At 40.0% G+C, this 247,031-nt stretch overlaps 1 protein-coding gene and 1 long non-coding RNA gene across 14 annotated transcripts; one reads left to right on the top strand and one right to left on the bottom strand.

The window, feature by feature from the left end:
* The first annotated feature begins 4,912 nt into the window (after positions 1-4,912).
* Positions 4,913-10,552, top strand: LOC136885274 (uncharacterized). Its single transcript, XR_011018983.1, has 3 exons — positions 4,913-5,142; positions 6,690-6,813; positions 9,945-10,552. It is a non-coding gene; the product is annotated as an uncharacterized lncRNA (long non-coding RNA).
* On the bottom strand, positions 6,855-150,215 carry LOC136885272 (inter-alpha-trypsin inhibitor heavy chain H4). 13 transcript variants are annotated; one of them, XM_067157763.2, is made up of 18 exons: positions 150,074-150,215; positions 105,384-105,556; positions 97,988-98,098; positions 91,633-91,771; positions 81,048-81,162; positions 78,310-78,515; positions 74,100-74,300; positions 70,765-70,921; positions 67,637-68,016; positions 65,112-65,222; positions 55,318-55,596; positions 53,048-53,132; positions 48,190-48,243; positions 45,796-45,885; positions 22,677-22,898; positions 13,402-13,526; positions 11,390-11,532; positions 6,855-8,591 (listed from the first exon to the last, which is right to left on the bottom strand). In XM_067157763.2, exons 1-18 carry the CDS (start codon positions 150,206-150,208, stop codon positions 8,492-8,494), a joined length of 2,826 nt encoding a protein of 941 aa, XP_067013864.2. In that variant the 5' UTR covers positions 150,209-150,215; the 3' UTR covers positions 6,855-8,491. The 13 variants fall into 13 exon arrangements, with proteins under 13 accessions (XP_067013864.2, XP_067013863.2, XP_067013871.2 ...); XM_067157762.2 differs by lacking the exon at positions 45,796-45,885 and adding an exon at positions 30,606-30,863; XM_067157770.2 differs by lacking the exon at positions 22,677-22,898.
* Between the last annotated feature and the right edge of the window lie 96,816 nt (positions 150,216-247,031).

Genomic DNA, 247,031 nt, shown 5'->3' with positions numbered 1-247,031 from the left:
ATATCCATGTACTTCTATCTAATTTCCTCATCCTGGATATTTTCTACCCTTATTCGTTTGCAGACAGATTTCACTTTCTCTACCCTAGGCCTAGAGATACTTAGTTCACTACAGATCAGATAGTGGTCTGTATCATCGTAAAATCCGCGAAAAACTCGTACATTCCTAACAGATTTCCTGAATTCAAAGTCTTCTGGTATAGCCTACAACAATTTTGTTACTTTCATTGATCTGTCTCGGCCTTATACTTGGCTTTGACAATATGAAAGTGACTGAGGTATGAGCGATGTTAGTAATGCCATTCATTATGCAGCCAGTCCCTGCTGTGAATGGTGTGAAACTGTTGCTCATAGCGTCATTTGGTGCATTTCAGTGGGCTTGGCAGACTGATATGCAATAGAAACTTCTGGCTCGGTGAGGAAAGCAACGTGAAACTACCTCACTCCTCATTTCCTTAGTACGCTCTTAAGTGATGCCTAGGCCATCTGTAACAGCTGATGGCCGAGCTGTTGAGGATCCAACCAGCCTTCGGTCTGATGACTAAACATACATGCAATTAGAGTTAATAGAGGATGATTGCCCAGTTGTACTTCCTCATAAAACAATTATCACTGCCGTACCACCAACTCTAAAATATGTATATCCCTATGGGTGAGGACGGTAGAATAAGGCCCACGCTATCCCCTGCCTCACAATTAAATTGAAATAACAAATAACATGGTTCAACCTATTCAATACAAGTAAATAAGAAATGTAGTGTTACATTCTTATTTGATTATGAGCGGAAGCGGTACCGATTTCGACCACCAATGTGGGTCAGATCAGCCGAATAAAAATACAAAAACAATGCATAGGAAAACGAGAAATTAAAGGATGAGTCTTTTACAAAAACAGTTGAAGAAGCAATATAAGATAATAGGGATTAGCACTGCACGATTTTAAATCATAAAATGTAGAAGAAGTTGAAGGTCAGTCACTTATATGAAGTAAGGCGCAATCCTCTGAAGTGTAGCACAACACTCGCTGAGAGGGGCTTTGCTTGGCGCAGGCGCAGTAATACTCGCCTAGCTGTTAGAAGAGGTCCAAAGAGTAACCACTGCATGGAGTGGTAACAGCCTCTCGCTCGGCGTTGACGGTGGCAATCTGGTGCAATAGAGTTCTCGCCACATATCCAGATGAAGAAACAAAAATATTAAATATTAATATTGAAGAATATTCGATTTTTATATTTTCAAACTGTTACCAGTGGTAACAGTGGATACTAGCACGCTTTGCCGCTGGTGGGAGCAGACCACGAGCTGCGGCAAATATTATATCTGGAAGCCAGAAAGGAACTCAATTTTGACTGGATGAAAGAGCTTGAAAGAGCTTCACCAACTTAAAGATTCAACAGGAGGAGTTCCATGCAGTGAGGATGGCCAAGCAGGCATCAATTTTTGGTAATGAGACAAAGTCTCTCATAGTGCATTGGCACTGCCGGTGGCTCCAAGTAGCCTACGCAGTGGCCTCCACGGGGTCGGTAGATACAGAGTGGTTTTCGGCCGTTGGGTTTCGTCCCTTAAGTGGCCATGGCTGGTCCGTGGTCCAACAGCTCTGTACTCTGATCGGCCAACCGAGCAGAGGAGAAGTGGCCACGGCTCTACCGTGGCTCTACGCCTCTGCATTCGGGAGATGGAACAAGGCTGGACCTCACGGCTGGCCCCACCCATCATCTGTCCTGAGAATGGTTTTCAGTGGTTTTTCATTCTCCTGCACTAAGGCGAATGCTGGGACAGTTCGTAATATAGGCCACGGCCGCCTACACCACTCACCTTCTACGCACGTCTCCTTCACTGTAACAAATTTCCCGGTCTGAGAGATGACGTAACCATCTAAGAGGCCCGCCTCCCCCTTCAGGGGAGGGATGAAATTGTTCAGTAGTAGTAGTAGTAGTAGTAGTAGTAGTAGTAGTAGTAGTAGTAGGCTTCCACGGTATGCACTAGCCATGCGTCTTGGTGGGTGTGCTATGTACCAACTGATGAGCCCAACTTAGCACACGGGGCCAAAAGGCTGGCAACCAGGAATGAGTTAGCAGGAAAATTTATAATGTCCAATAACGGACCATTTTTATTGGTATTCCATGAAGAGGTGCATAAATTGATTCTCCGGCAGGTAAATGAACTCCATCAAATAAAATAAAAAGCAAATAAATAATGTATGATGTGCTAAACTTAACCTCAAATGACAAATATTTAATGACACATGATGTTGTATAAATGTGCAGAATTGTTATGAAAAAGAATTTAGCACATTAATAAAACCATTTTAGGTATTACTCCGGTCCAGCTGACAACATATTTCTAAGTGGAAATTAATGAAATCTTACTTGGAGTGCATCTGAGAGGAGAGATCTGTTCATTGCGTTGTCCAGGAACCTACCATCCCAGCCCAAGAAGTACTTTTACTTTTATAACCTAATGAAGAGTATTACATGCCATTTTCATTTCTGAAGTAGCTACTTGCATTCCTATTGGCCAATGCAAAGTGGCACGTGATCTTGTTCCTGTCAATAATGTTAATCATAATCCGTTACTAACCCCAGCGCAAGAAAATGTATCCAGACCAATGGTCTTGTCCAGGTCCTATCCTAACATGTGCACGGCAAGAACCAGACCAGACCAATCGTGTTTCCACACGAAACTGGAGGCCTAGCGCCACTTCGCAGCTTCTAACCCAGGTGCTTACACCCTCAGACCCCCGTTGATTGTCTCTATATTACTGGTCTTGTCCAGGTCCTATCCTAACGTCCGCACAGCAAGAACCACTCCAGACCAATGGTCTTGTCCAGGTCCTATCCTAACGTCCGCATGGCAAGAACCACTCCAGACCAATCTGTTTCCACATGAAACTAGAGGCCTAGGGCCGCTTCGCGGTTTCTAACCTGGGGGATTATGCTCCCAGACAACCTTTGCTTGTCCCTGTATCACTGGTCTTGTCCAGTTCCTATCCTAACGTCCGCACGGCAAGAAGAACTCCTCACCAATCGTGTAACAATAATCACCACCACCAGGTATCGAAGCACAACTCACTCATTAGTTCCTAAGTACAGATGTTGGCAGCACTGAGCACCACTTGACAACATCCTTCCCGAGGCGGCCACGAGCGTGTAAACAAACAACAGTCATTCCGCGGGTGTGGAAGTCTTGTGAGTCGGGCTGGAGTAATGATCAGTTTTATGAAGCAAATAATATTACATAATGATGGTAATGTATTCATAAAAGAGTGACATTGTTTATTTTAGATTGCCACAGAACTGTTTCAATTATTACTATGATCACTGCCTTGTGATGTACAGGCCGTACTGTAGCTCATAAGGCTCTATAAGTCTTTAGAGAGCCCTAGTAGCTCAGATGACATCACACAAAGAGACTAACAGTTTCCTCCGTCCGACCCGCGCAATGCAAGCACACGAAAAGTCTGTGCGTTGTAATTAAGAAATATTCTCAAATGTTGTATTAATAGAACAGGTGAGGTCAGTTAACACCTGTCTGTAAATTAGGTCTAGGCCAGTAGCGGCAATTGGGAGTTTGAAGTGGGAGGCACAAAAATGTACAGACAACAATAAGTTCCCGAGTCTGAGGGCTATAGCGGCGGTGGCGCCGTGGGAGTGGGAGGACATCAAAAAATGAAAAAAACTCCTACAAAATAGTACATTTTTTTATGCTCTCTCTTAGCAAATTTTGATAGAGACGTAAAGGTTGAGTCTACCAACTTTAGTGCGGTAATAATAGTACTATACAATAAAACTTTCACCAAAGAAGCAATAATTATGCATGAGGCACAAAACAGTAGGCCGCAACGAAAGGTTAACTTCATGGACACCGCATTGAATTGCAAATCTCTACCAGCTGCAATCTAAGAACGTGCCAGCTATTTAAACATATCTTCGTGTACCATCCTTGACTCAACCATTGACAATTTCCAACAGAGGAACTTTTCAGCATTTTCCAAGATATTTTAACAGGAAGCACTAAGAAACATTTTAACATGAGGCAACGCATCTAAGGATTTTAGAGCCTTATTTTAATTTCATCATATATTTTACGTGTTGTGCACATAATTCATCCCAGATGCTTTTAATACTTGTTACGTCATTTGTGTATGTTAATACATTTGTTTTAGTCATTAGATGTGTTTGTACAGTTTTGTATTATGGTTGATGATGGCCAGCCAAGGCTGACACTAGTTCATAGATTAAAAATGTAATTTAAATATTGCATAATATAGTACTGAAAAGGTGGACCATTACGACATAAGTTATTACTTGCTGTAACTGGAGTGTACGCAGCCCTTTGATATGACGCAGGAAAACTGACAAGCAGTGGAATGCAGTGAATCTCATTCTGTATCGTTCATGTTACGGGAAAACTTTAGCGGCTAGGTTACAGACAGGAACGCGACACGGTTATGTTATGAGGCTCAGTTGCAAGTCTGCAGATGGCTTTATATTTTGCTTCTCATTGAGCTTCGAAGGCAGCAGAGATAACCACAATGTCATGTACCTTTCTCTGCACTCACTGTTGATAACTTGGGCTGATTACTTTAATTTTGAATGTTTGCTGGTAACAAAGGTGTGTGTAAATTGTATTACTGCACCAGTAGAGTCACAACTTCTGTGTGCGACTAGTTATGGGTGTTGAATTTTCTGCTGTTATAGCTGCAAAATTACTGAGTGTAATTCATTTTTTTTTAATTTATATTTGTTCTCTGACATCTTCACATGGGTATTAGATCTCACAATCTGTACATTTCCTATGCGGTCTTGTCAAAAGTACATTTGCAAGGAGCATGTGACAATTTAATGTCAACTAAATGAGTTAATAACGATGGTAATATAACGCATGTTAATATTTTTTTTTTGACCATGGGACCAATCCTGGGTGAATGGTTATCTTGCTGCAGGGTCTGTATGTCTACATGTTTGGACTGCTGTGGTTGCATTAAGCTATGTAGCACTGAAAACATTGGGATTCCAAATGCTTTAATACATCAGTGACAACTGATGTTTTAAGTGACAAAGCGACAAGAAGGAGAAACCAGTAGTGAAGTCGATGTAATATTTTGGATAGCTGTCCAGAAAGTGTTTGAAAGCATACTAATAAGGTAATTACAATAATATATACATAATGTTATTTGTGTCCCACATACAAAAGATCACCTCACGAGAAATGTCACTCCTTGGTTTGCTGTATAGATTTTCTGACATCACCGATATCCATGCCCTCAGAGCATACTGTATATCTTGTATTCTAACAATTATTGAATTTGTGTCTCCCATTTCGTCTACCTCTTCACCCATTAATCTTAGGCACATTGATTGTGTGCAGTCATTCTTCTGCCACAGTATCTGATTGTTGAATCTTGATCAGCAATTAGCTACTGGAGAAGTTAAACCTTTGCCCGCTATCTACTCGCAGGAAAATAGCCGACCATAAATTCCTATATAATGCTGCTAACGGTTCATTTCATTCTCCTGAACCTGTATCGTTCTTTTCCCAACATGTCCTAACTAGCAAAACCAGGATAAATCTACCCCTTCATATTCTGCATTCCCACCCCTCTCTTGTTCAAAGAACTTTATTTATTCGCATTCCATTCCAATCATCCGTAACTACCTTCTGACAGGAACTTTGATGTTTTTTCTTTGTTATGTTTACTTTAATAAAATCTTCCTTAACTTAACCTTCATCTTCCTTCTTTTTTCCTCTTCTCATTGCTGTCCCCTGTGTTGTACATAATGTAATATTTATTTATTTTTTAATGTACTGTACTGTTACATATACGCTATTCCAGTCTGTATCTTACTGTGTCTAGCTGTAAGTTCTTCTCCTTGTTTTATTTCCAATCTTTAATTTTGATTTTCCTCATTCTTCCCATTTGACATTACTTTTATTTTTTTTATTTATATTATTCCTGTTTCCCTTTATTTAACATGTTAGTTTTTAATTTTTATCCACTACTTTTGTTATTAGCTCTTTTTAATTCTTCATTGCTCTTTCATTTGTACACAATGTACATTGTGTTACATATACCATAGTCAATATCTATTTTACTATGGAACCGTGTAATTCAGCATCTTGCTGTTTTGGATTCCAATATAAATAAATAAATAAATAAATAAATAAATAAATAAATAAATAAATAAATAAATAAATAAATAAATAAATAAATAAATAAATAAATAAATAAATTCATATGACCATTGCTAGCCTTGTAAGGTAGACTGATAAGTGTTTGCGGCATCTCGTACCCATGGGAAACTGCTTTTGTGGTGGAGAAAAGTTTTGTTACAGAGCGAGTTGGCCGTGAGGTTAGGGGCAAGCAGCTGTGAGCTTGCATTCAGAAGATCGTGGGTTCGAACCCGACTGTCCAAAGCCTGAAGAAGGTTTTCTGTGATTTCCCACTTTTATACCAGGGAAATGCAGGGACTGTACCTTCATTATAGCCACAGCCACTTTCTTCTCACTCCTAGCCCTTTCCTATCCCATCGTCGCCTATCTGTGTTGGTGCGACATAAAACAAATTGTAAAAAAAGTAAAGTGTTTGTTTTTTGAAGTATGAGTTGCAATATTCCTATGGAGAGCACAAATACCCAGTCCCCAAGCCAAGGGGATTAACTGTTTAAAAATAAAATCCCTGGACTTTTCCAGGAATAGAGTTCAGGACCCCAACAACCAAAGGCCAAGATGCTGACGTTTCAGACATGGAGCCAACCTAAGAGAGTGGTGAAGTCTACATACCTTTCACTACACTAAGATAGAAAATTTAGACAAGGTAGGAATTTTGTAAATGAGGTAGATTTGAATGAAAATATATCACTTATTTTCTTTTGTACATTTTTATTCAAAATTTTTTATACACTTCAATGTCTGTACATTTATTAGGAAATTTGTTCTTGTATTCAAAATAGACTCTGGATGACAGTTATGACAAATTCACTTACAAATTATTTACTGTACAAATATTTTCATATAAAATATCCTTGCAGTTTTTTAACTGGGAAGAACGGGGCATTTTTAAAAATTTGCGATCAGGTGACAAACACTGTAGTATCTGACACTTCATCAGAGTATCTCAGAAATGTTTCCTGTTACGTATCACTAGTTGAAATAGGACAGAAAATAAGCCTCATGGTAAGTCAGCAGTCCTCAGCCATAATTAATATTAATAGTAGAAGTCTCTGTCTTGGTTTCTGAGTCTGGCGACATTGTTTCTAATACCTAATATTATGACATTTGGTGTCAAAGTACATGAAGGATGTTTTAGAAGAAATTATCAGTACTAAGAGATGATATTAATTCGTATGTGCTCTAACCTTCAAATTATTTCTGTTAATTATCTGTCCCGGGAAGAAACCCTTACAGAAAATTAGCAGGCCGAAGGCTATGAGGAAGGCAGCACCTCCCACAAGGCTTTGGAACTAGGGCTGATAACCCAAGTATCCGAGATACAATTATTAAAAGAAAGTACAGAGGGGAAACTGGTCTAAAGAGCTGGTCTCAGACAGAACTCGCTGATAAACCTCGACACTGCAAGGTAGAAGAGGACCGAATAAGTAAGTAAGTAAGTAAGTAAGTAAGTCAATAGTAATTATCTGCGCTAGCATAGAGAATTCTGAAGATAAACATGAATGAAAGCTCAAATTTTCTGAAATGTATATTGCATTTCAGTGTAGAAGAGTTGTTTTCTGTTGCTCGTGTAAAATGTGGAATAAGTCACACGTGTGCTATTGCAGTTGCATCAGCGATATTAGACTAGGGCCATGAATGTGGATTTTGCTTCCCCAGTCCAATTTTGGCAAGAGCACATTTTCAGTTGTGCTCATACACTTTCACACTGAATATTGCAGTGATGCAGAATGGTCAGAGAGCTGACCAGGATTGGACGTGCCAGGGCCACAAGTCCTGGCCACGGCTGATCTAGGTTTATGAGGCATGATACTGGTGTAAATATTGTTCTGTCTCTCTGTTAAAGTGAACACTAACATTTTAAAATGTGTAAGAATTTGTATCACCGTTCAACCCATTAAACAAAAATCGGAAACAACAAAGTCAATGACTCACAATTTGAAACTTGTACTGTCATAGCAATACACAGGTTTATCACAACCATTTTTCAGTAAAACTGTCATTATAATTATCAACGTTTTTTGAAACACTGTTATTTGCTCATAAATTGAGCAATATCTATTGCATAAAACACATTTTCTTCGCATAGCACATCCGTATCACTAATAAATAATACATCACAGACATGATTGTTCACTCATAGTAAGTGTCCAAACAACGAAATTGTCAAATGATCTAGGTGAATAATAATAATAATAACAATAACATAGTCTCAGGTATAGTCAAAAATAAATTTCCTATTAACTAAATATTGTAAATAGAAAGTCTGAAGTGTATATATATATATATATATATTAATTAGAAGCTGAAAATAATAGGAACTATTATGCTGCGGGTGATGTTGTTGAAGATGGCATAACAGATATCGATGACTGTGTCACAGATTGCTGTTGTAGTTCATCTGGACAGCACACACCGGCGTACCTGTGGGAAGAGAATTATTTTTGTTAGTAAATAGTTAGTCAATGAGTTAATAAAAAGTGTTCAGGTATACATGACATGTTTTATGGGTTGGTGAGAATAAGAAACTACCATGGCATTTTTAGGGGTTGTAGTATTTAACCTGGAAGAAAATTACACCCGGTATAATCATACATTTTTGTAGAAAGTTTTTGGAAACAGATATCTCTACCAGTGACAACATAGGGGAAATCATCATCGTTGCCTTAAGGGGTTCATTAATCCTAGAAATCTGAAGCTTATTTTTTTTAACATATATTTCATGAAATTCTTTTAAGGAAAGAAAATTAAAATTTGATTAAAACGTTATCCATTTAAAACGGAGTAGGCTTGCTTAAGTGTATGTTTTAATTGTGCATTTGACAGAGTTATGTTTAACTCTAGAAATTTTGTAGATGAACGCCATGACCGAGCTCGATAGCTGTAGTTGCTTAAGTGTGGCCAGTATCCAGTATTCGGGAGATAGTAGGTTCAAACCCCACTATCGGCAGCCCTGAAAAAGGTTTTTCGTGGTTTCCCATTTTCACACCAGGCAAATGCTGGGGCTGTACCTTAATTAAGGCCATGGCTGCTTCCTTCCCACTCTTAGCCCTTTCCTGTCCCATCGTCGCAATAAAACCTATCTATGTCGGTGCGACGTAAAGCAACTAGCAAAAAAAAAAAGAGAACACCATGAATTTGCGATACTTTTGTTATTAGGCTGAAGATGTCTCCAAAATAGAGACAAAACATGTCCCTTTCCTAAAAAAAAAAAGGAATAAAAAATTGTTTAAGTATTATAAAGGAGGAGTTTACTCAAACTCTTAAAACTTGTTCAGATTCACACATGGTAAGGCGACTGGTATCCGACGTCTCCTGCATCATTGGCAATGAGTTGTAGACAATCTAGGGGACTTCTCTGAGGGTTAAGGTTACTGAACTCTCTGAGAATGAACATTATGTAGCACAAGTATTTCCTGGCTGACAGTTTCGTTGTTTATATCCTACACCTGGTAAACCTAGTTGGCATTTTTCATGCATTCCCCTGCATCTGTATATTTCAATTTGTCTGGTAGATCCCGCATCCGTGCCATTAAAAATAGTTGCAACGACTTGATGCTCCAACCCTTGCACATTGTGTGGCCTAGTGTATCATCATTCTTTTTCTACACTAGCACATCAAGACAAAGTAATTTACCTTCATTTTCTATTATGAACATGACCTTCCTGTTCATGGAATTTAGGTGCTCCCCTTTGAACATTTGTGTTTGTCCTATCATATGTTCATATTATGAGCCTGTCTTTCTATGTAGGACTTGATTTTTCTCTCTTCTATAGTTCACAGCACTGGAAGGACTAACAGAGATGGTGGCTGATTAACCCAATGAACTCGGATGATGAGGCATGCCCGCTTGCGAGCACATGGCCTACAACTCGGATGACGAGTTGGACCCGCGCATTGCCAATGCTCAGATATCTTTCTCAGTTCGCAAGAGATGGCTCTTGCGTTAAGGTTTTCGTATACTACAAGGTTGATGCGAGGGCATGTCGAAGTTTCCCCTTGTTTGATCTTCCCACCACGTGTATAGGGTGACTCAGAAATATTTCAGATTCCTTTCAAGCCAGTAGTCAATATGGCAACTAACAGCGTGCGCGTTTCGGAACATGAAGAATTAGTGAAGTTAATTAACAGTGTTTAAGATAGTGATTCCAACGTTAGTGTAAGTGAAATTCTTCAGGAATTAGAAGGCGATAATTTGTGCGAGGAAGTGTTGAGTGTAAATAGTGTTAATGAGTCAGGAAATTTATATATCACTAATGACTCATAGAGTGATGATGAGCAAAACCTTCCCAGGCCTCCACAACTAAAACGTGCTTTGAAGTCTATCTCGCAAGAACACCATTTTAGGGTAGTATATGTATTCATTCACCTTATTACAAACTTTTAGGTTTTTAACAATATATTATTTTCATTGTGCTGCACAAACAGCTTCTCCACTGGGATTTAAATCTGAGTCAGTGTAACACGCAGGGGTATTTTAATGAGAGTCCATTGGGTTAAATACTGTAATCACTAATCTATATATATAAAACTCTATCTATGTTTCACAAAACTTAAGCTCTTAAACCAGCGGGAGTTAAAAGGTGCAGTTTGTACCAAAATCTTCCAAATCATCTCAGTAGTGCAGGAAAAATCTTGCATTTCTTGAAAAGTCAACAAATTATTTTTTTTTTTATGCAATTCATTCAATTACAAAGTCGCACCAAGATTTTGCTCGACCTTGATTGATAGAGTGTTGCAAGGTGACAGTGACTTGCTCTGTATTATGATAGTCTGGGATGGGAATTCGCCGCCATGTTTTATGAAGTACAGTACATATCTTGCTAGATGATTCATGTAACTAGGCAACACATTGCCTGTTTATTTGGAAATAGCAATCCAACATGCTGTGTTCGAGATGTACTTTCATATAATTCATCATGCAAATAAATTGCCACTTATGTAAGCAAATAGAAAAAATTGGATCAAATTAATAAACATAGGAATCTATAAAATAGAACATATTTACAGTAATTATTTCTTTCTTTTGTAAGTGAAATTACAAGTAAGTATAATAAGAAAAATACAAATAACGAAACAACCAAAAATAATTAAGAAAAATGTTAATAAAAAATTGCATAAAGTAGAATTACTTAAAAATCCCCTTTTATTTATTGAGACATAGCAGCGTGTGCCAGGTATTAAGTAGTATAAATTTTTACATTGGTAAAGCAGTACTTACTCTCCGATGTGGCAGAAGTATTTAGCGTATTCATGAACATCGCTGACAATGCTGGTCAGTACACAATGCGAGAGATGACGACAGTGGCTGGTGCCAGTCAGACTAGCATCTGGAAAACTGCACTCTTCACCCTGGATGTTGTTCTGCAAATAAATTAGACAATTACTTAGCAAAATCAGACTTGCGAAGAAGAAACAAACTTGCATCTTAAAATGCTGGAAAGTAAGTAAAAAAAAAATGCACGTTTCAAATCTAGCCATACCGAGAGAGAGGTAGAGCATTGAAAGGAACACATATTAGGATAAATAGGAGAAGTTAGTGGTGGAAGAGGGTGCGACATTTTGATTTACCTACTCCAATAAATATACCTTTGATAATGAAAAGTACCGAGCTCGATAGCTGCATTACATAAAATCAGCTTCATGGTCCGTATCGCACTTCAATAGATTCACAATTAAGTATTTATTTATTTTCCACCTAGTCGATACAATGATTGCTTAAGGCAATTTTTAATGGTCAAAAGTGGTACATGTTTCGTATATTATCAACATCTTCAGCCACATAACACTGTTTAGATGAAAAATATATAAAATTGACAAAGTAATGCTTTAGAGGAAGCATCCTTAAAATTTTAAGGACACTTCCTCTAAAGCATTACTTTGTCAATTTTATATATTTTTCATCTAAACAGTGTTATGTGGCTGAAGATGTTGATAATATACAAAACATGTACCATTTTTGACCATTAAAAATTGCCTTAAGCAATCATTGTATCGACTAGGTGGAAAATAAAGAAATACTTCATTGTGAATCTCGATAGCTGCAGTCGCTTAAGTGCGGCCAGTATCCAGCATTCGGGAGATAGTAGGTTCGTACTCCACTGTTGGCAGCCCTGAAGATGATTTTCCATGGTTTCCCATTTTCACACCAGGCAAATGCTGGGGCTGTTCCTTAATTAAGGCCATGGCCGCTTACTTCCCACTCCTAGCCCTTTCCTGTCCCATCGTCGCCATAAGACCTATCTGTGTCGGTGCGACATAAAGCAACTAGCAAAAAAAAAAAAAAAAAAAAAAAAAAAAAAAAAAAAAAAAAAAAAAAAAAAAAAAAAGATGATGATAATGAAAAGTTGGCCTTGTCAGTATTTAAGAGTTGTATAATGAATTTTTTATCACCTTTTTTATCACCTTCTACACTGTAGTGCTACAGCGGTTTTTTCTCTCACTACCATTTTTCTCTTGGACCCCTTTACTTAATATTACACATCAAACACCAAACACCTCTTAACAGAAATCTAATATGTCATAATTAAAATTAAATATATCCTAAATGTCATATAAGAACACCAAAACTATACTATTCTATTTACAATTTTGTTAAAATGACATCCTTGTCTATTATCTAAGAATACAATCAATTTATGAAAATTAGCGTCTCATAAAATTCTTACTAAATCTTCCAATTCAGAGATCATGTCATTTAAATTTTGCTGGTATTTCCATCTGTCCTGAGATCCCTAGAATTGAAGCTCTTCACTCCAAACTAAACTAAACATAATTGTCCTTGACCTCAGCATCGGGTAACATGTCTGTCATCGATTCGATTGGCAGCTAACGGAAGTCAAGAGCAAGTGAAGGCACTAAATTTTAAATAGAACGACTGGCAGAGTTTCAGATTTGGGTGTCAAAATAATCGTTGTCCATTTTGCAAATAGAAAAGAAAGATAGTGATCTCGATATCAGTGTTTGTCAGACAGGCATGTTATAGATTTAGCTACATAGCCTTGCAAAGCCTATTTGAATTTGCCTGCAAAGCAGTCTGATTGCCTAATTTCAGAAGGTGATAAAATAACAACAGAGTGAGATATCAAATTCTTTTTTTCAGTATGGCCGATCCTCCAACGGACATATATCTGAATGCTGAGCATGCTAAAATGACTATGCCAATAGTTAATAGAATAGCAAACTTTTGCCAGTCCCTGTTCATCAGAAATTGAACCCTTCTGTTGTACTCACCTCAGACAAGCCGAGCTTGAAGATTTCTGTTCCATTTGCTAGTGGTATGGACACATTGTCTGTGCCATTGGAAGCCTCAGCCAACCATTCCAGATCATTGAGGCTAACTAAATGGAGAGTCTCGCCTAAAGTATCACAACAGAACAGGATGTTTATATGGTGATATAAACTTATAATACCTTAACAGATAAACAAACTTATTCTGGAAATAATAATTCTGTAAATAATTAGTATATTAATTTTAATTTTCATTCATTAAGCAAATATATATTCCATAAATCATAACTCAGAATTATAATTGTGCTCAATTGCACAGAAAGGCACCAAAAGTTTCCAATGCAAAATTTACAGCAGAATTGAACAAAATAAATGTCCAGGGTGTAAAAAATAGCATGTCTAAGTTTTGACTTCTTGCACTACCTACAGGTTTTCTTAACAGACAAAGTTATGAAGCAGTTAGATTCTTCACCACTTGATGTCACGACAATTCTGCACAATTGGTTAGAAAGTAAGTGAAAGCTGTAATTATTTTCTCAAAATACAGTTTTATTAATGGCAACAGTCAGTAATTGATATCTTTTGAAGTATTGCACCTAGAAGCATTAGCTTTATATAAAAAAGAAAATGCTCAGTATCTTATGCCAATTTTAGAACCACAAAAATTAAAAATCCTACTTTTGGTCCTGTTCTGCACAACTGGTCACAATTGATTTGTGAGTACTGCCTTTATTATTTTATTTACATGCATCATTGTTGAAAAACTGATTGTATTATAAACTTCAGAAATAATATACTAATGATGAAAATAGCAATAATAATCCCAATGAAGATTTGTTGCTAATACGGTAGTACCAGTGTTTTGTCATTACTTTTTCCAACAACAATTTGGTTGTGCGGTTGAAATCACGTTGCTGTTAATCGGTTGGCTTCCATTCGAGAGATGGTGGATTTGAACCCATTTTTCACTTCAGGCAAATGCAGGGGCTGTACTTTAATTTAAAGCCATGGTCGCTTTCTTCCCAGTATCGGTTATTCCCATAAGACCAATGTATAGTGACCATCTTGCGCATTAGCCTGTTTACCAACTTCCTCGCCCAGTATCGATTATTCCTATAAGACCAATGTATAGCGCCCATCTTATGCATTAGCCCCTTTACCAACTTCCTCACCCAGTACCGGTTTTTCCCATAAGACCAATGTATAGTGACCATCTTGCGCATTAGCCCCTTTACCAACTTCCTCGCCCAGTACCGGTTATTCCCATAAGTCCTGTCTGTGTCGGTGCAACGTGAAACAAATAGCAAATATATTTTACGCTAGAGTGATTCATCATCCTCCTTTCCCCTCATCCATCTGCTGGGTCGGAGCATTTATGATACTTCTTCACCTTCCAATCTCCTTCCATCATTCCTCTTACACCATTTTGTCCCAATCCAGGTCTCTTCTTTTTGCACTCCTCTTTATCGAATCAATCTACCTTGTTCCTCTTGCTCTCCTTCCCTGAAACTACATCTCCATCATGTTTTGGTATTCTTTCCTCCTTCATCCTCTTCACATATCCAAACTATCTTAGTTTACTCCTATCAATTCTCTCATTGAGGTTTTCCATTCCAACCTTTTTTCTCGCATCTTTGTTCCTCAGACCATCTTTCCTTGTCTTTCCTATCATACTTCCGTTATATATATAGGGTGACCAGTTCATTTAATAGCCACCAGGCAGCACAGTGAGTAGGATGTGGTCAGCAAGTTCCATCCAATACTCGGTCACTGACAGACATTGTAAGTAATATTTCCTCATTTGTGATATTGGTTATAAATTTTCATCCGTCATAATTTGTTACAGTTGTTAACATACTTGAAGAGTATTATGATTGCCCTTGACCAAAATGCATACGCTGAAATCCAGCTGATTAACCCAATCCGATGATATGTCTTCTCCATACTTCCGCCAGTTGCAATAACGGCCAAGGTATATTTTATTTTCAAAATCTTCTTCCACTTGGAGGCTGCGTAAGACAAAGAATATACGAAAACAAATTCATTCAAAAATAAAACAATTAAAGTAAATTATGTTTCAGTGTGGCGAATATAAGTGGTGTCTGAGTATTGAAAGAGAACCCCTGAGCGCTTTTAGCCTCCAGTCAATGAACTCCTTCGAACTGTTGTTGATGGTCTTCATCAGCTATCTTGTCTTCTTAGGGACTATCCCTCTCGCACCCCTCCCTTCTGCATCGTCCAGCTCATATTTATTGTTATAATATGGCACTGTAGGCAGGTAGATATGCTTCTTTTCTCTGTCTACTTCATCTAGTTGGTCGGAGTGTGTTTCAAATATTACTATGGGGTCTAATATATATTCTTTCTTCCCTTTAATGGCGACCATGTCCATCCTGCCATTTACGCTGATGCCATGGACTTCCTCATGCACTAGAAATCCTGTCTCACGGAGCGTCTTTGCTATGGGCAACCTGATGTTGTGATGTCAGGTGTTTCAAAGAGCTTCACTGAAGGCACAGGAACCCAAGACATGAGGTAATGTTTCAGTGCAATGTTATGGCCTGGTCATAGATTGATATGGGTCTCTTCTCTTGGGTTACACCAATCTGCAGGAACTTTGCTTTTCCTGTCAATCTTGCTGCCTTAAAATCTAAGTTGGGGGGTTATTTTTAACAAGCAGTACAAGGAATGCTAAGTCTTGGGCTCTTTGCTACTCTTAGCATTACAAAATAAATTAAAACGATAAGTCCAACTACTGTTCAAGCTAGTCTTGAAACCTGCCATTGATAACAGAAGAATTGTTTTATCACTCTTCCATTGAGAGATTTGCCACTTGTAGGAAGTGATCTAGGCTTCTCTCTGTTTTCATTTCCATCCGATCTGCTTTGTTCGATTCTTATTCTGGGCACTATTGGGTTTGCCAGGTCCTTACACCCATGCCCTTTCTTAGAATATTTGATTCTTCCAACTTCCCATTATATCCATTCTTCTTCTTGTTTTTCTGCTTTCACCAAAGATAGTTTTTTTTTTTTTTTTTTTTAATACATAGACCATCCAGAAATTAAGTTTCCCCATTTCTTTTTTTGTAAACGTATTTAGCCAGGAAATATGAGCATGCGCGACAGATGTACAATGTAGCAATCATATACCAGCCGGTGTCAGTAGCACAGCAGCAGTGGTTCAAAATGGCAGTTGTGTTCTTTCTCCCACTGCCTGCGAGGTTTGGTCTGTGGAAATTGCGTTGGGCCATTCAGAACAAGAGGCGTGGAATGCTCAGTACAGATTTTGTGCTGATCCTTGGCAATGCTCTCCCACATACAGCTCAGCACTCAGCAACTGTTCTGCTGGAGTTCGGCTGGGAGGTGTGAGATTATCCACCATACCACCACTCCCAGCGATTTTCATCTTTTCTTGCACCTCAAGAAATTCCTGTCCTCCCGTCAGCATTTTCACACGGACGAAGAGCTGAAAACAAATGTCACACGCTGGTTCCATTTCCAAGTGGCAGACTTCTAAGACACTGTCATACAAAAGTTGATTCCATGATATGACAAGGGTCTCAATTCTGGTGATGATTATATCAAAAAATAGCTCCATCATATTGTATCGGATGCCGATAAAGTTTTACATGTAACTATGTTTGTTTGTCATTAATAAGGAAATTAAATTTCTGGAGGGCCCTCATCCATACCACCTCAGCCTCACTGATCGTGCTATTCTGCTAATGGAAGGATCTTTATAGACGGAATCATCATCATCATCATCATCATCTTATCTTCTACATCTTCCAGTCACTGATCAGGTCTGTTTAGAACATAAGCCTCTCCATCGTCTTCTGTCTTCTCACCACCTCCATTTAGCCATCTTGATCTCTGCCTTCCACGCCCATCTCAAGTATCTTCCTTCACTTCACGTATCCGCACTATCTAAGCCTTGATTCCTTTATCCTATCCTGTAATGGCTCTATTTACACTGGTTGTGTGACTTTCTCATTTCAAATCTTATCCATTTTTATTACTCCTATTCCACTCAAAAATTTAATCTCACTCACCAGCCCTGCTTTTTTCTCTTACTCTCATTACTCAATTTACTGAAGTATATGACACTGCTGTAATATAGTACGTCTCGTATACCACTCTTTTGCTGTTTTAGGGGACACCTTTACTCCACACCAATCTTCTAACATATTTGAGGGATATTTCTGCTTGTCTTTCCCATTCACTTATTGCCTTATCCTTTCTCGTATTTTTCTGCATGAAACCACCTATATACTTAAAGTTCCTTTGTTGTTCCCCACTGATGAAATCATAATCTCTGCACTAATTTCACTTTCCTGTTACTATTTACTCCAACTGGTAGATATTTTCGTCAACCTGGTAGAACCATATAATTTTACAAGTATTTTTGAGGACAAATATATACTTGGCAAATGCTTTCGCTTCGGTGCGTCTTGCGACGATTCAAGAATTTCACCTCTAACGTCGCAATATGAATGCCCCCGCCTATCCCTATTAATCATTACCTCGGGTTCCGAAAACGAACAAAACAGAACCGTGGTCCTATTCCGTTATTCCATGCACACAGTATTCCGGCGCAGCTGGCCTGCTTTAAGCACTCTAATTTGTTCAAAGTAAACGTGCCGGCCCAGCTCGACACTCGATGAAGAGCACCGCGGTAGGATTTCATCGGGGACCGCCTACGGCGCGCAGCAACCGCACGCGGATAACCACGGTGGCCGCGCGCTTTCGCCTCACCGGCAGGACGACCCACAAACCATGCCAGTTAGACACCGACGAGCGATGAACCGACAGCGTGGGACACAAATCCAACTATGAGCTTTTTAACTGCAACAACTTTAATATACGCTATTGGAGCTGGAATTACTGCGGCTGCTGGCACCAGACTTGCCTTCCAATGGATACTTGTTAAAGGATTTAAAGTGTACTCATTCCGATCACGGGGCCTCGGATGAGTCCCATATCGTTATTTTTCGTCACTACCTCCCCGTGCCAGGAGTGGGTAATTTGCGTGCTTTCCAATACAAAAACTGATCTTCAAAGTCCTTATTGCTCATCTGTGAAACTTGACTGCCGTAAGTTCCAGTCTCTTCAAGATTCCCTACAATCAGGAAGAAAAACGTATGAAAACTATATCAGCAGTCAATGTGTTAACAGAACTGGTACGCAGTACCCTGCAGATATGCAACAAATCTCCATTTAAAAATTTACAGGGTGGTCATAATCAACATGAACTGGGTGTATGAGCATTAGAGAGTAGGTCATACTGATAAATATAGTGAAAAACAAATTCACTATCTCACACTGCTGTCATTTTATCAACTACTGAAGTTAGCCAATCAGGTTGCTTTGCTGGTGAATTCCAATCGCTTTGCTATATTTGTACATGTCTTGAGACCAGCTTGAGAGCACCAATAGAAGAAGAAAACTTTGCCATGGGAGTGATATGAACACGGATCTCCAAGCTGAGAAGATTGTGTCTTACCAAGTATGCTATGGTGTGTTTATATTTGATGCTGATTTCTCCGCATGTATTTCAAGCCAGTCTAAGCCAGGTGCAGATTTAGCAATACTGCCGCACAAGGCCCATTTGAATTTGCCCGTGAAGCAATGTGATTGGCTAACTTCAGCACTTGATAAAATTACAACGGGTGAGATATCGAATTATTTTTTCCAAGACATCATAATAAACTTTTGGGCTTTTGCCATGTCAGAAAACAATGTGAGATTCTTTTCATTTCACTCTCTTTTCCCTGTCCTTTCACCATTGTTATTTAGTTTCGGTGTTTTCCAAATTCCTACTATCACTAGATGGTTTCACTATGTGCTATAGGTCATACTTTCATAACCTGTATACACCTGTTACTGCACTGTTCTTACTTATTCTCACTCCCGTGCCTTCAACCTCCTTGTCGTACATCATCCTTCTTTCCACCCCCAGCCCTTCCCCCGCGAACCTGCCTGACTCTCACTAATTTTTTTTTTTTCCTGCTACATACTTCTTTCCATCTTCAACTCTATTCTATTCTTCTACAACTACTACTACTACTAAATGTTTTCGTTCCTCTCCTGAAGGGGGAGGTGAGCCTCTTAGACGGTGACGCCGTCTCTCAGGCCGGGGGATTTGTTACGGTGAAGGAGATGTGCGGAGAAGGTGAGGGTGGGCGGCCGTGGCCTATACTGCAAACTGTCCCTGCATTCGCCTTAGTGCAGGAGAATGGAAAACCATTCTCAGGACAGCCGACGGGTGGGGCCAGGCGTGAAGTCCAGCACTGTGTCCCAGGCCCTTCTACCGAATGCAGAGGCGTAGAGCCACGGTAGAGCCGTGGCCACCTTTCCTCTGCTCGGTTGGCCGGTCAGAGTACAGAGCTGTTGGACCACGGACAAGCCGTGGCCTCTTAAGGGATGAAACCCAAGGGCCGAAACCCACTCTGTATCTACGGATGTCTATTCTTCTATCCTGTGAGTCTTTTATTGCACTTTATTTTTATTCTATTTATTATTTCTTCTACCGCATACGTCCCTGGTTCATCTGATGACCTTGCAGTTTACTTTGCACACGGATACGATAGAACAAGATGCATCTTAATTGGAGCTCAGGAGGCTTGCACACTGTGAGCCATCAAGTGACGAATGAGAGTAGCCCTTACTATGGACCAATGGTAGAGCATTCCTAAATTCAAAACTTCATTATTAGAGACATTTTGTTCATAAATACATCAGATTTTTTCTGAAGACGCAAAGCAAAGTTCTCTGCAAAACGTAAAGATTTCGCCTTGTTTTTTGACATGGTGAAAGCCTAAAAGATTATCATGTCTACATTACGGGCCATGAAAACATCGGTCTACCCAGTTCACATTGTTTCTAACCACCCTATATTTATATTGGTATGCATGGATCATGCAGTTAATTTCTATTGCTGCTTAGAATTAAGTTTAGTAAAATAAAACTAAAATTCTAAATATGCTCTCGTCACACTGACAACACAAGAATGTAAAACCAGGAATGTCCACTCTTTATAGATCTAATATTATTCTAAGAAATCCAGGTCAAATTAATCATCACTCATTAGAGATCATTCTTTCGAAGGGCTCTGATAGTTCTTTTTATCTGTCTATGTAATATTGTAGAGTGGTAGAATGTACATGTGACATGACTAACGTAATTTAGTCTGCCTTCTACTAGATCTGTCTGTAACGAATGTTACAGTTAAATATTCAGGTCTCTTTTGAAATTCCAGTTCACTCTGTATAAATTCAACTGCAACTAAAAAATGCATTTGAACAATTCAAAGTATTTACAAAGATCTCTGTTTTAAAAAGACCATAAAGAAGTTTTCACTTTGTGAAAATGGGAGAATCTCTATTATCAAGAACAGTCGAAACTGTTTATTGCGACATTGCTTTAAGTGATGTATTGCGTATAACTGTGTAACTTAACAATCCCATCCAAATCCTATATAAACACTGTATTTAAAGAATCAGTTAGTACGACATCGCTTATCATGACATTTAAACCTAGGAATTTCATTTTTGTCCGTATTGTATTGAAAAGGTGGACCGTTTTAAGTTTTCCTATCATCCTATCATGACATATTGTATAAAATCACATAATTTGTTATCATATTTTTGAAGAAATGAACCAACTATAATGTCCAGTAATTTCTTTTTGTTCGTAACATGTTTTGGGATTGTTCACAACAACAACTTAAAGCTTATTTTCAAACTCTTGTGTTGAGTGAATTGTAGATTTCAAATCAGTCTATCCGTTAAATGGACGAGGCAAGCATCATTGTGAAGATGTTGCGAATGAAAGGGAAAATATTCAATATTGAAGAAAAGTCACACATAATTTAATAAGGCAATTACAAAATGGGGGGAAATAACGTCAGATTGGAAAGGAGCTGGGTGTATCACACTCAACGATTTCTACAATCTGGAAGGACAGAGAGACCGTGTGCGATGTTATTGATCAGTTTCCTCACTTATTATTTTATATTTTGCTGACATATTATTGCAGTACGCACTGTGTAAACATTAGAAGATAAATTCCTCTCAGTCCAACTTCACAAATACTGTATCACAAATACATACATATTTCACTTATACTTTTTTGAAGTTTTAACTTTATTCTGTTGATTAACCATGAAAGTATGCAGCCTAAAACTAACAGATATGACATTTTTAGCAACAACAGAAAGCGGTTTGTGCGACTATCACCTATAATGACCATTAATTGGTGGTCCATTCGGAGTCGTTACAACCAGTTTTGACTGTATTATTAAACAAAATATTTTAAAAAATAACCAGATAATGATTTAGTTCTTCTTCTCGATTGAACTGTGTTGTTGTTTTCTCAACATTCTATACAGTTTGCTGACGTTTCAAATACATTGCAGTTTTCTTTGTCACGATGGCTGAAATACTCCTACTCTATCTGAGGTAATCAGTCTCCCAGGTAGTGATGGGAAAATCAAATACTTTTAATAATCGAATAACGTCCATCCAATTATTTTAGATAATCATATAAAATAATCCATTGAGTTTCAAATATCATTCAGTTGTATCACATAGAATATTTAAGTGTGTTGGATGGATAATCGATTGAAATAAGCGATTAGATGAATTCTTATTAAAAAAATAGAATTACGCCTTTTTCCAAACGTATCTCCAAATGTTGAAACTAAATGAGTGAATTAACTGTCTTAATAACATCACTTTTCATTCGAATATTTTGAAAGCATTCACTGTTCAATTGCCTCATTCATTCAAATACAGTACAGTTCCGAATGAATAATCGAAAAATTACTAATGGAAAAATTCACTATTCGATTGCCTCATTGTTTTAAATGGAGTTTCGGATGGATAATCGAAAAATATCAAATGGAAAAAACACTCACTATTTGATTGCTTTATTCACTCTAATGGAGCTTCGAATGAATAATCAAAAATATAATTGGATGGAAAAATAATAACTATTCAATTGCATCATTCATTCTAATAAATAATCAAATGGGAAATATAATCAAATAAAATTAAATAATCAAATAAGTGATTATTTTGTATTTGATTGTCCCATTACTACAGTCTGTTCAAAACATTCAACAACGTGGTTCAACTGGGAAGGAGAACTAAATAATTCTACATACCTTAGAAGCTTCAGGTCTAAGATCAGATAATGATCATGAAAGTCCTACATAATTTGTTCTATTCCTCCTTTGAGGTAGATGTGGGGCAAGTAATGGAAAATAAATAGACTTACTTATGGATGAACTCTCGGCTACTTGGGTGGTGGAGCTTGCTGGTTTGTTGGTAGTGTGGTAGTGTGGATGAACGGTTGTTGAGGGGAAGAATCCTGGTGGCCCACCCGCAAACCCTCCTGCACCAGGAGGACGAGGATATGCTGAGTTTGACGGCGAAGGGACTTGCCCACCTATAAGGAGGGGAATTCCACTGGACTGAAGAGCTCCACCCATTGGAGAAACTATAGCAAAAGACGACACTCAGTAATCGTCAACCAAAGGGCTACACTGCAGTTCAGAACTTTAGGAATTCCAGACAAAAGGAATGAACACAGTGAAGACAGAAATTATTCAAAGAAGGGAATAGTCAGAATTAGTAAAAGAAGGAAGATGTAACAGCCTTAACCTCTGTGGTCCAATGGAAATGATCAATCTTTCTATGTCATTTGTCATTTTCTGTTCTGTATTTACAGTGAAAGGCAAGCTATCTAGTGAGGAATAAACATAATTCTTTATTCTTAGTGAAATTTCTGCATTATTAGCATAATCACAGTTTCCTCCAAGGACAAATATTTTAATTAGTTTATCTCGTTGAAATGGATTATTGAGTCAATGATTCCAGGGTGTGAAGATAACAAGTAATATCTCTTTCCCAACTGAATGAAACAAAAGCAGGAAGAAATGATAAACCAGCACCAGCACAAAAGAAAAGTGGAACAAAGGAGTAAAGAGACATAGCAGCGAGAGAGAAATAAAGTACTTGTGAAGGACCTGGAACTTCTTTATCATGTTGCTTGAGCGTCTTGGTGTCTTTCAACAATTAACTGACTGTGACTGAAAATTTTACACCCCCTCCCCCCCCAAACCCCATAGCGCAATATCCCCAAAGGGCCAATACCTACCAAGCAACCGCTGCTCAACTTGCATGGTTGGCACGACGAATCCTCTCGGCTCTTATTCTTGGCTTTCTAGACTGGAGCCGCCATCTCACCATCAGATGCTCAATTGGAATTACATAGGCTGATTGGATCTTGAACCAGCCCTTGGATCTAGGTAACATGCCCTGACCTGGTTGGGAATCAAACCAGGCATGCTACCCCTACACCATGGAGTTGGCTGCTCAGGAATTAACCAAGGCTGCTTAGAAGCTAGCTGGGAACCACCCCTGTCTCAAGCTACTTCTCATCGCTCAGATATGGTATCTGTACCTCTACTCAAAGCTTTACAGAACACAAGCAAAGCTAACAATTCAAAGAGATTATTAAACTAGATTTTAAACTGGCACCAATTTTCTGGACTTTGAAAGATATATTGTACTGATTGTTTGGAAAAATGAAATGACAAGCGTCTCTTACACAGTGAAGCACATCATTTGTTTGTAAGTTTATCAAAGTTTGAAAATCTCGATAAACTACTTCAGTTGAGAGAAATAAATCAAAGATTTCTCCTAATCAATACTATTTATTTCCCTTTGTCAAACTAAAAACTGTAGTACATGTATTTCTTAGTGACTACACATTATCAGCTACATCTTATTTAGGTGTACTATTTACAAGAAGTAAGGACATATTCATCTCTTCTTAATCCTAAAAAGACATTTGAAAACCTTAAAAATAATTAACTTAATTCAAAGTAAAAGAATGTGTTATTGAGGGGTTGGTGGGGGGGCAGGATGAGTGGACCTATCAAATTATGGTTTGACAATTGTTTTTAACAGTTAAAATGGCTTAAAGCTGAAAATTCTTTTGATGTCATATTCAGTGTAGTTTGAAAATTTCAGTAGCCCTCATGATAGCGTGAGTCTCAAATATTCTGGGAATGTGATGAGTTGTTATCTTCTTATGTCACTGGATCATGTTTGAAAAACATTTTTAGACCATAATTTAATAGTTTCTCCCTCCCTCCTCCCAGCCCCTCTCTTGGTAACACATTCCTTCAGTTTGAAGTAAGGTAATTTTTTAAAGGTTTTGAAATGTCTTTTTAGGATTAAGAAGAGATGAATATGTCCTTACTTCTTGTAAACAAGATGTAGCTGATGATGTCTAATCACTAGACAGTTTATAGTTTGCCAAAGGGAAATAAATAGTATTGATTAGGTGGAATCATTGATTTATTTCTCTCAGTTGTATGTCACATCGATACGGATCATGAGGATGATAGTCTGAAACAAGAAGTTACAAGATTGTGAGCAACTGCAAAATGACCTCGATAACGTTGTGAGATGGACAGCAAGCAATGGCATGATCATAAACGGGCTTAAAAGTCAGGTTGTGAGTTTCACAAATAGGAAAAGTCCTCTCAGTTTTAATCACTGTATTGATGGGGTGAAAGTTCCTTTTGGGGATCATTGTAAGTATCTATGTGTTAATATAAGGAAAGATCTTCATTGGGATAATCACATAAATATGATTGTAAAAATGGGTACAGATCTCTGCACATGGTTATGAGGGTATTTAGGGGTTGTAGTAAGGATGTAAAGGAGAGGGCATATAAGTCTCTAGTAAGACCCCAACTAGAGTATGGTTCCAGTATTCCAGGATTACTTGATTCAAGAACTGGACAAAATCCAAAGAAAAGCAGCTTGATTTGTTCTGGGTGATTTCCGACAAAAGAGTAACGTTACAAAAGTATTGCAAAGTTTGGGCTGGGAAGACTTGGGAGAAAGGAGATGAGCTGCTCATCCAAGTGGTATGTTCTGAGCTGTCAGTGGAGAGATGGCATGAAATGATATCAGTAGACGAATAAGTTTGAGTGGTGTCTTTAAAAGTCAGAAAGATCACAATATGAAGATAAAGTTGTAATTCAAGAGGACAAATTGGTGCCAATATTCATTTATAGGAAGGGGAGTTAGGGATTGGAATAGCTTACCAAGGGAGATGTTCAATAAGTATCCAATTTCTTTGCAATCATTTAAGAAAAGGCTAGGAAAACAACGGATATGGAATATGCCATTTGGGCAACTGCCCTAAATGCAGATCAGGATTGATTGATTGATTGATTGATTGATTGATTGATTGATGAACTCCTTCAGTAGCAAACATTAAAACCAACGCAGGAAAAGTCTCGGCAGAATCAACATAACTGGCATTTTAACAACTAATAATTTTACAAATTTGAATTGTGTTCATCTCTTAAATTCCTGGTTCTTCCATTGTTCTGTTGTCAGCGTGTTGGGACTGGGATCAGGCTTACTTTCTGTTGAGGCTTCTTCAAGATCATCAGTCTCTTCTAGCAGATCATCTAGTGCCGGTACGGGGTCGAAGTAGAGAGGAGCTCCTGGGTAGTAAGTGGCAAGGGGTCTGTTAGGACGACTGGCCGAGGGGTGAATGCCGTGATGTGCAGACGGGCGACTACCGTGATATGCAGACAGCGGAGATGCTAATGAAAGAGCAGAAGGAGCTCCTCCAGCAGCACCTGTAAGGAAGTGTGTGACTGCACAGCTCAACTCGAGTTCTCACACTTACTTTGCTGTGATCAACTGCAAACCAACCACCACATGCAGCACCATCAATGCAAGGTCAGTTACTCCAGGAAATATTAATAGCAAGAAGCGAGTTGCCAACTGCTCCAACTCAAAACATAGTCTAGCTACCACTACATAGAGAAAGCAACGGCAAGAGGCATCGATGCTACCACGCAGGATAAAAATTAACTACTATATTAGCTTCTACACTTCCTCATAAAACAATAATCACCATCACCACTGAAGTTCAGTAGATATCCTTGTATGCAGCAAGAATGGGACCAGACTAAAACTGGCTGTCAGACTTTGCCTGTTAACCAGGGGCAGTGCATGGTATTATTACAGTGTTGCACAACTCCCAATAACTTTCACACTTCATTTGTTGTCCTTTTTTCTTCTTCTAATTTTTTAGTTTAATAAACATATATTCTAAAGCACTTTAAAATCAACCATCTTTGGTCATTTGAAGTATTAATGTTTCGTGATGGACCAGTGAACGCTGCTGGCTTCAAATCAAACTCAGGGTGTTTGCTTTCCTACAACAACTCCCAAGTGAACAGCAATGTAATTTCAGCAGAAACGAGCCTAAGTCTGTACTTAGCCTCAGGAAGCACACTCGTCAGTATCGGTGCTTGGGTGTTGCATGAGATTAGCAAGCTTCCTATCGAGAAACAACTCCAAATGTCCCCGTTAGGTTGCACCTCTGTGGAAATGACTTCATTCCTGTTTTCTCCTCTCTCAGAATGGTAATTCCATGCCACTAGGGTGTGGCATACCAGACCACACACAATATTAACAACATTTTGCATCAATGAAAAATAGGAGGCCAAATTTTCAATTCGAGTGAAGTAAGGATAACTGTAGATATATTGTTTAATTAGCCTCTTATTCCCTGTTTCTTAATTGCCAGATATATTTTAGTTTTAATAGGAATGTAGTTCATTACTTAACAATAATAGACTTTCTTGTTAGTTCTGCAAGCTTCTCATGTAAAAATGTTACATTGAAAATTTTGGTCCAACACCCAGCTTCAGATACAACCAGTCATCACTGCTGTTGACCAAAATTTGCAATGAGCCGCTCAAAAATGCCTTTTTAATTACTACTACTACTACTACTACTACTACTACTACTACTACTACTACTACTACTACTACTACTATATACCCCATATCATATGAAAAGTCTCAATTAATTCACTCCAATATGCCGCTTAATGGTAAGTACAGAAAACTTCCTCAAATCTACCTTGAGTGTCAATAACGGACTTCAACGTTCATGTAAGAGAATAGAAAAAAATGCGACTGAATGGGTGGCTGAATTTCTTGAAAATAGAACTCAGAGAATTAGAATAAGTGACTCATTATCTGATCTTGTAATAATTAAGGTTATCTGTATGGAGTAATAAATAAGTTACAGGATTGTGAGCAACTGCAAAAAGATCTAAACAATGTTGTGAGACCGACAGCAGACAACAGTATGCTGGTTAACAGGGTGAAAAGTCAGGTTGTAAGTTTCACCAATAGCGGAAGTCCTCTGAGTTTATATTACTGTGTTGATGGGATGGCAGTACGTCATGGGGAACACTGTAAGTACCTCAGTGTTAATATAAGGAAAAATGTTCATTGGAGTAATCACATATCAATCAATCAATACTGATTTGCATTTGGGTCAGTCGCCCAGGTGGCAGATTCCCTATCTGTTGTTTTCCTAGCCTTTTCCTAAATGATTTCAAAGAAATTGGAAATTTATTGAACATCTCCCTTGGTAAGTTATTCCAATCCCTAACTTCCCTTCCTATAAATGAATATTTGCTCCAGTTTGTCCTCTTGAATTCCAACTTTATCTTCATATTGTGATCTTTCCTACTTTTATAATCGCCACTCAAACTTATTCATCTACTAATGTCATTCCACGCCATCTCTCCGCTGACAGCTTGGAACATACCACTTAGTCGAGCAGCTCTCCTTCTTTCTCTCAATTCTTCCCAGCCCAAACTTTGCAACATTTTTGTAACACTACTCTTTTGTCGGAAATCACCCAGAACAAATCGAGCTGCTTTTCTTTGGATTTTTTCCAGTTCTTGAATCAGGTAATCCTGCTGAGGGTCCTATACACTGGAACCATACTCTAGTTGGGGTCTTACCAGAGAATATGCCCTCTCCTTTACATCCTTACTACAACCCCTAAACACCCTCATAACCATTTGCAGAGATCTGTACCCTTTATTTACAATCTCATTTATGTGATTACCCCAATGAAGATCTTTCCTTATATTAACACCTAGATACTTACAATGATCCCCAAAAGGAACATTCACCCCATCAATGCAATAATTAAAACTGAGAGGACTTTTCCTATTTGTGAAACTCACAACCTGACTTTTAACCCCATTTATCAACATACCATTGCCTGCTGTCCATCTCACAACATTTTCGAGGTCACGTTGCAGTTGCTCACAATCTTGTAACTTATTTATTTCTCTATAGATAATAACATCATCCACAAAAAGCCTTACCTCTGATTCCACCCCTTTTACTCATATCATTTATATATATAAGAAAACATAAAGGTCCGATAATACTGCCTTGAGGATTTCCCCTCTTAATTATTACAGGGTCAGATAAAGCTCACCTACTCTAATTCTCTGAGATCTATTTTCTAGAAATATAGCAACCCATTCAGTCACTCTTTTGTCTAGTCCAATTGCACTCATTTTTGCCAGTAATTTCCCATGATCCACCCTATCAAATGCTTTAGACAGGTAAATCGCGATACAGTCCATTTGACCTCCTGAATCCAAGATATCTGCTCTATCTTGCTGGAATCCTACAAGTTGAGCTTCAGTGGAATAACCTTTCCTAAAACTGAACTGCCTTGTATCAAACCAGTTATTCATTTCACAAACATGGCTAATATAATCAGAAAGAATGCCTTCCTAAAGCTTACATACAATGCATGTCAAACTTACGGGCCTGTAATTTTCAGCTTTATGTCTATCACCCTTTCCTTTATACACAGGGCCTACTATAGCAACTCTCCATTCATCTGGTATAGCTCCTCTGACCAAACAATAATCAAATAAGTACTTCAGATATGGTACTATATTCCAACCCATTGTCTTTAGTATATTAGTATGTTTAGGGGTTGTAGTAAGGATGTAAAGGAGAGGGCATATAAGTCTCTGGTAAGACCCCAACTAGAGTATGGTTCCAGAGTATGGGATCCTCACCAGGATTACCTGATTCAAGAACTGGAAAAAATCTTATCAATTCCAGCCGCTTTTCTAGTGATTGTAAATAAAGCCGCTTAAGCTCTGACTCAGCAAATACAGCAACTTTGTCAGTTTGAATCATGCGCCCTGAAGAAACAAAGTAACCTCATTTTCTTGAAATGAAAAATGTTCTCTGCCAAGCAAATTTCACCTTTGTTCTTTACATAATAGAAAGAGCATCCCTGATTTTTTTGTCATAATTTCGATGCATCCTGTATAGCCTGTTATAATCTGCAAGACATAATCTTTCTAATGGTAAAAGAATTTCTGAAGTTAGTTGATTGATTTCTTAGAGATGATTCTCCATATATAAACAAACTTACAAGCCTTCTCTTTTTAAAGTAATAAATATTGTCTTTGCGGATTACATAGTAATATGAGAATAAGATGAAATGGAAGTACAAGAACAAGTAACTGTATGGAATCAGTAGATAGAAGAATATAGAATGAAAATAAGTTTGGAGAAGACATTAGTGATGATGAGAGGTAATAGAGAAGAAAGGTGGAATACTGAAGTAAACGGAAGACCATTAGAAGTTGTGAAAAGCTTCCAATATTTGGGCAGTATACTTGCAGAAGATGCAAAAATAAACAAAGATATTGGAAAGAGAATCCAACGAGCCAGTGGGTTTTACCAATGTATGAGAGGTATATTGTGGAACTGGAATGTCCCAGAGAATAACAAGAAAATTCTGCACTCATTGTATTACACACCAACTTTGACTGGCACATGGACAACAACAAAACATGATCAGAGCAAAATCCAAGCAGCTGAGGTGAAATTACTTAGAGGAAAAGTTGGGAAGACACAAAGGGATAAAATCAGAAATGTAGAAATCAGGGAGAGAGAGAGAACTGGATTCCCCAAACTGTAAGACAAGATTGAGAAAGCTGAAAAGGTATGGGCATATGATGAGAATGGAGAGGATGGAGATCCAAAGTGAATATTTATGGAGAAAATAATCGGAGGAAAACAACTTGGAAGGCCCCGAAAGAGGTGAATGAGTGTAGAGAAATGAGTAAAAGTAGAAGAAATATTGGAGGAAGAGAGTGGCGGAGAGAGAGAAAATTGTGAAGGTCCTTGATTCACAACTCGACCCAGAAGAATGGAAACGGGAAATGAAGACTAAGAAGAAATATTGTCTTTATTTTTCTCCCTGGTTTTCTCCTTTTTGTGCTCTCAGTTTGACACATACACACACTCCTACTTACTCTCAGTTATTGCATCGTATGTTGTTGACTGTACTGCTAATTCTTCCTCCGGCTCTGGTTGTACGAAGCTGGGGAACGAGCCCGACTGTGAGAATTTATTCATCAGCATTAAAGGATATCCAGGTCTGGGCCTGAAACTAGGTGGTGCTTGAGCAAGTGGATCCGACAAGGAATAGAACGAAACTCCATTAGCAAAGATAGCCGAAGCAGGTCTGGCAAATGCAACACCCCCTGGCCCACGTGATCCACTTGTAGCACCTGCAGGATATACATACATCTCAATAAAACTAGCTAAGTACTCTCACAGTGTCACCAGTATACCAGTTTCACCACTGAATGAGTGAATACACTACAACTGTAGTTTATCAATCTCACATTTGCTGTTCGTGTTGAGACCAATATCATACAATAACCTTGAAAAGTAATGATTCTGATCCCACCTTATTCAGCACCAATCAGATTCTTAAAATCTTCTAATATTAACATTTATAAATTGCATATTCATTGGTACATGTTTCTTCCTAATATTAGAGGCCTTCTTCAGCCCTTAAACTCGATAAAATACCAGGGGGGCAAAATAAAATGTTCCAGAAAATATTTATAAGATCGACGGGGAATTGGCCCTTCTTAATGAACAGGAGAACTGCCCATCACACAAAATGCTGGAAGCCGTGATATTGATGCACCAATTACTTGCTGTCACATATCTGCGCATGCACATCTCCCACATGCTCAACACGCAAAGGTCCGTCTCGACGCTTTAACGCATGCACAACAGTAACTTTGTAAGGATACAGATATGCAGGTCCTTTTCTGATTATGATTTGACATGATGATATGTGTTAATCTTGCGGGGGCAGTAAAATAACACCCACGGTATTCCCTGCCTGTTGTAAGAGGTGACTAAAAGGGGTCCCTTGCCAGGCTGAGTGACTCAGACAGCTGAGGCACTGGCCTTCTGACCCCAACTTGGCAGGTTCGATCCTGGCTCAGTCCGGTGGTATTTGAAGGTGCTCAAATACATCAGCCTCGTGTTGGTAGTTATACTGACACATAAAAAATTTCTGAGGGACTAAATTCCGGCACCTCGGCGTCCACGAAAACCGTAAAAGTAGTTAGTGGAACGTAAAGCAAATAACATTATTATTAAAAGGGGCCCCAGGGGCTCTTAAGTTGGGATCATGGGTTGGCGACCACGGGGCCTTCAGCTGAGTCCTGGCACTGCTTCTACTTGTGCCAGGCTTCTCACTCTTGTCTATCCTATCTGATCTCCCTTGGTCAACTCTTGTTCTTTTCCGACCCTGGCGGTGTTAGAGCATTGCAAGTAATCAGCTTCATTTTCCGTATCAAAATCTAATCACTGAGATTTACAATGTTAAAAATTCTTCCACCGTTTTGATACTTTTTTATTTGCCTTTTAGCAAATTTTTATTTGTCAACAGTACATGTTTTGTTCCTACTTAGGAACATCCTCAGCTGTTATTAAAGCTTAGTTGAATTGCTAAGATTTTAAACACGTTAATTTACAGGTACATTGATTCTCTTAAAACCTACTAAAATACCAATTAAATTAAATGATATTAAAACAATGTAGGGGTTAGTGTGTTAATGATATGAGAACAGATGATTACATAATTGGTCAGCTTAAAAACTATGTCTATTCATTTGAATAGTAGTTAAACATTTTTTCATTTTGTTACATTAAAAATGTCTGTTTGTTTGCGGTTAAAAAGTTTTAAAAATGTTTGTCTTCGTGACATTGTTTAAATTGTTGAATGTTATTTTCTTTCGTTCCTTCCAGGTAAGTTTTTATATATTATGAGTTTGCTTAAAGTGCCTTTGATTTAGTCTAATGTGGAACTTTGAAGCTGATTGCTGATCAATTTTTGGGAAGGGAGCTTCGTCTTAATTTCTTGCTATTGTTAGACTCCAATTCTACTGTGACCCTGGAGGGACATTTGATGCTGCTTTACGTCTAGTATAGAACACACACACCATTACTATACTATGCCACGTAGGTGCCAAGCTCTGATAAATGTTTGTGGAGGACATACAACATACTGAAGCTCTCCAACTGTGATAAAAATCCACCTGGAGGACTGTTATCACTTTGTTTTCCCCCCTATTTGGACATTTCCATGGGGTGTTCTGAAAATGAACGTGAATCCATCGATGTTCTTTCGTATACTTGAGCGGTAAAGAATAAAGGTTTAGTTGGTAATGTACCTGGGTGTGAGGTATTGTTTTGTGGAGCATGGCATGCATTCAAAATCATGTTCCCCTAATTTTTTGAACTGTGTATAATGATACATGATTGAGAGAACTATTTTAAAAACATTGGACATTGTGAATGAAAACCCACAGCCTGTTTCAAGTCATACGACCGGGTCAGGAATGGAATGAATCTAGCGGCGAGGATAGGAATTGTGTCGGCTGTCGAAACCTGTCGCACTCCTCTGGGGCAATGATTAATGATTGAAAGATGAAATGAAATGATATTGGAGAGTGTTGCTGGAATGAAATACGACAGGGAAAACCGGAGTACCCGGAGAAAAACCTGTCCCGCCTCCACTTTGTCCAGCACAAATCTCACATGAAGCGACTAGGATTTGAACCATGGAACCCAGCGGTGAGAGGCCGATATGCTGCCACCTGAGCCACGGAGGCTCTATTGGACATTGTAATTTAAAATAATTCCATACTACTTGTTCATTACAAAAAAAAGTTCACTTAGAATAATATCTACATAAAATCGTCTTCTTAGACTAAAATGTCCCAAATAAAACATTGACTAGATGAAAGAAGAACTTAACAATAGCCATTAAACCATTGTCCTTCATTGGAATAGACATAATCTCACTGGGCTCTTACATGAAAGACTCAGCAGAAAATACTTTGAAAATCTTTAATCCAATGTTAAAATGTAGAGAAAAATACTGCCATTACAAAACAACATAAAACATTAGGTGAATAAAATTTGTAGTGCTCATAAAAAAAAAATTCCATGTTTACATTGTTCAGTGCTGGCAATATTTCTCTCTACATTTAAAGACTGGATTTTCAAAGCTTTTTCTGGTCAGCCTGTCACATAAAGACGGAACGGCGTGAGATAATGTCCATTCCAATGCTTTAATGGACACTGTTAAGTTCTTCATTCAATAGCGATGTTTTATTTGTGACAGTTTGGTCTAAGAAAACTATTTTATGTAGATATTTTTCTAAGTGAACATTTTTTTTTAGTGTATTGAACAAATAGTGTGGATTTTTTAAATGCATGATGCCTTATGTTTTCTTAATTTTCCTTAAACATGTATCAATATGTTTTATCAAGTTTAAAGGTTTAATAAGTCTTATAATATATGGACGAAACATGTACCAAAAAACGTACAAGTTGTAAATGTTAACAATGTTAAAGATTTTAAGAATCTGATTGGTACTGTATTGATTCAGGTGGAACCAGAGTCATTACCTTTCTAAGTTATTGTTTGGAAGATACATTACAGTACATTGCCATTAGTTACCGGACACCCATGGATACTGGCTTAACACATTCACTGTGTATGCGCAGAGATTGGCATACTTGCCATCCAGAGCACGTTTGTTGCATGGAATGTCCTTATCTCTGTACATCCACTGTGGCGATTTTTCTTCAGACAAAACTGGTCTCTTTTTAGGCCTTATGATGTTAATGGAATTGCACTGAGAGCCATCTGGGCAAAATATGCATTTAAAAAAATATATATATATCACAGGCAAAAATTATTGTTTCAAATTCTGACATTATACTGAACTTTTAGCAATAATAATATAATTAATTATTACAATAACTTGTTTCCTCTTCAGGTATAATACTGTTACTATACTTTCAGGCAGTTTATAAATTTACTTACACAAAATTAGTTTTTGTGGACTAAAGAACCTGACAGTTATAAAATAAACTTTCCAGAAACCTCACAGATGAAATGACCTAATCAGCGAGTACCCGATAATCAGGTTCACTAAGGTCTCATTGTATGTCCATTTGGACCGCTGTAGCCATTAAACATTTCTACCGAGCCCTCACGGTTGTGCATAGGCTCACAGTATCCTCGAGTGATGTACAGGATCAATTTACTTTCCTTTCAGGAGGTATCCGTCCATTAATGACAAGAGTATTTTAAATTTTATTCGGAATGTCACTTTATTTCAAGTGATATAATTCCAAACTCCTTGACTTCTTTTCTCTATATGTAATTCTTATGATATACTGTGCAATACAAATTTAGTAACTAGTAACTCTTATAATCTAAAAGTAGTAGTTAAAAAAAATAAACAGTAAATACAAATGACATGCTGGCGCACTCTTACCTTCAAAGGTAAGTACTCCATATTGACATATTGAAAACTTGTGATATGACATAGTATTCATATAAATCCTCTTTAAAGACTTATGTCTGTTAGATGTTGAGAAATGGCTTTTCCAAAACCTACAAACATGGAATACTCGATTTTTAATAATAGTGAGACTTCTGGCTTAGTTCTGTGCACCATGTACGAAATTCATCGTAAAACTATGACTTAGGCCTACTAATTGTGTTATTTTTATCGATAGCAAGGGACAAATTTTATATGGGGTAATCACATTAATGAGGTTGAAAATATAGGTTTAGGTACAGATCTCTTCATATGGTTATGAGCTTATTTAGGGGTTGTAGCAGGGTGTATAAGTTACTGATAGAATTCCTATTGGAGTATGTATGGGGACGACACCAGGATTACTTGATTTGAGAAATGGAGAAGATCCAAAGGAGAGCAGCATGATTTGTTCTGGCGTGGTTTCTGGCAAATGAACAGTTTTATGAGAATGTTGCACACTTCGGGCTGGGAAGACCAGGAGAGAAAATTGCCAACAGCCTGGTTTGTAAAGGAGCTTGCTAGCAACATTAGAACTCAACAGACTAAAGCAGTATGGCTCCTGTAGCCTCAGGGCCTCTTAACTTGAGAGCATGGGTTGGTAACCTCAGGGCCCGTAGGAGAGTCCTGGCATTGCTTCCACTTAATTGTGCAAGGCTCCTTACTTTCATCTATCTTATCCAAACTCCCTTTGTCAACTCTTGTTCTTTTCCAACCCGACGATATTTGAACATTCAAGGCCTAGGGAGTCTTTCATTTTCATGCCCTTGTCTTTCTTTGGCTGACACCTTAAATTTTCAAAGTTTTAGACCCCTTCCATTTTTTCCCTCTGATTAGTGTTAATTGTACTTCCTCTTAAAACAATCATCACTGCCACCACCAGTATGGCTCCTGGCAGGTCTCAGAACTCCAAGAACATACTTCGATCAGACAGTTCCAGGCAAAAGACTGCGGGCAAGACCTAGATACATCTAGGAAAAACAGTACCGTATTTTTGCGATTATAAGTCGACCCAAGAGAAATCAGAAATAGAAATTTCAAAAACGATATTTTTATCAATGAACCACACAAGAGGAATGAGTATCTCGGTGAATGGATGAACCCAACTTATCAGAAAGAGCAAGAGTGAACAAACTGGAACTGGCCTGTCAACTGACAAAGAACATTTATAACAAAAAATATCTGTCACGCAATCTGAAACTGAAGCACTACACATCAGTCATATGAGCAGAAGCTCTGCATGCCATGGAGTGTCTTTCATTGAACCGAAGAGGTCTGATGGAGAAACTGAAAGTCAGAGAGAGGAGAATTCTCAGGAAGATCTTAAGTCTGGTAAAGGAAGATGAAGAATTCTGTAAACGGCACAATTCCGAACCCTACGAACATATAGAGAGGCTCTCTGATTGTGCTAGGAAAAGAGAGTAGCTATCTAAGGCTATATAGGAAGACTGCCTCCCAAAAGACTGACCAATCGCCTGTTTATCTTCTGGGAGAACAAGAAGATGCATACCACTTAGCTTACAGAAACTGAGAAGGACATTAAAGAACTGGGAATATCAGATCTTCAAGATAGATGGTGTGTACAACGTACCCTGAAAGAACTCCATGGATTTCAGGAAAAATCAGCCCTGGACAGATGAAAGAAAGGAGTTACATTGACAGAAAATGCGACAATACTGGACAAAGACCAAAGCCCAGCAGTTGAACAAGCACAGTACAAAGTAGGCCCATTCGAACCAAGAAGAAGAAGAATAAAATGCATAAAGAAAAATTTTTCTATTATTTAATTTAATTGTTTAATCAGGCAAATGATTCAGATTCACCATCATTTATTTCTTTGTCACTGTCTTTGTACAGAGCGTCATCCTTTGTGCCGTGAAGCGCATACGAGATCAAACAATTCTTAAATGTATGACTGATGATTTTTCATGTTAGTAGAAAATGAGTTTCTGTAGTGATAGCATTCACCAGAAGATTACTTGGCATTTCCTTCAGTAGGAAACCGTCAACTAATTATCTGCAACTGCTATGAAATAGCCTATGCCATTTTGCTGGTGTTTTAGATGCATCAGATAGAACACTCACAAGAATCCAATTACCTGGAGGCACTAGAGCTGAAATATGCCACAATTGGAAAGGATACCTTTTATATCAATGTTCAAGTGATTAATGATCCTAACCTCAAAATGATGGATTTAGGTAGTTGATGACCAGGTTCTGTAAAAGACAGTATAATATTTAATAACTCCTATATCAGAGCAAAGTTTGAAGTGGGGACTACTACGATAGGTGATGCGGGCTGATGACCTCGATGTTAGGCCCCTTTAAACAACAAGCATCATCATCAGCATCAGATAGGTGATGCCTTTTAAGAAGGTATCTTTGAACCCCACATTTTTATCCCGAAACAAGATCTCAAAACTGTTAAAATATAGCATACATCAGGATACAGAACGGCGTGGAAAGTATCCTCGAGGTTTGTAAAACATGGTTTCCCTCTGTTTGCTTGGGAATGCGATTTAGATGTTGAGACAACCCCGTTTATGTTGACCCATGTTGCAAAAAGCAGTATTTATAGGAGAAGCGTTTTTAAGTCAATGAATACTGCTCGTTTCAGCTCAAGTCCGATCTCCTGATAGAGAATATCCAATGAAGCCAGTGACTATTGCTGCAAAATATAATATCTGTATGTCTGTGTCTAAATTGTTGCTGGGATCAAGTTATTTGCATAATGTTAAAACAACAATCAAATTGATTACTTATAGAAATCCTTACTTTCTTTATATATTTTCTCAGGCTCAATAGATGTATTTTGTCTCACATACTGTCAGATTTCTACCTTTCATTATCCTTCCACTATTGTATATCGTAAGGATGTTTCCTGGAAGAAACTATTTCCTTTGTTACTCCAAATTATTAAAATTTACTGCACAATACGTACATGTTGAAAACGATGTGATATGAGAGAAGTTCTAGTACATAGCATCTCATTGGTTGGCTGCGTACAAGTCTACTGTTCTATAAAACCAACACGCAGTGTGCCACGGGCCATTATTGCACTGAGATCCCTCTTCCAAGTGCCTCTTAGACAGATGTCAAAAGACTGAAAATTCATGATACAGGTGCCAGATGGCAAGACCTATTGGATAAGTGAAGAAACTAAAAATCAACAGGTATCTGGCAAGGGCCTATCAGTTTAAAAGTATGTAGTCATACTTTAACTTGGGACCATACTGGGTGCGATCGGTTTAGCCATTTCTTCAGATGGAACTGTTACTAAAATCACTACTCGATATTAATATATGCATGACGTTTTTCTTTATGAAAAATGATAATACCAAGGACAAATGTTTGTCGAACACACATCATACATTTTCCCTAACATTCTATTACATTTTGACATGAATGACCCGCTGTGCTATGGATTTTCCTGTTCAAAAAAATCTATCAACCTAGATACTGAAATCTAGCTACTGGTCTGCACCCTTGTTAAACAGTCCTGTGTTGTCAGTACGAGAGAGCGACCAGACAACTTACTGTCAGGGAACGGCGAAGCTTCCATATCAGAATCCTCTGACTCCTCATACAAATCTGCTGTATCTATTTTGTTAATGCTTGAGATACTCTGTGGCCCCGATTGGGCAGAAATTCCTCCACTGTATCGGTCTAGAATAGCATCCATCACATAGGTTAGTGAAGCAGAAACATTATTAACATAAACACTTACAAGACGAAATCATGAGCAGTGGTAAAAATAAGCACATAAAACCCCATAAAAATATCTGCAACATGCAAGGCATGCAACAACAGACAATTTTTTTTCACAAACCAGGTGAAAAAATTAAAAATTTTAAAATTTTAAAAATTCAAATCAACAAAGGAATGTACAAACATAGGAAAGATATCACAACTGCAAGAATAATTAATACACACATACATTTAAACAATTAGTTATATTTTAAGGATGAAATTTATAATCAAATTAGCTGCTCTGGAATAATTCCATGTCAATTATGTTCAGCACTGATGGACTTAGGAATAAAAATTTAACTTCCTTAACTCTTTCACTGCAGTATTCTTTGGTACACAATATTCTTTGGCTGCATAATTAAATTTGAAATTTTTTTTGATAAATAGTAATTTTTTATATTCATAATAAATTTTCTGTTATCTACAGCATTTATCAGAACTGTTATTTGTGGACGTTTGTAAAAAAAGTAATAATCGTGATTATCTCCGTTATTATTCCTTGCAGGGTAAAAATGCATGAAACCTAAAAGATCAAAAATTATATCGTGCACGACTATAATTATCTATCATTTTTCAATACAGTTAATTTTAATAAAGAAAACTGGCATCCCTGTTTTGGTTCCCTAACACACAATATGGCTATCAGTGAACTTCAATACCAGATTTCAAGAAATTTCCTAAGCTGTCTTGTCGTAACAAACAGACCAAAATTGAATTGAACCTATTTTCAATTTGTATTCCTCATCCAAGATAATAACGAAGTATGAGACAAGAATTTGAAATGTACACACAATAATATATAAATTATAATATAATACAGATGGCTCATTTATTTGTAATTCTGGTAAGTTCTTTGGATTATGAGGATCTTCATAAGTTGACAATTAACATTAAATTGCATAAAGTAAAGAAGGTTGCTGAAATATCACAAATAATCCAAGTACCCACATTAAAGGTTAAAAAGAAGAAAAATACAATAAAAAGGATAAACAATGGCATGCTAGTGTAGACAGATGGACAACAAGTAAGAACGAATGGAACAGAACTTAAATTCCACATCATAACACACTGCCATCTACAGAGATTGGTTTCCTCCTTATTAATCCCAGTTGTTCTTGAATTTCTTCTCACTTTCTTTCCCTGCATCTAAGGGGAATGAGCAATCACACTCACTGATGGATCACTCTTGAGAGATATTCAGCTTTGCATTACAAGGATAGGATAAAGAGAAAGCTAGGTAAGTCTAAGAAAACAGCTACACTAAAAGGTGATTATGGTGATGCTATTGTGGTTTTGAGGGGAAATGCTGGCCACCTCCATGGTGTAGTGCTATTAGCCACCTCCTCGGAGGCCTGGATTCGATTCCGGGTACTGCCAGAAATTGTTCGCCTAACAGAACTTCCCTATTCATAAGGCACGTGAGAGGGAGGGTTGCAAGATTGCCAGCAGGTGTATGAAAAGGTATACACAGCAACTCATCTCCATTGGGGATGTGCCTAAGATGAGCTGCACCACACCCGGACGAGAACACAAATTTATGTTTTGTTTTGATATAAATATGTCTTAAAGCCAGGGTTCATCCGAAAATGTGTGATGAAATATTATTCTAAGAATAAATTGACAAGAGGGACCTGTTTTTCAATACTGGTATAATATATCAAGTAAATGATATTACATAAGTCTTGGGACTAGTTTCAGCCACTTAGTGGCCATCTTCAGCCAAATAAAAATTAAACAAATTATGTGATAACTAAAACATATGTATACCAGACAAAGACAGTGTTGTAGGAATAATTATAACATTAAAATATGTATATATAATAACAAAAATTAAGGTTATGATCTTCTTGTCACAATATTTCATAATATGACATCAGACATTAGAGATTTACTTTTTTGTCTGAGGTCGTAAGTCAACTTAAAGACATCATATTGTGACAAGAAGATCATAACCTTAATTTTTGTTATTTATATATTTTAATGTTATAATTATTCCTACAACATTGTCTTTGTCTGGTATACATATGTTTTAGTTATCACATAATTTTTTAAATTTTTATTTGGCTGAAGATGACCACTAAGTGGCTGAAACTAGTCCCAGGACTCACGTAATATCATTTACTTGATATATCGCATTGGAAAGGTGCCTCTTGCCAATTTAGTCTTATAACTGCACTTCAGTACGGAACAAAAATTAAATTCATAGCTTATAATAACGAAATAGTGTCGTGTAACAAAATGTGTGACAGAAGTGTAACCTAACAACCGTGCAGGCTAGGTTCTTTTTTTTTGCCAGTTGCTTTACGTCGCACCAACACAGATAGGTCTTATGGTGACGATGGGACAGGGAAGGCCTAGGAATGGGAAGGAAGCAGCCGTGGCCTTAATTAAGGTACAGTCCCAACATTTGCCTGGTGTGAAAATGGGGAAACCATGGAAAACCATCTTCAGGGCTGCCAACAGTGGGGTTCGAACCCACTATCTCCCAGATGCAAGCTCACAGCCGTGTGTCATCTGAAATTAGCAACTGTTGGTGGATGGCCATGACCGAGAGCCATGTTTACGAACGCTTGATTTTTCCATGGGGAAAATTGACACCATTCTTTTATGATTGTTGTTTAAAGGGGCCTATCATCTAGGTCATTCACCCTTTTGTATTTTTTTCTTAGGGGAAGTACTATAACATAATCATCCTCTCATAACGCTATTCAGAAGAACAAAAGTAAGATGTCAGATTCTTCAAAGAATGAAAGTGTTGACAAAAGAAAGGAAAAATCTACGAAGAAATTTAAAAATGCCACCAAAAAGAAGAAGAAGAAGAAGAAACTCAATAGGCTTCTGACATCCCATCAGAATAGGACTAGAACAAAGGTCAACCACCTGAAAGAGAAATAAAATTAAAAATAGAAAGACATGTTTCGTCCGTGAAAGAATATCATCAGATTCTATCAAATCACACTTGAAAATATTTAGAAATTTATAATTAACATTTATATTTAAATTCTGTTTAAATCCTTAAAGTCTTGAAATTTGGCACTTATATTAAGGATGTCCTCACTTCTCTCCACTCTAACATCATATGCCTTCAAAGAGGACTTCATTTTGATCCAATTATAAAGTATTCAAACAGAATTTAAATATAAATGTTTATTATTGATTTCTAAATATTTTCAAGTGTGATTTGATAAAATCTGATGATATTCTTTCAAGAACAAAACTTTTCATTTTTTAATTAAGTTGTTTCTTTTTTATGTAGTTTCTAAGTTTATTTATTCATAAATTAGTTTCAACAGCTTGAAGGAGCTACAATTATGATATAACTGAGTCATAAGTGAAAAAAAAAAAAATAGGCTTTAAAAAAATACTAGGCAGATCAAATTCCAACTGTTGAACTAGTGTGGTCCCAAGTAGGCCCATTCGATAGAAGAAGAAGAAAAGAAGAAACCAATCTGTGGAGACCGTAGTGTGTGAAGATATGGAGTTTTCATTCATTCCCATATTTTCTCATGTGCATCCATGGCCACCTCCAAATTTCTTTTCAAAGAAAATAATGCATAAAGTAATAATAACTCTGTTGGTTAGAATATTTGTGACCATCCACTAAGAAAGGGGTCTTGGTAGGTAATTTTTTATTATCTACTAAAATTATTTCAAAAGTTGTCATATTCCTGGCTTGATAGCAGATTGCTGAACGTGACTGCACATAAAGCCTTTAAAAGTACTCCAGAAATGCAATTCATTTAGTGAAGACAATTCCATAAAATTGATGCCACTGTTGAAGAAAATAATTAATAATTACTTTGTTTAGAAAGTTTTAAAAACAGTACAAGAATAAAAGTATGTCGATATCTCAACTATACAGAAATAAAAGACTATTTTATTAAATTGAGTTTAGACTAAATTATCTTTTGGCTCTCAATCAAAAATACATTGCCTGTGAAGAATTTGGAAAGAAAAAGTGTTATCTTTTTTCAAGCCACAAAGATCCCATTCTTGGAGAATGGTCACATTTAGTTAGAATGTGAAAGGAAGACCTAAGTGAGGAGGAAAAAGACACAGTTTCTTAAGTCAAGATGACAGTGATAAAAATGAAAATATAATTCATAAGTCTCAGAAGGAAGGTAAAATGTAGCACAAGTTAAGTAAACAATGGAAAATAGACTGGGCAGGCTGGAACACAGTTCATGGAAAAGTTCACACATGAGTAAAAGAACATGTTGTTAGAGATGAAATCCGACAACCAAAAGTAATATTATTATTAAATGTGACTATGTGCCTAATCATCATCATCATCATATGCAGTTTCCAGCTAATGGCCAGGTCTGCTTGGAACATAAGCCTCTCCATCTCCTCTTGTTTTCCCTCTTCACTCTTGCCCAGTCCTCTCCTCTTCTTTATACACACTCTTCCACTCCTTTAATCCATCTGTATCTTGGTCTTCCTCTTGGTCGTTTTCCTGTTATTTCCATTTCGTGCATCCTCCTGGGTATTCTTTCCTCTGTCATTCTCTTTACGTGTCCATACCATCTAAGTCTTGATGCCTCTATCCTGTTCTGTAGTGGCTCTTCTTTTACTATATTTCTAACCTTCCTGTTTCTCATCTTATCCATTCTTGTCACTCCTGTCCTGCTTCTCAGAAATTTCATTTCACTTGCCTGTATCCTAGTCACGGTTCTCTATCTCATTACCCAAGTTTCTGCTGTATACGTCAGGATAGATACACAGTATGTCCTGTACATTACTCTTTTGCTTCTCTGAGGGACATTCTTGCTTCAAATCAGGCCGCTGACACTTTACAGGAACGCTCCTGCTTGTCTTCCATGCTCGATTATTTCCTCATCATTTCTTCCATTTTCCTCTATGGTTCTTCCGGATACTTGAACTCTCTACCTTCCTAAGCTGATCCCCTCCAAGCATTATCCCTCTCATAGTTGTGATCATTATTTCGCTCCTTTTGGCATTAAATTTCTTTCCATATTGTTCCACCTCATCTTCCCATGTATCTAATTGTTTCTGGATATCCTCTTCCTTTTCTCCCCATACTAACACGTCATCTGCAAACATCATCATTTTCATTTTTCCTTCCCCAATTTTCTTTGCCACTTTTGTCATTAGCTCATCCATTACTATAATGAAGAGCAAAGGTGACAGAGCAGTTCCATGTCTTAAACCACATTTTTTCCTCAAACCAGTCTGCTCTCTCTCTCTCTCTCTCTCTCTCTCTCTTCCTACTTTCACACAACTGACACTCCCATGGTACATCTCCCTTGCTCTTTCTATTGTCTGCTCCTCGACATCTTTTTTCTGTAAGGCTTCTCATACCTTGCTTCTGCACACATGATCATATGCTTTATTCATATTATTAGCTTTCCATTATTATAAATGCATGATATTTTAACAATTTATTTCTGGAAAACTTTTTCTCTACAGGCTGACGTCCTAAAGAAGGTCGCAGTGTTGGCCCTCCCTGAAAGGATTGATCTCCATCTTCATGAATCATTGCTACTGAGAAACAACCACGGCAATAACAAAAACAAACCATGATGAATGCTCAAACATTTAACTAACTAAAAATGTGTTTAGTATATTTTGTCCGACTGGCAACCCAGAAATCTGAGAAGTGTAGGTTGAATTTTTTTTTTCATTTCCTAAATGATTTTACAATGAAAGAAATAATATCTAGAATATGTGACGAGGGAATTGTAATAGGAAAATCCTAAACATAAAAATTAGAACCAGGGAAGATCAAATAAACTTAAATCAGTTGGAATTTGCAGATGGCTTAGTGATACTAGCTAATAGCATTTAAGAAGCCAGAAATCAAGTAACAAGTCTACGAGCTATGGCACAAAAAATAGGATTCCAGATATCATTAGAAAAGACTGAAATAATAGGAGCAGATCCATATTAACAGTAAATAACAGGAAAGTAAAAATAGTGAAACAATTTGAATACCTGGGAGAAATTGTAACATACAACTTGGATGAGAAATCTGCATGGCAAGAAAGAACTAATAAAATTATAAAAGCTAAAATTGAACATAGTCAACATACAATAAAAAATGTCTATCGATCAAAACAAATTTAAAACATTACAAGATGGTGGTTCAACCAGAGATGACATACGGAAGTGAAATTCGCACAAAGAAACAGAATTGACAAAATCCTAAAAGGAGAGAGAAGAATAGCTAGAATATGCATAAATAAAAAATATCAAAAATATGGATAATGGCGTGTAGTGCCAAATGAAGTGGTGCACAAAGTACTGGAGCCCATCACAGACACTATATGAAAAAAGAGGATCTCGCAGAAACCAGATTACCAAGAAAAATTATAGAGAAATTCTGGAAAATGAAGCAGCAAATACTGTAGGATGGTTTAAGGAAATTAGAGAGGATATGGAAGAACTAGAAACAACTCTGGATGATTTGTAAAACAAAACAGAAAATTTAAAGAAACATAAAAACATAAAAATAAGATTTAAACAATAAATAGACAAACAACATACAACAAAAAGGGTATATACAGTTGAGGAATGACAGAAAAGATCAGAACGAATGAAAAGCTACTGGGCAGTTCGGAAAGAAACTTTATCAAAGAAGATGACTGGAAAATGATTGACTGAAGTGGACCAATCAGGCCGTAAAAGCAGCAAAGAAGAAATAATGGAAAAAGATATTACTGAAAAGTCGATAGTTAAACAGAAGCAGATTATGTTGAATACTGCTTTATATTTTCACCATCGGAATGTTGGTCAAGAACGACCAGAAATATGACAGAGAAAGTAATCTCACATACCAGATGATACTTCAATATCTGCAGGTCATCTGTCTCCGTTGTCCAATCGGCCACTTTTTTCCTATATTTAAGATATCTTCAGCATGTATTCAAAATGACCTAAACTGAAAGTCGATTTCAAATTTTTGTAATTAATTAACTCGTCAAAAGATGGGGACTACAAAAATGGACATTTCTATTGTTTTCCTGACAATTTCCTGGATTTCTTATAAGGTCAGTGGATCTGAGCAGGAAGATTTTGCAAGACTTACTTTCTAGGATTTCAGTGGCTAGTTCATAATCAGAAGTTTCTTCAATGTCCATGGGAGCAGTGTAGCCTTCAGATATTAAAATTCTGTTTCCTGTAATAGGCATCATTACAAGTATTTGTATATAATGGTACTAAAATGAAGTGAAAACCTACCAGGCAAATTCGCAACATCTGAATCTTACTTTCTTGTGTTAATGGAAACAAAGAAATTTCAGAATCACTTTTTTCTTAGGAATGGTGAAGATCAGAACTTTGCCTCTCTCTTTACTTTACTTCTGTAGTGTTGTCGTCTACTTTGTTAAAATTATTTGTCTCGAAAGTAAATAGTTCGCTGTCGTGTTTCAGTTGAAATGGGTGTGTGAGCATTTCCCTCGTCGAATAACATAACAGTTCTTAAAGGGTTCGCCCTGTCAATATTTATTGTTTTCACTAAAACATAGTTAATCTTATATTATTCGTACATGTTTCCAGAAAATTATACCAATCTCTTTATCAGTGATATTAATTCAAATTAATTCCCAGTTGCAATGCATTTGTTAACAATAATAATTCAGGTTCAAGTCCTGATGACATTCACCATTCCTACTATGAAAAGTCTACAGACAATCTACTACAGCCATTTCCTTGATGAACAACTTTTCACTATTCCATGCAGCTTGTAAATATTTTAAATCCAATACCATATCACAAATATTCAATATTTTCATTAAACCAAACAATTTTGGTGGTTAAAAAAGAACTATGGTATGTAATTTTGATACCATGACACTGATAGGTTCATCATTGACTTTTTTGGGTCAAATATTTTTAATTTATATTTTTCATTATAGGATATACTGTACTTTTTTGCTTAAATCCACTGAGTTATAATCACCATAAAATACCAAATCCACTATATTAAAAGAGTGCTGATGGTTGTATTATTATTATTAAAATCAAACAGTCATATCAGCACACAAGTGATCAGTTCATAACTGGTTTGGAGATCCATCAGAGATTAAAAAATTATATAGAACTTACTTAACCACATGGGTGTGTCATCAAGGTAAAATGGAACCCAGATGAATTAAACCTCAGAAGATACAGTACCTGCCTAACAGCTTGTCCAGGCAACCCTTCTATTATTTAATTCATCTGGGCTTCATTGTATCTTGATGACACTCCCATGGATTAGTGCGTTTTAAATAATTTTTTAATTACTGATGATGGAGTTTAGTGTCTGAAAAAAGTTACAAACTGAACACTTATGTGCTGATGCGACTGTTTGATTTTAATAATAATAATGAATCCAGTGAAGAATTTGATTTTAATAATAATAATGAATCCAGTGACAAAAGAAATAACTTTACTGTATTCAAAAATTCGTTTCTAAGTGTCCTGTTCTGTCGTGTGTTTGTTGCTTATTAAGTGTTCCGTATCTTTCATTTTCACACTCTGTTCTCTTTGCACCTCAAAAATTATTGAAGATAGCTGCCTTGCAGTTTTCTTAGAGTACTATCGGTATTAAAGGATAAGCAGAAAATACTCTCTAGCATTAGGCCCAGCAAGCTAGCACTTGCTTCCAAACTACAAAAAGAGCCCTGGAATTTGTAATGTAATATACTTCCATCCATAGGCTTAAGTATAAATAAAACCATCATGGCACAACAATTATAAACGTGAAACATCTCTTGTGTATTATAATCAGAAATGAAAAACAAATTTTAATTTTTACACTATTTCAGTTATTCATTTACACAACTTTTTGCAATTTTCAAAATTTTATTGAATAATAATGAATGATGCAAGAAGTAAGAGATGGATGATTTACAATGTTGTCATTTGCTTTTACAAGAGGCTCATGTTTATAATGCTCCCATAGCCAACTCTTTCATTCTGAAAATGTACTTTTTGTCTCATCTGATTCCTTGTTGAGTCTAGTTCCTCTCTCATGCATTTTATATAGGCTTTTATCAGCTTATTAATCTTGAATTCAGACATTTTTGTGAAGTATGCCCAATTTGTCTATTTGTAGTCGCAAAACTTTCAATACTGTCTTTATTTGTTTTTTGTATGATTAAATAGGACAGTATATTCTATGGAGAAAAAATCCAAAAATAAGTGAATTAATTCTTGAAGCATTTCCACAAATGAGAGAAAGCACCACTTGATCTGTGTTGAAAGTTTAGAAATCACATTGTCCTATGTCCTGAATTTACTCTTACTATGTTATTTTCTGATTATGGTAGTTAATTTTAGCAATTAAAAGAAGCTTAAGCAGTTCATAACTCTATCAAAAGAAACCAAGGAATCTTAGTTCATCTCTAATTTCTGTATTTTAAAGCTTCAACACCTGCCTGCAGTCCAATTTTCTCTATGCTAGGTCATGTTTTATATGTATATAATGCATGCTTACCTGGGAACCCACCCAAACTTGCGAAAGTGGGAAAGTTAGAGGAAGGATCATTTGCTGAAATAAGAGACAGATTTGTTAAGAAGTTGGATAGAGAAGGAAGAAGTATTGTGCATTCCCTTTCAAATTGTTTTAGAAAAATAATATTTATATAGATAGATAGGTAGAAAGAAAGAAGAAGAAGAAGAATGTTGCTGGTTTTACATCCAACTAACTACTTTTCGGGTTCTTGGAGATGCCAAGGTGCTGTAATTTTGTCCTGTAGGTTGACGTATTTGAGCACAGGACTGCAGTAACTTGGCGCCATTTCCTCCATGTGGCACTGACTCTTATCTTGACATCAGGAATAGTACTGCAGTCCGAGGTGGTGCATGACCCTAGATATTTGAATCGGGTCACTTTGTTAAGTTGAACCCCATGCGATGATGTGACTACTGCTGATCTCATCATTCGCTTTATGTATGAGAGTGGATTAATCAAGAGTACATAAATTTCAAGTGTTCTATTACTTAGGGAACTTATGTTCCCTTTTGATTTGTTAATGACCTTTTTGACTTAATATTTTTTGTTTTATTTTGCAATTCATTTCCAAATTCCTTTGTTGAATAAATAATTTTGTTTTCCATTTATTTTGTTCAGAGAGGATGATTGCCTAGTAGTATTTCCTCTTTAAAAAAAAATCACCTCCACCTTCATGCACAGCGATTGTGCCATTAATTTGGTTACCGTATTCCAGGTACTCCATTTTCTTTAGTTTTAATTCCATTCTAAATTCTTTGAGATGCATCTTCCAGTCTTGTACTTGCTGTTCGAGGCCCTTACATGTCTCATTAGCTAGCATGACATCGTCACCTTATAATGACGTCCACGGATGTCTCGTCCGGATGTCAGTTGTGATGACGTTCATGCAGAGTATGAAGAGCAAAGGGGACAGGGCTGATCCTTGAAGGAAACCAACATTGATTTGGAAGGTACCAGACATTCCTGCTGCACACAGTACTGAAGTTCTGGACTCTCTGTACAAAAGTTTCACGTAGTTAACATAGGCTTCAAGTACATTTGCCAGCCAAATGAAATCATGTGATATTCTGTCGAACACCTTTTTCAAATCAAGAATGGCCAAGTGAACTGTCTTCCCTTTCTTTTCAAGTCTTTCCATCAACAGATAAACTGCATGGATGGCGTCTGTTTTTCCGCTGTTCTTAACAAAGCAACACTGATGAATTTTTGTAACCTTGCATCGAGAACACATTAAAATATTTTGATCGTATGGCTGAGGGAGCTTAGTACAGTATGTAATAATAATAACAACATAATTCTAGCCTACAACTGCCTAGTTGGGCTGAGTAGTACCAAGTAGCTCAATTTGCTGGTATTTGAAGGCACTTAGACATGCCAACCTGATGTCCATAGATTTACCAGCTTGCAAAAGAACTCCTGCAGGGCAAAATTGTGGCATCTTAGCATCTCCAAGAACCATAAAAATAGCTAGTGAGACTTAGGACCTACAACATGTAATATGTTGAATGCTTAAGCTGTTCGCACGCATCATAAAAGTATATGAAGAGAAATATAGATATATAAAAATAAAGAATAGGACAGGAAGACTGAAGTTAGTACAACTAAAATATAAAACCATAACCATTCATGTTTTAGAAATGAACAAATAAAATGAACACTAAAAGTATTGAGAGACAAATATATTTTGATACTACATCTATTATATATATCACTTTCAATTAGTTTTTACTATATAGGTTCATTACATAACTTTGAGCAAGAGTATTTCAACTGCATATTTTGTGGTCAGTTGAAACTTAGAATTTAAAGCAGAGAACTTCCTCTTCAATACGGTATTTCCTTCACTAAGAATGTTGAAGGCTGGACATAGGAAAAGTAATTCACACAGTTTTACAATATCACGGTATTTAGAAATGAGAATTCTTTTCGCTCAAATCTCGAGGCTGGCAGCCGAAAGTCTCAAGAATCTCCCAGTCCATTTGAAGTCAAAGTGAATAGTGTTGAATTCTCAGTGAATGAATCACAACATTTTTCTCTCGAAATGCGCTACTTGAGCAGTTTTAAAGGATCACATTTTTTATTAATCTGTCGTAATGCATGCACAATATCTTTTTTTAAATTCTTTGCCATCAGAGTACAACCTCTTCAAAAAAGATGAGATATTATACCTCAATTAAATACTATTTTGTATTTAACTGTAAAATCACAGCCTGTGAAGTAGAAGAGCTACAAACCAATGCTTGATGCCTTGAATTATTTTATGACTCTTCAAATTGTGAGTTGAAACTGACACACCAGGCACAAATATGAGGGTAATCCCAAAAATAAAGTCTTCTATTTTCTTACAAATACAAAAACTGTCCGTGTGGCTGTTGGCCACACTGTCTTGATGAGTCCTTCCTGCACACCCAAAAAAGCATGCGCATGTCTCGCTGGGACACTCAGTCTTGGCTAGGCAGCCGTTGAGGTTGGAGTTCTTATTTGATGCTATTGCCAAGTGTGAAGTTCGTGCAGCTATTCGGTTCTTGAACTCAAAATGCACTGAAGCGATTGAAATTCATCGCCAATGACAGAAGTGTATGGCGAGTCGTGCATGGATGCCAAAAATATTCGCAAGTGGTGTAGAGAGTATACAGATGGTCATACTGAAATTCACAACGAACAAAGGAGCAAGAGACAGTCAATTGGTATAGATGTTGATTCTCATAGTGGCCTCCACGGTATGCACTAGCCATGCGTCTTTGTGGGTGTGCTAAGTACCAACTGATGAGCCCAACTCAGCACACGGAGGCAAAACACTGGCAACCAGGAAGGAGTTAGCTGGAAAATTTATAATGTCCAATAACGGACCATTTATATTGGTATCAGACAGTCAATTTCTGACGAGACAGTCGCGAAGGTTGAGCAAACCATGCATGAAGATCGGCAGATCACTCTGGATGATCTGTGCATTTTGGTTCCTGAGGTTTCGCAAAGCACAACATTTTGGACTCAATTGTCATGGGTAATGAAACCTGGGTGTTCCACTTCACACCTCAGACCAAACAACAATCATGCGAGCCACAGAAATTTGAACAAACACAAACACAAGGTGAAAGATGAGGTTCAGTGTTTCCTCAATGGCATGGCAGTGAGCTGGTATAACATGGGCATACAAAAACTGTCACAGCATCTACAAAAATGCTGCGCGAACTTCACACTTGGCAGTAGCATCAAATAAGAACTCCAACCTCAACGGCTGCCTAGCCAAGACTGAGTGTCCCAGCGAGACATGCGCATGCTTATTTGGCATGGTGATTATGTAGAAAAATAGCTAAGTGTTCAGCCTTTAAAATGATGTAAATATTATAGAAGTAAACAGTTCTTTGTATTTACAAAAAATAGATCTTATTTTTGGGAATATCCATGTATTACATTGTACTTTTAAGATCTCTTTCAAAGAAGAGGCCAGCTGATTGAAAGTATTTTGAAGTTTTCTTTGGCTAATATTCTTAAACTGCAGAGTTCTATGAAAGTGAATTTAAGAACAATGACAGAGGAAGTTCTTTGCTCTTAGTTCTGTATTCAAAATTACAAATACAGTATTAGGAAGGTTAGGAACAAGATCATATCTCTTATTATTAGTGTCAGATAAAAGACTTCAAAGAATATTAATCTAATAGACAAAGGGAAGAAGATAATATTCTTTAAAGGTACACAGTGGACAGATTATTGACATGTTGGGCTTATGAAGACCATCAGCTCAAATTATCAACATTTCCTCAGCAGATGTTGTTATACAGTCACAGTGGTGAGTGATGGAATGACTTATCTAGGCAAGGACATAATATATAGTCCAGTATGGTAAGACAAAAATACAGTTTTAAACAAGGAGGTAGTCAATCTTGTATGATGACACAATACCTCGACTGAATTATTTGTGCACTGTTTACAAGGGTCATTTCATAACTCATGACAACTATTATATCTTCTAAAGGAACAGCAAAGTAAACCCACATTATACGTTTGAAGGTTGTACTAGATATAAGATCTAATGGCAAAAAGCTATCAAAAGGTAAGTAAATAGAAATCATTGTTTTATTATGGACAAAATGAACACAAATCTTGCGCATCTACAGAGGGGTTCAAAAAATGTACTCACTGTTCGATAGTCCATACCTGCTAACAAATATGACTTGCAGGTACAATTTTTGGCGCTGAGAGAGAGTTATGTTATATGTTTGAGACGACCACCAGTAGCTTCTAAAGAACGCTGATGGCACTGAACTCCAGACCGAATTACAGCTCTCCATGTATCTGGTGTAATGGCAGCACGGCCAGAATGTGGCATTCTGTGGAATGCTTTGATCCCGTACTAAAGGCTCCATACACACATACAGTTTTTCATTGGTTCATCAGAATGATGCTCCAGGAGTGAGGAAAAATCAGTTTTAAAAATAAATATGCCTGTAGGGGCCTTCCGCTCTGTATGATAGTCATGTGAATTTCTGTCACAGAGAGCCGCAATCTTCATGCAAGGCAACTGTTCCACTTTACTTACAATCATTTTGGAGGATGGCCAGTAATATACTAAAGTTTTCTTGTGCTTTTTAACTAGCTACCAACGTGCAAAGAAGCCAATCTCTCAATGGCATTGTGATACAGATTTCCAAACATATATACTGGGCTTACCACATTCCCACATCCTCGAAAGATATAACGCAGTTGTCATGACTTATAAAACTACCACCGTATATCTTTAAAATTGTTCTTATGATCCCTTCCCAGCTTCATTATATTCTCCCTACAGAACAAACTGATTGAGGTGAGATTGAATGAAAGACATTTGGCTCAGACTTACCAGGCTTTGTTGTCTCTAAGCCGGCAGATGACGTCTCGTTGGGCTTCACAACCACCAAAGAAGTGAGTCTGGTCACAAAGGAGTACTGAAACAATAGAAGTGTTCGATTTCTAAGTTAGAAAGAATTGCACGTCTCACAAGTCTAAGCAATGAGTTATAGACATAAAAAGGAACACACAGTGGCTGGTCAGTAGCAGAAGAAGGGAACAACAGGAGAAAATAAGAACAAACATACACATTACATTGTGCAGTGACCAAAATGCCAGCACCAATAGCCTGAAGTTGTTTTTTTTTGCTATTTGTTTTATGTCGCATCGACACAGATAGGTCTTACGGCGACGATGGGACAGGATAGGCCTAGGAATGGGAAGGAAGCGGGCGTGGCCTTAATTAAGGTACAGCCCCAGCATTTGCCTGGTGTGAAAATGGGAAACCATGGAAAACCATCTTCAGGGCTGCCGAAGTGGGGTTCGAACCAGCCTGAAGTTTATGTAATTAATGTAAACCTTAAGTGTTTTATGAAATGTTAATAAGAAAATGCATCATAAATAACAATAGTCTGCCTAAAACTTTCTTGAAGCAGTTATTTCAATGCCAGCAACGTCTTCATAATCAAACGAAACTATATCAGCTTAAAGCAGTAGCATCCAGAACATTTCACACTGTGCCTATTCGCACAGCTGTACACCTGTGAATGCACAGTGCAGAGTCGGGGTAGGAGTGGTGCCCGTTCGGTCACAGTAGACAACGGTGCAAATGCTTTATGGGATGGACGTATCCTGCAATGCTTCTTGGGTGTTTCATTATCAGTCCGCTATCAGACCACTCCCTTGCCATCTATTAAAGGTCAATGACTATATAATTAAAACATGGCAACTGATAAAAAGCGACAGTGCGGTGATTTGTCACAACAATTAAAGAAAGAATGGGAGTTACAGTAGTTTATGTTTACTTTCCCCAAAATGAATTCCCTCGCCTTCATCATCTATCTATGTACGTGAAAGATTTTTTCAATATTAAAACTTAACAAACCAAGGTTACGAGCAGGCATTTCAGATGAGAATTTGAGAAGTTTCCGTTTGTCTGTAACATGTCCATTTCTGCCTAATTGTAACAAGATTGTTACCTCACAAAACCATGAATTATTGTAAATGAGAACAGCAATTAACATTGTGTATCAGCAAACCTGTACGGTGATAGTTTTTAATTGGTGTGTAAAAAGTTGTACGTTTGCCATTGTAGAAACATTAGATATTTTGTCATTTTTTAAGCTATTATTGTATGATATTTGGAACAGTGGAAATGTTTTCTTGTTCCCTTATGCATAAGAAGGGAGAAATTTAAATGAATAAATATAAATTTTGTGTGTGAAACAATCCAGAGTTAATGTGAGCATAATTTCGAAAGAAAACTTTTTGCCATTCTTTCCTAGCCCCTCAGTTCATATGGCAAGCAATTTGATGAATTGATTTCATGAAGTTCAGTGTTCTCACAACATTTACTGCAAAATACTTTCATTACCTAACATTTTACCTATGAACGTTTCTTGAACGAGAATACTCCCCCATCGCGAGGAATGGAGGGGAAGGAAGGACATACGGTAAACGAGGGGATGCACAGCTGTTATTCTGAGACACACACTGTCTGCACAGTGGGACCGACCTTGGATACTGTTGGCTTAAAGTAATTGCACTTCATATCTGCTCTCATTCATTTCTCATCCTTTTGGTAACTTCTTCAAACTTCAGCCGTGTTCCTTCAAAGGAAAGTCGCGTTGCTAATCAAACAATATTACTATTTAAAATCATATAGCAACAAATTTGAACAGATTATTCTTCAAAGCAGTGAACCATCAGATGTTTAATCGACACCCTGCCTCAGACTATATCACAAAAAGCAGAAACAGGTGTATGGATACATAGAAGCCTTTCTGAAAGTTATGAACTGAGACGAATCATTAGAAAGGGATACAAAATATTGTGTATGGTGACTCAAAAATAGACTAAGTACATGGACATGTATGTTCCTTGCACATAAATATTTTATCTGACTTAATTATTATCAATATATAATTCATCTGCTATGTAGATACAAGCCCTGTAGATACTCATAACAAATATTATATCTATAGGTTCAAATGTTTCTGAGAAAAATGTACCTATGGGAAACTTATACAATGCCACATGCTCATTCTCTGTTTGAGTGCCTGTACATTATAACATTAAGCAACAACAAATGGAGTAGCAACATAGCAAATGAAATCAAGTTACCTGTAAAGCAAGTTCGAGCGCTTTCTTCTTTGCTTCTTCAAACTTCTTCTTAGCCTCCAGCTCGGCCTCTGTCTTGTTCTTGCCATCGTCGGAGGACAGGAAATGTTTGTCCTCACTGTTTGCCTCCTCTTCCTCCAGCAGCTGCTGGATAGTGAGGTATGCCCACAGTTTCTCCAAGGAGGAGACGGACCGATTTGTCACGAAGTACTTGATGTCGGGAATTACCCTGATGTGGTCCACAGGGAACGAAGAGTCGCCACTGACAGCCTGACCACTTACCTACAAAATAAGAGATAAGGGAACAATTACTGAAAAGCCATTGAATAGCAAGGAAAATATTTAGGAAAGGAAAGCGTGCCTGTCGTGATATCAAAGATAGCCTGCTTGAGTCGCAGTATTATAACTATCTATATGCTGTATATATTAACACATTCACTCCCGTAGATGCCTTAAGGCATTTAAGAGCAGCCTATGTGTGGGACCGTATCTGAGTTAAGGCAGTTAAGGTTGTGCGATGTAAATGTTGTGGAAGATAGGAAAAAAAAAACTAGAAAGGGTCCACCTTTTCAATACAAAAATGTTATAGTTTATTTATAACATGTATTTGCACTTGGGACTAGTTTCGACGCTGTGTTGGCGTCATCATCAGCCAAAAAATGGGAAAATAGGCCAGTGTGTAGGCATTCATATTACACAAGGTGTTACATTAAACAATACAAATCTTGCAAGGAGATAAAAACATGGATGAATATAGAAACAAATGAATCGTTGAGAAAGCAAAAGTTATACATGTTAAAAAAATAACCTTAACCCCACATCTTGCAGTGCAAAAATATTCTTCTTGAATGATTCCTGAGTATAAAACACACGCGCACACATTTCTGAAGAGCCAGCAGGCAGGACAAAGTAAAGTGAAACCTTGAGAGTTCTTCTGAGAAGAGTTCATCATTTTTCTATGTTCCGAATAAATAATGAAGTCTCCCTTGAGTTCCTGATAAACATACACAACAGGAAATTCTCCTTCACTCTCAACAATAGCTATAAAGACCAACGGTAAATTTCATTTTTCAAAGACGTGAAAGCATGATCTTGAACGTGATGTAACTCCTTTCATTTAACCCATTTTTTACACAAGGTGTTACATTAAATAATATATCTCACGAGGAGATAAAAACGGGGACGAATGTAGAAACACATGCATCGTTGAGAGAGCAAAAGTTGTACATATTAAAAATAAGCTTAACCACACAACTTGCAGTGCGAAAATATTTGAATTTGAAAGATTCTTGAATAAAAGACGCACGCGCACACACTTCTAAAGAGCCAGCAGGCAGGAAAAAGTAAGGTGAAACCTTAAGAGTTCTTCTGAGAAGAGTTCATCATACTTTCAATGTTCCGACTAACTAATGAAGTCTCGTTTGAGTTCCTGATAAACATACACAACAGGAAATTAAACAATACACATCTTACAAGGAGATAAAAACAGGGAAAGTTATACATATTAAAAATAGTCTTAACCACACATCCTGCAGTGTGAAAATATTCGTCTTGAGTGATTCCTGAATATAAAACACACGCGCATACAATTCCGAAGAGCCAGCAGGCAGGAAAAAGTAAAGTGAAACCTTAAGAGTTCTTCTGAGAAGAGTTCATCATTTTTTCTATGTTCCGACTAGCTAATGAAGTCTCCCTTGAGTTCCTGATAAACATATACAACAGGAAATTCTCCTTCACTTTCAACAATAGCTATAAAGACCAACGGTAAATTTCATTTTAAATATTGTGCAGAGACGTGAAAGGATGATTATGAACATGATATAACTCCTTCATTTAACCCAATTTTTACACAAGGTGTTACATTAAACAATACACATCTTACGAGGAGATGAAAAACAGGGCCGAATGTAGAAACAAATGCATTGTTATGCATATTAAAAATGAGCTTAACCACACAACTTGCAGTGCGAAAATATATGCCTTGAATGATACTTGAATACAAAAACGCACGCGCACACATTTCTAAAGAGCCAGCAGGCAGGAAAGAGTAAGGTGAAACCTTAAGAGTTCTTCTGAGAAGAGTTGTATTTTAAATACTGTGTAGAGATGTGAAAGCATCATCTTGAACATGATATAATTTCTTCATTTAACCACCTATGAAAGTCTCTCTCTGTATCACATAGCTTCATTAACACACCATTCTGTAGATGCACAAAATAATCTTGTAATCTTCACAGGTCCGGTATTCAGCTTGACAAGAATATAAAATTGGTATTCAGGAATACGTTTTTGAGAGTTTGGAGGTTGACTGTGCCAGTATTTGTGGTGTATTGTTGCAGCGTTACGTGTAGGGGGGGGGGGGGGGGGAGCAGGTTTCTGTGATGTTTATTGCGGGACATGAGGCGGAAAAGCTATGTCGCGAGATGAAGAAGAAACAGAGCGTGATGTATAGTTTAGGTCTGGGGAGCGGCCATTGTTGGATTAGGAGGGGGGAGGGGAGGAGTGGTAGGGGAGGAGGAGTGGAAGGAGGGGAAGTATGGAGGGTGATGTGGTGAAGGTGTGTGGCGTGACAAAGTATTATGCATAATCTGAAAGACCGATCTGTTTTTCGGGATATTCATGTTTTTGAAAAATTCAATGAGAAAGTCGAATAGGATCTTTGGTTTCTCTGAGATATCATTTAAGTTTAGGTTGGGATTGAAATATTGGTCTAAATGAATATAGAGGTTTTCAGTGACGTCTAGGAGAGAACCTTTGTTTAGAATATCTAGTACCTCAAGATCTTGATTTATTTCAGTAAAGTTGTGCTTAAATTCTTTTATATGTAGGCCGACCGCGGAAAAACGGTTGTGTTTTATGGCATTGACATGTTCTGCATATCTGATTTTAAAGCTGCGTCCTGTTTGCCCTAGGTAAGAACTTTTGCAGTCTTGGCAAGAAAACCTATATACACCTGATTTAGAAAAAGGACTACTTTTATTTATTGATGAAGAGTTGTGTAGAATCTCTGTGCTTCTATTGTTAGTACGAAAGGCTATTTTAACGTTGTGTTTTTTAAGGACGTTAGTGACGTTGTAAATTTCTTTATTGAAGGTAAATGTGGAAAACGTGGCAGTGCTAGTATTGTCTTTTATTAGGGTGGTTTTTGGGCGGTGTCTGAATTTATTGATTATTCTTTCAATAAAGGATTCATTATATCCATTGAATTTTGCTATAGAGCGGATGGTGTTCAATTCTTTATTTAAGTTTTTTCTTGACATCGGAATTTTGAATGCTCGGTCTACTAAGCTATTATATGTAGCCGCTTTGTGTGTTTGGGGGTGTAGTGAGTCATTTCTTATAGTAGTGGCCGTTTGAGTGGGTTTTCTATAGATACTATATGTGAACGAAGAGGGGTGCCTATTGATTGTTAGGTCTAGGAAGTTGATGGAGTTGTTTGTCTCTGATTCTGAGGTAAATTTAATGTCATGATCAATGTTATTAAGGTTTTTGAGGGTGGATGGTGCGTCTATGGAGCGTTCATCTAGGATTATAAAAGTGTCATCTACGTACCTCGCCCAGAGTTGGATATTAGCAAATTTGATGTTATTGTCGATGGCGGTGTGCTCTAGGAAATCAAGGTAGATCTCTGCTAAAATTCCTGAGGCTGGTGAACCCATAGCCAAACCATCTTGTTTGTAAATGATCTTATCGAATGTGAAGTAGTTATTGTTAATTAGTAGTCTTAGTATGGTCATAAAGTCTTGAACTTCTAGTTTACTTAGTTGATTGTTAGCAAGTAAGTTCTTTTCGATGATCGGGAATAATGAGTTGGTTTTTATACTGGGATACATGTTGACTATATCAAAGGAGTGCATTGAATGATATGGTTGAAGCTTGAAACTGTTTAGTTTGTTCACTAATTCTATAGTGTTCCTGATAGATTTATTTGATGAGAATTTATAATGTTTATTAAGAAATTGTTGGATAAACTGAGATAATTTATATAAGGGGCTTGGTCTGTAGTTTATTATGGGTCGAATAGGGACACCGGTTTTGTGGATTTTGGGTAGTGCTTTAGCATTTTCCCATTTTTTGGCTGATGATGACGCCAACACAGCGTCGAAACTAGTCCCAAGTGCAAATACATGTTATAAATAAACTATAACATTTTTGTATTGAAAAGGTGGACCCTTTCTAGTTTTTTTTTTCCTATCTTCCATTCTCAGTTCAATACGGACCAAAAATGAAACTCTTATGTTTAAATGTAAATGTTGTGTCGAATTTAGCGCTAAATTCGTACGAAGTCGTAGTTCGTGTTGAAAACCATAGATGGCATATAAATGAACAGTGCCTCACCCTGACTACCTAAACAGAAGGTACATTCCAACTAAACATGGACCTAAGCCAGTCGTGGTATTATATTGAGGGTGTGGAGGTGAAGTGAGTTATTGTGTCGCGATAACATGACGAGTTACAAACACAGTATACAAAGCGAGGAAATTGAAGACATACTACTGAACGATGATTCTGGTGATGAATTTATCCCCGATTTCAGTGATAGAGTAAGAAATTCCGATGATGATATACCAGACTGTGGGCAAAGTGAAATTCAACACATTCAAATAACCGATACGCATCAGTCTTATTGTCCGCCTGCAATCATGTTCACTGACCAGGTAGGATTAAATGTTGGTATCGAAAATAGCAACAAAACTACATATTTCATCAATTTATTTGTAAATGACGATTTCCTTGAATATGCAAGCCATCAGACAAACCTTTATGCGGAACAATTTATTAGTGCAGCACCAAGTCCATTCACTCATGGAAACTGGTCGACGTAAATGAGATGAAAAGTTTTTAGGACTAATGTTTGTAAGCGGAATAATTCAAAAACCATAATCTGAAAATATAATGGACAGAGGACACTATTTTTGGCTCGCCAATTTTTTCAAAAATCATGGCATGAGCCCAGTTGGAAAACATATTGTCATCCTTGCACTTAAACAACAGCGGTCGTTATGAGTGGAATCTTGATAGGCTATAAAACAATAGGCCGATTCTCAAAAGGCTCAGCGACCAGTTTTCGTACAGTAATATTTCATGTAAAATAGTGCACTATAAAGATGAGGGGAAATAAAAGGCTGGGCTGGAGATTTAAATCACCCATTGAGTAGCTGGTAGTTAATGTGTTAAGAATTCACTAAAAACAGCTTTGGCAAATCCGTCCGTCCGTTCTACGTCATTTTTGTTTTATTCTCTCCAGAATTACCTGCCAGTGAGTACTGAGATATTGATAGGTCTCTAAGTATATCCAACTTTGAGTAATCATAAAATCAAATCATTAAATAATCAGTCCAACAGTTGCAAGCGAAGGCAACACAGTCTGTACTTAGCACGTTGCTAAACGACTAACACTTTTATATTCTGATATATGAATTTCATCCTTAGTAATGTCATTGCATGCAGCCATGTTTGATTACTACCTGTCAAGCCACTTCCTCTGATCACAAAAGAATACTATTCCCTGCTAGATATTCTTTGATTCTCTAACCTTCCCCAGCTTCCAGATATATTCAAAAGATGGCAGAGTGTTCATAATAAGTTACATGCTGCTAAGAGAAAAACATATCTACATACAAACAGACCTCATCACGACATACGCCTTAGAAATTACTTATCAAAGGATAACCTAGCTACGCTAGAAAGATTGAAGACCATGTATCTTAAAAAGTTCACTGCCTGGCGAAAAATGTGCTCCTTTGAGACTAACCTATGAGCTCACAAGACAACCGTTCTATGTCGCAGAACTGCGATTAATAATTCCATTGCCTTCTACAACACAAAGCCAATCTTTACATCAAGAACTGCAGGATAAAAAAGTTAATATATGGATAGATTTTTACCAAGTAGATGGCATGATGTTGCCAGAATGGATATGAATTCTGACTACAAACTGCAGCATACCATAACCCGCTTCTCATTGAATGTTCATAAAACCATTGAAAAGGGCAGGCAAAATAATAGGACTATGATAGACATATCAAGACAAGTTATCTGACCTCCTTATAATGACTTCTGCTGAGCAGCATGGGTCCTCTTAGTTATTTATTTAATTTCCAAAAAATATTCTAGAATTTGTTGACGGCAGATGGAGAAGGACCATACATAGAAGTGCTCCCATCTCTGCTGATTAAATATAAGTTACTATTTGTTGTTGTTTGTATCATCAGTCCATAGACTGGTTTGATGCAGCCCTCCATGCCACCCTATGCTGTGCTAACCTTTTCATTTCTAAGTAACTACTACATCCTATATCTACTCTAATCTGCGTGTCATGATCATACGCATATTTACCCCTACTGTTCTCCCTCAGAAACCAACTGAACAAGTCCTGGGTGTCTTAAGATATGTCTCTTCTTCAGTCAAATCAATCTCCTCTCACCAATTCAATTTAGTAGCTCTTCATTCGTGATTTGATCTATCCATCTCACCTTCAGCATTCTTTTGTAACACCACATTTCAAAAGCTTCCATAGTCTTTCTTTCTGAGCTAGTTATCATCCATGTTTCACTTCCATACAATGTCACGCTCCAGACGAAAGCATATCTTTCTAATTCTTATATCAGTGTTCTAAGTGAGCAAATTTCTTTTCTTAAACCGGTAGTGGTTGTGCGGCGTCTGAGAGATACTGTTCTAATTTATTTATGTCATTGCAAGGAAACTACCGAGGCCACAGACTGGAAATGCCATCTACTTTTCAAGTAACTATTCACAAACAACATAGTAAAGCATCAGTGTACAAGTGTTAGTCTAACTCACGTGGTGGTGAAGCATTTTTTACACGAGCGTCAATGGCGTCTCATAAACGCCGCGTGAACTTCATCGCTACAAAGAAAGATCCTGTTTTGAAGTAATACCTTCAATATTATTGCAGCAGTTATCCTTCAGAATGTCTCAGATTGCATGGTTTCTTGCTAAAGCGTAATTTCTCATATTGACGACAGAAGAACTGTGCACAGATTGCTTGAGGATGACAACGATGATGAAGAAGATGAATTGTATAGTGATGAGGAGGAAGATGTTGTAGAAATCAGAAGTGAAGATCCAGACAATATCGATGAAGCAGGAGGAAAGGACAGTGATTGTTTCCTAAGGAGAAATACAGTTCTTAAGTGATATAAAGCTAATCCTCCCAGAAATGTTCAAACCTGGCGACAAAATATCGTTATGCATTTGCTTGGTGCGAAGTGTGTTGCAAAGTTTGCTGATATTAAGAATGCTGAGAGCTATCCTTTGATGACACAATACTATCTACTATAATGTAATGCACAAACAGGAAAAACTGAAGAGGTTCAAACAAACTATAGCAGAGATAGGAATGCTCATTCTACCGACATATGTGAAATAAAGGCCCTAATTGGCATGCGATATTTATGTGCTATAAGGAAAGATACCGAAGACATATCAGCTGGCGATATGATGGGTGTACAACTCTCCTGCTTGGTTGTGTCAGAGAAACGATTTTGGTTCCTACTCTGTTGCTCAACGTCCATCGTAAGTAGCTTTTATGTCAATAAACTGGATTCAGTAATTTATGTTCATCCTTCCAAAATGTCCTGAAATTAACGTAAATCCTTATTCGAAACTTGGGATAGCACAATTGGCTCAGAAACGTTCGATGACGTAGAATTATGTGCGACCACTGCAGGGTTAAGAAAGTACTTCCTTTCTTGTGCTAGTCTGTATTTTATGTCCTCCTTATTCCTGCCATCGTTAATTATTTTACAACCCAAGTAACAATAATCATCTACTTCCTTTAAGACTTCATTTCCTAATCTAATATTTCCTTCATCATCTGACTTTGTATTTCTCTTATTTCTTTCACATCTTACGACTGCCAGAAAACCGGATTTTACGACAGCTAGTGATGAGAAATCATAGAAAGAAGACAGGAGGACAATGGATCCACGAAATTCACAAAGATTGCAGAGCAGTTGGACTCGAGATAGGAGATGCAGAGAACAAAATTAATATTAACACCCTTCTTAAGACTTTCAAATTTTCAGCAGAAATGACACATAGAATTTCAGACAAATTGAGAAAATTACGATCGGAACAAATCTGAATGTACTGTGCAGATCACAAGAACCAAACAGTACAACCTTCAAAGAGAAAGTGCACTTAGAATGACTCAAGTAGTTCAATGTGGCCAATAAAGTTAATAATGTTTGTTTGTCCAACCCTTCTCTCATTTCCTGCTTCTCTATGGGGTCAGGTATGAGGTGAGATGAATTTGTCGTGGCGGGTTTTTATGACCAGATGCCCTTCCCGACATCAACCTCATCAGAGGAGCTAATGAGATGAAATGAATGACGTGGTATATGCCAGTAAGAAGGGAGAGGGTGAAATTCTGCTCTTGCTGAATAGCACCAAGGGGGCTGCTCAAGGTTTAACGTTCCCATCCAACGGACAAATCACTATCAACAGCGGCACATGCCCTCAATCCATATGAGCACTGCAGAGAGGTTTGGAATTTAATCCAGGCTTTTGGCACGCAATGTAGTGAATAGAAATTCTATATCACCATCTCCTCTACCCTGCCAGCCAACATCCTGATGATGAAAACTTTTTTCGACCAATGCGACTTGAACCAGCTAACTACGGTGTCAGATTGTTTAGACTTCAACGCCTTAACAATCATGGTCACCAGGCAGGCTCAACGAAGTTATTAATAAAAATAATATAATAATAAGAAGAATGTACAGTTTTACATCTTAGCATTACTGTATACTATGTACACATAACTTCTGTGAATGTTCCCATTAACGCATAGCTTATAAATCAACAAATCAACTGAATTATCTCTCCCTCTCTTACACTTCATTATGAAGTGTCCTCATTGACGCTATCTAATTAAAATCAAGAACGTTCCACCTTTCAATGCATTTATTACGTTGCCAAAGAATGACACTTGTTTATACAGACACGTTTTGTCTCTTATTATGAGTAATATGTAAAGATGACAAAAGGCACACTAATTTTTTTTTTTTTTTTTTTTTTTTTTGCTATTTGCTTTACGTCGCACCGACACGGATAGGTCTTATGGCGACGATGGGATGGGAAAGGCCTAGGAAGTGGAAGGAAGCGGCCGTGGCCTTAATTAAGGTACAGCCCCGGCATTTGCCTGGTGTGAAAATGGGAAACCACGGAAAACCATCTTCAGGGCTGCCGACAGTGGGGTTCGAACCCACGATCTCCCGATTACTGGATACTGGCCACACTTAAGTGACTGCAGCTATCGAGCTCGGTAGGCACACTAATTAAAATGCATACTGTGAATTAATAAAAAGTCTTTAAAAAGGCCATTGTTGTCTTCTTCTTCTTCTTCTCCTTCATGAGAGAAAAACACTGTATATTATATCATTTTCACTGACGGGTGATTAAAAGTATTTAAAAGCAACATAAGCCATGTACTGTGTGTATTTTCTATCTTGTAAATATAAAACAGGGGAAACTCCTCTCAATTATACACTGTAGCTGAATATGAATTCCCAGATCTTATATCTCCAATATATTAGACGTGAGTTTCTCCACCTTTCAAGGCGAGCTAACACACATTCACATTCACTTTTATGTATTACTAAGCTGAAGATGTCTCATATTAAGAGACGAAACATGTCCTTATAAACAAGTGTCATTCTCTGACAACATAATAAATGCACTGAAAGGTGGTAGGTTTTAGGTGTGGCAAAATTTTAAAACTTGGACATTAAATATATAGTTTACATTGTATATCATAAAGACCAGCTTACCTCGCCTGTAATGTCTGATCCCTCTTTGTCTGAGAGACGACCAGCAACAACACACTCAGAACCCAAGAAGAAGATGGGGAACATCTTACGAGTCACTGTTGTGCTGTCCACCTGTAAACAATAAGAAACATTTATAGAGAATGAACTGAACAAACTCACTAGTTCCTGAAAAGCATGCTTCAAAATACACTTGATAAACTTGGTAACTTAATGCTTTATACAGGATATACAGAAACTCCTCTCCAATTATCACAGGCCATGATAAAGGTGAACAGGACAATTAAAATTAAGGTGAAAACCAACCCTCTAACTTCTACCATAGTCATCTAGGATAAGTAATGTAAATGTAGATTAAGATGAGGCCTGTGACCCAAATGCCTTGACTGTAGTCTTAAAGATGTCTTAAATCACAGATATGTTGCAAAACCCATGTTTTCTATGTCTAGTGGTTAGAGGAGTTAAAAATTCAGTAAGGAGTACCACAGGGATGTGTACTGACTCCTTTGTTATTTAATATATACTCTGAAGCAATCTTGAAAGAAGCATTTGATAATATAATGCAGGGATCTGTAAATTATCTGACAATGAGGGCCACATACCGATATTTATCTGCCTTGATGGATCAGTAATAGAATGATTCCAAGTTTGCAGGTTCAAACCTGACTGAGGTAGTGGATTTTTTAAGGATGGTCGAAACTCTTGGCATTGGATGTCATTGTTGTTTGCATGTTACAGGTTCCTTCTGGTGATGCACTTAGTGTCAGATGACAAAATTGAATTAACTCAACCATAGTATCCATTCAGTAGAGTTCCACTTTAGCTGCTAGCAGCACAATCAGAATGTTGAAACTGGTAGGCAGGACACCTAGATGGCACCAATTCAGAAGGTTTGCATGATGTCAGCTGAGGCCATAGGATGATGGTCATTATTATTCTGTTTCTGTGGCCTCATTGGACTGCTTAGGTCAATCTTTTTTTTTTTTTATAGGATTTCTTTCTGAAATGTCCAGCAGCTTTTCATTTGTTCTGATCTTTTCTGTTGTTTCTCATCTGTAAATATCCTTTTCATTGTATGTTGTTGTCCGGCTCCATGGCTAAATGGTTGGCGTGCTGGCCTTTGGTCCAGAGGGTCCCGGGTTCGATTCCCGGCCGGGAATGCATTGGTTAATTCCAATGGCTCGGGGGCTGGGTGTGTGTGTCGTCTTGAGCATTACAATTCATCACAGGGAGGGCCCCATTCTCAAAGACGCGCAGGTCGCCTATACGGCGTCAGCTCGAAAGACCTGTACTCAGCCTCTTCGGAGGCCACACGCCATTATTATATTGTATGTTGTTTTTTATTTTCGGTTTAAATCTTGTTTTTATGTTGTTCAGTTTCTTTAAATTTTCCGTTTTGTTTTACAAATCATCCAGAGTTATTTCTATTTTCCCATCTCCTCTCTAATATTCTTAATCCATCCTACACCGGGCGAGTTGGCCGTGCGTGTAGAGGCGCGCAGCTGTGAGCTTGCATCTGGGAGATAGTAGGTTCGAATCCCACTATCGGCAGCCCTGAAAATGGTTTTCCGTGGTTTCCCATTTTCACACCAGGCAAATGCTGGGGCTGTACCTTAATTAAGGCCACGGCCGCTTCCTTCCAACTCCTAGGCCTTTCCTATCCCATTGTCGCCATAAGACCTATCTGTGTCGGTGCGACGTAAAGCCCATAGCAAAAAAAAAAAAAATCCATCCTACTTATTGCTTCAGATACCCGAGTTTCTCTTGAATTTTTCTTGGTAATCTTATTCTTAGTGTCCTCATGATGTGACCATGAAAAGAGAGATCCTCCTCTTTCGAATAGTATCTACAATTGCTGTACTATTATGGTAATTAAAATTCATTTTTGTATAGAGGAAAGTGTGATCTTTCTAAGTATTCCAAAATTTATTACAATCATTGCTTTCCCTGGCATTGAAAATGTTTTCAAAAACCATTACAAATCCTGTGATTTCTGGAGGTAACACATTCAAATATGGCCATCTCCAATGTGTTAACTGTTAAAGTTACAATCAGTGTTAGTAACAGAAGTCAAGAGTTCTGTATCAATCCGTACCGGTATCCCAGCAGGCCGGGAGAGGGAGTGTCCCGAATTCGTACTTCGAGTTACGTTCACCATATGTACAATTAATTTATTAGTTACTTTCCTACCTGAGTATAGTAAGAAATTAAAATGTACAACGTCTAACTCATTAATGAAGGATTCAGTCAATGAGTTCCACAGCCGAGCTTGGTAGCTACAATCTCTTAAGTGTGGGCAGTATCCAATATATGGGAGATAGTGTCTTTGAACCCCACTATCGGCAGCCCTGAAGACGGTTTTCCATGGTTTCCCATTTTCACACCAGGAAAATGCTGGGGTTGTACCTTAATTAAGGCCAAGGCAGCTTCATTCTCACTCCTAGTCCTTCCCTATTCCATCTTCACCATAAGACCTATCTGTGTTGGTACGATATAAAAACTTGTAAAAAAAAAAATGTGCCACGTACCTTGTCTGGGTCGTACTTGAAGGTGACATTTGATAGAAGTGGAGAAGCCACCTGCTTGTAGAAGTCCCTAAGCTGAAGAGTTGCATCAGCAGCCTCATAGATCTTCCTTGCGAAACCACTGTTACGTAATGACAATTTCTTGAGGAACCCAAAGTCGGCATCATCTCCGAATGCAAGACTAAAGATAGCAGCCGACGGGTTCTCGTTCATCTCACTGACCATGGCATGCAGTTTCTGTGGTCGTGTCTCACCCACGGTCGGCTCTCCGTCGGTCAGGAACACGATGATGGGCTCCGGTTTGCTCTCGGTAGCTGTCACGTTCTGCAGCCCGGTGTGGACAACATTGATTGCAGTCTTCAGAGCATCGTGGATGTTAGTACCTGCAAGGAATAAAAAATATGCACTTGTACACTAACGATGTAACTTAAAAGCATTTCAGTCTGTCGAACACACAAGTTAAATATAAACATTACAATAACATACCTGTAAAAAAAAACAGATTATTTAACAAGGAAAAAAATACACACTATTCCTTATTATTCCCTCCTTAATTATGTGTTTTTTACGTGTATTTATAAGCTCACTGGACAAAAAATTAGTCACTCTAGTGCGCATGCACAGATGGATCGTTAAGCCTGTACAGATTGTGCAGAGAAGTCCCATGCTCAACCGCACACACACACTGCCTCTACGTGAGCATAAGGCAGTACGACCAGCGAGACGTTGATGTTTCAAGCGGACAGCGTACGTCACCAGGGGGAGGTGTAAAGATGTGACACAGAGGCAAAAAGGGGCAATCGTGTTTGGCCATGCCCATGGCCATACGGTGAGTGAAGTTGCTGGATTTGTTGGTGTCCCATATAGCAGACTGTTCAACGTGTCTACAATCAGTGGTGTACTACACATGGCCACGAAACACGACATCAGAATTGTGGTCTATAAAAGATCCTGACCGAGAGGGACCGGAGATGCGTTTCATGGTTTGTGAATCAAAATCACTTCCAAACCCAACAGAAGTTGTTGCAGTCAATGAATGAAGGTCCTTCCCAACCTGTTAGTGAGAGAACATTACAAGAGGAACTGCATGCACATAAAGCTGCGTGGACAGTCGCTGACTGGCAGAATGTAGTGTGATCTGAAGAATCAAGTTTTTGCCTGTAGTCCAATGGTGCACGTCGTCGAGTGCAGCAAATACCAAATGAAGCATTTCATCCTGGAAGTGTGCAAGATCAGGTTCAAGTCAAAGGTGGGTCAGTGATGTTTTGGGAGTGTATTTCATATCGTGGATTGGGCCCGCTCACTGAGGTGACCACCAACATGAACCAGCATGTTTATTTAAACATTCTGGATGGATCAGGTGTTGCCTTTCAGTCAAAATCTGCATGATGAGTATGCTATTGATACCCCGAGTTTTCAAGATGACAACAGCAAAGTTCATCGGGCTGGATGCATATGTGGCTCATTCTATGAACACTCTACCACCCTATTACATCTCAATTGGCCTGCAAAATCTCCTGACTTGAACCCCATTCAAAATCTGTGGGACATGTTTGAACAGCAGGTAACATGCCGGCATCAGCATCCCTGCTATTTGGTGGAATTGCGCAATCAGATCCTCAGCAAGTGGCTTAACCTGGATGCAACGTACCTGCACAACCTTGTGGAAGCACTTCCTAACCAAAATCTGGTGGTTATCAAGTCCAGAGGCAGAGGTACATGGTATTAAATGATGCTTGTAATGATTTCTCAGGGGTGACTAACTTTTGTTGTTAACAGACTGAAAAGCTTTTAAGTTACATTTAACTGAGTCGACACAGGAAAGTATGGCTTCCTTCTTAACAAACACAAAAGACAAATATGAAAACATGAAGGAACAAGGGCAATTTCCACATCTTCAAAAACTCTGTCTTCTCTCTTCTCATGAATCTCATTTCTTCTACTCAGTAAACGATGAGTTGGTTTCTGCTTCGTCGGGAAGGCAAGCATCAATAATTATAAAGGAGTCAATGTGACAGATCTTCAGTCCTGATGTGGAAGGTTTAAGTTCTATGTCTGTGAGCAAATTTCTTAAGAAAGGCTTTCCCTGCCTGTCATTGGATGCCCATGTTCAAGTCCTGATACTAGCAGAAATTTAAGATGGGTAGGAGGGCTGGTGTGTGGTTAAAGAGAAACATGCAGGACACATCCACTCAAAAGAGGTGCATCCCTTTGGGACAAAGACATGTTGGTACTGGTGGTAATTTTTATTTTAATAGGAAGTATAAATTAAAATAAAATTACTTTATATATTCAATGGAGGAATTTGAAAGTGAATTAAAAAAAGACTTTAAGCTGAAAAGGACACAGATGCATCAAAAGGGAATGTGAGTAACAAAACACTTGAAATTTTAATGCCCTTGATTAATCCACTCTACCACATAAAGCAAATGACGAGATCAGCAGTCATCACATCATCGACTGGTATCAATTTGAGTGTCTCCTGCAAGCTGAGGCTCTGTCTTAGGCCTGATAGATCAGCGCACTCTGTGAGGATGTGGGCCGCGGTGAAGTGGCATCACAAGAACACACTGCGGGGGGGGTCTCCCTTCTTTAGGAGGTAAGAATGTGTAGATCGTCCGTGACCTATCCTCAGTCTACACAAAACTACAGCCAGCCTTTCTCCATGAAGGCTGGAAAGTGGACCGCCACATGATAGTTGTCTTCTTAATTGCTCTCAGCTTGTAGGGAGTTTGGATAGCTCCCAGGATGTCAAGATGTTTTGATGTAGCTGAGAACAAATATCCCTAGCAGGTACATTCACATGTCTAAGTAAAAGTACTGCTTTGTTTGTTGTTTCATCTGCAAGTTCATTCCCTGCAATCTCCACGACTTGGGAGCCACAACCTTGCTAGAAGCTTCCTTCCTACATGGAAATGGTCTGGGCAGTTTTGTTTATATATGGATAACAGTAGATTCACTTACTGTGGAATGAGGAGGTACCACTCTAGGGAGAGTTCGAGGACAGATGGAAGTAGCTAAAACATTTAACTGATGCAAACTTTGGATTGGAAGATTTTAGTAAATTTAAAGAAAATTTTAATAAATTGATTATATTTGTATTGAGCTATGTTATAGTGCTTACTACCTACCTCCACCTGCAGTCATCTTGCTGATGACGTCCTTTGCTTTCTTGATGTACTCTGGAGTTGCTGGGAAGGCAGGCACAACTCCAAGACCTGTCTCATTCTTGTTGCTACTGTATGGCGAGTAGACCAAGTTGGCTGAGGCAGAGTCCAGGTTCCACACCTAAAAGGAAGAAGTGATGTTCTTCATTATCATTGGAACTTCATAGGAAATGAGTAACACAGTGACAAAGGCCTGTCATCTAAAAGAGTTAACTCTCATTCACAATTAATATTAAATAAAATGTAAGCATGAAATCTTGTATCCATGTCTTCAATGGATATAAACTTCATGGTTTTGATCCATATTGAATTGTGATCACAATAATAATCATTAAATTAATGTCGTAATGTCCACCTTTTCAATACTATAATATGCAATATCTTTGAATTACATTACTACACTAGGGACTAGCTTTGGCCTTGGCTGGCCATCTTCAGCCTTAATGTCATACATCTAATAACTAAACAAATGTACAAACACACAATTGACATTAAAATCTGGGATGAACTAAGAGTAAAATTTTGAAAAATAAATTAGGCTCTAAATTCTTAGCATCTTGAATATGCTCATCATCCAGACTCTTTCTTGCATTAATATTCATAGAACTGTTAGTTCCATCACTGCTAATCATTACAATTTCAATTGCAAAACAGGAACTGGTAAATGTTTATTCAGATCATTAGTTATGCTACTTATGCCATTCCTTATGCAGCCAGTCCCTGTTATGAATGATGTGAAAATGTTGCTCATAGGGTCAGCTGGTGCATGCATTTCAGTGGGCTTGGCAGACTGATGTGTAAGAGCAACTTCTGGCTCAGTAAGGAAAGCAAAAGGAAACTACCTCACTCCTCATTTCCTTAGCACGCCTCTTCAGTGACGCCTAGGCCATTTATGACAACTGATGGCGGAGCTGTTGAGAATCAAACCAACCTTCGGGCTGAATATCCAACATACAACATACATACATGCAAAAGGGAACAAGAAAACATATTTCCTCTATGCCAAATATCACACAATAACAGCTTTACAAAAGCAAAATACCTAATGTTTTTACAATGGCAAACATACGACAAATTTTACACACCAGTTAAAAACTAGTACTAGGGAGGGGTCTGATAACAGATTGATAATAAAACACAGGAGTAGCATCACAGGATACGTCCCTCCCATAATGCACGCACACCGTTGTCTACCGTGACAGAACGGGCACCAATCCTACCCTGACTCTGCGCCGCTGTGGATTCACAGGTGTACAGCTGTGCGAGTTTGCACAGTGTGAAGCGCTCTGGATGCTACTGGCATAGACGAAAGTGAGAGGCCTGACACAAATAAGTGGAACCAATATCAGGACTCAGCTAGGAGAACCATGGTCGCCAAACGAAGTTGAGAGCCCCTGACCCTACTTTTAGGCCACCTCTTATGAGAGGCAGAGGATACCGTGGGTGTTATTCTACTGTTCCCACTCACAGTGATGAGAAGGAATTTGATCATGTCCTTTCAAGAACAAAACTTACCATTCTATTTTAAGTTGATTCTTTTTCAGGTAATTTATAAATTTTATTTCTGCTGGCCCTGTAGTGTAGGGGCCGGAGGTGCCGGTTTTGATTCCCGGACAGAAACTTTCTTGGCTGGTTCGAGGTCCACTCAGCCTACGTGATTACAATTGAGGAGCTATCTGACGGTGAAACGGCAACCCCGGTCTACAAAGCCAAGAATAATGGCCAAGAGGATCCGTCGTGCTGACCACATGATACCTCATAATCTGCAGGCCTTCGGGCTGAGCAGCGGTCACTTGGTAGGCCATAGCCCTTAGGGGGCTGTTGCACCATGGGGTTTGGTTTTATAAATTTTATTTAATCATAAATTAGTTTCAACAGACTGAAGGAGCTACAGATATGAATTAACTCAGTCGAAACTGAAAAGAAATGGCTTTTACTTTAAGTTAACAAGAAAATAAAATAAAAAAGGAGACTAGCATCACAAAAATGTTGCTAACTTTGTGCTGGGAAGACGTGGGAGTAAGGAGACGAGCTGCTCGACTAAGCAGTATGCTCATATAATATAAATTTTATCTTGATCCATATTGACAGATACTCTACGTTTACTGGGGTAAGACTGGTTCCACCTATTCAGTACACAATTATTAATGATAATATAACTATGTTTTCATTTAAAAAGTCATTGGCTATATTTAAATTTACAAAAGATTTATGAACTTTTAAAGTGTTTTGTTTCATCACATATATTAGATGTTTTGTACGTACTTTTCAGTGTTTTTTAATATATGCCAGTTTTGGTTGAATGTAATGGCTGAGGATGACCTCACACTTTATGAGAATATAGCCAATGATTTTGCAATAAAAATATAGTTATATTGTCATTAATAATTGTGTATTGAATAGGTGAACATCCTATTAAAATGTTATGAAGTGTGCTCCGAGCTGTCAGCGGAGAGATGGCGTGGAATGGCATTAGTGGGCGAATAAGCTCGAGTGGAGCTTTTAAAAGTAGGATAAATAATAATAATAATAATAATAATAATAATAATAATAATAATAATAATAATAATAATAATAATAATAATAACAACAACAACAACAACTGTATGGCCTCAGCTACCATGTGCAGACAGTTCAATTTGACGCCATCTGGCTGTCTGCTCATCAATTTCGATGTTCCATTTTACTCTAGGCCCACTGGATGGCAGACCGAGTAAACAGAAACTTTCTTGGGTGTCTATGGCTGAGATTTAATGAATTTTGTCGGGTAAACACCAAATGTGTCACCAGAGATCTCTTACATGCCGACATCGTATGACATGGAGCATCGAATGGACTTTTTCCGCCCTCAAAAATCCGACTACCTCTGCCGGGTTTGAACCTGCTATCTTGGGATCTGGAGGCTGACACTCTACCACTGATCCACAGGCAGCTTAAAAGTAGGAGAGATCATAATATGAAAATGAAGTTGGAATTCAGGAGGACAAATTGTGGCAAATATTAATTTGTAGGAAGAGGAGTTAGAGATTTGAATAATTGATCAAGGGAAATGTTAAAAAATGTCAGAGTTCTTTGAAATCATTTAAGAAAAGATGAGGTAAACAAATGATAGGCAATCTGCCACCTGGACAAAAGTCCTAAATACAGATGAATGATGGTTGATTGATGATTGATTCGATGCTACATTGTGAATGATGACAATGTTTGTGACATATGTTCAGGTGCTTATGTTAATGTCTAGGATTTCTATGCCATAGGGGCTTAAAGTTCAAGAAATCCACAGTAAAAAAACTACTCACCGTGACGGAATATGAGAACTCGAGGATGTTGAAGTAGTCCCCAGGATTGAGGTCATTCAGGATGATAATCATAGCCTCCTTCAACTGTTCCACTTTACGTCCCTCCATGGAACCACTCACATCCAACACGAACACCACATGTTTGTGGAGAGGGGGCAACTCTGAGGGGGCGAAGAAGTGGACGAAGTAGCCCTCGTTCACCTACACACAGTAAGTACATGCATACATTAGCAGGTATTGGGACACTTGTACACCAACAGATTGAAAAGAGAACCTATTCGCAGCTTTGTTAATAGGACTGTATTTATTACAATATTCAAACCTTTCTATTTGTAGTCCAACTCTCGCAGTACATTCTGAGGAAAGAATTTTGGAAATATTTGCTTTAGCTTTGATGCAAGGAATTAAAAGGCAAGGTGGTGTATTTCAGCTGTCAGTAAAAGGGTAACATGTTAGCACATATCTGAGAAAACTTTATTGCTCACTTCCCATAGGCTTCTTTTTTCCGAATCTATTTCCCTTACCTATTTAACTCAACACTGCACTTTTTTCTTCCCTTTTCCAACAAATGATTTTTTTTTTTTTCACTTTTTTTTTGCACAGGCATTCCAACTCTGCAATATTTATTGCTGTTTCAATACCTTATGGCAGCTGACCACATCTTCATACATATTACAAATTGTTTTCCTGTTAGCTGATATTCATTTCTTTGACAACATCAAGAACATTCTTAACATTACTCAAGACAAGATGATTTACTACCCTAGTGCAAACATAATGAACTTTATAAATTGTAACCTTCCATTTTACTATTATCCAGTTAGACCATGAACTCAGTCTCCAAGATAAGAATAGTGTACCATATATTGGTCACACATATCATTCCTCAATATAATTTTAATTTTTTTAATTATTAGCATGTATTAATAATATTTTCTACTAAAGATGGCCCAGATTCAGGCTGAAACATGTATAGATTTTAAATCTTAAGTGTCAAAACACTTTACTGTATTGAATAGGAGGAAAACTTTGTAATAAATTGTTATACAACTAACTCTATTTTCCTTTTCACTTCTAAACAATGTGGTACATTTTATCTTAAAGATATTTCTATTGTATTTAGAGGGAAAGGGTCTACAAAATAAAGCAGTATCATGTGCTTAGGTGTGAAAGATTTTGGATAAAAATTAGTTGTGTATAAATTGACCAAAATATGTTATACTGAAATGACAAAACTGAAACTGAAAAAAAAAAAAAAATTAAAATCCACAGCCTGTTTCCAGTCATTTGACCAGGTCAGGAATGCAATGAGTGAAACCCCATCTAGCGGAGAGGATAGGAAATGTGCCGGCTGCCGAAGCCTGTCGCACACTGAAATGACAAAATTAAAATTACTAATTTTGGAAATTTCTGAATGTAGTCAGTTTTGTATCTGTGAGTTCCCAACTTTATTGATAAAGATAAATGTACACAAAGATTTTGGCTGCTTGCATTAACTTATAGAGAGAAAAGCAGTTCTGTTTTACTTCTGGATTTAAAATCATAAACAATTAGTGGTCATTACAAAATGCTCACCAAGAACATAATGTAACCAGATTCCCAAGGTGTCTGTGGTGAGCTCATCATGAAGAAATGTTTTCTTCTGAGTTATTTTTCAGTGTGTCATATATCCTGATATGCAACTTAACTATCATAAACACTTATGAAGATATGGCAGCATGTATTGTACAAAGAAGGAATCGGTTCTGCATAACCTTACGATTCAAAATCGCAAACAGTTAGTGGTCATTACAAACATTTCAATCAGCTGGATCAAAGGGACTTTGAATATTTGATTCATTTATTTGGACCTGGGATTTAGAAATGAAACACTTCAGTTCAAAGAGTAAAAATTTGGCTGTGATGCTAAGAAAAATGGAAGCTGAGGACCCTTTTACATAGAATAAAATTTTACAGTTGGCACTTGTTGTATAGACAGGAACACCAGTTTTAGGCCAAGCATTTTATTTCAAGTATTTCTCCTAATATGTGTGAGTACAGCATTTGGCCAACTATGACGGAGGGCCTTTGATAATCATAACATCAGTACCGTATACAGACTAAGCTTTGTGTAACACCAAAACTCCTTTTTTTGGGGTGTAAAACGTGGACTACCTACAGGACACATTCAAAATGCCTGGAGAAATATCATCAGCACTGTCTGCTTAGAATCTTTAAGTTACCCCCTGGAAGGAGCTGTGAACTGATCTTAGTATCTTAGGAGAAACCAGTATTACCAGTATTGATGCCATCATCATTAAACAATGACTTCATTGGACAAATCATGTCATTGGTATGCCCCATTTTTGCCTCCCACAGCAAATCATGTACGCTATGCTCAACTGAATGGTGGCCGACAACATTAGGAAGGTACTGAAGCCAGAAGAACTGTCACATCAACACTAACTGGGCAACTAAAGCAGCTAATTGCCTAACTTGGCAGCATCTTACCAACAAAAGTCTTAAAAACTTTGAACAGCAATGATGGAGCCTTGAAACCAATGAGCAAAATGCCCACAAAGAGCAGCCATTGCTCAGGATGAACAGCAATCCTCAAGATTTTGATGTCGACATTGTTTGCCACCAATGTGAAAGAAATTGGTTTGAAAATTGACCTCTAGGGACCAATGAACTCAGAGTCATAACCAGCATCGTCCAAGGAAGACAATCATACTCATCAGTAAGAGATAGCCTATAATTTTTGTTTTTGGAACCCATAGTATCGGGTTATTACAGATGTCAATTAAATTCGGGCATTTTTTATTGTCTTGCTCCACAGTGCTTTGCAACGCTACTCCTGGCTTGGAGGAAACGTACACAATAACGAATCAATGTATGTGATGTCTAGGAATCTACTGTGTGTTCATAGCAAAACCTATCAGACAGGGGCTTGTACATTGGCAATAAACGGTGCATCATTCATACAAGTCAGCTAGCTGGCAGGTGAAGTTTCTTCATAGGTCATAGAGATAATGTGCCTTGTAGCTGTGAGTGCTCAGCAGTTGACAATATGGAGTATAGCGACACTACTGCTGCCTATTTAGTTACTCCATGTGGAAACTTCCTGTTGTTAAAGAAGAAGAAATTGCTGTGGAGATGGTGGAGGATGACTTATTTGTTTTTAAATTAGGGCAATGTAAGATCGTAACTATTGCACTTCACATTCAAATATGCCTACCTACTTTTCATTCAAATATATGTACCAACCTCCCCTCTTCGCACTACTAGGCTTCATGGATTGTCTTATATTCTGTGATAGTTTCTGAAACGTTGATATTAAAACATCTTTCTTCGTCTTAAAAAGCTGCTTACGGTAACAACTTATTCCGATTGAACCTCTTCCATGCATCATGCACTTTGTTGCGAGCATGGGTCCCAAATTTCTGCTTCTTGCTTATGAAACTCAACAAATTTATATCAGTGAGTGCACAATCCACTTACGACTATTTCCTTACACCAACAACAGGCAGCCAATGCCTGATTTGCACATGTAAACACTTGGAGATGATGAGCATATACTGAGACACACCCGAGCATCATCTATCCAGCACCTGAAGCCATGCTGAGTCCCTTTAAGGATCGTCTAAAACCCACGTCCAAGGCGATCCAGTGCATCTGATTCTGTGAATTACAATTTGCACTGGATCAGGTCAACAGCGTCGCATGTTTTAACATGACTCTTTGTTAATGACGTCAATTATGGGATAACACGCTATCTGCTGTCTCCTTTATAGAACACACTTCAAGTATATTTGTGTCCATAGTTCAAAAGGCATCTCCACTTACAGAATGGGATTACATGCAACAACTTGATAGTGTGTACATGCCTTCAGATATCATGGGTCGCACAGCTGTGAGCTTGCATTCGAGAGATAGTGGGTTCGAACTGCCCTGTCGGCAACCCTGAAAATGGTTTTCTGGGGTTTCCCATTGTCACGCCAGGCAAATGCTGAGGCTGTTAAGGCGATGGCCATTTCCTTCCCACTCATAGCCCTTTCCTATCTCATTGTCATCATTAAACCTATCTGTGTTGGTGCAACATAAAGCAAATTGCAAAAAAAAAAAAAAGAGAGATATCATGGGAAAGGACTGAACATAAATAATTGACATGTCAGAACTAATACTTCACCTCTTCATCAAATACTTCAATACAAAAAGTACTGTTACTCACCAACACTTCACCTCCTTGAGGCTCGCGGTCCACATCGTACTGAACAACAAACTGTCCTCCAAGACCCTTGTCTGCATCCTTGTTTTCTTGATCTTCCTCCTTATCTTTCTTCTTGGCTGCTATTTCCTGCTGCTGTTCAATGCTGGGGGCAAAGTGGACATGAGCTTCGGTTGCTGAAGTCCTCTTGATTGTTGCCAGAGAATTTGCTACAAACAGCAAAAAAATCTCTTTATATAGTATAGTCTCGATTGTTCAATATTCAACAGTTCCCTAAAAATGTATTGGTACAAGGTTTCTATTTATAATGTTCCCAGTGGATGGGAACACAGTGGTATGTATTGCTTAAAACGTCAAGAGCTTCACCTTGTTTTCTGAGGTGGAAAAATCCAAAAAGTCATTATAATGTCTTACAAACAAGAAAATATCATTTCCGCAGTTAAGTTGGTAGAACTGTCAATCTTTACTTCTCTGTCAGAATTTGCTCAGAGACCATTAAAATCTTACCACTTCGTAGCTTTTCTTTTTAAATTCTGCTGCTTACTCCCATACTTATATCCCCCAACCCTCCCTCCGCCCCTTCTCCGCCAAACTTTTTGTTGTCTATAAATGTTTGTACTCCCCCCTCCTCCCCTCCACTTCTAATTCCCAATCTCATCCCTTTTTCCCCTCTGATTACAGCTAACAGAGGATGGTTGCCTAGTTCTACTTCCTACTACCTCTTCAAAAGTACAACATGCAAGAAAATGCACTTGTAACTTGTAATCATCACACAGAGATCCATGGCTAAATGGTTAGCGTGCTGGCCTTTGGTCACAGGGGTCCCAGGTTCGATTCCCGGCAGGGTCGGGAATTTTAACCATCATTGGTTAATTTCACTGGCACTGGGGCTGGGTGTATGTGTGGGCTTCATCATCATTTCATCCTCATCACGACGCGCAGGTCACCTACAGTTGTCAAATCGAAAGACCTGCACCGGACACTCCCGGCACTAAAAGCCATACACCATTTCATTTCATCACACAGAGAAATTATCACTAGATTTACTTTGAGAACTGGAATATACCCAAAGGAAAGCAGCACAATTTGTTCTGGGCAATTTCTGGCTAAAGAGTAGTGTATGTTTTGAGCTGTCAGTGGAGAGATGAAATGACATTAATAGATGAATAAGCCTGAATAGAGTTTTTGAAGATTGGAAAGATCATAATGTGAAGATAAAATTCAAATTTAAGAGGGCAAATTGAGGGAAATATTAATTAACTGGAAGAGGAATTAGGGAGGAGAAGAATTTACCAAGGGAGATGTTTAATAAATTTCTGAATTATTTGAAATCTTTTAAGAAAAGTCCAGGTAAACAACTGGTAAGATAATCTACCACCTGAGTAGCAGCACTAAATGCAATGGATTTTTTTACTGTATCTGCAAACATAAGGGAGTCATTCCCTCTCATCTTGCATGCAGGAGATAGTGGGTTCGAATCCCACTGTCGGCAGCCCTGAAGATGGTTTTCCATTTTCACACCAGGCAAATGCTGGGGTTGTACCTTAATTAAGGCTACGGCCGCTTCTTTCCAACTCCTAGGCCTTTCCTATCGCATCGTCGCCATAAGACCTATCTGTGTCGGTGCGATGTAAAGCCACTAGCAAAAAAAAAAAAAAAAAAAAAAAATCGCAATTCTTCGTACCGGTACCACAGTTTTCGAAAAGTTTATAGCCATGTATAGACGGTATGTGATCATATTTTGCGAAACAAATTTTCGCAATTCTTCACACCACAGTTTTAGATCATTTTAAAGCCATTTATAGTTCATACGTCACGACATTTAGCGAAATAAATATTCTCAGTTCTTCGCTACACAGTTTTCGAAAAGTTATAGCATGTATGGTCGTTATGTCACGATATTTTGCGAAATAAATTTTCGCAATTCTTCACACCACAGTTATCGACAATTTTGAAGTCATCTATAGTTTATATGGGGCTGCCTGGCCGAGGCGGTAAAGGTGTGCTCGGTTCGCCCGGAAGGACGTGGGTTCGAATCCCCGTCAAGAAGTCTTAAAATTAAGAAATGAGATTTCCACTTCCGGAGGTGCATATGGCCCTGAGGTTCACTCAGCCTACACCAAAAATGAGTACCAGGTTAATTCCTGGGGGCAAAGGCGGCCGGGCGTAAAGCTAACCACTCTACCCCATCAAGTGCCGAGGTTACGGATAGTGGAAGCCTTTACCTTCCACCCCTCCCAGGGCCTTCATGGCCTGTACGGAGAAGAAGATAGTTTATATATCCCGGCATTTTACGAAAATATATTCGCAATTCTTCGCACCACAGTTTTCGATAAGTTTAAAGCCATTTATAGTTCATATGTCATGGCATTTTGCGAAATAAATTTTTCGTAATTCTGCGCACCACAGTTTTCGATCATTTTAAAGCCATTTATAGTTCATATGTCTCGGAATTTTGCGAAAGAAAATATTGACAATTCTTCACACCACAGTTTTCGATTATTTTATGTCACGACACTTTGCGCAAGAAACTTTTCGCTTTTCTTTGCACAACAGTGTTCGATAATGTTAGAGCCATAAAGTGTTGGAATTAATAATACGTTTTAATATGAGCGTAACGTACAGCGTACATATATATTGTATTTCACAAACACAGTATACGACATAACTGTAACATTTCTTTATTCAGTTACACGTATCGACTGACATGAGTTTGGTTAACGGAAGTGTATTCTACTTACTCGTGTTCTCTTCATGAGCGTCAATCTCGTTACCAGTACGGAATTCGGGCACTCTCAGGGTGGTGAGGTTCCTGGTCTCCTTGATGTAGATATCCACTTGCATGTCACGTACGAGCTGAGAACAGACACCGGATATGATTAAAAATATGAAATAAAATTACAATAATAAAAATAAAGATCATCTTGATGCATATTATTTAACTGTGTCCTGGAAAAGATCATAAGAGAATGGACCAGGTCATTACCTGAGAACACCGGATTAAGAATGGGGTTTAAATCAGACAACCTAAGGATTCCATGCCTGGCCTTTGCTGATGACCTTACTTTATTAGCAAACGACATGCATGAGGCCACTATGCAGCTTCAAACACTGCACTCTATTGCAGCTAAAGCGGGCCTCATGATCAACATTGGAAAGACCGAGTTTATGACCAACATCAAAGATGCCCCTACAACAATGGGAGTCAGTGATACAAAACACATCAAGAGAGCTAAAAATGTGAAGTACCTCGGAGAGTGGGTATCGGAGGACCTAAGTGAAACGATGGCTCTTGAACAAAGGAGAATCAAATTAGACAAGGCCTACCATGCCTGCAGAAAACTGTATGCCTCAAAGCGTTTATCAAAGAATGTAAAATTGAGACACTATAATGCAGTAGTCAGACCATCAGTCCTCTATGCAGCAGAATGCCTATCCCTAACTAAAAAAAACCCACTGAGAGCCCTGGAAGTGCAAGAACAGAAATTCCTGAGAAGAATAATAGGGCCAAGGATCCTACCAGATGGAAGGCGATGGTACAAACCCAACAATGAGCTCTACCAGCACCAAGAAAACCTCATAGATGCCATCAGGAGAAAACGTCTGACTTTCTATGGACACCTATACAGAATGGATCCTAATAGATTATCCCATAAGATCTTCAAGGTTGCTAACAAAGGCAAAGCTACTGGATTCCCCTGGACCAAACAAGTGGACAAAGATCTTGCAGAGCTTAATATTAATCAAGCCGCCATTACTGACAGAAATGCATACCGTTTAATGGTCAAAACTAAACCTTTCCTAACATCCCGTACATCAGCTAGCCACAAAGGAGCCGGGAATTGGTCAGAGGAGCGCAGGAAAGAATTCAGCGAGAAAATGAAGGAATACTGGGCCAACAGGAAGGCTCAAGAGGCCACTAAGAACACAATCCAGTATGCTAAAAGGAGCAGACGAAGACAAAAACACAGCTAGAACACAAGCACCGTGGTCCACAGATGGCCTAAACGCAAAGAAAAAAAAAAAAAAAAAAAATCATCTTGAAAACATGTACGAATGTAAAGTAACTAGAAATATGCAAGACTACCGTCCAGCCGCCGGTTGTCCGGCCTTGACAGATTGTGGTGTAAAGAAAAGAGAGAGAGAGAGGAGAAAACAGTATTCCCAACCTGTGGCGGTTTGAAACTATAAATGTAACCCTGAAAACACTATTACGAATGTACATTGTGCCGTATATTTTTAATATTAAATCACTGAAAGCAACACCCTTCGTCGATTTGATGTTATTGTTTTAATTACAGTTATTTTAGCGCAAAGAATACTAAGAGTTCTGCTAGGGATAGCATAATTGTCACGGTTTGCAATGCCTGGCATCACTGGCGCGCCAGATTTAAGATTTAACAGGAAGAACCAATCACCGTTCATGTCGCCATGAGTCCCGTGTACTGCTGGTGCGGTGATGCCACTTGTTCGAAGAGAACATCGGAAACGACTAAGAAAAACACCCCAATTGTTATAAGAGCCAAAGCCGTGAATTTATGTACCGACTACGTGAATATTTTGAGAAAGAACGTGATAACGGCCGGTCTCTTCTTCCTGTTACAAAAGTAGTGGATCGAATTTGTGACGCTTTAAAAATAGGTAAAAAGACTGAAAATCTTACTACACCTTCTGAAGCGCTACGTACTACTGAAAAGCATTACCGGGCGAGTTGGCCGTGCGCGTAGAGGCGCGCGGCTGTGAGCTTGCATCCGGGAGATAGGAGGTTCGAATCCCACTATCGGCAGCCCTGAAGATGGTTTTCCGTGGTTTCCCATTTTCACACCAGGCAAAATTTATTTTTTATTCTGTACCTTAATTAAGGCCACGGCCGCTTCCTTCCAACTCCTAGGCCTTTCCTATCCCATCGTCGCCATAAGACCTATCTGTGTCGGTGCGACGTAAAACCCCTAGCAAAGAAAAAAAATCTCCTGAAAAGCAAAGACCAAGACATTGTCCCAAGACATCACTAGATGTATTTAAAAAGGATGCGATAAGGAAACATATTTATACTTATTACACGAGAAGGGAATTTCCCACGTGTGATAAACTACTTTCCTCTTTGGAAGAATCTCGCTTATTCCGTGGAGGAAAGACCAGTTTAGGTAAACTACTGAGAGAACTTGGTGTATTGCCTTTGGATTTGTTAATGTGAGTATATAATTGTTTCATTTTATTGCAGTTTTTAATTATTTCGACACGACTATTCTATGAGAATGTTGAAGGTTTATTGTAAGAGCCACTTTTTTTATTACGACGGTGATACTATTCTCAGGGTTTTATTTTTTATTCTGATTTATTTTAATTACGGTGATACTATTTACAGAGTTCGGGTTTTAATATTGTTATTTTATATTACATTTATAGTCTACTATTGTTGAATTACGGTTATTCTATTCTTTGAGTGTGCTTAATTTTGACTGGAATGTTTTGTTATTATATTAACGCTGTTCTTGGAGTGTGCTTAATTTTGACTGGAATGTTTTGTTATTATATTTACGCTCTTCTTGGGATGCGGTTAATTTTAATTGGAACGTTTTATTATTATGATTACAGTATTCTTGGCTTTTAATATATTAGAGCAGGGCCTCTCAGTGTGCATGCGCCAGTGCATTGCTCGGTGCAAGGTGCAAAAGACGACTTCACTTGGTTGAACAGAGTGCAGAACCTCACTCCTCGATTTGGAGCAATAGCGCTGTCTCTCTCTTTCCCCACGCCCGTCTCGCTCGCTCCGCCTGTCTCCCCCTTCCTCACTTGCTCCGTAGTGCTCCAAATTCGAGCCGATTTTAGCCAAGCTTAGTCGAGTCACCCTGAGACGAAGCGCTGGTCCGAGCCAAGCCGATTGGGACCGATGCACTGTGCACAGGAACTCTGCGCCTCAGTTTGCACGCGTGATATTTTGGGCGTTTGAGAGACCCTGTAGGTAACTTTCACGTTTTTCCGTACGCATTTCCATCGCATGTGGGTGAAATATTTTAGGAGTTTGCGTTTGTTTATATCGCACGATTCAAAATCTGCAACACTGTCTGAGAAACGTCAGGGCTGGACAGCCGGCGGCTGGACTATAGCAGTAGTACCCGTAGTTGACGGAAAAATCATATAAGATATCTAAATACGTCGAGTTCGTCAATTTGAATCACGCGCCCGGAAGTAACAAATCAACCTCATTTCCTAGAAAAGAAACATTTTTTCCGCCAATCCGATAGCACCATCGTTCTTAACATAACGCGAAGAGCATCCCTGATTTTTTGTCGGTCTAGTTTGATACAGTGTACAGTGAGTGCAAATGGCGCCGTGTTTGATACCACTGTCTTTGAGTGGCGTTTCGTCTAGGTCATAGCAAAGCCCCTTACTCGTGGTAACGTCACCGAAGGTGGCAGAAATGTTCTCGTAATATGTACCTTGCGAATATTTATGGCCATAAAATTGTATGCTAAATCAGCGACCATTCCGTTGGACGTTGATCTTGATAGGTGTGACTATCTTGTGACATGGCATGGGAATGTTGTGCGCCCAGGAAAATGCTGGGGCTGTCCCTTAATTAAGGCCACCGCCGCTTCCTTCCCACTCCTAGTCCTTTCCTGTCCCAACGTCGCCATAAGGCCTATCTGTGTCGGTGCGACGTAAAGCAAATAGAAAAAAAAAAAAAAAAACAAGATGTGTGCTCGATCAGCTGCCATATTGTTGGGCGTAGATCTTGATAGGTGAGGCTATCTTGTGATATGGCATGGTAATGTTGTGTGTTCGATCAGCTGGCGTATTGTTGGGCGTAGATCTTGATAGGTGAGGCTATCTTGTGATGTGGCATGGTAATGTTGTGTGCTCGATCAGCTGCCATATTGTTGGACGTAGATCTTGACAGGTGAGGCTATCTTGTGACATTGCTTGGGATACTGTGTGCCGGATCAGCTGCCATATTGTTGGGCGTAGATCTTGATGCTACATATTTCTCCTGTGGATGGAGTCGAAGAATACATTATCTGTATCACCTGCATGTCGTAAGAGGCTACTAAGAGGGAAGCAGCCAAAGAATCTGTACTCACTCTCTCGTCTTCTAAGGTCGAAAATGTATCCATGATTCTATGTTTTTCCGTGTAACGGAGAAATTTACAAATTCTTCAATGTAGACTTACACATTAAACAACACCAGATGACGGTACTGACCTAGTATACATAGACGAACACTGGTTGCCATGGTTACAATTGTGTCGGGAAACTGTTACACTAATTCCAAATAGAACAAAAACATCCAAGATAACTCGATGCCGGTATCAAGAAACAAATGAAAATCACCTGGCGTTTCGCGGCTAAAACCGATAACAGAAGCGTCCGGATATTACCCTTAAAGAAGTGCGGGATCACGAATTCGCTACACGGAACTGACAGAAAGTCATCCCTATAGGAAATAACAACAATGATGAAAGATGTGAAACCCAGGGAGCCTCTTTCTAGCTCGTTGCCAGGGAGTAAAGAATACAGGGAGGTGCCCGCTACACTACTCACTGTGGCTATCACTTCGGCCACGGCCCCCATGTAGAGCAAAACAGGGCAGTTCTTACGTTGTGGATAAATACAAACCACCGCCGTCTCGATCCTCCTATACTGCCTGCTCTATGCCACTAGTTTAATACAGGAAGGCGCGACTACCGATATTTCTCCAAGTCGCCGTAAGAGTGCAACAGTAGACGCACAATCTTCGCTGTCAGTGGGTGTAGCACTGTGTTATGGGTGTATGAATGTGTGTGAAAACCTGAGTTATTTCGTACAATGGGTAAACGTGTCTGGTCACTTTCGTTCGTACAAGAGATATTTTGTATAGAACTGTGAAATGAATTAATCATGTTATGCTTATAGACATTTCAAAAGTGATTTTAAGGTGTTGGTACTTGTTTCTTTCCGTTTGTGTAAGTTATATTTTTCGTAGAACTGAAACTTTAGATTCTTTCCCCAAAATATTCAACTGTTGTGTACCATTTTGCCAATCTCGGCAAGGTGGTTCGCAGCCAGAAAAGATACGACTCCATGAAATACTGTCTAGAAGGGAATTAAGAGAAAAACAGCTGTCGGCTTTATCTAGGCAAGGACCTAATAAAGGAAGAAATTAGATATCCTCAGATTACTCTAGCATCTGTGCCTTTACACCTTATTCCAGAAGGTGATGGAGCCTCCGCGGCTTAGGCGGCAGTGCGCCGGCATCTCACCGCTGAGTTCAGTGGTTCAAATCCCGGTCACTCCGTGTGAGATTTGTGCTGGACAAAGCGGAGGCGGGGCAGGTTTTTCTCCGGATACTTTGGTTTTCCCTGTCATATTTCATTCCAGCACCACTTTCGAATATCATTTTATTTCATCTGCCATTCATTAATCATTGCCCCGGAGGAGTGCGACAGGCTTCGGCAGCCGGAACAATTCCTATCTTCGCTGCTAGGTGGGGGCTTTATTCATTCCATTCCTGACCCGGTCGAATGACTGGAAACAGGCTGAGGATTCAGCAGGTGATTAAAGCCGTGAAGATAGTGGATTCCTTGTGATAAGAACTGTGACGGACAATCACAAAACAAACGTCTTCATGTTTAGACATTTTGGACAACCTCAGATATCCAGTCGGTAATATTCCAGTCAAACTAGAAACAGGAAATCAAATTCTAATTCGCGGGTACTAGGTTCGTGTTGTTGAAGAGAGGATGGACTGTGGCATTTGTGTCAGCAACATGTCACTGCCTAGACCTTCGACACCGCTAAATGGAACTGATTATGCATCAGGGCAGAGGAAGAGTTCGATACCCAAAACCTAGTTTTGTTGCTCTGGTGAAGCATCTGCAGGAGTTCGCTTAAGCTGCTGTGCCCTATTGTCGACGTCCTTCAAACGTACGAGCGTAATACGAGGACTTGCGACGTCTTCGCTTTTAGAATACCGGGCGAGTTGGCCGTGCAGTTAGGAACGCGCAGCTGTGAGCCTTCGTCCGGGAGATAGTGGGTTCGAATCCCACTGTCGGCAGCCCTGAAGATGGTTTTCCGTGGTTTCCCATTTTCACACCAGGCACATTCTGAGGTTGTACCTTAATTAAGGCCACGGCCGCTTCCTTCCCATTCTTAGGCCTTTCCTATCCCATCGCCCCCATAAGACCTATCTGTATCGGTACGACGTAAAACAACCAGCAAGAAAAGAAAACCTTTCAGGATGCGTTTTGTTACAGTGTGAGGTCAAAGAACATCAGCAAACTGTTAGTGATATTATTCTAACCAAGTTCGTAAGACATCTATTTTTTTATATTGCGTTGGCAAGAACACAAAAAGTACGGTACCACTCCAAGCCTTCGTCCAGGAAAATCTTTAAATTGTGCATGAAGAGGCCAACTGCGATTTCATACAGGTAATTTTGCCGATATTTAATATTACTGATGTAATTTACGAGCTTCAGTGGACATATGACCATACTGCATAGTGTTTTGTAGGCTGTCGTCATTAGAATAAGATTAGAACATTGTGCGTCTATGTCTGCCATCTAGCGGAGAAATTACGTCGCAGCGTAGTCGCAAAATGGCTCGCATAGAGCAGGCAGAATAGGAGAATCGAGACGGCGGTGATACAAACAAAGACATTTTCTCGGAGTAGGAAAACTTCATATTGCACAACTATATATAATCTTTTTCAAATTATACGGTGATTAACTGTAACAAAATTTCCTAGCCAACAGACCTATTTTCTATTTATTACTGAGCTCTACAGAAACTTTTCTCATGACTCGCAGGATTAAATCCACTCCCTCGCTAGATGACTATCGGTACTATAAACACATTTTATTGGCCCAGAACCTGTATGCAGGATTTCCTATGGACAAGCCCGACACTACATAGGAAAATGGGTACAAACGAAACAAATGGAAAACGGGAAAAGTACTTCAGGATGCAGGCTTGCAAAGGAACTGATAAAAGGTCCAAACAAGAAGCATACTAAAGAACTGTGAAACTCAGCAGAGAAAATATGAAATGGGTACTAGGACTGTTGACAGGATACTGCCATCTGAAAAAACACATACATAGAAGTGGAGTAATAAGAGACAATATATGTAGGAAATGCAATGAAGCAGAGGAATCAGCTGAATACATACTTTACGAATGTGAAGCGCTGGGTAGAATCAGACTCTCCACTCTAGGACTACCAGGTCAAGAGAGAGAGAAAAAAATCCAAGACGACACAATAAGAATAACCTGCAGCCTTGTGAGGGGAGCAGGTATATCTAGGTGGGAATGAAGGAAAAACATGGTAGCAAAGTATCTTAGAGGTGGACGTTAATTAGGAACTAATATTTAGAGGCCCCATGAAAAGAAGAAGAAGATCTCTTTTACATTTTAGTGTGTCGTACAGTGTTCATGTCTGAAAATTCCCGCAATTACAATTTGCGTTCACCCTATTCACTTCAGTGAGCTGTGATGGGTTTGACTGTCAAAAATCAACATGAGTTCTCGCGCCTATATACAACCACGCCCTCTATGTAGAGCACTGTCAGAGCTCCATGAAACAGAAGTGCTCTCCCAGTCTGTTTCTCTCTTTCGTCTCCCCCTCCAATTCTGGCAAAAAGGAACAGAACTCCAACTGCTCCAGTTGCTGATCTTGGCCATTGGCATATTTACTGGAGAAAGTGTTCCACTGAGAGAACTCGTTTGCCTACATACATTAAAAATAACGGACATGAATATCACCATTTCAGAGAAAACGACATTGTCCATCAGTGTTATATCCACTTTATAGAATTACTATTTCCGGCTAGTGAGGATAGTTGCCCCACTTATACTTCCTCTTAGAACAGTAATCACCACCACAACGAACTGCTGCTAGAAAAACAAACACTATTAATTTTTCTAACACTTAAAGTGATTTATAAGTCCATTTTCATGACATATTTTTTTTACTTTGTTTATTTTCAATTTATTTTACATAGCACCGACACAGATAGGTCTTATGACGACGATAGGATAGGAAAGGGTTTGAGAGAGCAGGAAGAGGCCGTGGCCTTAATTAAGGTACAGCCTCCAGCATTTGCCTGGTGTGAAAATGGAAAACCACGGAAAAGCATCTTCAGAGCTGCCGACAGTGGTGTTCGAACCCACTACAAACTCACACTTGCTCGGTACATTATACGTATACAGGATGAAGCCGAACTACATCGACACATTCTGAGTATATTGGTAGGCTTATAAGGGACCCGTGGTCTCCGGTGTTCTTTACAGCGTAATAGTGTAATTACGATTTATTCGGTTTGTTACTCCCAATCATCCCTGTTTCTTCAAAATAACTTAATATTTGTGAAAAAACCAATAATATGCAATAACCATAACGTAGTATGGCTCCATGGCGAAATGGTTAGCATGCTGGCCTTTGGTCACTGGGGTTCCGGGTTAGATTCCCAGCAAGGTCGGGAATTTTAACCATCATTGGTTAATTCCACTGGCACGGGGGCTGGGTGTATGTGTCGTCTTCATCACCATTTCATCCTCATCACGACGCGCAGGTTGCCTACGGATGTCAAATCAAAAGACCTGCACCTGAGGAGCCGAACTTGTCCTCGGACACTCCCGGCACTAAAAGCCATACGCCATTTCATTTACCATAACACGAAACACAGAGTAACGAGCTCGATAGCTGCAGTCGCTTAAGTGCGGCCAGTATCCAGTATTCGGGAGATAGTGGGTTCGAACCCCACTGTCGGTGGCCCTGAAGATGCTTTTCCGTTGTTCCACACCATGCAAATGCTGAGGCTGTACCTTAATTAAGGCCACGGGCGCTTCCTTCCAGCTCCTAGCCCTTTCCTGTCCCATCATCGCCCTAAGACCTATCTATGTCAGAGAGATGTAAAAAAAGAAGAAGAAGAAACACAGAGTAATGCAAAGCCTGCAATATGCAATAACCAAAACGTACAACACGAAACACAGAGTAAAACAACAACCCTCAGACAAAACACGCACACACTTTTGTCACAGTGTGTTTAATATGTTCTGTCAGTGTACAGTACAGAACAGTACGTAACAAATGAAGGCCTGTTAATGTCGACCATTATGATTACAGCATCGTTGGCTTCAGGCATGTCAGAGAACTCCTGTTCCGACACTCCAACGTTTGTTAAGAATTAGCATTTATTATATTCAGTGCAATACAGGTACAAAGCTAAGTAGGGCAACAAACCAAACGAAAGACAATTAGAGTGTAACGACTCGCCGGAGACCACGAGTCCTTTATACCAATCTACTCAGAAGGTATCCCTGAACAACCTCCCAATGTTTGTCCGCGGAGTTCATCTTCACCCTGTATAATTGTACGGGTATGCAGTGAAACTGTCCAGTATAACTGGTCAGTTGCCCAGGGCCGCATAAGCTTTGTAGGTGCAAAGAAGGGAGAAATACAGCAATACCGATTTTTCGTAATACCGTGTGAATACAGCCTAATGGAGGCCTACTTTCTTTCTTTCTTAATCGTTTTACCGGCCAGGCTTGGTTATTTCCTCAAACTCAGCGAGGGATCTCACCTCCGCCATTTTAAGGTCAATGACCTGGAGCATGAGAATTTAAATCGGGGGATACAACTGGAGAGGAGGATCAGTGCCTTGCCCAGGAGGCCTCATCTCCTAGGTTGAACAGCGGCCGTATGGACGACCAGAAGATTGGAAGGGACAGGCAAGGAAGAGGAAAGGAAGCGTCTGTGACCTTGAAATGGGTACCTTACCGGCATTTCTCTGGAGAAGTGGAAAACCAAGGAAAACCACTTCGAGATGGCTGAGGTGAGAATCGAACCTTCCTCTATTCAGTTGACCTCCCGATGGTGACTGGAGCCCGTTCCAGTCCTCGTACCACTTTTCAAATTTCGTGCAGAGCCGGGAATCGAATCCGAACCTCCGGGGTGGCAGCTAATCATACTAACCACTACACGAAAGAGGCGGACACAGGCCTATTACTTATGTGGTCAATTTAACATTACATGGTAGTTTTAACATTAGAATGCACGCATTTATAAACGTTTTAAATATTCTACAATTAACGGAATTAACAAACAAACCAGGTTAACATTTGCGAGTGGAGATTATGTTGGATTTTTTTTTTTTTTTTAGCAACGGACTGGATTAGCTCAGTGGTAGGGCTACAGGCTACTAATCCCTACTCCGAAGATACCGAGGACTCGAATCCGAAGATGATCGACAAATTACAAATATATAATATGGACAATAGGATCGGGGGAACCACTAACAAGTGGGAAGACCTGAAAAAAAAAAAAAGTAAATTTGAGTGATTAACTCACCTGTCCTGGGTTCAAGTTGATCACTTGGCTGTACTCTCCCAATCTCCTTGTCAACAGTTCTTCGTAGGTCAAGTTGAAGGTTACTTTATGGCTTGGCTCAACATTAACTGACACTGTGAAAGTGTTCGAATCACGGGCACTGAAACATTACACAAATCAAAATTTAGTTAGTTGCAAAGAGAAAAAAGTTTCTAAATTGAAAGTAAATTATGATTTTAAAACGCTTCATTGATGTTAATTTATGATTTTCCAATTTTATTTCCATTCTTCTTCTACCACTTTTCGCACACGTGTGGGGTCACGGGTGCGAACTGTGTCGCACATATGGGTTTGGCCCTGTTTTACGGTCGGATGCCCTTCCTGATTGCGTGTTTCTGTGGTGGTTGGTAGTGTGCTGTGTTGTCTGAGTATGAAGAGGAAACTTTTGGGACAAAACACCCAGTCCCCGAGACATGAATTAATCAGACGCGACTTACCCGGGCGAGAATCGAACCTGGGATCCTCTGAACCGAAGGCCTCAACGCTGACCATGCAGCCTATCAGACTTCCAATTTTATTTCCATATTGTTATTAAATTACGTTAGGACTATAGGTAGGTTCACGATTTCAGTCGTGTAGAAAATAACAAGTTAGGTAATAATAACAATGAATGAATGGAAATGGCTTAGCAGCTGACCAAAGACGATCATAACAAAACTCAGACATGAAATGAAATGCCGTATGGCTTTTGGTGTCCGAGGACATGCTCGACTCGCCAGGTGCAGGTGTTTTGATTTGACACCCGTAGGCGACCTGCGCGTCTTGATGAGGATGAAATGATGATGAAGACGGCACATACACCCAGCCCCCGTGCCAGTGAAATTAACCTACGAGGTTAAAATTCCCGACCCTGCCGGGAATCGAACCCGGGACCCCTATGACCAAAGGCCAGGATGCTAATCATTTAGCCATGGAGTCGGACAATTAATTCAGACATTATTACACTGTCATAAGACCAGAGGCTTTGTATGCAGCGGAATGCCTTGCAATGAACAAGAAAGACCTGACAGAAAAATTTGATTTTTTAAAAAAGAAAGATCTTCTTGGCCCAGTGAAATGAAGTGGCGTATGGATTTTAGTGCCGGGAACGTCCGAGGACAAGTTCGGCTCGCCAGGTGCACGTCTTTCGATTTGACGTCGTGATAAGGATGAAATGTTGATGAAGACGACACATACAGTCAGCCCCAATTACGGTTAAAATTTCGTGTGGCTATTTCTAGCCGGATGCAGCCCTTGTAAGGCAGACCCTCCGATGAGGGTGGCTGGCATCTGCCATGTATAGGCAACTGCGTGATATTGTGGTGGAGGACAGTGGTATAATAATAATAATAATAATAATAATAATAATAATAATAATAATAATAATAAGAATAATGTCCAACCCTTGTCCCGTTTCTTTACGGGATCGAAAATGAAGTGAGGTTAATCTTCGTAGCGAGCTTTTATGACCGGATGTCCTTCCTGACGGCAATCTCATCACAGGAGTTAATGAGATGTAATGAATTAGGTGATAAATAATAGTCAGAAGAGCGAGAGAGAGAGAGAGAGAAACCTGGTGCGGGCACATAGCATACTCCTGACGAATAGCACCAAAGGTTCTGCTCGAAGCTTAAAGTCTCCATCGGACGGGCGAATCAACAGCGTCATATGAGCACTGCGGAGAGGTTTGGAATTTAATCCAGGCTTTTGGCACGTAATCTAGTGATTAGAAATTGTATACCACCACCTCTCCTATCCTGAAAGACAACAGTTTGATGGAGAACATTTTTTCGACCAATAGGACTCGAACCGAGTATCCACAATGTCAGACCATATGGAGATGACGCCTGAATAACGATCATGGGCACGGCTATGGACCCATTTGAGAGACACGTGGGTTCGAACTCCACCGTCGGTCGTCCTGAGAATGTTTTTCCGTGGTTTCCAATTTCCACTTCCAGGTAATAATAATAATAATAATAATAATAATCGTATGGCCTCAGCTACCGTGTGCAGACATTTCAATTTGACGCCATCTGGCTGTCTGCTCGTCAATTTCGACGTTCCGTTTTACTCTAGGCCCCCACTACATAGCAGACCGAGTACACCGAAACTCTCTTGGGCGTCTATGGCTGAGATTTAATGAATTTTGTCGGGTAAACACCAAATGTATCACCAGAGATCTTTTACATGCCGACATCGTACGACATGGAGTGTCGAATGGACTTTTTTCCGCCCTTCAAAAATCCGACTACCTCTGCCGGGTTTGAACCCGCTATCTTGGGATCCGGAGGCCGACACTCTACCGCTGATCCACAGAGGCAGCTACTTCCAGGTAAATGCTAGGTAAGTTCCTTTTCATAGCCGGCTACTTCCAGGTAAATGCTAGGTAAGTTCCTGTTCATAGCCGACAGCCGATTTCTTCCACCTCCTAACTCAAGTACATTCACCATCATTCGTTCCATTTTCATTAAGACCTGAACTGAGATTGGCGACAGGAAGGGCATCCAGCCGTAAAAAGGGCCATATAAATTCATCTGACCTCTTCCCCAAGTCCGTATCAAGAAACGAAAATAACGGGTAGACATACATACATTTCATTATACCTAATATCTGCTATTAATACCCGAAGTATTAATGATAGAAAGCTTGGAACTGAGGAGACAAAAGGATGACATGAAGTTTCGTTACAAAACTGTAAATTCTATCATTGACAACCCTGACTTTTAATGCCTCTTGATCTTCAACGTGCCCCGCTTTAATACAAGGACAAATGTAACTTTTCATAATAAAAGCTGTTAGAACAACCGCTAACAAAAATTCCCCACTCTACAGGTTATGCAATGTCTACAACACTGCAGTTCAGAAAAAAATTCTTTAGACTTCTGTGTACCTTCAAACCTGTTTTTACAATAATTCATCATCTCCGTGAAAACTCTCTCATTTGTAATGCTGATTTGAACCACAAAATGTATTATAAACATTCATCATTAAGCCCTATCCCATAAATGTAATTATACGTGTTAGAACTAGAAGAAAATAATAATTTACATATCAAATTACGATTTTTATTTTTAAATTTTACACTTTCTTGTAAAGATTAAATTAGATTAGATGTGAAATACGGTACTGTTCCTTTCTCATTGTAAATATAAGAATAGTTCAGATAATAGGTTATTTAAGACTAAGTCGAAGCCAAGAAAGAAAAAGCAGATGTAAACATTTGCCACTGTAATTGGGATTAGAAATCCTGTAGTGCGAAATAAATAAATAAATAAATAAATAAATAAATAAATAAATAAATAAATAAATAAAATCAGTGCCCGGAACGTCTGATTGTCACGCTGTTAATGGTGAAAATAATATGCCATTTATTCATTTATAACGAGACAAAATGTTGCCAAGACATGAGGATTAAACAGTTGGTAAAGGAAATCAAAGAGGAATTTGGGAAGGAATCACAATCCAAGGAGAGGATATCAAAACCCTCAGATTTTCCGAAGATTTTGAGTCTGCAGGAGATCTGGAGAAATTGCTGAATGGTTATGGGCAGAGTCTTGGAGAAGGAGAACCAGATGAAAATAAATAAGTACAAAACAAAAGTAACGAGCTCAGTGGAATGAAGTCAGCTTATCCAGGAAATATTAGATTAGGAAATGAAGACTTAAAAGAACATACATATACATCATTATAGACCGTTATGGCTTTCAGCGTTCAGTCTGCAAACCACTGTGAATTTACTAATATCGCCACAATCCTCTATTTGCAACTAGTATTGTGACCTCATTCAATTCTATACCTCTTTAAATCGTTAGAAACTGAGTCTAACCACCGTCGTTTTGGTCTCCCTCTACGTCTCTTACCATCCATAACAGAGTCCATTATTCTCCTAGGTTACCTATCCTCCTCCATTCGTCTCACATGACCCCACCACCGAAGCCGGTTTATGCGTACAGCTTCATCCATCGAGCTCGTTCCTAACTTAGCCTTTATCTCCTCATTCGGAGTACCCTCCTGCCATTGTTCCCACCTGTTTGTACGAGAATCATTCTCGGTACTTTCATGACTGTTACTTCTGACTTATGAATAAGATAACCTGAGTCCACCCAGCTTTCACTCTCGTAAAGCAAAGTTGGTCTGAAAACCGCCCGTTGTAAAGATAGTTTCGTCTGGGAGCTCACTTCCTTCTTACAGAATATCGTTGATAGCAACTGCGAGCTCACTGCATTAGCTTTACTACACCTTGATTCAATCTCACTTACTATATTACCGTCCTAGGCGAACATACATCCTAAATACTTGAAATTATCTAGCTGTTCCAGCTTTGTATCTGAAGTAGAAGTATCAAGGAGGTAGATGAATATTGTTAGGCCTACTTGGGTAGTAGAGTAACTAACCAATGTCGTCCGGCACGCCAGGGTTCGATTCCCGGCCGGATCAGGGGTTTTTAATAATAAATGATTAATATCCCTGGCCTGGGGACTGGGTATTTGTGGCGTCCTTAACGCTCCTTTCCTCACAGTCAACACACTACACTCCCGCAATCCCAATTACACGCAGGTTCATATCATATGGTGCAAGTAGGGGCAAAACATCTCTATAGGTCGAAGCCCCACCGAGCTCGATAGCTGCAGTCGCGTAAGTGCGGCCAGTATCCAGTATTCGGGAGATCGTGGATTCGAACCCCACTGTTGGCAGTCCAGAAGATGGTTTTCCGTGGTTTCCCATTTTCAAACCAGGCAAATGCCGGGGCTGTACCTTGATTAAAACCACGGCCGCTTCCTTCCCACTCCTAGCCCCTTCCTCCCTCATCGTCGCCAAGAGACCTATCCGTGTCGGTGCGACGTAAAGCAAATAACAACAACAACAAAAAAAAGGTCGACGCCCCGAACAAATAGCATTTAAAAAAGAAACTAACGATGGCAGAAGTAAGGAGGACATAAAATGCAGACAAGCATAAGCAAGGAAGGCCTTTGTTAAGAAAAAGAAATTTGCTCACTTCGAACATTGATATAGGAATTAGGAAAGATGTTTTTGAAGACTGGAGCGTGGCATTGTATGGAAATGAAATATGGACGATAACTAGCTCGTAAAGAAAGAAAGAGAATAGGAGCTTTTGAAATGTGCTGTTACATTAGAATGCTGATGTTGAGATGGATAAAATGAATCACGAATGAAGAGATACTGAATCGAATTGGTGAGAGGAGATTGATTTGGCTTAATTTGACGAGAAGAAGAGATAAAATGATACGTCACATCTTAGACGCCCAGGACTTATTTAGTTGGTTTCTGAGGGAAGTGAAGGTGGTAGGAACGGTAGGGATAGAGCAAGGTATGAATATGGCAAGCAGGTAAGAGTGGTAGTAGCTGCGTAGAAATGAAACATGTACATAGTGCCAACTTTACAAAACGAAAAATTTAGATTTAGATATGAAAATCAGGAAAAATCGGGAGAGACAACTGGTCAAAACTGCTTGTTTTATATGTCTTGTGCAATACGGGAGTTCTACGGTATATTGCAACACCTATTGCCTCAAAATACGACTGTTGCTATACGAGGCGACACGCTTAAAAGTCACACATCTCTATTCCTCACAGGAAGTATGTGAGTGAAGTGATCGGTCCCTGATAAGTCTTCCAAAAATAGTATGAACTCATGCTCCACATGTGTGAATCAGTCATGCACTCAGATGCCATTACTTAGCAAATGCATAGAATATACTGCATCAAACGCCCGCGCGATCATGCGACGAAGTGCAATGCTATTTTTATCAAGTAATAAATTAAAATTCGCCAGAATTGTTCCCGAATGGCTCCTAAAATCTATAGAAAAGTCACTAGGATCTTTGAAATTCTGTCACTAAATGATTTAAAAAGAAACTCCAAACCTAGCGACTAGTCTCTAGAATCAACTAGGCTGATGTGAACGAACACGAACATAGCACGCGAGAACGAAAGATTTACAATCGATATACGCGTCGCGATAACCGGTTTCAATAAACATCGCACATTCGTGCGCATTTCTCGTATTAATAAAAGTCGATATTTCATTCGAAAGCTGCATTGAGCGAAGGACTTCCGGCCACTTGCGTACAAAGCTGAAATGGCAGGACTTGAAAACACATTTTTAAAGTTCAATAAGGTAAAATCGGATGAAATAATAGAATGATCGGTAGGCGGGAAAAACTGTCGAAAATCGGGAGTTTCCCGCCTAAATCGGGAAGGTTGGCAGGTATGCATTTAGCACAGGATAGGGTGGCATGGAGAGCTGCACCAAACTAGTGCAGGGACTGATGATCCAGACAACAATACGCACTGCTTAAATGGTTTTACTCACCTGACGCCTACGTGAGCTGCTGTCTGTCCGCTAGCAACAGCCTGATCGTACTCCTCCTTTGCTTCTTCTTTCTCCTTCACATAGGCTTCGTAAACCTTCCCGTCCACTTCACTGCAATAAAAGAGTGTACCGATGAGAAATCAAATCATGCTTCATAATAATAGGACTACACTAGCGGTTCTGAACCACTTTTGCTCACGGCACACTCATTTAAAGACCTGGCAACAGTTAAAGTGATTAGTTTTATTGACTCAAAGTCAGTGTTGCCAACTTAGCGGATTTTCCGCTAAATTTGGCGGAATTAGAAGACTGTTGGCAGAGAAATATATCATTTAGCGGACAGCGGATTTTTGGTGGAATTCTAGATTTATTATAGCGGAATTTAGTGTTTTATTCATTTTACGTTTTTTTTTTAAATTTGTACTCCAGTCTGTCTCCGAGCTATTCCATATTTCTTGTCAGGAGCTAGCAGTCACATGAGGAAAACATGTTATTTGGATTTGATGTTATGAGATCATGGTATCATAAATTTGTAATGCGTGGGGAATCGGTACTTTTCTCTTAGTTGACGAATAACGACAGATAATGAAACTGTGAGAGAGTAGCATTTATATTTATGCTATGAAGGAAGACCGTTTAATGAACTGGCCTGTTCTGTGTGTGGCCCTTGAGGTAGGGGATTCACCGAGGTAGGGGATTCACCTAGTTTGCACCCGGCAGTAAAACGCCTACAAGTTTAGCTCGCCGGCAGGGTGTTAATCCCAGCGAAACTCCAGATCAGATGAGTGCAGACATTTACTTTTACTTTTATTATTATTATTATTATTATTATTATTATTATTATTATTATTATTATTATTATTATTATTAGAGATCGGATTTCTTGGGCGGAATTTTAGCGGATCTTTAGTGGTATTTAGCGGATCTTGAAAATGTAAGTTGCCAACACTGTTAATGAACTGGCCTGTTCTGTGTGTGGCCCTTGAGGTAGGGGATTCCCCTAGTTTGCACCCGGCACTAAAACGCCTACAAGTTTTAGCTCACCGGCTCGCAGGCAGTGGGTTAATCCCAGTGGAACTCACAGATTAGGTGAGTACAGACATTTATTATTATTATCATTATTATTAATATTATTGTTATTATTATTATTATTATTATTATTATTATTATTATTATTATTATTATTATTATTATTATTATTAGCTGCCTCTGTCGATCCGTGGTAGAGTGTCGGCCTCCGGATCCCAAGATAGCGGGTTCAAACTCGGCAGAGGTAGTCGAATTTTTGAAGGGCGGAAAAAAGTCCATTCGACACTCCATGTCGTACGATGTCGGCATGTAAAAGATCTCTGGTGATACATTTGGTATTTACCCGACAAAATTAATTAAATCTCAGCCATAGACGCCCAAGAGAGATCCGGTTTACTCTGTCTGCCATCTAACGGACCTAGAGTAAAACGGAACGTCGAAATTGACGAGCAGACAGCCAGATGGCGTCAAATGGAAATGTCTGCATACGGTAGCTGAGGCCATACGATTATTATTATTATTATTATTATTATTATTATTATTATTATTATTATTATTATTATTATTATTATTATTAATATTTATAATTTCGCGTGGCTATTTGTAGCCGGGTGCAGCCCTTGTAAGACAGACCCTCCGATGAGGGTGGGCGGCATCTGCCATGTGTAGGTAACTGCGTGTTATTGTGGTGGAGGATAGTGTTATGTGTGGCGTGCAAGTTGCAGGGATGTTGAGGACAACACAAAGACCCAGCCCCCGAGGCATTGGAATTAACCAATGAAGGTTAAAATCCCCGACCCGGCCTGGAATCGAACCTGGGACCATCTGAACCGAAGGCCTGTACGCTGACTATTCAGCTAACGAGTCGAACATTATTATTATTATTATTATTATTATTATTATTATTATTATTATTATTATTATTATTATTATTGCCCATTGTTTGAGATCGGATTTCTTGGCGGAATTTTAGAGGATTTTTAGTAGTATTTAGCGGATCTTGAAAATATAAGTTGGCAACACTGCTCAAAGTGAAACATTTAGTGAAATTGACAGGCTTTTTGGAGGAACAAAACGGGACAATTAACGGTTTTTATAATGCCTTTGCTGGCAGGACCTAGTGTTTACAGTGCACTACGTCTTCTGGTATAGGCTAGAGCAATTTTGTTACTTTCATTGATCTGTCTCTGTCTTATCCTTGGCTTTGACAATATGAAAGTGACTGAGGTATGAACGATGCTAGTATTGCCATTCCTTATGCAGCCAGTCCCTGCTATGAATGGTGTGAAAATGTTGCTCATAGGGTCAGTTGGTGCATACATTTCAGTGGGCTTGGCAGACTGATATGTAATCGCAACTCCTGGCTCGGTGAGGAAAGCAACGGGAAACTACCTTACTCCTCATTTCCCTAGTACGCCTCTTCAGTGATACCTAGGCCATCTATGACAGCTGATGGTGGAGCTGTTGAGGATCCAACCAGCCTTAGGGCTGTGAAATGAATATACAAAATTGAAAAGATCAACATGAATAAGTTTTAATTTGTTATAATTGTATTGCATTCAATTTGTATTCTCTTTACACGACTATCACTTTGACTCATACTCATCACTAAATACAGTTTGTTTAACAACTGCAGGAAAAAAATATTTCGCAAAGTGTGACATGGATTTAAAATTAATGAGAACTGTGATAAGAAATATTGCGAAAAATTTCTTTCGCAAAATGTCATGACGTATGGATTATAAATGGCTTTAAAATTGTCGAGAAATGTGTTGTGAAGAATTGCGATTTTTTTTTTCACAAAACGTCGTGACGTATGGACTATAAATTTCTTTATAATTATCGAGGGCTGTGATAAGAAAAGTTGTGAAAAATTCATTTCGTGTAATGTCGTGACCCTTCTCCTACACAAATCTCCTGGCCTGAGGGACGGCGTCACCGTCTAAGAGGCCCGCCTCCCCCTTCAGGAGAGGAATGCAAACATTTAGCAGTAGCATTAAAAGGTCCAGTACCCAGTTCAAAACTGTGAAATTAAGTAACTTAACCTTCTACAACCCTTATCCGAAATCCACATCTCTAGAGAGCGAGCCGGGCGAGCTGGTCGTGCGGTTAGGGGCGCGCAGCTGTGAGCTTGCATCCTGGTGATAGTGCGTTCGAACCCCGCTGTCGACAGCCCTGAAGATGGATTTCCGTGGTTTCCCATTTTCACACCATTCTGAGGCTGTGCCTTAACTAAGGCCACGGCCGCTTCCTTCCCACTCCTAGCTCTTTCCTATCCCATCGTCGCCATAAGACCTATCTGTGTCGGTGCGACGCAAAGCAAAATTTTAAAGAAATCTCTAGAGAGCCATGAGATATTGTTTTATGTAAGATGAATGGGTTTCCGCTGAGAGAAGGAAGTGTTATCACATTTCAGTCAGGTTGTTCAAGTGTCCGAGTATTAGTGCTTGTTAGTGTCGCTTTACACTGTGCGAGATTTATTATTTATTCGTCTGTGATTAATTTCAAAAACGTATCAGAATGCCAAAGATAAAGCCATCTATAGCCGTCGATTAAAGGAAAATTACTGTTTTTCAAAATTTGGCTAGGATATTTTTTCTACACATTTTATTTTCACATTGCTGAGAAATATGGAAATGAAAAGGGCAGCAGGTAACAGATTTACCATTCAACAAAATGCAGATCGTGACAAACACGTAGTATCCAGAATATCAGTGGATAGCAGAGATTGCGTAATATTCTAATATTGACGACGTATAAATGATGAGTTATTTTGATTGTAAGAATTAAATTTAAAACAAGAACCTACATTTCTATCAGGTGTAGCTGTATCTATTATTAATATTATTATTGACGGCATTATTTTTAGTCACTCCACTACGAGTTAATGGTAACATGGACAATGCAAATATTTACTATTTTGGGTAAATATATTTTTCTTCACATTTCTGGGTAATTTCCTCGCGCATATTTTAAGTCATTTCTTGAGGATTTTATGACATTTTATTGATAATTTTTGAGCATTTATTACTTAATAAAAAACCGGGCCCTGATATTATTAATAATAATAATGATAATAATAATTCAAGAAAACGGTTTGGAAAAATCCACTGCAGAAGAAAGGATAGGCTTACACAAAATGGAAAGAGCATAGGTATAACTAGGAATATCTACAACAAAAAGTATTTATCTACAAAACCTCAAAATGCAACACTACAACACAGTAGTCAAACCGGAATGTGAGTGAATGTCTAGTACTGAATTACAAGCTGGATAAGTTAGAAGTAGACCTACTTGAAAGAAGAATTATACGGAAAAGTACTCGGTCCGATAAGAACTACAGAACTCTGGAAATCATGAACTAATGTGAAATATATCCGAACTTAGAAAACATAACAGAAATATGCAGAAGAGGCGATTTATATTTTTTGACATTTATGCAAAATGGATGACAATAGGTTAACCAAAGAGATCTTCAAATATCTTTGGAACAAGAAGTCAACAACAATTTGGATTCATGAAGTGAAGATAGATTTGGAATGAAACAATATAAGACAAGAAAGAAACAGAGAAAGAGAGAGAGAGGGGGGGGGGGGGAGATTTTTAGAAAGCAAGTGTTAAAAATGGAAGGATTCCAAGGTCGGGAGGAAAAGAAGACATGGTGAGCAGATGAAGAAATATTGGAGGGAGAAGAAGGAACAACAAAGGATGAAACATTAAAATTGTCACGTGGTCCCTAGAAGACCCTAACGGAGAAAGAAAGAAAGAAAGAATAACAATAATATAATAATAATAATAATAATAATAATAATAATAATAATAATAATAATAATAATAACAATCGGAAACAGAAGACCTGGAGGTCTCCCGTTCCAGGGATCGGTGAATTTCAAATCGATCACATTGCCATAGCCTATCTCATCCCATGCAGAGTGAGGTACACGATGTACAGGTACGCCGAGGAGCAAACGTCGATTCTGATCACTACCTAGTGAGAATAAAGGTAAAATTCACCCCGAAGAAAATTCATCATAAGAGGTCATACATACCGAAGTTTGACACGACACAGATTGGAAACACTAATCTGCAAGAAGTGTGGGAAAGGGAACTTGCAGGCACCTGGGAGAAATTCCGCAACAAAATCATCCAGAAAGCTCGAGAGCAAATTCCCCTGAAAAAGAATACTAAACACCCTTGGTGGAATTCTGAATGTGAACGTGCCTTGAAGAAACGAAAAGAACATTCCAGAAATATAACAGCAAGAAATCACCAGAAAACCAAACATATTTCAATGAAACCAGAAAACGAGTAGCCAAAATCATCAGGCAGGTCAAGAGAAAACACTTGAAGCAACAACTGGACTCGATTGAAGATAACTTTCGTAACTACAACGTACGAGATTTCTACAGGGAATTCCGAGGACAAGTCCGTGGGTATGCTCCTCAAAACCTGGCTTTCAAAAGATCAGATGGAAAACTTGCACTCAGTAATCAGGAAAATTGTCAGGAACTAGCAGTTTACTTGGCTGATCTCCTCAACTGTCCAGAGCCCCTTACAAGTTTCCATCAAGAACCCCCAAGGCACACTTTCCCAAAATCTCCACCACCGACAGAGGAAGAAATTCGCGGCCACATCCTAAAACTTAAAAACAATAGGACCTCCGGAGAAGATGGCATCATTGCGGAACTTCTGAAAAATCTTGGACCTAACTCCCTCAAGGAACTCACTCAAATCGTTACAGATATCTGGCAATCGAAGAAATTACCTCAGGATTGGAAGTGTGCCCTAATCCACCCATTACACAAAAGGGGAGATAAGACTGACGTGAACAATTACAGGGGCATTTCTCTTCTCCAAGTGACATACCAAATTCTTTTTTTAGCTTACCTTTTGAAGAGAACGCAGGAACAACTTGAAAACAGTATTGGCGACTATCAAGCAGGCTTCCGCCCTGGTCGCTCGAGTACAGAACAAATATTTAACTTGAAGGCAACTCTTAAATACAAAGCATTGAGGAACAAACCGGTCATCTGCATTTTTGTTGACTTCAGGAAAGCGTACGACTCGGTTGATCGACAGTCTCTCTTCGTTATTCTTGAGGAACTGGGGCTTGATTCCAAGACCCTCAACCTCATCAAGGCAACACTCACTGATACTATCTCCAAAGTTAAATTCATGGGGGAGATCTCTGAACCATTCCCGATTAAAACTGGCGTCCGACAAGGTGACGGTTTATCTCCGCTTCTTTTCAACCTCGTCCTAGACGAAGTTATCCGCGAGTGGGAGAAGGCATTGAAAGACATGGGATACTGGCGCCCCATACGACTAGGACGACCCAAAGACGGTATTGAGATATCATGCCTCGCTTTTGCAGATGACCTTGCCATACTGACAGATGATGTAGTCACAGCCGTTAAACAAATTGAAACCCTTAGTGAATGTGCTGGAAAGTTTGGTCTACAAATTTCCTTCGAAAAGACCAAGTTCTTCTGTTCAAAACTTGACATCCAAAATTTGAACACGACATATGGGCAAATCAGCCGAGTACCACACTTCAAGTACTTGGGAGAAATACTTGAACCAACGGGAGGCGAGAAGGCTGCCCAGAAAACTCGCCACAAAAATTTCGGAAAGCCTACGGTAGGGTTCACAACCTATATAATACAAAGTGCTTGTCCCGCCATGCAAAGATCAGACACTATAATACAGTAATCAAGCCCGAAGTCTTATATGCCAGTGAGACCCTTACACTAAATGGGAAAGGTGACCTAGAAAATATTTTAAAAGAAGAAAGAAGAATGCTGAGGAAAATTCTCGGCCCCCGAAAAACAGAAGATGGATATAGACTGAGGTCACGCAAAGTGACAGAAGAGCTTTCCAACATTGCAGCAGACATCCGCAAAAGACGTTTGGAATTTTATGGGCACGTTCGCCGGCAAGTAGACTGACACACAAGATTCTCACCTACATAGAACATCTAAAAAATATTCCATGGGTACTGGAAGTGAAGAAGGATCTGGAAAAAGTCCATATGGACTCAACTGACACCGCAATCAGAAACCTCTACAGGAAAAAGATTAATGGATGGAAAGTGCAACCAGAGAACGAAGTGAAAAAAGAAGACTGGAGCAAAGTGGACAGAAGAACGAAAAAGGATCCACGGAGAAAGGATGAGAGCTGTTTGGCAACTCAGAAAACAGAATCGTTAGAGCTTTGCGTGATTCATTGGGTCCATACGCACATAATAATAATAATAATAATAATAATAATAATAATAATAATAATAATAATACAAGTACAATAAATAGGTTATACCTATAAATGTTACTTCTATGGCCAAAGGATGTGTCGTTAGTGTTCTACTCACAGGTTAAATCCCGCAATGAAGGCTGTTTCTGGTAGCACCATGCTGAAGAACACTTCCTGTGCTTTAGGAGCAGGGTTGGCTATCCTGCTCACTACCGTAGTCTTGGCGTAGCGGTGAGCGATCCTCGAATCTACGTGCATGCTGTACATTTCTGGCTTCTGCAGCTTCGGAGCCTAAGAACAAAAAATTATTGTATATTATGTACAGGATAGAAGATATCCATGAACTCTGTAAGCCAAGTAATGCAAGAAAAGGTTATTTATGAAACAAATAGGCTAATGTATGTTGTATTGCTACTGCCGGGCCGAATAAACTCTTTATTGGGCCCCTAATTAGATGAGAAATATGAGGTTCCTGTCACATTTCATAAAGTTTAATAATAATAATAATAATAATAATAATAATAATAATAATAATAATAATAATAATAATGTTCTTGTTTAGGTCATCATTGATTTGATGAAGCTTCAGAAACTAACCGAACAAGTCCTGGGTGGCTTAAGATGTGTCGTATCATTCTATCTCTTCTTCTGGTCAAATTTCGCCAAATCCTTCTTTTCTCATCAATTCGATTTAGTATCCTTTATTTCTGATTCGATCTACCCATCTCACACTCAGCATTCTTCTGTAACACCACATTTCAAAAGCTTCTGTTCTCTTTTTTCTGAACTAGTTATCATTCATTTTTCACTTCCACACAATGCCGCGCTCCAGATAAAAGTGCTCAAAAACGTCTTTCTAAATCCTATATCAGTGCTCGAAGTGAACAAATTTCTTGTCTTGAAAAAGACCTTCCTTACTTGTGCTAGTCTGCGTTCTATGTCCTCCTTACTTCTGATATGGTTAGTTATTGTAATACCCAAGTAACAATATTCACCTACTTCCTACTTCCTAATATAATATTTCCTGCATCACCTGACTTTATTTGACTGCATTTCATTACGTTTGTTTTGGATTTATTTATTTTCATCTCGTACTTTCTCCAAGAGTTTGTCCATACCATTCAGCAATTTATCCAGATCTTCTGTACACTCAGGTAAAAAACAATATCATCGGCAATAATAATAATAGTAATAATAATCTATACCAGTGGCGTATCCTGGCATCTCCACTGAGGCATGCAACTTGTAACCATGCAGTTAACACAATGTATTAAGTAAATTTCAATTCTACTCACCCTAATTACATGTAGGTGAACTCGAGCCAAACAGTTTTACTGTAAGTTTCTGGATTGAACGTGCGTACACAATTCTGGTTTTCTCTTTTTAAATTTACGAGGGTCCGCCTCTGTGGTGTAGTAGTTAATGTAATTAGCTGCCACCCCCCCCCCGGAGACCCGGGTTCGCTTCCCGGCTCTGCCACGAAATTTGAAAAGTGGTACGAGGGCTGGAACGGGGTCCGCTCAGCCTCGGGAGGTCAACTGAGTAGAGGTGGGTTCGATTGCTACCTCAGCCATCCTCGAAGTGGTTTTCCGTGGTTTCCCACTTCTCCTCCAGGCAAATGCCGGGATGGTACCTAACTTCAGGTCACGGCCGCTTCCTTCCCTCTTCCTTGTCTATCCCTTCCAATCTTCCCATCCCCTGCAAGGCCCCTGTTCAGCATAGCAGGTGAGGCAGCCTGGGCGAGGTACTGGTCATCCTCCCCAGTTGTATCCCCCGACCCAGAGTCTGAAGCTCCAGGACACTGCCCTTGAGGCGGTAGAGGAGGGATCCCTCGCTGAGTCCGAGGGAAAAGCCAACCCTGGAGGGTAAGCAGATTAAGAATAAGAATAAGAAGAAATTTACGAGGGAAGGTAGAGGTCTCGCGGCTTTAACTATTTGCATCTTTTCATCAAACGAACGGCCAGTAAATGGCTTTTCAAACTGATTTACAATTATATCCGTTTTAGACTCATCCATCGTTAATACCACATTACGCAAAATATAATAAAACGACGAATAGCACAGGAACAGCACACACAGAATGAACTCGCTAATCAGCAAAACACACAATGAATTAACTCACTAGTTAGCCACAACTTAAGCACTGGAGGTAAGTCACCCCAGTGGCATTGGTCAGTTTCGTCACGTTGGGTTTTCGCTAGGGGGTAATCTGTGTGTCCCGTTCGCTGTAAACATGTCGACTTTCTCCAAGTTGCTAACAGATGGCAGAGGGTAGCACGGGTATGGGGCGACAAATTCTGACCAAGTTTCAATTGCAGCGACATCGTTCGGAGGGTTTCAGAACTACGTCTGCCACTGAATGCAATTTTAAGATTGAATGCCTTACGTCGTTAACTCCTGCATTTGCTGTCTCTTTCTTCCGAGAGTGGAGTAGACGGCGAGACTACACCAGCACCACACGTAATCAAGCAACGGAACTAGTACAGTTGCGCGGACCTTTTGAACTTCTGAGAGATGAAATCGTTAATATTTGACCTGAAACAACCTAAAATCGTAAATCAGACAGTTCTTTGTGTTATCATAACGCATGCAATGAATGCCTTGCATTCAAGGAGAATACGCCCCTGATCTATACCCAATGTGATATACCGACTTTAGGAAGGGAAATTGTGAGAAAGAGACTGAACAGATTTCAGTGATCGAACCCTCATTTTAGATACCGGTAGTCTTAAAATCCTCTGAAAAAATAGTAGTTTTTTATGACTGCTGAGTTTCGTACATAATTTTCTTATTTTGTTCAAGTAGATCGTGCGTTAGCTGACTTATTAGTTAAAAGGCCCTGGGCTACGCACCATGTGTCAGCTGGTATCATCGCTACTAGCTACAGGGAAAATTGCTCGTTTCAAACAGGAGTGTTAGCGTACTGTTAAGACGGTAGCCTGAAGTAACTACGAAGTATGGTTTGAAGCCTTGTTGTTCTGAACAAATAGGGTTACGTTTTCTATATGAAATTTACCTAGGGAGTTGGTCGTGCGGTTAGGGACGCGCACTGTGAGTTTGCATTCGGGAGATGGGTTCGATTCCACCGTCGGCAGGTCTGAAAGTGTTTTTCCGTGGTTTGCTATTTTCACACCAGGCTATATCTTAATTACGGCCACGGCTACTTCCTTCCCAATCCTAACCCTTTCCCAACCTGTGAGGTGTTAGTGCGACGTTAAAAAGAAGTAGGATTTCACGAGATATGATAAGGTATCTGAAGGTGCAATATTACACGTCTTTTATTTGTCATTTCCACTCTGCAGCATGTCTTTCAGTACAGTTCATTAGAGAAGCCGGTAAAGATTCACCTGTCTGCACGAAGATGTTTGCCAGAGGGCAGAAATCTTTCGCAGAGTTCCGGGTCTCACGTTGTGATGAGCAAACTGGTTTCTTGCTGCCGCCGTGTGTCTAGGGGACACGTGACGTCACAGTGCCTGACTTCTGGCGAGAAGACGAGAAGAGAAAGAGAAAGCTATATCGGCTGCCAGTATCATGGCCTTCTATAGCAAGGGACAATATGGGACTGACCTGCTTCAGGACACTGGTTACCACAATGCTGCATCATGGTAGGGCTGCCATACGTCCTGAAAAAGCGGGATTTTAGCGTCGAAGGAGATAATAATACTAATAATAATAATAATAATAATAATAATAATAATAATAATAATAATAATAATAATAATAATAATTTTTTATGGTTTTCGAAGACGCCAATATGCTTTCGAATACCACCGAACCTGTCAAGCTGGGGTCAGAAGGCCAGCGCTTCAAGTGTCTGAGCCACTCAGCTGTAACATAAGTACATTCAGTGTTTAGACTCTGTTTTCGAGACATTTTCTACCATTAGAGTAAGTTTCCATTTTAAATTTTATAAGGTCCCTATTTCTGGTAATCTCCTTGATATTTGGTTATTTTACTTCAGGTTATTACTTTTTTTAAATTATTTAATCCGTTCACCGTCCAGGGTTGGATTCTCCACCAGACTCAGCGAGGGATCCCACCTGTACCGACTCAAGGGCAGTGTCCTGGAGTGTGAGACATTTGGTTGGGGGCGGGGGACCAGTACCTCGCCAAGGCGGCCTCACCAGCTGTGCTGAACAGGGGCCTTGTGGGGGACGGGAGGACTGGAAGAGACAGGCATGGAAGAGGAAAGGAAGCGGCCTTTGCTCAAGTTAGGTACCATCCCGGTATTTGCCTGGGGAAGAAGTGGGAAGCCACGGAAAACCTCTTCAAGAATGGCTGAGGCGGGAATGGAGACCCTCCTGCTCAGTTGACCTCTCGATGCCGACTGGATCCCGTTCCAATCCTCGTGTCACTTTTCAAATTTCGTGGGAGAGACGGAAATAGAGCCCGGGTCTCTGGAGGTGGCAGCTAATCACTTTAACCACTACACCACAGAGGTGGACGTTATTAATATCATCTATTTATTGATTTATTGTCCGGCTCCATGGCTAGATGGTTCGATTCCCGGTAGGGTCGGGAATTTTAACCTTAATTGGTTAATTTCGCTGGCACCGGGGCTGGGTGTATGTGTCGTCTTCATCATCATTTCATCCGCATCACGACGCGCAGGTCGCCTACGGATGTCAAATCAAAAGACCTGCACCTGGCGAGCCGAACTTGTCCTCGGACACTCCCGGCACTAAAAGCCATACGCCATTTCATTTCATTGATTTATTTACGTTATTTATTTTATTATTTATTTTACATCGTTATGCCCTACTTAGGAGCTTAGCTGATGTGTCGGCCTTCTTCTCCCAAAATCTCTTCATCCTCTCGGTGAGCTTCTTCCTTCGTTCTTCTGCCCAAGGTATAGTGGCTCTGGTGTCGGGTTTGTCTTCAAACTGGTGATTGTCGAGTTTGGTTCTGAATTTACATCTGTCCTGTGCATTGTCTTCCGAGATGTTGATTTCCTGGATATCTGTTTCAATTTCACGAAGCCAACTGTTCTTGGTTTTAGGTGAAAGGGCCAGGTTGAGAATTCTTTCAGTCTGTTACTGTTCATTCTGATAATATGTCCATAAAATTTCAATCGTATTTTTCCGAAAAGTGTGAGATACATTTTCAGAATGACAATATATTTCCTGGGATGATTTTTTCCCTTCAGATTCCCTCTATACAAACTGGGCCAGGATTCTTTTTTTTTTTTCCGGAATCAGTGAGGAATCCCATCTTTACTGCCTCAAGGGCAGTGTCCTGGAGCGTGAGACATTTGGTCGGATATAAAACTGGGGAGGAGGACCAGTACCTCGCTGTGGCGGATGGGAACGTAAGCGGCCGTAGCCTTAAATTAGGTACACTCCTGGCCAGTACGGGTTACTGGGGTCAGAAAACCCTTCATGGAATTTTTACTAGAGAAATTATAAATAAACTGGCAATAAACAATTGAAAGTCTACTCAGTGAGTTGGCACTTTTGAACATTCACGGGGACACAATTGTAAAACCAACAGATCTCTTGAATTTATTTTCTTCGAAGCCCCGGAAGTTGAATTTTAGATTGTGATCTGAAATTACCATTCACTGTTGACCTTGATCATTGTTCTGTATTTTAATGTAAGATTTTTTAGTGTATCGGTACTGCAATCTGAATATCAACAGGCGCCGTTCCAGTCCTCGTATCACTTTTCAAATTTCGTGGCAGAGCCGGGAGTCGAACCCGGGCCTCCGAGCGAAGGTGTCAGCTAATAACACTACCCACTACAATGTCATTAAACATGAATTAATATTAATTTGTGTAACATTTATGCATTTACAACAGTAGTAATATTGTTGTAGTCCGCCTCTGTGGTGTAGTGGTTAGTGTGATTAGCTGTCACCCTCGAAGGCCCGGGTTCGATCCCCGGCTCTGCCACGAAATTTGAAAAGTGGTACGAGGGCTGGAACGGGGTCCACTCAGCCTCGGGTGGTCAAATGAGTAGAGGTGGGTTCGATTCCTACCTCAGCCATCCTGGAAGTGGTTTTCCGTAGTTTCCCACTTCTCCTCCAGGCAAATGCCCGAGGCGACGGCCGCTTCCTTCCCTCTTCCTTGTCTATCCCTTTCAATCTTCCCATCCCCCCCCACAAGGCCCCTGTTCAGCATAGCAGGTGAGGCCGCCTGGGCGAGGTACTGGTCATTCTCCCCAGGTGTATCCTCCGACACACTGTCTCACGCTCCAGGACACTGCCCTTGAGGCGGTAGAGGTGGGATCCCTCGCTGAGTCCGAGGGAAAAACCAACCCTGGAGGATAAACAGATTAAGAAAGAAAGAAAGTAGACCGAATATTGTTGTAAATTTTGATGCTGGGATTTTTCTCTGGAAAGGAGAAATTCTATTGCTCTGGTAGGGAAAAATGCTGTTGCCCATCTAGCAACACTGGCATGCCGGCTAAAAAGCGAGCCAAGTGTAAGGAAGGTGATACACATCTTAACACATCTCGTGGTGAAGCGTGGAGTTATGAGATTATCCGACTTGGCGCGTGAGTGCGCGCTAGGCATAACTAACACATACCAAGCGTGACGCATATGGAGGCGGCTTTATGGCTTGTTCCACACTTATTTATTCCTTGTACATAACCTTACTCTCCGCTGAGTGTAGTACTATGTGTAGTACGGCGGAACGTCACCAGGTTACAAACGAGTTCATTTTCTTTGTAAATTAAATCATTGAAATTCTTGGGAAGATCTGTTGGCAGCTCTTCTGATGGAAATCAACCGCTACTGGCTGTTGAGTGAACGCATTATAATTGAGTCGATGAGTCTGAAAAATAGTCATCTCTATCAGAACATTTTTTTTTTTTTTTTTTTTACGGGAGATGAATAAACGAACACTTTCAAAACACAACAGACGTATAGAGGTTTGTATTTTTTCAAACTTAAATAGGTTCTTTTACACAATATGCCAACAAAGATTTGTAATAAGATCTATATATGTCGGTGCGACCTAAAGCAAATTGGGAAAAATCATCAAGTCTAGACTAAGATGAGAGGACATCTTAAATCGTGCATCGTCTGAGATTTTTTAATAGAGTAAAAAGAATAATTTTGTAATAGGCCTACTTTTCGTGCTGGGTTAAACTCTATTTATATACAGTATTACACAATACGCAGTATATATATTCGTTTAGGGCCAATGAGACCAGATTAAATAACTGTTAACATTTTTTTTTTTTTTTTTTCAGCCCAGAATCGCTGCATTCTTGTCTTGGCAGTCTGCCGTCTTTCCATCGTCCAAACAGAGTTCTGCTTTTGTTCTTCATGACAGCCCTTGAAGTTGTTGATTTATAACCGGTACTGTGCTCGATGTGAGATGTCCTCTCGCCCTAGTACAGCCTTGCTGAAGTCCTTGCTCACCTCCTGGAACCACTTGTCAGAAATCTTAGGTCTACTACCAAGTATCTGAAATCACTTCCCATCTCCCCCTGTAGGTGGGGCGGTTGCATATAAAGCCCACGGTATCCCCTACCTGTTGTAAGCGGGTACTAAGACGGGCCCCAGCGGCTGTTAACTTGCGAGCGTGGGTTGGCGACGACGGTACCCTTAGCTGAGTCTTGGCATTGCTTCCACTTACTTGTGCCAGGCTCCACCCTTTCATCTATTCTATCCGACCTCATCAATTCTTCTTATGTTCGACCCGAACGCTATTCGGTTCTGAGGCCTAGGAATTCTTTCATTTTCACGCCCTTCGTGGCCCTTGTCTACCTTTGGCCGATATTTTCATTTTTCGAAGTGTTGAATCCCTTCCATTTTTTCCCCTTTGGTTAGTGTTAATAGAGGATGGTTGCCCAGTGTCCTTCCTCTTAAAACAATAATCACCACCACCCGGCTTTCCATCCATTCTAAAGAGGTGCCCATAGTATTTCAGTCCTCTTTCCTAACAGTCTCCATCTGTCGTTCATTTTTCCGATACAGATCTTCATGTCCCCTTAACCTCTATTGTCCATTTACATTTGTTGCGCCCGTTATCCTGCCAAGCATTTTTCTCTCAACTTTCTCAGCATCTCTTAGACAAGCCTTCCCAGTCATTCGGAGGCACTCAGTGGACAGAGTATTCAATCCCCCTATTTATTTGTGAAGTAATATTCAGTATATTATTGGAAAAATCTTATAGTCCGGCGTTTTAAGGGTATACGGAAAGCCCTATCTTCACAATGTTAATTTACGTCACCTTTAAGGAACATTTTCTCAGAAACTGTTTGACGCAGACTCTTGAAAATTTTATATATTATAAACAGGCATATTAGCTGTGTACTGATGCTAAGATCATTAAAATAAAGATCATTTTTTGGAAAAAATATATATTTTTAATAATGCAAAATTTTTTGCTAATATTCTCCTGAATTTTTTCCAGCCTACCTCAGAAATTTTGCAATATGTTTGTTTATATTGCTTCAGAATATATGGCATACTCTTACAAAGGAGTACTGAAAATTTCATAGTGATATCTGTAATAGTTTTTGAGATAATGTTCCTTTTGCAGGAAAAAAGTAACTTTGTGGGAAATCGCTTCCAAAGTTTCAACATCAATGCATGCCTGGTGCATTGCTGAGATAATCAGTATCCTCTTGCAATTCATCAAGAAGCTTTTTCTTGGTTGCTCTCCTGTTTCTTCCACAGTTCATGATGTACTTGGTAGCATTTTCAGATGATCTTAGTCTCTCCATGTCTATAGAATGCATAGCATTTACTGTTCGGGAGCCCACCTGCTGCTCTGCCCTTCCCTAATGACCGAGTGCCATAAACTAATCTAATATTTATAGTGTAAAGGCTCTTGTCTTGTTGTAAACTATTTATAGCTGAGGAATTGAAAAACTTGACACTGTATTAACAACAAGCACAGAAAAGTTCTAAGTCAGTAGCAAGGCCAATATGTCTCTTTGTTTTCAAGGAAATTCCATACTTTCCACACTCTTTGCAACATAATTTATGCTTTAATATATCAGATAAAATCGATATATCTATCACTTCGTTAATTTGAGGTCCAGTACGAAAGTTATCGTATTTCTGTTGGACACCATTCAGTTTTCTATTAGATGAGCACTCAGTCCCAGCATCCGTCTTATCAGACGGGGTTTCAGAAATATTTTCACTCACGTTTATTAGGTTAGGTGTATTCGGCCCTGCTTCACATCGTGGATGTTCTAAACAATGGGTTTTGGCAGAGTTGAAGAAGGACATTTCATCTTTCGCCACACGTTTCCTGAACATTTTGTTCGAAAATCGAGGCATAACTTCCACAAACTTTACATAAACTCACAGAAAGATCTTGCGAAAAAACGTGGCCCAACCTGTTGCTAAACAGCAAACAAAGGACTACCAATAATGTAAGCTGTTACAATATGACTAAAATACAATAATCTAAGACAACGCTACTTTCAAACAAAGAAATAATTCCTAGATCAGCACGATATGCACAAAAATAATGAAACGTCAAAATGTTGACAATAAGTCATCCGCCATGCCATGGCAGAATACTCACCGTGCGTAAGACAATAAATTTTTAAAAAATCATTTAAAATGCTTCTATACATTATTTGTTCAAGATTTATATGTCATTTTAAAGAGGAAATTCCAAAGTTTAATAACAACCAAAAAACCTTTTTTTGATTTTCCCCTCCAAAATTGCTTTCCGTATACCCTTAAAGGAGTTTCCATTGTCTTTGAATGGCGGTTCGTCTGGGTCACAGCAAAGTCCCTTCTTACACACTGTAAAGTCACCGAAAGCATCAGAATTTTTGATATAATACGTATCTTGCGAATATTTATGGCCAAAAATTGTGCTCTAAATTAGCAACCATTTTGTTGGACGTAGATCTCGATAGGGGAGGGAGGCTATCTTATGACATTACATGGGAATATTGTGTGCTGGATCAGCTGCCATATTGTTGGACGTAAATCTCGATAGGCGAGGGAGGCTATCTTATGACATGACAAGGGAATATTGCGTGCTGGATCAGCTGCCATATTGCTGGACGTAGATCTCGATAAGTGAGAGAGGCTATTTTATGACATAACATGGGAATATTGTGTGCTGGATCAGCTGCCATATAGTTGGACGTAGATCTCAATAGGTGAGGCTATCTTATGACATGACGTGGGAATAATGTGTGCTAGATCCGCTGCCATATAGCTGGACATAGATCTCGATAGGTGAGGCTATCTTATGACATGACATGGAAATATTGTGTGCTGGATCAGCTGCCATATTGTTAGACGTAGATCTCGATAGGTGAGGGAGGCTATCTTATGACATGACATGGGAATATTGTGTGCTGGATCAGCTGCTATATTGTTGGACGTAGAATTCGATAGGTGAGGGAGGCTCTCTTATGACATGCCATGGGGATATTGTGTGATAGATCAGCTGCCAAATTGTTGGAAGTAGATCTCGATAGGTGAGGGTATCTTATGACATGGCATGGGAATATTAGCTGCCTCTGTGGATCCGTGGTAGAGTGTCGGCCTCTGGATCCCAAGATAGCGGGTTCAAACCCGGCAGAGGTAGTCGGATTTTTGAAGGGCGGAAAAAAGTCCACTCCATGTACGATGTCGGCATGTAAAAGATCTCTGGTGATACATTTGGTATTTACCCAACAAAATTAATTAAATCTCAGCCATAGACGCCCAAGAGAGATTCGGTTTACTCTGTCTGCCGTCGAAATTGACGAGCAGACAGCCAGATGGCGTCAAATCGAAATGTCTGCACACGGTAGCTGAGGCCATACGATTATTATTATTATTATTATTATTATTATTATTATTATTATTATTATTATTATGGGATTATTGTGTGCTGGATCAGCTGGCATGTTGGTGGACGTAGATCTCGATAGGTGAGGGAGGCTATCTTATGAACTTATGACATGCCATGGGAATATTGTGTTCTGGATCAGCTGCCATATTGTCGGACGTAGATCGTGATGTTACATACCTACTTATCTCCTCTGTGGGTGGAGTGGAAGCGTGAATTATTTGTACCCCCGGCATGTCGTTAAGAGGCTACTAAGAGGGGAACAACGAAATAATCTGTACTTGCTCTCTCGTCTTCTTAGCCTGAAAACGTATTCATGATCGTATGTTTTTCCTTGGAGCAGAGAAATTTACATATATTTATTGCCAAGGCTATCAACTACGTGATACGGAGGTAATTAAAAGAATGAAGCGAGGGGAGAGAAAGTTGGGGGGAATGAAAGATGTCCCTGTCCTCGGATACCCAAGTATCATCAACTCGCAAGAAAATAGTGTGATGAGCTTCTAAAACTAATCAGGAATAATAATGCACTGACTGAGAATGTCAAGGTTTGGGTACAGTTCAACGCTACAGACTATACTATACGCGAACCTTTTCTTGAGCCCTCAGCTCCCTAGTGCTGAATCGGTAGACCTCGGTTATCTTCGACATCCATATTGGCAACCTTTGAAACACAAACTATGCATCGCTGTACGACATCTGGCGTACACTTTACGAACTAGTACTGATGTTGTTTACACAGCAAAGCCAAACTATATAATTCATGCTAAATGATGTATGTGTGACAGAGTTTTGGCGTAAGGTAATAAATGTTTAGAAAATTCATATCGATCGATCATATTATCGATTCAATTCAGATTTCATTTCCAGCCAGTTGGCAGTATAACCTGAACCGCCAGCGCTCCCTCCTTACCCCTCACCCCGTAAAAATCGGGCTCAAGAAAAAGTTCGCGTATAGTACATATGCCTTCGTTATCCGTTTACGAAGGGGGAGGGCCATTGTACTTCGACATGACAGGGGCTGTTGGTTAGAGAATGCTTGCTATTCTATTCTTTTATATTTTGTGGCTTAAGAGAATAGATTAAATATTTGCTATGTCTGGCGGGGTTTCTCAGTGATTATGTAAACAGTTTGAGAGGAACTTCTGTGTAACAGGCACTTTGCCAATGTGGTATGGGGTATGGCCTGACATTTTCCTTAAACCCTTGTCACTTACGCAAAACTTCACACAGAGCGATTCGCATGAGGTCGATCAAGGAAATAATAATAATAATAATAATAATAATAATAATAATAATAATAATAATAATAATAATAATAATCACATGATTAAAATGGGAATGGCTTATCAACTCAGCAAAGACGTTTACATCTAAAAGTCCATATGCTTGAACGCAAAACTTAGACATTGCACTGCCATAAGACCAGAAGCTTTGTACGCAGCAGAATGCCTTGCTATGAACAAGAAGGGTCTGATAGAAAATTTTGAAATTAAAGAAAAAAACATATTAAGGAAAATTCTTGGCCTAATTGAAGACAACTGTAGGTCTACCTCTCTGAAGTAGTGGGTAGTGTGATTAGCTGCCACCCCCGGAGGCCCGGGTTCGACTCCCGGCTCTGCCATGAAATTTGAAAAGTGGTACGAGGGCTGGAACGGGCTCCACTCAGCCTCGAGAGGTCAGCTGAGTAGAGGTGGGTTCGATTCCCACCTCAGCCATCCTGAAAGTGGTTTTTCGTGGTTTCCCACTTCTCCTCCAGGCAAATGCCGGGATGGTACCTAACTTAAGGCCACGGCCGCTTCCTTCCCTCTTCTTTGTCCATCCCTTCCAATCTTCCCATCTCCCCACAAGGCCCCTGTTCAGCACAGCAGGTGAGGATGCCTGGGCGAGATACTGGTCATCCTCGCCAGTTGTATCCCCCGACCCAGAGTCTGAAGCTCCAGGACATTGCCCTTGAGGCGGTAGAGGTGGAATCCCTCGCTGAGTCCGATGGAAAAACCGACCCTGGAGGGTAAACAGATAAAGAAAAAGAAGATAGAATGTAGACGTCGGAATAACCATGAGCAGTATGCTCAAGTCCACAAGATCTCTGATGTCATGCGGAGAAGGAGAATTGCATTTTATGGCCACTTGCTAAGAATGAAACCCTCAAGATTATGGAACCAGATCGTTACCAATTTTAAAAGATAGGAAGACCCAGCCAACTTGATTCAAGGAGGTGGAAAGGGACCTACAGTACATGGGGATCACTTATGAAGATATACAAGAACGCAACCCACTCAGGAGGAAACTAAAAGACCACCAAGGATTTCAAGAAAGGTCAAAGTTGAAGACGGGAAAGACGTGGACGGAAGAAAGAAAAGAGCAACACCGGCAAGGAATGAACGAGCACTGGGTAAAGATCAAAACCCAGAGAAGAACGTGGTCCTTAGTAGGTCGATACGAGTGAATAATAATAATAATAATAATAATAATAATAATAATAATAATAATAATAATGGCTTTACGTCCCACTAACTAGGCCTACTTTTACGGTTTTTGGAGACGCCGAGGTACCGGAATTTAGTGCCGCAGGAATTCTTTTACGTGGTAGTAATTCTGCCGGCACGAGACTGACGTATTTGAGCACCTGCAAATACCACCGGACTGTGCCCGGATCGAACCTGCCAAGTTGGGGTCAGAAGGCCACCGCCTCAACTGTCTGAGTCACTCAGCCAGCGAGCAGGAAAATTACCATCTCTAGTAGAGGAAAGGAAGACGAAAAGCTCAGTCTGATGCGGATAACACCGTTTTTTCTTTCCTTCCATCCTCAGAATGACTGGTACCGGCAAAGTAAATGTATTTCGCCTTAAGGTATCAAGGTAAGGTCGTGAGATCTAGCATGACAGAGGTAGCATGATTATATCACACTTAACAGAACTATTAACAGTTTGTTATTGATTACTTGGCTATAAGAGTTACATTACATTTAATGATGTAATTACGATATAGAAGTCGTCACGCTCCATTGCTTACAAAATGGACTAATATAATTCACTGGGATGTCAGTTTTCGAGCCAGTGATGAGCGATTTCCATGTTTTCTTTTTCTATCAATCAATCAATCAATCAATCAATCAATCAATCAATCAATCATGAATAGTGTCATCTTTGTGGATTGGATTCCTCGTAAAGCTGTAGATCCTCTGACACTGAGCGAGTGGTTGTGCGGGTTGAGTCACGTAGCTGTCAGATTGCATTCGGAAGATAGTGGGTTCGAACATCACTGTCGTCAGGTATGAAGATGGTTTTTTTCCGTGGTTTCCAATTTCAACAGAGTTCAGATGTTAGGACTGTATTTTAATTAAGGCCATGGTCGTTTCCTTCGCACGCTTTCCCGTCCTTCTGTCGCCATTGAAACCTGTCTGTGTAGGTGCGACATAAAGAAAAACATAATCTTCACGGAGGTTCGACAAAATATGTGTCCTCCACACTATGGAATCCCCTTACGAGGCTTGACGAAACACATCATGGATGCCTCGTGCCTATAGAACGAATTGATGTTATATCCTGTCATGTGTATAGGCGAAATATTGAACTTATCGCATAATCTCAAAAATATCTCTCAAAACGCCGATAATGTTTGAATTTTCATTATTATTTTCGTGTTTCTCTCAGGATTACCAAAAAAATCAACGAAGAAGAATGATGAGAGTTCTGAAAACGTGGCTAGACGTGGTCATGGATGGAAATAGCTCCTTCACTTGTTACATTGGAGGAAGGCAGGTAGATGAGGTCAGTCAGACGAGCCAACAGGCAGCCAGGGATGCTGTAAGGAGCTTGATCCAAGGCCGTGGGAACCTGCTGGCCACTTTCGCCACACCGCGCTGCCGTCTCTCTCTCTCACTCACTCACTCACTCCTGGCGTATTAAATGAGGGGTGCCACAAGGTTCGGTTCTGGCACCGCCACTATTCTAATCATAACTTACAGTAAGTTATTGTCACCTTCTTGAAATTATGGAGTACCGCGGGGAATCTGAAAAGATTTAAGAATAAGTACTTTTCACTGTCTATTCCTAGGTGAATTATTGCAAATGGAGAGATAAAGAATGAATGTATCAACTGTTTGGTTTTTCTCTTCCCCAATCTACTGACAAGTGAGTTATCACAACGATAGCATATAAGACTTGTGTAAAGACAATCAAATTGCATGTATTATTTCTTCTTGTTTCATTTCGGCCAACTAAGGGCCACGTTATTTCAACTGTTTCCCTTGAGCTTTAATGTTGGTCCAGTATTCCTTCATTCGTACACGGTGTTACTCCTTTCGCTCATCCGTCCATGCCTTTCCAGTTTTCATCTTCGGCTTTGGTAGGAAACTCTGATGTTCTTGGAGTTTTTTCTTAAGGGGGACACGCTCGTGGATATCTTCAAATGAGATCCCAATCTCCTGCAGATCTTTCTGTACCTCACTGCACCATGCCTCCTTTGCCTTTTTCGCTTGGAAGAAAGTGAAAATGCGGTTGGTTAACTGTGTTGAATTCATTCGGGCCATGTGTCCATAAAAAGTAATCCTCCTTTTTCGCATCACATCAGTTATTTTCTCCACATGCGAGTACAACTCCTGGTTGTGCCGTCTCCTAAACTCGCCGTTGTCTTTGACTGGACCTAAGATTTTTCTCAAAATCTTTCTTTCCTTGGCCTCCAATTTCTCCATCATGCCTTTTTTGTTCATGGCGTGACATTCCGCTGCATATAGAGCCTCTGGCCGGATAACAGTGCAGTAGTGTTTGATTTTTGCATTTGTTATAGACATTTTTAGTCAGATGGTAAGCCATTTCCATTTTATTCATGCGTGAAGAAAAGGCTTCTTTTTCGGACAAGTTAGGTTCTATCCATTCACCAAGATACTTACATTTTTCAACTCATGTATTATTATTATTATTATTATTATTATTATTATTATTTAATCAAAATGTGTTTTTTACTTTAAAAATTAAACTACTTTGGTTGAATATCTCTAAACTAACTATTTAGTACTTAGCTCCTTTAAGCGTTTCAATTCCATAATTGTGTTTCGCCAGATTAAAGAGGAAGTATATTTCAGAGAACTAATTTTCACTCGTAATGTTTTACCATCTACTTAAGGGGAATCATAACTGAAAGTTTGAACTTCTACAATTTACCACTCATCAAATCGAATTTAAAACACAAGCGCATATTAATAAAATACAACCCCACGCAAAACTTGGAATTGATTAGTAGTTAATTGGCCGCAAAGTTATTGACAAATATTTTTTATATGTTGCGTGAAAAATGCTCCTTGCGAAACAGTTTTCATTTTTGGTGAGCTGTAATCTGGTATACTTGTAAAAAATACACGTATACGGTATTTAAGAACAACTATGAGTTTTGAAGTCAGATATAAAGTATTGGAGATATATTATTTTCAGTTTTCCATTGTTCGTTCAATAAGAAAAAATCTAGTTTCATGCTATTTCAAGAGTAAAATTATGAAGGTAATATTGGGCTGATATGAAAATGTAGACCAACTTTTAATTCCTGTACATATTCCAACATTCTATGAAAATCTTAGGTGAATTCGATAAGAACTCTCTCGGAATGAGCACTTTATGCTGAAAAGGTTTTAAAGGTATATACATAAAACTGCCCTGGACTGCAAATTACTCCCTCTGATGTCTTTATCCTATGTCGCAGAGCCTAGGCCTACTAAAATGTAAATATATATTGAAACAGTAGTCCGAAAGAACCTTGAAGCTAATTTTGTCTGACAGTGTGAGAGAAAGCGGCGTGAGCTTGCTCTGTATCCGCCGAACCGCTACTCTTTAAATGCGGCATTTAGAGCTGCAAAAATGCCCTTAGGGAAAAGCTGATAACGAGATTTCAAAGAGGAAGAATTCGGGGATCTTTTAAAATAGAAAATTCGATTTTCTTGTTGAAAAATGGCAACATTTCAGTAATGCCTCCTCTTATTAGTGACACAAGAGTGAGACTGATGCAAAGTTATTTGTTTTTAGGACCCCAACTAAACGAGTTCTTCTTCATAACTTAGGAATCTTCGGCCTGGAAGTTCATCAACGAAAATAATAACCGCGCCTGATCCCAATTACCTTATTTGCTCACCTCTGAGGCTATCCTAGCCAGCTGTTTCGTTTGATTTCAGACTGTTGGTAGGTTTCATAGGTTGTTCCATTATAAGACATCATACTCTTCTTCAGTGCACCGTTCAGGTCTTTCTCTATATGACTTTGATTTTTAAAATCAGTTTGTTTGTTATCTGATTGGCAGTTACTTGAGTAAAGTTGTGCCGTATGCTTTAACTTATTAACTGAGCTAACTTCATGTACTTGGATCAGCTTGATGCCTATTCTACCACAATTCTGCGGTAAGAAAGTCTTTATTTTTCACTATCAACAAAGTTGTGCTTGTTTGATGTTTGTTGTTTTAAGGGGCCTAACATCGAAGGTCATCGGCCCGTCAACAAAGTTAACCATAGATTATAGGTCCTTTTTTAGTGTCTGGAAGTCGAAAAATATCTGCTAAGGTTTCTAATTCTGTAAATATAGGTAATATCTTCTACCGCAATACCTCTGTACAATCTGTACAAAAATCACTCTGCAGTGATAAGAATCGAAGCCTATGACAAAGTAGCAGCAATCCAGAAAGGAGTGAGGCAAGGCTGCAGTTTGTTCCATCTCCTTTTCAGTGTATACACAGAAGAGGCGGTAAAAGGAATCAAAGAGGAATTTGGAAAAGGATCACAATCCAAGAACAGGAAATCAGAACTCTGAGATTTGCCGATGATCTGAGTAAGCAGAAGATCTGGATAAATTGCCGAATGGTATGGACACAATCGTGGAGAAGGAATACAAGATGAAAATAAACAAATCCAAAACAAAATGAATGGAGAGCAGTCGAATGAAGTCAGGTGATGCAGGGCACATAAGATTAGGAAATGAAGTCTTAGAGGAAAGAGATGAGTATTGTTACTTGGGCAATGTCAGGCTCCATGGCTAAATGGTTAGCGTGCTGGCCTTTGGTCACAGGGGCCCCGGGTTCGATTCCCGGCAGGGTCGGGAATTTTAACCATAATTGGTTAATTCCGCTGGCCCGAGGGCTGGGTGTATGTGTCGTCTTCATCATCATTTCCTCCTCATCAGGATGCGCAGGTCACCTACGGGAGTCAAATCAAAAGACCTGCACGTGACGAGCCGTAGTCCTCGGACGCATCCCGGCACTAAAGCCATACGCCGTTTCATTTTACATGGGCAATACATTTAATAATGATGGCAGAAGTAAGGAGGACATAAAATACAGACTGGCACAAGCAAGGAAGGCCTTTCTTAAGAAAATAAATTTGCCCACTTCGAACATTGATATAGGAATTAGAAATATGTTTTTGAAGACTTTCGTCTGGAGCGTGGCATTGTATGGCAGTGAAACAAGGACTATAGCGAGCTCAGAAAGAAAGAGAATAGACGCACTTGAAATGTGGCGTTACAGAAGAATGCTGAAGGTGAGATGGATAGTTCAAATCATGAATGAAGAGATACTGGATCGAATTAGAGGAGAACGATTTAGCCAAATTTGACGAGAAGAAGAGAGAAAATGATAGGACACATCTTAAGACACCACGACTTGTGTAGACGGTAAGAACGGTAGGGGTAGACCAAGGTATAAACATGACAAGCACATTAGAGTAGATGTAGGGTGCAGTAGTGCATAGATTAGGGTGACCTGGACGGCTACATCAAACCAGGCTATGGACTGATGACCCAAACAACAACAACAACAATCCCTGTTGAAAACATGGCAAGATTCTCACTCTAACGAGCGAGTTGGACGTGCGGTTAGGTGCTCTCAGCTGTGAGTTTGCATTCTGAAGATAGCGGGTTCGAATTTGTGTTTGTGAATTAAAATTCTGAATTGTATTCTATCTTGAATGGTTTCTTCATTAATGCCAATTTCATTTAGGTCTTCACTGATTTCTTTTAGCCAGTTATTGTGATTTTTCATTGATAAGGCTTAGTTTAAAATTTTCTTTGTGAGCCTGTTATTATCCATTCTAGGTAAGTTACCATAAAATTATAATTGCCCTTTCCTTATTGTATCTGTGATTTTTTCTGTTCTTTTTTATTTTTTCATGCTATTTCTTTTTCATCCAAATTCCGTTTTCGTACTTTGGTCCTAACATTTTCGCGAGGATTTTTCTTTCTTGTTTTTCGATCATCTTTATTCGAGATCTACCACCAATTATAACACTTTCAGATGCATAAAGTGCTTCTGTTTTAACTACTATGTTATAATGTCGTAATTTTGCCTTTTTTTGACAACATTCTTTTCTTCTTCTTCTTCTTCTTCTTCTTCTTCTTGCGTTCCGGCCTTCTAAGGAGCACGTTACAATTTCAATTCTTCCTCCTTAGTTGTTCTTTCCTTTTCTTCCAGTGTTCTTTCATTGTTTCACTGTGCTTCTTTTTCCTGTCTTCAGTCCACTTTGTGCCTGTTTTCTTTTCCTTCCTCCCTTGGAATATTTCCATTTGTAAGACTTTCTTCCTAAAAATCTTTCTTTCCAATAATTCTTCTTCTCGTATGTTGTTCCTTTCCAGGTCTTTCTTGACTTCTTGAATCCAGGTGGTAGTTGATTTCTTTTCCCAAAGGTACTTGAAGATTCGTTTAGTTAGTCTATTGTCATCCATTCTGTAAATGTGTCCAAGAAATAGCAATCTCCTTTTTCTTATTGTTTTTGATATATTTTCTATGTTCTGGTAAATTTCATTGTTACTTCTTAATTTCCAAAACTCTGCAATTCTTAGAGGACCTAATATTTTTCTTATAATTCTTCTTTCTAATATTTCTAATTTATCGAGCTTGTAGTTCAGTGCTAGACATTCGCTGGCATAAAGGCATTCTGGTTTCACTACTGTTGTAGTGCTTTATTTTAAGTTTTCTTGATAAGCACTTTTTGTTTTCTTAGTTATACCGTAAGCTCTTTCCATCTTTTGTATCCTCTTCTCTAGAGCAGATGCTTCTAAACCATTTTCTTGAATTGTCTCACCCAAATATTTGAATTTCTTTACCTTTTCTATTTGACCAATATCCGTTACTAAAAACTTTGGGGCACTTTTTATATTCGTCAAAAATTTTGTTTTCTCGGCAGAGATTCTCAAGCCTGTCATGTTGGCTGTCTTTTCAAGGAGATTGACTTGCATTGCTGCATCTGTAAGGCTTTCTGAAAGTATGGCAAAGTCATCTGCAAATGCTAGGCAATTTATTGCAACATTTTTGTTCTTCTTCCCCAGTATGAGTGGCAATATTTTGGATTCTTTCAGTTTTTCATTCCAAATTCTTACAATTTTCTCCATGACACAATTAAAAAGGAGTGGAGATAGACCATCGCCCTGCCTGACACCTGTATTTATTTTGAAAGGTCGAGATATTTCACCCATAAATTTTACTTTCGAGATAGTGTCTGTAAGTGTTTCACGAATTAGGTTTTCCAATTTAGTTTTAACTCCAAATTCCCGGATTACTTTATCTACGGTTTCCCTATCAACAGAGTCAAAAGCTTTTTTATAGTCAATAAATGTTACAACTATGTCTTTGGAAATTATTAATCTGTGTCGAATTAAAGATTTCAGGCTGAAAATCTGTTCAGAGCAAGATCTTCCCTCTCTAAATCCATCTTGATATTCACCCAATTGACTATCCAGTCGATTTTACTCTGTTTAGTAGTATTGTTTTTATTGTATTTTATTATTATTATTATTATTATTATTATTAATATTATTATTATTATTACATGCAAAATTCTTGGTGGTACATTCACGTCAAAATAAGTGGCGGGAATATATTTCTCTGCCTAGAGGCGCGAAGTAGCTAAATTCGCCCTTGCATGTATTTCTGACCGGTTGCGACACTCACGGAGCATCCGCGATGAAAAGCGAACTCCAGCGGCGGCGATCATCTCGAGTTTGGACACTCGCGTGGGAACCATCTTACACACAACTTTCTGCGCTTAGCTTCTTTCTTTTCCTCTCTCTCTCTCTCTCTCTCTCAGTTGTTCCCGCTGCTGCTACAATCGGCTGTTATTTTCTTTTCTTTGATCTTCTTGTTTTATTCTCTCACCTCCCCTCCACCTACTCTCCGTTTACTATTTACTCTCTGGATAAAAGGTCAAGTAAGGCCTATGACTTCACGAGAGGAAGATGACATTGCATTACGTCATGCCGGGGAAGGAATTCGTGGAAACAAGAAGCTGCAGTCCTGATCAATTATCTTGTTTCCCTTTCTCTCTAATCTCCTGGAACTACAACTAATTTATTTCCGTGGCTGAATGGTCAGCGTCAGGGATGTAACATAAAGGCCTGCAGGACTTGCAATGCAGGCGGGCCTCCGTCTATAAGAGGCCCCGTAGACGTCTCGCCAAAAAAACAAAAACAAAAAAAAACAGCCTAATGTAACCCTGCACGGAGATGATCAGGGAGGTTTTGTAGAATAAGTCGAAATATATATATATTTTAGAATTTGTACGTTGAGGAATTGCCATTTGATTGAGTGTAACACAGCATTGCTGTAAAAAAAAAAAAAAAAAAAAAAAAAACTACTTAGACTTGCCGTCTCTTACAACACCGCCTGCCACACGTTCCTCAGAAAAGACCTGCACCAAATTGTTGTGTTGTTATTATTAGTCATCAATCCATAGACTAATTTGATGCAGCACTCCATGCCGCCCTATCCTGTGCTAACCTTTTCATTTCTACGTAACTAGTGCTCTAATCTGCTTGTCATATTCATGCTTTGGTCTACCCCTACTGTTCTTACCACCTAGCCGCGCTGAGTGGCTCAGACGGTAGAGGCACTGGCCTTTTGACCCCTACTTTGCAGGTGCTCAAATACGTCAGCGTCGTGTCGGTAGATTCACTGGCACGTAAAAGAACTCCTGTGGGACTAAATTCAGGCACTTCGGCGTGTCCGAAAACCGTAAAAAGAAGTGGGTAGTGTAACGTAAAAACAAATAACATTTTTTGATTCGTTATGCCCAACTAAGAAGCGCATGTAAACTTATTTAGAACAACGTTTCTTCTTGTCTTCCCGAAATCTCTTCATCCTTTCGCTGTGCTTCTTTTTGCGTTCTTCCGTCCGTCCTGTAGCTTGTCTTTTAGATTGATCAGCAAATTTGTGTTTGTTTATGAGATTTCTGGAAGATTCTTTCATTTATACCAATTTCCTGAAGATGTTTGTTTATTTCTGTAAGGCAGTTGTGCTTTTTTAGAGATAGTGCGAGATTAGTATTTTCTTTATTAGCTTATTGTTATCCCTCCTGATCAAGTGTCCATAGAATGTTAATCTTCTTTTTTCTAATGGTGTCTGTGATTTTTTCTGTTACTTGATAGAGTTCCTGTAATTTCATTTTCATCCAAATACTATTTTCGCATTTAGGTCCTAGAATTTTTCTGAGAATTTTCCTCTCTTGTTTTTCGATATATTTTATTTGTGATCTGCCACCAATGATCAGAGTTTCTGATGCATAAAGGGCTTCTGGTTTGACAACTGTGTTGTAGTGTCGTAATTTTGCGTTTTGGGTTATAGATTTTTTGTTGTATCTACTCCAAACAATTTTGTATGCTTTTTGTAATTTTGTAATTCTTTCTTTGTCTGCTTGCTGATTTATCCCGTTTGGTTGTATAATTTCGCCTAGGTATTTGAATTAATTTACTTGGGAGATTTTCCCATATCTAGTGATTAGTGGATAGTTGTTAAACCATGATTTTGTACCTTCCATATACTTTGTCTTTTCATATGGAATTTGCAGACTTGTTCTTGTCGTTATTTCATGAAGATTTTCTACGGACTGGCACGATTTGTTCTGAGTGATTTTTGACAAAAAAGTAGTGTTAAGAAAATGTTGCAAACTTTGGACTGGGAAGACTTGGAAGTAAGGAGACGAGCTGATCGACTGAGTGGAATGTTTCGAGCTGTCAGTGGAGAGATGGCGTGGAATGACATTAGTAGACGAATATGCCTGAGTGAAATTTTTAACACTAGGAAAGATTAATACGAAGATGACACTGGAATTCAAGAGGACCAGTTGGGGCAAATATTCGTTTATAGGAAGAGGTGTTAGGAATTTGAATAATTTATCGAGGGAGATGTTTGATAAAAGAAAAAAAATCCAACTCGTTTGAAATCATTTAAGAACAAACCAGGTAAAGAACTGACAAGGAATCTGCAATCTGAGTGTCAGTTCTAAATGCATTAATGGTGATTGATTGATTGATTGATTGATTGATTGATACTTAGAGAATCGTATATTTTATAGCATTTTGTAATATTATGGTATTTCATGTATAATCATGTTTATTTGACTGCAGATATCTCGGCAGTGAATATTGAAGCTGGATGAGATAATATCTATTTTTCTCCATTGCTAACTCAGCTGTGGACAGCAGAATGAAGCTTCTACTCCCGCTGTGTTTTGGTTTCTTGATCCATCAGTAAACAATGCGATATATGAAGGATTGTGGTTCATCCCGAAACTCTACACGTTAACCTTCGGGCAAGCAAGTCAATGTTGAAAACATCCTAAGGATATGAATTTTAGGTAAATAAAATTTTATAAAGTATGAGAATGTATTCTTTATTTATTCCTAAAAATTACAATCCTTTTCTTCATTCGTTCGTAATCTTTTTATCCTCCAGGGTCGGTTTTTCCCTCGGACTCAGCGAGGCATCCCACCTCTACCGCCTTAAGGGCAGTGTTCTGGAGCTTCAGACTCTGGGTCGGGGATACAACTGGGGAGGATGACCAGTACCTCGCCCAGGCGGCCTCACCTGCTATGCTGAACAGGGGCCTTATGGGGGAATGGGAAGTTTGGAAGGGATAGACAAGGAAGGGGGAAGGAAGCGGCCGTGGCCTTAAGTTAGGTACCATCCCGGCATTTGCCTGGAGGAGAAGTTGGAAACCACGGAAAACCACTTCCAGGATGGCTGAGGAGGGAATCGAACCTCCCTCTACTCAGTTGACCACCCGAGGCTGAGTAGACCCCGTTCCAGCCCTCGCACCACTTTTCAAATTTCGTGGCAGAGTCGGGAATCGAACCCGGGCCTCTGGGGGTGGCAGCTAATCACACTAACCACTACGCCACAGAGGCGGACACAATCCTTTTCTTAATCATCTTTATCCGGTCGATTACATTAGCAGTTGCCTTTTTCTATCACTACGAGCGGTAATGTCAGTCAGTGCATTGTTTCACTTAAGCACCACTACGAGCGCCAGTGTGAGTCAATGCAGAGTTTCACTAAAGCCCTTATAACTACACTCGTTCTGGACATTTTTCAAAAAATCAAAATGCCTGAGAGTATTGAACCAAGGAACACATTGCTGAAAGAATTATGTAAATAAATTAATTTGGCTGTTTTTACGGAATTGCATTTAGGCCAGAAATGATTTTCGAAATTTGTTTTCTTTTTAGTTTGATAGAGCTATCCAATACTCACAATTTGAATCTTTTTCGGGCCCTTTATCCCATCAACTTTCGGAACAATTCAGGAAATTGCTTAATGTTAAATTTGTTGTAGTATGGGGGACTCCTGTTTTGTCTGTAAAGAAGTGTTTTCAAGATTAAAACATGGCGCTTCGATAGTAAAATCTCCATGGGAAAATCGTAAATGCCTTGTCATTCACGAGACATTTCTCTACGTTACAGATGGCCGTGGTGTCGAGTCCTCTTGTTTACTCTCTAGCATAGCATGACAAAAGAATGCACGAGCTTCGGAACAAGTGAACAGCGATTTTTAAAATATAAAATAAAACATGGGTGGGAGAAGGAGAGGCTATATAACCTTGGCGAAGCTATTTTCCCACGCCCCGGGAGACACCGCCAGGAACACAACAACCAGGCTGAATAAATTGTCTTGTTTTAAAGACGATCCAACCGGCAGAGGCGTGCCAGTCAATGCTCCATTGTGTTTGGTTACAAATTCTACCAACAAGAATCCCGAGTCGCACAGACGGGAAAGTTATAAAATTCCTTTGGAAATAGTAACGTGAAAGAGGACATTTGTAATTGTAATTTATATACAGTCTTCAGAGATTTTAACATATGAAGGAGTATTTATGCAAAGCAGTTTGTGTAACTGAAACATTAGGGTTTCCAAACAAAATTGCGTTACGATATTATGTATCATGACAGCCTGTAGTTGTTGTACGACGATTAATAATTTATAAATGAAATACTAGATCAACCCCTTTTCGTTTCTTTCACAATCATATGAATGGATGAAAACCATAACGGTATAAGTAGCATTTTGGTCATTCAGAGAAAAAGGCATTTAAACATCTTCAACACTCATATAAAGCATGCTATTTATAGTTATATCACCCATCACTAGAGTGCAGAATATTACCGCTATCCCTTGTATCTCTTTGCTAGTGGAAGGATACAACCTGAACTTAACTCATTTTTCAAAAAATGTCACTTATACCATTATGGTTTTCATTCATTCATATAAAGTCACTTGCAAAATGTCCGACTCGTTGGCTGAACGGTCAGGGTACTGGCCTTCGGTTCAGAGGCTCCCGGATTCGATTCCCGGCCGGGTCGGGGATTTTAATCTTCATTGATTAATCCCAGTGGCCGGGGGGCTGGGTGTTTGTGCTGTCCCCAACATCCCTGCAACTCACACACCACACATAACACTATCCTCCACCACAATAACACATGACAGATGCCGCCTACTTTCATCGAAGGGTCTGCCTTACAAGGGCTGCACTCGGCTAGAAATAGCCACACGAAATTATTATTTACGTGCAAAATACACTTCACAACGTTCCTGTTGTATTTTCTATGTTCTGATAGATTTCATTATTACTTGTTAATTTCCACAATTCTGTACTCTTCATTGGACCCAGAACTTTTCTATTGATTCTTCTTTCTGATACAGTATCCCATGCTTATCTAATCTATTATTTAAAACTAAGCATTCACTCGCGTATAAACATTTCGGTTTCACTACAGTATTAGAGTCCCTTATTTTAAGAATTTTCGATAAGCACTTCTTACTGTAAATATTCTCAGTAATACCATATTTCCTTCCCATTCTGTGTATCCTTTCTTCCATAGCAAACTTTATTGATAACAATTTGTTATTAGGGTTAGTATTTATAGGTACGAAAAGCAGTTAAAATATCCTAAATGGCACCAGTCCGCCTCTGTGGTGTAGTGGTTAATATGATTAGCTGCCAACCTCGGAGGTCCGGGTTCGATTTGAAATGTTGTACGAGGACTGGAACGGCGTCCATTCAGCCTCGGGAGATCAACTGAGTAGAGGGGGTTTGATTCCCTCCTCAGCCATCCACGAAGTGGTTTTCCGTGGTTTCCCACTTCTCCTCCAGGCAAATGCCGGGATGGAACCTAACTTAAGGCCACGGCCGCTTCCATCACTCTTCCTTGCCTATCCCTTCCGATATTCCCCCCCCCCCCTCACACCACCACCACCACCCACCACAAGGCCCCTGTCCAACAGAGCAGGTGAGGTCACCTGGGAGAGGTACTGGTCCTTCTCCCGAGTTGTATCCCCGACCCAAAGTCTCACGCTCCAGGACACTGCTCTTGAGGCAGTAGATGTGTAATTCCTCACTGAGTTCGAGCGGAAAAACCCCTGGAGAGGAAACGGATTAAAAATTAAAGAAGAGAATGATTATTATTATTATTATTATTATTATTATTATTATTATTAGGGTAGTATTAACAGACACGGAAAACAATTAAAATAGGCAGGCTTATAGGTATTCAAATAGCCAAAATAGGCACGTAAATAGGCACCGGGCCGCCTCTATGGTGTAGTGGTTACTGGGAATAGCTGCCACCCTCTGAGGCCCGGGTTCGATTCCCGGCTTTGCCACGATATTTGAAACGTGGTACGAGGAGTGGAACGGGGTCCATTCAGCCTCGGGAGGTCAACTGAGAAAAGAGGGGGTTCGATTCCCACCTCAGCCATCCTCGAAGTGGTTTTAAGTGGTTTCCCATTTCTCCTTCAGGCAAATGATGGAACCTAACTTAAGGCCATGGCCGCTTCTTTCCCTCTTCCTTGTCTATCCCTTCCAATCTTACCATCCCTCCCCCCACAAGGACCCTCTTTAGCACAGCAGGTGAGGCCGCCTGGGCAAGGTACTGGTCCTCCTCTCTAATTGTATCCCCGACCCAATGTCTCAGGCTCCAGGACACTGACCTTGAGGCAGTAGAGGTGGTATTTCTCGCTGAGCCCGAGGGAAAACCCAACACTGGAGGGTAAACGGATTAAGAAATTATTATTATTATTTATTATTAATTATTATTATTATTATTATTATTATTATTATTATTATTATTATTATTATTATTATTGAAACACGTAACGAAAATAAATGGACTCTCTTTTATCCGAATCCTTAAGAAAAGAAGGGCTATCAGGGACACGAGGCTCGCTGTATCGAGACCAGCTTCTTGGCTGTGTTTTGAACCTCTTTGACATTCTGTACGGCAAGACACCGAATGCACTGGAATGTTCTGTGAGTCAGAGCAAGACGTTTGGCCTTCACAAGGTGTTATGTGAGTGAGTGTGTGGGAACCTGCTTTAACGAAGATCTCATCTCATCTGATTTCTGATCACGCACCCACCGAACTTGACTGATGATCGCTTTTGGGGAATAACGTCCATTTAAAATAAACATAACCTCCACATGTTCGTTCTATTGTTGATGTGCATGAGCGTAGGTTTATTTATATGTGTGATGAAGTAAGGTGGGAAATACCTGTAGTGCTTCTCTTACTTCCTTATCCACTCTCCGAGCATGTTATCCAGTGCTAGTATAAGCTAGAAAGGTAGAAATGTAGTTTGAAGCAGTGGAATTCACAAACAAGAGATGGGTCACAATGTTTTAGGTCTTTCACGCCGGTCTTATGCCCGGGTGCACCATTCTCCATAAATATCAGGCGTTACGAAACAGTGGTAAAACTCTTACCGTGGTTTTGTCAATAACCTGTTGCACCATTGCTAATCCTTGGTTTCGAAGCTGCGGTTTCTTGCGCTCGTCTTTTCTCGCTGTTATGCCGGTGGGAAGTAATTCAAAGTAGTATTCAGAAGGCAGTGATAAGTTCGAAAGTCACTTGTCTTTAATTTATCCAGAAGGCATTGATACTTTCGACAGTCATGTGTCTCTAATTTATCCAGTTCCCAGCTGTTTAATTTTTCCTGGAACCGTCAGCTGTCTTTTTATTTCTAGGGTGAATATTATTTAAATTGTTTTACACTTTCATACGAGTTTTATCATTTCTTTTGTAATCCGTTTACGCTACTGGCTTGGTTTTTCCCTCGGACTCAGCGAGGGATCTCACCTCCACCACCTGAATGCCAGTGTCCTGGAGTGTGAGACTTTGGGTCTGGGGATACAACTGGAAAGGAGGACCAGTAACTTGCCCAGGCGACCTCACCTGCTATGCTGAACAGGGCCCTTGTGGGGGGATGGGAAGTTTGGAAGGGATAGACAAGGAAGAGGGAAGGCTTTTGAAACTAAGCACCTCAAACCTAACCTGATTCATTTCATCATCATCATCATCATCTGTTTACCCTCCAGGTTCGGCTTTTCCCTCGGACTGAGCGAGGGATCCCACCTCTACCGCCTCAAGGGCAGTGTCCTGGAGCTTCAGACTCTTGGTCGGGGGATACAACTGGGGAGTATGACCAGTACCTCGCCCAGGCGGCCTCACCTGCTATAGTGAACAGGGGCCTAGTAGGGGGATGGGAAGATTGGAAGGGATAGGCAAGGATGAGGGAAGGAAGCGGCCGTGGCCTTAAGATAGGTACCATCCCGGCATTTGCCTGGAGGTGAAGTGGGAAACCACGGAAAACCACTTCGAGGATGGCTGAGGTGGGAATCGAACCCGCCTCTACTCAGTTGACCTCCCGAGGCTGAGTGGACCCCGTTCCAGCCCTCGTACCACTTTTCAAATTTCGTGGCAGAGCCGGGAATCGAACCCGGCTGATTCATTTCACTTGGTATAATCAACATATCAAACACAAGTAACACTTGAATATTTACACCTCAACAAGAACAAGAACCAAAATAGACCTTTTCTAAAACGTGAACAGCGATATGCACCGTATGGCATCCCTAAGAATTTTTACAACAAGAAATGCTTGTCTAAGAATCTTAAAAAAAGGCGCTACAATACACTGGTGAGTTATAGTTTAGATCAGGGGTTTCCAAAAGGCGGCCGCATATGGCCCGCGAAGCCATTTTTTTCGGCCCGCGAGAGTACTGTAAGGAATAATGTGAAGAAAAGTCACAAAAATATTTAATAGTTCGTCCGGCTCCATGGCTAAATGGTTAGCGTTGCTGGCGTTTGGTCACAGGGGTCGCGGGTTCGATTCCCGACAGGGTCGGGAATTTTAACCTTAATTGGTTAATTTCGCTGGCACGGGGTCTGGGTGTATGTGCTGTCTTCATCATCATTTCATCTTCATCACAACGCGCGGGTCACTTACGGGCGTCAAATCAAAAGACCTGCATCTGGCGAGCCGAACTTGTCCTCGGACACTCCCGGCACTAAAAGCCATAACTTACGCCATTTTTTTATTTTTTATTTAATAGCTCGTTCAAAAACGTATTCATTTTTATACACCTTATAGACCCAAGTCAAAACTAATCTTCTTTAATACTAGTTCCTCTTTTCAAGTATTCACTTCTTCTCAATAGATTATATTTAATTTTAAAACATTTAAAATCGAAATTTCAAGTAATAAATGTTGTTTTTGCGTTCCACTGACTACTTTTGATGGTTTTCGGAGACGCCGAGGTGCTTAAATTTTGTCCCGCAGGAGTTCTTTTACGTGTCAGTTAATCTACCGACACGAGGCTGACGTATTTGAGCACCTTCAAATACCCCCGGACTGAGCCAGAATCGAACCTGCCAAGTTGGGGTCAGACGGCCAGCGCCTCAACCGTCTCAGCCACTCAGCCCGGCTCCAAATTTCACTCTTTTAAGCAATTAAAATTGTGTGGCTTGGTTCTAAAATGGCCAATGTCAATGAACGTGTTTTTAAGCTATGAGCATTTGAAGTTTTGCTTATAGTTTTCCAACTACTTTTTTCAACAACTAACTTTAAATAACATTATACTTTCTTTGTGGAAGTCACCTGATTAAACGCTAATTTTTTCTATCGTATTTTTAAAAAATTGCCAGGTCTCTAATCTTTATTGGTAACCTAACATTATTGGCAAGGACTTATTTAATTAAACGTTTACTGTTCGTTTAGTACTTATCAGAGACATTGGCCCTTTCAACATGTTGCAAGCCAGGATAAAACGCGTTTGTATCAGTTAATATCTCAATTTCGATAAAAAAAAAAGAGAAGACATTGGCCCTTTTAGAACCAAGCCACAGAATTATCAAACCCTCCTTTCAATTGAACTATGCATATTATTTAACAATGGTGCTTCTGTACAATTAGCAGAATTTTACGAAAATTGGCCTATTAAAGTGCGGCCCGCGAACATGACTAAGGTTTCCAAAATGGCCCTCGAGTCCTTACAAATTGAAAAACCCTGGTTTAGATAAACTCGAATTAGTAGAAAGAAGGACCATGATAACAATCTTAGGACCATGAAAACAACAGAACAATAGAAATTAAGAAATAATAAGGAAATATACCAGAACATAGAAATTATAACAGAAACAAAAAGAAAAACGAGATTACTATTTTTTAACATATCTATGGAATGGGTGATAACAGACTGACAAAACAGATATTCAAACAACTTTGGGAGAAAAAGTCAACAACGAGCTGAACACAAGAGGTCAAGAAAGATTTAGAAAGAACGAAAACAGAATAGGAGAATAGGAAATATAGAAATATTTCAGAAAAGAAAGTTTTAAGAATGGAAGGAATCCAAGGAAAATGAAGAGGAAACCCGGTCCAAAGTAGTCTGAGGAGAGAAGAATAAAGCATAGTGCAATGATGAAGGAATAGTAGAAGAGGAAACTACAAGGAAGGATGAATTAAAATTGATATGCGATTCCTAGTAGACCTCAGTAATTAAAGAGAAGAATTTGTCCAGGAATGAATTTCTGTAATTTTATACAGTGGTCTTGACTCTGATCATTTGTGAAGATCAGCTTGTTCCCACCAGGATTACTTGATTCATGAACTGGAAAAAGTCCAAAGAAAAGCAGCTCGATTTGTTCTGGGTGATTTCCGACAAAAGAGTAGCGTTACAAAAATGTTGCAAGTTTGGGCTGGGAAGACTTGGGAGGAAGGAGACGAGCTGTTCGACTAAGTTCCCAGCTTTCAGTAGAGAGATGGCGTGGTATGACATTAGTAGACGAATAAGTTTGAGTGGTGTCTTTAAAAGTAGGAAAGATCACAATATGAAGATAAAGTTGGAATTCAAGAGGACAAATTGGGGCAAATATTCGTTTATAGGAACGGGAGTAAGGGATTGGAATAACTTACCAGGGGAGATGTTCAATCAATTTCCAATATCTTTGTAATTATTTAAGAAAAGGCTAGGAAAACAACAGATAGGGAATCTGCCACCTGGACGACTGCCCTAAATGCAGATCAGTAGTGACTGATTGAAGATTGTTTCATGACTGCAGTTGTAGTGTTGTAGACGCTAGCGTGGAAAGTTCCTGGTCGAGAGTGAAACCAGCAAAGCCATCAGGCAGCGACGATCCGTCTCACTCATTATCGCCTTCAGATGTGACCAAAGGAAAACAGACCTGATAATAATTTACGTACACTTGCCGCGTGGAAACGTTTCTGAATATCTTCAGATAACAAACAAGTCAAGTGCTTTCAGCAGACGTTTGTTTTGGATTTATTCACTTCCATGTCGTAACTCTCTGAGAAGCTAGGAAACATTACTTTCGAGATGTACCAGTTAAAGAGCATTCCAAGATTCTTGTCAAGTGATTTACAAGAAGAGAGACGTAATGACACTTTCTCGCATTGCCAATGATTGAGTAACACATTTCTATTAATACTGGTGTATTGACAGCTGAGAATGAAAACCTCGTATATATGCTTTAACTATGAGATATTCATGAACCACGAACCTACTATGCTGTCGTAGCAGGGGGAGAGGTGATACTCCCACGTGGCGCGTCCCAGGTGGCGGATAGGCAGACTTGAGCGAAATAAAATAGCTCTCCGGACCAAACACACAACCCCCTGTGGCTGGGGGGACGCAGACGAATAATACACCCACGGTATCTACTGCTTGTCATAAGAGGCGTCTAAAAGGGGTGACCAAGAGATGATTGAATTAGAACCATGAGACTACTTGTAATTATACAGTACCATCACGCGAGGAACACCATGGGTCGTCTTTACTTGCGAGTAGTACCACTATGTTCGGTACACAATAGGTTTGTGATTAGTGGCAACAGAGGATGAATCAGTAAGGGTTTTACAGTACCCGCTATATGCGGAAGACCACGGGCTTACGTTGCCTGTGATTAGTACCATTATGAGAGACACCACGGGGCTGGGTGTTGCCTGTACCACTATATGAGCGACACTGTGTGTCTGCGTTGTCTGTGATTAGTACCCACTAGGCCTATATGAGGAACACCACGGGATAGTACGAGTCCCCGTGATTAGTACACCTGTGCGAGAAACACCGTAGGTCTGCGTTACCCGTGCGTATTATATTACCTGTGAGTAGTACCACAATGTGTGAAACACTCATGATTAGTAGGTCTGCTGCTACCAAGGTTCTTACTTTTCTAGCTATAGGTACCATTATGAGGGGCCGTTGACCTGGATTTTGGACCCCTTTAGACAAGAAGCATCATAGATTCAGGATTGTGCTTTGGAAGCAACTCCTTGGTCAGTATATACTATTGTTTTAAGATAATTACTGGGGAGGTGGGCCATTGTGGGTCGAATCCACTGATTGTTATAAGTTCATAATCATTGTCCATGGTCTCTTTTTTAAAAATTCTAGTTATGGATTCATTTTGGAATTGTTTTTATCTTTGAATATTGTAAGCTGGATCCGTTGATAATTTTAAATTCATATTCATCCATTCATTCTTCATCATCACGTTTTAAATTCTGGTCATTGGATGAGTTTTGGACTTTTAAATTGGAATTACATTTCATACCATTAGGGGCCGATGACCTAGATGTTAGGCCCCTATAACCAACAAGCATCATCATATTCATGAATTTAGTTTTTTATTGCTTAGTCTACATGAATGCCGAGTATCACTAAAAAGGAAATATTATTCAGTCATGTTAATTGGCGATGGTGGTGTGGTCATCAGCCCATATCGCCATGAAAAATTGCGTAGATGACTATCAAAATGAGAGGAAAAATCGTGAAGGAACGAACACTTGAAGAATAAGACAACAGGCAGGACTCCCTTTACATTAGATGCCCTAATATCACAGAGTCGGAAGAAAACCTCGTTCTTTCTTTCTGAAAACCAGCGAGACACTTCGCGGCAGTATTGGCTCACATACACTTCGCAGTTTTGTCAGCCCTCCCTGTCCTGCGCTCAGCTGAGTCTCAATGTGCGTGCGGCCTAAAGCGGCGATTTCTTTTGATGTTACTTCTGATTAGATGTCGGAGAAGAAGCGCATTCAGAGGAATATTGCAAGAACTTCCTGGCGGTGTTTCCTGGTACCGTACTGTACTGGGAATGCTCATGCCTTGAATGCCATGGACGAGAAAGACAAGGCCAACTGGATTATTACCCGTAGCATTGGCAAATATCGTCTCCATGGAGATATGATAGGAGATAGTCAAATGTTTGACATGCACGTGATTCTCAGCTGTTGTGTAAGTACCACGTTATTGAAGTTTTCCATGTCAACGATGGACCCGTTATCATTGCTCATAAAAGAAGTGTACATGGCGTCAAATATTTCATATTAGATTTCCTACGACTTTTGTTATTACATAGAAACAGTCTTGCCAACTCTCGAACACAAAAAGTACCTAAACTGTATTAAAAATATAGTTAAAAGTCTCTAAATTTACAGACTGTAATAGCTTTAAAGGAAGGCTAGATGAACTCACCTAATTATTGAAACATATATGGTCTCCTCATCATGCTATTTGCCTCCAACATAATTTCTAGGGGTAACAAAAGGTACAGTAGGAATACTAGAAGCACCCGTAAATGAGTATGCTGCTTTGGTGCCAATTATTTTAAGCACACTTATAGGCTAAGGATTTTGTATAAATGGCAGGAGCTATCGGTTTTTCTGGGGCCAAAACGTACAAGCAGAATTACATCTAATGATTTTGTCATCAGTCCCTTTCATGATTTTGATTTTAACAATATTAACGTTCACACCAGCTTTGAATATGGTAATCTTAATAAAGGAAATGCCAAGGATACAAATTACTTATAGGAATTTTCTTCACTATCATCTACCTCAATCCAAAACTCTATTGTATTCAAGTATTTTGTTATTTGGTGGAAGTAATATTTTTCAACTCGGTTGCCAGTAAGTCTATACAAATACAGTAGAGACAATACGCGACACTCAGCGAGCTATCGAGGGACAGCTATTAGAGCTCTCTCTAGCGGGTAGACCTGAGAACTACTGATTCTGTCATAAGAGCACGTGTATTTGTGTGTGAAGTTTTTGGTGTTATTTATGCGTTTTCAGTGAGTTGACATAATTAAATAGTAGCGTGTGTCATTCCTTGATATCTCCTCTCAACATGAGGGGAAAGGTATGTGCTGTGTTTGGCTGCAGTAACTATGAAGTAGAGAAGAATGCGCGGTCTTTCTTTTGCTACCCTCGTGACAAGAAAATGTAAGTAATATTGTGTTTGCATATATATTCTTCTAGTGACAGAGAGACTTTTATAGTACTTCATAATCTTTTGACCTGCTCGAGCCATATTTTAACTGGCTTATAATACGCATATTTTATTGTATAGTGCAGCAGTTAACCTTCAATACCGATGTGTTGTTGTAGGTGAGATCTGTGGGTTTTGAAATGCCACAGAAGTGATTTTGATAAGGTGTACAAGAAAGAAGGGACGTTACGCTTATATAAGAATTATAAGATCTGTTCAGATCATTTCCAGGCCAGCGACTTTAAAAATCTTCGACTATACAGCCAAGGGTATGTTACATTTTTACTCTGAAAATGAAAACCTACCACCTGTTTTCCAGTCATTGTCCGGGTCAGGGATGGAATGAATGAAGCAGATATAGGCTATTAGTACGATGGGGTCGCCACTCCTAAAGTGATTTATTAATGACTGATAGATGCTATGAAATGAGAATGGAGAGTGTTGCTTGAATGAAAGATGACAGGGAAAACCGGAGTACCCTAGAAAAACCTGTCCCGCCTCCTGTTTGTCCAGCACAAATCTCACATAGAACGACCGGGATTTGAACCACGGTATCCAGCGGCGAGAGGCCGACGCGCTGCCGTCTGAGCCACGGAGGCTCACATTTTTACTCTAACTCTATGTAAATATTCCTCAAAGCATCACTATCGACAACATTTTCATACTTTTCTTTCTTTTATCCTTCTTCTCAGATTAAAGCCGGGATTTTATAGATTTTCTTTCTGTTAGTAGGCTTCATCTTAAGAGGAAAATTGTCCAGCTTTTAAAAGTTAATTCATTGCATCATGTGTGTAAGGAATGTGCCGATATTTTTATTGACAAGTGTCTTAATGTGATGATACAATGTTTCTTAAATGAGAAAAAAGACAAATCTAACCGTAAAAGTTCAGGCAGGAATGCTAAAGCAAAAAAAGTAATGCATAAATGAAAGATCAACCCATTTCACAATAGTCCGTTTCACATCTTATTTATATGTCTAATTTCAGTCTTTAAATAATACCTTTTAAATAATTCTTCATTCATTTATCCAGAATTGCTTTAGCAACGTCGAAGTTAATATTTCAATAACACTTTCTTTCTAGATGTAATTTATTTATCCATTTTCGTATATGCATTTCCAATGATATTTGAATTTAGCGCGACTTTTCAGGTCAAGTCTCTAGGAGCGCCACCGTCGAATTGTCTCCCACTTTAACAAGGCTAAATCCGGAAGTGTCGCGTATTGTCTCTACTGTATTTGAGGTCACGTGCGATATCAACAATTGAAGATTGAAGTACTACTACTACTACTACTACTACTACTACTACTACTACTACTACTACTACTACTACTACTACTGAATTGTTTTCATTCCTCCCCTGAAGGGGGAGGCGGGCCTCTTAGACGAAGACGCCGTCTCTCAGGCCGGGAGATTTGTTACGGTGAAGGGGATGCTCGGAGAAGGCGAAGGGTTTGGCGGCCGTGACCTTTACGAGGAACTGTCCCGGCATTCGCCTTCGTGCAGGAGAATGGAAAACCACGGAACACCATTATCAGGACAGCCCACGGTTGGTGGAAGGTTTTACTACTTTCAGGTTTTCCCCAACAACAGTAAAATGCTTGTCATTTGCGTAGTATTTATATCGTGTGGAAGGCGTGACCGCAGTTCATCAGTCAATTTTACAGTAAAATTTGTTCATCTTTGGCGTATGTTAAACTCAGTGTCAGTTATGATACTATGCCTGGTCACTTGTGAGTCACAAAGGCATAACATTACTAACTGTGGAAGTGTCGAAGTTGTCTGGAAATGGATTTGTTCTGTGCTAAGACGGATGACATGATCATCTCATTCTAATGAAGCTCACAGAACAGTACACAGATTTCGGTACTCACTTGAAATTTTCGCGAACTTGGCTTGCCATGGGGTATCTCTATTATGTCCAGAAAAACGAACAGTGCTGCCTGAACTCATTCATCAGCCTTCTAAAAGATGCCATATTGAAACGTGCGCCACCGACAGGTCAAGGAACTCAAGAGTGTTTCAGTGTAACATTCGAATGATCATACACAGTGTGTTTTGTGCCAATGTTCTTCTTCTCCCTTAGCTGAAATGGCTGTTTTCTAGACAAATAGTGTCAGAGTAAAATAATGTAAAGTGTATTGTTCAAAGATCAAAAGGACATGTGACAAGTGAAAGAAACAAAACATTGAGCGATGGGTGTGATTTGTTTGTTCTGTTACTTTTGTTTGTTACTCCTATATCTTGTCAATGGTGAGAAGTAATATAAACACGATAAAACTACAATGTTCTGACACAAATATTTCTATTTTACCTCCTGCCTCACTACGTCTTGTAGTGTGAACGTCTGTTGTTCGCTGATACTGGTGAAGGGATCGGCCGGTCTTTCAAAGATTATCGCGTTGTGCATGTGATCTTTGATTTTATCTTGCTATATTAAAATATGCATGAATCGTAAAGAAAAGTGTTAAAATGGAGGTAAGCAGAAATTTCTCACGTAACGGAAATTTATACCTCAAAATGCAGCTAATAGTTAAACTCAAAATCTTCTTCTCCTTCATCTGTTTACCCTTCCTTAAGGGCAGTGTCCTGGAACTTCAGACTCTGGGTCGGGGGATACAACTGGGGAGGATGACCAGTACATCGCCCAGGCGGCCTCACCTGCTATGCTGAGTAGGGGCCTTGTGGGGGGAATGGGAAGATTGGAAGGGATAGACAAGGAAGAGTGAAGGAAGTGGTCGTGGCCTTAATTTAGGTACCATCCCGGCATTTTCCTGGAGGAGAACTGGGAAACCACGGAAAACCACTTCCAGGATGGCTGAGGAGGGAATCGAACCCCCCCTCTCTTCAGTTGACCTCCCTAGGCTGAGTGGACCCCGTTCCAGCCCTCGTACCACTTTTCAAAAATTTCGTGGCAGAGTCGGGAATCGAACCCGGCCCTCCGGGGGTGGCAGCTAATCACACTAACTACTACACCACAGAGGTGAACTTTTCAGACACTCGAAAAGAAAAAAAACCTGGAAGGAATTTTTCGAAGTTACGAGAAACAAGACTAAATTTTAAGTCTTTCTGCCCGTCACTCTTACAAACTGCTCTTGCGCCACTGAAGGTATTTTATCAGCCATAACAGGAAGCATTGATATTTGAACCACATTCTAATGTGTGACAAATTTCCTGTTAGTTGGGTGATCCGTATCAGTGATTCACATCCCGACAAGGAAAATAGAGAACACTGACTTGTTCGTATTCTTAGAAAGGCTCCTGTTTACACACACACTCCCATTGTGTGTCCCCGTGAATGGTACTGCAAGGTACGGCTGGCACATTCTGGGAACTTACCAAACCTTTCTCTGGTTCTGATTTCCTAAGACTTTGAATCAAGGACAATGTTGACCTGAATGATCTACAATGCAGTGGACATCTCCTAAATAAGTTTATGCAATATTTAACGATTGGTAATTTGACATTTTACAATCTGTACAAATATCAGTCAGCAGTGATAAGAATCGAGGGCTTTAAAATAAGAAGCAGCAATGCAGAAAAGAGTGGGGGAAGGCTGCAGTTTGTCCCTCTTTCATTTCCAATCTTGATATAGATCAGGCAGTAAAGGAAATCGGAGGGGAATTTGGAAAAAGAATCACAGTTCAAGGAGAAGTAATAAAAACTCTGAAATTTGCCGATGATATTCTTTTAAGATGTGGAGAAATTGCTGAATGGTTTGAACAAAGTAGAAGATGAAAATAATAAAATTAAGGGAGCACAGTCTAACGAAGTCAGGTGATGAAGGAAATATTAGATTAGTAACTTAAGTCTTAGAGGCAGTAGATGAATATTGTTACTTGGGTAGTAAAATAACTAATGATGGCAGAAGTAAGGAGGACATAAAATGCGGACTAGCACAAGCAAGGAAGGCGATTCTTAAGGAAAGAAATTTGATCACCTCGAATATTGATACAGGAATTAGAAAAATGCTTTTTAAGATTTTCGTCTGGAGTGTGGCATTGTATGGAAGTGAAACATCGCGGATAAATAGCTCAGAAAGAAGGAGAATAGAAGATTTTGAAATGTGGTGTTACAGAAGATTGCTGAAGATGAGATGGGTAGATCGAATCACGAATGAAGACCCGCTGTAGGACCCGTGCTTCGCTACGGATCAGAAATGGTTTAAATCAAGCAAGTAGCCACGCGGTTTGAATCACTTTGCTATCAGCTTGCCTTCGGGAGATAGTGGGTTCGAACCCCACTGTCAGCAGCCCTGAAGATGGTTTTCCGCGGTTCCCATTTTCACACAAGGCAAATGTATGGCTTGTACCGTAGTTAAAGCAACGGTCACTTCTTTTCCCACTGGTAGCCCTTTCCTAGCCCACCGTTACCATAAGACCTATCTGTGTCAGTGCGACACGTAAAGCCAATTGTAAAAAAATTGTTAAACGTCAATTTTGTAATATTCGAGGGCAATTGAACTTACATTGCACGAACGAACATTATTTCATGTTTCAATCATAGGTAATAGTGTCCCACAGTTTCGCGTATATCCTGGGGGGGGGGGGGGGGGAGAGTCCGTATCAAATTTATAATATTGTTCAACATTTTTATTATTTTCTGGGTTAAAATATTAAACATTTAATGTTTTTGGAATGTATCCGTCAGTTTCAGGATAACAGTTATAAGAATCCCAAACTCTTGGTTTTAATTACTGTCCTGATGGGTTGAAAGTACCTCGTAGAGATCACTATAAGTACCTAGGGGAATCACATACAAGGGATTGTAAATAAAGGATGCAGATCTCTGCATACAGTTATGAGAGTATTTGGAAGTTGTAGTAAGGATGTAAAGGAGAGGGCATATAAGTCTCTGGTAAGATCCCATCTAGATTATGTTTCCAGTGTATGGGACCCTCACCAGGATTACTTGATTCAAGAACGGGAAAAAATCCAAAGGAAAGCAGGACGATTTGTTCTGGGTGATTTCCGATAAAAGAGTAGCGTTACGAGAATGTTGCAGACACTGAGATGGGAAGACTTGGGAGAAAGGAGACGAGCTGCTTGACTAAATGGTATGTTCCGAGCTGTCGCTAGAGAGGTGAATGGTATTTTTAAGAGTAGGAAAGATTATACGCCTAACAAAACAATTTTGGAATTCAAGAGAACACATTTGGCCACGTGAGTTTTTCGATAAATCTTTAGCTTATTTGAAATCATTTAAGAAAATATTCGGTCAACAACTCCTAGGGAATCTGGCACCTGGGCGACTGCCCTGAATGCAGACCAGTGGTGATTGATTAATTTCAAGTTGCCCTCAGCATTTTTTCGATCGAGCAAATAGCTGCCAGCTTGAATTCGGGAGATTCTGGGTTCGAACGCCACTGTCGACAGCCCTGAAGATGGTTTTCCATGGTTTCCCATTTTCACACCAGGCAAATGCTGGGGCAGTACCTTAAATAAGGCCTCGGCCGCTTCTTTACCACTCCCCTACTCGTCGTCCTATGAATATATATTTACCCCAATTTGTCCTCTTGAATTCCGACTTTATCTTCATATTTTGACTTTTCCTACTTTTAAAAGCTCCGCTCAAACTTATTCTTCTATTAATGCCATTCCAAGTCATATCTTCACTGACAGCTCAGAACATACCGCTTAGTCGAACAGCTCATCTCCTCACTCCCAAGTCTTTCCTGCTCAACGTTTGCAACATTTTCGTAGCACTGCACGTTTGTCGGAAATCACTGAGAACAAATCTTGCTGCTTTCCTTTGGATCTTTTCCATTTCTCGTATCAAGTAATCTTGGAACCATACTCTAGCTGGGGTCTTACCTGACACTTATGTGCCCTCTCCTCTACATCCTTACTAATACATCAGCCCGAAGGCCTGCAAATTACGGTGGTCGGCACGAGGAATCCTCTCGGCCGTTATTCTTGGCTTTCTAGACCGGGGCTATTGTAATGATGTACGCGGACTGTAACTTGAACCAGCTCTGAGGTGCAGGTGAAAATCCCTGAAATGAACCTGGAATTGAACCCGATGCCTTCAGCAGACACGCTCCCCCTACACCGCGTCGTCGGCCTTTACATCCTTACTACAATGGTATAGTGATCGTAGCCTTATAGTATCACGTGAATTAATGTTGTGCGGATAAAAAGTAGAGTTCAAAAATGTCCAAAAGAAACTTGGTATGCTATTTTTTAATAGCACCTACTGAAAAATATAAGGAGGAGTAATTTTTTCACTATTCAAGGGAAGAATGCGAGCACTGAAAGATTGCTTTCTCAAGTGAACTGTTATGAATCAATGCCAGTAGCAAAATTGTTCTTGCAAAAACACGTTATGTGTGCTGCAGTATCCTCTGAACTACGCTGACCATTCAGCCAAGGAGCCGGACACAATTGTTATGGTTCTCAGAGACGCCGAGGTGCCGGAATTTTGACTCGCAGGAGTTCTTTTACGTACCTGTAAACCTACGGACACGAGGCTGATGTTTTTGAGCACTTCAAAATAGCACCGGACTGAGCAAGGATCGAACCTGTCATGTTGGCCTCAGAAGGCCATTTCTCTTCCGCCTGATCTACTTAGCCCGATTTGAGAATACTGACGACAATTACTTAAAGTCTCAAAAGGCTAATGATATCACAGAATTGATATACTACTCATGCATCGAACAACAGTCCAGTGACCTCTTAATTACCAGCGAAAAGAATTGTAGACTCTAATAGGTTAGAAAGGAAATGTATTTGAACAAGGCGCAAATGTATTCTGGTCCGCACAACAGTTATGCTATGAGATTTGCATAATTATTAGCGGTCTGAACTATCAGAACCCCTAAAGCTTATGCAACTCAACCTACATAACTGAGGAGCGGCTAGACAGATGATACTTGCGCCTTGTTCCAATATGTTTGCATTCTAACCTTATTACTGACTAAAAATCCAACATTTACACCTTCTGGTAAAATAATAATAATAATAATAATAATAATAATAATAATAATAATAATAATAATAATAATAATAATAATCATACAGTAATAATCATTACTATTATATGAAAGCTGGTAGCCTATATCCTTTACGCTTTTCCTAAAATTTATTTAAAGAAAATATTTCTCCTTTCTTCTCCGTGGTTCAAATCCCAGTCACTCGATGTGAGATTTGTGTTGGACAAAGCGGAGGTAGGACAGTATTTTCTCCGGGTACTCCAGTTTTCCCTGTCATATTACATTCCATGAACACTCTCCAGTATCATTTAATTTCATCTATCATTCATTAATCATTGCCCCAGTGGAGTGCGACAGGTTTCGGCAGCCGTTACAATTCCTATCCTCGCCGCTAGATGGGGGCTTCATTCATTCCATTCCTGACCCGGTCAAATGACTGCAAACAGGCTGTGGATTTTTCATTTTCCTTTTCTTCTTTCTTAGGCCGTTTACCATCCAGGGTTGGTTTTTCCCTCGGACTCAGCGAGGGATCCCACCTCTACCGCCTCAAGGGCAGTGTCCTGGAGCGTGAGATTTTGAGCCGGGGGGAGAAAACTGGGAAATAAAACAAGTACCTAGGCTAGGAGGCTTCACCTTCTATGCTGAACAGGGACCATGTGGTGGGATGGGAAATATAGACAAGGACGAGGGAAGGAAGCGGCCGTGGCCTTAAGTTAGGTACCTCCCGGCATTTGCCTGGAGGACAAGTGCGAAACCACGGAAAACAACTTTGAAGATGGCTGAGGTGGGAATCGAACCCACCTCTACTCATTTGACCTCCCAACGCTGAATGGATCCTCGTACCACTTTTCAAATTTTGTGGGAGAGAATCCGAACCCGAACCCGGGCCTCCGGAGGTGGCAGCTAATCACACTAACAACTACACCCCAGAGGCGGACTTAAATCGAATAATATTTGTTATTCTTAAATATTTCACCAAAACCTGGGAGATCTACTAGCTTTACGGATTGAAATTATACCCGGCATTCTCTTCTTATTTTGGAAGAACACCTTCACAACTCTAAAAACATTCATTTTCAGGAGGAGCATTTTTAAATAAGTACATATTAAAATCGTCCACCTCTGTGGTGTTTTGGTTAGTGAGATTAGCTGCCACTCTTGGAGGCACGAGTTCGATTCCCGGCTCTGCCACGAAATTTAAAGAGTGGTACGAAGACTAGAACGGGGTCCACTCAGCCTCCGGAGGTCAACTGTGTCGAGGGGTGTTCAATTCCCACCTCATCAATCCCTGAACTGTCTTTCCGTGGTTTTCCACTTCTCCAGAAAAATGCTGGAATGGTGCCTAATTTAAGGTCACGGCCGCTTCCTTCCCTCTTCCTTGCCTATCCCTTCCGATCTTCCCATCTCACACAAGGCCCCTGTTCAGCATAGCAGGTGAAGTCGCCTGGGTGAGGTACTTGTCCTCGTCGCCAGTTGTATCCCCGACCAAACGTTTCACGCTCAAGGACACTGCCCTTGAGGCGGTAGAGGTGGGATCCCTCGATGAGTCAGAGGGAAAAACTAACCCTGGAAGGTAAACGGATTATATAATAATAAATAACGTATGAAAATCTAGATGTAGTATCTCAAAGTTTTAACGTTCAAGAGTCAAGGAATCTAATGGGTGAAATTTAGGTTTGTTAGTTTTTACGACGTCCGGACGTCAACCTTATCAGAGGAGTTAACAAGACGAAATGAAAAATAGTAGGAAAGGATAGTAGGAAGGGAGAGGATGAAACCCGGTGCCACAGAGCCCACTCCCGTCGAATAGCACCAAGGGGACTGCTGAAAGCTTAACGTACCCATCCGACGGACAAATCACCATCAACAGCGTCATAAGCCCTCACTCCATATGAGTACTGTGGGTTTTGGCACGCGATATAGTGGCTAGAAAATTGTGTAATACCAACTCCCCTACTCCGCCGGCCAACATTCTGATGGTGAAAATATTTTCGACCAACAGAACTCGAATTGGCTAACCTAGGTGTCAGATCGTACAGACTATACGCCTTGACGATGACTAGCAGGCGGGCAGTTGATGCAGCTCTCCAAGCCACCCTATGCTGTGCTAATCATTTCATTTCTACGTAACTGCTGCTCTGCTCTAATCTGCTTATCATACTCATACCTTGGTCTAGCCCTGCCCTTCCCTCAAAAACTAACTGAACAAGTCCTGGGTGTCTTAAGTTGTGTCCTATCATTCTCTCTCTCCTTCTCGCCAAATTTAGCCAAACTGATTCAGTATTTCTCCATTTGTGATTTGATCTACCCATATCACCTTCAGTATTCTTCTGTAACACCACATTTCAAAAGCTTCTATTCTCTTCCTTTTTAAGCTAGCCATCGTCCATGTTTCGCTTCCATACAATGCCACGCTTCAGACGAAAGTGTTCAAAAAAACCTTTCTAATTCCTATATCAATGTTCGAAGTGAGCTAATTTCTTTTCTTAAGAAAGACCTTCATTGCTTGTGATAGTCTGCACTTTATGTCTCCCTTACTTCTGCCATCGTTAATTATTCTAATACCCAAATCAAACCTCATAGCGCAACAGCCCCGAAGGGCCTTGGCCTACCAAGGGACCGCTGCTCAGCCCGAAGGCCTGCAGATTACGAGGTGTCGTGAGGTCGGCATGACGAATCCTCTCGGCCTTTATTCTTGCCTTTCTAGACAGGGCCCGCTATCTTACCGTCAGATAGCTCCTCAACTGTAATCACGTAGGCTGAGTGGACCTCGAACCAGCCCTCAAATGCAGATAAACATCTCTGACCTGGCCGGAAATCGAACCTGGGTAATAAGCAGATACACCACCCCTACACTACACGGCAGGCAATATTCATCTTCTTCCTTTAAGACTATTTCTAGGCGGGCTAATGAGTGAAATATAGGTATAATTCTCAACATGCTCATGCATTGCCTCTAAATCAACCCTAATTTTGATTTATGGCAATGTTTCCAAATCCTATCAAGTTCAACTCATGACAATTTTCCTCATAAAAATATGCACCTTTTGGGGGTGCTTCATAACGAAAACTAAACAATGGCAGTTTTTGACGGTCATCTTCCAAGCCGTCGCTATTTGAACTCAAAATGCAAAGACACACGCGTATATTTTGAGGTCTAGAAATAATGTAATATAAGCTATAGAAATATAAATCGCTTGCGAATTCTTAGACAGTGATCGGTTAAAAATGAATGTAAATTCTTACCTCCGTCGTGGATGGTGAAGGTGATGGTTGGTCATCGATGCTCGGAAGGGGTGGAGGTCCTGTAGAAGCCACCAGATCTTGTATCGAAGTTCTGGCGAGGACCGCGAAACAAGTTAACCACAGAAGAGTCTTCATCTCACAGGTGACTACGAACGAGTTGTGAGCAGCCCGCTTCTCTGCGCACCTTTATAACAACACCTTGTCTTCCTCCTCCTCCCCACCACGCAGTTCTCACAACCTCCCGGACCTACTACAAGTCCGCTCTTACCGGGAATTAATAAGCTATCCAGATCTCATGTTGTCCCCCAAATGGTTTCGTTTCGCCACCAGCCCCTTGATAATACAGCTTGGAATTTCCTTGCTGTTTCCTCATTTTTCAACTTAAGGTAGGGAAATCCTAAACTCTCGTAACCCAGTCACTAGTAACACCAAAGAGCACTCAATATAATAATTCCCGTCACATTCCAGAAACATAAGAGACTGAAATTTAGAACGACAGCGTAGATACCAGCTATTTTCCTTCATAAAAATTATCACCACCACCACAATCTATAGATCTATATATCTAAAATAACATGTCCTGACTGACTGACTGACTGACTGACTGACTGACTGACTGACTGACTGACTGATTCATCATCGCCGAGCCAAAACTACTGGACATAAAGACAATAAATGTTGGGAATACATTTATGTATTACAGTGTAGAGGCTCTCTAAGGGAAGATTTTTGGATATTCCATCCCTAAGGGGGTGAAAAGGGGGTGCATTTTTAAAATGAGTATATCTATATCTCAAAACTGAACAGTGTAAAGACGTGAACATTCGTATTTGGAATCTCCTTTAAAAGTAAATAAGCACGTATATTTTGTTTTCGGAAAATCCACTGAAATGGGTAAAAATAAGTGAAAAACGGATGCATCCTTTTTATGAGGATACTAACATATCAAAAACTGAAGATGTTACAGATGTGGAAATTGGTATTTGGAATCTCGTTTAAAAACAAAGAAATTCGCATTTTTTATTTTAGGAAAATTCAATTAAGAGGGTAAAGATAAAGTGAAAATGTGGTGAATTTTTAAAATGAGTATTTCTCAAAAACATAACATATTTCAGACGTAAAAATTGGTATTTAGAATGTCCTTTTAAAATGCAGAAGCACGCATTTTTCTGTTTTCGGAAAATATACTTAACAGAGGGGATGGGGTGGAAAGGACTGAAAAAGGGGTTGAATCCTTTAATCTGGACACTTAGGAGTATATCTCAAGAACTGAACCAGACGTGAAAATTGGTATTTGGAGTCTCCTTTAAAAATAAAGAAACACACATTTTTGTTTTCGGAAATCCATTTAAAAAGGTGAAAAGGACCGAAAAAGTATTTGAACTCTTTTTATGAGGATACTTCTATCTCAAAACCTGAAGATGTTATAGACGTTAAAACTGGTGTTTAGAATCTCCTTTAAAAATATATAAACACGTATTTTTTTGGAAAATCCTCTTAGGGGGCGGAAAGAATTGAAATTTGGGAAGATTTTTAAAATTCGTATATCTACAGTATCTCTACACTTACCATGTACCAGAGGTAAAAATTTGTATTTGAAATCTCCTTTAAAAATATAGAAACATATATTTTTGTTTTCGGAAAGTCGATTTAAGAGTCGTGAGGAGGGGGTGGGGTTGAAAGAAAGGGGTTAAATTGTTTTTATGAGAATATTTATATCCCAAAAACTTAAACATGTTACAGACGTGAAAATTTGTATTTGCAATCTCCTTTAAAAGTAAAGAAACATTTTTTTAATTTTCAGGAAATACACTTAGGTGGGGGTGGGGAAGGACTGATAAAGTTTTTGAATTTTTATGGGGATACTTACATCTCAAAAATTGAAGATGTTGCAGACGTTGAAATAGGTATTTTGAATCTCCTTTAAAAATAAAGGAACACGTTTATTTTTTTCCCGACTTGAGAGAGGACTGTTTCTCACATGTACATTTCTATATTGCATGTTTCAGAGTTAGCTCTGCCAGTATTCTGGTCATCTTAGCCCCGGAAGGCAGTGGTTTTTCAAAGAGTTTCGGGGGTAAATGAAACTCAATTTTTTCGCGAGTTTAGGGATTTTCAGATAACGTCTTAGTGCAGTACCGTGGAACGATTACTTTTATTAAATAACGAAATCCACGTGAGCGAAGACGCGGATAAAAGCCAGTTACAGTAAATAAGTCCGACTCGTTGGCTGAACGGTCAGCGTACTGGCCTTCGGTTCAGAGGGTCCCGGGTTCGATTCCCAGCCGGGTCGGGGATTTTAACCTTAATTGGTTAATTCCTACGGCACGGGGGCTGGGTGTATGTGTTGTCTTCATCATCATTTCATCCTCATCACGACGCGCAGGTCGCCTACGGGAGTCAAATAGAAAGACCTGCACCCGGCGAGCCGAACCCTTCCTGGGATATCCCAGCACTAAAAGCCATACATTTCATTCATCTTATTATCATGAAATTTTGGTCCTATGATCTTTCTTAAAATTGTCCTTTCTTTTAGCTCAAGTTTCTCCATCTGGCCTTTGAAATTCGTGTTTAGTGTTTCTACTGCATATAGTCTTTGACCAGAGTGTTCTCCCTGTACTGATTTACGGTTGTGAAACCTGGACATTGAGCGAGTTTGTTAAGCAAAAACTCAGAACAACCCAAAGAGCTATGGAACGGTTCATGCTAGGCTTCACCAAGAAAGACAGGAAGAGAGCAGATTACATCAGGTCAGTCACAAAGGTCAGTGACATTTTAGAAAGGGTGTTTACCCTAAAATGGCAGTGGGCAGGCCATGTTGTTCGGAGAACTGATGGTAGGTGGACAAAGCTTGTGCTTGAGTGGAGTCCGAATGATCATCTGAGACTTAGGGGAAGACCACCGGACAAATGGGATAAAGACATCCGTAAGATTACTGGGATCAATTGGCAGAACATCGCTCAAGACCGTCCCAGATGGAGAGACCTCATGAAAACCTACCTTGCTTCGGACTTAAAGAGGCCACATCGTAAAAACGATTGAATATGGCTGATAGTGATAGTGATAGTGCTTCTGGTTTAATCACTGTTTTCTAATATGTAATGTTGGACCCCGTGAAAGGGACTTCTTATTGTGTGAATCTTTAGTTCAAGTTTATATTTCCTGGATTCCACAGCATTGCAACTAATCCATTCTCCGAGATATTAGAATTCTTTTATTATTTCAATGTTTTACTCTTGAAATTTGAGGTATTTATGTGGGTAAATATCTATGTTATTTTTAGTCGATAAATCGATAAATACTACATAACTAAAGTTGTACAGAATTCAATTTCCGATCATTTTGTTGCTAAGTCCATATCAGTGCCGAAGCATGAGAAAATAGTTGACAGAACTGAATGAAAATCGGTATGTAATGTCAGAGAATTGGGAAGATAAAATATTAGAACACTGCTTCACTCCCAAATATCTAGGAGTAACTGTTGACCGAGCATTAACCTATAGAACACACTGTCTGAATACCAAAAGGAAGGTAGGGGAGACCGGGGCATGTTGTTACGATTTTTTGTTTTCATTTTTTTAAATTTTAAGGTAAATAGTAAATGAAATTTCAATTTTTCTGATAGAAGGAACAAACTTTTATCATAAGAATAGCAGTTGAAAAATTCTAGAACATGCACACATTTGTCAATAAGATACATTATTATCAGCTGAGGTATTCTGTAACAACATGCCCCACAGCGGGGCAGGTTGTTACATGCGAGGGGCACTTTGTTACACAGAGTAAAATGTCACTGAAAATGTGATAAATATTTATAATTTTCATTTTAAATTCAAAATATGTTTAGCCCATTCACTAAATATAACATAATTACCTGTTCAGTCTTATCTTTGGCTTTGACAATATGAAAGTGACTTAGGTATGAGCGATGCTAGTAATGTCATTCCTTATGCAGCCAGTCCCTGCTATGAATGGTGTGAAAATGTTGCTCATCAGGTCAGTTGGCGCATGCATTTCAGTGGTCTTGGCAGACTGATATGTAATTGTGACTCCTGGCTCGTTAAGGAAAGCAACGGGAAACTACCTCACTCCTCATTTCCCTTGTAAGCCTCTTCAGTGATGCCTAGGCCATCCATGACAGCTGATGGCAGAGTTGTTGAGGATCCAACCGGGCTTATGGGCTTAGGACTGACCGTACATACACAATTAATATAATAGGTTATCACCTCACCCTATGACCTAATTAACATCATTTTAAACCAATACTCTGCTAAGTTTATAATGGTTTGAGCTGAAGTTTATTCCTCGTAGCCTACAGTGAAGACAAAAAATATGGAAAAATGCCTCTCTATATTTATGTCTCAAACATGCCGTAATGCTGAATTTTCATCTTCTAATGTTTCTGGTAATTTGAGACCATCTGTGCTAATGGTAACTGTGGATCTACTTGAGTCAGGCTTGTTTCACGAAGAATCGTCTGCGTTAGATCTTTGGAACTGCGATGAAACAGCTATCACAAGAGTGCAGCATCCCAGCAAAATTTTGGCAGTAAAAGCCGCAAAGCAAGTTGATGCAGTAACATTAGGGGAAAGGGGAAATTTAGTGCGCAGTTAGAGCAGTTGGTAATTCTGTTCCTCACATGTTCATTTTCCCGAGGAAATTCTTTCTAGGTACTGTGAAATGGTGCAACGTATTAATTGATTTCCGAACGCTATAGCAGCTTTCCTAATGGAAGATTCATTTGATCTTACTTCTAAAGCGACTGCTTCGAATGTCTCCATGTCTGTGTTACCCCTTTCAGTTGTTTTCTTAGGGGAACGAACCATGTTCGTTGAAGAAACATGAGAAACGAAATAAGAACTGCATGGGGCACGTTTGTTACATGTATCAACGTGCCCCGCGTGGTAAGTAACTACTAGCCCCAGTAGCCGCCATCTTATATTTTGTGTTACAGTTAATCACGGAGGAAAGATAGAATTACCTTACATTAGAAAACTAAGGCTTATGTCTGAGGGTTTAAATCACAAACAGAAAAAATCTGTTTACCTGTATATTTGATCACATGGTTAAAGATCGGAAAGGTGCAAGACGCTGCCTAAACACAGAGCGAAAATAAACTTTTCCATTTTAAAAATTTCACAGATCCACATGCAGCCTGAGACTCCCTTGGATTGTGAGGGATGGCAAGGTCAACACATTATATGGAGAGGGGTGCGCTGCTCCTATTGGTTTTTTCAAAAAGATGTTTGTAACAACCTGCCCCTGTAACAACTAGCCCCGGTCTCCCCTATTTGCAAGGAACAACATTATCCGGAAATTATCGGGTTCAACCTGGGGGACGCATCCTCTCCTTTTAAGAGCATCAGCAATAGCCCTCTGTTAATGAGCAGCAGAATACGCCTGCTCTGTCTGGTGTAGATCTAGCCATGCTAATCAAGTGGATGTCGCCTTAAATGAAACCTACAGACTCATTACAGGATGTTTGAGATCTACACCACTTGATAAAGTTTATTGTCTAGCAGGTATCCCACCTCCAGATATCCGTCGTGAGTGTGCATCCAGACTGAAGAAATCTAAAGCACTGAACCTGACGACCCATACTTTATATGGGTACCATCCAGCAACCCAACGGCTCAAATCAAGGAAAAGCTTTCTCCATACAACTGAAAGCCTCACTGAATCACCATCGAACTTCAGAGTGAATTCATGGCGTTCCAGATCCAGCCACCTTGCAGGATAGATGACGCCTTCCGAAAGACTTCCTCCAGGCCACTAGGAAAGCTGGTCAACATGGAAGAGCTCAACAGGTTGCGTTCAGGAGGTGGAAGAACAAAGACCAACATGAGAAAGTGGGGTTTTGTCTGTGACTCCACTTTATGTGAATGTGGTGAAGAACAGACAATGAGTCATCTCCTTGTTTGTAACTTGTGTCCAACTACTTGCTCTCTCCAGAATGTGATGGACGCTACCAAGGAAGCATGTAAATTAGCCGCGTACTGGTCACACCACATTTAATTAATTTTGTATTTATGGAGAACTTAAATCACATCGTTACCTGCCATCATCAGAAATGATTAATGATTATAGTACCAGATTTGTTATTGTCCTGTTATTATTATTATTATTGTAAGTATAATGCATGTTTCTGACACGATTAAATAAATAAATAAATAAATAAATAAATAAATAAATAAATAAATAAATAAATCAATCAATAAATAAATAAATAAATAAATAAATAAATAAATGTCAGAGAATAAGGCACTACAGTCCAGGCATTAAATAATTTTATTCGTGCTGTATGAAATGGTAGTTTAGAGGAAGGTGCCTAAAATTCAGTGTTGTAAATACCTGTGTTATTGGTATTATATTACGTATTACAGTTTTACCGTACCGAGTATGATAATACGATTCATGAATTTAGACCCGTGTTGTTTAGTCCACATCAAGGTCGAGCATTGCTGACATAGTAATATTGTTCAATGGTTTTTGTCATGCTTCTCTTAAACCCGTGTGGTCAACGGTCAATAATGAGAACGAGAATTGTGAAAATTATTATTTAAAAAGTGAGAAAAACCCGTAGAGGAAGGATCGCTTGAAGAATAAAACGAAAGGGAGTTACGAAAGAAGGGACTACCTTTACGTTAGATGCCCTCACCTCATAGTAGAGTTGAAATAAAACTACATGTGAAGGCCTGCAATATCGAAATCTTATAAAACCGATCAGCAATAACATTATATTGACGATTGTTGTGATGTGATTTGACCACGGCCGACTGGATCCCTTGCTGCGTTCGGAGCTACCTAGTTGCTTCATGATGATGCTTGTTGTTTAAAGGGGCCTAACATCGGGTGGATTGGGTGGATCATGGGAGACTACTGGCAAAAATGAGTGCAATTGGACTAGACAAAAGAGTGATTGAATGGGTTACTATATTTCTAGAAAATAGATCTCAGAGAGTTAGAGTAGGTGAAGCTTTGTCTGACCCTGTAATAGTTGAAAGGGGAGTTCCTCAGGGCAGTTCCTCAGGGCAGTGTTATCGGACCTTTATGTTTTCTTATATATATAAATGATATGAGTAAAGGAGTGGAATCGGAGGTAAGGCTTTTTGCGGATGATGTTATTCTCTATAGAGTGATAAATAAGTTACAAGATTGTGAGCAACTGCAACGTGACCTCGAAAATGTTGAGAGATGGACAGTAGGCAATGGTATGTTGATAAACGGGGTTAAAAGTCAGGTTGTGAGTTTCACAAATAGGAAAAGTCCTCTCAGTTTTAATTACTGCGTTGATGGGGTGAAAGTTCTTCTTGGGGATCATTGTAAGTATCTAGGTGTTAATATAAGGAAAGATCTTCATTGGGGTAATCACATAAATGGGATTGTAAATAAAGGGTACCGATCTCTGCACATGATTTTGAGGGTATTTAGGGGTTGTAGTAAGGATGTGAAGGAGAGGACATATAAGCATCTGGTATAACCCCAACCAGAGTACAGTATGGTTCCAGTGTATGGGACCCTCAGGTTCCAGTGTATGGGACCCTCACCAGGATTACTTGATTCAAGAACTGGAAAAAATCCAAAGAAAAGCAGCTCGATTTGTTCTGAGTGATTTCCGACAAAAGAGTAGCGTTACAAAAATGTTGCAATGGTTGGGTTGGGAAGAATTGAGAGAAAGAAGAAGAGCTGCTCGACTAAGTGGTATGTTCCGAGCTGTCAGCGGAGAGATGGCGTGGAATGATATTAGTAGGCGAATAAGTTTGAATGGCGTTTATAAAAGTAGGAAAGATCACAATATGAAGATAAATTTGGAATTCAAGAGGACAAACTGGGGCAAATATTCATTTATAGGAAGGGGAATTAGGGATTGGAATAACTTACCAAGGGAGATGTTCAAGAAATTTCCAATTTCTTTGAAATCATTTAGGAAAAGGCTAGGAAAGCAACAGATAGGGAATCTGCCACCTGGGCGACTGCCCTAAATGCAGATCAGTATTGATTGATTGATTGATTGATTGATTGATTGATATTGATCGAGGTCATCGGCCCGGAGCTAGCTAGAGCGACGCATCAAGTCGGCCGTGATTTGACTCTTCTGGTGCCACTCATCTCGAATAGATGGGATTAATGCTGCGTCCCGAGTAAAACAGTCTGCCTGAATATTGGCGGGAAGTAGCTGGGAGTTAGAGAACTTTGCACATTCTATATGGTTGCCCCATCAACAACGGATACTGCAGCTAGAATTATTAGAAAAAGCAGTACCGGTTCATAGTTGAATAATGGCTACTCCTCCTTCGTCTTTTACCTATCTCGTTTGGTTCAACACTCAGGGCTGTACCAAGGGGGTGGCGAGATTGACTGCTGCGCAGGACACAGAGGGGGCGCAAAAAATACCATTAAAAACAAGAAAGAAGCAAGGTTCAAGTGTTAGATTCGTACGATCTGCTGTGAACATAAAAATACTGTAATCAAGTGGTTGTTGAAAAATATTTACAGCTTTTCAACCAAAATGTCCCAGTGAATTCAACATTTTGATTTTTAAAAATAATTCTTGTCCGCCTCTGTGGTGTAGTGGTTATTGTGATTAGCTGCCACACCCGGAGGCCCGATTTCGATTCTCGGCTCATCCACGAAATTGAAACACTGGTACAAGGGCTGGAATGGGGTCCACTCAGCCTCGGGAGGTCAACTGAATAGAGGGGATTCGATTCCCACCTCAGCGATCCTCGAAGTGGTTTTCCGTCGTTCCGTCGTTGCGCACTTCTCCTCCAGGTAAATGCCGGGACGGTACCTAACTTAACGCCCCGGTCGATTCCTTCCCTCTTCCTTGTCTATCCCTTCAAATCTTCCCATCCCCCACAAGGCCCCCGTTCAGCACAGCAGGTAAGACCGTCTGGGCGAGTACTGGTCCTCCTTCCCAGTTGTATCTTACACTCCAGGATACTGCCGTTGAGGCGGTAGAAGGTGAGATGCCCGACTGAGTCTGAGAGAAAAAAAACAACCCTGGACGATAAACCGAATAAAGAATAATAATAATAATAATAATAATAATAATAATAATAATAATACAAGCCTAAATTCGGCAAAATTAATCAAGTGAATAAGTTCAGGTACTTAGGAGAAGTAATTCAGCCATCAGGCTTGAATCATGAAGCAAATAAGGAGAACATCTGAAAATTACAAAAGACTCACGTGGAACAGATATAACAAAAATCAATTTCCAGGAAGGCAGAATTAAGATATTAAAACTCAGTTATCAAACCTGAAAAATTATACTCCTTTGAAGCCTTGATCGTTGGAGGCAGATCACTTATTAAAGAGCTAAAGAAACAGGAGAGGAAAATACTGAGGAAAATCTTTGATCCACTCTACCTCAGAGGGAATCTGGATGAAACGGAAGTTTCGGGAATTTTATCATCATTCTGAAAACATCACCGACACCATCAGGAAAAGTTCTATGGCTTCATTCTCAGAATGAATAATGACAAGGCTCACCAAAGGGATTCTTAACCTTGCTCTCTCAATGAAAGTCAAGTGAAATGGAAAAAGACATTAAGGAAATTGTTCAAGATCGATTCCAAGTCAAAAAAAGAAAAGGAAGTCAACAACCATCATTTTGCTGATAAAATGGATACCAGGACCAATAAAACATAGGCTAAAGAATGGAGGAAAATTTTCAGTGCCCAGATGAAGAGATTTTGGGGGAAGAAAAAATGAACAGCTAAATTTGAATATGCCTTTGCTGGCAGGATGTAGTGTTTATAGTGCACTATATCTTCTAGTATGGGCTAGAATAGATTTCTTACTTCCATTGACCTGTCTCATTCTCAATCTTGGCTTTGACAATATGAAAGTGACCGAGGTATGAGCGATTCTGATATCAACGTTCCTTATCCAGCCAGTCCCTGTTATGAATAGTGTGAAAATATCGCTCATAGGGTCGGTTGGTGCATACATTTCAGTGGGCTTGGCAGACCGATATGTATGAGCAACTTCTAGCTCAGTGAGGAAAACAACGGGAAACTACCGCACTCTTCATTTCCCTAGTATGCCTCTTCAGTGACACCTAGACTATCTATGACAGCTGGCGATGGGGCTGTAGAGGATCAAACTAGCCTTCGGGCTCAAAACCCATAATTTGAATATATGTATTTATTACATAATAACACTTCCTCAATTTTGAGGTTGCCTAAACGACAAAGTATCCTTAATATCCACTAATACTATGTAATGGAAAAATGCCTCCGTGTCTCAGTTGGCTCACCGCTGGGTCCCGCTGCTATACAAAGCAGCTAATGGTCTATTTAGGTCTCCAGATTTAGTTTCCTTATTCCCCCTCCACGTCCCATCCCGTAGTACCAGAATGAAGACCCTATTCCATATTCCTTACTCCCGGCTTTCTCTCACCAAAAGGTTCCTTTCTGTACGTATTCCAGCAATGTTTAACACATTATCTATCAACAGGAACCTAGACATCTTCGTAACGTTTCCTTCCTTCTGTCATGATATTTCCCATATAAAATTTTCCTTCTTGTTCTTTCCTGCTCTGCTCCTGTATTTACTGTAAATGTATTTTCCTTTGTTAATGTCGTTGTTTATGTAAATATGTATTATATATGATTGTACAGTTTTTGCTGTGTATATTTGTGTCCTTTGTAAATATTTATATATCTTTCATTTTAGATTAATATCTATTGTACATAGTTCGGATCTTTGTAATTCGGCGTTATGCTGTTGCTGATCCTAAATAAATAAATAAATAAATAAATAAATAAATAAATAAATAAATAAATAAATAAATAAATAAATCCTGGTCAATCCATGTGAGATTTGTGCTGGACAAAGCGGAGGCGGAGAGGTTTTTCTCCGGGTACTCCAGTTTCCCCTGTCATAATTCATTCCAGAAACACTCTCCAATATGATTTCATCTGTCAGTCATTAATCATTGCCCCAGAGGAGTGCGACAGGCTTCGGCAGCCGGCACAATTCCTATCCTCGCCGCTAGATGGGGGCTCCATTCATTCTATTCCTGAGCCGGTCGAATGACTGGAAACAGGCTGTGGATTTTCACTGTACAATGGAAAATAAATAAAAGTCTATCGAATTTTAAAGAAAATTACCGAAGATGATTTCATGCCGTAAGATTCTTATTGACAATAAGTCAAAGATTTTGACAGGTGGAATCTCTTGCAGAATCATCATCATACACTGTAGGCTAAGATTTGTCGCTCCAACCTCTCTCTTCTCACTTCTGCTGTTCTATTCACTTTCTTGTAGTTTTTACATTCCATCAAGTATGTCTGCATTGATCTTCCTCTTCCTTTATTTCCTCATATTTTTCCTTCAAAGACATTTACTTCTACAAGTTTCATCTTCCTTCTTTCCATATCCTTTATTAGTCTCCGTAGTTCATTGATTTCCTTTAGAACATCATGATTCGTCTTCTTTTTTCAGTCCAGCATGTTCTGGTCATTTTTTCCAAATCCACATTTCAGCTGCTTCCAATGAATCTCTCCTCCCCCCCCCCCCCAATAGTCCAATTCTCACAACCGTAAAGTAGTACACTCCAGGCAAAAGATTTTACACAAGCCTTTCTTGTTTTTAAACTTATATGCTTATTTGTTAAAAGACTTCTTTTTATTTTGAAAGACCTGTTTAGCAAGAGCTGCTCTTCTTTTGATTTCATTGGTGCATCTATTGTGTTCAGTGATGATGCTTCCTAAGTAACATAATTGTTGCAGAATTCAGCGAATTTTCGAGGTATCCTGCTCCTACTGGCGATTAGGAAGACTATAAATTCTATTGTTTTTAGGTTGTATGCTTCCACCAACACTCATAGCAAACTGTTTACAGCTTCTCGACCAAATGTTACTGTGAATTCAACAACATTTTGAATTTTTAACCAATTCTATATTCTCATTTTGTATTAATATAATTTTAATGCTGCTCATAATGTTCTCAACTCCGAATCACATCCCTCTTTTTCTGTTATTTCTAATTAATAATTTATGTGCTGTACGTAGTGTGGGGGAAATAAAATATATAATTTACTATACAACGCACAAAAACACAATGCTCTGTAGCTGCCATAAACAGTACGATAGTTTTCGCTGGGCTGAGTAGCACAGACGGTAGACTGTTGGTCTTCTGAGCTCAACTTGGCGGGTTCGATCCTGCCTCAGTCCGATGGCATTTGAAGCTGCTCGAATACGTCAACCTCGTGTCGGTAGATTTACTATAACGGAAAAGAACACCGAGCAAGTAGTTGCGTGGTTTGAGTCACGCAGCTGTCAGCTCGCATTCGGGAGATGGTAGGTTCGAACCCAGCCGTGAAGATAGTTTTCCGTGGTTTCCCATTTTCACCTTAATTAAGGACATGGTCTCTTCCTTCCACTCCTAGCCGTATCCTATACCCTCTAAGACCTATCCATGTCGGCGCGACGTAAATAAAATTGTAAAAAAAGAACTCCAAAGCAAAGTCACATCCGTACAGGCCATGAAGTCCTTTGGAGGAGTGGAAGGTAAAAGCTTCCGCCATTGTTAACCTCGGCACGTGATGGGGTAGAGTGGTTAGCTCTACGCCCGGCTGTCTTTGCCCCCAGGAATTAACCTGGTACTCATTTTTGGTGTAGGCTGAGTGAACCTCAGGGCCATATGCACCTCCGGAAGTGGAAATCTCGTTTCTTAAATTTTACGACTTCCTGACGGGGATTCGAAGCCACGTCCTTCCGGGCGAACCGAGCACGCCTTTACCGCATCGGCCAGGCAGCCCCTAAAAAGAACCCCTGTGGAACAAAATTCTGGCACCTCGGCGTCTCCAAACCAAAACCAAACCAAACCCCATGGCACTACAGCCCTTGAAGGGCCTTGGCCTACCAAGCGACCGCTGCTCAGCCCGAAGGCCTGCAGATTACGAGGTGTCGTGTGGTCAGCACGACGAATCCCCTCGGCCGTTATTCTTGGCTTTCTAGACCGGGGTCGCTATCTCACCGTCAGATAGCTCCTCAATTCTAATCACGTAGGCTGAGTGGACCTCGAACCAGCCCTCAGGTCCAGGTGAAAATCCCTGACCTGGCCGGGAATTGAACCCGAGGTCTCCGGGTAAGAGGCAGGCACGCTACCCCTACACCACGGGGCCGGCACCTCGGCGTCTTCGAAAACCGTAAATATACTTCGTGAAATGTTAACCCAATAATATTATTATGGTTTTACTTTAATTTTTTAGAACATAAAATATGTACAAATTGCAATTTATTTACAGCAGTGAATATCTACATTTAATTTGTTGTGTAGAATATTTTTTATCAATATACAGTAGTTCATTAAAGTATAGCTCCCTCTTTATAGTGGGTTCGAACCCGACAGGAGTATTTGGATTTTTGAAGGGCGGAAGAAAGCCCATTCGACACTCCATGTCGTACGATGCCGGCATGTAAAAGATTTCTGGTGACACACTTAGTGTTTACCCGACAAAATTCATTTAAACTCAGCCGTAGGTGCCCAAGAGAGATTCGCCTAGAGTAAAACGGAACGTGGAAATAATTGACAAACAAGCAACCAGATGGCGTCAAATTATTATTATTATTATTATTATTATTATTATTATTGTTGTTGTACCGGGCGGTACACCTCCACGCCGCTAATTTAAAAATTGCGCCAGTTGAAACTCCTCTGGCGGAGGAAGTCTGAACTTTATCTAATGTATTAATTTTCAAGTTACCCAGAAGATGTCACTACTTGGAAATTTTGAAGTTTCTGAACTGGGTCGTTTTCGACGTATTTTTGTTTTGCTTATAGTAAGAAGTGTGAACTTTCTCTTCTAGAGGACACTACTGAAAAACTACAATGGTGCACCCTAGTGCAAGGTGAAAGAACTGGTTTTTTTTGGAGAAATTTTTATTTCAAAAGTTTGTTTCTTGTTAAATTTCTTTCTGGTATTGTTTAAGTTGGCTGTATTCCCCTTTCTTTCCCCTTGTTTTGAATTTAGCCAATCCCGAATTTCTTTAATTAATTTACGACCAATAAGGTGTTTCTTCTTCAAATTGGATATGCTGCTTAAACCTAACCAATAAATGATTGTGGGCGGGTGTTTTCTTTCCTGAAACGCCTCGAACTTTCCGCGAGAGTATATAAACTGCTGATTTTAGGGTCTCTGCGCCACTTCAGTACCATCTTTCAGTGTGTAAAGTACATAGCAGGGGGCGGGAAGCGCCTCTTTCTCCGGGCAGCAGTTCAACAACCAGGTAATGGCCGGTTAATAACTTCTTTTCTTGCTAGCTCAGCAGTTTAACTCTCGGGGCGGGTCCGAAGCGTTTCCACCATGTAACTTTTCCCTAAAATGTAACGACTCTTAGCTCTATTTTATTTTAAAGTCACATATTGGGATAGAGAGTGCTTAACCCTCTCGAGCTCCCACTCATATTGTTTTGAGGTGAACTTATTTCTCACAACCGATTCTTCCTTAATGTAATGTAAATTGTTCTTTTCTAAAGTCACCTCTGTAGTATGGGATTAGCCCTTGCATTAGCGGCCTAGAGCCAGATTAGGTTTTAAACAAAATGTATTAGGAGTGCAGATCGCCTCCTCTCAAATTGTTATTTTAGAGGTCATGTAATTAAACCTTTTCTCACTTAATAGGCCTCAGTAGGTTGGGTATTTTACCCCTGTGTCTATGTCCTTAGAGGACAACTTGAAGGTGGAGTTTGGTGTGGCCTTTGATAGGCTTAAAGTTGAGAGCGAGTGGCTCTTTCTCGAAAATTGAGTGTTGTATGCCTCGAGGAGGCTTTTCTGTGTAATTTAGAGCAAGTGCTCCTGGGCATGAATGGGGTTTTCTGCCCCTCTGTTAAATCTTGTTTTGAGGTAAAGTTGGGCTAGTTGCCCAAGAATTGCGCGTTCGGGGCTCGAAGCCCAAATCCTGTAAATACTGTAATTGTACTTTTGTTGCCTTGCTACTCTGTACCTGCCATTCGTGTTATTTCTGAATTTTACAAAGAAAATATAACCTTGTTAAATTTTGAATTAACTTTAATTTCGTTGCCTGAGACCTGTTCACCCCCGCACCTTCTTTCACCTCTAACTACCACAAAAATACGGTAACAATTATTATTATTATTATTATTATTATTATTATTATTATTATTTCTTCATCGTTAGGCCCAGTAAGGACCGCGAGATCTCAACTGTTTGTCTTTTTGCGGTCACACCAGGCTTTCATCCTTTCGGCGTCACTGAGATGAATAGTGGCGCTCCGAATGACGTATATGTCTCCACAGGCTTTGGGGATGAAATGGGTGAAAAAATAAGAAAAAGTCCTCTCAGTTTTAATTACTGCATTGATGGGGTGAAAGTTCCTTTTAGGGATCATTGTATGTACCTAGGTGTTAATATAAGGAAAGATCTTCATTGGGGTAGTCACATAAATGGGATTGTAAATAAAAGATACAGATCTCTGCACATGGTTATGAGGGTATTTAGGGGTTGTAGTAAGGATGTAAAGGAGAGGGCATATAAGTCTCTGATAAGACCCCAACTAGAGTATGGTTCCAGTGTATGGGACCCTCACCAGGATTACTTGATTCAAGAACTGGAAAACAAATCCAAAGAAAAGCAGCTAGACTTGTTCTGGGTGATTTTCGACAAAAGAGTAGCGTTACAAAAATGTTGTAAAGTTTGGGCTGGGAAGATTTGGAAGAAAGGAGACGGGCTGTTCTACTAAGTGATATGCTCCGAGCTGTCAGCGGAGAGGTGCGTGGAATGGCTTTAGTAGCCGAGTAAGTTTGAGAGGTGTCTTTAAAAGTAGGAAAGATCACAATGTGAATATAAAGTTGGAATTCAAGAGGAGAAATAGTGGCAAATATTCGTTTATAAGAAGGTATTTAGGGATTGGAATAACTTACCAAGGGGGATATTCAATAAATGTCTTTGCAATCATTTAAGAAAAGGCTAAGTAAACAACAGATAGGGAATCTTCCATTCAGTAGTGATTGATTGAAAGAAAATATTCAAAATAACCAATTGCAATTTGCTTTACGTCGCACCGACACAAGTAGATATTTTGGTGACGATGGGATAGGAGAGGGCTAGGAGTGGGTTAACAGAACTACTATGAAATGTTAATGTCGACCGACTACTTAAAATATAAGCTAAGAGAAGATACTCCTGTGTAAAGCTAATTTATAATATCACACTGAAACTGATATTTGCTGTCCTGAACAGCAACAACTTTCACATTCGTTAGTTAAACATGGTGCCTGTTGATGGTTCGTGCAGAAGAAATTCAGTCCCAGTTGTCTAAACATTTCCTGGTATTTCCGATAGCACTATTTGTCTCCTGATAATGATCGTCACAGGTTTCCTAGAAATACCACTGTGTCTCCGCTGGTAAATAGTTCCTTTTAAACGGCCCACTCACTATCAGAGATCGCTTTTAGTCATGTCATGTGTAGTGCCAGGGACTGTCTCTTGACTGATAAAGGCCCGATAGTCAGTCTGACCAAATCAGGTGTTGTTAGGGTGACCAGATTCAAATAGATAAAAAAAAGAGGATAATACCGAGAAAAAGGACATAAAAATTCTGACAGCTGTGAAGAAGAAAAATCGCGTCGGTGGTTTCAACATGATTTAGCCCCTGCTCATACAGCAGAAGATTCCCTCCTTATAATCTCGGAAGTGTTTGTAGACAGAGTGATCAATGCTTTTCTATTTGTCCCTCGTTCTCCAGATGTAATAATGTGTGATTTTTATTTGTGGGAATAATTGAAAGAAAGTGTATCGAACAACTCCTGACACATTATAATAATAATATTTCTAGGCGAGTGGAGCCCTTGTAAGGCAGACCCTCCGATGAGGTTGGGCGGCATCTGCCATGTGTAGGTACCTGCGTGTTATTGTGGTGGAGGATAGTGTTATGTGTGGTGTGTGAGTTGCAGGGATGTTGAGGACAGCACAAACACCCAGCCCCCGGGCCATTGGAATTAACCAATGAAGATTAAAATCCCCGACCCGGCCGGGAATCGAACCCGGGACCATCTGAACCGAAGGCCAGTACGCTGACCATTCAGCCAACGATTCGGACTCCTCACACATTGGAAGACAGTGTCAGAACTCACTCGCGTCAACCAGAATGTGGTTACCAGATACAGGAAGGACGACACTTCCTGCATCTTATATGAGACTAGCTGATGTACCCGTGCTTCGCTACGGAATTCTAGCGTACACCTTGTGAGGAAGATTGTATTAAATTGCACAGCTCTTAACGTTACCCTAGAAACGCGACGGGGAAGTGACCGAACATCTTTTCTCGTATGAAGACTGAGATAGGGAATTTTCACTGTAATGGTAGACCTGCTTGTATACCATCAGTCACAATCAGGTTGGGGAGTTTTCATTGTAATGGTAGACACTCACTCTCCACCTACCTTTTTACATCCTCAGAAAGACTGTCTTAGTGGTTTTCCCAACTGAAATGAACATACATTACAATGTCAGTAGGAATGGCGCAATTAAAAGCAATGCTTTCATATGAAATACGCGATCAAATGAAACACCACACATTTTCTCACTTTTACCGAACAGGACAACACTGCCGATCTAACAGTCCAAAGGTCCAGAGCTGTAATGACCAAGCGGCAGACAGCCGTGATTCATGAACACTCTTCGTCTTTTTTCGGTGGAGAGAGGGTCTAATAGTGCAGACTCCCAGGGCAAAAACTATGCCCTTTTACTAATCGGTTTCCTAGGAGTACCCGATGAGTGGGAAAATATCAATTCACTACACTGGCGGCGGTAAACTCTATCTGACGTGGAGGCAGATTTTTCCTCCAAGCCAGAAGAGAAACCCCCTCTTCACTGATAATTTGGAATAAAATTAATGTAGAGTTTAATAAAAGTGAAGAGGAAGAAGCTTTTCTTAAGAAACGGCTCTTTTCAGGGTTGAATTTTGGGTTATTTAGTGAATTGTGGTGCTATAATTTGGAATAGGCCTAAATTGTTATTCTAGACCAGTTCATACTACTACTACTACTACTACTACTACTACTACTACTAAGTCAGCCTCTGCCTTAAGTATGCACACTGCTCACTCAAAACAGCGCGTCAAAGTAGGCATCGAATAACTGGAATGCTATGAAGAACCAGTGTGTTACGTACCAGCTGTATCAGAAAATGATGAACCAAAGCAATGGCATGCTAAAGAAGAAAGTTTTCTAACTCCCCGGCTATTTCCCTCCAATTTTCAGTCAGGCTATTATACTCGGTACGCAGCAGTAATCCTATCTATCGGAGTTGAGAGGCAGCATAAGAGACAAATAACATCACAACAAACAATGGCTAATGTAATGTTATTGTTGATCAGTGTTATGCGCTTTCGATATTGTAGGCCTTCATATTTAGTTTTCTTCCGACTCTGAAATACCACTCTTATCATAGTCGGTACGGTAAAACTGAATAAAACATAAATGATCGAAAATTGTATTCTCTGTAACTTTTCTTATGTAGTACTTTTCGATAGGACCAAAAACATAGGTATTTAAAAATTAAATTTTAGGCGCCTTCCCCTAAACTACAATTAAATCCAGGTTGAATAAAATTGTTTATAGCTTAGACTGTAGTTTCTTATTCCTCGACTCTATATACCGATTTTCATCCAATTCTGTTAACCCATTTTCTCGTGGCTCGGCGTCGATATGAACTTAGCAACAAAAATACAAATGCATGAATATCTGTGTTATCATAGCCAGTACGGTAAAAATGTACAAACATAAATGGTTGGAAATTTAATTCTCTACAACTTTGGTTATGTGGTATTTATCGATACGACCACTAATAATATAACTATTTGAGAAGTAAATTTAATCCTTCCCCTAAACTACCATTTCATTCAGCGTGAATAAAATAATTTCTAGCCTACATTGTAGTGGCTCATTCTCCGACTTTGTGTACCAGTTTTCAATGAGATATGACCACTAATGACGTAAATATTTAAGAATTAATCTTTAGGCCTTCACCTAAACTACGATTTCACTCAGGGTGAATAAAATTATTTGTAGCCTAGATTGTAGCAACATATTCCTCGACTTTTCATACCGATTTTCATAAAATTCTCTTTAGCCGTTTTCTAGTGATGCGTGGACAGACAGACAGACAGACAGACAGACAGACAGACAGACAGACAGACAGACAGACAGACAGACAGACAGACAGACAGACAGACAGACAGACAGACAGACAGACAGACAGACAGACAGACAGACAGACAGACAGACATTACGGAAAAGTAAAAAGTGCATTTCCTTGTTACTGTGGACATGAGCGATACAGAAATACCATTCTTTTCAAATTCTGAGCAATGTACAGACAAAACTCTTATTTTATATATATATATACCGTGCATAGTTGTCACTTTATATGCCTTATCTCTTGACTAATAAAATGTTACAACCCCAGATCAGACATTTTTTACCTCAAAACCTGATCCAGAATTCATTTTAAACTTGGAAACAATACGTTTTCGTATACAAGTGAAATATCAAGATCTCTGGTTTAGATATCTCTATGTCATAGCCGGTAACAGGAGCAGAAAAGAGCTGTATAGCACTCGTTACGTAACCCTATACTGTACACTGAAATGAAATGTCGTATGGCTTTTAGTGCCGGGAAATCCCAGGACGGGTTCGGCTCGCCAGGTGCAGGTCTTTCTATTTGACTTCCGTAGGCGACCTGTTGTCGTGATGAGGATGAAATGATTATGAATACAGCACACGCACCTAGCCCCCGTGCCATTGGAATTAACCAATTAAGGTTAAAATCCCCGACCCGGCCGGGAATCGAATCCGGGACCCTATGAACCGAAGGCCAGTACGCTGACCGTTCAGCCAACGAGTCGGACTACTGTACACTAAAAGACAGATATAGCCGCCGTACTCTTAATGGTTCATCACTGCTGCCAACTTTAGTAGTTACATATTGAAATCAAGAGACATAACCATCAACAAACTAACATCAATGTAAATATAATTAATGGAGGTTCCCTTACACAAGCAAATGATAATAAATAATCAGTCAAGATATTCATAATTAAGTCTGTTTTAAAGCTCAATGAGGAATTAAGGAAATACGCACACACTCTGCCTCACACTTATTAATTTCATAGTTATATACTTCTGCCTTTATTTTGATTTCACGAAAAGGGTCTTGTGGCGACGATGGTATAGGAAAGGCCTAGGAGTTGGAAGGAAGCGGCTGTGGCCTTAATTAAGGCACAACCCCAGCATTTGCCTGGTGTGAAAATGGGATACCACGGAAAACTATCTTCAGGGCTGCCGACAGTGCGATTCGAACTCACTATCTCCCAGATCAAAGATAGATAAATAAAGAGAAACCATATTGATAATGATTTTTTTATTTCTTATGTAATCTTGATTAAAATTACAATACAGCCCCAATCAAGATTACATAACGAATTGTCCTTTGACACTACATGGCCATAGCTTTCAACCCATATGGCCATACTTCAAAGGGATTTTAAAGAATGTTAATAAAGAGATACTTCTGTCGAAATGACAAATTCTTATTACTGTCTTCTGTTTCCTTTAACACACGTGATATTGTAATACAATTTCAAGATCGTTATTTTCCATTAATTTCGCTGCATTTTCGCACTTATAGCAGAAATAAGTAAATTTCGCTTTAAACTGGCCTTGTCGCTTTAATTTGCTGTAATTCGCGAAAACAATTCACTAATTTCTTAACCAGAATCGTATGATTTATTAAGATATCTCACAATCGCTTCAGAATATGTTTTGTCGCGTTTATCGTTAATACGGAAAAATCATGCCCCTACGCATTGCTATAACGGTATTCTTCCGTGTTTGCCTGGTGTAAATAATTCAGTTCCTTTCTTCAAATTTGCCACTAGGTACGGTACTTGTCGGACTGAAGAACATAAACAAATATGTTACAAGTACATATGCCGTAAGTCAATAAAATACACAAAGGCTAAGTCTGCAAACCGTACTAAAGTACTGAGTGGTGGTGGTGGTGATTATTGTTTTAAGAGGAAGTACAACTAGCCAACCGTCCTCCCAAAGTCGTGACCAGACAAGCAATAGCGGCGCTAAGAAGCTCGCCCGCGCAATAATTGAAAATAAGGGCGCCTCGTTTCCTGATAAGGAAAGCTACAAGTTTTTTTGTAGTACAAGGTTATATAATATTACAATGAACACCAACGGTGATAATAATAATAATAATAATAATAATAATAATAATAAATACAAGTAAATCTTCTGGAAGAGACAGCCAACATAGCAGGCTTAAGAATTCCGGAAGAGAAAACAAAATTCATGACAAATATAAAAAAAAAGAAAGCTCCGAAATTGCTATATAGGAACAGATGTTGGTTCAGTCGAAAGGGTAAAGCAATTCAAATATTTGGGGAAACAATCCAAGAAAGGGGTTTGGAAAAATCTCCTATAGAGGCAAGGATACACAAAATAGAAAGAGCATATGGTATAACAAAAAATACATACAACAGAAACATGTTTATCTAAATCTCTTGAAATAAAGCACTACAACACAGTTGTGAAACCAGATGCTTATATGCCAGTGAATGCTTAATACTCAATTATAAACTTGAAAGATTGGAGGTACTCGAAAGAAGAATTATAAGAACAATATTAAATCCTCCAAAAACTACAGAATTTTGGAAATTAAGTAATAACGAAATTTATCATAACATAGAAAACATATCTATAAGAGTACGGAAGAGGAGACAGCTATTTTTGGACATATTTACAGAATGGACGACAATAGACTAACAAAAAAGATCTTCACGTATCTTTGGAAGAAAAAGTCAACAACCACCTGGATTCAAGAGATCAAGGAAGACTTGGAAAGAAGAAGTAATGGAAAGAGAAATTTTCAGGAAGAAAGTTTTAAAGATGGAAGGATTCCAAGGGAGAGAGGAAAAGAAAACGGGCACAAAGTGGTCTGAAGAAAGAAGAAAGAAACATAGCGAAACAATGAAAGAATATTGGAAGAAAATGAAGGAACAACAACAAAGGGTGAAGAAATGAAATTGGAACGTGGTCCCTAGCAGGCCCTAACGCAATAATAATAATAATAATAATAATAATAATAATAATAATAATAAGTTACACAATTTAGTTTTCAAATCCGAAGGAATGAAAATAGTACACTTGTATGGTACGAACACACGCACACACACACACACACACACACACACACACACACAATGCATATTCCAATTACAGTAACCAAAATACGCTGACCGCCTTTTCATTTAGTCCTTGTGCAACATGTTCCTTGATGCAATCCCTCAATTTGTCTAGATCCCATATCTTTGTATTCCTTCCTTTCTTCAATTTCTTCAACTTCAGATGGCATTTCATGACCAAGAAGTTGTGATGAGAGTCCACGTCTGCTCCTGGGAAAGTTTTGCTATACAACGCCTGGTTTCTGAATCTCTGCCTAATCATAATGCAGTCTATTTGATACCTTCCAGTGTTTCCAGGTCTCATACACGTATACAGGTGTCGTTTGTGGTGTTTGAACCAAGTATTAATGGACTAAATTATGATGGGTGCAAAATTAAACCAGCAGACTTCCTCTTTCATTCCTTTGTCCCAATCCGAACTTTTCTATTGTATTACCTTCTCTTCCTTGGCCTACCATTGTATTCCAGTCTCCCATCACAAATTCTCGTCTCGTTGCTTTCAGCCGTATAGCAGTACAATGCAGAGGACGACTCAAAGTTTGAAATTCATACAGAAGACAATGAGTTACCTGTGTATTTTAGATGGAACAGGATAGGACTTGCAAGTTAGTGGTCTTATTACATCTTGCAGGATGTTTTTTGATTTCATATAATTTGTAATCATACGAGGGGCGTACTATATTGATTTACACTTTATTCTTTTGTACGTCCGGGATGGTTCACATTTTGCTTTTGAAGGTGGTGACGTATAACTAGTGTCTTGTTCCACCATTTGGTAGCAGCACACGCACAAGGGCCGCCCAACGAATGCACTAGTCATAACAACACTGTCAGTGTAGGAGCAGACAACATGAAAACAACCGTCACGGACAGCGATATACGACTTGGTTCCTATGGAAGGAAGGCGTAACCACTGCAGAAATTCATCGGCGCTTGGTGGCAGTCTGTGGAGAACATGCGCCGTCACGGAAAACAGTTTACAACTGGGTGGAAGGTTGAAAAACATCGGTGGACAAGTGAACGAGTTTTGGAAGGAATGTGGCAGTGTTAACACCAGCCAACATTGCCCGGGTCGAACAGGCCATCCAAGAAGACAAATGCATCACATTTACGGAAATGGAGACAGCCACGGGAATTAGCCGAAACACCCTGCGGCGGATCGTGCACGGCCACTTACAGTTGGGGAAGGTGTCATCCACGTGGGTGTCTGCAGCCCAGTGCCATCAGTTAGCAAACGAATGGCGACAGTGTTCTGGGACACAAAGGGCATCATTCTCATTGACTGGCTGGAATTTGGGGCCACGATTAACAGTGCAGCATATGTGGAATCCTTAAGCGCTTACGTCGTGCCATTTCAACTAAGTGGCCAGGAAAATGGGATAACCGTGGGGCCTGGCATTGTCATGTTGCAGAAGGCCCCACACTAGCCGAGAGAGCACCGCTGCCATTGATCAAATGGGATTCACGGTGCTGCCACATCCACCATATTCTCCCGACTTGGCACAAAGTGATTATCACCTGTTCGGAAACACGAAGAATCCTCTGCGTGGTCGGAGTTTTGCATAACTGGACACAGCTGTCAAGGCATGGGTACGCAGCACTCCGAAAGAATGGTTTCAGGAAGGTCTGGAGGGACTGACACAGCGATGGCAAAAGTGCATACAGTTACAAGGAGATTATGTTGAGAAGGTGGACATAACAACAGATGTGTAATGTACTTCAATTGGGTAGAAAAAATAATGTGTAAAACAATACAGTACGCCCTTCGTCGTTACTTGTTGTAATTAAATAAAGGCTTTGTAACGTTCCAGACGTCACAGTGTAATTGTGGTAATTTTATTATGTTTAATTAATTCAAGTATGATCTATTTTTACTTCATGATATTTATCTTCGTATGTAATTTTATTATAATTCATGTTTGATCATTTGCTCACTATCATTTCATTACTTTGTAACTACGACTTGTAAATGAGGGCTGAATATCCTAATATTAATCTAGACTCTTGCGACATTCGTTTAAATTTAACTTGCAGTAGATTTTCCTCTATCTTGCCACATCACCGAGGAAGAAGGAAGGACAAATTTAGACATCAAATTCTGGGAAAAGCGAGCACGTGTTCAAGCGTTGTAACCACAGCTACTGTATTTCGAGCTGAGTAATTCAAACTGATCACCGCCTATATTTTCAAACGAGCGTCATGTTGCCATGGATACTGAGTGAAAGGGCTAATAGAAGAACAGTTGATATCATGGTTGAGACCCATCAACATTAATATCTGGAGAAGGGAGAGACGTGTCACCTGTTTGGACCACGTGTTTTGACCATTAATTAGGGCCAGAAAAGCTTACTTAAGGGCGTGTTGGAGCTCTTGGCATCATTCTTCTATCTTGTATTTCGCTTTAGGTCTGATAACTTGTCTTATGGTTGTTGTACCATAGTGGACTAGTGTGATAGTTTATCACTTCTACATTCATTACTTCGTTACCACGACGTGGTACTTAGGAATTTCTGAATGATGGGTGTATAGCCACTCTCATCAGGAAGTACGAACAGCTCTGTATTAGACCAGTTTGTACCAGTCTAAGACAATAGGTAGCATTAAACTAGATAGAAATGAAACTTCGGTGCAAATTTTCAGTAAAGTTGGAAGGATTGTTAATTGAGTATCCTCTCCACATAACCCAAGGAGGTTTTTCTAACTATGATTTAGGGCTCATCTCCAATATATGGGATAGAGCATAATAGGGAGTGTTAGTATCGAAGCCATCTTCCAATTAGTGGTCGGTGCACTTGGCAAGGCAGGAATGGTACTTGGCGGCAGATGGAAAGACCTCAAAGACGACCGGCAGTTTTCCAGCTACAAGGACGGAGGCGTTCTCAGGACAAGCAGAACAAGACTACATGGTGAGCAAGCGAGTTAAAAATATTGCAAGTTTTCGCGAAGTAGAGTCATTCATTTTTTTGTTAAATTCATTTCCTATTTTCAATTCAGTTCTCGTCAAACCGTCGTCATTTTTATTTAGCATAATAAATGTTATTCTCTTGGTTCATTTTAATCAGTCTGCCTTAATTAGCCTTTTGATTTCTAATTCTCGTGCTTAATGATTAGTGCACTATCACCCCATCCCTGTGATGAGAGTCCGTCCAAGCTTTATTATAAATTTTTGTTTTTAGGTCATAAACTTAAAGACTGGCGCCCTTAGCTTGCATAGTTGCATTTCTCGTTGAATTGTTGTTCTCTAAGAGGGGTACGTCACAGCTTTTCTCTTTTGAACCAGCATTAAGGCATCTCTTTCCCGTTACGTTATGATAATATTTCTAGGTCCATGGGAAGAGGGGAAATACTCGGTGAATCCAAACTATATTAGTTAATAACTAAAATACTCAAATATTTGAAATATTTTCAGAATAATAGTTCCCAAGTGAACATCAATCTACAATGAAAAGTAATTTTGAATATCTATCAGCCAAAGGAAGTAATAAGATTTTCGCGTTACCTGAAAAAAAGTGTTGTGGTGCACTCACAGAATTTTGCTTCTGATCGCTTCATCTATGGAAAGATTGGAAAAGTCAATCGATTCCGGTATCTTGGTGAATGGGTCCACCGGAGTCCACCTCAACAAGTTAGAATTCTAGCTTATTGGCCCTTATTGGAACCTTCATTTTAGACAGATGTGCCAAACTCAACGCAGCGTACCAACTGTCGCAGAACCGTTACAACAAGAAGTGCGTTTCGAAAAACGCCAAAATATGCCATTACCCCATTTTTTACATGCTGCGGGGAGCTAACTGCCGAACAGGAAGGACACCATGGATGATCTGGAAAAAGTCGAAAGACGCATCCTCCGAAAAATTCATGGGCCAAGAGTCCTTCCGGATGGAAGTTACCAACTAAAAGTGAACTCTGAACTGTACCAAGGGCTGTAAAGTACTGGGTTCATTTTCCGACCAGTTCAAGGATTTTCATTCTGGACTGAGGAGTAGAACGGGGTTCACAAGCTCTTAGTTACAAGAGTAAGAAGATATCGCTACTGACCTGGTGTACATAGACGAACAATGGTTGCCATGGTTACAGCCGGTAATTCCGATTCCTAGAGTGGGGGTAGTATGGTGTCACTATCTCGAAAACGGTTGGATTTAGGGCCTTACAACGAGAAGGGCATTTTGAAAAACGCCAAAATATGACATTACCCCACTTTTTTACATGCTACGGAGACCTAACTGCTGAACAGGAAAGGCACCATGGATGACCAGTAGGGACTCACCGAGTGAGGTTTAAAACCAGCTTTGTCTCGTCCTTGTGCGACAAAGTCGATATTTCGCCTATATTACCCTATGCCAATATGTGAAAGGGTCTAAATCTATGGAATGGAGAGGGCTGTTTAAATTTCTTGTATACAGCGTTACTCGGAGGATATTAAGAGGTAAGTATACAAAATTTGGTTCAGATTGGTGAAACGGTATCGGTTTGTATAAGAGACAGACAGAATAAGTTTCGTTGATGAGTAGTTGATTAGAACATGATTTTTTTCAATTAGTTACGCCAATGGTCTAAAAGTGAGATGCGGAGAAGTCTACGTAAACACCGTGTTTGAAGAATCTCCAGCTTTCTGGAGGTCTTCAGCTAACAGTGTCCAGATTCTGGAACCATACAAAAAGAATCAGAATAATAGCACCATCATAAACCCTCAATTTTATCTTCAGGCTGGTCATTTTTCTTTTCCACAAACACCAACCTTTAAGCTGGTAAATGCTGCCTGAAGTCCGCCCCTGTGGTGTAGTGGTTAGTGTGATTAGTTGCCACGCCCGGAGGCCCGGGTTCGATTTCCGGCTCTTCCACGAAGTTTGAAAAGTAGCACGAGGGCTGGAACGGGGTCCACTCAGCCTCGGGAGGTCAACTGAGTAGAGGGAAGTTCGATTCCCACCTCAGCCGTCCTGGACGTGGTGTTCCGTGGTTTCCCACTTCTCCTCCAGGCAAATGCCGGGATGGAACCTAACTTAAGGCAACGGCCGCTTCCTTCCTTCTTCCTTGTCTATCCCTTCCAATCTTCCCATCCCCCGACAAGGTCACTGTTCAGCATAGCAGGTGAGGCCGCCTGGGCGAGGTACTGGTCATTCTCCCCAGTTGTATCCCCCGACCCAATGTCTCATGCTCCAGGACACTGCCCTTGAGGCGGTAGAGGTGGGATCCCTCGCTGAGTCCGAGGAAAAACCGACCTTGGAGGGTAAACGGATAAAGAAAGAACTTGGAATTCGATTAGGATGATAAATCTGCATGAACTCTTCTGAAAAGGAAAGCAACATTACCTCCTCTATAAAGATCAGTTCAGTTCAAATGGAAGGAAATTTCGTTATCAACCTAACCTAACCTTGTCTTGTCACGATCTTGGTACGGTTTGCAGACTTCGCCTTTGTGTATTTTTATTGACTTACGACATATGTACATGTAATAAATTTGTTTGTGTGTATTATTACAGCGGGCTTTCTCTTCAGTCCGACGAACAATAGCAAACTCCAAAAGGGAGCTGAATTATTTACACAAGACAAACACGGGTATAGTAATTCGTATATCAAAATAAAGGCAGAAATATATATCATTAAATTGAGTGACGGTAAGTATTTCCTAAATTCCTGATTAAGCTTGAAAACTTATTTAATTTTGAGTATCTTAATTGATCATTTATTTGGGAAAGGGAACCTCCATTGTTGATACTTACATTGAGGTTAGTTTATTGATGGTTATGTCCCGCGATTTCAATGTGTAAAACTAGTCAAGTTAGCAGCAGTGATGGGCCATTAAAAAAAAAGGAGAATAGGGCGGCGATATTTCCCTTTTAGTGTATAGCTTTACGTTACGTGTACTATACTGTATACTAAGTCTTCGTAATTTTCTTCCTCACGTTATTACCGTGTGGCAGAACACTGAAGGTACAAACGGCGCCGTGTTTTAGACGAGTTTCCATTGTCTTTGACTGGCGTTTCGGCCATTCGGAGCAAAGCCCCTTACACACTACCTTCACCGAAGACAGCAGAATTTCGGCATACATATGTCTTATTGCTGGGTGTCATCTGAACATTTACATCATGCCAATATTATTAGTGAGCCGATGACCTTCGATGTTAGGCCCCTTTAAACAACAAGCATCAATATTATTAGTGGCGTGTTTTCGAGAACAGAGCTAGCTTTTAGTGGAATGGCGCCAAGGCTTGAGGCATTCTCATCACACTGCAGCTTGAGAAGGGGTGGGACTCTTATTCATGTCACGCAGACACTGCACATACTATTGTAACTCTTCAGCTTGTATGCTGTCCCTCCTTTCTCATTTAGTCTCTTCAATAAATGATACGGACTGGAAACGAATAGTAATGGTAAATATCGGCCAAGTCCTGTAATTACTCCAGTAACTGATGTGCAGTCTTCATCACAGTATAATCAGTGCTTTTGACTATGGCTGGAGTCATCTCAAACTAGCGATATAAAATGTGTGACGCTATGTTACCTAGCAACCGTGCAGGCCGTAATATAATAATAATAATTATTATTATTAGGCTATCACTCGTTAAGGTGACACTCCGGAGATAAAAATATACTTTTACCTAATGCATGCATTTTCACGAAACTTTGTGGGAATGTCACATAGAGACAAGTAAATATATCACGAACATTTCTTTCATATACAATTAATAGTTTTTTCCAAAATAATGTTTTATGAAATTTTTAATTCCATTTTTTAATGAAATGTAATTAACATGTTGATGTAAATTCGTAATTAGGTAGGTAATACTTCTTTTATAAGCACTACGTATAGAGTTTTCTCTACCTAATTTATATAAGGAGATATATCGTATTAAAGTTTGTGTAATTTTCACGTTCTAAAATGTTGGAATTAAACAATGCCTACTACTTGGAAAAGTTCTGCAATAAAAAATTCCATAGGTAGGTTTCTTAATACAGCTGTGCTGCATATACCATACAAATTTTGTTACATTTGGCAGAAAAATGGGATTTAAATGTAAAATTACAACTGGCAAACAACGTATTATTACAGTGATGAATTGCTGGAATTCAGCGGAATAACATCGAGACAAAAAAAAAAAAAAACCTCAGTCCTTTCAATTTCATTCATAAAAGATCCCCGGAGTGTCGCCTTAACAAGTATGATTGTCTTCCAAAGGTAAAGTTCAAATCACATGAGTTGTTTTCTATTTTATTTTCATTTTTTTTATATTGGAGACGAAGCGCACTCAGCCAGTGAATTATATGAGGAAGGGATTTGTAGAAACTTATGTATTAATTCTTTCTTTCTTTCTTTCTTAATCTGTTTACCCTCCAGGGTTGGTTTTTCCCTCGGACCCAGAGAGGGATCCCACCTCTACCGCCTCAAGGGCAGTGTCCTGGAGCGTGAGACATTGGGTCGGGGGATACAGCTGGGGAGTATGGCCAGTACTTCGCGCAGGCGGCCTCACCTGCTATGCTGAACAGGGGCCTAGTGGGGGGATGAGAAGATTGGAAGGGGTATACAAGGAAGAGGGAAGGAGCCGTGGCCATAAGTTAGGTACTATCCCGGCATTTGCCTGGAGGAGAAGTGGGAAACCACGGAAAATCACTTCCAGGATAGCTGAGCTGGGAATCGAACCCACATCTATTCAGTTGACCTCCCGAGGCTGAGTGGACTCCGTTCCAGCCCTCGTACCACTTTTCAAATTTCGTGGCAGAGTCGGGAATCGAACACGGGGCTCCGGGCGTGGCAGCTAGTCACACTAACCACTACAACACAGAGGCGGACATGTATTTATTTGTTGCTCGGATATAGGAGAGATGGACTCATAAGGGCCTTTATGGCTTCCAGTGGTACACGTGAGTAGGCCATGGAACAGAAGGAGGTAGGAGTGTCGTAGTTCTGCTTGAGTAAGATCGATGTTGTCCGGCCTCGTGGTGTAGGGGGCAATGCGTCCGCCTGTTTGATTCCCGGCTGGGTCAGGGTTTTTTAATTGTAAATGATTAATGTTACGGAGTTTTCCGTGGTAGGTAGAGGTGAAAGAAGGTGCGGGTGTGAATAGGTCTCCAGCTACGAAAGCAAAATTAATTTAAAATTTAACAAGGTTATATTTTCTTTTCAAAAACAAAGAAATAACAAGCATGGCAGGTACAAAGTAGCAAATCAAAAAGGGTAGTTACAATATTTACAGGAATTGGGCTTCGCGCCCTGATTTTACACTGCTTGGGCAATCAGCTCAGTTTTACCCCAAAAACGAGTTTTAACAGAGGGGCAGAAAACCCCATTCATACCTAGGAGCCCTTGCTCCAAATTACACAGAAAAGCCTCCACGAGGCATACAACACTCAATTTTCAAAAGAGCCACTCGCTCTCAAAATTTAAGCCTCTCCCAGGCCACACCAAACTCCACCTTCAAGTTGTCCTCACTGGACATAGACACAGGGGTAAAATACCCAACCTACTGAGGTCTATTAAAAAATAAAAATGGGCAATTACATGACCTCTAAAATAACAATTTGAGAGGAGGCGATCTTGCACTCCTAATACACTTGTTTTTAAAGACCTAATCTGGCTCTAGGCCACTAATGCAAGGGCTAATCCCATACTACCGAGGTGACTTTAGAAAAGAGCAATTTGTTTTACATTAACGAAGAATAGGTTGAGAAAATAAGTTCACCTCAAGACGATGTGAGTGGGAGCTCGAGAGGGTTAGCACTCTCTATCCCAATATGCAGCTTAAAAGAGAATAGAAGAAAAGATCGTTACATTTTAGGAAAAGGTTACATGGAGGAACGCTTCGCACCCGCCCCGAGAGTTAAACTACTGAGCTAGCAAAGAAAGAATTTATTAATCGGCCATTACCTTATTGATGACCACTGCCGAGGAAAGAGGCGCTTCCCGCCTCCTGCTATGTATTTTATACACTGAAAGATGGAACAGAAGTGGCCCGGAGACCCTAAAATCAGCAGTTTAAATACTCTCGCAGAAGGTTCTAGGCGTTAGGGGAATGAAAACACCCTCCCGCGATGATTTTATTGGTAGATCAATAAACCCCCTACACAATACTAAGAAGAAACACATAATTGGTGGAAAATTAATTCAAGAAATTCGGGATAGGCTAGATTTAAAACAAGGGGAAAGAAGGGGTTAATATTGCCAACTTAACCAAAGACTGAAAAATTTTTAGCAAAGAACAAACATTTGAAATAAAAATTTCTCCAACAAAATAGTTCTTTGACTCCGCACTAGGTTGCACTATTGTTGATCTTCAGTAGTGTCCTCTAGAAGAGAAAGTTCACACTTCTTACTTCAAGCGAAACAAAACCACATCAAAAATGACACAGTTCAAAAACTCAAAATTTTCCACGTGGTGACATCTTCTGAGAAAGTAGAGAATTAATAGCGTAGATAAAGTTCAGACTTCCTCCAGCAGAGGAGTTTCAACTGGCGCACATTTTAAATTAGCGGAGTGGAGGTGTACCGCCCGGTACAATTAACATCCCTAGCTTGGAGACTGGGTGCTTGTGTCGTCCTTAACGTTCCTTTCCTGATAGGTGAAGGTTTTAGACTTGTATATAATGCATATAACTCAAAGTAGGCAGATTGGTTACTTTTGTGGAGAATTGACGAAATAATAGGTGATAATTGGAATTCCAATGACAATAAATTTGGTAGCCGGCAAGTAGTGCGAACAAAGTGGTGTGGACATCCAAAGAATATTTGATTAAGATCTGCAACTGTATCGGCTGAACATGAACAGAAGGGAGATTGTAGTATTTGGATTTTGTGCAGATGCTGAGGGAAACAACCACGATGAAATGTCATTCTTGCGATTGCTCTGATGAATGGGCGCGAGTTCGGAACGTCTGAATTGATAGTGGCATAGTGTTTTCCACGTTGTTGGGAGTTACCATGCCACTCGTTGTTCCATGCCGTCAATTGCCGACGACGAAGCAAGGAGGTGTAATCCGATGCTGGCATTGTAGTGTATATCTGCTGGCCTTCAGTGGCAATTGATCGTGATGCTTTGTCTACTAGCTCATCGCATGAGTTCTTTGATGGCTGTATAATCCAATTCTGGAACCACAGACTCTTCCACAATGTTGGCATACGGTGTCTTTGGTAGCCACTGGTCTTTGAGGGTTGATACTTCTGCTAGTCATACGCTCCTTCCTAGCATTGCGTTTGTCAGCCAGAAGTTTCCTCCGTTGTAGTTCAAAGGATAGATACCCTTTGTGGACGAGGCAACGCCATTCTGGAGGGTCAATTTGACATTTCTTCAGATTCGCCTTCAGATCGTCTTTATAGCGTTTTTGTTGCCTACCGTAGTTTCTCTGTCCGACCTTCAGTGATTTGTTTTGGTAGACGTGACTCAGGCATGCGAATTTTATGATCTGTTCATCGAAGCTGGTGTTTTATTATAAGAGACTCAACGCTGATTGTTTTAGATTGCGTCTCTCTTGCCATTTTATTCCTAGGATTCTCCTAATGCAACGTTGATGGTATTTTTCCAGATTAGTAAGTGCCTTCTGTATGTAAACCAAGTTTCACCACCATAAAGTAGAGCTGGAACAACAACGGCTTGGTGTACGTACAGCTCAGGTTGAGCACTGATGTTACGGTTGTCAAACACCCTAATTCGTATACCACCATAGTCTGCGCTGGCACATTTGAGACGATGTTGAATTTCAGCTTCAATGTTCCATTTTTTGAAAGGTGACTCCCAGATAAGGAAAGTATTCAATATTTTTAAAGCTGGTTCCATTAATCATGAGAGCAAGAGCAGCAGCATTACAAGATGGTGCAGGTTGATATAAAATTTGCGTTTTAGTGGTGTTTATGTCTAGACAAATGCTTCTATATGCCTCATTAAATGCATCCAGGGTATGCTGAAGATCATCTTCTGTAATAATGGAGAAGAACGGATACACGATACGGAACTTGCTTCTTTTTTTTTTTTTTTTTTTTTTTTGCTAGTTGCTTTACGTCGCACCGACACAGATAGGTCTTATGGCGACAGGAAACGGCTAGGAGTGGGAAGGAAGCGGCCGTGGCCTTATTTAAGGTACAGTCCCAGCATTTGCCTGATGTGAAAATGGGAAACCACGGAAAACCATTTTCAGGGCTGCCGACAGTGGGGTTCGAACCTACTATCTCCCGAATACTGGATACTGGCCTCACTTAAGCGACTGCAGCTATCGAGCTCGGTACGATACGGAATGAGCATACGGTATAACTAGGAATATCTACAACAAAAAAGTGTTTATCTAAAAACCTCAAAATACAACACTACAGCATAATAGTCAAATCGGAATGCCATTACGCGAGTGAATGTCTTGTACTGAATGACAACCTGAACAAATTACAAACACTGTAAAGAAAAATTGTACGGAGAATACTCGGGCCATTAAGAACTACAGAACTTCGGATATCAAGTGTAATGATGAAATATACCGGAACACAGAAAACATAGCAGAAACAAGCGGAAGAGGCGATTGATATTTTTTGGACGTTTATACAGAATGGGTGACAATAGGTTAACCAAACAGATCTTCAAATATCTTTGGAATAAGAAGTCAACAACAACCTGGATTCATGAAGTCAAGAAAGATTTGGCAGGAAACAGTATAGAAGAATAAGATACAACAGAGAGAGGGAGATTTTTAGAAACGGAGTGTTAAAAATGGAAGAATTCCACGGTCGGGAGGGAACTAATAATAATAATAATAATAATAATAATAATAATAATAATAATAATAATAATAATAATAATGTTATTTGCTTTACGTCCCACAACTCTTTTACGGTTTTCGGAGAGGCCGAGGTGCCAGAATTTAGTCCCGCAGGAGATCTTTTACTTGCCAGTAAATCTACAGACACGAGGCTGACGTATTTGAGCACTTTCAAATTCCACCGGACTGAGTCAGGATCGAACCTACCACGTTGGAGTCAGAAGGCGAGCGCCTCAACCGTCTGAGTCACTCAGCCCGGTAGGTTGAGATGTGAAGTATTGATGGATGGCCAGGACTGAGAGATATATAGAAGACTCTGCATCTTGTATTATTATTGTTATTGTTGTTGTTGTTATTGTTGTTTTGGTCACCGGTCCATAGACCGATTTGATGCAGTTTAACATCCTCCCCCTATCCTGTGCTAACCGTTTTATTTCTACGAAACTACAACATCCTACATCTGCTCTAATCTGCTTGTCATGTTCATACCTTGGTCTACCCCTACCGTTCTTACCGTCTACACTTCCCTCAAAAACTAACTGAACAAGTCCTGGTTGTTTTAAGATGTGTCCTATCATTCTGTCCCTTCTTCTGGTCAAATTTCGCTAAATAGTTCTCAGTTCACTAATTCGATTCAGTATCTCTTCATTCGTAATTCGATATATTCATCTCACCTTCAGCATTCTGTAACACCACATTTCAAAAGCCTTTTTTCTTTCTATCTGAGCTAGTTATCGTCCATGTTTCACTTCTATACAATGCCACGCTCTAGACGAAAGTCTTCCAGAACGTCGTACTTATTCGTATATAACGTTCGATATGAGCACATTTTTTTTCTTTTGATAATGAAAGGCCTTTCTTTCTTTCTTTTGCTAGACTGCATTTTATGTCCTCCATACTTCTGCCATCAATATTAATCTACTTCCTTTAAGACTTCAGTTACTAATCTAATATTTCGTGCATCACCTGACGAGCCGAGCGAGTTGGCCGTGAGGTTAGATGCGCGCAGCTGTGAATTTGCATCCGGGAGATAGTGGGTTCGAACCTCACAGTCGACAGCTCTGAGAATGGTTTTCCGTGGTTTCCCATTTTCACACCAGGCAAATGCTGGGGCTGTACCTTAATTAAGGCCACGGCCACTTCCTTCCAACTCCTCGAACTTTCCTATCCCATCGTCGCCATAAAACCTGTCTGTGTCGGTGCGACGTAAAGCAAATTAAAAACGAACATAAACAATGAATGTCAACTCTAACACAATGATTAATAATGCTCTCACTGTATTCAAACTTTGAAAATGAACTTGGGACTGTATCTTCATTCATTGTCCACAATGAGGTAATGCCGGCAGTCTGAAATCATGAGGATGAAGACGCAGAGGTTTGGGCAATTTGGAGCAGTTGTTGCAATCAGACCTGCGCTATTATGGCTCACTTGGTACTGCGCAAGGCGTGGACGTTCCTATTCTATGACCAATCATCTTGTTGTTCTTGTTGTGAAAGGACATTCTGTTTGTACGGCGGCGTCAGAAATTTAGTTCACGACAAAAATATGTTTTGGCTTTCACAAGAAACAACCCTAAATGGTTGCGGTTTCATACGTGCTTTCAAAATGTCGTCATTTCACCCTGTTGTGGTCTGAATGGTAGCCTTCTGAGGAACTAATTAATGGCTAACCAACCAATACAGAAAATACTGCCACCTCTTGCATTATTATAGAAACAAGAAAGAAAGTATCACTGCAACATGATGACATTTCTGGTTCATCCCACCGCACACTGATTCTTTTATTCTCATTTTTGGGAGGACCATTCACCATTTAGCTCTGTTCACTACACCAACATACAATTTGTTCATTTATTCATAGATGGCATATTACCTCATTTTCCAATTTTTCTGACATTCATTGCTTCCGCCCTGTATCCATCATATGTGAACTTTCCTCAAATATGTACAAACATGTATGTACTAAGGGTGGAATATAGGCAAAGAAGGAAAATAAAATATGTTATAAATCACTCCAAACGTCCTAATTCATAAAGATGTGACATGGTTTTAACAGTAGCTAATGAAAACAAACACACACACATATATATTTATTTACATAGGAATCCCAACCCTGTTCATCACGTAGGCGACAGAGAAACAAAATGTCCATAGCAGATGCACCTTCAGTGGCCTGTAGTCTTTCACTGTGAGTCATCTTTTTAACAAACCACCCTGGCGTACAGCAATGGATCTTGAAAGAAGCTCTTTTCATGTTAACAGTTCATGGAAAGTCCAGTGGGATCAGTCTTCAGTAGTGAACAAACATCTAGTTGAGAATCCTTCCAAACGAGTACAAGGATTTGATCTTCCAAGACGACAAGTGGAGAATCATCAATCGAATAAGAACTGGACAAGGCAGATGTGGTTATCTGTTGTGCAAATGGGGTTGGACTAGGTCTGCAGATTGTGATTGTGGTGTCTCTTCTCAGTCAATCCACCACATTGTTGCTGACTGCCCAATTCGAGCTTTCAAAGGAACGCTAATGGACATTCACCGCACATCGGATGAAGCAGTTGATTGGGTCAAAATGCTAGACCTAGAGTTATAGTATTGTACGGACTTGTGACTACGCACATTTATCCTAAACTATATGCATGTGTGCACATAGATTCATCATACGATAAATCAATAAATAATATTTTTTTAACTTTTCAGCTGTCTTCCAACTCTTCGTCTTCTGATTCATCTTCATTTGTATCTTCGTTCTCTTTCACTACAGCAGCTATTTCACTAACTAATAGTTCAAAATTTTTATCCTGCCCCATACATTCTCCAACGTCGCCACCAGTAACATCTTCGCAGTCCAGAATTTTCCCCAATAAATCCACTACAGTATTTCACAGTTTTCTGTCTCTTCCCTGCTTTCCTTAAACTATTTTTCCTGAATGGCGCAGCAACTTTATCCAGGCACAAACGAGGCTTATGTGCTGCATTTCATTCCAAGATTCAGATATCCACCCTAGTACGTCCAGCATGTCTATTTTCTTTAGTTTATCGAACATGTCACAGCCTTCCTGCACGGCTAAGACAAGAAAAGGAAGAAGTTTACGTCTGTATCCCTTCTTCATTGCTTCCAAAAGTGAGCTGGTCCATTGATTGAAACACTGAATTCACATTAGGAGGGAGAATGAGTGATGACAATAATATTAACGAAAAGTCTATCTCTCGAAATGCAAATATTACACATTATCGAACTGTAATTAGACCTGAAACATTATATGCAGCAGAATGTTCAACACTTGGAACACATAGCCTGTTAAAGAAAGGAGAATTATCCGAAAAATGCTTGGTCGCAACCTCAAAGGTGGTGTTTACGGACTTCGGAGCAATTTATAAATATACACCTCACACCGAAAAGATATGAAGCGTAATCAGGAAAAGAAAGATAACTTTTTCCTCTCTCCTCTTTAGAGTGCCAGCTGAAGGAATCTGTAAACGTTTGTTATCCTACTTCAGAAGTCTCAAAAGTCCTCCTTGGTTAGTGGAGAACGATACGGATGTTTTAAAGTATGGAATCACAGAAATAGACATTCAACTCTGAGCACCCACACAACCACCAACTTAGACAGGTTCACCAAGAAGTCCCAACTCGACTGAAGCATGTGCGTTCTCATGCATGGAAGAAAGCACACTCCGAAAAGGTTGAAATCCTGGTGGGCCCGCAAGAAGACCAACAGTTGAGATCTCGCGGTCCTTAGTTACCCTAACGATGAATAATAATAATAATAATAATAATAATAATAATAATAATAATAATAATAATAATAATAATAATAATAATAATAATAATAATAATAATAATATATTTAATGGTTGTATCGATTACTACTGATCTGCATTTTGGGCTGCCACCGATGTGACAGATTCCCTATCGGTAGTTCACCTAATCTATCCTTAAATTATTACAAGGAAGTTGAAAAACTGTCATCCACTACCTTAGTAAATTATTCCAATTCCTCTTCCCATAAACGAATATTTGTTCCAATTTGTTCTCTTGAATTCCAACTTTATCTTCATATTGTGATCCTTTCTACTTTTAAAATCTCCACTCAAACTTATTCGTCTACTAATAACATTCCATGCCATCTCTCTACCGACAGCTCGGAACATACCACTTAGTCGAGCAGTTCGTCTCCTTTCTCCCAAGTCTTCTCACTTCAAACTTTTCAACATTTTCGTAACGCTACTCTTTTGTCGGAAATCACCCAGAACAAATCGTGCTGCTTGTTTTTGTGTGGATCTTTTCCACTTTTTGAGTAGAGCAATCCTGGTGAGGTTCCCATACATTAGAACTATACTCTGCTTGTTTTCTGACCAGTGAGGTGGTGGCGGTCTCTTATTTACCTATTTTAGTGCCGGGAGTGTCCGAGGACATGTTTGGCTCGTCTGGTGTAGGTCTTGCTCTTTGACTCCCATAGGTGACCTGCGCGTCTGGATGTGGGATGGTGATGATTAGGTAGGGAGATGGTGAAACCCAGTGACAGCACGTAGCCTACTCCTGTCGAATAATACAAACGGGTCTGCTCAAGGCTTAACGTCCCCATCCAACGGACAAATCACCATCAACAGCGGCATAATCCCTCATCATATGAACACTGCAGAAAGTTTTGCAATTGAGTCCAGGATTTTGGAACGCAATCTAGTGATTAGAAATTGTATACCATCACCTCTCCTACCCTGCCGGCCAACATTCTGATGGTGCACATTTTTTCAACCAACGGGACTCGAACCGGCTAACCACGGTGTCAGGCCGTATAGACTTAAACACCTTAACGATCATCACCTCCAGGCGCGCTGGTGATGTTTACTGTTTTAATATGAAGTAGCCTACTTTATTTGCAGGTTTTATTGGTCACGCAAGTATCTCGTCACAATCTGGTGTATTTAGTAGGCTATGTAAAAGGAAGGTGTGGAAAATGTATACGTTTTAAAGCTAAATCACATCATTTTATGTTTTCATTTTCTTTAGCAAAAAACATTCAGCATACATTCAGTAGAAAAATATAGGAATGTGAAAAGAACTCCGTTGAAATAGATCTTCAGCGTTCTGCATCTTATTAGGCTGGTGAAAGAACTTGACATGTCTGGTTACTTTATCAATAAAGTGTTGTTGAGTTTCTTGTAAAATTACCTATGTATACTGTAATATTCCGATGCGTGTCCGATTTGTGTCGGTGGATACATTGGAAGTTTATGGTAAGATAAAGATTAATGGAACCGTACGTTCAGTTATTACACGTCCGAGCATGTCGGAAACTTAAATAACTCGCTCAACTACATGAATAACAGGCAAAGGATTGAAGGTACCGGCAAGAATGATAAGCTCAGAACCCCGTAGTATCTCGTTAAATCACGAGTGATAATAGTGCGTCGTAGCACGAAATACAGAATTAAAGAAACATCGCAGTTTCCTCAAGCCAAGATTAATAAATGTAAATAAATTGCGAGAAATATCAATGGCAGGATGTATCGGGCGCCATGGAATGAGTTGGATTAAATGGGCCAAGTAAAATTTATATATAATGGTCATACCTTGCCCATCTAGTCCGATATAGTTCGAGAATCGAGACTGGTGATGAAATAGTCGATCGGTAAACCAAGATATCATGTGACGGATTGTTAGATGAATTCCTTTGCCGGTGTTAATGATTGTGTAGGAGTACTCTGTATCATAAAGTCAGGTGTTTAACGTTAAAAACGTATGGGAGCTACGGAACATGGAAGAGTCTGTAAAAGCAAACCGACTTTTATTATTGGAGTATAGTACTAGATTTTGTTTTTCTAAACAAGATAAAATTACATTTTGTTGAAAGATCCTAAAGCTCTAGAAAGGGCTGCACACGGTTTAGATAGAGATCAGATAGAAAATTGAATTGTATTACGATATAATCACCTGTAATAAGAATAATTTTTGTAAAGAGGCGAGATACGGATCTGGTTCTCTAAAATATTAAGGCAAGTGTTGCATAAAAATATTGTAGGTGATATTCATGTGTGTAACGTTATACTAATAGCATGTTACAAGTTTCAGGTATCATGAAGTCAAGTACTAATGGAAATATTTATAAGATGTTCGCAAATCCCAACATGATTTGCTAAATTATGATGCGGTCTTAACAGTTTTGAGGAGTACTGGGATGAATACCAACAGATTTGATAGGGTAGGTCATGGGAATCTACTGGAAAAAATGAGTGCAATTGGACTTGACAAAAGAGTGACTGAATGGGTGGCTGTGTTTCTAGAAAATAGAACTCAGAGAATTAGAGTAGGTGAAGCTTTATCTGTCCCTGTAAAAATTAAGAGGGGAATTCCTCAAGGCAGTATTATTGGACCTTTATATTTCCTTATATATATCAATGATATGTGAAAAGAAGTGGAATCAGAGGTAAGGCTTTCGCAGATGATGTTATTCTGTACAGAGTAATAAATAAGTTACCAGATTGTGAGCAACTGCAAAATGACCTCGATAATGTTGTGAGATGGACAGTAGGCAATGGTATGATGATAAACGGGGATAAAAGTCAGGTTGTGAGTTCCACAAATAGGAAAAGTCCTCTCAGTTTTAATTACTGCGTTGATGGGGTGAAAGTTCCCTTTGGGGATCATTGTAAATACCTAGGTATAAATATAAGGAAAGATCTTCATTGGGGTAATCACATAAATCTGATTGTAAATAAAGGGTACAGATCTCTGCACATGGTTATGAGAGTATTTAGGGGTTGTAGTAAGGATGTAAAGGAGAGAGCATATTTGTCTCTGGTGAGACCTCAACTTGAGTATGGTTCCAGTGTATGGGACCCTTACCAGGAATACTTGATTCAGGAACTGGAAAAAATCCAAAGAAAAGCAGCTCGATTTGTTCTGGGCGATTTCCGACAAAAGAGTAGCGTTACAAAAATGTTGCAAAGTTTGGGCTGGGAAGACTTGGTAGAAAGGAGACGAGCTGCTCGACTAAGTGGTATGTTCCGAGCAGTCAGTGGAGAGATGGCGTGTGAGGACATCAGTAGAAGAATAAGTTTGGATGGTGTCTTTAAAAGTAGGAAAGATCACAATATGAAGATAAAGTTGGAATTCAAAAGGACAAATTGGGGCAAATATTCGTTTATCGGGGAGGGGGTGGGGGCGAGTTAGGGATTGGAATAACTTACCAATGGAGATGTTCAATAAATTTCGTTGAAATCATTTAAGAAAAGGCTAGGAAAACAACAGATAGGGAATCTGCCACCTGGGCGACTGCCCTAAATGCAGATCAGTATTGATTGATTGATTGATTGATTGATTGATTGAGATAAAATACCAATGCCAGAGGATGAGAGGAGTCTTCGTCCTGAAGCCAACGACCGATAAGTAGGCCTACTCAATGTCTTACTATCCCGCTATGTAGATGCTTAAAATAGAGTAGTATATTTTATAGTGTCAAAAATGTGACATGTTCAGTTATACAACTTGAAGGTAACCATTTAGTCATCAATCATTACTTTATGATGGGTAGGAATGTTGTAAGTTGTGACGTGAATAATCCTGAAAATGGGTACGATGCGCATTGGCATCACCCAAATATCACTATAAAATTTGTCACAAATGGAACATAATACTTGCTTTTACACATATCAAATGAAAAATCTGCGGCAAATTAAGAAATACCGTCGTTATTTGAGAAATATGAAAACATACTTAAGGCTTATAGACAGGACTGGTTTATGTCGTACTCCGCTGCTGGTGCCTTCTTTTGTTACTTTCTTCAGGTCCAGGGCTAGCACCGTGGAATGGGAGGGCTATGTCTGTGGATTCTCATTATCTTTGTCCATTCGCTGCTGGTGCCGTCTTTTGTTACTTTCTTCAGGTCCAGGGCTAGCACCGTGAAATGGGAGTGCTATGTCTGTAGATTCTCATTATCTTTGTCCAGATAACTAGAGCGGCCAGTTCAAACAGCAAAATGGAGGTCAACAGAAAAATAGCATGATCCCTGGACCAATAAATATTTTTATTTCTGTTCGAACGAAAGTAGCTCGATCCCTGGACCAATAAATTTTTCTTATTTACGTTGGCCATACCATTTTGTCGCCTATGAAATATTGCATATCGCGATACAATTCATGAAATGATGTCATTGGCAAGTGAAGCAATGAAACGAAAGCAAAGAACTTCAGTGAACACAGATATCACACACGAAATTGTTGAAAGTGTAAGACAAAAGACATACATGTGTCACTGTGAGCGCAACACCAAATGTACTTGTAAAGTGGTAAAGTACGTATACATAATATTCTCCAAACATCAAATATTTCTTAATTTGCCGCAGATTTTTCACTTGATATATGTAAAAGCAATTATTATGTTCCATTTCCACGATTGTGAATTGTGAATTATGATAATCTAAGCGGTCGCTAGTACCGGTAAGTGTCACACAGGTAAGACTTAGGCGTGGATAATGCATGTGATGCGATAGTGTCATTATACGGAATCTTAATTTAATTTATGGTTCAGATAAGTGTTTGAAGGAATCGGGAAGTAATGTGTGCGTGATTTAGAGTCATCTACGATCATATTTTACGTTAGTATTCGCGAGTGTGATTGTGATATTGTTGCGATGATATTGTGTTGATTATTGTGTTAAGATGAAAAGTTTTCGTAATATAAAGTGCCTGAGTATATTATAAATGGAATGAGAAATCGTTGAGCGTGACATGTGTATAAATTAATGATGAATGGTTTATTGCGATAGGGTTGTCGAATAATGTGGTTGATTACTGTTATATGGATCGTCGAAGAATGTCTCATTGGGATTAAGCATTTTATGGAATAATGCGATGTAGAGGTCCTGGTGATATTTGTTGTGGTGAGGATTGATTTCGTCCGTGCGTATGAATTTGATTTGTAGTAGTGAATGGTGATTACTTGGGCATAGAGGCGATGTTTGTGAAGATGTTTTGATGCGTATCGATGGCACTCGTAGGATGATCGTCAAAGATATCTTAATTAAATACAGTATAGGTAATTGTGCACAACATTGGAAGATGATATAAGATCTTCATTAGTTAATGACACTATATAGTCGAGAACCATGTCGCAAATGGAATGTGTAACCTTCACTGATGTGTAGTGTGTAGACTGATTTTCTTGCTAGCTGAATTTCTTCTTATAGATCATTGAATTGACGCTTAGAGCTGAAGTAATTATTTTTAGGTTTATTTCACGGAAGACACTAGAGCTGCAGAGTCATCGTAGATCTTGAATCATTGTAGTTGATGATGATGATGATGATGATTGCATTTTCAGATATTATTGTTTAGGTGCAGATGCCGATGGAGCTCAGAAGAGATCAACATTCTGTTTGTTCAATATTAATTTTTGAAAGGTTATAAATGTTGCCCTGTATTTCTTTGATCATTATGTGACATGAACGGTAGTAATATGCATAGGTTATCGGTGCGTTCAAGTTGTTTAGATAGATTCTTAATGAATTAAGCAATGATTTAGGGATAATAACGGGATGTGAAGACGTATTTGAGATCAGCGAATAGGTGTGCCAAGTCGACAAGATTTTATAATTTTAACCATCAGTTAAAAGACAGATATGACAGATACATGGATTTATTTAAAAAATAAGCCTTCAGCAATGCGAGGTTGGTTTTCCTTTTGAGTTTTAAGATTCATTTTAAAGTTTATTGTTTGATGCTGTGACCAACATATCATGATAAGAACATGATGATGTGAAACGTACTTTTAACAAGAGTCAAATATTTAGATTTATTTTTAGTAATGTCATATTCAGTCACTTCTAACATCCATTTGTGTTGCGTTTATGTTATTAATATTCTAGTTGTCATCTTGAATGTTAGTCATTAAACGGAACATCCTGCCACGAAAAGTAATATCTTCGGTCTTCTGATTTAATATAGTAAGGTATATTATGATGATTTAATTTAAGATATTAATTAATAAACGTCTTCATATATCATTCAGATCAATGTAGAGCCAACGATACGATTCTGTGTCCCAACTCGATGAACTTTCACGACCCTAGAGTGGAATCGTTCGCATCTGCACATGACACCAGCCGAAGCATAACTTTTTCAACAAGAACCCAGAATTCAGAGATGCGTGAAAGGTCACAATACGGTTATTCACTCTTCTTTTCTGTAGGCCTATTCACAAGAATTTAGATGTAACATTTCACTGACCTTATAAAATCATTTCATCGAAATGTTCGAAAAAAAGGGTCCTTTTTCCTGATTCTTTTCCTGGCCACCCTATGATAAGATACAACTGTTTTAAATGAAAATTATCTTGAAATCTTATTAAAGTATATGTCAGGTCAAGGTGAAGCTTATGATCACGTTATAGATGGATTACAGTAAAAGAATTTAAATGGATCTTGCATTTGAAGGTGAATTTGAAAGTAATTAAACATTAATGCCCGGTTTCTGCTATGTCATAAACCTAACCCTCAATTTAACAACATGACCACTTCATCAAGTTTTGTTGCTGCTTGTTGTTTAAAGGGGCCTAACATCGAGGTCATCGGCCCTCAAGTTTTGTTAACACTAACAAATTGTTAATACTTGTGTTAAATTAACATGGCATCAAGCCGGTGTTAAACCTCTTAACAGCTGTTAAAATTCCAAAATGGCAGCATATAGTAGAGGTATGGTTGAAGTTTTATTGCTGTATGAAGAAAATTTATAAACTGAGGAAGGCAAAGGACGACCCATACTAAGAAAATTCAACATTTTAGAGTTGTCAGAAGAAAGTATTCCATAAAGGATATCGATTTTGCAAAGGCATAACGAACAACGCAGTACCTAGAAATTGAAAACAGGTTACAGTTTCTCCACAGATCTCCAGTTCCTCAGTTGCTTATAGTTCTTATATATTATGCTTCGCAGTCTTTCCAGGTAATTGTAGGCGACTTTTGGTAAAACCAGGAAAGAACAAGGAGTAATTCCCAGTTTTACGGGAATGAAAGATAAAGGATCAGCAGTCAACAATAACATTTATTATAATCTTTCAGAAAAAAAAACAATAAATTATTTGAATAATTTGATCCATGATTAAATACGAAATTCAAGTGACGTACACCTAGCCTTGAGCCGAACTGACCACCGGCCGTGCACATGATAGTGATTATAAATTGAAACTGAGAAAATTCAGAATTATCTGAATATTGCATTAAATGTGAAAGGCTGGCGCAAGCCAAACCAGTATTGAAACTTTACATAGTAGTAAATGAATATTCAAAAACATCAAATGACGAAGCTAAATAGAAAAAAACATGGGTTGCTTTAACAATAGATTGAAAAAGACACGAAATTTAATAACGAACTTGAGGCAGACTTGCAACATTAAATTCTCCACCGGGGAGATAAAATTAACATTGAGCTGTCAGATTAATAGTCCAACACTGCAGTGTAAAATACAAATCCTTTTAGGCAAACCAGCTCAGTAGAAAATGTCATCTTCTAGATCAGACATGCCGACAAACGTAGATTAAAAGTGTCCATAAAAGTACAGCAGAATGCTAACTCCAGGCTGACATTAGTGAATTTTAATAAAATAGAATTGCTGAACAGGCCAGCTGGTGCGAAGTAGAAGGTACTCGGCTTGACATAGTTTTGTTTATACAGGAGGGCAAGCCCGTGTCAACGGCCCCAAGCAGGGCGAAGTGATTACATGTCATGAGAAATGCCGCTTCCAAACACGCGGCGAGGCTTGCAGGCTGGGAGTGTAGTCCCCATGGACGTTGCTGCGAATTGACAGTTCTAGCGGGCTGCCCGAACGGAGTCCAGGTTCGGAGTCCAGTGCAGAGTGTAGAGCAGAGTGGGGTGGAGCATGTTGAGTAGCAGTCCTTAAAAAGCACTGCAGAATATTCCAGATTCAACAAGAAGTAGTGCTGCAAGACTAACAGTAGTAATTACTAAAAAGTACGTGAGGAACCTTATCATAAAATACAAAATAATGAAAAAAGATAAGTGCAGAAAGAATATTCATAATTTCCACACAATTAATAATATAATAAAGGCAAGGGAAAAAGCAGAAATAACCAATGAAAAAATAGAAAGACGCGGAAGAACACATTCTCGGTACCAGAAGGAGACAAGTTACCGGTGACGCAAGCAGTCATGTGAAGGTAATGTGACCAATCAACAGGCGACGTAAAAATGACGTAGGATAGCGAAGCGAAAGGAAGAAATAAGCAAACAGTGATCGTATGACCTGTAACATGAGTGCACGCCAAGGGGAACTTGTTATAAATCAACGAAAAATAACTAAACGTAACATAATTAAAGGTAAGCGCAACATCATACTTACATTCAAACAAGTAGAAAAGTACCGAAAATAGTGAGAATTGCCAATAAATCATACGTTCATGGGCGCATGAACCATACTGGGGGGAGGGCGAAAAGAAAAAAAGAAAAAAAGATATTCTTTCGGGACTTACAATAACAAAGGTTACAACTTCATTCATTTACGTCAAGAGGGAGAGGGCACAATGACGTAATGGGTCAAACAAAAATTCCATTACTAGTGCGGACCTTTACCACCCTAATCCTTTTATCCTGACCAGAAAAAACTTGAACAATTCTGCCCAACGGCCATACTAAAGGAGGACTTGGATCCCGCAAGAGAACCAAATCGCCTTCCTTAATGTCGGGTTGCTCAAATTTCCATTTGCTCCTTACCTGAAGCTTCCCCAGGTATTCCAGGCGCCAGCGCTGCCAGAATCTTTCACGAGCAGCCTCTACTTTTCTCCACAAAATCGGCAAAGGTAAATCTAGCCTTCGGAGCAGTGCCGGAGGAGAGGATATCAAGAAATGTGAAGGGGTAAGGGGAAGAAGATCTTGAGGGTCCTGAGATAAAGGGGTGAGTGGCCTAGAATTTATCACAGCTTCAATCAAAATAAGTAGCGAATTAAATTCTTCATAGGAAAGAAAAGATGAATTCAAAGTTCTCCTTAAATGCCGTTTTAGAAGTTTAACACAAGATTCCCATCTTCCTCCATGGTGGGGCCCATATGGAGGAATAAAATTCCACTTAAATCCTTTTAAATAGGAAAAATTTTGAATTTCCTGCTGAGCTGAAGAAGAAGTAATAGCTCGCCTTAATTCTTCGGAAGCTCCACAAAGTGTTTTAGGATTGTCAGAAAAAACTTCTGAGGGGAAGCCTCTACGAGAGAAGAACCTAGAGAAAGCAGCTAAAAAATAGGAAGTAGAAGCATTAGTAACAAGCTCCAGATGTATAGCCCCAGTGACCATACAAACAAAGAGAACAACATAAGCCTTACCTAAAGTCTTAGAGGCAGGCCTTAGAGGATTGGTTTGACCAGCATAATCAACACCGGTGTACTCAAAAGGGCGACATGGTTGAGATCTAAAAGAGGGCAGGTCACTCATGAGCTGAGATGAAGGTTTAGGATTGGCACGAAAACATTTTACACATTTACGTATCACAGAATTAACCTCATGAATCCCGTTAATAATGCAATAATGTTCACGAATAAGGTATAGCAAAGTGCGAGCACCGGCATGCAAATGCTGATAATGAAATTGTCTTATAATCAATTCAGTAACGTGATGTTTAGAAGGTAAGATGATGGGATGCTTCTTATCTTCTGATAGAACAGAAGAAGACAACCGACCACATACTCGTAAGAGAGTATCTTGATCAAGATAGGGGGACAACGACAGAAGTTTACTGCCCTTTTTTAAGGGAGTGCCCTTACTAAGTGATCGAAACTCCTCCAAAAATACTTCTTGCTGCACTAAAAACAATATTTTATTAGTAGCTGTTCTTAATTCTAAAGCAGTTAGAAATTCTCGAGGCCTTAAAGGTTGATCTAATACAAAAAATTTCCATCTGAGAACATAAGCCATAACTCTTACGAGCTTGTGAAAAGTGGAAAATTTGTGAAGCAATGGATAAGTTGCAATAGCAACATGCGCAGAAATTAAAGTCGTGCGAACTTCAAATTGCTCAACAGACTCTAAATTAGGATGGCTAGGCCATAGAGAGGTAGGTTGAACAAGCCAAATAGGACCGTGCCAATATAAAGCAAGGTTAGCTAAACGCCTAGGACTACAACCTCTCGAGATCACGTCAGCAGGGTTGTCGCGAGTAGGAACATACCGCCAAGAGTCTACTGATGTTTGTTCCTGAATTTTAGCAACTCTATGAGAGACAAAGGGTTGCCAATGATATGAAGGCTTAGCAAGCCAAGACAGAACGATAGTCGAATCAGTCCAGACAAAAGTTTGAGAAATGTGAACCTTTAAATTTTGAAGTAGTTTATTAGACAATTCCACAGCAAGTAGGGCTGCACGAAGTTCTAACCGAGGCAATGAAACGACCTTCAAAGGAGCTACCTTGGATTTCGAAGATACAAGATTGGAAAAAAATGGTTCGTTTCTCGAGTCAAGGTAAGCGCAACACCCGTATGCCTTTTCAGAACTATCAGAAAACAAATGGAGTTCCAGAATATCAGCAGGGGGATACTTAATGAGAACTCTAGGTATAAAAATAGTAGAAACCTCAAGAAGGCTGTCTCTATATTTAATCCATTTTTTGAAGATAACTAAGGGGGACAACTTCATCCCAAGTTGTTTTCAACGTCCACAACTCCTGCATGAAAAGTTTAGCCAGGACAACGATAGGAGCTAAATATTGCAAAGGATCATAGATTTTTGCAATTTCAGAAAGGATTTGACGTTTAGTGGTAGGCGGCTCTGAAGAGAATACCAATTTATAAGTGAATATATCCTGCTTAGGACTCCAATATATCCCAAGAGCCTTAATGGTAGTTTCTTCCTTAAACGATTCAACGCAATCATTAATCAGATCTCTATCCTTAAAGGCGTTTAAGAATAGGTCGTGATTGGAACACCACTTGTGTAAGACGAATCCACCACCTTCAAGCAATTGAATCAGACCTGGGCAGCTTCTTCGATTGAATAAAAAGAGGACAAGAAATCGTCCACATAAAAGGATGTAGTTAGAGCCTGACTTACCTCAGGAGGAAAAAGATGACCATCTAATTCAGCAAGATGATGAAGAGTTCTGATCGCCAAAAAAGAGGAAGGTTTCAATCCATAAGTTAGAGTTTTTAACCTGAAGACCTTTAGCGGTTTCTTAGGATCATCGCGCCAGAGGATCCTTTGCAGGTCACGTTGAGCGGGATCAATCAGAATTTGCCGATACATTTGTTGAATGTCAGCCATCACGGCAACCGGGAATAATCTAAAATTTAACAAAATAATAGATAAATCAACTTGAATAGAAGGACCAGCCAAAAGAGTATCATTTAAAGAAGTTCCTTGATCATCCAGAGCTGAACCATTAAATACTACTCTTATTTTCTTAGATTTTTCATTGCCACTCTTCCAAACGGGACGCTTAATAAGCATGTTCGGCTTCCAACCCCATTTAAGAAATCTAATACGTGCATATACTCTCATTCTGCTGCGTTAAATCTACTCCCATTTTCGCAAATAATCATAAATTTATCAGCTATCATAATATACTTAATACACTGACTGACAGTGACAATGCAACACCAAGGAGGAGTGGTTCGAAAGGGATGAAAGTTGGGGAAAAAAACAGAGACGGCACGGAAGAATAATTGATGTTTATTTCAAACCGATATGCAGGTTACACAATGCGCACGGCATCGACTCATTAGGATGTAGGACCACCGCGAGCGGCGATGCACGCAGAAACACGTCGAGGTACAGAGTCAATAAGAGTGCGGATGGTGTCCTCAGGGATGGTTCTCCATTCTCTGTCAACCATTTGCCACAGTTGGTCGTCCGTACGAGGCTGGGGCAGAGTTTGCAAACGGCGTCCAATGAGATCCCACACGTGTTCGATTGGTGAGAGATCCGGAGAGTACGCTGGCCACGGAAGCATCTGTACACCTCGTAGAGCCTGTTGGGAGATGCGAGCAGTGTGTGGGCGGGCATTATCCTGCTGAAACAGAGCATTGGGCAGCCCCTGAAGGTACGGGAGTGCCACCGGCCGCAGCACATGCTGCACGTAGCGGTGGGCATTTAACGTGCCTTGAATACGCACTAGAGGTGACGTGGAATCATACGCAATAGCGCCCCAAACCATGATGCCGCGTTGTCTAGCGGTAGGGCGCTCCACAGTTACTGCCGGATTTGACCTTTCTCCACGCCGATGCTACACTCGTCTGCGGTGACTATCACTGACAGAACAGAAGCGTGACTCATCGGAGAACACGACGTTCCGCCATTCCCTCATCCAAGTCGCTCTAGCCCGGCACCATGCCAGGCGTGCACGTCTATGCTATGGAGTCAATGGTAGTCTTCTGAGCGGACGCCGGGAGTGCAGGCCTCCTTCAACCAATCGACGGGAAATTGTTCTGGTCGATATTGGAACAGCCAGGGTGTCTTGCACATGCTAAAGAATGGCGGTTGACGTGGCGTGAGGGGCTGCCACCGCTTGGCGGCGGATGCGCCGATCCTCGCCGATCCTCGCGTGCTGACGTCACTCGGGCTGCGCCTGGACCCCTCGCACGTGCCACATGTCCCTGCGCCAACCATCTTCGCCACAGGCGCTGCACCGTGGACACATCCCTATGGGTATCGGCTGCGATTTGACGAAGCGACCAACCTGCCCTTCTCAGCCCGATCACCATACCCCTCGTAAAGTCGTCTGTCTGCTGGAAATGCCTCCGTTGACGGCGGCCTGGCATTCTTAGCTATACACGTGTCCTGTGGCACACGACAACACGTTCTACAATGACTGTCGGCTGAGAAATCACGGTACGAAGTGGGCCATTCGCCAACGCCGTGTCCCATTTATCGTTCGCTACGTGCGCAGCACAGCGGCGCATTTCACATCATGAGCATACCTCAGTGACGTCAGTCTACCCTGCAATTAGCATAAAGTTCTGACCACTCCTTCTTGGTGTTGCATTTGCTCTGTCAGTTAGTGTACATGTATAATCCCTTCTTCGAGATATGTCGTTTTTATTACAACTTAACCTCGTAATATATAATTTTTTTTGATAGTTGCTTCACGTCGCACCGACACAGATAGGTCTTATGGCGACGATGGGACAGGAAAGGGCCAGGAGTGGGAAGGAAGCGGCCGTGGCCTTAATTAAGTTACAGCCCCAGCATTTGCCTGGTGTGAAAATGGGAAACCACGGAAAACCGTCTTCAGGGCTGCCGACAGTGGGATTCTAACCCACTATCTCCCGGATGCAAGCTCACAGCCGCGCGCCCCTAACCGCACGACCAACTCGCCCGGTATTTAGATTTCACTCACCGTAACAACACTATGATCAAAGCTACACTTTCGCGTACAGTGGAGTGTTGCTTTAATGTTGATAATATTATGATATTTAACATTATGATAATTATTTGGGGATATTAGTTCACGTAATGTTAATTATCAACTGTCCGACTCGTTGGCTGAACGGTCAGCGTACTGGCCTTCGGTTCAGAGGGTCCCGGGTTCGATTCCCGGCCGGGTCGGGGATTTTAACCTTAATTGGTTAATTCCAATGGCACGGGGGCTGGGTGTGTGTGTTGTCTTCATCATCATTTCATCCTCATCACGACGCGCAGGTCACCTACTGGTGTCAAATAGAAAGACCTGCACCTGGCGAGCCGAATCCGTCCTGGGATATCCCGGCACTAAAAGCCATACGACATTTCATTTCAATTATCAACTGACGCGTTTCGATCCTGCGACCAGGATCGTCTTCAGGGCAGTGACAAAGCATAATGACAAATGTCACTCCATAGTAACCAGATTCAAGATAGAGAGACCTTGTTTGAAATATAGTTGATTCCAGTACATCCAGAGTCATGGAGAAAGACGTTGACGAGTTATCTATGGAGCGTAGCCATGATCTACTCAGTATATAGCCGTCACCTTTGTTAAAATTATTCGGGTGTTTAGCAATGTCTATCGCCTCACGAATGATTCTAGGAATAAAATGTTTCTCTTTATGAATGACAGAAGTTGCATGAAAAATTATTTGATGGTCATTATGTATGGCATGTTCTGCCACAGCAGACTTCTCTGGCTGGCGAAGACGTAAGTGCCTGCGATGTTGCTTCCTTCCTACATGTTTGGCCAACATACAACGATCCACAGTAGCAAGAAATCATATATATTTCAGCGCAGTTTAAACAAATAGGATCTTTGACAGAGGCTATAGAAATTTCTAAACGCCCGAATAATTTTAACACAGGTGACGGCTATATACTGAGCAGATCATGGTTACCCTTCATAGTTAATTCAACATCTTTATTCGTGACTCTGGAGGCCCTCGAATGAACTATATTACTAAAAGGGTCTCTCTAACGTGAGTCTGGTTACTATGGAGTAACAGTTGCCATTATGCTTTGTTACTGCCCTGAAGACGATCCTGGTCGCAGGATCGAAGTGCGTCAGCTGGTAATTAATATTACACGATCTAATATCCCCAAATAATTATCATAATGTCATTTAGTGGTCGTGAAAGTCTACGTATTAAGATTATATTTAATTTCCACCGAAAGCAATATTCTTAACCAAGGGCCCCCATAGGATAGTTTGTAGAGGGGGGGTGGGGGCTGTACCTGGGGGTATGTAGTATTTTTGATATTTTGGGAGATGAATGGCGACTTGTATTCCACGGTAGAATACCACACACGGTATCCTCTACCACTTCTACGTAATACGGATTTTTAAATCATTTTCTTGAAAGAGAAACACCTGACTATATTAGATTTTTCCTTTCCCTGAAAGCTATGGTGGGGGGGGGGGGGGAGAAGCGTTCCCACCTTGCCCCCGGGCATGGGCGCCCATGTTCTTATCTGTGGGCAAGTCGTGCTCATGCTTTGCGATATTTGAGAAATGTGTAGGACGACAACAGCTGACTAACGTTTGGCGCACTCACCGACGAATTTCATTCGTTGTGACAAGCAAAGAGTTGCATGGAAGATACTTCTATTTCCATTTTCGAACCAATATTGAAACTTTAAACGATGCCTATCTAAACACCGGCTGAATGTTGTTTATACAATGGAAGATCGTGATCGACTTAGACGTTGTCTAAGGCGTAAAACTAGTCATCGTTTCTGCAATCGGACGAACGAGCTTCTTCTTCCAACAATCATTAACTTACAACTTACACTTCAGCAACGAGGAAATGTCACCAGTGACGTCAAAGGATGACGAACCGTGTGCTACAAACGTGGAAGGAACTTATCCAATAATGTAAACTTCTAACGTCAAACTTGTTCCGTGAAACACAACATGAATGAAAAATGTACTTCCCATTTGGCGTCACGGTCTCAAATAACGAATATTCAATACTCTGTAATTGCTTGTACAGTTTAGAGTCAACTACCGTACTTAAAGAGTTCAAGGAAACACTTTTCCCGACATTTATCATGCTGTCAATAATGCACAGCCCACTAGGGCATAAAGCCACTGGATAAAAGAAAATACATAAATGATCGGAAATTGTATTCTCTATAGCTTTTGTTATGCAGTATTTATGGATAGGACCATTAATAACATAGATATTTCATAATTACATTTTAGGCCTTACTCCATACTACCATTTCACACAGGGTGAATACAATTATTATTATTATTATTAGCAAATACATCGCGAATGGGAAATATCCTGGCGAAAATGGTCACTTACAGTGGTGTGATAATAAGGTAAAGTTAACAACCCCACAACAACAACAAAAAGGAGAGTACAACAAGCAATTCCATGGAAAGAAAATATTACAAGAAATACTTGAGAATATTTGAGAATTAATTTTTTTTCAAGTTGTTTTACATCGCACCGACACAGATAGGTCTTATGGCGACGATGGGGCAAGGAAGGGCTGGGAGTGGGAAGGAAGCGGCCGTGGCCTTAATTAAGGTACAGCCCCAGCATTTGCCTGGTGTGAAAATGGGAAACCACGGAAAACCATTTTCAGGCCTGCCGATAGTGGGGTTCGAACCTACTATCTCCCGAATACTGGATACTGGCCGCACTCAAGCGACTGCAGCTATCGAGCTCGGTAATTAAATTTTAGGCCGTACCCTACAGTACCATTTCACCCAAGGTGATTACAATTATTTAGAGTCTAGACTGTACTGCCTTGTCCGACTCATTGCCTGAATGGTCAGCGTTGAGGCCTTCGGTTCATAGGGTCCCGGGTTCGATTTCCGACCGGGTCGGGGATTTTAATCGCCTTTGATTAATTCTTCTGAACCAGGGACTGAGTGTTTATGTTTGTCCCAACACTTTCCTCTTCATATTCAGCCAACACACACTACCAACCACTATAGAAATACGCAATAATGATTACATCCCTCCATATAATGTTGGCGTCAGGAAGGGCATCCGGCCGTAAAACGGAGCCAAATTTCCATGTGCGACAAAGGTCACACCCGCGACCCAACAGCTACGGGGAAAAGCGGTTAAAAAGAAGAAGAAGAAGAAGGAATTTAGTTCCTTATGTCCTGATTTTACATACATATTGTACATACATACATACATCCACCTTCATTATAGATTGTTATGCCTTTCAGCGTTCAGTCTGCAGTCTCCGTGAATTTACTAATCGCCGCCACAATCCTCTATTTGTAACTGGTGTTGCGACCTCATTCACTTCTATATCCCTTACCCTTCAATCGTTAGAAAGTGGGTCTGACCATCGTCGTTGTGGTCTCCCTTTACTTCTCTTACCCTCCATAACAGAGGCCATTGTTCTCCCAGGTAACCTATCCTCCCCCATTCGCCTCAAATCACCTAAGCTGGTTTATGCGTACAGCTTCATTCATCGAGATCATTCCTAACTTAGCCTTAATCTCGTCTTACCGAGAGTAGTATAATTGGATGGTTCGGGCGCCGCCTCCGCCTCCGCCTCACGGGGGGCCCTCCCAGAGGCCTCCTCCGCCTCCCGAGGGGCCTTCCCAGAGGCCTTCTCCGCCTCCCGCGGGAAATTTGAATTTGTAAACAAAGCCACGTGCTTTTTGACAGCTGTCATCGACAACAACGCATCGCTAACCTCACTGCTGCCATCTTGACGGGCCTAAACCTCAGTGGTACCAACTTAACCTAACTAGCGCGAGATTTGAATTGGTAAACAAATCCACGTGTTTTTGACAGCCACGTGCTTTTTGACAGACAACGCATCGCTAACCTCAGTACTGCCATCTTGACGGGCCTAAACCTCAGTAGTACCAACTTAACCTAACTAGCGCGAGATTCGAATAGGTAAACAAATCTACGTGCTTTTTTGACAGCTGTCATCCGCCATCTTTAAACCACAGAGCACTGTGCAGCCCTCTTTATCGCAGTAGCTGTAAATTCGTCACCTGTCATCCGCAGTGCTGCCATCTTAACGGGCCTAAACCTTAGTGCTACCAACTTAACCTCACTAGCGCGAGATTTGAATCGGTATAAACAAATCCACGTGCTTTTTTGACAGCTGTCATCCGCCATCTTTAATCTATAGAGCACAGTGCTGCCCTCTTTAGCTACTTACCTTTGAAATGTGGTGGCGGATAATTTGAAAAATGCTTTTTGACAGCAGCCATCTTTAATCTAGAGAGCACCGTGCTGCCCTCTTTAGCTAGATACCTTTGAAATGTGGTGGCAGGCAATTCCACATGACAGCAGCCATCTTTAATCAAGAGAGCACCGTGCTGCCCTCTATGTGGTGGCGGTAATTTGAAAAATTCTACATGCTCTTGTTTGGAAACAAACTCACGCGCTTTTTTGACAGCCGTCATCCGCCACCTTTAATCAACAGAGCACAGTGCTGCCCTCTTTAGCTAGATACCTTTGAAATGTGGTGGCGGCAAATTCCACGTGCTCTTGTTTGGAAACAAAGCCATGTGCTTTTTGACAGCTGTCACCCGCCATCTTTAATCAACAGAGCACCGTGCTGCTATCATGCTCGCAATTTCGTCAGCTGTCATCCGCCATCTTTAATCCACAGAACACCGTGCTGCCCTCTTTATGGCTACTACCTTAAGCACGTAGTAGCGGGCAATTTGAAAATTGCTGTTAGCTACATTCCGCCATCTTTAATCAAGAGAGCACCGTGCTGCCATCTTTAGCTAGATACCTTTGAAATGTGGTGGCGGCAAATTGAAAAATTTCACGTGCTCTTGTTTGGAAACAAACTCACGTACTTTTTTGACAACTACCATCCGCCATCTTTAAAAAAGAGAGCATCGTCCTGCACTCTCTAGTTGAAATGTGGTGGCGGCAATTTGAAAAATTCCACGTGCTCTTGTTTGGAAACCATGCTACATGCTTATTTGACAGCTACCATCCGCCATGTTTAATCAAGAGAGCACCGTGCTGCACTCGCTAATTGAAATGTGGTGGCGGCAATTTGAAAAATTCCACGTGCTCTTGTTTGGAAAGAATGCCACATGCTTATTTGACAGCTGTCATCCGCCATCTTTAATCTATAGAGCACATTGCTGCCCTCTTTAGCTGAAATGTTGTGGCGGATAATTTGAAAAATGCTTTTTGACAGCAGCCATCTTTAATCCAGAGAGCACCGTGCTGCCCTCTTTAGCTAGATACCTTTGAATTCCACGTGACAGCAGCCATCTTTAATCAAGAGAGCACCGTGCTGCCCTCTTTGTGGCGGTGGCAAATTCCACGTGCTCTTGTTTGGAAACAAACTCACGTGCTTTTTTCTGACAGCTGTCATCCGCCATCTTGCATCACAAACCTCAGTGCTGCACTCTTTAGCTAGATACCTTTGAAATGTGGTGGCGGCAATTTGAAAAATTCTATGTGCTCTTGTTTGGAAACAAAGCCACGTGCTTTTTGACAGCTGTCATCCACCATCTTTAATCAATAGAGCACTGTGCTGCTATCATGCGGGCAATTTCGTCAGCTGTCATCCGCCATATCTAATCTACAGAGCACCGTGCTGCCCTCTTTATGACAAGTGGTAGCGGGCAATTTGAAAAGTTCTGTTAGCTGTCATCCGCCATCTTTAATCAAGAGAGCACCGTGCTGCCATCTTTAGCTAGATACCTTTGAAATGTGGTGACGGCAATTTGAAAAATTCTATGTGCTCTTGTTTAGTGAACAAAGCCACGTGCTTTTTTGACAGCTGTCATCTACCATCTTTAATCAATAGAGCACTGTGCTGCTATCATGCGGGCAATTTCGTCAGCTGTCATCCACCATCTTTAATCTACAGAGCACCGTGCTGCCCTCTGTAGTAGCGGGCAATTTGAAAAGTTCTGTTAGCTGTCATCCGCCATCTTTAATCAAGAGAGCACCGTGCTGCCATCTTTAGCTAGATACCTTTGAAATGTGGTGGCGGCAATTTGAAAAATTCTATGTGCTCTTGTTTAGTAAACAAACTCACGCGCTTTTTGTCAGCTGTCATCCGCCAACTTACATCGCAAACCTCAGTGCTACACTCTTTAGGTACATACCCTTGAAATATGGTGGCGGATAATTTAAAAAGAAAAATTCTACAGCTGCCATCTCTCGACGCTAATTGCACAAGATGGTGGCTATACATGACTCCTTAAGGGTGCTTATGCAAGATGGCCGCTATACATAGGTACTTATGAGAAGCCCTTGGGATGCTTGCGCAAGATAGCGGTTATACAAGGCTCCTTATGAGACGCCCTAGAGATGCTTGCGCAAGATGGCGGTTGCTCTTATGAGGCGGCTTAAGGGTCCTTGCACAAGATGGCTAGAGACGCCCTAAGGATGCCTGCTCAAGATGGCGGACGCAAGATGGCATCTATACACGACGCCTTAAGGGTGCTTGCGCAAGATGGCTGCTGCTCTTATGAAGAAAGCTAGCTTAGAGGCTAACGTGTCATGCTAGTTCGATTCATTAAATTTGGGGCTTAAATGTTAAATATCTCGAAAACGGTGCATCGTAGAGCAAAACGGACAAAATTTGTCTGCCCAATACCTCGGTTCGCAGAATGAGGAACAAGAAAAGCATAGTCTAATGATGAGATCAACGGTTCGGTTCCTACGTAGGCCCTTTGGCATTCGCTCTGTTTTACCTTGTATTGAAGCAAGTCTTCGTAACATGATCAGGTCTAGCTATGGTAGAGAGTATAACGTGCCGTACAGGTTCGATTCATTAAATTTGGGGCTTAAATGCAAACTGTTAAATATCTCGAAAACGGACAAAAAATTTCCACCGAATACCTAGGTTTGCAGTATCAGGAACATGATAGCATAAGAAAAATATAGTCTAATGATGAGATCGACGGTTCGATTCCTACTTAGTCCCTTTGGCATTGGCAGCTAACTAATTCTACAAGATGGCGGCTATACATAGCTTCTTATGAGACAGCTTAAGAGCGCTTGAACAAGATGGCTGCTGCTCTTATGAGACGCCCTAGGGGTGCTTGCGCAATGTAGCAGCGACAAGACGGTGACTATACACAGCTCCTTATGATACGGCCTAGAGGTGCTCACACAAGATGGTGGCTGCTCTGATGAAGAAAGCTAGCTTTGCATCGTGCAGGTATCTTTACAGCACTAAACCTCATACCTTTGAAATGTGGTGGCGGGTAATTTGAAAAATTCTACATGCTTTTTCTTAACAGCAGCTATCTTTAAACAATAGCGGCTATACATAAGCTGTTAAGGCCTCCTCTTATGTCAAGGCATAGCTCTAACGGGATAGCTAGAGTAAGCACGTGCTGCAGTGATGACGTCATTATGCATGTTTAGACTTGCAAATCACAAAAGAAACGTAACAAGACTAGAATCGAACACTGCACTCTATGCCGTTATCTCTATCATGTGATCGGAACATTGATTGAAGTGTTTAGAACACTAAATAAGTGATCAAGACTAAAATAGAACACTGTACTCGATACAACATTTGTTTAGAACATGTCAGGGGATACCTTTGTTCTAAGAATATTAGATTACCGCACATTCCTTGTAGGGCTAATAGGCTAAAGGGCTAATGGGCTAAAGGGCTAAAGGGCTAATGGGCTAAAGGGCTAAAGGGCTAAAGGGCTAAAGGAGCAACAACCTCATCTACCGCTATAAGCAAGAACGCTTGTAGTTTGTTAAGTGTAGAAAATTATTCTTTATTGGTAAATGGTTTTATATTCAAAACAAGGAATGGAACCTTGGGGTTACGTCTTACCTAATAAAATCCCCGAGGTGCGATGAGTTACGTTTTTCTAACTAGTGTTTGGAACACTGAACTTTTTAAGATGATAGCAGAGAGGTTCGCAATGTTCTGTTGCTGGATTTTAAATCCCGCGCTACAACATTTATAAGGTGGCAGCCTTGAGGTTTACCGCCGTAAAGATGGCAAGAGTGAGGTTAGCAATGTTCTGTTGTTGGATTTTAAATTCCGCGGTATAACATGCATAAGGTGAGGTTTACCGCCGTAAAGATGGCAGCAGTTAGGTTAGCGACGCTCTATTGTCCTTCAAAGTGAGGTTAGTGTCCGTCAAGAAGACAGCTGTCAGAAAAGCACGTGGCTATGTTTACCAAACAAGAGCACGTGGTCCTGACGTCACGGTCACGTAGTATGCTGCTTCACCATGCAAAGTTCAATGTCTACACCTACGTAGTTAACACTCTGGTATGTTCACAAGATTTTTACACATAACTATTCTTTATGCTTTAAGTTCCTGCACATAGGTTATGTTAAGATAGCAGCACAAGTACAAGCGATGTTGTAGCGCGGGATTTAAAATCCAACAACAGAACATTGCTAACCTCTCTGCTATCATCTTGAAAAGTTCAGTGTTCCAAACACTAGTTAGAAAAACGTAACTCGTCGCACCTCGGGGATTTTATTTGGTAAGACGTAACCCCAAGGTTCCATTCCTTGTTCTGAATATAAAACCATTTACCAATAAAGATTAATTTTCTACACTTAACAAAGTACAAGCGTTCTTGCTTATAGCGGTAGATGAGGTTGTTGCTCCTTTAGCCCTTTAGCACTTTAGCCCATTAGCCCTTTAGCCCATTAGCCCTTTAGCCCTTTTGCCCTTTTGCCCATTAGCCCTTCAGCCTATTAGCCCTACAAGGAATGTGCGGTAATCTAATATTCTTAGAACAAAGGTATCCCCTGACATGTTCTAAACAAATGTTGTATCGAGTACAGTGTTCTATTTTAGTCTTGATCACTTATTTAGTGTTCTAAACACTTCAATCAATGTTCCGATCACATGATAGAGATAACGGCATAGAGTGCAGTGTTCGATTCTAGTCTTGTTACGTTTCTTTTGTGATTTGCAAGTCTAAACATGCATAATGACGTCATCACTGCAGCACGTGCTTACTCTAGCTATCCCGTTAGAGCTATGCCTTGACATAAGAGGAGGCCTTAACAGCTTATGTATAGCCGCTATTGTTTAAAGATAGCTGCTGTTAAGAAAAAGCATGTAGAATTTTTCAAATTACCCGCCACCACATTTCAAAGGTATGAGGTTTAGTGCTGTAAAGATACCTGCACGATGCAAAGCTAGCTTTCTTCATCAGAGCAGCCACCATCTTGTGTGAGCACCTCTAGGCCGTATCATAAGGAGCTGTGTATAGTCACCGTCTTGTCGCTGCTACATTGCGCAAGCACCCCTAGGGCGTCTCATAAGAGCAGCAGCCATCTTGTTCAAGCGCTCTTAAGCTGTCTCATAAGATACTATGTATAGCCGCCATCTTGTAGAATTAGATAGCTGCCAATGCCAAAGGGCCTAAGTAGGAATCGAACCGTCGATCTCATCATTAGACTACGTTTTTCTTATGCTATCATGTTCCTGATACTGCAAACCTAATTATTCGGTGGAAATTTTTTTGTCCGTTTTCGAGATATTTAACAGTTTGCATTTAAGCCCCAAATTTAATGAATCGAACCTGTACGGCACGTTATACACTCTACCATAGCTAGACCTGATCATGTTACGAAGACTTGCTTCAATACAAGCTAAAACAGAGCGAATGCCAAAGGGCCTACGTAGGAACCGAACCGTTGATCTCATCATTAGACTGTGTTTTTCTTGTTCCTCGTTCTGCGAACCGAGGTATTGGGCAGACAAATTTTGTCCGTTTTGCTCTTCGATGCACCGTTTTCGAGATATTTAACATTTAAACCCCAAATTTAATGAATCGAACTAGCATGACACGTTAGCCTCTTAGCTAGCTTTCTTCATAAGAGCAGCAGCCATCTTGCGCAAGCACCCTTAAGGCGTCGTGTATAGATGCCATCTTGCGTCCGCCATCTTGCGCAGGCATCCTTAGGGCGTCTCTAGCCATCTTGTGCAAGGACCCTTAAGCCGCCTCATAAGAGCAACCGCCATCTTGCGCAAGCATCTCTAGGGCGTCTCATAAGGAGCATTGTATAACCGCTATCTTGCGCAAGCATTCCAAGGGCGTCTCATAAGAACCTATGTATAGCGGCCATCTTGCATAAGCACCTTTAAGGAGTCATGTATAGCCACCATCTTGTGCTTAGCGTCGAGAGATGGCTGCTGTAGAAATTTTCTTTTTAAATTATCCGCCACCATATTTCAAGTGTATGTACCTTAAGAGTGTAGCACTGAGGTTTGCGATGTAAGTTGGCGGTTGACAGCTGACAAAAAGCGCGTGAGTTTGTTTACTAAACAAGAGCACATAGAATTTTTCAAATTGCCGCCACCACATTTCAAAGGTATCTAGCTAAAGATGGCAGCACGGTGCTCTCTTGATTAAAGTTGGCGGATGACAGCTAACAGAACTTTTCAAATTGCCCGCTACTACAGAGGGCAGCACGCTGCTCTGTAGATTAAAGATGGTGGATGACAGCTGACGAAATTGCCCGCATGATAGCAGCACAGTGCTCTATTGATTAAAGATGGTGGATGACAGCTGTCAAAAAAGCACGTGGCCTTGTTTACTAAACAAGAGCACATAGAATTTTTCAAATTGCCGTCAGCACATTCCAAAGGTATCTAGCTAAAGATGGCAGCACGGTGCTCTCTTGATTAAAGATGGCGGATGACAGCTATCAGAACTTTTCAAATTGCCCGCTACCACATGTCATAAAGAGGGCAGCACGGTGCTCTGTAGATTAAATATGGCGGATGACAGCTGACGAAATTGCCCGCATGATAGCAGCACAGTGCTCTATTGATTAAAGATGGTGGATGACAGCTGTCAAAAAGCACGTGGCTTTGTTTCCAAACAAAAGCACATAGAATTTTTCAAATTGCCGCCACCACATTTCAAAGGTATCTAGCTAAAGAGTGCAGCACTGAGGTTTGTGATGCAAGATGGCGGATGACAGCTGTCAGAAAAAAGCACGTGAGTTTGTTTCCAAACAAGAGCACGTGGTTTTTGCCACCGCCACAAAGAGGGCAGCACGGTGCTCTCTTGATTAAAGATGGCTGCTGTCACGTGGAATTCAAAGGTATCTAGCTAAAGAGGGCAGCACGGTGCTCTCTGGATTAAAGATGGCTGCTGTCAAAAAGCATTTTTCAAATTATCCGCCACCACATTTCAGCTAAAGAGGGCAGCACTGTGCTCTATAGATTAAAGATGGCGGATGACAGCTGTCAAATAAGCATGTGGCATTGTTTCCAAACAAGAGCACGTGGAATTTTTCAAATTGCCGCCACCACATTTCAATTAGAGAGTGCAGCACGGTGCTCTCTTGATTAAACATGGCGGATGGTAGCTGTCAAATAAGCATGTAGCATGGTTTCCAAACAAGAGCACGTGGAATTTTTCAAATTGCCGCCACCACATTTCAACTAGAGAGTGCAGTACGATGCTCTCTTGATTAAAGATGGCGGATGGTAGCTGTCAAGGAACACGTGAGTTTGTTTCCAAACAAGAGCACGTGGAATTTGCCACCGCCACAAAGAGGGCAGCACGGTGCTCTCTTGATTAAAGATGGCTGCTGCCACGTGGAATTCAAAGGTATCTAGCTAAAGATGGCAGCACGGTGCTCTCTTGATTAAAGATGGCGGATGATAGCTAACAGTACTTTTCAAATTGCCCGCTACTACGTGCTTAAGGTAGTAGCCATAAAGAGGGCAGCACGGTGTTCTGTGGATTAAAGATGGCGGATGACAGCTGACGAAATTGCCCGCATGATAGCAGCACGGTGCTCTGTTGATTAAAGATGGCGGGTGACAGCTGTCAAAAAGCACATGGCTTTGTTTGCAAACAAGAGCACGTGGAATTGGCCGCCACCACATTTCAAAGGTATCTAGCTAAAGAGGGCAGCACTGTGCTCTGTTGATTAAAGGTGGCGGATGACGGCTGTCAAAAAAGCGCGTGAGTTTGTTTCCAAACAAGAGCATGTAGAATTTTTCAAATTACCGCCACCACATAGAGGGCAGCACGGTGCTCTCTTGATTAAAGATGGCTGCTGTCATGTGGAATTGCCTGCCACCACATTTCAAAGGTATCTAGCTAAAGAGGGCAGCACGGTGCTCTCTAGATTAAAGATGGCTGCTGTCAAAAAGCATTTTTCAAATTATCCGCCACCACATTTCAAAGGTAAGTAGCTAAAGAGGGCAGCACTGTGCTCTATAGATTAAAGATGGCGGATGACAGCTGTCAAAAAAGCACGTGGATTTGTTTATACCGATTCAAATCTCGCGCTAGTGAGGTTAAGTTGGTAGCACTAAGGTTTAGGCCCGTTAAGATGGCAGCACTGTGGATGACAGGTGACGAATTTGCAGCTACTGCGATAAAGAGGGCAGCACAGTGCTCTGTGGTTTAAAGATGGCGGATGACAGCTGTCAAAAAAGCACGTAGATTTGTTTACCTATTCGAATCTCGCGCTAGTTAGGTTAAGTTGGTACTACTGAGGTTTAGGCCCGTCAAGATGGCAGTACTGAGGTTAGCGATGCGTTGTCTGTCAAAAAGCACGTGGCTGTCAAAAACCCGTGGATTTGTTTACCAATTCAAATCTCGCGCTAGTTAGGTTAAGTTGGTACCACTGAGGTTTAGGCCCGTCAAGATGGCAGCAGTGAGGTTAGCGATGCGTTGTTGTCGATGACAGCTATCAAAAAGCACGTGGCTTTGTTTACAAATTCAAATTTCCCGCGGGAGGCGGAGGAGGCCTCTGGGAAGGCCCCTCGGGAGGCGGAGGAGGCCTCTGGGAGGGCCCCCCGTGAGGCGGAGGCGGAGGGGGCCTCTGGGAGGGCCTCCCGTGAGGCGGAGGCGGAGGGGTCCCTGGGAGCCCTGAGGCGGAGGCGGCGCCCGAACCATCGAATTATACTACTACCGAGTACCCTCCTGCCAATTTTCCTATCACCGAGCTCGATAGCTGCAGTCGCTTAAGTGCTGTCAGTATCCAGTATTCGGGAGGGAGTGGGTTCGAACCCTACTGTCGGCAGCCCTGAAGATGGTTTTTCGTGGTTTCCCATTTTCACATCGGGCAAATACTGGGGCTGTACCTTAATAAAAAGGCCACGGCCGCTTCCTTTCCACTCCTAGCCCTTTCGTGTCCCATCGTCGCAGTAAGACCTATCTGTGTCGTGCGACGTAAAGCAACTTGAAAAAAAAATCCCATCTCTCGCTACTTCCATGTCTGTTAGTTGTAACTTATGAACAAGATATCCTGAGTCCAGCCAGCTTTCACTGCCGTAAAGCAGAGTTGGTCTGAAAACAGACCGACGTAAAGATAGTTTCGTCTGGGAGCTGACTTCCTTCTTACAGAGCACTGTTGATCTGACTTCCTTCTTACAGAACACTGTTGATCTGACTTCCTTCTTACAGAACACTGTTGATCGTAACTGCGAGCTCACTACATTAGCTTTACTGCACCTTGATTCAGTCTCACTTACTATACTGTCCGACTCGTTGGCTGAATCGTCAGCGTAGTGACCTTCGGTTCAGAGGGTCCTGGGTTCGATCCCTGGCCGAGTCGGTGATTTTAACCTTCATTGGTTAATTCCAATAGCCGGGAGCTGGGTGTTTGTTCTGTCTCCAACATCCCTGCAACTCACACACCACACACAACACTATCCTCCACCACAATAACACGCAGTTCTCTACACATGGCAGATGCCGCCCACCCTCATCGGAGAGTCTGCCTTACAAGGGCTGCACTCGGCTCGAAATAGCCATACGAAATTATTATTACTAAATACTTGAAATTATCTACCTGTTCCAGGCTTGTATCTCCAATCTGGCATTCATTTCTTTTGGATTTCTTACCTACTGACATCAATTTAGTCTCGGAAGGGCTAATCTTCATACCATACTCATTGCACTTATTTTCAAATTATAAGATATTAGACTGCAAGCCTTTGGCACAATCTGCCATTAAGATCAAGTCGTCAACATAGGCCAAAATACATTTTCACCTAGCGGAATCCCTCCCTACCGCATAATACCTTTCAGCAGTTGATCTGTTCGGCTCCATGGCTATATGGTTAGCCTGCTGGCCTTTGGTCACCTGCACCTGGCGAGCCGAAGTCCTCGGGCACATCGTGGCACTAAAAGCCATACGCCATTTCATTTCGGCAGATGATCCATGTTCATTATGAACAACAAAGTCTTGTCTAACCCCTGTAAGTAGCTTGAATCAAGAACTCATTCTGTCATCAATTCTCACTTTGGCCAATTGTGAATATAAATGCCTTTGATTGACTTCAATAATCGGCCATTAACCCAGTAGCCCCCCAGTATGGAGAACATCTTTTCCCTCGGTACTCTGACATCCCCTTTCTAGATCTACGAAACATAAACATAACCGTCTATTCCTCTCGCAGCATTTTTTAATTACGAGTCGCATACTGAAAATCTGATCCTGACAACTCCTCTGTGGTCTGAAACCACACTGGTTTTCATCCAACTTACTCTAACCACTGATCGCACCCTCCCTTCCAAGATGCCAGTGTACAACTTGCCTGCTATACTGATCAATGTGATACCGCGATAGTTGTTGCAATCCTTCCTGTTCCCTTGCGTGTAAACAGGTGCAATTACTGTACTGTTTCTGTCCAATCGCAGGGATGAGTGGCTCAGACTGTTGAGGCGCTGGCCTTCTGAGCTCAACTTGGCAGGTTCGGTGCTATTTAAAGGTGCTCAAATACACCAGCCTCGTATCGGTAGATTTACTTGCACGTAAAAGGACTCCTGCGGGACTAAATTCCGGCACCTTGGCGTCTCCAAAGGTACCTTCCATCTCGATCTTATTACTCTATAAAGCCATTTTATCCCAGCCTTCCCACTGTATTTCACTATTTCCGGTCTAATTTCATCTGTGAAAAAATTATCCACCAGCGTCTTCTTTCTTTCACATTTCCTTATTTACCTATCATCCCAGCAGCATGGTTTTCTTCCTGGTAGCTCCTGCCTAACTAATCTGGCTGTTCTTCTCCATCGTGCAACATCTGCTCTTAATGCCGGTTCTCAGCTGGACGTGTGCTACATTGATATTGCAAAGGCTTTTGATACCGTAGACCACGCACTTCTTTCCCATAAACTCTCAGAACGCTTTAATATCTATCGTCGCTTCCTAACTCTCCTGCAGAGCTTCCCGAATACCAGATCTCAGCGTGTGGTTCTTGATGGGTTCAGTTCGACTCTTGTTATGGTACATTCTGGCGTCCCACAGGGCAATGTCCTAGGTCCGCTTCTTTTTGTCTTATTTATTGACGATCTCATTAAGACTATATCCTCCGTTTCTTGTGAAATTCTACCATTTGCAGATGACTGTAAAATATTCAAACAAATCGATTCATTATCAGACGTAAACTCCTTACAGAGTGGGCTTAACTCACTCTCTGAATGGTGCTCCACATGGCGTCTTAAGCCTAATCCTACCAAGTGTTCCTCTATTTCGATCACGCTTCGTAAATCCCCTATTCTCAGTAAATACTCCCTCCTCGGTAACCCGTTCCCAACTCTAACAGAACAAAATGACTTAGGAGTGTTGTTTGTCAGCAAATTGGTATTGGTCCCCCATATACAAAAGATAACCTCACGAGCAATGTCACTTCTCGGTATGTTGTATAGATTTTCTGACATCACCGATGTCCACGCCCTCCGAGCCTACTATGTATCTTGCATCCTACCGATTATTGAATTCGCATCTCCTATTTGGTCTACCTCTTCACCCACTAATCTGAATCACATTGATCGCTTGCAGTCATTCTTCTGTGCCATTGTTAGAGCCAGAGTATCTGATTGTCGAAACTTGAGCAGTAATCAGATATCAGATAAGTTAAACCTTCGCCCGTTATCTAGTCGCAGGAAGGTAGCCGACCTTAGATTCCTATATAACGCTGTTAACGGTTTATTTCGTTCTCCCGAACCTGCATCCTTCTTTTCCTTACATGTTCCAACTCGCAAAACCAGGATTAATCCGCCCCTTCATATTCCATATTCCCGCCTCTCTCTCGTTCAAAGAAGTTTATTTATCCGGATACCACCCTCCTTAACTCTTTATCTTCTGACAGGAACTCGGACGTTTTTCTTCGTATGCCTCCTTTAATCGATTCTTCCTTAACTTAATCTAGTTCATTTTCTTCATATTCCTTTTTTCTCTCTTCTCATTGCTGTCTTCTCTTTTGTACATAATGTAATATTCATTTATTTATTTATTTATTTATTTATTTATTTATTTATTTATTTTTTACTCTACTATACCTTTACTTGTGTGTTATACCCGTATTTATCTTACTGTGCCTAGCTATAAGTTCTTCTCTTCGTTTTACCTTCAATCTTCAATTTTCCTCGTTGTTTCTTTTGCCTTTATATTTTGTTCTTATTTGTTGTGTCTCTATAGTTATTTTGTTATTTTGTGAATTTTTAAATTTTTACTCTATTTTTATCATTAGATGTTATTTCCTCATTGTTCTTCCACTCGTTTTTTATGTTTGCCTTGTGCTACTCCACTGTAAATATATGTTTCCTTTGCGGAACTCGGTAATTCGGCTTCTCGCTGTTTTGTTTTCCCAAATAAATAAATAAATAAATAAATAAATAAATAAATAAATAAATAAATAAATAAATAAATAAATAAATAAATAAATAAATAAATAAATAAATAAATAAATAAATAAATAAATAAATAAATAAATAAATAAATAAATAAATAAATATTTCTGCTGCTTAATGACAATGGAGTTTATTTATCATCCTTTTCACTTTCTCAAGTGTAATTTAATCAGTATCATGACACATGTTTGCGAAATTAATAATTGGCTCGATAGAAGGCAGTTCGGGTTGAAGCCCTTGTCTTCCTTTGGCCGATACCTTCATTTTTCGAAGTGTCGGACCCCTTCCATTTTTTCTCTCCGATTAGTGTTATATAGAGGATGGTTGCCCAGTTGTACTTCCTCTCAAAACAGTAATCACCATCACCACGGTAGGAAAAGTTAGTACACTGAAGCTCAACTTCTAGGATTCCAGCAAGATAAAACAGATATCTTAGATTCGGGATCTCAAATGGACTGTATCGCGATTGATTTATCTAAGGCATTTAATAGGATAGACCAGGGCCTCTCAAACGCCCAGAATCTCACTCGTGCAAACCGAGGCGCAGAGGTTCTGTGCACCGTGCATCGGTCCAACTCGGCTAGGTTCGGACCAGTGTTTCGTCTCGGGGTGACTTGATTCAGCTCCGCTCAACTCGGCTCGTATGGTGAGGCACTGCAGAGCGAGTGAGGAGGGGCGAAACAGGTGGAGCGAGAGATACAGGCGTAGAGAAAGAGAGAGACAGGGCTATACCTCAAAATCAATGAGTAGGAGGTCTACACTGTCGTTAACCTAGCGAAGTCGTCTTTTGCACCTTGCGCCGCGGAATGCACCGGTGCATGCACTCTGAGAGGCCTTGTGAAAGATCATGGCAGACTACTGGCAGAAATGAGTTCAGATGGATTAGACAAAGTAGTGACTGAATTTGTGGCTATATTTAAAATAGAACTCAGAGTAGTTATCTGATCCTGTTATTATTACGAGATGAGTTCCTCAAAGCAGTATGATTGAACTTTTATGTTTTCCTATACCAGGCGGTCAGCCAGCCCGGTACTTTCTACTTACAAATATCCCGCGTGCACCAGTGATGCATGGGATGCCTAATCACTTGATTTCGAAGGGGTGCTACAACGTACTGTATTGTGGTTGTATTTAAGGCATACAACAGGGTGCATTTGTAAATACGCCAAAAATGCAGGAAAGAAAATTTAGCAACTGATTCATTTATACACGTGCAGACAAAAAGTAATACATGCTAGAGGACCCATGCTGCTTCGCAGTATTCCTTATAAATAGGTCAGATAAGTCATCTTGGTATGCCTTTCGTAGTCATATTATCTTGCCTGCTCTTTTTATAATTTTATGAACATTTAATACTGGTAGTGTAGTTTATAATACAATATTCTCTGTACTTTGACCATTCAGCCGTATCTGGTTCTTAACATTCTCAAACGATCTTTCCTGAGAGAGTGCAACATACAATCGACCGTGGCTGAATGCTGGTTCGGGGAAATAGACAGCCACTTTTTCAAGAGGTTGTATCTGCGCTTTATTACTGGTAATGGTCAAACAGATGGCTGGTCGCCTTGATACCTTCCCGTCTGTACGTTCGTAATCTATTTTCTGTTAGCAGCATGTAAGTTATTAGGAACGTTCTGCCATCTGTTGAACATGTTCAGAAGCTGGGGAAGGTCACAGAATCAAAGAGTAGTCCTATCTAGCAGAGAATAGTATTATTCCATGATCAGGGGAAGTGTATTCTCTGTGGCTTGACAGGTAGTAATCAAACATGGCTGCATGCACGGCTGACATTACTAAGAATGAAAATCACATATATCATAATAATGAAAGTGTTAGTCGCTTAGCAACCCGCTATGTAAAAAATGTACTGTGGGTTAGGTTAAGCCTTTGCCTGCAGTTATTGGAGTTATCATTTAATGATTTGATTTTATGAGTACTCGAAGTTGGCTGAACTTAGAGACCTATCAATGTCTAATGATTCACCGGCAGGATTTGCCAAAGCTGTTTTTTTGTAAACTCTTCTAAGATATAGATATAGATTAGTATAGCTTCGCCGGGCGAGTTGGCCGTGCGGTTAGGAGCGCGCAGCTGTGAGCTTGCATGCGGGAGATAGTGGGTTCGAATCCCACCGTCGGCAGCCCTGAGGATGGTTTTCCGTGGTTTCTCCATTTTCACACCAGGCAAATGCTGGGGATGTACCTTAATTAAGGCCACGGCCGCTTCCTTTCCATTCCTAGGCCTCTCCTATCCCATCGTCGCCATAAGACCTATCTGTGTCGGTGCGACATAATGCAAAATAGCAAAAAAAAGTATCGCTTCAAAGCTCAGAAAATTAAAACGTCACACTTGGTGTACCAAAAAGCTTCCTTCTACAACTACTCATAATATGGGTACATATGCTCAAAAGCCTGTCTCTGATGGTACAGGCAGTGCTGAACACGTTATGCAATGTCTGTATGTACACGTTTCATCATTTCAGGTATCACTGCAGAACAGGCCTCATGAATTCGTTGTTATAATTGTTCAGTATTTTCTGGCTCAGTTTCGTACAATTTCGATTTGATGTATCTCTACAGAGGAAAGTCCAGAGGGGTGAGATAAGGCGATCGTGGTGGCCACTGCCAGGATTCAATGTTGCAGTACTACCTGCAGTAGAATATATTCTATGATTAGTCTCCCAAAATATCACACCAAACATTAACCCCCAATTGGAGTTGCATATGCTGTGCTCGAATCCAAAGGTGTTGTGCTGAAACCCAGTAATGTAGATTGTGAGTGTTGACGAGCGAATCATTCGAAAAGTAACATTCATTTTTTCGCAGGATAGTCCTGATCAAATGTGGATCTGGCTGTAATGCCGTAGCCATTCTTCAGCAATATGTTACCCTGGGATCAAAATCATCTCCATAGAGTTGCTGATGCAGGTCTGCTCTGTATGGGTGCCACATCCTCTTCCTCCTCAGGATCCTTTGTATTGACGTTCGGGATACTCCTATTGTTCAGAAACAGTATTGCTCTTATGACAACAGGGTTGCCATATCGAACGGCTCTGCTCAACACCATCACGGGAAAACGGCGACACATAAATTTTTTAAATTCAGTATTTAAGTTCAAGATAAAATACGAAAGAAATTAAGCTGCAAATTACTTTATGAACTAAAGGGGACGGGGATTGACCGGAGCTATTTTTGGTTTGTACGGAATCAGAGGTACACTACGGCATATAAAAAACCTCAGCGTTGAAGTGTAAGACAAATTGGGGGAGAAAATAGAAGAATAATATTGTTTATGGCCTCGAGGTGTGAGGGGTGCATTTAACTGCATTTAATAAATTTTGTATCACTCACAAAAATAATATTAAAAGTTAAATGCGGTCCTTAAAAAGTGGCAGAATTCATATACGCCTAAGAAAGAACAGCTAAATAACAAAACCAAGCACAAATAAAACACACGGCAATTTTTTTATCAGTACAAGTTACGCCATGACGTATCGCTGCACAGCACAACACCAAAATCTTCAGTAACAACTTCTGTACAGTACGAAAATAATAGAACACACACAAATACTATGCAATATACAACCAACTCTCAATAATAATATAAGAGAATTTATTGGACTCCAACCTATTCAATATATTACAGGATGTTAACATTTTTAGTTAAACATCGTTAAAATGGAGACATGTTTCGCCCCCCATATGGGGCATCATCAGTCATATCAAAGCACCAACTCTCACTCAACACAAGTCAAGTATGCACTGATTCAAGGCCTAAAACACACACAGAACAAATAAATACTGTAGATGATTTCACTACAGAAGTGAGCTGTCGGTTGTTCATAGAGGGACTACAGAAAGCTTGTGTAAGTGCAACACAGAAGAAGGAAAATGAAGGAAGGCAACGAAGTGAAGGCTGTTCCTGCCATTGTGCTTCCTCCCTACGAATTTATTTATGAACAAGAAAATATTATGTAGTTATTTTAATAACTCAGGGCAAAAATGTCTCATCCTTTTTATCTGTCTTTAATTACACATTACAAGTATAATATCCCTTATTCACGAGTAATTACGGGTGTCTCAGAGGGGGAGTGTTCACTCCTTGTAGGTCCGTAAGAGCAATACTGTTTTCTTAACGTGGAATAAGCTATAGCTCATCTGTGTTCTTCTTTGCCGTAAACATATTATGCACGTTGTAACAATGATGACTTATGTATTGTTATTGTTATTATTATTTTATCAACATAATATGGTGAAATCCAACTTACCGAGTGAACGATTGGATTCAAAGTATTGCAGTTGAAGCAGACGTGTCTGCTCCTGCTGGTATGCGCCTTGAACGATCCATTAACCCTTAATTGTAGTTCTGTTCGGTGAAATACGTGTGTGGAAGGCAGGTATACCGTCCGCGGGCTCCGGGTGCATTCCGACCAGATTCTGCGGGTGCTGCTGTACCAGCCTAGTACTATGTGTCCGAAAACGAGACTTACCAGGTGTATGAATAAGTTTTTTCTGGTAAAGAAAACACGTAATTTTCAAGAGGAATTCATTTTTTATTTATTCAAAATATTGGCCATCGGCTTCTGCACACTTCGCCCATCTCTAAGGTAAGTTATGGATACCACGTCAGAAAAACTGCTTGTCTTTTGCAGCAAACCATTCGTCGAGCCACTTCGTCGAAATTGCTGAAGTGATGCTCTGCGAGCGCGTGTCCCATTGATGCGAAGAGGTGATAGTTCAGATGGTGCCAGATCGGGAGAATACGGCAGGTGCGGAAGGATGTCCCATCCAAGCGATGTCAAGGTGTCTTTCACTGATTTTACTGTGTGAGACGGCGTATTGTCGTGTAACAAAATCAGTTTGCCATGTCTACTGGCCTATTCCGGTCGTCTTTCGATCAATGCGTGATTTATATTAATCATTTGTTGGCGATAGCGTTGTGCATTAACGGTTTTGTCGGGCTTCATGTGTTCATAATACACACTGTTTTTCATACTGAAATCACCACGTTTAAATTGTCAAAACCATGTCTCACATGTTCTAATCGATGGAGCGTGTTCATCATATGTTTCTACCAGCAAACGATGACTTTCCGCAGTCTTTTCCTTTTGATTAAATAAGAAAAGCAACGCGTGCCGCAAATGTTCTTTTTCAGGCACAAACGACGACGTGATCACTGAACGATACAACACAGACGCTAGTGTTTAGCGGACTCAACTTGTGTGTGTTGGTAGGTTAATATGAGACGAACATACTGACGTATGTGTCAAATTCATACGCTGCGTACTGTTCGCTGGCGCCATCTCTTAGTGAAGACTTGTGCATAAACCTGGTACTAATGCAAGGGATTGCAACGGATACGCCAGGTGTATATATAAATGATATGTGTAAAGAACTGGAATCAGATATAAGACCTTTTGCGGATGATGTTTACAAGACTGTGAGCAATTGCAAGAAGACTTCGACAATGTTATGAGATGGACAGCAGGCAATGGTAAACGCTGTTAACAGTCATGTTGTCGGTTTGACTAATAGGAAAACACCTCTCAGTATTAATTAGTGTGTTGATGGAGTGATAGTACCTTGTAGGGGCCGGATTTTTACGCAGTAATAGGTTAGAATGCAAACTTACTGAAGCGAGTGACAAGTAGATTCTACCTGCACAACGGTAATGCTATGAGGTTTGCATAACCATTAGGGATTAGGCCCATTAGAGTCTACCTAGACACGGTAATGCTATGAGGTTTGCATAACCATTAGGGGTTCGGCCCATTAGAGTCTACGTACACAACGGTAATGCTATGAGGTTTGCGTAACCATTAGGGGTTCGGCCCGTTAGAGTCTACCTACACAACGGTAATGCTATGAGGTTTGCATAACCATTAGGGGTTCGGCCCATTAAAGTCTACCTACACAACGGCAATGCTATGAGGTTTGCACAGCCATTAGGGGTTCGGCCCATTAGAACCCCTAATGGTTATGCAAACTTCATTGCATTACCGTTGTGCAGGTAGACTCCACTTGTCACTCGCTTCAGTAAGTTTGCATTCTAACCTATTATTGCATAAACATCCGGGCCCTAATGCGGATCAATGTAAGTACCTAGGTGTTAATATAAGAAAATATATTCATTGGGGTAGTCACATAAATAGGATTGTAAATAAAGGGTACATGGTTATGAGGGTATTTAGGGGTTGTAGTAAGGATGTAAAGGAGAGGACATATAAGTCTCTGGTAAGACCCCAACTAGAGTATGGTTCCAGGGTATGGGACCTTCACCAGGATTAATTGATTCGAGAACTGGAAAGAAATACAAAGAAAAGGAGCTTGATTTATTCTGGGTGATTTCCGACAAAAGAGTAGCGTTACAAACATGTTGTAAAACTTTGGGCTGGGAAGACTTGGGAGAAAGGAGACGAGCTCTTCGACTAAGTGGTATGTTCCGAGCTGTCAGTGGAAAGATGGTGTGGAATGACATTAATATACGAATAAGTTTGAGTGGTGTTTTTAACAATAACAAAGATCGCAATCTGAAGATAAAGGTGGAATTCAAGAGGACAAATTGGGGCAAATATTCGTTTATAGGAACAGGAGTTAAGGATTGGAATAACTTTTCGTGAATAATCAACTCTGTTTTAAATATGACTTTGTCGTTGATAGGAGCATAATATTTAAACAGAAACAGTCTAATATGTAGGTCAGTTAAAACCACTATAAGCATACGCGATTAAAATCCCGAGAATAGAAGCCAGAACCCCACGGTCCGAAGACTGGAATGTTGACCATTGAGGCACAGAGTCGGACAATGCTCCTGCTACACACGCAGGAGTTAGCAGTGGCTAGAAAGGTCATCCACCTACTGCTCGTGTACGCAAGGCTCTTCTCGGGAAACGACCTTGTGACCTGCGCATCACGATAATCACTTGTTTATGAGCAATAAAGTGTTCTGTGGGAGTCAGGGACGTGATGGCTAGAAACATGCAAATATGGCATCAAATAGAGAGAAATCTCTCCTAAAACTCGTTGAGGCCATGCAGTACCGGTTAGAAGTTCAAGAATACCATGTAAAATGAGAGAAAATTTATTTTCAAGCAATACTTAACACCACAATTTCGCTACAACTTATGTCTGTAAAAGCATTACATATCCTCATCATAGCCTATTATCGATGTCTTTCTTTCTTTCTTTCTTTCTTTCTTTCTTTCTTTCTTAACCTGTTTACCCACCAGAGTCGGGTTTTCCCTCGGACTCAGCGAGGGATCCCATCTCTACCGTCCCAGGGCAGTGCCCTCGAGCTTCAGAATGGGGAGGAAGATCAGTACCTCGCCCAGGTGGCCTCACCTGCTATACTGAACAGGGGCCTTGTGAGAAATGGGAAGATTGGAAGGGATAGACAAGGAAGAGGGAAGGAAGCGGCCGTGGCCTTAAGTTAGGTACCATCCCGGCATTTGCCTTGAGGAGAAGTGGGAAACCACGTAAAACCACTTCCAGGATGGCTGAGGTTGGAATCGAACCCAACTCTACTCATTTGACCTCCCGAGGCTGAGTGGACCCCGTTCCAGCCTTCGTACTACCTTTCAAATTTCTTGGCAGAGCCGGGAATCGAACCCGGGCCTCCGGGTGGGTGGCAGCTAATCAGACTAGCACTTACACCACAGAGGCGGACTATTTAATTAATTAATTAATTAATTAATTAATTAATTAATTAATTAATTTATTTATTTATTTATTTATTTATTTATTTATTTATTTATTTATTTATTTATTTAGACTCTAGCAGTGGTGAAGTTAGGGCTCGTGACCCTCTCTTACACTTAAGGACGTAAATTACAAGATAGTATACCATCATTTTCATTTCCCCTTGTCCAGCTCCTGCCAGGTCGGGGTGTTGATGGCACTTCTCCACCGTTGCCTCTCCTTCCATCACTCCTCTTCAATAATTCTATTCCAGCCCAGTTTTCTTTTTCTTATACTGTTCTTGACAGAGTCCGCGTCTTGTTCTGAGCCTCCCTCTTGCCCTTTTTCCTTCTATCTTAGCCTCCAACACTTGTTTCGGTATCCTCCCTCCTCCATCTTCATAACATGTCCAAACCATCTCAATTTATTTTTCTCCATCCTATCACTCAGTTCTTTTTTTACCCCTATTTCTTTTCTGACCTCAACATTTCTTATTTTCCTCTCCTTGCCTTCCCTACTATACTCCTCTGGAACATCATCTCACTGGCCTGAATTTTACCCTCATTTCTTGCTGTCAAAGTCCAAGTATCTGTTGCCAGTCATTCTAACGGGTCAGGGATGGAATGAATGAAGCCCCCATCTAGCGGCGAGGATAGGAATTGTGCCGGCTGCCGAAGTCTGTCGCACTCCTCTGTGGCAATGATTAATGAAATGATATTGGAGAGTGTTGCTGGAATGAATGATGTTAGGGAAAACCGGAGTACCCGGAGAAAAACTTGTCCCGCCTCCGCTTTGTCCAGCACAAATCTCACATGCAGTGATAGGGATTTGAACCACGGAACCCAGCGGTGAGAGGCCGGCGCGCTGCCACCTGAGGCACGAAGGCTCCCCAAGTCTCTGATGCATATGTTAATATAGGGGTATAGTACACCTTGTACATTATCTCTTTACATTTCATAGGAGCTTCTCTGTTCCACACCAGGTTCATTTCCCGTTTGTACCCTTCTGCAGATCTCCTTATCCAACCGTCCATTATTTCACTCCCAAATATTTGAAGTATTCAACAACCTCAAGGTTTTGATTGTGACTGATGTTAGGCAAGAGGGCCTACCATTACAATGAAAATTCCTTAACCCAGTATTCACATAAGAAAAGACGTTTGGTGACTTCCCCATCGCTTTTCTGGGGTAACGTTAAGAGCTATGCAATAATTTAATTCAGTCTTACTCACAACGTGTACACTCTGATTTATTTGTGATATATTAAACTGGAAGGTCTTCGTAAGTGATAAGAGTAATTTGTTTTGTACAAAGTGATGGTAAATCATTGAGAAAAAAATGAAATGGCGTATGGCTTTTAGTGCCGGGAATGTTCGAGGAGGGTAAAGTGAGGTAATTTGGTGATAATTTTCGATTATAGCAACATAAAGGGGGAAAATGCATAATTTATTTCTTTTAAATTCCATGTATCATATAGAACAGAACATTAGCTAACGGTTTTGATCATGAATGTATTCTTGCAATTACTTCACCTTCAACTCTTTATAATTTTATGTAACTCAACTGAGTTAGGTAATTTGGTGATAGTTATTTTAGAACACTTTTTACTTTCAGGAGTTGTATAACTACATTTCACAGGAGTTTTTGTCTTATGATGAGTCTTCACAGCACACGTGACACATTCACATGATTATGTTATCAGTATCTTGTGATTGGCAATCTTCATGTGTACAAAAGCTGCACTGAATCCACTTTTCCAAAGTTTTGCATTTTGAATCATTAGAGTACGATTTTTTGCATATGACACATATTCAATCTTCATCTAACTTTACACCTGAAGGTCCAGAACCGCTGTTAGGTCATCCTTCCTACTACTGTCGCTGCTCGGCAGGAGTGTGACACCTCTCGCAAGAGTCTCTTCTGTTTTTTTGTGATCACGTCTTGGTTCTCTGGGAAGCTGAAGGTAGTGCTCAACATTGGAATTTGAGTCTGCAGATTCACTTATTTCTGAGAAAGATCTCTCGGTTATGAGAGATGAGGCAATAGCTACAGAAGAGATCACATTTTGGTTAAAAGGCACTATTCCAGCCTTTCTAAATCCACCTGTTATGTTGGCATGGGAGAAATTTGAAATAAATGCAGGATTGAACAATGAACGGAAATTAAACTGGTTTGGTTTATCGTTGGGGTGATTTCGCATGTAATCAAAGTTTGCGTAAGATACCTTCTGCAATATCTCCTTCTTCACTGTTTTGGAGCATTCTTTTGAGAGACGACCACGACAAACTTTTGAATTTTGAGGCTTGGTGCTCTGTCATTTTACCTTCAGTCACTAAACTAGCCACCTCCACTAAGTCTGCACTGTTGTACTGCTTGTACAATTAAGGATTGTCATCTTGTCGAGGCTTTCGTTTCATTGTTGTTTTTTTTTGTGGCATTTTACCGTAAGCTAATTTTGTGACGGTCTATTTTCAGAAAATGATGATGAAATTTGTTAATTTATACTAACTACAACTGAAATATATATAAAATTCTCATTCCTTCAGGCATTTAATGAACCAAGCTAAAAATAGAAAATAACATTATTGTGGGTTACCATCAGCTGAGTAGAAACTGCTTAAATATTTCGGTATTTTCTTAAGGTTTGTCCCGAAAATTGTTAAGGCATTAAACTTTTCTCTCAATGCAAAAAATAACTCACTTTCTTAAGAATAGTTCGATACCAATACTAACTAAAACAAACAGTTTATTGCCACAGTTTATTTCACTTGAATAGCACACTGCATTTAATAAGTCTGCACTTGCCAAATCACGACAGCTGAGTGTTACAAAATCTCATACCTCAGTAAGTGAAAGAATCCAAGGATTATACCTGAGCGCGGGACAAAGGAAAAACCTAGGACACCCAGCTGACAACCGACGAGCACAAAAACAGAACAGGTTTTGTGGTGGCATTCGTTTCAAACATTATCACCAAATTACCCGTATCATCAAATAACCTTACTTCACCGGACATGTTCGGCTCGCCAGGTGCAGGTCTTCTGATTTGACATCCGTAGGCGACCTGCGCGTCGTGATGAGGATGAAATGATGATGAAGACGACACATTTGTTAAAAATGAAGCCATGTTTTCCAGTGTTGAGTTAGTTAAATGTAACAAAGGCTTTTCAGTCTGTCAAACACACAGCAAATACAATGTAAATTACTGTAAAACACACACTAACATACAAAGAATGACATGTATCGTTCTACAAGAACATCCTCAGATTCTATCAAAACACTTTAAAATAAGCTTATATATGTACAGTATTGTTTACGTAGCGTAAACTTGTCAATGATAGAGAGATTAGTGATAACATGAAACGGTAAAGACAAAAAATAAAATATATACAATTATTAATATAATGAAAAACTTACGTATTTATCTAGACTGCCGATGTTAAGTCTGTTGTCACCAAACACTATTTCAGGAAGACGACACACACACCCAGTCCCCATGCTATAGAAATTAACCAATTAAGGTTAAAATTCCCGACGCTGCCGGGAATCGAACCCGGGACCGCTGTGACCAAGGGCCAGCACGCTAACCATTTAGCCATGGAGCCGAAGACGGTAAATCATTGCTATCATAACATTGTTGTTGTTGTAAATATGGAATCTTCCAGCACTATTTTGTGTGTGTATTATATGTATGTATGTATGTATGTATGTATGTATGTATGTATGTATGTATGTGTATTTTGGTGTGTTAATGAGGTGCTCATGCAATGATTTTATTGAGAATATAGCTAGTTATTTTAGAATCAGTGGAGTTATTGATGAACCTGGGTGCAATTCCTACCTATTTAGTCGTTTTCAGAAGGTTAGGTAAGGCATGAAACAGAAGCACCAGTGCGCAGCTTTTATGTACACGCCCTGGGAGTGAGAGAATTATTTTCATGCTCTATCAAAATTCGAGGGATCCATTCTGGTGAACTCTGGCGCCCATACTACGGACATTTCGATTAATTATTTTTATAAATTTAATTTATTTGAATTATTTTATTAAGTTTTTGAGTAATTTTATTTATGGTCATTTATCATTATTCACAAACAGTTACAATACTACCTAACCTAGAATTCTGTATACAATGTAGAATTCCGTAGCGAAACACGGGTACATCAGCCAGTAATTAAATAAATAGAGGAAATTCCGACACATGTGATAGAAAACCGTTCATCGTTTCGTTCGAGGGAGAAACACGTATACCCACGGGAGAACTCTCGTTTTGAATTTCATGACGTCAAATTGAGAATGTTGACTGTTCTTGCCATGCTCTAGCTTCTCAACATCAGTGTACTGTGCATTATGAAAGGCGTGGCTCTGATACGGGTTCCACATTCCATTCTCATGACATGTCACCTGCAGATCTGTCGTTTAAGTGGCGCACTTGGGTAGGTGGTCTGCGCCTCTCTCCAAGGCTGTAGCATCGACTCTCGGCATAAGTGTTCTGCTACTTAATTTTCTTTTCTTCCTTTCAATAAAGTGGATCCATATCCCTGACGATTTACAGGGATTGTAAGCGGTTGAGACATCAGTGCCTCTCAAGGAACACTGCATCTATCCTTGGAATCGAACCGAATGGCATTAGTCGTGCAGATGGAAAACGCCCCGATGGTCTGCAGATCTCTCCTGTGGGATGCCACATGTATCGATGCTTTAGCACCATCTCATTTGCCACACACATGCAAGGCTGCTGGTTCTGCTGAGGAATTGGCCCACGGACAACTACATTTTCCCGGCATTCGCAGTCGAAATGATGGACCCGTGGTGTCAATAGGCTAAAGATCACGTTTCAGATTTTGGTAAACAATTACCTGGAATTACCGCAGGCTCTTCTTCAACGGAATTCCTGAGTCAGCGGATAGAAATTACTGTCCAACGAGGAACGGTATGGGCCCGTTTTCAGATAAAGTTCCACTGGATGGCATTTAAAAAATCTTACTTCTTATTCTTTCGAGGCTGGAGCGAATCGCTAAGGACAACCGCAGGAAATCATAGCATGTAAACTGAAACACCTACTTCTCATATAACATAATCTGTCAAATTATTATATACAATCAATCAATCAATCAATCAATCAATCAATCAATCAATCAATCAATCAATCAATCAATCAATCAATCAATCAATCAATCAATCAATCAATCAATCAATCAATCAATCAATCAATCAATCAATCAATCAATCAATCAATCAATCAATCAATCAATCAATCAATCAATCAATCAATCAATCAATCAATCAATCAATCAATCAATCAATCAATCAATCAATCAATCAATCAACCAATCAATCAATCAATCAATCAATTAATCAATCAATCAATCAATCAATCAATCAATCAATCAATCAATCAATCAATACTGATCTGCATCTGGGGCATTAGCCCAGGTGGCAGATTCCCTATCTGTTGTTTTCCTAGCCTTGTCTTGAATGATTTCAAAGAAATTGGAAATTTATTGAACATTTCCCTTGGTAAGTTGTTCCAACCCGTAACTCCCCTTCCTATTTGTTCGCTTGAATTCCAGCTTTATCTTCATATTGTGATCTTTCCTACCTTTAAAGACACCACTCAAACTTATTCATCTACTAATATCATTCCATGCCATCTCTACACTGACAGCTCGAAACATACCACTTAATCGAGCAGCTCGTCTCCTTTCTTCCTATTCTTCGTAACCCAAACTTTGCAACATTTTTGTAAGGTACTCTTTTGTCGGAAATCACCCAGAACAAATCGAGCTGCTTTTCTTTGGATTTCTTCTAGTACTTGAATCAAGTAATGCTGTTGAGGCCCCCATACACTGAAACCATACTCTAGTTGGGGTCTTACCAGAGACGTATATGCCCTCTCCTTTACATCCTTACTACAACCCCTAAACACCCTCATAACCATGTGCAGAGATCTGTAACCTTTATTTACAATCCCATTTATGTGATTACCCCAATGAAGACCTAGGTACTTACAACGATCCCCATAAGCAACTTTCATCCCATCAACGCAGTAATTAAAACTGAGAGGACTTTTCCTATTTGTGAAACTCACAACCTGACTTTTAACTCCGTTTATCAACATACCATTGCCTACTGTCCATCTCAGAACATTATCGAGGTCATTTTGCAGTTGCTCACAATCTTGTAACGTATTTATCACTCTATAAAAAGTAGAATTACTGCCACTGTTGACCTTGAAACATATTAAAAGCCTCGGATTGTTTTTAACTTGTCTAAATGACATCCCCTTAAACATGATTAACGATTCACTAAAAATTTCCCATCACCATCAGTATTTCACAGGATAGGGAGTCGGTTGTCTAATAATAATAATGTTGTGTTTTTACGCCCCACTAACTACTTTTGATGGGTTTTTCGGAGACGCCGAGGTGCCGGAATTTAGTCCTCTAGGAGTTATTTTACGTGCCAGTAAATCTATACACACGAAGCTGACGACGTATTTGAGCACCTTCAAATGCCACCGGAGTGAACCAGGATCGAACCTGCCCAGTTGGGGGTCAGAAGGCTTAATGCTCTACTAAATCATGCATAATTATACACAAGAACATAAGAAATACTATTTGTAAGCTGATACATCTCTGGGAGAATAAGTAAAAATAGTACAATTACACGTAAATCAATCAGACACATTTGGGACAGTGTGGTGGTGGTGATTATTGTTTTAAAGGAACTGCATCTAGGCAGCCATCCTCTATTAACACTAATGAGGGGGGAAACATGAAGGGGTCCGAAAAATGAAGGTATCGGTCATAGGAACACAGAGGCCATGAAGGGCGTGAAAATGAAACACTCCCTAAGCCTCTAAACCGAATGTCGTCGGGGTTGGGAAAAGAACATGAGTTAACGAACATCGGTCGGATAGAATAGATGAAAATAGGGGAGCCTGGCACAAGTGGAAGCAATGCCAAGACTCATCTAAGGGCCCCGTGGATAGCAATCCACGCTACAAAGTTGGGATCCACTGGGGCTCCTTTCAGTCGCCACTTACTACAGGCAGGAGGAAACCATGGGTGTTATCCTACCGTGCGCACCTACAGGGGATGAAGAAGACATCGCTGAATTGCGGAGCTGAGTGGCTCAGACGGTTGAGGCGCTGGCCTTCTGACCCCAAGTTGGCATGTTCCATACAAGCTAAGTCCACTAGTATTTTGAAGGTGCTCAAATACGTCAGCCTCGTGCTGGTAGATTTACTGGTACATAAGAGAAATCCTGCAGGACAAAATTTCGGTACCTCAGCGTCTCCGAAAACCATAAAAGTAATTAGCGGCACGTAAAGCAAATATTATTATTATTATTATTATTATTATTATTATTATTATTATTATTATTATTATTATTATTATTATTATTATTATTATTATTATTATTATTATTATTATTATTATTGTACCGGGCGGTACACCTCCACGCCGCTAATTTAAAATGTGCGCCAGTTGAAACTCCTCTGCTGGAGGAAGTCTGAACTTTATTGACGGTATTAATTTTCAAGTTTCTCAGAAGATGTCACTACCTAGAAATTTTAGAGTTTTTGAACTGTGTCATTTTCGACGTATTTTTGTTTTGCTTGTAGTAAGAAGTGTGAACTTTCTCTTCTAGAGGACACTACTGAAGATCAACAATAGTGCACCCTAGTGCGGAGTGAAAGAACTGTTTTTTGGAGAAATTTTTATTTCAAAAGTTTGTTTCTTGTTAAATTTCTTTCTGTTAGTGTTTAAGTTGGCTGTATACCCCTCTCTTTTCCCCTTGTTTTGTATTTAGCCAATCCCGAATTTCTTTAATTAATTTCTGACCAATCCGATGTATCTTCCCCCAACTGGGATATGTTGCTGTACCCTACCCAATAAAGTGATTGTGGGCGGGTGTTTTCTTCCCTAAAACGCCTCAAATTTCCGCGAGGGTATATAAACTGCTGATGTTTGGGTCTCTGTGCCACTTCTGTTCCATCTTTCAGTGTGTAAAGTACATAGCAGGGGGCGGGAAGCGCCTCTTTCTCCGGCAGCGGTCAACAACCAGGTAATGGCCGATTAATTACTTCTTTTCTTGCTTGCTCAGCAGTTTAACTCTCGGGGCGGGTCCGAAGTTTTTCCATTCTGTAACCTTCCTTAAAATGTAAAGAAACTTGTATCTATTCTATCTTTTAAACTACATATTGGGATAGAGAGTGCTTAACCCTCTCGAGCTCCCACTCATATTGTTTTGAGGTGAACTTATTTTCTCACTATTCTTCCTTAACATTATGTAAATTTGTTTCTTTTCTAAAGTCACCTCCGTAGTATGGGATTAGCCCTTGCATCAGTGGCCTAGAGCCAAATTAGGTTTTGAAACAAATACATTAGGAGTGCAGATCGCCTCCTCTCAAATTATTTTAGAGGTCATGTAATTACCCCTTTTTTTTCATTTAATAGACCTCAGTAGGTTGGGTATTTTACCCCTGTGTCTATGTCCAGAGAGGACAACTTGAAGGTGGAGTTTGGTGTGGCCTTTGAGAGGCTTAAAGTTGAGAGCGAGTGGCTCTTTTTCGAAAATTGAGTGTTGTATGCCTCGTGGAGGCTTTTCGGTGTAATTTGGAGCAAGTGCTCCTGAGCATGAATGGGGTTTTCTGCCCCTCTGTTAATACTTATTTTGAAGTAAGGTTGGGCTGATTGCCCAAGCATTGTGAAGTCGGGGCGCGAAGCCCAAATCCTGTAAATATTGTAACTACCTTTTTTGACTTGCTACCTGCCATGCTTGTTATTTCTTTATTTTGAAAAGAAAATATAACCTTGTTAAATTTTAAATTAATTTTATTTTCGTAGCTTGAGACCTGTTCACCACCCCGCACCTTCTTTCACGCATAACTACCACAAAAACACGGTAACAAGTGGTAGCAGAGCGTGGTTGAATGGGTCTCATTTTAGCCCCTTTTGACGGCTAAACATTGTTTTGTTCCGAACTCTAACCATTTTCTCAGTTGCTGGAATTTTTTGAGTTTTTCAAAATTGTTCTGTCATCATGCCCGGCCCTCGCGATGTTCTCCATCTTAACTATTTGCGCAAGGAGGAGTTGATGTATGAATTGACTATTAGAAATGTGCAATCTGGAGGCACGGTTGCGGTAGACACAAACAAGCTTAGAGAGTCCCTTGATTTGCCCATTTCCATCCCCACCTTGGGAGAGAAAGAAATTGACGACTCTCTTTCCACGATCGTCGAGAATATTACTGGGCTAGCTTCTGTAGTTAGTTTTTTAGATGAAAATGATCCTTCTCCTAATCAAATTAAGCGAGTGCAAGCCAGGCTGTTTCATTTTTCAAATAGAGTTAACGATCTGTTGTCTCTAAAGTTGAATGACGTTCAGAAGAAGGAAGCTAGTACGCTGCTTGAAAATATTTCTGAATTATCTAGCAAGGTCACTCAATTGTTAACTGGGGAGGTTCCTCCCAAAAACGATCTACCCACCACAGTGAATGTAGGTAGCGAGGAAGAGCCTCCTAAGGGAGAAGTAAATAGGAAAACCATCGCTGCTCAAACAACCTCTGCCCCATTGGACGAGTCTGAACGCCGTAACTCATTAAATAATGTACGTTCTGAATTAACTTCCTTGCCACTGAAACATTTACCTACTATGTCAGCAGTTTGCCTCATCCATTGGCAATGTTGCTCAGAGGTATCTCTAAGTTTTCCGTTAATACCACCAGTGAAGTAACTTTCTTTTTAAGATTTTTAGTTGAATTTCAGGATCATGCCCTTGTGTTTTCTCTTTCTCCATGTCAAATTTTGCAAATCATCTATCCTTATGCAATTGGTATTCTCTCTGACAAAATAGTAAGAGCCATAGCCGAACAGTCATCTATTGAAGATTTTCATGCACACTTGCTTGCAAATTTTATTCCCGCCCGCGCGAGGTCATCTCTGATTCAGAAGTACTATTATCGAGTACAGAGATTGGATGAAAATCTGGCTGATTTCATACAAGACATTAAGTTTTATACTAGGGTGTTTGCCCTTCATTTCCTGAAGATCAGATTGTACAGGCTATTGTAGAAGGAATTTCACCACCCTATAGGTCATATTTGTGTTTCGCGGCGTGCCCGCAAACTTTCTCTGAACTTGAAGCGTTAGCCGCCTCAGCGGAAGGAGTGAGATACGCCGATTCTTTGCGTGTCGCGAAAGAACCCCCTCTCTCTTTTAATAATCTTCGGCCTCCTCCTCGCCGACCAGTCACACCCCGTAAATGTTATGCTTGCGGGTCGCCTGACCAACTTCGCAATAAGTGTCCACTGATCAAGTCTAGTAGGGCAAATAATGGAGCTGGTTCATCACAAGGCTGTTTTAAATGTGGGGCTTTCTCACATATCGCCAAGAATTGCCCAAACGCAAATAGCACCCCCTCCTGCTCAACTTCTGGTGCAAATTCCACCAATGCCAATAATAAAATGTGACTAGCGGCTTCGGCTGAGTCGACTAATTCTGCTTCCCAAGGCTCAGCCCCTGGCAAAAAGGTCGTGAATTCAGGGAACGTTCAATTTGCAAATCCATCTTTCGAATGCCCCAAAGAATGTCTTAGGATTGCGGCGGATACCCCCGCACCTGTTCCTTTTCTTAAGATTGAGTTAAATAACGAGCCTATAACCGCTCTATTAGATTCAGGCAGTGTTTGTTCAATTATTTCGGACCAATGGTATTCAAAATTGAAGTCTGTTTGTAAATTACCTGACTATGGCTCATCTACTGTTCAATATGTTTCGGCTAATTCATCTCCATTAGAAATTCTAGGTTCTGTACAGATCAAAATTCGTATTTTTAAATTTACATGGAAAACCAAACTGTTTGTGGCTAAGCACTTGCCTTGCCCCATCATACTGGGAGCGGACTTCATTTCTCACACTGGTCTTGTGCTCGATCTTCCGAGTAAGTCGTGCACATTCAAATTTGCGTCCAATTGTAAAATTCCCTTGTTAAAGTGTAATTCTGTATCATGTTCATCTATTTCGCCTACCCAGGATGAGATGTTGTTAGACCTTAGACATCTACCTGAGGAGCAGGCTGATAGTATTCGCAAATTATGTCAGTCATTTCCAGAGGTGTTCTCGGATACTCTTGGTGTTACTGACCTTACTGAATACAAAATTGAGGTCACGGATTCGATTCCTGTCCGTTTTCCACCTTATAGGCTATCTCCACCTAAAATGAAGGCTCTGAAAGAAATCATCGATCAGATGTTGAAGGACGGTATTATTAGGCCCTCCAAGTCGGCGTATTCGTCACCTATTTTTCTAGTCCCGAAACCCCAAGGAGGCTTCAGGCCTGTCATTGATTATAGGGCTCTCAATCGGAAGGTGGTGTTGCAATCTGTGCCCCTTCCTGACCTTCATTCTTGTTTTTCATGGTTTCGTAAGGCCAAGTTCTTTACTATCTTGGACTTGAATCAGGCCTATAATCAAATTCCCCTTGCCGAAGAGTCTAAACATCTTACAGCGTTTGCCACGGACTGGAACTTGTATGAATACAACCGCGTGCCGTTCGGGCTCCCCACGGGAGCAGCTGTACTCACTAGGCTACTAGATAGGGTCTTCTCCGACATCAAATTTGAGTACTTATATCACTACTTGGATGATGTCGTCGTATTTTCAGAGACTTTTGAAGAACATCTAGATCATCTGCGAGAAGTTCTCGATCGCCTTCGTAAGTCTGGGTTAACTGTCAAGTTGTCCAAGGTTGCCTTTGCTAAGCCCTCTATGTCATTCCTAGGGCATATTGTGTCACCTGATGGTGTAGCAGTCGACCATTCTAGAACACAGGCCATCCGTGATTTTAAACCTCCCAAGGACATTAAAGGTATCGCCAGGTTCATTGGTATGGTGAATTTCTTCAGGAAGTTTATTCCTAACTTCGCTAATAGAGCGGAGCCCTTGAACCTTCTTCGTAGGAAAGGCATCAAATTCGAGTGGGGACCTTCTCAACAAGCCGCTTTTGAAGATCTTAAATTAGCTCTCTGTAATGCCCCTGTCCTTGCTATGCCTGATTTCTCAAAGAAATTCATTGTCCAAACCGACGCGTCGTCGTCAGCAGTAGCTGCAGTCCTTCTTCAAGAGACTGAACTAGGGAGGCGACCCATTACCTATGCATCTAGGACCTTGTCGGCTCAAGAAGCCAAGTATTCTATCTATGAGCTCGAAGGTTTGGCAGTCTTATTTGCCTTAGAAAAGTTCCGTCTCTATCTTGAACATGTCAAATTCGACCTGGAGACAGATAATCAAGCCTTAAGCTGGGTCTTAGGTAGGCCGCGCCGTACTGGCCGTATAGCCCGTTGGGCCATCCGTATTTCAGCCTTCCAATTCGATGTCAGGCATATCAGAGGTACCGAAAATGTTGTTGCTGATGGACTCAGCTATATGTTTTCCAACGACGTCGAGACCCACGAATCGGTCGACAGTTCATCACCTCCCGAGTCCATACTATCTGGTGTTAAGGCCATCTTAACATATGCTCCCATGCTCTTTAGGGATATCGAGAAATACCAACGTGAAGATCCGACGCTGGCTCCGATAATGGAAACCCTTTCTTCTGGGGAACATGTGGTCCCTTATGTTCTGAGGAATGGTGTTCTATGTTGCCCTTCGAGGCATGATAAGATGATGAAGGTTGTCGTTCCAGCTGTTCTTGTGCCTATGATCTTCAAATACTATCAAGAGACCCCATTAGGGGGCCATCTTGGAATCTTTAAAACTCGTGAAAAGATTCGTGAAAGGTTCATCTGGAAGGGTATGGACGGTGAAATCCGTGAACTAGTAAAAGCTTGTAAATCTTGTTTGCTCAGTAAACCAACCATGCCCACCAAGGTAGGCCTTTTGTCTTCGCATCAAGCGTCGCGCCCCATGGAACGCCTGTATATTGATTATGTAGGACCCTTCCCCCAATCAAAGGGAAACGCCAACAAGTTCATCTTTGTATGCGTAGATGGTTTTACAAGATTTTCCTGGTTATTTCCGACTAAGCTGGCTACCGCTCAGTCCACCATTACTTGCCTAAATTCTATTTTTGCTTCTTTTGGTCCGTACCAATATATTGTGTCTGATAATGCTAAGGCGTTTACATCAAATCTTTTTCCTAAATTCTGTTTTGACTTGTCCATCTCTCATGTAACTACTTCTGCTTATTACCCTCAACCATCTCTGGCTGAACGGGTTAACCGTAATCTCAGGTCCGCGCTTATTGCATATCATCATGAAGATCATTCCAGGTGGGACACGTCCCTGCATTGGTTAGCTTTTGCTTTGAATACGGCGGTTCATGAATCACATAAATTTACTCCAGCCTCTTTGATGTTCAAGTTTGTTCCCAACACGCCGCTCTCTAACCTCTGGTCTCTGAGTGACATTCTACCTGAGACAATAGATTCGGACAACATTAACGATCTTTGGAAGAAGGCTAAAGCCAATCTTAAAGTGTCTCATGAAAAGGTTAGGGAAAGGTATGATCGTGGACGGAGACCCACCCATTTGAAGGTAGGTGACCAAGTAATGGTCAAGAATTTTGTTCCCGCGGGCAAGCTTGCCCCCAGATTCCATGGGCCGTGTGTCATTCTCGATTTCCTTACGCCGGTCACATTATTATTAAGCAATCCAGCCACCGAGAGGATATTTAGGGTTCACTTGTCGCAGGTGAAACCTGTATAATTTCTGTGCTAACTTGCCTCATATAATCGTGAAAGGATAATGAAGGTTATATTTTTTTGAGGTTTCACTTTTAAGGCATTCTGCCCCTTCTATAATATTTTGTTTCATATGTAAGTTTTTGTAAACCTTCCCCGCACGGTTAAACTGCCATCCTGTCCTTGCCACGGCCATTACCACGCTCCCGTCTCCTGCTCCACTATACACAGTGGCTCGCATCTGAAATGAATTTCTGCACGCCGCTGGCCCCTCAACCTCTCCACAAAGCCTGTGCCCTCAAAAAATGATGATGGTCCAACAATTCTGCCGCCTAGCTTTAATGTTTCAGTGCCCCCGCAGCCGCGCGGCGCCGTGCTGCGACTGGGTTAGAGGAAGGGCCCCCTCTTCCCCAGCGAGGACCACATGTGTACGGCGAGCCGGAGCCCTCCTCCCGGCCAAGGCTGATGTGCGGCGCACGACCTGCTACTTGCCCGCAGCCTGTATATGTTCACCGCGGACGCGGCGTGCGTCAACACCACTGCTCCCCTCATAGTGCGGGCGAGCGGTATCTCAGGGTACTTGTGGGGTCCGAGCGGCCGCCTTTGGACGCCAGCTGCAACGGCCGGTCTGGCCATCCAACTTAATCAACATCAACTACATGGACAGTTACTATCAGCAATTACTATACCTGAGAATTCAACAACCATATCTGGTGGACTTAGAAAATTTTTCCTCAACTTTAAAACTAAAGTTTTCCTTCTCAATTCAACCTTCTACAAACATTAAGACAGTACTTCCGCTGTTACTACAAGATTTTTTGAAACTGAATCAAACCAAATTAAGAAAATCTTATAAATGCTTCTGCAATCAATCTTCATATCCACATCATAACTTGGACCTTGTTTCAAACAGATTTCATGTGTCACCCCTGGAGGAACTTTTGGGGGGGGGGGGGGAGGTCTGTACCGGGCGGTACACCTCCACGCCGCTAATTTAAAATGTGCGCCAGTTGAAACTCCTCTGCTGGAGGAAGTCTGAACTTTATTGACGGTATTAATTTTCAAGTTTCTCAGAAGATGTCACTACCTAGAAATTTTAGAGTTTTTGAACTGTGTCATTTTCGACGTATTTTTGTTTTGCTTGTAGTAAGAAGTGTGAACTTTCTCTTCTAGAGGACACTACTGAAGATCAACAATAGTGCACCCTAGTGCGGAGTGAAAGAACTGTTTTTTGGAGAAATTTTTATTTCAAAAGTTTGTTTCTTGTTAAATTTCTTTCTGTTATTGTTTAAGTTGGCTGTATACCCCTCTCTTTTCCCCTTGTTTTGTATTTAGCCAATCCCGAATTTCTTTAATTAATTTCTGACCAATCCGATGTATCTTCCCCCAACTGGGATATGTTGCTGTAACCTACCCAATAAAGTGATTGTGGGCGGGTGTTTTCTTCCCTAAAACGCCTCGAACTTTCCGCGAGAGTATATAAGCTGCTGATTTTTGGGTCTCTGTGCCACTTCTGTTCCATCTTTCAGTGTGTAAAGTACATAGCAGGGGGCGGGAAGCGCCTCTTTCTCCGGCAGCGGTCAACAACCAGGTAATGGCCGATTAATTACTTCTTTTCTTGCTTGCTCAGCAGTTTAACTCTCGGGGCGGGTCCGAAGTTTTTCCATTCTGTAACCTTCCTTAAAATGTAAAGAAACTTGTATCTATTCTATCTTTTAAACTACATATTGGGATAGAGAGTGCTTAACCCTCTCGAGCTCCCACTCATATTGTTTTGAGGTGAACTTATTTTCTCAACCTATTCTTCCTTAACATTATGTAAATTTGTTTCTTTTCTAAAGTCACCTCCGTAGTATGGGATTAGCCCTTGCATCAGTGGCCTAGAGCCAAATTAGGTTTTGAAACAAATACATTAGGAGTGCAGATCGCCTCCTCTCAAATTATTTTAGAGGTCATGTAATTACCCCTTTTTTTTCATTTAATAGACCTCAGTAGGTTGGGTATTTTACCCCTGTGTCTATGTCCAGAGAGGACAACTTGAAGGTGGAGTTTGGTGTGGCCTTTGAGAGGCTTAAAGTTGAGAGCGAGTGGCTCTTTTTCGAAAATTGAGTGTTGTATGCCTCGTGGAGGCTTTTCGGTGTAATTTGGAGCAAGTGCTCCTGAGCATGAATGGGGTTTTCTGCCCCTCTGTTAATACTTATTTTGAAGTAAGGTTGGGCTGATTGCCCAAGCATTGTGAAGTCGGGGCGCGAAGCCCAAATCCTGTAAATATTGTAACTACCTTTTTTGACTTGCTACCTGCCATGCTTGTTATTTCTTTATTTTGAAAAGAAAATATAACCTTGTTAAATTTTAAATTAATTTTACTTTCGTAGCTTGAGACCTGTTCACCACCCCGCACCTTCTTTCACGCATAACTACCACAAAAACACGGTAACAATTATTATTATTATTATTATTTTTATTATTATTGACATTCGCTTCTACAAAATCTGTTATCAGTGGTCTTATTGATAAATGCTGCATAAGTAAAGTTATATAGAATTAAATTTCTTATCATTTATGCAATATATTTTTACCGTCCCGGCTATGGTAACAGGGATAATTATGAATTTTGATTTTTGTTGCTGAGCCACAAGAAAGTGGGTGAACAGAATTGACTGAAAATCGATATGTAAACTCGGGGGATAAATCACTATAAACTATTCCTTCGGGATAAAATGGTAGGGAAGGCGTCCAGAATGCAATTTTTAAATGCACGTGTATACGCAATTTAATAAAGTCGCAGTCACAATTTGTGAATGACCTCATCTAGAATTCTATATATCGGGCGAGTTGGCCGTGCCGTTAGGAGCGCTCAGCTGTGAGCTCGCATCCGGGTGATAGTGGGTTCGAACCCCACTGTCGGCAGCCCTGAATATGGTTTTCCGTGGTTTCTCATTTTCACACCTGGCAAATTCTGGGGCTGTACCTTCATTAAGGCCACAGCCGCTTCCTTCCCATTCCTAGGCCTTTCCTGTCCCATCGTCGCCATAAGAGCTATCTGTGTCGGTGCGACGTAAAACAAATAGCAAAAAAAAAAAAAAATCTGTATAAAATTTAGAATTCCGTAACGAAGCACGGATACACCAGCTGGTGTATCTTCTCTCCGTCTCTCCTTCGCTACGCTGACGTTTGTTTCCCCATTTTGTAATCGCCATATTATTTTTGACTTTTCTTTTTCTCCTCCTTCTTTATCTGTTTACCATCCAGGGTCGGTTTTCCCTCGGACTCAGCAAGGGATCCAACCTATACCACCTCAAAGGCAGTGTTCTGGAGCTTCAGAATCTGGGTTGGGGGATACAACTGGGGAGGAGGACCAGTACCTCGTCCAGGGGGGGGGCCTCACCTGCTATGCTGAACAGGGGCCTTGCAGGGGATGAGAATATTGAAAGGGATAGACAAGGAAAAGGAAGGAAGCGGACGTGGCCTTAAATTAGTTAACATCCCAGCATTTGCCTCGGAAGAAGTGGAAAATCACTTCCAGGATGGCTGAGGTGGGAATCGAACCCACCTCTACTCAGTTGACCTCCCGAGGCTGAGTGGACCCCGTTCCAACCCTCGTACCACTTTTCAAATTTCGTGTCAGAGCCGGGAATGGAACCCGGCCCTCTGGGTTTGGCAGCTAATCACACTAACCACTACACCACAGAGGTGGAGGTTCTGTTAATCATTGGCTTATATTTTTCAGTTTATATGTTACTTGTCTTTTATCTTTCCTTTTTACTTTCATGCTCCGAATTTATTGTTATTTTATTTGTTGAGCTTTGTTTTTTCTTTATTATATATTCTCCACAGCTGTTATTTAGCTTGAGTTTATAACAGAACAGTAAATTTCTTTTTTTATATATTATCTTGTAATTTACGTGGTTAAGTGTAAGAAAGGGCCTCAAGCCCTAACTTCGCTACTGAAAAAGTCAAATAAATAAATAAATAAATAAATAAATAAATAAATAAATAAATAAATAAATAAATAAATAAATAAATAAATAAATAAATAAATAAATAAATAAATAAATAAATAAATAAATAAATAAATAAATAAATAAATAAACTAATAAATATATAAATAAATAAATAAATACATAAATAAATAAGCTAATAAATAAATAAATAAATAAATAAATTTCGCCGTTATATCTGATACGACGTTAAAAGCGATGTCGCTATGAACGAGTTCGACTCTATTAACGTAGTATCTGATAGTGTACCTATTTAAACAGCTTATTGTTCCTAACCTCGGCAGTCAATATAATTAATGTTTCCACCCGTGTCATGGCTGACATCACGACGATGCTGTGAGCTGATCAAGTCCGGGCACGGCGTCTGGCTAGGTGTTTCTCTAGTATGCGTCACGTTCTCGTGTTAACTATTTATTATAGGCAACGCGTTCTCTTCTCGAGATACTGGCGGCGAGGTTCTATAGGCGTACCCGACACCTGTCTGTCTGTCCTTGACGGGAACATGGGCTGGATAGATCTACGCTGAAAGTTGATGCTTCTTCAAGAGTATTGACCCGACAGGCAGGGGACAAACAACACTTAGAAACTGAGAGGTAATGAATGAGTCCTAGGATAAAGCTTACACGAGTCTAGAGTGAGAGAACAGTCTTCATGAAAATCTGCAGTGATAAGAATCGAAGGCTATGAAAAAAGAAGCAGGAGTGAGTCTAGGCCGAAGTTTGTCACCTCCTCTTTTCGTTATATAGACCAGGCGGTGAAGGAAATCAAAGAGGAATTTTAGAAATGGAACTACAAATACAACTTGAACTGGCCTTCCAACAAACAAGAGATACATACAAAAGGAAATCCCTTTCATGGGGGACCAAAATTAAAGATTATAAAACACTGATTGAGGGAACCGGGAAGTGTGAGAGGCTCAAAAATGTCAATTTTCGGTTTTGAGCTTTAAAAATCTCCACATTTTCCTGAAGAGTTTGGTGTATCAATTATTGTGCTGAAGTTATATTCTTTTGTGCGACCAGTATCCAGTATTCGGGAGATAGTAGGTTCGAACCCCACTGTCGGCAGCCCTGGCGATGGTTTTCCGTGGTTTCCCCTTTTTCACACCAGGCAAATGCTGGGGCTGTACCTTAATTAAAGCCACGGCCGCTTCCTTCCCAGTCCTACCCCTTTCCTGTCCCATCGTCGCCATAAGACATATCTGTGTCGGTGCGACGTAAAGCCAATAGCAAAAAAAGAGAAGTTATATTTTAGGCGATAAAATAACGGTTAAACATAAATCTGCACGCTGAATATCATGAGATGCCAGCTACCAGTCATTCTTTTTGGATTTTTCGTGTCATATTTTTTTGAAACTTTGTGTACCTTTTTCTCAGAAACTATCACATCAATATATTTGAAACTATGTAGTCTCTTAGACACTATATAGATCTGCTTGTGGAAGTAAATGTAATCAGATATCTTGTTTTGTTCATGGAGGCCAGCTTGAAGGGCACTGAACATTTTACGGAAAATTTCATTTTTCAACTAGGATATTAAAAAAATCTTAACTCCTGTAAACAATAGGACAATTGTACTTCCTCATCTGAAAAATGTTTAAATATTACAGATGCTAAGTTTTTTGGGTCTGGTTTGTGTTTTTTTCATCAGTTGAGGGAATTTTTAACAATATTTTTCAAAAATATTACTTTTATAATCTTCTTTTTGACACAAAATATTAAGCATATAGGCTTCATTTTCTAGCCAAATAATGATGAATTTATTCGAATTAATATATGAAAAGAACATTCAAGGAAAAGCCTCTTTTGGTTTCTGCGATATGTAACTAAACATCGGAAGTTACATTTTTCTATCGTGTCACACTTCCGGGTTTCCTTAAACCAGAAGCACTATAAGCACCAGAAAAACTAAACAAGAATTTCAAAGGCCAGACGGAGGAACTCGAGCTAAAAGAAAGGAAAAATTTAAGAACGATCACAGGACCAAAATTTCAGGACATTAGGGTAACATACATCAAGAATGAAACGCTGTATAAGAAAATTAAACATCTCTCAGAAACTACGCGAAAAAGGAGGATAAATATTTACGGTCATGTTCTCAGAATCAACTCTAATAGATTAACCAAACAAATATTTGACTTCTTCGGTAACTGCAAAACAAAACTCAACTGGTTTAAAGAAACTGAAAAAAGACCTAATAGAATTAAAAATGACAGAAAATTCACTATTCGATCGAACGGTTAAAGTAATAACTAAAACTAAAATATAAGATTCCAAGACAAATCTAGATAAAAAGCCAAACCTATTATCTCAGAAGACAAGAGAAAAGGAAGATTAGAAAGAATGAAGACATTCTGGGCACTAAGAAAAGAACAACACACAGAGAAATGATTTATTCAACATACTCCAAAGAGTGTGAATAGAAAGAAAAAGGAGACGGCGAGAGGAAATCAAAACTCTGAGATATGCCGATGATATTATTTTATCTGAGTCTGCAGGAGATCTGGAGAAATAGCAGAGTGGTATAGACACAGTCCTGGAGAAGGAAAAGAAGATGAAAATAAATAAATCTTAAACAAAAATAATGAAGTCAGGTGATGCTGGAAATATTAGATAAGGAAATAAAGTCTTAAAGGAAGTAGACGAATATTAGCCAATGAAGGCGGAAGTAAGGAGGACATAAAATGCAGACTAGCACAAGCAAGGAAGACCTTTAAAAATGTGCTCACTTCGAACATTCTTACAGGAATTAGAAATAAGTTTTTTGGAGATATCGAACGAAGTGTTGCATTGTATGGAAGTGGAACATGGACGATAAGTAGCTCAGAAAGGAGACTGGAAGCTTCTGAAATGTAGTGTTACAGAAAGAGATGGGTATATTGAATAACCAATGAAGAGATACTGAATCATTGGTGAGAGAAGAAAGATTTGGCTAAATTTGACGAGAAGGAATAGAATAACAGGAGAGACACACAGGACTTGTTCATTTAGTTTTTGAGGGAAGTGTAGGTGTGGTACACTTTGACAAGAACTTTCTGACGACATACTGGATGGGAAAGAACGTTCTATTAAGACAAGGCATAGAACAAATAATACAGGAGTAGGAAAAGCTTACTCTTTATTAGCTCGTTAGCATATTCTGTAAGATGAAAATCGTGAAAAACAGATGTGAAACGATTCCTAAAGTAGATGAGAGCAGAGATATTTCCTGTATTCTTCTTGCCAGGGACCTACTGTATCATCACCCACCAGACAGAATAAATGAAAAATTGAAATTGAAACCCTTAAAATGCCAAATTCTGAAAGGCAGTCATTTCTTGTCTTCCGATAGGGTGCTGGGTAGTACCTATTGCCTCCGATAGAGCTCGCTTGTTTGACGGTGTCGGGAATGTAATGAATGAAGCCCCCATCTAGCGGCGAGGATAGGAACTGTGCTGGCTGCCGAGGCCTGTCGCAATTCTGTGGGCCAATGATTAATGACTGACAGATGAAATTAAATGATACTGGAGAGTGTTGCTGGAATGAAAGATGACAGGGAAAACCTGAGTACCTGGAGAAAAACCTGTCTCGCCTCTGCTTTGTCCAGCGCAAAACTCACATCGAGTGACCAGAATTTGAACGAGAGAACCCAGGTGCTGCCTGA

Source organism: Anabrus simplex, chromosome 14 (genome assembly GCF_040414725.1).
Source record: "Anabrus simplex isolate iqAnaSimp1 chromosome 14, ASM4041472v1, whole genome shotgun sequence".
NCBI classification, from domain to species: Eukaryota; Metazoa; Arthropoda; class Insecta; order Orthoptera; family Tettigoniidae; genus Anabrus; species Anabrus simplex.
Note: the sequence above shows the minus strand (reverse complement) of the source record. Positions and strands in the feature narration are given on the sequence as shown.

What these genes read in the sequence shown, in the direction of transcription:
- LOC136885272 (XM_067157762.2), bottom strand. Translation starts at nt 150,208, where the DNA reads ATGAAGACTCTTCTGTGGTTAACTTGTTTCGCGGTCCTCGCCAGAACT. An exon ending in CTTCACCATCCACGACGGAG is followed by an intron (nt 105,557 to 150,073) that starts GTAAGAATTTAC and finishes TTTTGTTCTTAG; the next exon opens with GCTCCGAAGCTGCAGAAGCC. An exon ending in TCAACTTGAACCCAGGACAG is followed by an intron (nt 81,163 to 91,632) that starts GTGAGTTAATCA and finishes GTCTGTTCTCAG; the next exon opens with CTCGTACGTGACATGCAAGT.